At 47.3% G+C, this 274,233-nt stretch overlaps 22 protein-coding genes and 2 long non-coding RNA genes across 58 annotated transcripts in view; 13 read left to right on the plus strand and 11 right to left on the minus strand.

The window, feature by feature from the left end:
- Positions 1–19,757: 19,757 nt before the first annotated feature.
- On the plus strand, positions 19,758–100,565 carry sspn (sarcospan (Kras oncogene-associated gene)). Of its 2 annotated transcripts, XM_055509943.1 has the most exons (4): positions 19,758–19,967; positions 42,811–45,789; positions 97,875–97,961; positions 99,295–100,565. In XM_055509943.1, the coding sequence occupies exons 2-4, from the start codon at positions 43,000–43,002 to the stop codon at positions 99,652–99,654; spliced, it is 3,237 nt and encodes a 1,078-aa protein (XP_055365918.1). In that variant the 5' UTR covers positions 19,758–19,967; positions 42,811–42,999; the 3' UTR covers positions 99,655–100,565. The 2 variants fall into 2 exon arrangements, with proteins under 2 accessions (XP_055365918.1, XP_029008246.1); XM_029152413.3 differs by lacking the exons at positions 19,758–19,967; positions 42,811–45,789 and adding an exon at positions 96,447–96,737.
- On the minus strand, positions 55,475–61,980 carry LOC114857098 (uncharacterized). The gene is made up of 2 exons (XR_003786173.2): positions 58,695–61,980; positions 55,475–58,149 (listed from the first exon to the last, which is right to left on the minus strand). It is a non-coding gene; the product is annotated as an uncharacterized LOC114857098 (long non-coding RNA).
- On the minus strand, positions 70,448–78,997 carry kras (v-Ki-ras2 Kirsten rat sarcoma viral oncogene homolog). 5 transcript variants are annotated; one of them, XM_055509950.1, is made up of 7 exons: positions 78,709–78,958; positions 77,004–77,121; positions 76,188–76,366; positions 75,459–75,618; positions 74,412–74,527; position 73,857; positions 70,448–72,818 (listed from the first exon to the last, which is right to left on the minus strand). In XM_055509950.1, the coding sequence occupies exons 2-7, from the start codon at positions 77,112–77,114 to the stop codon at positions 72,702–72,704; spliced, it is 684 nt and encodes a 227-aa protein (XP_055365925.1). In that variant the 5' UTR covers positions 77,115–77,121; positions 78,709–78,958; the 3' UTR covers positions 70,448–72,701. The 5 variants fall into 5 exon arrangements, with proteins under 5 accessions (XP_055365925.1, XP_055365923.1, XP_055365921.1 ...); XM_055509948.1 differs by lacking the exons at position 73,857; positions 78,709–78,958 and adding an exon at positions 78,977–78,997 and having other exon boundaries at positions 74,401–74,527; XM_055509946.1 differs by lacking the exon at position 73,857 and having other exon boundaries at positions 74,401–74,527; positions 78,709–78,957.
- On the plus strand, positions 80,550–90,673 carry LOC114856736 (ras association domain-containing protein 8). Of its 2 annotated transcripts, none has more exons than XM_029152412.3 (6): positions 80,550–80,920; positions 84,963–85,159; positions 85,989–86,788; positions 86,897–87,094; positions 87,498–87,636; positions 88,762–90,673. In XM_029152412.3, exons 2-6 carry the CDS (start codon positions 85,057–85,059, stop codon positions 88,881–88,883), a joined length of 1,362 nt encoding a protein of 453 aa, XP_029008245.1. In that variant the 5' UTR covers positions 80,550–80,920; positions 84,963–85,056; the 3' UTR covers positions 88,884–90,673. The 2 variants fall into 2 exon arrangements, with proteins under 2 accessions (XP_029008245.1, XP_055365920.1); XM_055509945.1 differs by having other exon boundaries at positions 80,574–80,645.
- bhlhe41 (basic helix-loop-helix family, member e41) lies at positions 89,830–96,087 on the minus strand. 5 transcript variants are annotated; one of them, XM_055509944.1, is made up of 6 exons: positions 95,883–96,087; positions 94,959–95,089; positions 94,794–94,869; positions 94,548–94,658; positions 94,346–94,457; positions 89,830–94,131 (listed from the first exon to the last, which is right to left on the minus strand). In XM_055509944.1, exons 2-6 carry the CDS (start codon positions 95,018–95,020, stop codon positions 93,185–93,187), a joined length of 1,308 nt encoding a protein of 435 aa, XP_055365919.1. In that variant the 5' UTR covers positions 95,021–95,089; positions 95,883–96,087; the 3' UTR covers positions 89,830–93,184. The 5 variants fall into 5 exon arrangements, with proteins under 5 accessions (XP_055365919.1, XP_029008242.1, XP_029008239.1 ...); XM_029152409.3 differs by having other exon boundaries at positions 95,773–96,087; XM_029152406.3 differs by lacking the exon at positions 95,883–96,087 and adding an exon at positions 95,534–95,731.
- Positions 100,566–102,098: 1,533 nt separating the features above from the next.
- On the minus strand, positions 102,099–137,724 carry itpr2 (inositol 1,4,5-trisphosphate receptor, type 2). Of its 2 annotated transcripts, XM_029154884.3 has the most exons (57): positions 136,378–137,724; positions 133,254–133,324; positions 132,900–133,018; positions 132,727–132,813; positions 132,099–132,257; positions 131,539–131,637; positions 131,369–131,452; positions 131,144–131,290; positions 130,958–131,053; positions 130,649–130,693; positions 129,009–129,160; positions 128,831–128,930; positions 128,594–128,754; positions 128,351–128,492; positions 128,099–128,257; positions 127,366–127,538; positions 127,103–127,222; positions 126,724–126,906; positions 126,391–126,642; positions 126,150–126,297; positions 125,922–126,069; positions 125,510–125,697; positions 125,302–125,425; positions 125,153–125,210; positions 124,894–125,059; positions 124,659–124,814; positions 124,488–124,574; positions 124,286–124,411; positions 124,083–124,205; positions 123,739–123,936; positions 123,390–123,641; positions 123,182–123,307; positions 122,981–123,109; positions 122,738–122,858; positions 122,476–122,654; positions 122,204–122,346; positions 121,768–121,876; positions 115,828–115,948; positions 115,502–115,689; positions 115,192–115,372; positions 114,328–114,581; positions 114,047–114,247; positions 113,713–113,823; positions 113,472–113,567; positions 113,269–113,388; positions 112,429–112,557; positions 112,159–112,351; positions 111,956–112,081; positions 111,142–111,317; positions 110,885–111,049; positions 110,616–110,799; positions 109,569–109,655; positions 108,641–108,762; positions 108,371–108,536; positions 108,139–108,299; positions 103,966–104,127; positions 102,099–102,973 (listed from the first exon to the last, which is right to left on the minus strand). In XM_029154884.3, exons 1-57 carry the CDS (start codon positions 136,467–136,469, stop codon positions 102,893–102,895), a joined length of 8,046 nt encoding a protein of 2,681 aa, XP_029010717.1. In that variant the 5' UTR covers positions 136,470–137,724; the 3' UTR covers positions 102,099–102,892. The 2 variants fall into 2 exon arrangements, with proteins under 2 accessions (XP_029010717.1, XP_055365370.1); XM_055509395.1 differs by lacking the exon at positions 130,649–130,693.
- On the plus strand, positions 134,887–137,013 carry LOC129604198 (uncharacterized). Its single transcript, XR_008694888.1, has 2 exons — positions 134,887–135,245; positions 135,327–137,013. It is a non-coding gene; the product is annotated as an uncharacterized LOC129604198 (long non-coding RNA).
- A 347-nt stretch (positions 137,725–138,071) lies between the features above and the next one.
- plekhg7 (pleckstrin homology domain containing, family G (with RhoGef domain) member 7) lies at positions 138,072–145,331 on the plus strand. 3 transcript variants are annotated; one of them, XM_029154888.3, is made up of 17 exons: positions 138,074–138,286; positions 138,803–139,500; positions 140,044–140,066; positions 141,255–141,373; positions 141,602–141,642; positions 141,914–142,015; positions 142,307–142,456; positions 142,537–142,632; positions 142,886–142,984; positions 143,058–143,171; positions 143,250–143,424; positions 143,863–143,978; positions 144,111–144,198; positions 144,292–144,371; positions 144,449–144,608; positions 144,723–144,820; positions 145,081–145,331. In XM_029154888.3, exons 2-17 carry the CDS (start codon positions 138,838–138,840, stop codon positions 145,189–145,191), a joined length of 2,235 nt encoding a protein of 744 aa, XP_029010721.1. In that variant the 5' UTR covers positions 138,074–138,286; positions 138,803–138,837; the 3' UTR covers positions 145,192–145,331. The 3 variants fall into 3 exon arrangements, with proteins under 3 accessions (XP_055365371.1, XP_029010721.1, XP_055365373.1); XM_055509396.1 differs by having other exon boundaries at positions 138,072–138,286; positions 143,058–143,424; XM_055509398.1 differs by lacking the exon at positions 138,074–138,286 and adding an exon at positions 138,361–138,580 and having other exon boundaries at positions 143,058–143,424.
- Positions 145,332–145,396: 65 nt separating this feature from the next.
- Positions 145,397–158,779, minus strand: eea1 (early endosome antigen 1). Of its 2 annotated transcripts, XM_029154886.3 has the most exons (30): positions 158,619–158,779; positions 156,889–156,966; positions 156,695–156,807; positions 156,534–156,588; positions 156,382–156,447; positions 156,252–156,282; positions 156,060–156,164; positions 155,683–155,804; positions 155,363–155,518; positions 154,900–154,914; positions 154,481–154,597; positions 152,810–153,148; positions 152,514–152,663; positions 152,243–152,362; positions 151,847–152,050; positions 151,549–151,749; positions 151,276–151,389; positions 150,949–151,104; positions 150,639–150,778; positions 150,175–150,505; positions 149,941–150,042; positions 149,660–149,854; positions 149,390–149,572; positions 149,088–149,273; positions 148,874–149,005; positions 148,549–148,734; positions 148,215–148,453; positions 147,891–148,011; positions 147,678–147,776; positions 145,397–147,589 (listed from the first exon to the last, which is right to left on the minus strand). In XM_029154886.3, the coding sequence occupies exons 1-30, from the start codon at positions 158,640–158,642 to the stop codon at positions 147,467–147,469; spliced, it is 4,203 nt and encodes a 1,400-aa protein (XP_029010719.1). In that variant the 5' UTR covers positions 158,643–158,779; the 3' UTR covers positions 145,397–147,466. The 2 variants fall into 2 exon arrangements, with proteins under 2 accessions (XP_029010719.1, XP_029010720.1); XM_029154887.3 differs by lacking the exon at positions 154,900–154,914.
- A 1,367-nt stretch (positions 158,780–160,146) lies between these two features.
- Positions 160,147–167,779, minus strand: nudt4a (nudix (nucleoside diphosphate linked moiety X)-type motif 4a). Of its 3 annotated transcripts, XR_003786283.3 has the most exons (6): positions 167,144–167,779; positions 164,350–164,460; positions 162,698–162,742; positions 162,527–162,614; positions 161,827–162,118; positions 161,391–161,529 (listed from the first exon to the last, which is right to left on the minus strand). XR_003786283.3 is itself a non-coding variant. In XM_029154753.3 (5 exons), the coding sequence occupies exons 1-5, from the start codon at positions 167,240–167,242 to the stop codon at positions 161,339–161,341; spliced, it is 534 nt and encodes a 177-aa protein (XP_029010586.1). In that variant the 5' UTR covers positions 167,243–167,530; the 3' UTR covers positions 160,147–161,338. The 3 variants fall into 3 exon arrangements, 2 of the variants coding, with proteins under 2 accessions (XP_029010586.1, XP_055365374.1); XM_029154753.3 differs by lacking the exon at positions 161,827–162,118 and having other exon boundaries at positions 160,147–161,529; positions 167,144–167,530; XM_055509399.1 differs by lacking the exons at positions 161,827–162,118; positions 167,144–167,779 and adding an exon at positions 164,842–164,862 and having other exon boundaries at positions 160,147–161,529.
- A 378-nt stretch (positions 167,780–168,157) lies between these two features.
- On the minus strand, positions 168,158–171,914 carry ube2na (ubiquitin-conjugating enzyme E2Na). The gene is made up of 4 exons (XM_029154702.3): positions 171,755–171,914; positions 170,010–170,256; positions 169,486–169,626; positions 168,158–169,168 (listed from the first exon to the last, which is right to left on the minus strand). The coding sequence occupies exons 1-4, from the start codon at positions 171,782–171,784 to the stop codon at positions 169,122–169,124; spliced, it is 465 nt and encodes a 154-aa protein (XP_029010535.1). The 5' UTR covers positions 171,785–171,914; the 3' UTR covers positions 168,158–169,121.
- A 276-nt stretch (positions 171,915–172,190) lies between these two features.
- c1qtnf13 (C1q and TNF related 13) lies at positions 172,191–175,018 on the plus strand. Its single transcript, XM_029154593.3, has 2 exons — positions 172,191–172,314; positions 173,218–175,018. The coding sequence occupies exons 1-2, from the start codon at positions 172,284–172,286 to the stop codon at positions 174,288–174,290; spliced, it is 1,104 nt and encodes a 367-aa protein (XP_029010426.1). The 5' UTR covers positions 172,191–172,283; the 3' UTR covers positions 174,291–175,018.
- Positions 175,019–175,174: 156 nt separating this feature from the next.
- On the minus strand, positions 175,175–183,211 carry nr1h4 (nuclear receptor subfamily 1, group H, member 4). 7 transcript variants are annotated; one of them, XM_029154588.3, is made up of 11 exons: positions 183,002–183,211; positions 182,418–182,591; positions 180,048–180,425; positions 178,857–178,997; positions 178,680–178,709; positions 177,773–177,915; positions 177,590–177,688; positions 177,402–177,501; positions 177,137–177,283; positions 175,783–175,896; positions 175,175–175,699 (listed from the first exon to the last, which is right to left on the minus strand). In XM_029154588.3, exons 2-11 carry the CDS (start codon positions 182,512–182,514, stop codon positions 175,461–175,463), a joined length of 1,488 nt encoding a protein of 495 aa, XP_029010421.1. In that variant the 5' UTR covers positions 182,515–182,591; positions 183,002–183,211; the 3' UTR covers positions 175,175–175,460. The 7 variants fall into 7 exon arrangements, with proteins under 7 accessions (XP_029010421.1, XP_029010419.1, XP_029010420.1 ...); XM_029154586.3 differs by having other exon boundaries at positions 178,680–178,712; XM_029154587.3 differs by lacking the exon at positions 183,002–183,211 and adding an exon at positions 182,954–182,968 and having other exon boundaries at positions 178,680–178,712.
- Positions 183,212–184,228: 1,017 nt separating this feature from the next.
- On the minus strand, positions 184,229–191,601 carry slc17a8 (solute carrier family 17 member 8). Its single transcript, XM_029152984.3, has 12 exons — positions 191,136–191,601; positions 190,408–190,660; positions 190,026–190,144; positions 189,186–189,300; positions 189,021–189,108; positions 188,327–188,413; positions 187,774–187,916; positions 187,539–187,688; positions 187,303–187,435; positions 186,957–187,067; positions 186,447–186,574; positions 184,229–186,113 (listed from the first exon to the last, which is right to left on the minus strand). The coding sequence occupies exons 1-12, from the start codon at positions 191,234–191,236 to the stop codon at positions 185,784–185,786; spliced, it is 1,758 nt and encodes a 585-aa protein (XP_029008817.1). The 5' UTR covers positions 191,237–191,601; the 3' UTR covers positions 184,229–185,783.
- A 2,140-nt stretch (positions 191,602–193,741) lies between these two features.
- bmal2 (basic helix-loop-helix ARNT like 2) lies at positions 193,742–203,389 on the plus strand. Of its 2 annotated transcripts, none has more exons than XM_029152982.3 (17): positions 193,742–194,097; positions 196,872–197,001; positions 197,078–197,131; positions 197,252–197,293; positions 197,434–197,591; positions 197,762–197,841; positions 198,344–198,436; positions 198,689–198,806; positions 199,034–199,183; positions 199,277–199,520; positions 199,981–200,087; positions 200,243–200,393; positions 200,485–200,555; positions 200,689–200,800; positions 200,896–200,986; positions 201,258–201,357; positions 201,569–203,389. In XM_029152982.3, the coding sequence occupies exons 1-17, from the start codon at positions 194,040–194,042 to the stop codon at positions 201,724–201,726; spliced, it is 1,917 nt and encodes a 638-aa protein (XP_029008815.1). In that variant the 5' UTR covers positions 193,742–194,039; the 3' UTR covers positions 201,727–203,389. The 2 variants fall into 2 exon arrangements, with proteins under 2 accessions (XP_029008815.1, XP_029008816.1); XM_029152983.3 differs by having other exon boundaries at positions 196,875–197,001.
- A 156-nt stretch (positions 203,390–203,545) lies between these two features.
- si:ch211-245j22.3 (uncharacterized protein LOC563798 homolog) lies at positions 203,546–206,439 on the plus strand. Its single transcript, XM_029152985.3, has 5 exons — positions 203,546–204,811; positions 205,240–205,372; positions 205,450–205,599; positions 205,683–205,788; positions 206,116–206,439. The coding sequence occupies exons 1-5, from the start codon at positions 204,741–204,743 to the stop codon at positions 206,250–206,252; spliced, it is 597 nt and encodes a 198-aa protein (XP_029008818.1). The 5' UTR covers positions 203,546–204,740; the 3' UTR covers positions 206,253–206,439.
- Positions 206,440–206,816: 377 nt separating this feature from the next.
- Positions 206,817–221,581, plus strand: ppfibp1b (PPFIA binding protein 1b). Of its 5 annotated transcripts, none has more exons than XM_029152976.3 (27): positions 206,817–207,040; positions 211,072–211,153; positions 211,360–211,565; positions 212,132–212,221; positions 212,334–212,447; positions 212,836–212,967; positions 213,301–213,393; positions 214,438–214,555; positions 214,668–214,712; positions 215,430–215,491; positions 215,578–215,662; positions 215,958–216,097; positions 216,284–216,381; positions 216,770–216,830; positions 216,930–217,104; positions 217,506–217,538; positions 218,126–218,267; positions 218,363–218,494; positions 218,651–218,801; positions 218,893–219,004; positions 219,297–219,385; positions 219,489–219,611; positions 219,708–219,833; positions 219,918–220,106; positions 220,194–220,358; positions 220,491–220,556; positions 220,664–221,581. In XM_029152976.3, exons 2-27 carry the CDS (start codon positions 211,090–211,092, stop codon positions 220,745–220,747), a joined length of 2,895 nt encoding a protein of 964 aa, XP_029008809.1. In that variant the 5' UTR covers positions 206,817–207,040; positions 211,072–211,089; the 3' UTR covers positions 220,748–221,581. The 5 variants fall into 5 exon arrangements, with proteins under 5 accessions (XP_029008809.1, XP_029008811.1, XP_029008812.1 ...); XM_029152977.3 differs by having other exon boundaries at positions 206,820–206,979; XM_029152978.3 differs by lacking the exon at positions 217,506–217,538.
- A 448-nt stretch (positions 221,582–222,029) lies between these two features.
- Positions 222,030–224,351, plus strand: endouc (endonuclease, polyU-specific C). Its single transcript, XM_029153671.3, is given in 8 exon segments — positions 222,030–222,223; positions 222,363–222,416; positions 222,520–222,619; positions 222,697–222,808; positions 222,885–223,006; positions 223,503–223,615; positions 223,715–223,865; positions 223,957–224,351. Coding segments are annotated over 8 exon segments (939 nt in total). The 5' UTR covers positions 222,030–222,212; the 3' UTR covers positions 224,233–224,351.
- A 183-nt stretch (positions 224,352–224,534) lies between these two features.
- On the plus strand, positions 224,535–238,416 carry polr3b (polymerase (RNA) III (DNA directed) polypeptide B). Its single transcript, XM_029153026.3, has 28 exons — positions 224,535–224,711; positions 225,013–225,045; positions 225,174–225,230; positions 225,313–225,377; positions 225,492–225,567; positions 226,026–226,126; positions 226,230–226,321; positions 226,410–226,527; positions 226,826–226,934; positions 227,640–227,762; positions 229,061–229,177; positions 229,255–229,389; positions 230,499–230,660; positions 230,763–230,963; positions 231,128–231,290; positions 232,176–232,329; positions 232,419–232,493; positions 232,573–232,671; positions 232,792–232,919; positions 233,945–234,154; positions 234,254–234,412; positions 234,653–234,770; positions 234,885–235,027; positions 236,789–236,892; positions 237,343–237,509; positions 237,586–237,699; positions 237,822–237,995; positions 238,087–238,416. The coding sequence occupies exons 1-28, from the start codon at positions 224,640–224,642 to the stop codon at positions 238,214–238,216; spliced, it is 3,399 nt and encodes a 1,132-aa protein (XP_029008859.1). The 5' UTR covers positions 224,535–224,639; the 3' UTR covers positions 238,217–238,416.
- Positions 238,417–238,555: 139 nt separating this feature from the next.
- On the plus strand, positions 238,556–252,958 carry rfx4 (regulatory factor X, 4). 3 transcript variants are annotated; one of them, XM_029153028.3, is made up of 19 exons: positions 238,556–239,622; positions 239,751–240,675; positions 242,664–242,750; positions 242,901–242,961; positions 244,344–244,467; positions 245,656–245,717; positions 245,839–246,052; positions 246,648–246,725; positions 246,806–246,969; positions 247,063–247,163; positions 247,283–247,341; positions 247,457–247,601; positions 247,924–248,018; positions 248,507–248,624; positions 249,339–249,458; positions 249,539–249,697; positions 249,801–249,966; positions 250,057–250,195; positions 251,720–252,958. In XM_029153028.3, exons 2-19 carry the CDS (start codon positions 240,633–240,635, stop codon positions 251,990–251,992), a joined length of 2,208 nt encoding a protein of 735 aa, XP_029008861.1. In that variant the 5' UTR covers positions 238,556–239,622; positions 239,751–240,632; the 3' UTR covers positions 251,993–252,958. The 3 variants fall into 3 exon arrangements, with proteins under 3 accessions (XP_029008861.1, XP_029008860.1, XP_029008862.1); XM_029153027.3 differs by having other exon boundaries at positions 238,919–239,622; positions 249,536–249,697; XM_029153029.3 differs by having other exon boundaries at positions 239,195–239,622; positions 249,536–249,697; positions 249,840–249,966.
- Positions 252,959–254,079: 1,121 nt separating this feature from the next.
- On the plus strand, positions 254,080–261,244 carry ric8b (RIC8 guanine nucleotide exchange factor B). Of its 2 annotated transcripts, none has more exons than XM_029153030.3 (10): positions 254,080–254,409; positions 254,847–254,894; positions 254,988–255,617; positions 256,293–256,387; positions 256,678–256,828; positions 257,146–257,244; positions 257,501–257,645; positions 257,752–257,896; positions 257,983–258,102; positions 259,628–261,244. In XM_029153030.3, exons 1-10 carry the CDS (start codon positions 254,326–254,328, stop codon positions 259,728–259,730), a joined length of 1,620 nt encoding a protein of 539 aa, XP_029008863.1. In that variant the 5' UTR covers positions 254,080–254,325; the 3' UTR covers positions 259,731–261,244. The 2 variants fall into 2 exon arrangements, with proteins under 2 accessions (XP_029008863.1, XP_029008864.1); XM_029153031.3 differs by having other exon boundaries at positions 254,082–254,409; positions 257,149–257,244.
- Positions 261,245–261,266: 22 nt separating this feature from the next.
- Positions 261,267–266,577, minus strand: si:dkey-103i16.6 (uncharacterized protein LOC557125 homolog). 4 transcript variants are annotated; one of them, XM_029153035.3, is made up of 8 exons: positions 266,298–266,577; positions 263,148–263,367; positions 262,884–263,072; positions 262,570–262,802; positions 262,375–262,475; positions 262,135–262,296; positions 261,848–262,060; positions 261,267–261,736 (listed from the first exon to the last, which is right to left on the minus strand). In XM_029153035.3, the coding sequence occupies exons 2-8, from the start codon at positions 263,354–263,356 to the stop codon at positions 261,536–261,538; spliced, it is 1,308 nt and encodes a 435-aa protein (XP_029008868.1). In that variant the 5' UTR covers positions 263,357–263,367; positions 266,298–266,577; the 3' UTR covers positions 261,267–261,535. The 4 variants fall into 4 exon arrangements, with proteins under 4 accessions (XP_029008868.1, XP_029008867.1, XP_029008866.1 ...); XM_029153034.3 differs by having other exon boundaries at positions 262,884–263,075; positions 263,148–263,364; positions 266,298–266,576; XM_029153033.3 differs by having other exon boundaries at positions 262,884–263,075; positions 266,298–266,576.
- Positions 266,578–267,108: 531 nt separating this feature from the next.
- Positions 267,109–270,479, plus strand: tmem263 (transmembrane protein 263). 2 transcript variants are annotated; one of them, XM_029154692.3, is made up of 4 exons: positions 267,109–267,459; positions 268,456–268,509; positions 268,595–268,665; positions 268,870–270,479. In XM_029154692.3, exons 3-4 carry the CDS (start codon positions 268,599–268,601, stop codon positions 269,166–269,168), a joined length of 366 nt encoding a protein of 121 aa, XP_029010525.1. In that variant the 5' UTR covers positions 267,109–267,459; positions 268,456–268,509; positions 268,595–268,598; the 3' UTR covers positions 269,169–270,479. The 2 variants fall into 2 exon arrangements, with proteins under 2 accessions (XP_029010525.1, XP_029010524.1); XM_029154691.3 differs by lacking the exon at positions 268,456–268,509 and having other exon boundaries at positions 267,117–267,459.
- Positions 270,480–271,868: 1,389 nt separating this feature from the next.
- Positions 271,869–274,233, minus strand: part of LOC114857325 (zona pellucida sperm-binding protein 1-like) — a 3,620-nt gene continuing 1,255 nt past the window's right edge. Inside the window, exons 4-10 of the mRNA XM_055509829.1 lie at positions 273,946–274,130; positions 273,759–273,856; positions 273,520–273,680; positions 273,207–273,399; positions 272,918–273,065; positions 272,756–272,831; positions 271,869–272,621 (exon numbers count right to left, since the gene is read on the minus strand). Of these exons, the coding sequence (XP_055365804.1) occupies positions 272,530–272,621; positions 272,756–272,831; positions 272,918–273,065; positions 273,207–273,399; positions 273,520–273,680; positions 273,759–273,856; positions 273,946–274,130 (953 nt within the window). The 3' untranslated portion in view covers positions 271,869–272,529. The remainder of the gene's footprint in view (positions 272,622–272,755; positions 272,832–272,917; positions 273,066–273,206; positions 273,400–273,519; positions 273,681–273,758; positions 273,857–273,945; positions 274,131–274,233) is intronic.

Genomic DNA, 274,233 nt, shown 5'->3' on the forward strand with positions numbered 1-274,233 from the left:
CATTTATGTGCAAAAGCAGTTGAAGCTGCATTGTTGTTGAAGTAGTGGGACTTGACTTGTGCAGGTTGTGTGGTGTGATGCTGAGCAGTGCTGGTGCTTCCCACTGCATGGAATCTGTAAGTACCACGGAGCTACCAGTCATTCAGGACAAATATGAAACTATTAATATCTATAAACAAATGAGGAGAGAAATGTACGTAAGATGACAAAAAGTAGAGGCACAACGGAAGGCGCAGTAATACAAAGAACAAGTCACCTATTATGCTCTTTCATCTTTGCTTTTCTTAGAAACCTTGTTTCCTAATGGTGTGTTACCTGAGGAATATTTTGCCTTTTAAACCCCAGATGTGTTTGGTTTTCATTCTTGCCAGAGGCACAGGTCTAACTCAGTGCACTCCTTACTCCACCCTTCTTGATCTACAGTAGATTTTTCTCTTAGATTCTTCACTCAATCTGTAAAAATAAACATGCCAGAGCTCCATTTGTAAAGTGTCTAACTGACTAAATGTGTGTAATTATAGCGAGACGTTAAGGAAAACCCAAAGAAAAGACTAAAGATCTTTCAACAAAACAAAGCATGTGTCAGATGGCACTGATGGAGTGACTTTGGTCGTCTCTGTATGACATCTGTCTGGATCCACATACTGTAAAATTATGAGCTTGTGCACATTACTGAAGTTCCATAAAAGATGGATCTTTGTATCTCTTGATGGCAACAGATAAGACGTGAAATACCGAGGCACAAACCTCTAGCTTTAGACAGAACAACTGTGGATTTTTGTGTTTGTGTCTCCTGACTCGGTGCTTTTTACGGGTCGTTCGCGATTCATGAAGATAAATATCGATGTGTCTATTTAAGAAACGTCAGTCAAACTCAGTCGTGGCTAAACTATAGGTACCATCCATGAAATCAGAATCTACTGGAACGCATAGATTGGAGGGGTGTGTGCAGTGCAGTATGATCATGCATGGATGCGCCATTGCCTGCATTAACTCGTATGCCTGTCTCCTCAGGCAAATGATGGAGGGGCAGGTGTTCCTGAAAACAAAGGCTCATGGGAAAGCTGTGCTCTGCGCTGCCGTCTCCTCTGTGCACTCTCACAAAGCCACTCCTTCAACCAGTTCAGTCTCCCCTTGAAAAATGTATCACCGCTGGGCTTGGATTCTTATCTGCAGAAATCAGCCGTGTCACCAACATGCATATTGTAAAGCCAGTGGGCTCCATCTCTGTTTTTCTTTAACTATAGGTGCTTTAGCTGTAGGAACATCTCAGTAAATCATCATTGTGGGTTTTACTTGTTTTTTTTCTTTAAAGCTGATCCTTTTGTTCTCTTTGTAAGCTGTAGCCTCATGAGCATGTATCAGAATCAGACACCTACCTGCCTGTAGCCATTGTGTGAACTGTGAAGTTCTTTTGGATATGGATGGATGGATGGATGGATGGATGGATGGATGGATGGATGGATGGATGGATGGATGGATGGATGGATGGATGGATGGATGGATGGATGGATGGATGGATGGATGGATGGAGCAGAAGGAATCAATCATGAAGACTTGAACATGACTTCAACTGCAGACAGAGTACAGATATCTGACAATTACTGCTTTATCTTATTTTTCAATGGGAGGTCATGAGCCAGACTGAAGCATTTTCCAGTGGTTTTACGTCATTGCCTCTCCAGGAAGGTATTTCCAACCTGCCAGCTACAGTCGCTGTTGAAAACCGTATCTTATGGTGATGACTAAGGTACTCTGCTTGTTCAAAACGTTTCCAAACCACAGTGGAGTGTAACAAAAACCCAGAATTTTCCTTGTTTCCCAATCACCGCTGTCATTTCTTACACACTCCGTACGGTATCCGCTCTCCATTGATGATCGTAAACTTTACTCCTGACTGGAATTGCAATGCGAAGTTTCCACAGCATGTGCACGCGCAACATTTATCATTGTACTCGCTCCAACATCCAATATTTTCCTTGACTGGGATCGCATCCAGCAGAATAAATAATCGTGTGCTCTCGGTGTGATTTAAAGGTCATCCAGCTGCATTGCACATACTTCTGTCAAGCTGGCCCTTATGTCAGATTAGGTGCTCACAGCCTGACCCTAATAAATGCACTAATGGAGTCTGGAATTGAGTGGAATACGCTTCTGATTAGGAGTGAAATGTTTTGATAACCTTCATATGGATTGGCATGAATTTATTGATGATGTTCTGTTTTGCATCAATCACCAGTCCAGATCAACGGTATCACTTTCAAGTATCTCACATATCAGACCTATACACAAACATAATGATGATGTAGTGTATCAGAAATGCTACAAAAATAGTTGTCAGGCTTCGTTAAGGAATTTAAGGAGGCAGTAACAGGATGAAACATACACGTGTGGGAAGAATTGTAATAGTTTAGTTGCAGACCACCGATGGCTCATAGCACTCTATATAGTTTCATATGCAACAAGAGGCTTTCCTGTCCACCTGCTCAGTGTCTATATCTCCGTTTAGCTTTGACTTGCCTCAGACAAACTTCAAAGTCTTTTTTTTCTTGTAAGTAAGTGTTGGACACTTTGTACCATGCTTCTTACCGCATAGTCACATTCCAAGTAAACTGCTTTAGGACTAGAGGGGAAGTTGGTATAGAGAGTAGTAAACTAGACATATTCCCACAGTCAGAGAGAGAGAGAGCATGAACTGTCTCAGCACAGACTTGCTAATTAGTTAATTAAATAAGAAGAGTATTAGTCATCTTTTTGTAAACTGCAGGAGAGAGGTGACTGGACAGAAGTGGCCCGAAGCAAACTTCCAGGATGAGGAATGTGATGAGCAAGTGGACATTAGGCATGCTGAACGCCATTGGGCCGTAGCACGTTAGGCTCCATGACAGAGCAGAATTCCACTTTTCAAATTTTGCTCAATGAGGACGAGACGGGAATGTACGAAAGCGAGTGGGAAGACTCTGGGGGAGAGCGGGATGGCCACTTAGCGAGGAGTGATATCCGTGCCAGATTCTCAAAGACTACGAGATGACTCATAGGTCAAGGCCCTTGTGCCTGTAAACAGGATTTTTCTCATAATTGCACTGAATCACACGCTGCACTAGTACACTCTGCTCTGCTCGGCTGCTCTGATCTTTGATTCAAGCAGTGCTCATCTCCAATGGAGGAGGCCAAGAGATGGGAGAGGGAGATAGTGAGCTGGCTATCCAGGCTGGGGGGGGGGGGGGGGGGGGGGGGGGGGGTGCATGTGTACACGTGTGGCTTGTTGTGTGATGAAGCTGGGGCCATGTTGATTATTACAACCTCATCCCCGCGGGGCTGGGAAGTGTTGTGAAAGCTGTCATGGTTATGTTGTCAACATTACTCTGCTTTATCTCTTGATCAGGTTACAAGTTGACTGAAGAGTTGGACTGGACACACTTGCCTCCTCCTGACCTTTCTCCTCCTCTCTGTAGAAGTGTAAGTTATCATTACATGTAACAAAGCTGTGGCAGCTGTTCACACATCTGACAGCTTCTTTTTTAGGTATGATAGTTTACCTTAAACACAATTTATTTGTTCTCCGGCTGCTGATCAGACTCCCCATAGGTTCTTTACCAGACCCACTCGCCACCCAATAAGCACAGTGTGTTGCTCACATCTGGAAAGACAGCGTCAAGGCTATTAAAACTGTGGAGTGAAAGATGCGTGTGTGCGTGTGTGTCCTCATTACACCATGCTGCAGCCCGGGTCCATGGACCGACCTGTACAGTTCTCAGAATCATCTCTTAAATCCCATCAGCAGACGACAGATATATGGTCTCACTTTAGCTGCTCCTGAAACCGGACTACTGTTGAAGCGCCACGGACAGAAAACGCCGGGAGGACTCCTCCTTTTGTGCTTTTAAGCCGCAGTCTCGAGACTTAACTCCCAAATAACCACTTGAATTTGAGGACTGGCCAAAATGTGAACGCACACACTCACTCACTCACTCACTCACACACACACACACACACACACACACACACACACACACACACACACGCACACTTTAATAATAGCAGGTGTGCCTCCCTCATCACACAGCTGCGAACCAGAGCCTGAGAGTGAGGTAGAGGTACACGGGCAGAAAAGCACATGTCAGCGTGGCGAGTGTGAGAGAGACGGGGAGAAAGAGATGATTCAGACATATAAAGATAAACAGTGACAGACCGAAGCAAGGACGAAGGCAACCAGAAGGGAAAAGTTGTGTGAGTGGAAGAAAGCAGGAGGCAAACTCCAAAAAGGAAAGCTGCTGCTTTACTGATTGTGAGAAACCCCAAAAAAATGGTTTTAGAAAAACTTTCCAAGCTGCTGGTGAAAAAGAAAAAAGGAGAAGAAATCAGTGGAAACAGCGGCGTGGTGAAAAAGTTTAAGTTTCAGTAGAGCAAAGTGTTCTAATCTTCTTTCTCCTGGGGCGTTTTTGGAACTATTTCTCATCAGTCTGGGCAGGACTCATTTGTCCCTGTATCCCTCCCTCTCTCCTGCTTTTCCCTCCGTCCTAGTTCACTGCAGTAGAGCGTAACTAGAGCCGCACAATGACTACAGGTTGAGGAGTGAGTGAGCGAGACAGAGACAGGGATCAAGGAGAGGAGAGACTAACGCGTGCCTCCCACAGCCAGGTTTGGACTCCCTGTGCAGCAGTGAGGTGAGGAGAGGACTTATCTCGCCGCTTTCGTGAGTTTTGCATTGCACACAGATGTGTCTGTTTAGCATTTGCATGCATGTGTATAAGCGTGTCTCTGTGGACAATAGGTAAGAGTTCAACTGCGTGCAGCGGCGCGATGCAAAAGGCTGCAGCTCACGTTCGGGCCGCCGACACCGCGATGCGCTCAGCGTCAGCGCGAGGGGTCAGCGCGCGATGGTGCAGGTTCACCGGATGCGTCCGCACGTGCGCCGCTGCAGAAAATGTACATTTTCCACAGGCGTCAGATGTTGCGACGGGGATGAGGAGCAGGAAACAGCTGTAGCGCACTGATGTAAGCGTGTTGCAGCAAGCACGCGCCAGCAATATTATATTTCCCGGTGCCAAGAAGTAGCTGCAGCGGTAGGATTGCTGGGCCCGTACCTGCGATAACACGGTTCACACTCGGAGGCGACACGCTCTTAAAACACGTTCACACTTCAGACGGCCGCGTTCTCCCCTTTGTCTCCGCTCCGCGCTCCGCTTGATTGATCCGTTCCCTTTGCGGTTTTCCTGCTCGGCTTTTAACACGCCGATGACAAGCGCTCGTGAGGGCGTGGCGGGGTGTGTGGGGGTGAGTGGGTTGGTGGTGGGGGGGGGGGGTTGCAGACCCGAGAGGTGGGGCTCAGGTGGAGCAGGTAGAGAGGTCGCGGTGGAATAGTTGAGATTCCTCCGCGGGGCTCAAATCGACCCCCGGTCTGCGTGCGCCGGTTCTGCCTCCCACCAGGCACTCCGCCTCCCCTCCCCCCCCCTCCTACCCACACCCACTTTATCCTCCCGCCGCTGCGAGTGGGACCTGCTCAGTCATGCCAGCCTGTCTCCCTGTGCCAGCCTAACTACCATGCTGGTTTGAAGGTGGAAAATCATCCTGGGTGCTGCCAGGTGTGGCATTCCCCCTGCGAGTGTAATGCTGTGTGTTGCCAGGTGTTGCCATCATCCTGTCTGAGCGGTGGAGACAGCAGCACTACAGTATGCGCCTCGACTCTGCCCTGGGCAAGCCCGCCGTTCTAGCGCTGAACCGCCGCGTTCGCCCGTGAGCCGCTCGAATCCAGTGCGTGTACGTTGCATTCCTCCTGTCGGTGTTGGGAGATAATTAGATGAGATTACTGGGTTCCACTCCCAGGAGAAATGGGAAGTGTAGGTGTGTGCGCACGACAGATCGAGTGGTACCAGCAAGGCTATAAAGTGTGGGGTTTTTCATCTCCTGCAGTCACGAGCACATAAATAAGAGGTTCAGTGATCGTGCATCTGTCAGACTCACCCTGTCTCAGCAAGAATGACATCAGAGTCACAGGATGAGATTCTAGGAAATTGGCAGATTTGTGCATCACTCAGCGATCGGAGTCATGTGCTCATAACCAGGTATTCTTATAGTCGCCTTGATTGATTTATGAGAATGGAGGATGATGCGGTTTCCAATGGGAACGATGGAGCGGTCGAGGGATCTGTGACGCGGAGGTGTCGCTGATAGCGACCCGGGGTAATGAGAGCGGAGGGGGTGGGACCCGTGCAGAGCGAACGGGCGTGTCGGGAGGAGGGGGGCGGCGAGGAGTCGCTGTCCAGCTGTGTGACAGCAGCGCTGGCCTGGTACACGGAGCTCCTCAGCGGTCCAGCTAAAGCTGCTGGAATGAAAACCATATCGGCGCAGCGCGTTTTACCTCACATCACCTCTCCTCCGCCGGCTCCTCCCTCGCTGGCCCATGCTTCCTCCTCCGTGCCTGCTGTCCTCTGTGGCTCTGGTCTGGCGGCGGTGTGGTTCTCATTAGCCAATTACAACCTCTGAAGCTGCTTTTCTAAAACCCTCTTCGTTTCTATTTTTGATTCTTTTTCTTGGTTCTGCCTCCTCTCCTCCCCCCCCTTTTTTTTTCTTTCCTCTCGCAGAAATCAGGGCTTAACCAATGACCCACTGCGATATGCTGGGATCTCAGTGTTCTCACACCCTTGGTTGTTTTTAATTTGGTGTGTTTTTAATTTAAAAGCCAAGTCGAGTTTAGGGACCGTCTCCCAAGCCTGGAGCCGACTGGCCTCTTGAATCTGCACGCACACGCAGGGACGGGGTCTCGCCGCCTGTCTCCACGCGGAACACATGCCCCCGCTTGCTCCGCCCCACTCATCAATGCATGCGGCGTTAGAATAACTCAATAAGTCTTCTGGGATTATAATTGTCAAACAAAGAAAACAATCTTGGAGCGAGGATGCAGTGACATGTACAGTAAGATGTTCCTCAAAGGCTTTCTTTTTTTTTTTCGTGCTGTCAGTGCAGTAATCAGGTCAGCTCTGTGGCATCGCTGCACCGTGGCGTGGAAGCGAACCAAGAAATGATTCATCCAATTATAGGCTTGCAAGCAGTTAGTGTTCCGATTAAATTGCTGTAACATGTGGAGCATGCCAGGATCCATGTTGCACCCAGTGTCAAGCCTGGCTTGTTACATTGTAAATATTGACTAGTGGGCAATATTACTGCTCATCTCAGCTTCATTACACAGTGTGTGAACCTGTAATAATGCCGATAACGGCGCGAGGAGCTGGAGGTTTTGCAGGATAAACAGCTGCAGGCAATTGGGCCTACTGGATGTGAAGCACGGGGCACCGGGAGGTGGGTCCTGTTTGTTATGACGTCTCGCGCTCCAGCTGAAATGCTGGAGGACCCGCTAATATTGGATGTTTGTTCCTGTTTCCCCCGCTGATATTAGAGCATCAGGCTCTGGTCGACCAAATAAAGTGCCAATCTAGTAAATTGCAGGAAATTAGAAACAAATGGCATCAGAGCCCGCAGACGTAGCTGGAGTACGGCCCAATTCTGACTAAACACCGCAAAGTTTCACACAGGCCGAGCTCAGCATTTCCTCCCAGATAAGTGTTTCCTCCGTTCGACTGCGAAAAGCCTGAACCCATTTAACAGATCTTCATGTTGTTTAATGTATCACTCCTTTAGTTTAGATTTGAAATCACTCTCAATGCTCCGGAGCCAATGCACGCTCTCATTGTGTCCTTTTGGGTTCTGGCTACTGCACATAGCAATGATTTAAAACTGTTGAGTAACAATTGCGAAAGGAGTGAAACCAAAAAAAGAGAGAAAATGCGCTCAAATAAATGTCAGGCTTGGTTTCATGTGGGCTGACCACGTCCATGTGACTCCAAAGCATAAATCATAATTTAATGTCTATCTTTTCACATGCTCGTATTTTGGGAGACGATTTAGTTTCAGGGCAGTTGATTGGCTTCTATTTTAGTGAATGACTTAATACTGTATATACAGTGTTTAAACTTCAGGTGTATGATGTGAAGTGTTTTGGTGAATGCGTGCAGCCCGTGACATGTCTTGACACCTTATGTGAGCATTTGGGTGATAACCAGAGGCTGGGGTGTGAAGATGTTACGCCTCTCTTTGAAGGAATAAAACACATGTAAAAAAAGCAAAATTCCTAACTGCAGCTTTAGATGCAGTACTTTGGATTTTTGGATCCACTAAACGCAAAGGGTAACACATTTGTTACAAACTCCCCTTTTTCCATTTTTTTCATTATTATTACATCTATTAGGAAATTGGTGAATCCCTTTTTGTGGGTCAAATGAGGAGAGCAGTCCTCCCAGCAGTGAAATCATGCGGGGAGTGTGCTGACTAAGCAGAGATATGGTAAAAATGATTAGAGGAAGAATAACAGCCTTCACCTTCTGCATGTTGTCAACCATCATCTTTTAATCAGAGTCAGGAGAGGAGGAGAGATAGTGATCACAGAGTGACTCAGTTGACTCAACATCTTTTAAAACGGACATACAGTAAGAGAGAGTCATGATGAGCTCACAGTGGTAGTGGGATGCAGAGGTATCCCCCTCTTTGGCTAATATGATGGAGGAGTGTTGGGTGTGTGCATGTGTGGACGCGTGGCTGCATGTAGGTCTGTGTTCGTCACAATAGTAAAAGTCATTAAGTCCTGGTGGTTGCAGCTCTGTGGTCTGAGACTAGATGAACACACACACACACACACACACACACACACACACACACAGCTCAGAACACCTCGGTGTGACTCCCGTGGCAGGACGCCCAGTGTGTCACAAAAACCCACACAGCTGTAAATTCCCAGTCTCTCGGAGCGGACTTAGATTAGCAAAGTAGAACACTTGCATCTGCAGGCGTTGACCGTGTTTTTCTGATTGCATCTGTGCGTTTATTTGCGTCCTCACATAAATGTGGCGTGGTGTGAGACTAGGTGTGCGGAAAGGAACGCTCGCTGGCTGCTTTTTTATTAGGTTGCGTGAGTGTTCTCTGGTGAGCTCCCACAGGTCAGCGTTTTATGCTGGCGTTAATGGTTGTGTGTGCCACATGCCCGTTTTAGCTGGTATATAATTTGATGGTTTTAAAACCGAATGGCTTCTTTTCGAGCGGCAGACAAACCTTGTCTGACTCAGTGTTGGCTTGGTGGTCACAGAATTGTTTTAATCTTTCACTGTTTGAATGTAACACCGGCGCTGCCAGCGTGGATAGTTTGATCCATCGTTGATGTTGTACTGTATGCATGGGTGCCAGATTTCTGGGCTTTGGCATCTGATGTGAGGACTAAATGGGAGTCAGCAGGCTCACTTTTGTTCTCTAGGACCATCCTGCCCGATGTGAGCGGAACAGATGGAACGAGTCAGCGCAGACTTAGCATTTTTGCGTCATTGCTCAGTATCAATTTGACCCATAAAGTGCATGTCAAACACAGTTAGCAATAGCTGCTTTGAGGGTGTGGATGTCGAAATTATGTCACAGTTTGCGTCCAGAGGTGCTGTGATTACTGGCGTTGTGACGGTGATTAACAGGCATTCATGAGCCGCCGCGAGCCAAGCTCTCCCGCAGCTTTAGGCAGAGTTTTCTAGCAACAGGAATCGTGAGAGTGCAACTTCGGCGCCAAATATTTATTGAATAAAACACCAGCGAGTATTAATCATGAGAGATGGAAATCATAAGAGTTGTGTTTGAGGGTTTGTCTCAGCGCAGACAGTGCAGACGTGGTGCTGCAGCGCACGTTGCATTGATAATCTGGTTAACGGTGTCTAGCGAGGGGGGGCGACGGATGCAGCGGGGGGAAAAGAGCAGCAGATAGGGACAGGGTGGGGAAGGTTGAGTAAGCAGTGATGTTCTGAGGGAGGAAAGAGGAGCAGGATGCCACCATCTGTTAGCCACATGCACGCCCCACAGCAGTCACATAAATCTCAGCCACGTTCAGCAATGCAAGGCTGCATTCCACCAGGCTAAACATGCACTGGCTAGCTACCTCCGCGCAAATGTGCGGCCCGTGCGTTCGTACGGACGCGAGACCCGAACGCGGGCGACGTGACACGCGTGAGGAATGTCCTGGAAGTGCGGCAGCGACGGGCCGCTGGGAGCGTAATTAACATCTTGCCAGCACGTCGGGAATTAGGGAAGACGGGGTGAAAGCGTTACACAATCGTTTTCGACGCGCTACTGCCACAGTAGGTTTCATGAAACACAGCCTCAAACTGTTGGCTGGAAGGTTGTAGGAAAAACAGTGCAGCTAGGCAATGGTTGATTTGACACTTGTTTATAGAGGCAGCGCTCTTCTGTTCTCCCGGTGTGGTCCCTTGGCCTTTACACTAGGAACAGTGGATGTGCAAATACACAGGACACAACACACACCGTCACAGGTCACGGGGTTAAAGTCAAGCCCAAGCAGTGAAATGTGTGGGTGAGGTGGGTGTTCCTGCAGATGGGCTGGAGACGCGCTGAGCGGAGTCTCGCCACCGGTGTTTCTGACAGTTCCATGCTATAATTTGGGTTTGCACAGTACAGCGTAGCACATATAATATGGATGGACGTTGATTAGCTTTCTTCTGGCGCTAGGTGGACATTCAGATGCTAACTGCGCTCCTGATGCATCGAGGTTACTGGTGACGAAGGGGGAATCTACAGCACGTGGCCGTAAAAAATCAATTTTCCATCTTTCGGATACAGACGCATATCTTTGGCTTTTTGGTCTGATTGAGAAAGATGGAAATCACTACTGGTGGAGGAATAATATAATAACATCGGGGCCGCAGATGAGTCACAGCTAATTTCATGTTCCCTCTCAAACCCACTCTTCAATTGTGCCGTTCAAGCGCTGCGGGTGAACAAAGCCCGGCCAATCGAAAGCCCCGCGCATGACATCACCGCCATCGCGCAGCGGCAGATGGATGGTCCGACGCTTCCAGAGAAAACACTGGAATCACAGAAGCGGGGCTTAAACTCTTGTTTTATTAATCGCCCGGCGATGATCAGCAGAATTGGTCAGACGGTGGCGTCCTTCCAGAGGTGCCGCTCGCGCGGCGGGAACGCAGCAATGGGCTTCGGGTGCTTTAAGAGCAGCAAAGCGTGGAGTAATGACAGACCTGGAGAGTGTCGTTGCTGTACGTCCATCATCGGCCCTTCATCAGCGTGCTTCCCCTATGAGGCAATAGGATCCGTGGCCAGACCGCTGGCCTTGCTGTGTGTAAGTGAGTGAAGGACCTTTAACGGGGGCCGAGGATCATGGGTCCCAGTACTGACTGGAAGGAAGGCGATTAATCTGCAATTTTCATACATTAACAAAGCGGCCTGATGAAAACGTTGGCATGTGAGGTCCGTCCGTGTGGCGTTGCCAGCTGCCCAGATGCCAATTAATCCACGGCTTTAGCTCCTTCCTGCTCGGCCTAACGTGGCTTTCATTATCAGAACACGTATCAGAAAAACCGCCGCTCGATGAACGCCGGGGAGATTTATAGCGTGTACGATCGGGTCGGGGCCCGTTCTGCAGCCAGTCACATGCTTAGCAGGCAGCTGCAGGACAGGGACAGCTGTGACTTCCTGAATCCCAACTACTGATTCCGTTGCCAAGCCAGACTAATCACAGCTGGAGAAGTCTTTTTTTTCCAGCGTGATATGATGCAGATCGCATCAGCCTCTCGAGCGCGGGCACATTTCGAGCGCGTCGCACCGACGGGAACTGAAGGGGAAGAGCGCTGCGCAGGTGGCTGAATGGGTTCCAGGTGTTTTAGTGCTCAGAGCGTCCTCCCCGGTTGAACTTACTCAGCGTCACCAGATGACATAAAAATGATGAATGCAGCATAAATCTATCGGCTCCGTCTATGTCATGAAGTCAAGACGAGAGCACTAAGTGCACGTTTCGACCGCACGTTATGAAAGAAGCTGTTCAATATAATCAGATAACTTTGCGTTTTAGGAGATGATCAGCAAAGACAGAAGAAACATCCGTGTTGTAGTACTACTGGCCATCCTGTGTGTCTGCATCGCGAAGCATAAAATTTGGTTATCTTTCCCCGCTGACTTGCTTTTTCTCTTCTCCTTTCATCTTCAGCCAGACGGTTTTGGACATGTAAGATGTAAAAAAAAAAAAAAAAAAGAAAAAAAAAAAAACGCAGGAAGGAGAAGAAGAAGAAAGGACAGTTCTAAAGGAATATGGCTCATATTAATCTGGAAATATTGCTTTACTTCATCTGATCTAAATTACTGGCCTGAACCCGCTGTCCTCCGGAGCAGGCAGCGCGCCACTGGCAGCACAGATGGGCAAGGAGTGGTCAGCACATCTGTCGCAGTGACCACGGCGAGCGCTCCGTCCTCCGGTCTCAGCTCCGAGGCCGTCCCTTTTATGCAGCGGATCAAAAGTGTTCCTCTGTTATTGTTGGGCTCGGACCTTATTCTCAGGGGCAGTGTCTTTGGAGGAGAATCCAGAAGATTTGAGAGTCTTACCCTCCGTCTTTCTTTGTCCCATTTCCTGCTATCTTGGTGGCTTTATGCATGTGTATTATTAAGAGGCCACAGGACTCTCCAAACAAAGATGTGAAGATAATAAAAGATGACCTGTTACTGTAAAGCATTACGGATACTCTTTCAGAACTTGAACCGCTCCACGGGCGCAGCGGAGCTGCTGCCTGGGTGTCGTTGGAGATCAGAAAGTGCACTTTGCTGGAGGCCATGAAATCTATAGTTAGCCGAGCGGAGCTGGCTTCTGGTGCGGCTGCAGCCTGCCAAGTCCTGCGGTTTGTGCTGGTAAGGAGCAGAGACAGGCACAAGTGACTGCAGCCTCCTTCGGTGCCGCTCGGAGGAATTCAAACGTGTGATTGTGCACACGTCAAGTAAACACCGGCCCATCTGCTGTCTCTCACCCGAAACTAAATACACAACAAAAGCAGCAGAACACGTCATTATGCTATGCAGCCGGTGGAAAGACCGACCAGTGTAGTAGGTCTCTGCTTCAACGGGTTCGAGATCTGTCACAGCCCAGACAGCTTCTCTAATGATCTCCATGTCTTTATTGAACAGACCCGCTTGGCTCTTAACAGCAAATGGCGGAGCAAGTAATTGCAGCAATGTTTTAATTACAGGTTGCAGGAACTTTGGCAGCAGTAACCTCAGGCATGTGCTTCCTGTAGCTGTGAATTAGACCTGTGCAGCATCCAGGGGGAATTTGGACCTGCTTTGGATACACTCAGACTAAGCTCATTAGTCTGCCTTAGTTTCATTAGTCCAGAAATCCTTTCCTCGGTGTCAAGGAGGTCCTCAGGTCCAGCAAACTGAGTAAATGTAGTCTTAGTGGTACGATGGAAGGAACCACTGTGAGCATTAAAGCAGTTTCAACTTCTCCACCATCATCCAGTGTGTTTAATAGGAGGTTGTGAATGGGTTTGCTGATATTTGTGACTTGTGACTGGAGAGATAGAGCTTTAGAGAGGCAGTAGATATGACTATTATATAATAAAAGTGATTTCCAGCGCTTATCAAGATGAACAATACTGGCTCCAACTCAGGCATGTTGACATGGATCAGCCTTATTATTCTCTGTAGGCCTACTGGGCTTGGTTATGATCCTGCTAGTGTAAATGTAAATAGGGATTTACAGTAGGTGCTGAATTCAGAAACTGAAGCAGGATGTTACCATGTACATAACTGTACATAGTGTATACATTATACATGAATGTAAATATTAGGTGAATATTTTCCTTTTCCTCTTTTGTTTACTCTTCTTGGCCGTGGTGGATGTATACATTCATTCATTTTCCCGACTACTCTCCTCATAAGGCTTGTGGAGATGCTGGAGCCGGTCCAGACACACTGGACATGTCAGCATTCCATAACGGGGTCAACACATACAGTAAAGACAGGACAATTACAGTCATCAATGATTCCAGACTGCGTGTACAGTAGTAGTTACATGCACCCAAAAGGAACCCACATGCAGTACTGAAGACACGGGTAGAACATGGAAGCTCCACACGGAAAAGCATCTGACCAAACCCATCATTCAACCCAAATCTGTGACATGACAGCACCGACCGCTGCAGCACAGTGTTACCTGAGCTCACCTCCACTCAGACCATGTTCTAGTATCTGTTAACTCCTACATCTGTTTCTCCACCACAGTCCACCCTGAATCCCTGTCAGGTCCGCTTTAGGTTTGTCCTAGCCTATACAGTACCCGACCTCTGACCTCAGGAAACATTTGCCTGTGGGTGATGGAAATGTGCCTGTTAAAGGGCCACTCGTGGGCAGTAGAGTGGTTTATACACAAACTGGCATTAGCTACATCTCCTGCTTCACTCAAAGGACAGGGCCACTAAAAATACCCTGCGAGGCCTTCCCAGGCTCCTCTAGGCTGGGGAGATGTGGCCACTGCTTGGGCCGAAGGCCAATGACTTGGCTGCCGACCTCCCCGGAAAGTATTTTTAAGGTCAATTACAGGGTACAGTGTCTTTAGATGGCTGACTGGTGCTGAGGAGGCCTCATATTAAAGGTTTATGTGGAGAAGAACCAGAGAAGACTGCCTCAGCTCACCCCAGCTCCCATTGTTACCACACAGCCACCGAGACAGTGCAGCGGAGGATTCACGGGGTGATGCGTGCAGCACTGCATGTGCACTAGACAGCATTAAAAGGTTCTGAAGCAGTCGGTGAATGGATTGTTATATGTGGGGTGTTGCTGGACATCAATCAAGAGTATAATATCTCACCTTTCCTCTTGTGAATTCTAAATTGCACAAAAACCCCTAATTAAGGAATAAAGAGTTGCAGAGCAGACGGCGCAACTCTGGTCTCAAATTAGATGTGTGACAAGGATTCTCTGTAAGTCTGCAACTTTATTTCATTATCTTCATAATATTTGTTTTAAAGCTTAACTTTGCATTGAAGCTACAGGGTTCATAATTAAAGGTTGCACTCCTTTTTTTCCAAGTCTGTCGTGAAGCAGCTCATTCATTCGTTCATGCATTTAGTGGATACCTGCTACTGCACTGGCTACGATGATGATGAGATTCAGGACAATGAACCCAAACCCAGACTTAACAGAGAAGCGATGTGGCGAATGCGTCGGTGCAGACAGACAGATAATAAACGCAGAATAATAAACACGCGATGCTGCTCATTAGAGAGCTTATCTTATTTTTCCACTCCCGTCTACACACACAGTCGCACAAGTCCCAGTTTCTCTACACAGACCACACACGCAGACCCACACAGCTGACCAAATCTCAATATAAATGAACATCCAGCGAGATGATTTTAGATGATTCATTCCTACACGACTGCAGCCGGCCATAAATACAGGCCTGTCAGAGTGTGTTCTACCCCACAGAGAGGGGAGCGGCGCAAGGTACAGTAGACGCCATTCACCTCTCTGTGTGCTCGGAGGGGGGCCAGAGGGAAGGTCGGCATTGGTGGCTTTGGTTTCTGTGATGAGTGAAGTATTGACGGGACAAAAGTGAGGGGAAGGATTGAAAGGCGTGTTTGTGCGGATGATGGCCGGGCATCGGCCTGTTTGTTTTGCTGTGGCTTCGGCTACAGTTCAATGGCGGCTCTGTGCGCCGCCCCGCTGCCGCTCGGCCCAGACGCTTTAATCGAACGGAGCGGAGACAACGGAGGAGGGAAGCCGAGGAGGAAACATCCATGTGTGTTTTAGCATTTAACTTTATCACTTTATCACTATGTTCCAGACATAAATGACATTTTGAGTCAGTTACCCTTCAATTAGCCACAGTTTAGCCAGAGACACCAGTGTCTGAGGCACAGCGTGGTGATTATCGTGTTTTCACTGTGTGAACATGATTAACAAATGGCTTGACTTTTCCTAAGAATAAATAATTTGATGACTCTGCATCACCGCAAAGAGAAGCCTAATAACTTTATCTTTTCATTGTGTTTAGCAAAATGTTAAAAATAGCTGCAGTTCACACAAATAGACCTTGTCTCGCTGGGAACATCATCAGCTCCAGCTCCGCGTAATGGGCCGAGTACACATCGCCAGGCTGCGAAGTCTGCTCCGGCTGGGGTGTCCAGCGTTTGACCCGGGGGGGGGGCGTCGCCGGGCGCTCTGGGGCAGAAATGGCACACTGTGGTGCGATGGACAGCCAGATGCTGGTCGTGGCTATTGTAGGTGTGAAATTCCCAGGCATGAGAGTGGAGGACAGTGGCGAGCACAAAGGTGCTAGACCTTTGGGTTCGCGTCCCAGTCGGAGCCCACGGGACGACTTTTTCCCTCTGGTCACAAACAGTAAATACTCCGGCGTGTGTATAACTCCTCTAAAGACTTCATATAATTGTTTTTATTGGACATTTTAGGTGTGTAGCAGTCAGTGAGTCATGGAATACAGTCACCGCATATAGTCAGTGCCTACACTCAGTGCCCCTAATTGACAGTTGCAGCAGCGCTGGTGCTAGTGGCAGTGAGGAGGCCTTTCATCGGCGGCGGTCGCTCAGGGCGTGTCACCAGCGTGACCTGAAGTGACCCTGCTGCTGAACGTCCTCGCCGCGACTCGAGCTGAGCTCGCGCGGCCCCCGGAGCCTTTCTACAGTAGGGGGATACGTGCGCGATGTGCTGGAGTAGCTACTGCGTAAAACACTGACTTTATGTTTGATGTTAGGGAAGGTGAAAGTTAATGAGGTGCTGCTTTGGGTTTAGAGAAATATGTTTAGTATATTTAGTAGCAACTGAACTAATAAATGTCTGCCTTCGCGTTGCCTCCGAAAGGTCGCAGTTTAATTAGTCTTTCTGACCCAGGTGTTGCTCCCTAAAGGGAAGCTTTATATGTTTAATGCAACTTCTGCTGCTGCAGAGACGGAAAGAGAGAGAGAGAAAACCATTTATAGCCTCAGACCAGTGTATGAAAAATGCATTTCACTGCCTCGTATGAACTAAAAATACTTATAAAACAAGCCAAGTGTACGTGCGCTAATGTGCACAAACCCCCGTGATTGGGTTCAAACAATCTCCATATTGACCAAGTCATACAGAGGCCGCTCTTATTCTGTCTGCCCTGACTTCGCTGTTGATTCAAGTCATTACAAGCGAAAGGTTGTACATTTGTGCATTTTATTCCATCTGCCATCAAATGCCCTGATGTGACTGATTCAGTCCCGACGGTTGGAGCGTATCGAAATATTGAGAAGACATAAACAATTCCTCGCATACTGTGTACTTTCTCAGCAAAACTGGCGTTCAGCTCGATCAGCCAGATCCAGCCTCGTTCTATCTGCTGCCTGTAACGAGCAGATCTCGCGCCAGGCCGCCTCTCGTCATGCGCGCATGGCTTTTTTAGCATCTTTGAACCGAATTCTTACAGTAACAGTATGCTGGAGAAATGATAACAAATCCTAACGAATGACAAAATGCGGGAGGATCTGCTTGGAAATGAACCATAACTCGAAGGAGCAAGGTACGGTCATCTCATGGAGCGAGGGGCGCAAAGGTCCATCCTCCTTTTAAACAGAAACCCAGAGGAGGATGAGAGGGAGTTTGTTTCTGAGGGTTGGAGCCAAACATTGCTTTATGCCTGTTTGTAAGAGGCGCAGCTCAACCGGGCCTCTAGTGGCTGGATGTTATACTGTGCTCTTGCAGTAAATGTCACCTCAGCCCTAAAGACACGTTTCCAACCCTCACACACAATCACTTGTTTCCCTGCGTCAGACTGTGACTGACAGCCTGTCATTACTCTTTTAATTGCCCTCATTATATCGCCAGTTTGTGCTTTTATTTTCACTTTTATCTGCGCACCATCTCGCTGGTAATGACAATTGTTGATTACATGGCAGACAGTAAACAAACAGCAGCCTTTAGATGTCGGATTAGCCTTTCTCTGTCACTTGAGCCCGAGATTAAAGACAGAGTGAGACCGTCCGTGTTCCTGGTTTCGGGGGATTAGAGTTTCTGAGCAGTAAAATGTGCTGTAATGAGTCCGTCTCTCCTCTCCCTGCCATCCTTCTACCAGCCCCGTCCAAGTGTCTCAAACACAACCCCAGGCCTTGGATTTCACAGCTTACAATGAAGGCAGCCCATAACCTTAAGTGCTGTTTTGTGGACCCGTGTAAATTTGACAGCATCGTGCCGCAGAAAGCATCAGTGTAGGTGTTAATGCCGGTGTGGGAGACAGCCAGAAGGTCCTGCTTAACTCCCCATCATGTGCTTTTGTTGACTTCTGTCTCTTTTTTCTTTGTAATCTTTGGAAACGTCTCGCTCACGTTGCTTCGTAAAGTAGCATTTGCGCTCCTCTGTCTCTTCCCTCGTGCTCGTGGTGGATGCAGGGATGTGCTGCGCTCTTGTTTTCAGTCGGCGCTCGAGCCGTGAACCGCAGTTTGACCTGCAGACATTTACCAGCAGCGCGATTCCGTGGAAACGAGAACTGCGAACATGAATCTCCGCTATCTCGTGGACGGAACTCGAACTCAACTCCTGTGAATCGCTCGTTGTTGAGACATGCTCTCCTGGGGCAGCGAGCGATCTTTGCCAACGCATTTTTCTCCGTTGCGTCCAAAACTTTGAACTTCGCGCTTTTCCCTCGATTCCTCTGTGACTCGACTTCTCTCCGTCTGTGCTGTGGCACGGTTTAAAGTGGAGCACTTGGCAGACCGGGGTTTGTCTGTGGTGGCACTGGGGGCAGGGTGCAGAGCTAGCCTGGGCCGAGTGTACCCAACCCCTCATAATTACAGACAGTAAACAGCTAGGGCTTTTAAGCCTGCGCTCCCCGTCTGATGGGCAGAGTTCACTTTGGCATGAGAAGAAAAGGCAGCGAGGATGACGAGGAGGGCAAGAGGCGCCCTGGATGCGCGGGAGCTGCCATCATTCTATAGGGCGTCATCAGCAAAAGCAGTTAGCGCAGCGCTGACGATGCAAATTCATAAGAAAGAGATGAATGTATAGAAACTCAAACGCACAGACATCCTTGAACTCAGCACACTCACACACTGTGATCTTCTGCCCAATAAATCCTAATCAAAACTTTGAACCGTCCCAGCAAAACAGTGTGTCATCTTTTTTTTTCTTCCTAAAGCTGTCAACTGGATCGCCAGTCTTGCTCTATATCTCTGTTTTTCTTTCCATCTGCCTGTCTGCGTCCTTCTGCTTCTGCTACTCCTGTCCTTTTACACACCCTGTCTCTCTCTCTGTACTGCTCGCCCCCCCCCACACACACAACTATCTCCTCCCTAGAGTCTGTAGTCTACTGTCTCAGTGTGCCTTTTACCGCCTCGCCATCAGTCTACTGCCTCACTTTTCCCTCGACCACTCCAGTGGTGTCCGTTCTCTGTCTCAGTGTCTCTCTGTTCTTTTCATGTCCCGTCTCTGTCTGTGCACTGCTCACTGAGATGGGCTCAGTGGCTGCACACACACACACACACACACACACACACACACACACACACACACACACACACACACACACACACACACACACCAAGGTGCTTCAATGGCAAAAAAGCAAAGCAGAACAATCCTCTGTACATATTGTAAACAAACAACGGTTTGTGAATTCAAACCAGTTTCTCTTTGCCAGCTCTCTGTCTCTTCATGTCCCTTTTACACACCCCGTCTCCCTCTGTGCACTGCTCGGTGCTGGCAGCCGCTGAGATGGGAGGTTTTCCTTCCTTGGCAGCCTGCTTCCCCTCTCTTGGCTGGGGACAGGCACTGGAGCATGCTACTGGCTGGGAGTGTGGAAGGGAAGCGAAGACGGGGAAAGGAGGGGGAGAGGGGAGGGGTGGAGGCGTGGTCTTACAGCTGGTAATGAAGTCTTCTCTTTTCATCCTCACAAGGCAGAGCGTGAACCAACGGGCCTGGGGTCTGCGCGGCTCCGCTGCTTTCTCTGCCTGTGAAGTCTGCCAAACGCTGCTGCGCTTTCCGCCGCCCGTGCGCCTCAGCGCCCGCCTCCAGCGGCTGAGACTTACCAAACAGACAAAGGCTGAGGAAGACCTCTACAGTCATGACGCTTTCCCCCCTACTGGCTGCACAACACTGCTCGTGAGGTAAGACGTCAGACTGCCTGCTCTCCGCATGCTGCTGCTGCCTGTCTCTCTCCACCTTCCTCCACTGTCTTACTGCTCCCGTTAATTGTGTTGCAGGTTGGGCGTAGTAAGGGCTGACTGGGTCAAGTCCCTCCCACTTTTAATATGCGTATGTGTGTGCACACACAGTATAGTGCATGCAAAAGCAGATGTGTGCTGCTGACTGAGTATCCAGGGATGCTTGATGCTGTTGGTGACAGAGGCTCCTTCTAAACAAGGAAGAGGGTCAGAGAAGTGGGTTGGGGAAGTTCTGGAAGCATGACATACTGACAGATGACTGGAGCGGATCACTGTAGCGATTCCGGCTGCCGGCCTGGCCTCCTGCTAGCGTAATATACAGCCTGTCGGTGACAACCCTCTAATTTCAAACGAGCTGTTAACTGTTGCAGACGGCTGAGTTATTGTGCTGCCGTGTCGCCCGTGTACGTGCGGATGTGTTTATTTGAACTGGTGATTGCCGCCCAAGGCGGATGGATGCAGGAGGCCATCGGGGCTCGTGCCTGCGAATATGGAAGAAAGGCGATATTCTGTGCTCGTGTGCAGCCCAGTGGCATCGGGCTTTGAAGTGGCTCTGTCCTCCTCCCCGCTGGGCAATCCAGATCCGGCCTGCGACTCATTCACTTTCATCCACATTCCCTTGGAAATCCATCCATCTGTATTCCTGCACTCACCTCCTTCCTGCTCCCATTCACCCGTGATCTCTTGCACCCTAATACCCCCTGGATGAGGCCTTCATCTCCTATCAACGCCTTCTGTATTCACATAGACACACAGTTCCTGGACGCTTACTATTCATCCCCACCAGTCTGACATGCTTTTAGGGAGCGGGTCTTTCCGATAGCTCTCCTGGAAAAAAAAACCTAAGCGACTTTCCATTAGTTTCTTCTGGGCCATGAGAATTATGGTTTCCCAAATGAATAGTGTACAGAAGCCTGGCTTAATTGAAAAAACACAAGCATGGTCTGCCATGAAGGAGACGGTCCTTGTGTCACTGTTGAGCTGTGTGAATGTACTTTCCAGAGCTGCTGAGGGGGAGAGAAAGAGAAGGAAAAATACAAAAAACACACAAGATAGAGGACAGACAGAAGCCCGAGGCAAATAAAATTATGAAATGAAACAGTGGAAAATGAGAATGGACTGACAAAACATTGTGGGCAGCATCCAGTGTAGATTCGGGGGTGGATTTCTGTGAGGGCACTCGAAAAGTCACCAGAAGGAGAAGAGATGAGAAGCCAGAGGAGAAAGAAATCAGTGCTGGAGCATGTGGGCGTTGTGGGTCGGCTTCATCTGGTCTGTCAGAGAGATCAGAGCAGAAGGAGGCCATCGCCGTACTGTTTGCTGGTCATTAACCCCGAAGGGCAACACTAGAGCTCACTCGATCGCAGCCCAGCTGACAGCAGCATCTCTGCCACGGATTCCGTGCTTCTTCTTTCTCAGCGCCGCAGGGAGAGGTCCGCTGTCAGCTGTGAGCGTGTCTGCCTTGTAATCAGACCACCAGCGAGACGGCTGTTGTGGAATTTCCCATAAGAACAATAATTGACATGCTCTATCAATATCTGCCCCATTGTCCTCTATTGTGTCTGCCGCCTCCCTCCCCGGGTTCCTCCTCACACGCCCTCTGCGCGGTGTTTGTGTGACATGTTTGTGTGGCAAGCCCAGATGGTGATGATTGAGACTCTGTCATTGGTTCAGATGGCACATTTGTCACACACATGTTTGCCAGCAGCTGCTGTTGCTGGGGCTTACAGGCCTGGAGGGGAAAGCATCTCATGTTGACTTCCCCACTGGGTGGCTCATTTGTTTGTCATAGCCGCCTGACCTCTGACCCCGCAACCGCCTCCTGCATTTTACGTTGCACGTTAATGTCCCTCGGACCCTCTAACGGCCCCACGACCTCACACTCTTCCACCATCTGACGCCTAATTACCAGCACAGAGAATCGTGGAAAGATGCAACAGTTAGGACTTCGTTAAAGTCATTTTTCAGGAAACAGCCACAGGTATATAGTGATGAAAGACATGCAGACAAAGTGGCTTCACTACAACCTCCAAGAATGTGCAGAGGTGGAAGTGTGAAAGGAAGGTTTAGTGCTTCAGGGAGAGGCATCTGCATATTCTCTTCACTATTAATGCACATTTTCTATATATTTGTATTGTAAAACCATGCAATCGTTGTAGCCCGTGCTCAGTAAACCCTCGGCGTGGGTTCAGCCTCTAAAGGACACAATAATGACTTGAGTTTCAGTTTATGGTCAGCTCACCAGGTTCTGTTCAGACCAGTCAGACCTCTCACCTCTATAATGGAGCGGTAACTCATGAGGTCTGTGTGGAATCCACCATCTGACGGTCGTGAGATTGGACAACAGTGGAAAATCTGGATCCTACGATTTGATCTGTGCCATTTTGTGTCTGCGTGAAAAGCCGTGGTGTGTGTCTCGTGATAATGATCTGTAGACATTCCCCTTGGATGCAAAAACAACCAGAAAGAAAGAATGTCTGGTTTGCCTCCAGCACTGTAGGTGTACCTACTGGAGGCAAACCTGAAGATCTGAGCTTATACAGTAAAATACTCTGAGGGATCGGACTTGTATGATCTAAATCTATGAGAACGTCTGAGTCAGATGCTAGAACCATTTCTGAACATACACATTAGATGGCCAAGGCTTAATGTCTTTGCCCATGTAATTTTCATCTAAATTTAAATATATAATTGAAGACTTTCCTTCTTGATTAAAAATCAACATTTTTGTGTGTTTGTCAGTTTAGGTGCAGCGCTATAGTTAAAGTTTAGCGGTCCATGCTATGCTAATGATGCTCTAAGAACTGAACTGCTTGACCTCAGTGTACAACTGCCTCTTACCACCCTGAACCACACAACTGGGCCTGTGAATTTGATTTGGAGGCAGACGTTTACACAACTGTGCCGACTCAGTGCCGGGCAAATATAAAGCACATGACTCGCAGGGGATGAGTCTTTCGGGTTCCATCGTCTTCGCTCCTTTCTTCTCCTTCATTGGTTGGGCACATTTTTCCTTCTCCTGTGCCTCTGCGTTAAGGTCACATCTCTACATGTTGTGACACAAGTCGCACGGTTTGCCGTGTGCACGCTTACAGATAACTCTGGGATCGGGCATCATGTGTTTCTGAGACGCTTCATCCGACAGGCAGAAAATTGGCCTGAATATTTGCCGTGCTCCTCTGCTCCTCCCGATGTGTGAATGCAGGCCCAGCAGCTCTGATTGCTTCTGACAGTGACAACAAGAACAGGCTGCCTGGTCAGATTTCCTGGAGACCTCCTCCTGTACCTGCACATAAAGGTCAAAGGAAGGAGTCACATCAAATGAAACGCTGCTTTGCTCCCTGAACGCCTTGAAAGGTCTGCTCCAACGTGCAGCAGGCATGTTTTCGAAGAATTTTTAATGGACTCTGGTGAGTCGTCCAGTGTGATTTTGTGATTACTTCACAGAATACACATGTGAGCTGTGTAGCGCTTTCAACTTCCTCTACTCTGCTCAGTGCTCGCACTCACAGCAGTGACATCAGTTCCTCTTGGGGGGAGGGCAGAAGGGGGAATCACCAGTAAATTATAGCCCAGGCACATCCCCAGACACCTTGGCTGGGGTCCTGCAGCTAAACAGCTCTAGGGCCGCTTTCCCTTTTTCAACCCCTTTTCCGCTACATTCTTGCTCTTCCCCTCTCAGTCATGCCTTTCTCTCCAGATGTGGCATTGTTTGGACACATTTGTTTGGGGATCGGGCCGGTAGACCTGCGCCGGGTCTGATGTCATGCTCTATTTCAAGGGAAAGTCATGAGAACGGGGTTGGAGGGGGTGTGCTGCGGTCGCACTTCAAAGCGTCTCTCCGGGGCTACTGACGACTGCCATCCAGCGCCCGGCAATCTGTGTCATGGACAGATGACCGCATTCATTTCAAGTGTTGACAGACGTATCATTTTGAGAGGGTTCAGGGAGGAGGAGCCACCTCTTGCAGGAGCGTAAGCGTTTCCCGGCCTGTTTTCACAGTCTGCCGCGCATCCGAAGGAACAGTCCTCGGTTTTGTTTGATGCCCTCACTACGGCCGACGCCGTACGAAACGATGACGACTCAACCGAACCAACAAACATGACAGGTTCCCTTATGGGTCAGCGGAGTCACATGCTGCCTAAACTTTCATGCCTCTAATTAGCTCTGTCAGTCCACTAACCTGGCACCTCATGCCATTGAAGAATGGGATAATGAATCGTCTGATGTGCATAGCGTATGCTACACACGTTTACAAATGAAAGCATCGTCCAGATGATTGTTTCTTACTGTATATATTCTAGTAGTTTTTCCTTCATGAAGTGGACTTGGGGATCTGTCCCATGATGACTGAGCTTTTTGTCAGTGAAGAACCTGACTATCAGGCTCTACTGTCAGATTCCCCATAGGAGCTCTGCCTTCAGCACTGTTTGGCTTTCAAACACACATATATTTGCTAGGTCGTCTCTAGTGTCCCCAGTTCAAACACCTACAGAGTCGAACCCGGCTGAATATTTCCGGTTCAAACAGGTGTGTTTGCTAGATCTCCATCCCTCGCTCATTCTCTCCTGGCTCAGCCGTGTTTGCTCAGGGAGTTCACAGTAGCTCCTTGGTTCTACAGGAGTTGAAAGCCGAAGCGATGCGAAGCGCTAGCCGGCTAGCGTGCTAGCGTGCTAGCCCGCTAGCGTGCGCTGCGTTTCGCTACGGGACAAAGCAGCATCTGGACCAAACGATCATCAGTCAGACGTCGCGCGCAGCCTCCATGTGACCTGCAGCGCCCAGCGTCAGTGACACATTCGCCTGACAGCTTTTAGCCTTTTTAAGCTCCTTGTTTAGAGAAGCAGTGTTGCTCTAAGGCTCTCAGACACGATGCTGAGGCTGTCGTCCTGTAAAAACACGACCCTGGCTGTTTTTAAAAGCTCGCTTGCCTCACCTGTGTGGTATGACGGTCTCATCCAGGTGAGTCCTCTGAGGCGTTCGCCTGCACTCAGCTGGCTTTAGCATATACTTGATTTGGAAAAAAAACCCAAGCTGGCATCCCAGATCGAGTTTGGCACTTTTGTAGCGCACATATAAATCTGTTTTTGTATTTTGAGAGCAGTTATATATAAATGCAGATGTTTTTGACACAAAAATGTGGGTCTTTGCGGCTTTCGCTTTCTCAGCATAAATTTCACTACAGTGAAAGGCCGCTGTGGTCAGCATCAAAGACTTGGGCTGAAATCTGTTTATGCACGTGCATGCTCAAACACACAGGCCGGAATTGTAGTAATTTATGTCATTTATATATAATACAAGAACATAAACAGTAGGAGGAAACCTGCACGTGCGTCCTCTCTCACGTAAACGCGCACGCAGCTTCTCCGGTTGGATCCCAGTGCAGCTCCCACTGTTTCCTTCCAGCTGTACAGACCAATTATTACACATAGTGAAAGCATAACAGTTCAGGCCTGCGGGTCGAGGGGTCAAGCACATCTAGGTGATCAGTGCTTCCGCTCTGGAGTCTGTTTATGACAGTGTATACACGCCACGGAGTCTGGCTGACAATTGTATACACCCCACACCCAACATGGAGCTCACACAGCTGGCACGGCCAAACATTCACAGAGTGTGTTTTAGGGAAGGGGGATGGTGTGTGTGTGTGTGTGTGTGTGTGTGTGTGTGTGTGTGTGTGTGTGTGTGTGTGTGTGTGTGTGTGTGTGTGTGTGTGTGTGTGTGTGTGTGTGTGTGTTATTAGAAAGCCACCACCCACACACTGAAACTAAACATACAAGCATATTCAGAGATTGGGATGGAGGCTCCCACACTGTGAAGGGTTGTAAAATCACAATGCATTCTTAATTTTGGAGACAAATTGAGCCAAACTGGATTAGATTTATTTCTTTCTGGTGAGTTATATTAGACTGGATCCTTTTTCAGTTGGAGTGCTAGAAGCTCTGGTGATATTTACTATCTGGATCTAGATGCTGTCCTGTCCATCATGTTCGTTCTTTTTCCCTTTGCTAAGAAGTGGCTGCATTTGTATCGCTGTCCACAAAGTCTCTGAGAAGAGCACAAACGTAATAGACTGACTGTTTATGGGGCCAAAGCAGGTGGCTGGGCTGTAGAAATGATAAGTACAGATGGGAGAAGTGACGGGGTGGAGTAATGACTAAGTTCAGTATAAATTAAAGTTAAACATTGTCATTTGAGGGGAGTGTCAGACTGGTCGTAATGTACCTTTAATTTCATTGCTCCCTTTTTTATTCCATTTTGTTTTTGCCACATTTTGCCTTTTGCTGTCATATTCAGGGAAACCCAGAGGAGGTATAACATCTGGTAGTTCAGGTAAACGTCCCACATTTTATGTATTTACAGTCCAATATTATTTTCAAGGCACGAATCAATATGTATCTCAAAAGCAGGGCATCCACTCGTTTGCGGGCGCGTGTGATCCACGGCGGATCCGTCTGTTCAAACCCACACCTGCATGTGTTTCTGTTTAAACGAACCCTTGCGGTCTCTCATGGGCTGTATGGGTTACACTGTATGTCTGCAGCAGAGAGCCGGTGCCCACCTCGCAAGACTGAGTATCAACACAGTAGTAGCGTATCTCATTTACGTGTTTGCATTTGGCCCCGCGCTGCCGAGAAGAAAGAGAGCCGTTATGCGAACCATGTGCGGCCTCTGACGCAGATGGGAGACGTTACCCAGCAGGAAGCTGCGGCTCCGTCCGCCAATCAGCTTCCCTCTGCAGCTGATGTCAGACGCGAGGCTGACGGTGCGTGAGATGCTGTCGGCGCCGGGGCTGGGAATAAGCGCAGGAACCCTACGAGCGTGTTACATTAGCCTCCCGTGTCCTCTTGGAGGCAAGGATATCGAATTAACCTTTTGACAAAACATGAGAACGCAAAGACAAAGATCTGGCGAGCGGCTCTCGCAGCTGCGCCGGAGGAACAGAGCCGCGCTAGTGTTACAAGATAAGCGGCGGGTGCGCGGAGGGCGCGCGGATTCACAGGTGACGGGAGCGGACTGACGCAGCGGGTCGGCGCTTCTCGGGCTAAATCATTTCACGCCGACAGCATCATCACAAGAATGTTGACTCTGAAAAGCTGCGAACGGCCCGGATTCCTCCTCGAGTGTCATATTTGCGCATCTGGACTTGGTGCCCTGCAGCCATGCAGCAGGTGTAACACAGGCGTGAACCCTGCGTATTTACAGTCATTTAAAGTCTGTGGCTCCGCAGTTCAGGCTAAAGCTGCAGGATTTCACAACCGTCTTTCATCGAAGAATTAAATCAAACATTTATGTTTTGTTTGTCGTTACACGTGTTGAGTTCTACTTACTCGATCTGTCCGTCAGTGCTCCTCTGAGGCCGCGGACAAGGAGATCAAGTCGTCAGCCTTTCAACGTCACCAATCATTGTATGTGACTGAAAGAATACTTCTTCACTCAGAGTCTGTGGGCTAAATGAGAATGCTTTCTGTAGGAGGCACAGCTCCAGGTATGCTAACAACATAAATGCCCTCAAGCCCTGCAGCAGAAAAGCTTTTTTTCTGCTGGAGCTCTGGAAAAAAAAGTCAGAAAAGGAGAAACATGGCGTTTTTCTAACAGTAGAGAGCAGAACGGGCCGATCGCTGGCTGGACTGAAATGACTCTTTCTCTCAGCTTGTCGCTATTTGAAAAGCTTAGACACATCCAAGCGGCTCAGTTGTCCTGCAGACACTGGAGAGGGGCGGAGAAATCCCCCAGACGGTAGCATCAGTACAGAGAGCACCGATCTTATCGTCTTCACTCTGAACAACTGCTTTTCTGTCTCCAGTTCACCTCTGCCGCTCTTCCTCTCTTGCCTCCGCACCTAAACACAGCCCCCCCCCCCCGCCCCTCGTCCCTCGATCCCCCACTGATGCTGCGTCTCCGCCGCCCTTGTTCCTGCTCTACTCCCTCGCCTGGATGCTGGGCTGCCGCTGTTGGCCAGGGAGCCGCTTTGCAGAAAGAGGGTGGGCCCAGCGGGAGTGGGACTATCAGGTTTCCCCCTAATGACGAGGCAGAGCTGCCGTGAGGCTCGTGTATTCCCACAGGTACTCATCCGCTCTGCTTGAGGAATAACCCACTCGCTCTGAGCTATTATATTTCACTGATGAAATTGAACGTTATTGCTGACGCTGTTTTCCGCAATTTTCTAAGTGAGTCAGATGAAGGGAAGGATAAGGACGCGTAGGGGTGGCAGCTCCCAAAGCATCAATAAAAAAATGCCTGAGAAGGAGCAATTTGAAGTGGTTTGATGTGCTGTAACTCATACGCCTGCTCTGTGATTAGACTTCATTTTGTCTCTGGGTTTGTCTTTATCACTTTCCATCACCATTTCTCATTCTTCTTTTAGCTCCGTCTCCCTCGGCTTGAAAGCCAATATCTAAAACGGCGCCTGATCAAACGCACACAGGCAACAAACAAATTCAAACACCGCTGTCAACCGGGAGCTTGAAGCTTCAGCTCTAAGCTTTGCTCTGTGATTTATGTGGACGTGTGGTTTTGAGCCGAGTTCCCAGGGTTTGTTGGTCAGACTGTTTAAGGGCATTATAAAAACATTCAGCAGAACTGCTCCGCGTCACTTATTATTCTGTATCTAACGCCGGGCTTCAAGTCACAGTGAACCTAGAGTGAGTTTTAATGAAAGGTTTCCTGTTTGGTTCCTGCCAGACGAACTACCACGCAATATCTCCGGCCCCTTAAGAGTTCACTCCTTCAATTCAAGGGTGAAGGAAAAGCTGCAATGCTAAAAGCATAATATTTTCAAAGGAATGGGCCAATTTTCAAGGGAAATAACAGGAGCCGTATCCGACTCTAGACCCTGACACGGGTCATTGAGGCTAGGAACAGTAAAACCCACAGAGCCATGTCTCCCTCTCTCACTTCACCAGCTCGGGAAAGAGACGAGGTGATCTACATGCTGTGTGTGTGTGTGTGTGTGTGTGTGTGTTGAGAGAGAGAGAGAAAGAGAGAGAGAGAGAGAGAGAGAGAGAGAGACGGAGAGAAAGGAAAAGTCAGACTGGTTTCAGTCCAACAGGAAAACTCGTCACCTCCCAGTCTCCCCCGGATAAAGCGCTGGCCTAATTATAACTAAGGCATTCGTGTGATTTATTCTTTTAGCACCTTTTTAGCAGTGTGTGCCCCAGCTGTCTAATGGAGCAGTGTTGCTGAGAACAGGGTCAAGTGAGGAGAACTGTGCTGAAGATGTAATGATGTACTGGACTTGTTTTCCTGCAGCAGCCAGATGTGTGTTTTCTGACAGCTTGTTTTTTTCCTCCATTTCTTGATTTGTGTAAGAGCTGAGACTCACCCATTTCATGCTGTACAGACAGAACAGAACAGAACAGAACAGCCCCCACAGACAGAGGAAAGAGTTTGGTCTGTCGAATGATGTCAGTGTTTGGAGAGGATGACTGTGTTGGTAGTGGGGGGTTAGATGAGTCTGGCAGAGGGAAGGAAGAGCGTCTGTGTGGGGGTGGTAGCAGATCCCCCACAGAGACGCTAAACCCCGTTACAGACTGAAAGAGACGGAAGATAACTCTTTACAAGGATGAAGAAAAACGTTCCACTTTTAATCTGCGTGCGGCCTAAAAATAACCTCCCGTCTCCGTCTGCTGCCCGCTGGTGCGGGCTCGTTAAAGAAGAGACGGCGTCGACGAGGTCCCAGCAAAACCAGGGAGGGGTTTCGCACGGAGAGCGGAGTCGGAGCAGAGATGCGGGACGGATCCGTCTCCCGGGGCGACGGTGAGTCCATGAGGGAGGCTGGAGAGGCTGCTGAGTCGCCGGGGCTCCTGTGCTGTCAGCTGTTCCCTCGGGCCGTGCCAGTGAGCCCGCCGGACCCGGCCCAGCGCCACCGAGCACCGGCTCGGCCCCGAGGCTTTTGTGGGTCTTGGTGCGGCAATAAAAGCACCTAGCGCTTGGAAATATGGAATAACAGACACGCTTTTACGGGACCCGGTGGCATGGCCTTTCTCCGCACCGGCGCTGAATCACACACACACACACACACACACACACACACACACACACACACACACACACACACACACACACACACACACACACACACACACACACACAGTCACCCATTCTTCAAATGCTTCGTCGCTTTCCATTCTGAGCATCTGACTCACAGCCCGCTACTGTACCCGCTCCGCCAGACACCCAAACGCGATGCGTCATTCTCATCTCCGTTATGTTTTCTTTTTCCTGACTTCCAGGAAAAGCCGTGGAACAGGACAATGTCGGTTTGTTTCTCCGGGGACGGGGATTTGGGGGTGCGCCAGATGCATGCGAGAAGCAGCAAATAGAGAGGGGAAACGGGTTCTCAGGCCGCTAGGCACACTCTGGGGTGTTCAGGCCCCGACGTGGAAACTCTAACAATCATTGGGCTTAGTCACTAGCGTCAACCTGCCCACGGGTAGAAGACCGTGGAGTCATGCATTTCCCACCAACGCGGGGCGAATGGTGATCAGTCGGTGGCAGATGGATTCACTCGGCTCATGGTTAACCTGCTGCATGTGGCTGCAGCCTCCCTCTGACCTGCACAAAGAGCCAGACTCATCCTGCTGGACCTCAACACTCCAGCGTGCTGGTAGAGACATCCCGTCATCTTCACCACAGCCACACACACTGTGCCACTGCCAGCAGTTACATATTGTTCCGATATTCGGTCAGACGACATAAGGAGCGCAGTGCCGTCTGCCAAGTTCACAATCGCAGCGTCGCAATCGGCCCAAAATGGCTGATAAACAACATGTGGCCCCTTTAAGTTCAGAGCAGGATCACACACATGTACTTCGGTCCCGTATCTTATCAGCGATGCAGTTTTACTACCGTGATGTCATTTTTCCCACTTAAAGCTCGGGGAGTCAGCCTCCCCCCCTCCCGACCCCGCCATTACTTTTGGGGTTTTTACAATGGAACATCAGCTGGGCGTCTGTGGAGCGATTGCATCACCGAAATGATTGGAGGCTGCAGGAGCGGCGGCGGCAGAGGTCTAATAGAGTTGAAACATCACAGAGCAGACGGAGCCCCGGACCAAGTGAACGCCATTCATAAATTCCTCCTTGATTGGAATGTTTGACTCCACGGTCGCGCCGATCTCTTGTCCGCACGCATTCCCTCCGCACGCCGCGTCGGAACGGCCGCCTGCTTCACCTCAGGAAGGAAAGTATTTGACCCCAAGAGCTGCCGTCAGATCTCACTCACCTTTTAAATGGTCTCAGCCAAGACTAGATTTTCTGCTCTTGTGTTTTTACAATCTCGACTCGTCTCTGAACTCTGCAGCCTTATAGTTCATTTTAATTGCTCTCCACTCCTGCATCTGCTCGCATGATGCATGTAGTGAGGTAGATAATAGAGACAGAGGGGAAAAAGGCTTCATCTTATTATTACTATAATTTTGTGTTTGCATCTATCTTCACCGCTCCGGTGCCAGTGATGCAGTATGTCGTCAGCGACTTGAAACAAAACCAGACTCCAACTTCAAAGGCTCGTGAGGCGATGGTGTTAAATGGAAGCCGTCCTTATTTATTCAGCACGTCTACACACGGATTTAAACTCTCGACTGGATGTTTTACGAGGATCACAGTGTGTTTCGGTGAGCGATGGACCTCACAGTGCCCCTAAAAAAACCCACCAACTAGATTAATGACTTTCCCGCTGGCCCAAAGATTCATGCCGTGCCAACACAAATGGCTGGGCACGCGATCCTGGCATGACAAATTTCAGTGAGGGCAAAAGGGCAAGAGGCGGTGCAGTCAACACACGGGCGGACTCGCGGCTTGTTGGACCGAGCTGCATGGGAAGCACAACTGTCCCTTTGTCGCAGCCACCTAATGGACTGTGACCGGTTTATTTATCTAAGTCGCCCGTGGGTGCAACACTGGCACACTTCAGGTTGACACACAAGGCATAGTTTATTATCTTTATCATAGTTTGCATAGGCAGAAGCCCAGCGAGTTGCCAGAATTGGCCACTCTTCAGACTAAGCAGTAGTTCAAACCACAAAGCAAGTCCATCTTATTGTGTGTGATTTGAGCAAATACTGTCAGAAACATTTGTTTAATGTTAGTGTTGAACTTGTCACAGTCTGATCTTCACATTCTTGTGTTGTCACATTCTGCGGTTTGACGTCAAATTGGCTAAATCAAAAAAACAAAGCCTGTAAATCATTACTGATTCTCAGATGCGATTTTCCCGCGGTGGCAGCGTGGTCGACGGAGCCGAGTGACCGTGACAAGACTGGAGGTTCCTCCACTTTTTCAGTGATTGAGGGAAAAATAGTTTGAGTTGTGCGGATCAAGTCGTGCAGCAGCTGTAAAATAAGGAGGAGAAATAAAGACGGGGATCCAGCGCGCACATGCTGTTTTGTTGCACATACGATGCACGCGGCCTTATCAGCCGCCCCCCGTGGTGAGACAGAAACTCTCCTCTGATGAGGAGAGAGCTGTGACGGAAGACATGCTAAGAAAATTACAGTACCAGGGTGGGTCTTCATTCGTTTTATGATGAATAATGCTCTCATAAAAATGTTGCCGTTAGCAATGTGTTCAAGATTAGCAAAGAGGTTTGTGAACTCGTGCTGGTATCCAGAGAATTTTCTGATCCTCTGCCTGCAGGCTACTGCACCTACTGTAGCAACTCTTGTGTCAGAGGCACTTTTAGTATGTTTTGGTTCTCTGGTATGGCGTCATCTGACACACTGGAAATAAGTCATGCTCATCCATCCTGCTGTGTGCACCCGCTGAGAAGGTACAGCCGGGGGAAAGATGTCTATTTCAGTCGCACCTGAACTGCTACTTTTTCAATTAGACTTGTGTTGAGAAGCATATTTCAAGTACAAAGTGTCCTCTGAGCTTTTTTGGCTCGGCCGAGGACTTTGGGCACGGCCGCTGCACAGAAACCGCTCTCTCGCTGGCGACCTCCACCCCTGGTCTCCAGTGAGCCTAAGCAGGTCTGAGGGGAACAATGTCAGCCCTTCCAGGGACTTAAGTTTGTTCCTCCTCCAGTCGGCCGCCCACCTATAATAAGGCCTCCTGTTCAGCGTGGTGGAGGCGATGGGGAAGAGCGGAGCAGCAATACAGAAGCACAGGTTGACTGACTTTGATGTAAACACTGCACTGTTTCATGGAAGTACGTCAGCCTTGGAAAGGGTTGGGTTTGTTGATGTGATCCTGCATCTGGAGGTGCCCTTGCAGATACTTGTCCCTGGATCAGTAGCAGGGTTGTCTACACCGGTCAGACCCGGCAGTGATCCTGTGCTGCACTATCCTATATGCGTTAATATCAATACCGGTGCTGTCGGGCCTTGAGACAGCAGGGACTGGATAAGTACTGGTTCTGTTCTTGCCACCGTGGGTCAGGGCTGCAGACTCTGCGTAGCTAAGCTGTGGCGGGATGAATGGCTTCTTGCAGCGGCCGTACAGAGCGTCATTCTTCTCGCCCTCATCTGAGACTGACATCCGAGGGGGAAGCCCAGGGAGCCGGCCGGCTAAATGTTTTCATATCCCCCTGGTAGGAATGGATGTATCAGGTGCTTTTTTAATGCGTTTAAAGTAGAAAAACAAGGCAGTGTCCAATGGCAGAAGGTTGAAATGACAAGGACAGTAGTGAAACCAGACCGAGGCCCGTTGCCCTGCCTGTGCCACATGCAGGGGAAGGAAGGGGAAAACATCCAGTTCTGTGTCACACTCATCATTAATGTTCTGGGTTTGTTTGTCTTTAGAGTTATTTGCCCACTTTGCCATTTCCCCAGGAATCTTAAATACCCCACCCCGTTTGGCCCTGGCTGGGTGCCTGCATAAATAGTCCCACTCAGTCAGAGTCGGCTCTCCCTGAGCTACTGTGCTCTCCTCAGACACTGGGTCTAGATGGGACAAAGTGAGCATTCCAGAAATAGCAGCACCTAAACCCAGCTGCTCCCTTCCCCCTCAGACAAAGGTTTATTTTACCTTGACCCATCCTCCTCTGCCTCTTTAATGGCTCCTTTAACTGTTCGTCCATGTGAAACTACTGTACAAGACTTAACAATGAAGCAGCCGTCCACCATTTCTGCTCACCTCGGACTTATCTCTCTACTGTATCTGTGCCCGTGCCTCCTGTTTTTTCTTTCCTGTGTGGCAGGACAGATAACAGAGGTGCGGCTGTGCCAGACCTTGTATAAATTCTTGACACCAGGCCATTTTACCTTCCTGGTCTGGGGGGCAGCGGAGTCACAGCTGCTCCGTTGAGCACCACTGGGTAGACGGAATGAGCCTCCAAATGAGGGGGGGAGTGAGGGAAATATTTGTGAATTTTAAAATTGGTTGGTTGGTAGGGGTGAAGCAGGGAGGTGCATTAAGCGGAGGATAAATAAGGTCCTGTGCTGGGGCCCTGGTTGGACTGAACCCCTCTGTTTGCACTTTTTTAGGCCTTGGCACACTGGGTTGCCTGTGAGGATTGGGTGAGAAACAGGAAGTGGTCGCGTAAGGTGATCTGCAGATGCAACACAGAGCCTCTTTTCAACAGCAGACCCCTTTTTACACAGCGACACATCAGGTAGTCCTCCTGCTGCAGCGGGATGCAGGCCACGCCCCCAGAAGCCCAGTAGGCAACGGGGGCGGAAGAGATGAGAGGAAAAGATAAGGGAGGAGGACAGAAATAGGAAATTATGCAAAAGAGCACGGGGCGCAAGTGGAAAATATCTACTAATGTTGTAATGGACCATTAGTTAAAGGTGTTTATCGGACTGCTCACTCCAAAATGATGATTGCGGCCTACTGTTATTACAAAGCACGAGTGATAATGTGGTTATTCCAGTGAAGGTAATGGCAGAAGGTCAAGCTGCAGGTGTAGAGCAGGTTAGTTTTTCTGCAGCCTGAGGAGGAACCTGTTGAACTGTGCTGCACCACGAGTGGATTGGCAGCGCTTTCAAAGCCATGTTTCACTTCCTGTCCCCGTACATCCCCTCTTTCTGATGCCGGTGGGTGAGCTGCTGTGTGTTACGTGTGACTTCATGTAGTGAAACTGCCCAAAATCACCCCCTCCCACACACATATATATATATATACTCCTACCTCCCTGGGTTATTTATAGTTTTTACACCTACAGACGTTCATTTTGCTTTAATTGTCTTTGCTGCTTCCAAACCATTACCATAAAGTGGTTTGGAGCTGCTTGCATACCTTCCTCGTCTCCAGCAGCACTAAGTAAACAAACACAGTAAAAGGGTAAAGTTGCAGTCCAGCTCAAATGTCACTGAGGACAGCTCAGCTCAGCTGTACTGTACGTGCTATGACTGAGGCATTAGTTGTGATTGTTTCCAAGCTCGACTTTACGTAAAGCTCAGCCGCTGAAGTAGAACAAAGTGTCGGGACTCCAAAATAGACACAATTATTTAATGGTGTTTGTTCAGGGAAGTGTTTTTGTGCGACAGCCCATGGACGGCACTGCGGGGAATTCCTACAGCAACTGCGTTTGACGAATTTCGACCAAGTTCATGGCTTTTGTTATTGTGACATAGATTACAATGTGATGAAGCGATCTGGTCAAATCTATGCATCTGGTAAATCAGTTAGCTCCACTGAGACGGGGGACGTCTGCCAAGGCCGGAGAAAGCTCTCAGCAGAATGCAGACACAACAGAGAACAACATGGAGACAGACGGAACCCACTGACTCACTGTCGTCCAGTCATAAAACTAATTAAAGCAACCAGCAGGAAGGCGTACCTCACTGCCACCAAGTCCTGCTGTTTTGTTACTATGTATATTCTTCAATACCGTGTCATGGCAGGACGCATGCGACTTAGGAAAGCCTGAGTCGTAATTAGGTCATTTGGACATTTCCTTGGGCTATTTAGGGGGAGCCAGGCGCAGTGAATTCGGAAAATGCTGGTACTGACTCACACACACTGCCTGGAATTCCCTTTCCGCCATTGGCCAGGGGACTACTGATGCTGGCACCGGAGCAAATTGGAACGGAGAATAAAAAAGGCAGAGAAAAATATTACTCAACGCTTTTCTGTTTTTCTTTGCGGCCTCTGAGTCCATCTCTTACCATAAATACCAGAACAGTGATGTTGGGAAAGGAACTGCTGTGCTAAGGGTTGCCCAGCACACTTCACTTCAGTTACAGTAGCTGCGTTGCTTCTAGCCTTAAACCTTGAGCCACTAAAGCTCATTTAAAAATCTTAAATCATTTAGTCTTGCTATTTTCATTCCTTCTCCGTCCCAACGCCCACCTGCACTGAGCTGCTCCGGCACAAAGGCAAAATAAAAACTTGTGTGCGTGTGTGTGGGATGAAGGCAGGAATATAATGAGAGATAGGAAGAAACAATCATGAAATAATATAAGAGACGCGATGATTCATTCGACAGTATGGTTTGCAGCAGAAGGCGATGAAGGAGGCTTTTCACCTTCCCACCCTCGTAGTGAGTTCTTTAACTCAGCACATGTTATAAATGAGCAGGAAATGGATCACTTCCTGTCAGGAGCCTGCTCGCCCTTTGATTTAAACGTCTGTGCCAGCCTGTGACCCCAAACAGAACAGCATTACGTTAGAGGCGAACGCTTTGAGCTTTAAAAAGCAACTTCATACTGTACCTACTGCTTCATAAAGCACCGCCAAACTGCATGTCAGTCGCACAATGTGGACTAAAATATACATGAAAGCAGTGGGTTCTGCACAGCCGCATATACATACAATTATGCCCAATCGAGTGTGGAGACGTATTCACACGCACTCTCTCAGTGCATTCATGTTAAACATAACCTCTCCATTCTTAACTGCAAGCACTTAGAGCAAAGTTCCATTTGCAGACAGAAAGAGCTTTTGTGTGTCTCTGTAGTCTCGCAGGGGAAGTGTGTTTTGTAAGAATTAGCCTGTTTCGTTTGGCACTGACAGAAGGTGCGTTTATGTAGTTTACTTTCCCAAGGATGAAGGAAAAGCCCTTTCAGGCGGTGGGACGGGGGCCGTCCGCCTCTCACTTGTCTCACTTGCGCGGGACCTACCTGAGGGTCAAAGGTCATGGGTGCTGCCTGCAGCGACGCTGCGTTTTAGGCCAAAACAAGGATGATGGATTTGTACAAATCCAAACTTGCCCAGGACACACTTTACAATAATTCTTCCCAAATTTCAAGACCAGAGGCAAAGAGCCTCTCACGCTTCTTCCACATGCGTCACTGCAGACGCTGAGCACGGGATGATGGAGGGCAGGTTGAAGCTAAAGCACCTACAGTCACTGTTTACTGTGAGAAACAGTTCAATCAGAGAACACACCCGTTTACCTGAACAGTATTTAATTTAATTAGAATCTGCCTTTGCAACTTGGACATATAAAGCTTGACGTTCCAGATGCTGGTACTTTTGTGTTTAGTTGCAGTAGAATATAGAATTTCCCCACTGCTTAAAACATTAGCCCAGTGAAAGACCAGCCTCATGCCACCTGTAAGAGTCATTATCAGGTTTTTTGGGATCTTGCGTCCTTACTCACTTACTTTTGCCCTACAAATAATTACACATGCAATGCTGAATGAATGCTCCGCCATTTGTGACATGAGCTCAGTTCAGACACGCTTCATGCGCGTTTGTTTACTGATGCGGCGGACGGAAGGTGACAGGTCAGTAGGAAAATGCCGGGTCCCCTGAGGCCACTCGTGTTCAGGCTGTAGGGGTGACTTCACACAGACATGTGCCCCTGCGCTGAAACAACACAGGAGACAGCGTTTGTGGGGGCGTGTTGTTTCATATGCTGAGGAGGTGCAATAACAACCCTGGGAGTCGCATTTGTCTCACCTACATTCAGCACGTTGCAGTTTCGCAGCAGCCGCTGTTTCGCCCTTTTGCTGTGACAGAGTTCGTATCCAGCGAGAACAAAACCCAGTGATCCCAGCTCGTCATGCGATGCCGCTGATAGCCCCCCCCCCCCTTCCATTCAAATGAGCATTTTTTGACACACTAAGGGAAAGTCTGTCTGAACACGCTTCAGCCAGCGTCTGCAGGTTGGGTCTCGCCTGTGCACTTACACCTATGCGTTATTGGGCCTGAGCGTCTCTCTAGCCCTGGCGTCCCCGTGGATGGGATGCGTAAACGGAAATGGAGCAAAGCATGCAGTTCCTACACAAATAACAGGCTTCCTCTGTAATGTGGACCTGAAGTAGCATTTATCACTGGGAAAACTGCTGAATGCTCAACGCTGAACAAAAATGCTGCTTAGTAGAAAATATATGCGATAATATGTTCAATAAATGAAAAGATCACACATAATGTTGAAAAGATCACACATAACTGTAGCTGACTCTGTGTGAGTGTGAATGAGCTGCTGGAGTGTTTATGTCTCCATATGTATGACAGCTAAATACAGTAACTTATTTCACAGTGACCTTTACTGTGGATTGTGCTTAATGGTTGTAGGGTTTTGGGCTTTTAAATGTATTTCTCTTACTATTATTCCACCATCTGGACATGGCAGGTGTGAGATTTCAATTTTTTTAAACCTGGTGGTTTTGCTTGAACGCCACAGATTCAAGGGTTTCATTAGGTGTGTTGCCAAGGCTGCCATGTTTCATTCCTCACCTCTTGTGCGTCTTGTGTGTGGGGGGTCCGTCGACCACATCCATGTATAATATTATTAATTAATATTGGAATACCCAGTTACCGTCCTTTTTGCATTAGCCCAGGAAGATCCCTGGTTAACTTCTAATTGTGGTTTAATTTGCAAGGATTCAAAATGGCTCCTAAGCTGTGTGGCTTGGTAAAGAAAATATTGATTGAGTTTCTCTTACCCTAAAAATATCATTCAAAGCTTGGTGTTTTTTATTATATAAACAGCCTCTTGGTTAACTGTTCATCCATTCAAATGCATGAGTAGCCTAGAGACATGACTCCAGTAATTAATTCTGAGGATAGTTAATAATGAATCCTGGTCCTTCTCAAGGTTTCATTAACACAGGGGCAATGAAATCCTTTAGTCCAGGTAGAAAAAGAGACAAGCAAATATTGACACACTGAGAAAAGGAATGCAGAAGGAATAAAACCCCAAAGAAGGATTTGGTCAATTAAGGCTGTGGTTATCGTGGCTATAATTGAACTGAGGACCCTTTTTCCAGCATTTCATTTTTTGCTGATCTACGCACATGATGTACAAACATGAAAGAGTCAGAATTTGTGTAAAAAAATGGAAAATAAAAACCTTTAAACAGTCTAAAAGATTCCATCATGTTTGTGGAATGATGTGGTTCGCAATATGGAAACAGACCGAAGCCAAAATCCAGTGGTTAGCAAAAAAATAAACACATGAGAAAAAAAAAAAACTTGTCTGAGAACAAGGAAAACTTAGGGGGGGGTAGGGAGGGCTTCTGGAATTACACACCAGGAGCCCCTCACACATGTACACTCACGCGCGCCTCCCATCTTCCCAACGGTGCAGCTGAGCGCTGGGCCGAGGGTGGGGCCGGGCGTGGAGGGGGGCCGACACACGCTCCTTCAGTGTTTCATTTGAATGGGCTGCGTGGAACCAGGGCGTCGTAAACCGCCCTGACAGTGAGCGCATCCTGCTGAAAACGCTGCATCCCCCCCCCCCCCCCCCCCCGCTCTGGCTTCCAATGGAAAATCCAGAGAGCCTGCAGAGACCTTAAAGGCAAATCGCTTGCATAACGGACATCTCCAAAAATACAGAGGAGGCGGCCGGCGCTGACTGAGGTTCTGGCGGCACGCCCCGGCTCGGGCCCGGCGCCAGCCCCTTCTCCTCGCGCGCTGCCGGTCCTGCTGGGAGGAGAGCTGTCAGGCAGCGTTTGTTCCGACACCTGATCCGACCTCCGGCGACGCGCTGGTCAGACGACCCACTGGGCCGTGCGGCGCACCGAACATCAGCCCTTCGCCCCCGACACTTACCCCTTTGTGCCGCCTTTCCTCCCGCTCCTGTCGGGACGATCGTTCCTCCTCCTCCGCTCTTCTCCTCCCCTGTACATCTGCCTCTCGCTGATTTTTGACTTGACTGCACAGTGATGTTTCAGGGCGCATCTGGAAAAGCTGAATAAACCCGACGAAGCCCTGCTAACCTCGGTTATTGACTTACATTAACACAAAGGGAGCCATTGTTGGTGGATGTGGGGTTCTCAGCCTGCTGCTGCTTCCTTGGCTCTGGAAGTGCTCGGTGTGTCTTGAGAGTCATTGTCTTCACATTGCCTCTGGTTTCTCAGTAACCATTGTCTGTTTTCGCTTCTTTTAAACACCTCTGGGTGATCTCCTCTTACTGAGCAACGAGCTAAATGCCGCGTGGATGCTGAGCCCGTAGTCTGGAGCTTTTTGTTGCCACAGCTCCGTGGAAAATAAAATAACAGAACCAGTTACAAACTGACATGATTAGTTGACAGAGATTTTCACTGCTCTACCAACATATTTTCACTCGAGCCGACACTACATACATCCTGCACCGAAATGACAGGAGAGAGAGGTTCAGGAAATTGAGTTTTCGCTCAAGTACCTTCTACTCACTCCCTCATCTCTGAGAGCAATTCATACATAGTGCACGTAAAAAAAACTGAATGTTGATTTAGACAGAAACGCACTGGCACCTTTTCCACGACACATCATTTCTTTACCACCCGGCAGCGTCAAGCATCAGGCTGGTGTTGTTCCATACAGGCACCACTGCTTGAGAAACTGACTGGACCGGAACACACACACACACGCACACACGCACACACACGCAAACATGCACACACACATGCACGCACGCGCACAAGCAAACACACACGCACACATGCACACATGCACACATGCACACGCGCACACACGCACACACACACACACGCGCACACACACACACACACACACACACACACACACACACACACACACACACACACACACTCCCATGCTCCCAGCCTTAATTGACTTGTAAAACTCTAAAACACATTTTTATGGAACAAATTTTAAACCAGTCGCGAGGATTTAATATTAACTCAGGCCAAACTTGCAGTGCTGTCACCACCACACTGTATTTACGCACAATCTAAGAGCAGTTTCAACCGCATTAGCCGTGCACCAAGCTGACTGATAAACTGGGAACAGGCGAATTCAAAGGAAGAATTGTTGAGCTGTGCAGAGATGTAGGGGAAGTGGACACGGCAGTTGTTAGGATATAAATGATACCGCACGCTTTGAAAACTGACAGCTCAGGCTTTGGTGCTACTTCTCTAAGGCCCTTGTGATCCTCATACAGATTTTTTGTTGCTGGAGCCATTCATCCTCTGCCCCAAACCTCAATGGCTACTCTAGGCAAATATAGTTCGGGCTGTGATGTATGATTGTCGCTCCGTGCCGCAGTGTAGGGCACCGCCTGATGGAGATGCTGGCACTTTCCTTAACTGGTAGCGGAGGTAACTGCAGACACCCCAGATGTCAGATTCTGTGAAGCTTTAGAGGGCGTGTGATTTTTCACAACCAGGCCTAAACTCAGCCAGATCTCTGCCTCAGGTCTCCCACCTTAGCTGCTAAATGCCTCCGGGAGGTTCACCAGAGCGTGAGGCGAGGAAACACACAGCAGAAAGAGAGGAATAAGGGTCAAATCCCAACTGTTCACTGTGTTAGGTGGTATCTGAACATGTTCTGTGGATGTAGTATAAACATCACCAGGCCGTCCTACACCCACGTTCAGCTAGAGCACAGAGCAAACTGAACAAAAACTACCAGGATCAGAAGTCTGGGCTCAATACAGACAGACAAATCTTGATTGTATAAGTGAATAATCAAATCCTCATCTGATAAAGGCTAAAACCCTGGATTAATAGAAAATTTTGCCTTGCTCAAGGACGCTGCAGCAGAATAGGCAGTCATCTCCAAACATTTGGCAAAAGATAGCACTGGTAATAGCCAAGGTACGAGACAGGAAGGCGGGATGGAAGTTTGGTTACCAAAGCTAGAAATTACATTTTGGTGCTAACTCCAAGTTTCACTTGGTCCGGCCTCAAAAGAAGCACAGGCAGGGCAGGGCCAAAGTAAACTGGGACCTGAGAAGTGTCTGGGATGCCTGAGGAAAGGCAACAAATGTCAGCCTCCCTGTATTTGTCACTGTCTTATGGTTGACTGGCTTATCCCTGGTATTCCTCCATGATCTAAACCTGCAGCCCTCTGCAGCAGTAGAACACTGTGGCATTGTGCCTCTGGGCTTAGGGAATTTGTGATTCATACTGGCACTGCTTTTTGGGCCCAAACACTGTATTTTTCTCATTCTCAGTAGTGAAACGAACCTCATCATCTAGAGACCGAACTTGTTTCTCTCTGTGTGAATGCATGACACGACTTTAACAGCAATGCATTCTGTAAATAGACTTCAATTCCCAGCTCTAAATTAAGAAGTCAACGTGTCAACGAAAGTTAGTTTAGTTTGATATCCTCTGTGTTGCAAAGGAAAAAAGGTTGAAGTTTTAGTATTGACTTGAGAAAATGTGAGTTTGGAAGTATGTAGAAACTCTGTATTGATCTCACTGCTTCTTTGTGCAGTGACACCCATGCTGAGTAATGCTGCAACAGTGCTCTCTGCTGGCAGAACCTTTGATTCAAATGACATCATTTAAAAATGATTTATGAGAACATATACAGTAGTTAAAAGATTGAAATTTTTCATTTATTCAAAATGATTCATTCATAAATTGTTAGAATAATAATTAAAGCTCTGCGTGTAGATGGTATGTTTATAATAAATGTACACACAAGTCACATTAAATAATAATTGTTATTATTCCTTCCTTATTAAAGCCAAAGCATCTCATCTTTTGTTTCTTTGCTTTCAGGCCTGCTTTGCTCTGGTGCCACATTGGCGGTTCACAATGAGGGTGAAGAGATGAGCCTGCATCTAGCAGCCCTGACCCTGCAGTCCCTGCCACTGGATATTTACTGATTCACAGAATCCAGAAGACAATGCCCCTGTCTCCCAGATAACACTTCTGAGGACCGGGCTTTCACAGCGCGCATTGTGCACCATGGCAGGAGAGACTCAGCGAACGCATGCTGTCAAAGAGCTGGACGCTGGGTCCAAACTGCAGGATGAGGGAACGGCGCTGGAGCAGCAGAGTGACAAAACTACAAAGGAGTCTTCAGAACACTTTTCAAGCACAGGCACTGAGGCCAAGTCCACCAACAGAGGGGCGAAAGCTGAAAAACTAGAGAAGGAAAGGGAATGTCCTCAGCAGCGTGAGGCTGTCATACGTCCACAGCAGGCAGGGAAGATCGACTTCAAATCGCTGCAGAACAGATCCAAATTCGCCAGTGAAAGGACTTGGTCGAGTGGCAAAGGCAGCCCCCAGTCCCCGAGCGGAAAGGGACGCAGCCGAGACAAGGGGAAGCGGGTGGGAAAGACGGAGCGCGGCAACCCGCAGCAGCTGTACAGACTTAGCATTACAAATTCACGCTCCAACCCCACAATCGGTATTGCGTACCCGCAGCAGAAGGTTCCACCGCCCAAGACGCTGGACGCCGGCCGTGGCCCAGTGTCGGGCAGCTACAGATTCCACGTTCCCAGTATTCCGGAGCGGGAGGCGGAGCTCCAGCAAGAGGAGCTCAGCTACGGCCGCTGCTTCCAGGAGGCCTCCGCTAACATTACCTCCCCAAGCTATACCTCACAGGCACTGGGTTCCTCGAGTGGAGCATCATCGCACCCGCATCCGCCCCTGCCACAGCAGCAGCAGCAGCAGCAGCAGCAGCAGCAGCAGCAGCAGCAGCAGCAGCATCCCACTTCCATGGAGAGCGGCGCACAGCCTGGCAGTCAGCTGATTCTGACTGATTTTCAGCTGAGCTCTAACGCATGGCAGCCTGCTGAAAAGACTTTTAATGGTGCTAATTATGGAGTGTCGTCGCAGAAATCTACAGAAGCCAGTAAAACCTTTGTGCCTGGCCTTTTTCAGTACGGATATCATTTTCTGGAAGAATCCACCTCTGACTCTTTTCCTTGTGAACAGAATGCTCCATCCCAAGACATTACAGACTCCAACCTAGGTTCTGTTCACGTGACCCACAACTCATTTACCTTTGCACCGGGGGACGGCCAGAACATTGTTCAGAACAGCACTCAGTTCAGTAATGAGCAGCGGTCGGAGAACAGAACCTCTTATGCTCATCCCCCACAGTCGCAGTTTATTGAAGGAGTCGCACCCTCCATGCAGTATCCCAGGAATCTGAGCGAGGACTCAACCAGCAGTGACAGCTCCGGCTCCGTCTCACAACAGTCAGCTGAGGGGAAGGCTGCTCTGCCTGAGAGCACAGACCATAATGGACAGGTAGACAGTAGGGATGCAGCCATTACTTCAGGGAGTAAGAGAAGCTGTCACCCCAAAGACACAGACGGCAACCAAAGAACACTTATACAGGGAAGCGTGCACCATGCGAGAAACATGTCACAAGGTGCCGGCTCCCAAATGCACTTTTCCAACAAAACATTTACCAGCCCTCTGGCAGGGAACATCCACACAGGCCCGATGTCCTTCGACAAAAACATGACTAGCAAAGTTCTGAACCGATTACCGCGCTCCTGGGAGGGACCCAATAAGACTTATTCACCAGCAAATCAAAGCACAATTCAGTACACTGACATGAATGACAGGTTTCAGTTTCAGAATCAGTCAGGACTCGACCAAAGACCTAATATATCTAAAAATAGTAGAATGCCCTGGCAACAGATACGACCAAACCAAATAGAGTTATCTAGGCAGGCAAGCGGTCAGAAGCTAGCCTACATGGTGGCCCCTTCAGAGTGGCAAGATGACAGTAAGTCACTGAAACATATCTCACTGAAAAACCCCAGCTCCTTCCAGAACAACAGAACCGGTGATGGGTTTGCAAACCAAAGGCAGGACAGCGTCAAACACAGCAATAACACGGTGTCCACGTTCAAAGTAGAGATGAGCCACGCGCAGGTGTGCGAGTCCAAAAGCAAGGCAGTGTTCTTCGGGTTGAACCAGTCTCTGTCGGCTGCCACGAGAAACTACAGCTATCTACCATCACAGGTGCCGCCCATGGGGCTCATGATGGTGTCGCCTTACGAGTCCCCTTTGCCGTCCCCGGTTCACAATGCTGCACCCAGCAGCACTTGCTCTTCGCTCTCCCCCGCATCCACCATCAGCTCTGAGGACATCCAGGTGTCCAAATCAGCCCCCCCCCACGCCTTTTATCACCAGCCGCAAGCAAAGGCTCAGCTAGCGTCAGATCACCTCGGCTCACGCGCTCACCAGTTCCAGGCGGATGCTTCCAGAAACCTTCCCTATGCACCAGACAAGGTCAAGGATGATATGGCGGCGTACCTGCAGAACAACAAGACAGCCATGGAGGGGAACAAAGGCTACATGGACAGTTTTGGGGTGGAACACCACCAACCTCCGCCACCCTATTCATTACATACACATCAGCTGTTAGCCACCTCGTTAGCTACGGCAAATCTTGACCAGTTAGACGTGCTTCTGACATGCAAGCAGTGTGATCAGAACTTCCATAACGTGGCCTCTTTTCTAAGCCATAAGCAATACTGCACTCAACACACATTTGCACAAAATGACCTCAAAGACATATCAAAGATGGAGGACACCAGAAAACTCCACGTGGAGCCAGCAAAAGTAGTGTCATCAGCACCGAACGTTTCAATGTCGCGGTGCCCATCTGACCTTCACCTGTCTCTGCTGGGCCTTAATAAAAATGGAGAGCTTCTATCTGACAGTGACACAAAAGGAGATGCCAAGGACGATCCCATGAAGCTTAGCTTGTTCTCCAGTGCCGGTATCCTCCCCGAGCTAGAGTTGGAGGATGCCAAGTTAGACAGCCTAATCACAGAGGCCCTGAACGGACTGGCCGAGCAATCAGACAACGCGGAGATCGACAGCAGTTTCATTGATGCGTTTGCCGACGATGACCTCACCACTGTCAAAGCGACATCAAGCAAGCAGTGTCAGAAAAGTAAGGAATCGCTGGTTTTTGAGAGCAAAAGCAAACCAGCAGCAGACGATGACAGGTCTTCCACGCAGGGAAAGTACTTTTATGACTCTGATGTCGAGAGCCCTGAGACAGATAAACAGTACACAGAAAGCAAACTTGAGAAAATATCTCTAAATTTGGAACAAGATGAAAAAATTAACATAAAAAAAGAAGTCTCTCATAAAAATTCAAGAAATGCCTCGAGGGAGAAGACAAGGGAACAAGACAGCAAAGTGAAGGAGGGAAGAAAACTGTGCAAAAGCGAGGATGAAAACATGAGCTCACAGAGGATTCTCTTATCCAGCAAGTTCTCCGAGCGCTGCGGTGTTAAAAGCTTTCAGGACAGCTCTGCACTTCGAGGGTCAGCGCCCTCGCAGGCCTCCACGTCTCCGACGACAAGAACTGCCGTGAAAGAGAGCAAGAGGAAAAACACCGGAGGGGGCACCTGGAGCAAAGAGCTCATTCACAAGATCGTTCAGCAGAAAAATAAGCTCCATAAGCTCCATGTTAAAGGTACCAAAAACCTCCAGTTCTCCTTGGTAATGGAGAGGCTGCCGCCCACTGTCCAGAACCCTGCTTTTGTCGAATACGACTATGTGTCCGACTCGGACGACGAGTGTGAGCCGGTGAAGATCGCCAGTCAAGGCCGGCTGAATCAAAGCAGCCGGTGCAAATACACGTACACCAAGGAGTGCAAATGGCGAGCGCGGAGCGAGAGGGACCGGGCAGCGTGGAGGCACGAGTCCAAGGAGTGCTTCGAGGTGAAAAAGAGCGAGGAGGTCTCCCTCTCGCCCGAGAAGCACGGTTCCCACCAGAGGCTCCGGAGGAGGGGGAGCAGGTCGTCCACCAGCAGTGAACTCAGCGCGTCGGTGAGCGTGTCGAGCGACAGCATCAACAGCCCCAAAAGCACCGAGCGCGCCGACTCAGACTGCGAGAGGAGGGCAGACGTCACGAAGAAAGAGTCCCCGGAATGGAAAACCCACGAGAGGTCCTCCCCGCAGAAGCTGTGTAAGGAATCCAGCACATTAGCACTGACGTTTACTAAATGTGTCAAGAAGTATAACACCGACAAGGCGGTTTATCCTGACGACAAAGAGGTCGAGGAACCAAAGAAGTGCTTTCCACACACTGACGTTACTGATTCAGGGTCGTCCTCACAAAAAGGTAAAGTGAGAAACTTGGAAAAGAGCAGGAGCTCGAATACAAAATCAAGAGAGAAGCTAGTGTCTCACATACAGGAGGCGGGTGCCGCAGGTCTGTGCCCCATAGAACCGGCCCGGTGCGACAGCGCCGACACCAAGCCACTGCGGTACGATTCACCCGCCGCTGCCGTCGACAGAGGAGCGGATTTTAACATGGACGGGAGCACGAAGCAGCGTCAAAAAGAGGGACCCGGCGTCACACAGCCGGAGCCGTCAGACAGACACGGCGTCAGCGCCTGCCTGGTGAAGGAGGCCGTCACTGCGGCCGCCGGCCTGGACGCACACAAGGCGGCGCCGCTCTGCGCCTCGCTGATGGACGAGGTGTGCCTCTCCCCGTGTGAGAGCCAGGGCCCGCTGATACAGAAGGACACGCTCCACCTCATGCCCTACCCTCTCATGAAATCCCCACTCTCATTTGACACCTCATCGATGTTCGGCGACCTCGCCGGGTTCGACAGCGGCATTTACTCAGATATGCCGATTCAGAAGGAGGGGTTCCATTCCATCGAGAGCACGGCAGATAAAAAGGAGGAGTTCGTGTCGTCCTTCTCTCCCTTTTTGGAACAAAGAGACTGGAACCTCATTGTTAGCCCCGAACTACCAGATGAGATATCTCAGTACAAAGGAAACGTTGAAAAATCAAATGAAAAGAAACCCGATTACAGTCATGTTCCTTTGTCTCTGCCGGAAAAAATCATTGACTACAGTGCAAATCTAACCAGCTGTGCAGCCGAGCAAGAGCTGGAGATAAAACGAATAGTGAACGAGCTCGAAAATCAGCTGCAGACAACTAGGCTGGAGAGTCCGCCGTTGCTGGCTCAGGATCCCCCCAAGCAGTTGCAGATGAGCAAATTCTCTCCTTTGCGCCTGGGTGACGAGTCCGAGAGCGAAGACGCCGGTTTGGACGTCAGGTGCCCTGTGCAACCCATGGAGGGGCCGGTGACGAGAATAGCTCCACAGCCTTTTGCCGAGCAAGCGCTCCCGTGGGCCAGTCCGTTCCAGTTTGAGATGATGGGGTCACACCACAGCCCCCATACTCCCATTCACAGTGAACCAGAGGCACTTGAACATTTCACTGAGAAAGAGGTCGACGCGGCACATTTGATTTCCGCAACTCCGCGGCTCCATGATCGAAAATCTGAGGGAAAAGATGTTAAACATGAGGCTCCAACAGAAACAAAGGAGGACATTTTAGAGCAGAAGAGATACACAGAGAACCTCATCAAAAGCCTAGAAGTGATTTCAGACTCCATATTCAAAAAAGACGCCAGTGGATCAGAACCCAAGGAGGTGAATGTCACCTCGCTCACGAGTCAACAACGTCAAGAAATTGAATGTCAGGCAGCTGATGCAGTTGAGAGAGAAGATCACAGTGAAAAGGAAGCAATTACCAGGAAGGAGAATATATTATCACCTCCAAATATCAATGAGCGGAAGGATGATATTGCATTCATTCTGAATGAGTCACAGTCATCTCTCCGCAGCAGCGCTGACCCCGCAGTTGATGGAAACCAGCCAATTTCAACGCAGCCAAGTGAGCCCTCACGAAGCAATAATAGCCAAGCTGAGACTCCAGCCGCACCAAAGGAGGATATCACTGAGAGCAATAATTTGATTGAGCCCGCTCCCTGCTCGAGTGTGGCAACACATGACCCACACGTGGCTGAGGAGTCCTGCAGGAACAATACTGCAGGAGAAAGCCTGGGTGGCTTTGAGAGCCAAGAGCTTTTGAATACAGATGACTATAAAGAGGCAGAGGTGGCGAGGGGAGTCGCTGGTCAAGAGAAAGACTTTGGGGGTGAAATGGCAGATGTGATGCAGGAACCACCTACAGATAACCATGCAGAGCCTGGAGGCACCGAGTCATCACAGCCTGGTGAACTGATGGTGGAACACTCTGACGTGTTGAATGGGGCATTGGAAACAAAACCCGACCATCTGATTCGATTTTCTCCCATTAATTACTGCAGTCCTGCTAAGTTTTACACTGCAGCCAGTCCAGCAAGTGATATGTCGGTGGAGATTGTCACCACAGACAAGCCGTGCAGCCCAATACTGGTGGAGACAAACACGGAGAGTGATGGTCAGTGCTCAGCCTTCCAGGACACACAAGTAATGGAGGGAAGGAGCGATCTGTTGATTCTGCCACCGTCTGACAGTGATTCCTGCAAAGTTACTCCAGCCAATGACTGTCTGAAGCCACAAGCACGACTTTCCTTTGACACCATTGACAAACGAGAAGAAATCCTCAACGTTCAGGACATCAAAGAACAACTTCCTGTTGATTTTATGGCAAGTCACCAAAACTCCCCATGTGGTAAAGAGCCAGAACAAAGTCATTGCCTGTTTTTGAACAGCGCCCCACTGAGCAGCCCTCTTTCAGCAGCCTCTCCTCAGACACCCATCAAGACACTGGCCCTTGAAGAGATGTCATGTCAGCCACAAAGCAAATGCAGCGATGTTTCTATGGAGCAAAGCTCAGTTCAAAACGTGCGATCGCCTCTAAGCAAAGAGGGAAGCCACGATGTAAAAGAGTCTCTGAGGAGCAATGAACAGCTCAGCACGACGGCTGAGATGGAGTATTCTCTAATAAACCCCCCTCACCTGGAGTTGGGAATCATAGAGTGTAAAATCCCCGGCTCCGACATCACCAGTCACTCGCCACGTCCCGCGAGCAGCGCAGCAGAACCGCCGAAGCTGTCAGAGGGCCTTGAAAAGAGAGAGCCAATGTACGAGTTCAAGCTCAGCCCCTTCCACTACAACAGCATCTCAGATGAACATCCGCCGGTGAATCAATACGACTACATACCAATTTCACCAGCCAGTAAACCTGAGGAGAGCGCCGACATCGACCAGGGCTCCAGAGGTGACTGTGAACCATGTGATCTAAGCATCAACCCTGCACTGATTTTCGACAAAGCCGAGACGGGAGTATCACTAAACCCAGGCCCTGCTGGTGAACTGAACTTATCAGCGCAGCCGCTGATCCTCCAGCAGAGCATGAAATTCACATATTTTCTTCCAGCCGAAATGCAAAGCACAAATTCATCAGCCTGCGGTCTAAAAAAAGATTTGGAGATCTGCCACGATGCGTTTGAACCTGCGGAGCATTTGCATACATGCGCTGACCTGCGAGAAAAGGTCGAAGCAGTGAATATAGATCCTCACAAGGAATTGGCTGAGGACAGTACACTTCTCAAAAAAGACATTTCAGATGGTCCGCCCACTCCTAAGCTCCTCGTCATCTGTGAAAATGAACAAATGCCTCTACCATTAGACTCATCAGAGAAGCAAACAACAATAGAGACTGGCCAGTGTTCAGCAACTCAGCAAATACACAAAGAAATGTCCCCACAAAAGACACAGAGTCATGCTCAACAGGGGAAAGTGCTCTGTGAAATCTGTTTCATGTGTTTCAGGACTGTGCCAGGGTTAAAGAGACATAAGGCTATGAAGCATTTGGTCAGAGCTGAAAAACACATTGGCTCTCAGAACACATCAAACCATCAGGGGACTATACTTATTTATGAAGCATCCCAAACTACAGAGAAGGAACATAAAGATGATTCACAGACCTGTTACCAAACCAAAATAGATGGGCTGCCGGAGACAAGTAGCACTCTCACGTCCAAAGCAGCAGAGACTGAGTCAGTCCTGGAGGAAATGGCAGCTGAGACAAGTGCAGTGGCACTGGATGAAATAGTCCATGAAAACCCGCCGCCGCCAACAAAAGCAAAGAAGATCAACAAAGCTAGAAAGAACAAGAACAGTGAGGCAAACGTAAAAGGCGACCCCTTCCCAGACGAGATACTGAATTTATTAAAAACGGACATACTTCAAGCTATAACTCCTGACTTCAAGCGAAGCGGACAACAAGGGGAGCAGAGCTGCGGCGACGACCGGGCGACAATCAGTGATGGCGCTGAAACAGAGGAACACCCTCACTCTTTGCCTTCAAGCTCGAGCTTTGACTCCTCGCCTCTACCTCCAGCCACAGAGACAAATGTGCCTAATGAAACCATGGAGCTAAATCAAATCACTGATATGGAGGAAATGAAATGCGTAAGCACGACGGAGGCGGCGTGTGCGGATGATAGCGCGGGAAGTGGCATATCTGCAAAGATGGATATGATCAGAGAAGGTGGGGATTCCAGAAGCACTGATGCTGAGGAGGAGAAACAATCAGAGGAGAGCCTCGCCCGGGAGACTCTCAGAAAAGCGGCTGTTGAGATTAAATGTGAGACAAACAGCGCATCTCCAGGCGCCAACCAGCCTCTCTCCTGCCTGAGCTCCTCCCCCCTCAATCGTCCCGGCGAGAGCCCCGATCTGAACGCCCTGCTCGACGACGAGGCCACGTTCTCGCAGCTCTTTCCCAGAGACGACGAGGCAAAAAGGAAAAAGTGCCCGAGGGTGTACAGCAAGAGGAACAAAAGACACAAGCTCTCGCACGATTTAGATGTGACTGAGGAAAACCCGTCGACAGGAAGCTTCGGGCAACAGAAAGAGCAGTACGTGGAAAACCAGGCAGCGCAGACGCTCACTGAGAATGACCACTGTGGATATGAAACCATATCCATTGATGATGCCATGATGCTGAATATGTGCCACAACAGCACAGGAAAAGAAGATGCTAAGCTACTGCCAGACGCCAAACAAGCGAAGGTGAATCAGGACGTTGAGGCGAATATTAATGAGCTTGGCGTAAACCCACATGAGAGCACCGTTGACAAGTCCTCGATTGAATGGAGTGACTCCAGTGACTTTAGTTTCTTTGACACGGAGGCCACGCTGAGCTGTGACACCAGCACCAAGCTAGCAGTGGCTGCCACGCCTTCCCCCGTGGCCCCGTCCGCTGCCCACGGGGAGCCCAGTGTCACAGAGAGCGCCCAAAGCTTCCACAGCATCGACATCCAAACCATCAACACCACGTTTCAGCTTCCCGATATCCAGTTTTTCGACTCGAACAAGGAGATAGCCGTGGCCCCCCCTGCTGCGGCTGCGGAGAACAGGGATGATGACAAGTCCAAGGGCTCCGCGGAGCGCAGAGGCCGGAAGCGACAGGACGCGGGGATGAAGGTGAAAGATAAGCAGTACAAGTGTAAAGTGTGCTTCACTTGGTTCCTCACCCTGGGCGAGCTGAACTTTCACAAGTTGTCCCATAACCCCTCTCCACCCCCGACCTGCTACATGTGCGTCCAGCGCAAATTCAGCTCCCGGGAGCAGCTCAGAGACCACTTGCGGGAGAAACATGCCAAAAACAAGACGGGAATCTGGACCTGCGGAATGTGCTTGAAGGAGATATCGGATGTGTGGATGTACAACGAGCATCTGCGCGAGCACGCCACTCAGTTCGCTCGGAGGGGCCAGACCCAGGGCTCCATGTTGGACATCCCAGGCTGCTTCATGCAGGAGACGGCGGTGAAGAACTTCATCACCTCCATCATGCAGCACCGCCCGAGCAAAAGCAGCAGAGACTCCAGCAGAGCCGCTAAGGAGCAGGAGAGAGGCGCCGCTGCAGAGAGCGCGGCGAGGGAGGGGAAAACCTCTGAACTGGCCGAGTCGAGGAAGGCTAAAAGCAGCGGTGGAGCAGGCGGGAAGCAGGCCACGCTAACTCCGCTGGAGGTCCTCCACAAAACAGAGACACCCAAAGTCATAGAGATGCATCCCAACTGCAAAGACCCCTCAAGAGACTGCCACCACTGCGGGAAGCAGTTCCCCAAACCATTTAAACTCCAGAGACATTTGGTCGTCCACAATTTAGAAAAGATTTTCCTGTGTCACAAATGCCCGGTGTCTTACCAGGAGGCCCAGGCGCTCAAAGACCACCTGAAGAGGGCGCATGAGGAAGTGGAGGAGCTCGACTCCAAGCACACCATCCTCTACACCTGCGAGCTCTGCGCTGACGTCATGCACGTGATCAAGAAGTCCTTCATCTGCAGCACCTGCAACTACACCTTCTCCAAGAAGGAGCAGTTCGACCGTCACATGGAGAAGCACCTGTCGGGCGGCAACAAGATATTCAAGTTCCGGGGGGTCGTCCGACCCGTCAAGGCGTCCGCGTGCAGGGATGACGAAGGCGACGCGCCCGCGGGCAAGAGGAGGAGGACGTCCTCCGACAGCCTGCAGGAGAACAGCTCCGACAGCGGCATCGCCAGCGTCAGCTCGCTGCACTCGGCTCAGAGCGCGGAGACGCAGGCGTCCAAAGCCTTCGTGTCCACGGCGGAGGACGCCACGCAGACCAGCGCCAGCGTGAAGACGGAGGACGTGGCCGAGGACTACACCCAGCTGCTCGAGGAGCTGGAGAAGTGCATCCACATGGGCTCGTCAGAGTCGGCCTCGGCCAAGGAGGAGGAAATGGAGTCGACCCCCTCACCTAATCCCGATGAGGGGGGCAGCGTGACATCAATTATTGAACCGTGTGACGTGAAGGAGGAGAATGAGTCCGTTTGCATTAGAGCGGAGGCCAACTCAAGGTCGGCGGATAAAGAAAGTAGTGGTGTAGGAGAGGAGGTCGTTGAAGCTGTGGAAGTCTCTGCTGAAGGTGACACAGCTGAGACGCAAGAGAAAACAGACGTAGCTCCACCTGCTGAGGAGTCCTTTGTCAGTTTAAGAGAAAATCTAGTCAATTCAGGGACACCTGAGTCAGCAAAACCCCATCCAGATGTTAAGGACCAGCAGATGGACGATGAGAAGGAGTCAAAAGAGCCCAATAACGACAATCAACAGCAACCAGAACCTCGAGACACAGAACAAGTCAGCGGCCAAGTGAGAGAGAAGCTCAGCACGACGTCCAGCAGCACGAAGGCTCCCGAAGCAGCGCCGGTCCTCCACGCCAAGACCTGCCTCAACGCCTCGGCCTCGAACGAGGACAGAGAGGCTCTAAGACCGCAGAAGAAGAGGAAGGAAATGAAATCCCCCAACAGCCTGCAACGGGCTTCCCCCCCGACGCAGGAGAACATGGACTCCAGGGCCAAAAAGAAATTCCGCCCGAGCAAGTCCACGAATCCGTCTCTGCAGAGGAAGCCGGACGGCACCAACGACTATCCCGTGCTGTCCTCGGTGCGCGACGACGTGGTGAGCAACAAGTTGATCAACAAGTGCAAGGCCTCCAACTTGGGTTTGCAGTCAAAAAGGAGTTTGCTGGATATCTGCGCTCAGAAGAAAGCTGAGATTGTTGCGCCTCTGAACGGGGATTACAAAACCAAAAAGGGAGCTCTGGGACGGCCTTTGCATTCCTCTATTTCCAAAGTGTCCTCAGTTCCTATGAAAAACTCTTTGAATAAATCCAGGCCAAAAATGGGGGTGAGGTCGATGGAGAGCCATTCGTACCGGACGGCCGAGTCCCAGAACCACCTCCTAAACCAGCTGTTTGGCCAGAAACTCACCAGCTTCAAGATTCCTCTGAGGAAGGACACGTCAGAATCTATTAACTGAATGGGGCTTTGAGGGGATCTGTGAATAAGAGACTGTACATTTCAGTTCTAAATGTTTAAAGTCATGACGGTGAATACGATTGCACAGCTCGTCTTCTGTGAAATTATGTCTTTAAAATATTTACATAGTCACTTTATGTCTCCTTGTACGTGGTCTTAACTACACAAATGTGAGGACGAATGGCAGATATTAGGTTTGTGATGAAAACCAACATGCGAGTATGGAAAAAACCATAGGACTTGTTTTGCTTCTCCTTTTGTTGGATATCATCTGTTTCAGAGGTGATATTTCATTCACGTAAAAAAAGGAAAGAAAATACTTGAAACCACAGTAAAATATGTCCTTCTAAGAAATGCATGTTCGTGTTGCATTTATACCATGATTTGTATCAGTTTAAGTCTGTCTACAAAAAGGCCGAGGATGTTACAACCGACCTGGACTGATGTCTGTGCACCTTTTGTACATGCTTCCAACATATACAGTTTGTATTATTGTGTCATGTTACTGTACTGCGTTGACATCCATCATAGTATAGCCTTTTGTATAAACATTACCTGGTGCTACGTTGTGTTTCATTGTAATGTGAATGCCAATGTCCTCTGATGGGAACAGGAGATCTGTAGCAGTCACGGTACATTCATCCAACTGTTTTTGTTTTTTTTTACTGGTTCTCTGTAGTTTATTAAGGATACTGTGTAAATCTACCAAGTACTTTCATATGCACACACGTATTGAGATCACGAAACACTTCCAACGTATAAACTCAGGCGCATACGAGGACAAGCGCGCTCCTCTGACCTGTATTCGGAGTTCTTCCCATGCACTGATAATACCACACAAATCACAAACTCAAACATCTGTGTCTGTAACTCCAGCTGTTTAATTATGGATAGTATTTACTAAGACAACAAAGGTGCTTTATCTTGTTTATACTGTATGTATCTTTCATTGTATGATATTGTAGGTAGGTTATTGTTTTGTGTAATGCGTCATGTCAAAGTTTTATTTTAATAATGTGCAGAAAAGAATCAGCGTGAGAAGAAAGCAAGGTGCGGCGCCTCTCGCAAGGTGTAAAGTGGTTCACTAAGTGCCTCTTTTATAGTTGATTATTAAAGATCTGTATTGGTCTCTACTTGCTCCCTTCTTCCTTTGTTCGCGACGTATTTTGTAAATGTTCCAGCTTCCATCCCCGCGGACTGCAGCTGTCACTGCATGCATCAAACACTGGGAACAGTGGAAGCCGCTTGTGCCTGGAGGCGAAAAATAAAATAAAAAAAAAAAAAAAGGTGCACGCACACACACACACACACACACACACAACAAGGGCCGACTTCGCTTCTCCGTCTTCAGATCGGCACTTCAACGGGCGCACTCGTCATTTGAAAGACGAGCACAAACGTAGCTTTACTACAGGGAGACACTCCAAAGACAGTTGCATTTATCCAACCATATGTTAGTCTCTGTCGAGCATCGGGCGGAGAGGAGGAGAGGGAGGAGGAGGAGGAGGGGGGGGGGGGGTCCGCTCACGCCGGCGCTGCTCTCTCACCGCGTGTATAGTGGCTTTAATTCCTACACGAACGCTGTTCATCATCACATAGGAATAAAAAGCCATAGTACACGGAGGTGAACGGGAGGCGGGGGAGGAGGGCTCCGACATCGGCCCTGAACCGCCGGGAGACCTGAGAGGAAGCAGCAACAGAGGAGGGAGGACAGAAAGCAGACTGGAGTTCACACAGTACACCGAATGCAGAATCGTGGCTGCTTTTAATAGAGCACATCTCTACATACATGCAACATGTCCAGCGGCCTGCAGTAAAAACTCTCCATCTCCATAATGCGTCTCGAGGTTATGGTCACGAGGCCTATTTTTAATGACAAGGGTTGTTATGAACATGCTGCTGCTGTCAGTAAACACAGTAAACAACCATTAGTCCCTGTGTTTATTCTAACACCATCTTGAGAGACCGTGGCAGACTTTCAGAGGAAGTGTGGCGAAAACAAGACCGCAGTGTTGTCGCAGAATAACTTTCTCTAATTAATTTAGTGGGAATACTGGTTTGGCAGCGAGCGCCGGCGCCGTATTTTTTGGCCTCACTGATGACAGCTGAAAATAAAGCGACGCGCGGCGCCCGTCGGTGAATTACTGACCTGCGCCGTTCGCTTCCACTGTCTGCGTCAGCGTTTCTTCCGCGGGAGACGGCCGGGAATTCGCGAGGGCCCGCGCGCTGATGTGCGACAGGACGATAACAGTTAGGCCGCTTTCCTGATGACGAGCTGTCATCCCCATTAGTTATCATTAGTGCACAGAATCCAGATGTGATCATCGGTTCTTACAGAGTGCCTCATGAATTAACACTACTTTTACTGAACTGTATTTTGACAGAACAGTGTTTTAATTACCTGAATTAAGTACTGATGGTACCAAAATGGCAAATTGTGATACAAATGTGATTCACAATTATCATTATCATAAGTTAGTGGCTGCTCCTGTTATGAATCCATCATAAATCTCTAGATATTTTGTGTATTATGTGATGTGTGTGTGTGTTACCTCACACTTGCTTTGGCTTAATACAGGTCTGAGGACAGGTCGTCCTCTAATTCATCAGAATTACGCTGTTGTGCATTTCTACAGTCATGCCTGACATCTTCAGTATCAGCAGCCGGACAGATCACATTAAATCCTGCAGGGGCCTAATTATGAGAACTAAACTTTGACTGGCGCTGTATGAAATGCTAATGGCAGGGGAACACCTCGCTATTGGCCTTTCATGTTGCTCTCCGCTGACGTGCCGCTTCAAAGACGCCACTGATGTATTGTTGAGAGTCAACAGGGGGATATCAAAGCGGCTCGTCCCGTGATCAAACGTGCCGCGGCTGCGTGGAGCGCCGTCGCTTCACGTTTTGCAGATCCGCGCGGCGTCACGCGGACGATGAGGTCAGAGTGCGGCGATGGATGATGATGTGACGCTGAGGCTGCGTGCTCCCGCTGTGATTAGCGGCAGCGTCAACACGGAATTAAAAGGGATCAACCTACAATATGTGCAACTGAGCGTCTTAGTGCCACAAATGTGAAATACTTGCCCTCCCCGAGTCTCCGCTTTGTGAGGATTTGAAAATTGTGCATTCAAAAAATCATTAATTTAGTCAAATATTTAATTAGACAGATGATGCATGGCTCATTCTCCGAGATGAGATTAAGTTCATTACGCTGCAGGAATCCTGGCCAGCGAGGGATTAAGCGATGAGCGCTGAGCCCCGAGGCTGCGCGATAGATAACTGTGGTGACACGTGACACGCGCGACCGTAATTAACGCGTCAGACCCAACACAACAGCGGCACGAGCTCCTACGGATGCCGCTCCGCGCCTTGACCTTGTTTTCTACCACGCATTTCCGCGTGGCTCCGGCGCTGAACCGCTTCGTCTCTAAACCTCCACTCGAGTTTTTTTTTTTTTTTTTTTTTTTTACCTGATCCACGTGGCGCGCTCCGGTCTCCGTGCACCTGTGTGCGTCCTCCGGGTCCCGCGGCCGGCAGCTGTGTGTTGATTAACACATAATTAGAGCCGAGACACGAGCACGCTTTGTCACAGTTTAGCTCAGAACGTGTCACACGGAGCGAGTGGGAGCCCCACGCACACCCTACTGTCAGGCATCCTTTTATCACATGATCTATGAGGAGATTCTCCAGGGGCACAGTCATGCAGGAGCATGACAGGAGCGCTTTGCACTTTGAAGTAGAGTGACATTATCAGTAAGTATGGTCCCGAAATAGCGTCTCTTTTCTCTTCTTCTCACTCCATTTCCGCGCCTCCCTCCCTTCCTCATTTGATCTCCGACTTTCTTCCCTTCATCTATTTCCCTCTGCCACCACCCTCATTCTCCCGCTTTACCTTCCCTCCTGCTTTTCTTGCCTATTCTTCATCAATTTCCCTCTCACCCGTTCACCACCTCTCCCCATTCTGGCTCCTGTCTCTCCCCATTTTCTCCCTCCACCCCCTCCTCCCCGGTGCCTCCCCACTTGTTCACCTCACTTCGTTTCTCCATTTATTTCCCTCCAATCCTCCCCTTTTGCCCCCTCACCTTTCCACCTGCTCTCCCCCGTTGCCTCCCTCTTCCTGTCTCCTGCACACGTTGCTCCCTCCCCCCTTTTCGCCGCGGAGCATTCTGTTGCTCGCCTCTCAGGGAGGTCAGCAGATCAGGGGCAGATAGTAATAGGCTACTGGTCAGCAGTAATGGCACACGGGCTGAGCGGCCACTCGGGTCGCCCCTGTGGGGAACGCGAGGCTGCAGCCATCGAGGAGAGATAAATAGATAGATGGAGGGAGGGAGGGAGTGCCTGAGCTTCCCTCTCTGTACACACACACACAGAGGTGAGATGGTGATGAATATCCACTGGGATAATATCAGAAATTATTTGTGTTCAGCAGAGTGGAAGTGTATGAATAATTCAACATAAACATGTTTCACTGGTGTGAACAAAGGAGTCTTTGAAATCAAGACATCAAACCAATTTTGCCTGACAACCGTGAAAACACAGTCTGCAGCCCCTTTAAAATCCTCAAATGGGAACGCTGGCAGGAGGAAACCTATGCAGGGAGACTAGACTCCCAGTAGACTGGCACCTGAAATAGGAGTCAAAGGAACTGGGTCAGTAGTAACATCAAAATGAATTACTAAGCAAACGGACAGATAAAGTGAAATCACAGCGAGGAAGAGGCAATACGGAGGAGGAAAAATTAAAATCGAGCGCTCTTTGGATTTGCTAATTAACGGCTTCTCGGCAGGAAGTCGAGGTCCCTGCCTGCCGACGGAGGCTTTATCCGCTCAGCCATTAGCCGCCGCCGTCGGCGAGGGAACGGGCTGCACACAATAGGTGCAGGGAGCCGTTTGATGTGGCAGGTTTACAGGAATAAATGTGGCGGCGCCGCGCGGAGGCTGTGCAAACAAAGGCAGAGCCTGTCGGTCGGCGGCCGCGGAGCCGCGGGCGCGCACGCGCACAGGTGATTTTAAGAGAAAGTTTCTGTGACGCGCGCCCCCCCCCGCTGCTAATTACACGCAAGGAGCTCCCAACAGCTTCTACCCGAATGCATTCTAGCGTGGCATTTTGAAAACCAGACGCGCCGCAGTCGCGCATATACGTGACTGAATTTTTTTTTTTTCCCCATACTGCGCATGGACCGAGCACAGTGAAAACTGACCTTTCGTCTGCTGGCCACGCTGCTCTCCTCCCTTTGAGGCTCCCTTTGCTCCTATACAGCCCTTATTATCTCTCCTCTAGAACTTCGTCGTCCCCCCCTCCTCCACCTGTGCGCCTCCCTCCGCCTCTGCTGCCGCCGTCTCCGTGCTTATCGCAGGGAATCTGAGGGATCTACGCTGACATTTGATGTGGCACAAAATTAGATTGCCGGTGTGATTCTCTCCCCGAGCCCCTCGTGGAGCGTAATCCACGCTGTGACTAATTGAGTGGCACGCCAACAGCCTGAGTGTGTAAATGGATGGCTGCTGGTGGAATGCGCCCGTGACCTGCACTTTATTTTGTCTGATAGCCTGTGGGTCCATCAGACAGACAAAGGTGAGGAGACACACACACACACACACACACACACACACACACACACACACACTGTGAGTGCCATCTTTAGGTGTTGCCTGCTGAAAGTCACCCTGCACGTGCTCTTATCTGTCAGCCTGTAGCATTCAGCTAATAACACAATAGAAAATCTATCCTCCCCACATAATACACACACACACACACACGCGTATGAAGTTGTGCCATGGGGGGACGTTTGACAGCGACACCAGTTCTTGTGCATAGGCAAACCTGAGATCCGAAGCGGGAAACAGAGGTGTAAGTGGCAGCAGTTACAGGATGACTCACCACAGCGATGTCACCTGTCTGACCACCAGCATCCCACAAGGCACCGCTTTAAACCTGTCAAATCTCGCATGCAGACAGAGGAAGAGCTCTACAACAATGACGCAACAGACAAAGGAGCCCCCCCCCCCCACCCCCATGCATGTCAATAGGTTATCTTGGCCCCAAATCCCTACACGCTAATCTCAAATCTCTGTCATGCCCTGCGCTCTGGAGACCCCACATCTGATTTGGATTTGAATAATTGAAGCTGTTTTCCTCCCCAGAGGGCTGGATACAGCAGTTTCCCCTCTTCATTAAAAACTTTCCACTCTGTGTGTGTGTGTGTGTGTGTGTGTGTGTGTGTGTGTGTGTGTGTGTGTGTGTGTGTGTGTGTGTGTGTGTGTGTGTGCGCGCGCACACTCGCATGCATCTACTGTGAGCACGCTCCTTCCACACCCCCACTAAAATATACACACCCACGCAAATTTACGCAGACAACCTGGGATGTGTACACACACACACACACACACACACACACACACACACAAACACGGAAACACTCCCGAGGTTCCGCCGTGACACATACTAAAAACCTGATAATGACTTTGAACAAACGAGCCGCTGGCAGCGTTTTAAACGGGGATGGCAGGCGCTAACAAAAGGCACTAATGAATGAAGTCAGAGACGGATGATAACGTGTGATACGTACCTGCAGGATTTCATTGACCAGACTCCTGCCTGCGTCTCCTCTCTATGTCTCTCACCTCTGCCTCCCTCTTGCTGGATGTGCCTGCCAGCCTGTTTCTTGAGGACAGAGCCTTCACCCTATCGCGTCGGGGACCAGGGCTCAGCTGCAGAGACTGACATCATCCCTTTCAGAGAGGAGGTTTTCCCCTCCCGCTATCTGCACCCTCTCTCTCTCTCTCTCTCGCTCGCTCGCTCCCTCTCTCTCCGTCTCGCTCTCCCTATCTCTCCCTCTTAACTCACTCACTCACTCCGTACAGTAGTAGGCTATACTCCTCCTCGCTCTCCCTCCTCTGCTCTTTTTTTAAACTCTCTTCGCCGTTTTCATTTGCTTCCACACATCGTTACTATTTTTCAAAGCCACCACACATAAGAAATGTGGGAACTAAAACTGTAACAAGTGCTAAACTAGAACTACTTGAAGCGGTTGTGTTTTTTTTTTTTTTTTATTTAAGCCTGTATTTTTCATATCGAGCATGTGAATCGAATCTCATCTCGTAGGAAACTTCGCCAAAAATGTTCCATTAGAGATTTTATGAATAGATGTGATTGCCTGCAGGTCATCCACAATTAGCTTCTCCACTTCCTCATTCCCTCTACATCTCATTCCTATCCCCGTTAGAGATCAAGCACTGGAGGAGCACGGCCAGGCTGAAGCCTAATGGGCAGCCTGCTCTCACCTATCCAATTCTTTTAGATCAGCGGGAATGAAAAGGCGGCGGCGCTAAGCGGAGGGAGCTTCTCCGAGTCTATTGAGATAGATGCCTGCTGTGGTGCCTGCAGTGGTGGCGATCGGTGTTGCTGTCCATGGTGCTGATTACAGCTGAAGGAGACATCACTAAGGACAGCAGTGACCCTGCAGGCCCACAGAAAATAGCCTTGAACGGAGCGGGGAGGAAAAACCTGTTTCAGCTGCTGCAGAAACCTTAATAAACACACGCGCACGGTCTTACACGCACACACACACACACAAGCACAAGCACAGGCAGACGAGTCTACACGCTGACAAACACCAACACACACACACACATGCAGAGACTTACATCTACCTCCCAGCCTCCTCCTCTCCTCCCGCGGGCATTTCTCTGCGTCTCAACTCATTTAGGCTTACATTCATCATTGTAAGGTAACAGTGGCAGGTGGGATTAAAATGGATTAGCCCTATTAAAGAAATGTGTGGCGCAAGTTACACCTAGACACCCCCCTCCCCACACACACGCACACACGCACACAGAGACACATGCATCTAGCTATAGGCACGGCAGTAAAACACAAAGGCAGCAGAGCTTATTATAATACACACACTGCACACGTGAGCACATAGAAGCAGACGTTTACGCGCTGGTAAAGGCAATAACGCAGGGATTAAGGCTGACAAGGCGGCTTGATGATGACATCCGCGGCAGCAGAGCAGGCGGGAAAACCTATACATGCTGTGTATCTTGCCGCTTTCATGCCACTCACAATGTGTGGACTCCTTTTTGTTGTTTTAACTCTCGTCTCAAGAGGTAGCTTTTAGAATCTCGCCTCCTTGTTTCCATAGTGACACTTTCCCTCCTTTGTGCGGGAGAGAGAGAGATGTGTGTGTGTGTGTGTGTGTGTGTGTGTTTCAGAGACACACAGCGAGGAGAAAGACAGGCTCAGGGAGGGGAGGGGGGGATGACAGCGAGATAACTTGGTTCACTTACATTTATTCACTACAAAAAGAGAAAAGGAAAAAACCCACACAGCCGGTTTCTCTACATCAGGGAAAGCCTCCGCTCTTCACTTCTCATTGGCCGTCAGCACTAAGTTGTTTAACTTTTGACTAATGGCTCTGTAGCAGCTCACCAAAAATAACACTGTTGTTACTTTAACGGCGATGCCAACAACAATATGTGCTGATTCAGTTTCCATCAAAATGCTGCTTTGTTTTAAGTTTTAATTGAGTTACACACTGCGTTAGGTGAAGACTGGGGGAGCTGCCAGTGCATCTCACAGCGCACTTCACACGCTCCCAGCAACATGTTGTGGTTTAAAAATACACCGATTAAAAATAACTATTCTGGATGAAGATGTTAATTCATGACAAGCTTATTTCACTTTTTTATCTAACGGATGGAAACAGCCCCAGTTTATCCACCGCGCCACATGTCTGTAGCAGCAGCCACACAGACGGAAGAGCCCCGTTAAACCCCTGAATCGCTCCTCAGATGCTTTTCTTTTCTCTTCCACCCTCGAGTGTCATCCGCTCGCACATCTGTGGGCTATTGCACAGCTGTATTAAATTCCAAATCAGGAAGCAATAATGAGAAAGACTCAGGAGTGACCTTCAAGGGTACGACTATTAGCCAGATAAAATACTACCTAATCTAAATCTGTGGCGCGCTGCGTGATATAAATTATTAATTATGGATATTAAATGACTGAATTTATCACTTTCAAAACAACCTGGGTGGATTTAGGAGATTGATGGCAGGAAAGCAGTGGTGTGTGTGTGTGTGTGTGTGTGTGTGTGTGTGTGTGTGTGTGTGTGTGTGTGTGTGTGTGTGTGTGTGTGTGTGTGTCTGGATGGGGGGGGGGGTGCTTGAGACTGTATATATAAGAGTTTAAATCTCCTTTCGTGGCCCAGTAGGAATCGACACAGAGAAAGGACTTAGCCGAGGAGCAAATCCCTTCTCCCCGTGCCCTCCAGCATCTCAGCCAACTGTGTTCCACATCAGTGAATCAGTATCAGGAGCAAGGACACTGGAGGCTCGGCTGAGACGCAAGGTTGACTACGCATAAGGGGATTGTCTAAACTGAGACGTCTGCCATCTTGAGCTGTCACAACTCTGGTGTATAAACAAGGATGCACCTGACAAACCTAATGAAATGACGGATGATCCGAGCGCGGCTGAACTCTCGTTCCCCTCCATAATCACTCACCGTGCCCGTAACGCGGCGCCTCCGCAGCGCGGCCTGGGAGGATAACGGCACACTTTTCCTGAACCACACAGCTGTTCGCACCAAATCCCAGGCGTTCCCACCGCCGCGGCGGCTCTCTGCGGTTCCGAGGACGCCTGACAATGAGTAACACAGCGGCCTGAGTGTGTGGGCAGGTAATAAATAAATTGGAGCGGTTCCCCATGAATGGCTGGAGGTAAGTGGAGGTTCTTGACATCTTTTCAGGGTTTTTAAGAGAGAGAGAGAGAAGGGGGAAGGGGGTTAAAAGAGCAGAAGGTGGTGAATCGAGACTGCTCATGTCAGTGATGCTGACTGATGCTTGAGTGGCTCTGAACCTCTCTCAGCAGCAGGTTGAAGTCGCCTTAAGCCCACGGTTGCTGAGCGGCTCCATCAGCTCCGGAGTTATCTCCATAAAAAGCCGGTCCACCGCCCTGACGGCGGCGCCGAGGCCGAGGCGCAGCCCTCCATCCCTCACCGTTTCAAATTACTGTAACCCACCAGCCAGACGCTCCCGGCTGCGGACCGGACTGAGGTCGTGTTAACTCGCAGGGGTTTGTTATCACCGAGATATTGAAGTCGTTGGTCCATGTGATTTCGAATCGGAGCGTGTGCGACTGCGGGCGAGTCGCACGCCGCCGTAGATGACTGTGTAGTGTTCTCCTCGCTTTTCTATTTTGTCTTGAATCAATCCCCAGAGTGTAACAATACCTATTTCTCTCTGTATAATTGGACTGGTTGACAGGCACATCTGAAGTCAGCGGATGAAAGCCCCTCCTGACAATGGAGTGTCTGGCCTGTGACATGACTTGAATGAGGAAGCGATAAGGCTGCCACACACTTCCACGCACACCCGCACGCACTCATTTGTCGCCCCAATCAGAACTGCAAGACGGCGGCGAGGAGATGAAACCATATCATTTGTATAATGATCTCAAATCTGCCCCTGCAAAAAAAAAAAAAAAAAAAAAAAAAGAAATTCCCCCGTCCGTGAGCATAAGCCGCACACTGAATTCACTGCAGAACCAACATTTGCTTTTGGAATTCTGCAGAATCCCAGCGTGGAGAGCTGCGGGCGAGACGCACCCGCTGCATGTGAGGTGTTCCCCACATAAGGAGCCACGGTTCCTCCTTCCTCCCGGACGCAGACGCGCCGTGCAAAAATACGTGCAAAAACCAGGCTGCCCCCAAAAGCGTGTCTCTTAGTCTATTTGCCCGTCGCTTTGTCACCACGGAAACCAGCACTGCCCAAACATCAACGCTGATGGACACTCACGCTGAAAGCGTCTTTTCCCCCCTCTCTCCCTGCGTTCTGCCCTTTGCTTCAACCCCCCCATCATGTGGTCAAGCCAGTAAACACCCCCGAGAAACTGCTGCTTTCTCATCCAGGGCCTTTTGTTGGAGACACTGGATCTTATAAAAGAAAATATAGTTCGGGCACAAAAAGCCAAAACAAATCTCAGTGTATTCAACTTTTTCAAATAAATTAAAGCCAGTGGTGGAACACTATGTGGTGCCTAAATCAATATCGTTACAAGGCACAGAGTGAAATGTTTCTCTCAGCAGAACATTGATTTATCTCCCCCGACTTGGCTTTATTCATGCTCTCTAATGACACCCTCTGTGTCACATCATATACTATGACAAAGGTCTGTTTACATGGATGTACGGAACAGGTAGAGCAGATTATAATAGCGGCCATAAATCAATATGACACAGTGTTCCGAAGTGATTGGTTTTCTTTTTCGTCCTTCGCGTCTCCTTCACAAGCAGACGAAGCGGCCGTGGATCCGACCGGATAGCGGACCGCAGCACTAACCTGAAACAATGATTTATTCAAGTGAGAACATTCTGCAGCGCGTGAGCATAAAGAGTTCAAACCCGGAATTATATTTGTGAATGAAGAAGGAGAAAACAGTTCATCAGCGGCCAATTTAATCGCGTGAACACGGAGCGAATCGTTTCTCAAGCGGAATTTGGAGCGTCATCGCTGGACTGTTCCGTTCTTTGCTCTCTGCACGGTTGAATGCAACGCAGCTCACCTGTAACTAGAGCGAACGTAAACTAAACTAAACTAATGGATCAACAGATGTTGTTGCTTTCGTTCTTTGGTCTTAAACAAAAATGTGAAGCATTTAAACAGTCCAACTGGAAAGAACTGATCTTAGTGGGAATGAAGTCCATGCAGCCACATCCTCATTTAGATTGTACATGGTTGCAATTTAAGTGACTGTGCAACATGTGGCTGAAATACATTTCTAACCTTTTTATAAAGTCCTTTTTCACATGAAGTGGCTTCAGTTTCCTGCCTCGCATCAGTAATAAGCCGTGGGTCAGGTCTGAGGCTCCGTCTGCTGCCGGGGGTCGGAAGCAGCTACAGTAACTGATCTGAGATTGATTACACAAACAAATGAGCGTGTGCGTGCGTGTGTGTGTATGCGTGCGTGCGTGCGTGCGTGTGTGTGTGTGCATGTGTGTGTGTGTGCATGTGTGTGTGTGCATGTGTGTGTGTGTGCGTGTGTGTGCCATTTAAACTTTCGAGGCTAATAACACATCAGTGTTGCGTTTTGGTCGTGTTCCCAAGTGTGGGACAAAATCAATGCGACGCCTCGATAAACCGCAGCTTTTAAAAAGCCCCTCTCAACAGGAGCACGACAAGGTGGCATTTACCGCACGGCTGTTTGGTCAGATTACAATGGATGCGGCGCTGATCGGGCTGCTGCGTCCTTGTGTGTGCGCCATCATTCGTGGGGGTCTTATTTAATGGGGAGGGTGTTTAATGACTCCTCCCGCAGCCCGGCGCATCCGTCCGGACCGGCGCTGACGCTGCTCGGCAGCAGGTGCATCATGTGGCTGGATCCGATCGCTGGGCCCTTAGGGAACAGCTTCCCACCACGTCTGCAGAGCGGCCTCTACACAGGCCGCGCGCGCTCTGTCTCGGCCCGTGCGTGCGCGTCTGACGCCCAAACAGCGCCTCATCTCTCTTGCTTTGTGTGTGTGTGTGTGTGTGTGTGTGTGTGTGTGTGTGTGTGTGTGTGTGTGTGTGTGTGTGTGTGTGTGTGTGTGTGTGTGTGTGTGTGTGTGCGTGTGTTTGTGTGTGTGTGTGTGCGCGCTAAAGCGAGCGAGGGAGCCGGCGTCGGTGGGTGGGTGTAAATCTCTGTCCGGCAGCGCGCTGGGATGGGTGTTTGGGGAGCGGTTGGAGAGCTGGCTCACAGGAGCTCAGATTGATGAAGTGATGGTGATGGATGGAGGTAATAAAGGCCTGGATGTCCTGTCTGTTGCCAGTGATGAGGCTGGTATGAATCACCCATCTGGGGCTGCTGAACATGACGCTGCTCAATCCCCGGGCCTTCCACCCTCCGCCTCCGTCCCTTCATTCCTCACCCCCTCCTCCCCCTCCAAGGGGGGGGGCACGGAGCAGACGCTCCTCAGCCTGCCATTACTGTATCCATCTGTGCTGATGCGCACTTCCAAAGGCGCCGCCAACCTTGTTTATGCATCTCCGCCGCGCAGTTCAAAGCGCCGCACGCTGTTCATTAATCGCGTGTCCGGACATCACTTGTTGAGTGATTGCGAGGTATTTGAAGGGGGAAAAAAATCCAATCAACCCAGTCGGCCACTCCTCGCGAACGGGGTCATTTGAATAAAGAAGGGCATCTGAAATTGCGGTGTTTGTGTCAACATAACAAGTTAATGATCTCAGATGATAATTGGTAGCTGGACGCCGGGGCGCCGAGCCGCGGCCCGCGAGGTTCGGCGGCGAGGACCTCCCGCGATAAAAGAAGCAGCACGAGGGCTCTGCAAAGTGGCCGCGGCGCTGTAGGCAACGCAATTCATCAGCGGCGCATGAATATTCATCCGGCTCTCCGGTTCCTGCGGGGCTGGTGAAAACACGTCTGTGTCAAGTCTCTCCAATGTGTTGTGGTTTGAAGACACCTGGACCTCCTGGCCCCTCATTACCGAGCCGCACTCCCGCCGCCCCGCGCTCCGCCGCCGCCCGCCAGGAAGGGAGGGAAGCCGCACTTCATTAGAGCAAAAAGGGAAAACTCTCTCACCCCCGCGCACTAACAAGGCTGCGGGTCGGCCGGCGGCGACCATTGTGAGCTCGGGCGGGTCACGGCTGCTGATTGTGATTGAGTTCCTGCGGGGGGAGAGTCCATGTTGTTAGCGATTTGGGAGCATTTGCCGCGTCCTCTCGCCGCCTCCTCCTCGTGACAGGAGCCCAGAGTGCCGCACGCCGGTTTCTGGGGCATCTTTTCAGCACTTTATCAGACCTGCAGGCTGCTTGTCCCCGGATTACAGTTTAGGCAGGGGGGGGGGGCGCTTGACTGACAGGCCTTGGCCTCAGTGGTCCCTGGGGGGGGGAGGGGAGGGGGATTTGTGATGGCTCCACCGACTCGTACTTCTCCTACAATTTTCTCCAGGCTGGTTTCAGACTGTCAGGCTAAGAGAAAGCGCTGTCTGCATAATTCATTAGATCTTCTCTCTTTTTCACTCTTGGCTGCTATGTGGCAGGAACCGTAGCCCCATTGTTTAAGGAGAAAGAGTAATGGAGCTTGTCACAATGTGTTAACATAGTTTATTGTTCGCAGCAACAGTTTGGAAACAACTTAACTTCCTTTTGAAACAAGGCGATGCAGCACATCCAGTGTAGAATAATCACGAAAGAAACAGCAAACCCTCCAACATTATTAGGGAAAAGCATTTAAACGTGCCACTGTTAATTTATAACTGGCTACAGCATATTAAAGGATCAATCAATGGTCATCCTAACTGCAGGGCCAGTAAATAACTATGAGGCTGCAATCTAAACTGAGGTTCGGCTCTGCCCATTGCCTCTGCAAGCAAACACTGTTTTGCAGCCAATTACCCCAGTGTTGCCTGCATATGACACATGCACAGGCCTGTCCTTTTGAAGCTTGTATGCTGTCTCTGGCCATAATCTGGCTGGCATTTATTTCTTGGGAATCTGCAAGAGAAAATATCTCATCTTTGATAGAACATGACATCCCCCTTCACAGAATACGACTAAACAAGCACATTCTCCAACACAAAAGGACAAGTTCTGTCAGAGTGGCTGTAAATAAAAGCAGGTACGGTGAGCGGGAGGGGTGGGTGGGGGGGGGGTTTGGGGTCCTCCAATATGGACTGGTACTGACCTCCAAATCACCCCATATTGATATTATATATGAAGGATGTCACAGATGTTGACGCTGCTGCGGAGTTTTATATTTTGCTTTGTGGTATTTGGAGTGTGTCTGACAAATGACAGTGACTGACGGTGAGGGTGGAAGTATTCAGAGAGCTTCAGTTTCAGATTCCACAACCTTCTTTCTATTGATGTGTCTACAAGTAATGTTCAGACTCTCAAGATAAAGCTAAAATATTTATTGGACTGTAATGTTAAATTATCTTTATCGTTTATTTTGCACCTTGATGATGAAGATTATCACATGCTATATGTGTAGAAAAATGATCAATTCCAAGATATTCCCACTGTAATCATCACGGTTTCTAGTTAAGGTTTTTAGTGGTGAACGTGAGCGAACGAGCCTGAGGCAGGTCATGAACAGAACAGGCAGCATGAGATGGATGTGGCATGTAAAAATGCAGTCAACAGACAAAGATCTGGCTCTGGATCAGATACCACCAGCTGCTGGGTTTGTTCCCCAGTGAAGCGCTGCCCGGCCTTTACTACAGGTGCCGTCACTTCCTGCTTCTAAACACATGGTCTGTTGGACTCATGTCAGGTGGCTGTTGCAGAATATTTTAGGCTCATGAGGAGGAGCATGGTTCAAAATCAAATTAGATCTTAACGAGGATGATTTTCCAGTCTAAAATTATCTGAGCAAAGCAACATTAACCCTGTTTTTATTTTATTTTGAAAGGTTCACTAGCCCTTGTTTAAACACACCAACATCTTCAGATAAACACTCTGCCCATTCATTGTAAAGGACTGGGAAGAAGCCAGAATAACAATGTACTTATTTTACTTAAAAACATTCTGGTCTCTTTGGAAAATGTCCATAATTTGTCAAACTAAACTTACTCTCACCCTGGGAGTGTGGGCAGCCGGTGAACAGCTCCCTTCATAGGTTTTATGGGATTTAAAGAGAAAAATGATGTCTAATCTAGCAGTGAGTGAACATTGCCACCTGCTGGGCACCACTAACGTAATACAACTTCAAAACTACTCCTGCTTCCATCACAGTCACTGCAGTGATGCTCTGACGTCCTCCAGCAACTTCTTATCTTTAATGAAGTAAATATGCAATTATCCCATTTAATTAAAAAGAACAACAAGACAAAGTCATCTTTACTTTGTTCTTTATTACACATTAAATAGGAGTGGTGAGATTCATGGCAAAAAATAGACTCATTTGAGATCAGATCACCACTCTACGCTGCCCACAGAAGGTGTGTTGTAAAGTGGTCATTCATTCACTCCCCTAAACCTGGACCCAGTCACACTCTCTAGTCACATACACCGAGCGGAGTGAAACTCCAGTAAAGCAACATTCATAGACACACCAACGAAATGAAGCACAATTTACAAAATATGCACCTTTCAGTATCACAACTATACAAAGGTTGCTAAAATACGATCCAGGTATAAATGATACATTTCAGAAATCAGCTGTTGGCACGCAATAAAAGGAAGGAGGAACATTTCAAACATTTCAGTAAAACTACTTTCAAACTGTATTGTTAACAGGATGGTTCCATAATTAAAATTGCATTAACAGTTATTATCTACTTCATAACAAACAGAGGTAATAATAAACTGGGTCAATATTCATTAATCCTCAATGCCAAATGTGTCATGTCTGAAATTTCTGTGTCAACAGCATCGCTTCCCCAAAACAGCATTTTGTGTATTCCTCGAGGGCACACACACACAAACACACAGGACAAAGTAAATGTCTCGGTTCTTTCTACTGTAAATGTAGCACCTAATGCAAATAAAAGTCCCCTGGGGAACAACTCGTGAATGTAATGGAAGAGGTGACATATGGGGTGACACAAAGAAACCAGGACTATTTTTAGTAAATTCAGACTCTCTTAAAAAAAAAAAAAAAAAAAAAACAATTTTATGGCAATTATTGCCTCATTTACAAATGTCAGTTCCAGTTACATCACCGCATTACACAAGCTTGGTGAGAGAAATGACAAATTATATTGCTCAACAGTCATCTCTATTGAAAGGCAGCCCACCAAACACTTCAGGAAACGAATCCAAAAGCTCCACAGAAGAATGTGAAAATTCATTTGGATAACATTTTAAGCAACCTTTGTGACACCGCACCACAAGAAATGTTCCTGGAAGCTGCTGATAACATGCATTCTGCTTTTCTGCACAGTCTCAAGCAAATGAGTCGCCAGCTTTAAAAATGTGCAAGGCATGACACTATAGTACACTGAATACTTGAGATTCATCTCAAATATTGTACTTAAAGACACATTCTGCTAAATATCAACTCTCCATTTGGGAGCGTTGACAAAAGGAGTTCAATCATTATTTATACCCCAATTTATTTGCAACAATCCTGCATTTAAGCCTTGGAGGAAGTAAAAGCAGAAAATATTAAATCCATAATGTTGAGAAATGCTTTTCCCTTTGATGAGGCATTGATCCTTTCAACATAAAATGACTCTGAGCAACACAACCCCTTCTGCTACGTACATTTTATCATCAGAAAACAGATGAAACCCCACGATATCATGGATTTGAAGCAAAAATAAGACTGCCCGTTTCTCTTGTAGAAGCAAATATTGATTATAGTTCAATAACCTGGTAAAAGTAAACCGGTGTCCACTGGGGTTCTGGAGTTCCTCGTTGCTGGCTCTATTCAATGCATCGACTAGACGCAGTTTGCAACACCCATGTCATCTAGGACAAAATGCATGCAGGAAAAAGAAAACACCTCATGTAGGCAAGAATCACTTCCCACACAGTACGACGCATTGACAAACGGCTAATTATTTATTAGCTAATTAGGGTGTTAAAACATTCAAAGAGTAGGAGTTGCATGCATACTTAGATCAGTGACATAAAGACATATCTAAAGGTCGTAGTTGGGACGTTACGCGGTGGCTGGGACATTTGCATCTCGCCTGGCCGAATGTTGGTCCTTTCTGCACTTGTTTTGTTTTGTTTTGGAAATTCATTCTTTGGCATCCCAAACTTAGAAAGGGCGTGAAGACCCAGACCTTTTAAGCAATGGGAGGAAAAACTACGTTATTGACATCTCATTTGTCAAACATGAGTTGTGAGAAGATTAGTTCGCTCTTCAATTATATAAAATTACCCAAATTAACATTATGCTATAAAATCACAGAGGCTGTTGGACCAACGCACGTGGGCAACTGGCACTAAGCTGAAAATAAAGCCTATTGGTGACTAGGTAGCAAATAACAGACAAGGACAGGTTGGGTCAGGTTTAGTAATCCGTATGGTGGGTTCTCAAAGAGGCTAATAATTTAGTGTAATGTACAAAATGTTTTACTTTAAATGTTCAACGTGGTTGCTTTTTTTTAAGTCTGTCTGGGAAAGGGATGATCATTCACATGAGTGTACACTTTGTCTTGGACTTCTTTTTCTTCTTTTTGCCCTCCTTGCTCATCTTCTCCTTATGCTTCCGGATTTCTCGCACTAGTGTGTAAAAGGCATCATCAACCCCCTGGAAAGAAAAATACAAATAAAAACAGAGCATTGTTATAATCACAGTTTTTTTTCTTTATACCAGAATATCACCACCTACATAAAACTAATACAGAGCTCGGAAACATTTTGAAGTGTTAATGATCTTCTCTGTGAAACAGCTGGGTGGAGCGGTCAGACGGAGCCATGATGTGCTGCGCCGACTGACAGAAGCTGCAGGAGCCATGTTATTCTACCGTCCTGAATGAGATCTGCCCAGTAAACTCCCACAATGTGTTTCAGTGACTTCTAAATAAAATTGCAGAACAAGCTGTCCTGTTTACATTTCCAGTAACATTAAGCGTAGTCCGCCAACACAAGCAAACTGTCAAAAAAAAAAAAAAAAAAAAGTGGTGGACCTGCTTCAAGTGCTTGGCACCATTGCTGTTCGACTGCTGTGGGTCTGAACTGAAGAAACTGTTTTATAAATATATTCTGCCAACAGAGATCTTGGACAGAAGGAAGGCCTTCTGTTTGTAGCCTAAAACTAAAACAAAACTATTCAAAGATGGCTCCGCTGAGAAAGATGAACCACACCAGCAAAAACTAGAAAGCCACTGTGGCAGGTCTCTCTCTGGCAAGGTGAACAGCCTTCAGCACACAGGATACTTTGTTACTATTTTAAAAAAGATGCCAATCATCCGTCTTACTGAATGACTTTCTATAAAATGAGCCTTTATATATGTGTAATTTCTAAGTATAGCTGAATTCAAGTGAACGCAGTAAATGTCAGCTGAGGCCACAATGGGGCAGGTTTGTGAAACTAAATGGGTTTTGAACAACACTGCAGGTTCACCAACACATTTTCAAAGAGCTGGAGGACTGAGAACCCAGGGTGATGACAAAGACGGAAGCAAAATTAAAGATTTAATTAATTGAGATAAATCATCAGTAGCTTCTTAACACAGCACTTCAGTTTACGATTCATTCCCACAGATTCAACATGATTTCTTTTAATCATACATGTTGGCTCACCAGCCCAAACCCAACAGTCATGTAAATTTCAGCAGATTAGGACCCTTTCACACTGGTAGTTTAGTCGGAATCGGTGAACGATACACATGATACACAGTGCAGACGAAGATGCCTGAAAGAGGTGATGTAATTGGCTCTGGACCAACTACAACAGGCATCATTTTAACAACTAAACTCTTTAAAAAAGGGGAAATTAAGTAATTATTTAATAATCACATAGCTCTGCCATCATGTAGAAGGACGAGTAAATAACAGAAACGTACTCCTGGATCAGAACAGAGACCTAGTGTAAAGGCAGCCAGCGAACTTGAATTCAGACTAAATGACCCCAGTGTGAAAATAGTAATAAGACAATCGGCCATGAATAAATAATAAACAGACACTGAAAAAGCAAAGACGTCACTTATTTCAGCCTCCGGTGAGAACCACACCACAGCCCCAGAAAGAAAAGCAGCAGGTTAGCGCCAAGGACCCGTAAAACACCAGCCTTCACTGTGTAACCTTTCCAGGTGCCTTCTCCACAAACCCAACAACACACATACACACACTCACACAAAGCCAGTGGACGCGCGGCTGCATACACTTACCCCTTTTTTACATCACAACACATTTTTTAAGCTTGACACAGCGCGGAGTCTTTTCTTCCTTGCTGAGCTTATTGAGCCGGTACAGCCTGATCTCCCGTACCAGAGTGTAAAAGGCATCTTCCACCCTCTGCAGTATAAGACACAACTTCCCTCAATGTTCAGGAATAACAGGGGGAGGGATGCTACATGGTGCATGTGTTACAGTCTATAGATGCAAAGAGGCGTAGCAGTGACACTAAAGTCTGGGGTGCAGCATCACTTTCTCGTCCAACTTTCTACACCTATACACCAGAAAAGCTTTGATTGTGCATTTCCTTTTTTTGTAGGCGATTTCAAACTATTTGCAGTTTTGGAAAAACAGTGTGAGGGAAAACACCGCAGCACCGTGAAAACACTGAATTTGCAGGTGAACAGAACTGTGAGAAATTAATCACTGCGTCGCCGATTTCCCCTGCACCAGAAGGAGCTGTGATTGAGCCCAGGTCAAGGAGAGAAGAAAGTGTTTACAGATCACTGCGCCAGCCAACCTAGGCCATGCTCAGAACACACAACACTTAAGTCATCAACACACCAAATCTTCCAACATCTAGTACGCAGCCCAATAATGAATTAACAGTCTGTTCTTCCATGCAGACAACCACCGATTTGCTGAAAAGTTTGCAGATGGCTATAATGTCCATAGCAGATCAGCATGCACTGATTATTAATCACCAATCAAGGAAAAATGATTTAACCCAAGAGCATGTGCAGATTTACATGACCAAATTTTTTTAGACCCACTGAATGAAACGCAAATGCAGCACATGGTTTAAACACGTCTTGATCCCAGTGGCCAGGTCTCATAGGTTTATCTGCCTAGAATAATAGCATTAGAATTAAACCGCTTAGAGAAGGACTGCTGTGCCAATCAAAGCCAATAAGCCACATGCAACTTCACACCACTCAACATGTCCTACAGACCTGCAGCGGAGTACTAGTGGAGTTCAGAGACGCATTTGAAAGTTAAATGAGTGGAAAGCTGAGGGCGGGGCCGTCCTCCGCTGGACACTCGTTCTCACCTGTCTGGTTTTGGCTGAGGTCTCGATAAAGGGAATGCCGTAGCTGCGTGCTAAGTCCTGAGCCTGCTTGGTGTCCACTGTCCGGGACGGGAGGTCACACTTGTTTCCCACCAACACCATGGGAACATCCTCAGAGTCCTTCACCCGCTTAATCTGTTCTCTGGACATTGACAGAAACAACAGCAACGATACATCATTTCACTGAGGTCTCACTCTTATGCTTTGAAATGGTTTTGTTTTCTATTCAGAGAAATTAGATGAGTATCTGGTAAGAATAAGGTTCATTATTGGTTTGTGTTCAGTGCTAACATCAGGACATGTATACAGCAGTGAGTTCATGTACTCAGTAACATATTGTACTGTAGCTTTAACAAATGTTTACTTGTACTTTATTAGTGCCATAAAGTCAAAATAAACAAGTATTTTGTATGTACATAGTACTACAGCTTGAGTAAAGAATATAAAGTCCTTCTACTAGTGGAATGTTTTTAGGCAACTGCTCACAATATTAGCATTGGGTGTGTACTCTTGCACAGTTCAGTGGCAATGAATGCTTTACTATCGTCATTAGAGTCAGTGTCGCACATTAGCTAGTGGAAGTCTGAAACACAGATTACATAACAAGACATGTTGGAAAAACATGGCGAGCACTGCGGCCGAGTTGCTTAAACCACCACAACGTTCCAAAATGTTATCAGCACACCACAGTCCTCAAGCACCTTAGCTCACCTATAGTGGTGGATGTCCTCGAAGGACTTGGTGTTGTTGATGGCAAAGACACAGAGGAAGCCCTCCCCTGTCCTCATGTACTGATCTCTCATGGCGCTGTACTCCTCCTGACCTGCAGTGTCCAGGATGTCCAGCAGACACGTCTCTCCATCAATCACCACCTGCTTTCTGTACGAGTCCTGGAAGAGAGGGATCACAATCCAGTTACCAAGTACAACTAGTGGACACACAACACACCCCATGCTCACTATGGAGAGCTGTGGTAAAAAGGCACTGATTAACATGGGCCATTCATTATACAAGCAGGACTGCGTACATTACTTAATCACGACATGATTTTGCCTTAAGATGCCAGAGGACTCCATTTAATTGCCGTTCTCTAGTTGTGGTAGTGCACTCCATGTTTCAGCAGACCTTCAATTATAATGAGGTCCAAATTCCCTCTGTGTCACAGCACTCCAGCTTTTCATCAGAATAATGACTACACTTAATCTGATCCAAGACAGATAATTGCTGTCCGATCCGGTGAGCAGCCATTGTTTCGGATGTTATCTCGTGTTCATATAAACTATCTTGAAGCTCTAACCTGCGACAGCACATCAATAATTTAAATGGTAATGAGACTGTGTTCACTCATTATAGGCTGGCCCCCCGAGGAAGCAGGCAGGCCGACCTGCACGCAAAGGGAGCGAAAACTTGTTTGGCGTCTTTTTAAGCCCTAAACCAGAAAGGCCTGTGTTTCTTTCTTGTTCGGACCCTATAACAAAATAGTTGCTCGTGAACACATCATGGACCTGAGTGTGCGTGCTCCTTTACCTCAATCGTGGGATCATATTCGTCCACAAAGTGATTCTGGATGAGCTGAATAGTTAATGCACTCTTGCCAACGCCACCAGCTCCGACCACTACCAGCTTATATTCTGTCATGATTCACCTGCGGGATCAAAAAGAGAGAGAGCATTATATTCAGACATGTCCACAGAGAAATTCAGATATCCGCAGTACTTGCAATGTCGCTAAAGTCAATCATTGACAGTAAGAAAATTATGGCACGTAACGGTAAAAATATCTTCGCTGGTTCACTGGAACCTGCTTTTATATTGCTGTCCTATTGTTTAGACTACTCACTATCAAGACATTTGCACAAGAACGTACAAGTCCTATAAACAGACTTGTGTGTAAAATGGAGGGAAATATTGTTAGAAAACATGATGGCACACTGTATTATTATTACTATTATTATTAAACAAATGAGTTAAAAGTTAGTTATGAATTCCTGCATATGTAGGAAAAGGTCTAAACCCAGCAAAAATATTCACTGCTCGTTTCTTTGTAGCAACCACACAACAGAATCTAGCCTGAGGCCAGAATCTATGACATTACATTAAGCCTCCAAAATTGACAAGCGACTGGGAGTCTCTCCGCTGCCCGGCTGCTTTATGGAGCAGCATCCATCAACGCTGGCAGCTGGCCTTTTCACAAGTCACGGTGCGCGGCGCGGCGCGGCGCAGCCCGCGGTCAGGGAGGAGCTCCGCCGAGTTTCACTGGCTGGTCTAGACAAACAATAACCAGAATGCGGTGCGATCGGTATCTGGCCAACAAAAGCCTGCGTTCACTGGACGCGATCGTTGCCTGAGCGCTTTGAATCAACACCTGACGTTATCAGAACCCGGCCCGTTGTGTGACGTGAGACTGCTCTGATCAGCCGCTTTCCAGTGCCGCAAACATATAGAGCAATAACTGCGTGTTGTCTGTAAGATTGTCATCGTTTTTTTTTAATTAATCGTACTTTGTGGTGAAAGTTTGATGTTGTAGCGTTAAGTAACGTTTTGCTGTGAAACCCGGAAACATACCAAAAAAAAATGTCCCCCATGAGCATGAGGAAAGTTTGGAAAGATTCTGCAACAATGTGCATTCGCGGCTACTTTTCTGCAAATATATAAATCGGTGAAATCCAAATGAGATGTCGTGTGTTGAAACGGGCAACTCCGCCTGAAGCGGCGCGGGACGGTGAAAGGAATTCGGCGTAAATCCAGCGGTGCGAGCCGCAGGGTTGCCAGATTGGAATAGCGTCTAACAACCGGGCTGCTGTTAGCTAGCTTAGCCGCTAGCGCACGAGCGCGTCCGCGGACTCGCAATTACACCGACCGGCCCCGAAACGCCAAGCTCGCGTATTCTACTCATACGTTGCATTAACACGGCGCTGTCCGCGCCGTGTGTCGCGACAGAGCACCGGCCATTCATTCAAAGGCTGAAGGGTGCAGCTCTCGAAGCCGCCATTGACAGGCTAGCCCCAAGGTCTGCATTGCAGGGCCAGGCGTTGGGTTCACAATTGGGCGTAGTTTACGCCAACTACGAACACTAACGCTTCCACTGCAGCGTTGCTCTCCGGTGCGAACACGCCAGTAAAGGTGACCCGGGGAAAAGCGAGCGAGCGAGCGAGCGAGCGAGCACGACGCCGCGAGCCCACCCGTAGTGGGAACACGCTCCGCGGAACCGCGTCCGCTCGTTGTCGCGTTACCTTTTAGCGAGTGGAGTTCCGCGTCCGAAGTGGCGACCAAACAAAGTCAAGCTGAAAATCCCCTCGTCTCACACGATCTCCGCATTTCCTATGTCACGGCCGAAACGCCCGCATGTACGTGGGGCCACCTCGTCTCGGAAGCGAGCGGGAACGGGCGGAAAAGTGGGCGATTTAATCGATTGAACTTTCCATTTGATCCAGCGCCTGTCCTCGCTGTTCAGGTCGGCCTTCTTTACGCGAATATGGGCGGATACCGGGGCACGCTTACCCAGAAAGCCTAGCCGGTCTGGGCCATGTCACTGTGTCGCAACGTGAGCTCAGACGCTTTGTCCTTTGTCTAAGCACCAGTTGTTGTGAAGAGTATTACTTTGTAGCAGTAAAATATAGAGAATTTAGTTAGCTTTTATTAAAAATTTTCCAAACTGCTTATGCGCAAATGTGAACACCTTTGATCCAAAATATAACCAGACAGTGTGACGCATACTCATGCTTTAATGGCCATAAATCAGATTGTAACAATAAATGTGACATGTGTCCGTTTCGGGACGTCGCCGTTCAGTACTAGGAGCGTTTACTGCTGCCTGCCGCACAGTCAACAAAGCCTAGAGGGCGACTCCACTATATATAGGCTCTAAATATAACTGGAATGCGCCGTAGAGACGTCATTCCCAGGCAAGGAAATGATTTGGCAATCCCATGTCAGTTTTCCCAAGTGTTCACTAGGTTACCTCCTGCGCATTCTGTGCGCAGGAGTCAGCAAACGAGACGCATCTAGACCAAAATAAGGTTTAAGTCCGACCAAAGTTAAATCTAGCATATAAAGAGAACGTTTTTCATTAAAGAGATTCTACATTATTGAAATACACTCTTTTGGTAATTGGGAAAATCAAATGAATTTCAGTTAAAATTTATTTATTTTTAAATTTCGAGGCTGCAAATTCACATTAGTGTTTCTGTTTTTCTAATAAATTTTGGTCTAAATCTTCATAATTAACTAATTGTCGAATTTCTAATCAGGTACGTCTTTGTAGCTTTAAAAGAAAGGCCACGTTTATAGAATAAGGCTGTAATTCTTTTTAACCAGGACTATGAGTAACCTGCTAACTACGCCACACACAGGTTCTGGTAACGCAGCAGATTACTGAGAATGATCCATATTTAGACCCATTACAGATACAGCAGACAGTCTGCAACCAGAGTATAGGTCTGTTCTGTCACAAGAGGGCAGTAAGCCTCCATTTATAGACGGTCTCGTGGTCTGACGTTCATCACCCAACACAGCTGAAGACTTGTTTTGCAGAGATCTCATACAAATTTAAATCATGTGTTAGAAGTTGAAACATGGGATTTACATTACTACTAATACAGTTCCACAGTTTAGTCCATAGATGGCTCGTTTGCGTTCATCTCTTAATAATATGCAAGAAAAACTTTGTTTGTCCACATGACTAATTTGTTTTAATCATTTTTTTATATAATTGAGTGATAAGTTCTACTTGGCAGATTTAATTCACAATGTGAATCGCCTGCTTTGTCTTTGTCATAGACATAGAGATATGTTGCTGTAAATTCAATAGTATCTTATATTTACCATTTAAAATATCGACATATTTATCACTGCTCGTTTGTTAGAAGAGATTAAATCCACGTTTCCGTAATGTGTATAAATTGATGCAACGCATAATGTAAATTCCTTTACTCAGAGTGTGATGAACCGATTCCACTGTCGGCGTCTTCTTGTAACAAAAGCAAAAAATACAAACGTTTTTCTCCTCCTCAGGTGTAGAAGTGGACCAGAGGTCCGACCCCCACCCTTCTCACAGTGTATTGCAGCTTTAAAACAGTCCACAATGCCTTGCGGTGTCCCAGTTCCACTGCTGTGTATTTACCAGCACAAGTAATGAGATGGGGAGAGGGGCATTTTCCGCAGCTTGCTGGTGAGTCCGCAGAAGACGAGCGCACAGGGAGGACGGGCTCAAAAACTTTCAGGCAGGAGGTTTAACCATCGCTTACGCGTTCATCGGGACTCGATCGCCGCCTCCTCCGTGTCTTAGTCCCGCAGCCAGGCGCTACTTTGTCGCAGTTCGCTGGAAGTGATTTGCTGGCCAGAGGTTCTGGAGGAGAACGTTCGCGGAATTCGCGTCGTTACCTGTGCGTTTTCACCAAAGTTCGGACTGCGAGCGCCGGGTTCAATCCCCAGCACATCCTAAAGGTAAAACCGTTTTAATCCTAGACGCCCGTGCCGCCCCTAGTTGAGATAACGGAAACATTTCTCTAGTTAAATAGTTGGGCTCGCCTCTGAGCTCTACTACAGCCCGTTATCGCCATTTCTCCAAACTCGTCCCACTCGACATGAACTGTGTGAGGGAGGGAGGGATGCGGTTTAGAGCTGGAATGCACGGACGTATTGTGCAAAGTCGTTTATCGTGTTGTGTCAGTCACTCATCAGATTTAACATCCTAGAGGCAGGTTATGGGCTCATTTATAAACTCATCAGTAACACAACATATAAAATCACTGGAGTTCACTGTATTCACGTCCTTGACAGTTCTCTGAGGAGCATAACGGAGGAGGAGAACCAACCTGTAGAGCTGCTGCACTCAGCCAAGGTGTCACGTGTCATGCGTGGATATGCTTTGCAAGCTTTGAGGGGTGCCTGGTTCAGAAATACTGTAGACTCCCATCATTCTGTGTCATTCAGAGCCACAGTACAGTGACTGCGGGCTGCAGAAGTTCAGCCACTTTGTTGTAGCGCTGCTCCAAAACCGTTTTAGCCCTATAAATGCTTGCGTGCGCGCATTCGGCCCCGAACGAGGCGTTGCAAACCGCTGTAAGTGTAAACCGTGGCCGGGGGCCTCCTGCTGCGCGTCGTCCCCGCTCCTGCAGGCTCCTGCAGGCCGCCTGCCCCGCTGGCTCTTAAAAGGCTGGCGAGCGAGCACGGACATGGCAGGGGAACAAAGGCAGCATTATTGCTGGACGAACGTGCCGTCCAGATGTTCCAGATCTTGCCAGCGCTGACCTCCCAAATGGGGGGGGGGGTGTAGTTGGAGTCTGCTCCAGCCTCTAATAGTTTAATATCAGCCAAGCGAAGAGCGAGCGAGGGAGGAGGAAGAGCTTTGCTCCTGGGCAGGAGCCGTGGAGGTCGTGTGTAGCGTGACTGGATGTGGGCTTAATCCCAATCAGGCCCGGGCTTCAGATTGGAGCGCTGGAAATCTGAAGTCCTGGCCAATACTTCGCGACACTTCCCGTTCTGATCCCGTGGCGACCGCTCGCTCACTGTATCTGCCGCGAGGCCGACAGCTCGTTGCTTATCGTCCGTCGAGCCCTGTCGCATCCTCGCAGCGCAGGAATGCGTGCCCTGGTTCTTATCAGTTTCCACTTTGAGGGATCAAGGCCCAACCTTGGCAACGGCCTGTGCTGATGTTTACATTTGTAGAGAGTGTCAGACTGAAGCTTCTTTATCGTGTCTCCCGTCAGGATCTTTAACGTGTCACCGCAGGGGTCCAGTCTTCGCTGTATTTTTCTTTTGGGCGTCCTTTATAAATATGCTTTAGTTTTATACTGGGTCATAGAATCTGGAAGAACTAAAAGGCAGGAAGGAGATTCCCCCAGTTTGTTCCAATCCAGTTACCACCAGTGCGTCCGCAATAAACCAGCCTCTCTCTGGCTGCTCACAGGGATCTGTTTCACAACAGATCTGTTACCAATTACAGCCCGGTATAAATTGCTAGTAATTACACGTTGCTCTACAGGGAGCACAATTTAAATTAAAGTTTGGTTAGCGAGAGGCAAGTAACACACTGGTGTCACTTCAGCCTGTAAGTCTCCCATTGTCCTTAATTAGCAGCAGCGAGGAGGAATTTGACATGCCTTAAACGAGGTATTCGTTTTATTTGGAGTTCAATTCATCAGAGTTACTATGTGTAACTCTAAAACGCTGCAGGCTATTGTTCCCCCGGCCCAGTGTACACAGTAGTAACACTGGACAGGAACCAGAGGGCATTGGCGTCTATTCAAGGAGGTAGAACTTGTGGAAAATGAGTGTTTTCCTGTGAGATCATTTTTCTTCGCTCGGCTGAGCCGCTGCCCCGCAGGCGTCCTCCCGAGCGGAGCTCGCTCTCGGTTTCCTTTTTAATCTACTGAAGCCCCATTTTGTTCGGCGAACCGCTCCGCTACACGATGCTCAGGCCGCCTCGTGATCCTGGAGTGGAACTGCCCTTCTTCTTTACGGCGCTCGCGGTGTGACTGCGGCGCGTTGAAGCCCCCACAGGAGCATATGGCGGCTTGTTTACACCGGCAGCCAGTCCGGGTCTCCCCTCTGCCAGCTCCGTGTGCTCCCGTAGGTCCCGAGGATGGTCACCGGCAGCAGGGTGGGTCCCCCCGACCCGGCAGGACCGGTGATCAGCGCTGAAGTCGTCCGATGGGGGGGGGGGGGGGTTCTGCGGTTTTGCTGCAGCCGGTCGTCTCTCGGCGGAGCTTAAGTGGAATTCAGGAGAATTTAAGCCGTCGTCTGTCTCGCGAAGTGCCTCGCTGGCGTAAAATGATCAAATCAGAGAGCGGGCAGCTCCCCAAGCTGTGGCTTTGACAGGCCGGAGGAGTGGGGACGGCACCGTGCCCCGCGCCGCTGCGCCTGTGTCATCACTTGGGTTTTCCGGGTTTATGTTAACAAGTATAAATATTGTAAGTCTGGACCAGAGTGATGTTTGGAAATCAGGCAGCTTGTTTTGTCTTAATGCACATGAAGTATGTATTTCTGTTGGAACTGGCTAATTAGTTCAGTTTGGTTGTTTGTATTAGAATACATCAAGCGTTGTGTTTCATGCTGTAGTTTTAAACCCTAACTCAGTTGTTATTAGTCCTTAAGTAAATGATATATATAGCTTTTATGGACTATTCAACATGACTGCTCTGCATCATGACTCACTTCCTATCAGTCAGTCTACGTATCCACAAAGGGTTAAAGTGAAAAGGTGACAGTGCTGTGGGTCACTGCAGGAGCGTTCCTGCAGCGTGCTTGTGTGACTACATTCATTTTTTTTCCCCTCCGTCCTTCTGCACTTGACGCCTTTTAAGGAAGGACTGAACAAAGGGCAAAAGCACTTTCCAAGCGACTCTGAGGATAAAGTGATGAAGAGCCGGGCCACCGACAAAGACCGCGCTCGTGTATGAATGAACAGATTGCGTACACTTCAATAATGCACGCCTACAAATTGGCAGAAATAAGCTATTACAGCTATTACACCTTTTTTATTACACACTAAGTGACAGTATAGTATAAATGAAAATATATTAAAAAAAAAACAAATGCATGCACCTCCTGTGGTCCAGTTGTACAAATGCTACCATGCAGCGACGGTTATGTCTCCATATTTAGAAAGACTGTGGGATGTGAGCAGGCTGGGCTGGATGACACACACACACACACACACACACACACACACACACACACACACACACACACACACACACACACACACACACACACACACACACAGGGGAGGTGTAATTGGTGGTGGCGGTGAACAAAAGAACCTTTTGACTCACCAGCGTAGGTGCAATGAAGGTTAGATCCAGAAGAGAGTGATACGGATCTAAAGAGATGCCATTTATTCTCCTCCTGTGCACTTAAACCGTCCTTGAAGAACGTGTCTCTGGGCTTTCCATACACTGTCTGTAGTTAACCTTCACATTTCAACGGGAGCGTTGCCAGTCTGAATTTGGTACTCAGCCGTTTAACCTTTGCTTCATTCTTTGAATTGCATCTCTGAAATGAATGGTAGTCTTTTTCTGTTTTTTATAAGGACTGAATCCAGGCTGCGACAGTGACAGTGATGATAACTGTCATCCAAAACAAAAGCTTACTTCACTCTCTGGTGGTATGATTTTCCTCTTCTATGCTTCCTCTGTTTCACACACTGAGCGTCTCTTCCTGCTCGCTCCTCGCTGCCTACGTGCAATTGTTCGTACAAAAGCAGGAACGGAGCTGGAGACCGTGCGCTGGCAGCCTCTTCCTGCACCTCCAGCAGACACGTACCTATTCATAGAGAATAAGAACACGGCAGCGCTGCCAGCTGGTCCTGGCACGTCTGGCTCCACGAGTCCCTTCCAAACTGGGGGAATCATTAAGCTGCTGCTACGTGTTTACTCTCTGCTCATTTGACTGCTTGTATTAGGAGTCAGTCCTTCAGCCTAACTGAGCATTACAACCTCGGCCTTAGAAGCACCGTGACTTCCTGTTTCCTGTTTTCCCTCAGGGTACCGATAGAGCAGCCCAAAGGCCCCCCCCCCCAGCAGCCTCCAGTGATGATGGGGCCAGCACACAACCGGCCCCCTCGCTTCTGACCCAACATGGAGCTCAAGGTCTGGGTGGATGGAGTCCAGAGAGTCGTCTGTGGAGTCACTGAGGCAACCACCTGCCAGGAAGTGGTGATTGCTCTGGCCCAGGCCATAGGTAGATATTTCCTGTTCAACAATACAGTTACATGCACAAAACGATAAACATGGATCCCTAAAAACTGTTGCAAAATGTTCCATTTGGCTGTTTTTATTATATTTGAATCAGAACCAGAAAACCAGATGACTAAGGTTTAAATATATTCTTTACTTGCTAATAGCCAGTTTTAAGTTGGCTAAATGTTATAACATGTGGCTCCATTTACTGCATTGTTATGATCTCATGTGTGGGTTACATCATAGCTGTTGAATTATTCTGGGATTGTTATTTTACAAGGAACACTACGTGACACGTTCCACCTTTTGCAATGCCGAATCCCTGATGAACTGGCGCTTCTGTCACCTACGGTAGTTATTTTTGTTCTTTTGTTGCGTCTCCTCCATCTCACACTGAGGCAAACGCAGCTAAAAGGAAAAAGGAGTAAACCTCATTCACGGTTTCACATTTAGAAAAAGGTGCGTTTCAGTCTCCTGCCCACATTAAACGTCTGTTGAGCTACAGTGGGTAACATTGGAGGCTTGAATCAAAGCTCCCCCTTTCCCATATGGCATCTTCAGGGATGGGGGCTCATGAGCAGACTGTGTTGACATCACCTCCCACAAGCAAAGGGTAGGAGGAGGGAAAGAGTGACTCATCCCTCGGTCTCCTGCCAAACGTGGAACCCAGCGCTTCTGAGCCTCTTCCTCACTTCTATTAAAAACGCACGCATCAGGTTAAGTCATCAGTCTGGAGTTGGCATTAACGGGCATTTCTGTCCACATGCTGTTTTTATGTGGTCTCTAAGCACATAAAAACACAAGCAAAGGTTCTGTTGTGTTGTTTACAGGTCGCACTGGGAGATACACCCTGGTAGAAAAATGGCGCGACACCGAGCGCCACCTGGCTCCCCATGAGAGCCCCGTGGCCTCGCTGAACACGTGGGGCCAGTACGCCGGCGACGTCCAGCTGATTCTGCATCGCACAGGCCCCTCGCTGACCGAAAGACCCCCCTCGGAGGGACCCCCCCTGAGGGGGCCTGAGCGCGGGCTGCATCGGCAGAGCCTCCCTCCCCTCGCAAAGCTCCGTCACCCCAGCGACCGCTCCCTCCGGCGGCGCGAGCCTCGCCGCAAGTCCCTCACCTTCACCGGGGCTCCCAGGGGCCTCAGGGAGATCCTGGGCGGGGGCCGGGTCGGAGAGGCCGAGTCCAAACGGAGACTCGTCCTTGGGAACGGGGCCAGCCACTACCACGCAGGACCGGCCATCGGGAGCGTGTCCCCCGGTCTGTGGGCATGTCGCATGGAAGACCTGGTCCGACTGGTGGGTTTACAGAGGGAGACCCTCAACGTGCTGGAGAAGAAGCTGGAGGCCTATGAGGCCGAGCTCCACGTCTGGGCCGAAGGGAGAGGCGGGAGAGGGGGAGGGTCCGCGGGGGTCCTGGGCGGAGGAGGAGAGCTGATGGAAGAGATCCTGAGGCTGGAGAAACATCTAAGGAAGAATGAGGTGGAGATGGAGGAGGAGGAGTTCTGGGCCACAGAGCTACAGATTGAGCTGGAGAGCGAGAGGCAGCTGGAAGAGAGACTACAGGAGCTGCAAGGGCGTCTGAAGGGCTGTGAAGTGGAGATTGAAGAGAAGCTGGCGTTGGTACAGGTGTGCTCTGTCTTTCTCTGAAACAACTGTATGTTTTCTAAAAGGTTGCCAGAAAAAAGCTGCAATAAAATGGAATCCTTTTGTTTTTTTGTGTCTTTGTGCCGTCAGAGTGTGGAGGTGGGTCTGCAGGAGGCGCGGCTCCAGCGGGAGCAGCAGGAGACCCAGTGGGTCAGCGAGGCCGAGGCCCGGGCCCAGGCCCTCCGGGTCAAAGCGGAGCTGAAGGCCCAGGAGAGACAGGCCGTCCAGCTGGAAAGCAGCTGCAGAGCCGTGGACCGGTCGCTGGGGCAGAGCAGCAAGAAACTGCAGGTGGGACATGAGCGCGGGCGCACGCAGCGCTCTTTCGTCCAATAAAATGCTGCGGGCGATGAACCGATGGCGGAGATCGTCCATCAGCAGTAATTTATTTGAGCATCTGTCCACCTGAGTGGTCTCGCACTATGACGCTGGATCGCTGCCAGCAGAGGCTGCACTGTCTCACAGCAGCACATTAGCAGCTTTTATTGTCTGCTAATGCAGCTTTTAAGCTTGAATCAAGTTTATAATTATGTGAGAAATAAAATTAAAGTCACCGTCTTATTTTAGTCACTCGCATGTTCATTGCATGGCCAGCAAAGGTCTCTACACGACAGAATAATCAGACATGATGTCACATAATCTGTCTTTTAGGTAGCTGCCGGTAATAAGTTGACCTTTTTTTTTTTTTTTTAAGGACATGCAACAAGAGCTGGAGCAGCTGACAAAGGAGCTGAGGCAAGTTAACCTGCAGCAGTTCATCAAGCAGACCGGCACCAAGGTCACAGTGCTGCCAGCAGAACCCACGGAGGACGATGCTAGCGGCCAGAATAAAGGTAATGTCGCCGTGTTCCAAATGATAAATTGGTGAGTTTACTCCCGTTCTGCTCCAGACTCGGCCCAGGAGGGAGCTGACTTTTTCCACTAGCTCACTGATCCGTTAATTAATACTTCCAGACTTGTTGCCAGTTGCTTGTCATTCACACGTGAGTTATTTTTATGAATGTACAGGACGTGCGGGTTGCTGTTCTGCCTCTGCAGTAGTGCAGTTGTTCTGTGGCGTCAGGCTCCTTTTATTCCTCTACCTCGCGTCTCGAAACCCTGCTGTGGCCAAATGACTTTGCTCATTTGTGCGTGCGTGTGTGCGTGCGTGCGTGTGTGAGGGATTGTGACGTGAGGAGGTGCGGGTGTTCGCAGTACAGTAAAAGTACACAATTGTTACTTCAGTGGCAGTCATCGTCTCCATGCCAACGGCTGCCTGGATACAGGCAGACATGGCATCGTTCATTCACTGTGACTCTCTTTGGCTGTCCTTCCCTCCTTCCATCACGGTGTCCCTCTATCACATGCTCAGCAGTTTCTGTGATGGGATTATCGGACCAAAGCTTTGTCGTCCTCTAGGAAACCGGCAAAGATTTTGCACACCGACCAGCACTGACTTAAAAGACATACAGTATTATAGCAGTATTCAAAACGGGTCTATTAGATTAGGTTTGGCTCGTGTGTGGTATTGTTGTTGTAACACCAAGCTAAATTAATAGGCTTGAGACAAGCAAACTTCCTAAACAAAGTTAGAGAAAAAATGTACAAAGCTTTAAGAACCGCTCTTCCTGCTCTGTTACGACTGCATGTATGAGATGCTTCATTAGAGCATTGTTTGGAGCAGAGCATATCCCCCTTTAAACCTCACTGTAACGGTTCTTGGCTATTAAAAGAAATAACGGGAGTCTTTATGTCCTTCTAGTAACCTTCCTCTTCGATTGTGTAAAATCTGCTGGAGCTTTTTAGCTGGGCCATAAAATCACTACATCAGCTAATATGAACGTGACTCAACACTGCCCCCTTGTGGCGCTCTTGCAAATTTGGCATGTGTCACCCTGAAAATGGTTCCCTTGTTTATTGAGCCGCTGCATTTAATGTGCTTTCAGTGTTTCTTTAATTAGTGTGTTTTCCTTTCTCAGATTTAGGTCCCCTCACTGGCTCACTGAAGCGCCCTGTGTCGTCTCAACCGGTGCCCAGTCACCTGCGGGTCCTGCACAGCCCCCTGAGCTCCGGCCTCAATCCGGAGGGGATCTATGTGTGACGCGGTTGGAACACGTATTTGTCTGGCTTAAAGAGCCCATTTCAACCCAGAACCCATCTGTAAGTGGATATCTTAGTAAATGCTACCTCAGTAGCACACCACTATGTATTGATGAAGACTGAAACAGCGATGGATGTTTAGACGGTAATGCATGAAGGAAAAAAAAACTAGCAGCACAGTCTCAACACATCAGAACTAAAGCTAAGGCTGCTCGGGACTTACTGCAGCATCCAAACATATCCACTTATTGTACTTTTACTGTCACTTTAGTACCTGCTGAATGATTTGAATTGTTTTCCTCCCAAGCATCATGACTCCGATCTATTGCCTTTTGAACAGTATTCTTGAGAATCTTGACATGTGAATCTACGAACCTTTATTTCTGAACGCATATGAAATGTCTCGTGAATGCATCTAAACCAGCATAACGACTGGTTCTTATATAAGTAATGAAGAATCCTCTTGCGTCTATAGTATATCTTTGTCTAGAACCAATATTTTGCATATCAGAATCTTTTCCTGTAGCTCTGATGGTCAGTTTGTGTTAAGTCTATGCACAAATAGTTTTGTTACTGAAGAATGTTACTATCTATAGCTTACTATAAATGTTTGTTTTCTTGTTGGTATCTTTCTTTTTTACTTTCTAGCTTTGGTGAATTATATTTTATTACTAAGTGGTGCATTCACAATCACAAAAATGCAGTGTCCTCATTCCTGCAGTGGTATCTGCATATTGAAATGGTGTTATGTATTTTTGCCAAACGTATTCTGCTTGTTTTCCTGTAAGGACCGGTGGCCAAAGACTAGCAGGTCTTATTGCATGATTGTGTTGTTAATATAGCCATAGGAGGGTAAATCCAGAGAACAGTGAATCAGGTAGCTGAATTTAAAAATGAAGGCATGTAATACATTGGATAGTTACAGCTACGTTTTGTGTGTGTGTGTGTGTGTGTGTGTGTGTGTGTGTGTGTGTGTGTGTGTGTGTGTGTGTGTGTGTGTGTGTGTGTGTGTGTGTGTGTGTGTGTGTGTGTGTGTGTGTGTGTGTGTGTGTGTGTGTGTGTGTGTGTGTGTGTGTGTGTGTCAGTCAGAATAGCCAAGGAATGAAACCAGTCTTAGGTTGTAGTTCAGCTGCTAATCACATCAAAGTGCCTTAAATTCATTCCACCGCCGGTGTATAAATAGAGTAAAGCTTTAGTGGAGACATCAATGCAATGAACAGAGTCAGCTGAGCTCCCATGTCGGTGGATGTATTAGTGCCACATCGCTACACGGAGAGAAGTGACAGCAGCACAGTGGAAACTATAATTATGTTAAACGTGGAAGTATTTGGGGAAAATGTCAGTGGGAGCAACGTTTTTAAGGGCGCTTTCCACTTGGCTGTTGTGTTGTAGCCTCATATTGGTGGGTGCTGTGAAATGCATGCACGTCCATCTGATTTAGTTCTTCACATACTGTAGTCTGGATCAGTGCTGTTGCCCAGGAGTGTGTTTCCGGCTTATCACTGGCCTGTTTGAACAACGTGCACATATTTGGCTGGATTTTCCCTTTAAGAAACCACTCGTGTGCATCTTTCCACCCTGGCGACAAGACGTAGCTGTGGTCACTGTTTACAAATGTAAAAAAAATATGGTCTAGAGAACTGTACGATGTCAACTGTAGATAACCTTTTTTAGTTTTTATTTTTTCATGCCTTAATACTGTATACTGCAAGATGTGGACCTGTCCGGCTGTATCTGGCTACTGATATGACTCTAACAGCATGATTCAATAAAACATTGGATGAAATTGAATGTGTCACAACAGATGATTGGGGTTACTGTAAATAACTGGCTGTAAATAACAATGGCTTTGTGCCGTATTATGTCCTCCAAAGCTTTTACAGGCCTTTCACCAGTAGGTGGAGGCATTGACTTAGTAACGGTGGAAACACTTCCAACATGTGGAAGGTTGGAAATCAAAGGGCCATTGTCTTAATGTTTGTGGATGAGTAATGTTGCTTGGGATCATGTAGCATAAAGCAGGACGGCATCAGCTCCTGTTGGTGACTTGAAGGAAGTTCCTGACTCTGAGAAATTCCAGACTGTTGCTGGAAACGGGGCCTCGTTTCACTCTTCATCTGTGAATTTGCTCAAACAGGGCTGATTCATGAGGCAACATATTCTTCCCACAATCCAATTCAAACAACGCAGGATTTCACTAAATGTAGCCTACATGTCAAGGTTATTTGAAAGCACCCTATTAGCCACTGATCTAATTATTCATAAAGATCAAACTTATACTCCACTGAGCCGTTTAATTGCAGGAGCAGCAACTGGATTGATCTGGGTTAAAACCTGGGCCTAGCTGGAGCTGGGTGGAGGCCCCTTCTTGTCCACGGGCCTGTACAGACCAAGGGTAATCTCACTTCATCATCCTTTCATCATATGACTTTTGAAGTTTTGGCTTTGCTGTACATTCCTCCGCCGTGACCCGTCAGCTCAATGTTTAATCTGCAGGTCGTCCAGTGCTGCTAATTCATGAACACGTGTAGCACAGGGCTCCCAGAAAGGTTGGCTTTTGTTTATTCGTGTGTTTTACCTGATTATCACTCATTCATCGATGAAGACGAGCTTCATTACATAGAGGCTGCGTTAAAGAAGATGCAGCACGGGGACCTGGTTTTAATTTTTATTGTACAATTAATCAGCAATAATTTAGAACAGCATATGTGTAAAGCATTGATGAAATGTGCAACACTTGCTCGGTTAAATCTTTAAAAAAAATCCAGTCTTCTACAACATTGACATGTATATTTTATGGTATATTCACAAAGGAAAACTATTTACAGACACACATGCCACTTTATAGAACAGCTGAAAACAGGTGGGAGGCAAACCCAGCAGAAGAAAACTACAAAAGCAATGTCATGTAAGGAAAATGCTGTGAAAATCATCAGTGTAATCAGCCGTGTGTGGAAAAAGCCGAACGACACTACATTTGCTGGAATAGGTTCTTAGAAAACAGGCCAGAATAACGTTAAAAGTTTGAACTGATCGCAACTGGCGTCACGTCAACACGGCTCCTTTTTCACGCTTGTCCGATATTGGAAAAGCAAAAGTTTACATAGTGACGGCGTGGAACACGAATTAGGAATTCATCTGGCTCGTAGCAAGTCGCAGGGCTTTCGAAGCTAAGATGATGAAGAGCTTTAGATGAGCGGTGTTTGGTTAAATCGGGCAAATGACCTGATCAGTGAGGACCTGTGTGGAACCCGTACAGAGGTTCCGCGGCTCCCTGGCCGCTGCTCGTTTGAAATGAAAAGTTCCTTTTTTTTATTTTTGTCAACTCAACACAGTAAGTCTGAAAGAGATGCGGCGTGATTATAAGGTGACAAAGTGCACTTTACGTCCGAGAGACCAGAGATCATCCCACACTGTACATACGAACGTCAACAACTGGGAAAATGAAGGTACATTCAATATTAAAGAGCTATAAGGTGCTATTCTACAATGTCTCCTAGAGGTACAGGCGGTCACTGCATCTCTGCTCAAATGTTTCATTCAGAGGTACAATATGCAGGTCAAGCAGCCCCTTGTAAAAGAAATTAGTGAGTGTCTTGGATGATGTTTTTTTTTGTTTCTTTGAGTAAATAGATGAATAAAGCAAACTCAGATCGGTAAGAGAGAAATTATAGAGGCTCTTAGAGGCTAGTGATGAGTGAATTTTGGTATTTGATGTAAATAATGGGGGCTGTGTGTTTGTTGGGTGGGGCAGCCATCCATCAGTAATGCATCTCCCAAAAAAGTTAAACCCCACGTGACACAGGGGATCCGGACGGCTGATCTGCACTCGTACTCTTCCATGGGAGCGCCTTCATTGGGCCCGTTTAGTGCACGTTTACATGTTAATGGATAAGACTCTTCCAGGTAAGAATATTTACAGTCAGAGTCAGCCGAGCCCGTCATAACCTTGGCAGAGGTCAGTTGCAACTTCATACATCCATAGAGACCGGCTGATTGGGACGTTGCGCACTAGTGTAGCACTCAGAGTTTTGGCACCAGTGCTGCCATTTGAAAATAATTTATCAAAGAGGATAAAAAACCACGTTCAGCACGAGGCAGCCGTTTACTGATGTCAATCATGGTCGATAATCATTCAGATTGATTGATCTGTGCAAAAGGCACACGCCGTTACAACCGCCCCCCCTGTTTCTGCCAAGACTTTACACAAGGAACTCTGTGAAATCTCATTTTAAAAGTAGCCTGATTACAAAATTTGCGCAAACTCCCGGGCAGAACGCGCAGGAAGGTGCCGCAGACGCATTAGCTCGCGTGACGCGCGGGGAACTGCTCGTGTCGGGCGCCCTTGCTCTCCGGGGGGGAGTCGGCTACGTCACCCTCCCCGTCGTCACTCGCGGGACTTTCCTCGCGCTCGTCAGGCGAGCCCGCCTCGGCCTCGTGCGACTCGTCGCTGTCTGCGGAGAGGGAGTCCTTGGACGGAGGCGAGGCTCCGAAGTGCGCGGACAGGCCGGGGAAGGCGGCCGCGGCCGCCGCCGCCGCCGCCGCGGCGGACGCGTGCGCCGGGTAGAGCCAGGGGAACGGGGAGGCGAGGGCGGCCGCCGCGGGGTACACGTACTTCTCAAGGCTGCTCTTGTCGAGCAGAGGCACGTAGGACGCCGCCGCCGACGGGTTGATGAAGTAGAAAGGCATGCAAATCGGCGTCTGCTGTCCCACGCCGCTTATTCCCATCAGAGAGTTCATGAGCGCCAAGTCTGGCCGGACGAGGTCCGCGCCCCCTGAGCCGTTCCCAGACCAGTTCATCTTTGGCTTTTTGGCAGCGCGCTCGTCCCCGAACTCCTGCTTGATCTTCACGGCCTTGGCTCTCTGCGCTTTGCCGCGCGGGCACTCTTTCTCTTTGCCGTCGCTCTTCTCGGCCTCGCCCCCGTATCCACTGTCCGTGTCCGTGTCGTTCTCGTTAAGCTCCCCGCCTTGGGTCCTCTGGATGACCGGGACGCAGTTGGCCTGGCCGTCCGCTCTCTGCCCGTCCTGCGCGTCCGCGGCCGGTGGCTGGCGCTGGAGCGGCGGCGCGCCGGACTGGAACTGCGCCAGCGCCTTGTGGAGGTGGTTGATGAGCTGCGCGCACCTCTGCTCCCGCGTCGTCCAGTTCTCGAACTGACTCAGGTACTGCAGGACCTCCTTGGCGCAGGCCTGGAACCCGGAGCGGAACGCGTCCAGGTCCGCGTGGATGGAGGATTTCATCCCCCGCTCTCCTGCAAATCACGCAGCGCAAAGTTAAACGAGCCGTTATTGCGTCAGACGCAGCTCGTCACAATCGATGGCAATAAACGGCGGGCGCGTGTCAGCTGCATGTTTGCTTGTGATTGAGTCGATAATACACTTTGTGGCTTTCTAAAAATATTCCCCGGAAGAGGATACGATCACTGAGAAGCCCGGTTCACTGCTTCAGCTCGTTGTTCATCTTACCGTTCTGCAAAGCAATAATCTTCTGGTGCTGCTGCTCAGTGACGGCGGTCAGCGCGTTCAGGTGCTTCAGCGTCAACTCCAGGACCACCGCTTTCTCCAAGTGCCCGAGCGTCTGCGAAGCACAACACGCGTTCAGCGCCACGGCTCGCGAACCGTCGCGTGACACCGCACGTTAAAACCTTTTATAACGCCGTGATCTCACCGACAGCTTCAGGTGTTCGGGTAACAGATCCTTTAGCTGCCCGATACATTCGTTAATTCGGTCTCTCCGCTTCTTCTCTATCAACCGGTGTGGTAACTTGTATGCGTCCTGCTGGCACAGACACAAGCATTACTCTATTACACTAGACACATGGGAATAAAAAAGACCGGAAAGTCTGAAACGTGTGTATTTTTATGAAACAAGTTGTTAAACAACAAAAAATAAAATATTAGAATTTTTTATTACCACGCGCACCTTTCCGCCGTCCTCCCGTTTTATCCCTCTTTTGGATTTACACATGTACAGAGAGGGGTAATCCACCCTGAAGCAAAGGGGAGACTTTCCGATTAATCTGCGCTCGTCATCGTTTATAAGATATAGTTTAACTGAGTTTCCGAAAGCGACACTCACCCCAAGAAATCTGCGTGCTCCATGAACTGCCTGTCCTGTAAATGCGGTATCCTTTCATCCATCGCTTCGCTCCTCTGCTCGTGGGCTTCTTCGCGGGAATGTTTGTTATTCCACTGTCCACGCGCGACACGCTGAGGGGAGATGATGCACAGTGAGTGTCCTTCAGTGGAGCTGCGCTTCACACTGATGTCTATAGTTCCCTGAGCTGCCACTTTGCCAAGCCGTCGGTGCCGCGTTAGAGCGCACGCGCGCCTCCGCTGGGGAACAGCTTCCGACTCACGTGTAGCCTGCACCAGCACAAAGTCCGGTAATTAGAGCGTCTCTGTGTTCGAGCCGCCGCCGCCGCCGCTCCTGCGACGGTGTAGCGTAACTATTTCGACCTGGGTGCTGAAACGTGATTCGTGTAGCGGAGGAGCACGCGTGCAGACGCCAGACCGCGGACTCCACGAGCGTTAGTTCGCAACAGTAGCGTCTAATATTAGACTCTTTGTCCTGAAACTTATAAAAAGCAGCGGGCTGTGGTGGTTGCACGGAAACCGAACCTTCCTCGGTTACTGTCACAAAACTGCATTTGCCTTTTGCTCCTCGCGCAAAATCAGGTTTATTCCGGAGCACGCGTCGCGACTCCTCGCCCCGAGAACCGTGTCGGCCATGCTGATGAAAGTGACAACATGCAGGTGGACGTATGGTAAACACACGGGGAGCAAACGGGCGTCTTTAAAGTGCGTCTGCGCGTGCGTGCGCGCGCGCGCGCCCGCGTGCTTTGCGTCTGCCACTTCCTGCGTAAACAGCGGAGCGGGGCAGCGTAACCTACTCAAACATCTTTAGCTCGAAGCTGCGTTGTCAGTAACCATGGCACCGGCCCAGCTGTGTGCTCGAACACGTGCGCCTTTATTGATCTCCACATGGTCGCCGCTCTCCCACCTTTATCTCAACCGTCTCTCGGCAGCAATAATAATCGGCGCAGAAGTCTCCCAAACGTCTGAGGGGAGTTAATCGGATGCTGAAGGACACCTGCTCCCCTCTGAGCGCCTTTAATGCCCTCACATGCCTTATGATCGCTGAGTTGTGTGAGTCATGTGACTCTTTCTGCCTGGCAGCATATGGCTCTCTTGTGTAACAGCGCTGACAAAGAACGATCCAATTGCTCCTACTATCAAATGAAGTGTAACATCCTCTGCAGAGTTTCCACCGAGTCAGTCCTATTCATTCGCCTCTGAACTTTCCCTTTGTCCGTTCTAGAATGCGACAACAAGTGAAACCGTCTCGGTGTCGCGCGTTGAAGCCCCCCTTTGTGCCTTCCTGCCCCCTTTCCCTCCTCTTCCTCTACACTGTGCTGCCTGCTCTATATGTGGCGCTGGAACCGCTTTAGGAATCCGGTCCAAATGCTTTCCACATTAGTTCAGCGCCGTCTCTGGTTCCAAATAGCAGCGGAGCCGCGTTTTATGGCGGGGGGAGGCCGCGGGGGGGAGGGGAGGGGACGGGGCGAGCGAGGGGAGAGAGGCGGCGGCCGGCGGCGACGTGGAAGGAGACGCGGGAGCTCGCAGGACGACGGGAGAAGACATGGGGCAGGGGAGAAAAAAGGGTTCCTCGGACCGGAAGGAGGACGCCAGCCCGGGTCCAGAGGGCGGCGCCGGGTGCCGAGCGTGCCGCTTCCCGCTGCTCGTGGCGCTGCTCCAGCTGCTGCTGGGGGCGTCCGTGGCGGCCGTGGCCTTCCTCGCGCTGGCCGTCAGCCCCTCGCTGCTGCTCAGGGAGACGCCGCACTGGGCCGGGATCCTCGTAAGCGCCGTCCTCGACGCACTCTCTTGCATGGAAACACCCCGTTTCCGCGGCTTCTGCGTGGCCGCCGCGTGCGTCGCGCACCTGTCACGAGTCACGCCGTCGCTCGAGGCGTCCGCGAAACGCCCGCATTGTCGCGTTCTCGTGAATTCCCACCCGTCACAGTCTCCTGGATGTCGACACCAGACAGCCGCTCCGGCTCTTTTGGTTGCAGTTGTCTAACAAGTCCCCAACATCATGTCATGGCATCACACAATCGGGCCTCAGAACACACACACGCTTCGTGCAAATGCCGTTTATGTGCTGACTCAAGTCCTAGAGTTGAGCTCTTTAGCGTCGAAGCATTCGTGTGGTCAGTCGGGTTCTTGCCTGAGTGTCAGCTGATGTTTCGAGCCATGAAAGCGACTCAAATGTCAGAAGTTGCATTGTAAATACTGCAGGCGGTTAATTGCAGTTTGAGCCTTGCTGCTGCAGAAAAACCCAAGAGTGTTGATTTATAGCACGAAAGAAAGCTAAATGTTTATATGATGTTTTTATTAGGCAAAAGTTGTATCTTTTATATAAAATCACAATTCAAAGCAGGATGCTTGGTCACATTTTGGCAGGTTAAAGGCTCGGTGTTGCTGACTGTGCCCGGCCTCGGCCAATCACAGATGACGGCTCCTCTGGAAAACATCCCTGGACACCAGCATCCCGAGTTAGATCCTCACGAGATCCAGCCGGGTGAAAAACACTGAGGTCATCGTGAACTTTCCAGAGAGTCCTGCGCGCTTAAGAACCTGAGAAAAACATTTAAATAAGATGCTGCACGTTAGTCACAAGACTCCAATTGCACTGGAGAGACTGTGAGAGTGTCTGTGTGAGGGCGAGAGCGGGGGAGAGACTAATGTAATCAGATGACAGCTCACTGCTGTATCATGCTATATTAAGAGACACCCAGTGGTGGAAGGAGAACTCAGATGTTGTACGTGCACTTGAATCTTGTTTCCAGCCTGTGTGCAAACACACACACACACACACGCGCCGTGCATCACATGCGACAAGCTCTTAAAACGCCACAATATGTAACGAGCATCAAGTCAGAAATGATAATAATCGACGCGGTTTAACCCAACGTTTGCTGGTGTGTTGTTGCAGCTGTGTGTCGTTTCCGTCGTGGGCTTCGTCCTGTACTGTATCACCTATGTCCCCGATGAGAGGACGTCGGTGCAGTTCATTGTCAAGGTGAGTCCACACACACACACACACACACACACACACACACACATTCAGCAAAAAGAAGCTCCTGCGTCACAAGCTATGGCCTTGAATCAGGTGGGTCGGCCCACACGCTGACCAGCGGCTCTTAGTCAGACACAAAGGGCCCGTGCAGACAGTCTGCAGCCACCAGCCGCGTAGAAGCCGAGACATTTAACCACATTTCTGTCTGCCAGAGCTCTGCAGGGATTCCTAGCAGTGGATGGGCGCGTTCATTAATGCGACTTGATGGTACAGCTTAATTAGCCATACAATACGTGCCGTTGGAATTTCAAGGCAATTAAATCCTGTCCTCCACTGTGCGCTGCTGAGGGGCAGCGAACATCTTAGAAGCAGTGCGTCGTCCTCGGGAACATGTACGTACGATCATTCAAAACACGGTGGCGCAGCTAATGAAAAAAGGCCCGAGCATGTCAGCAGATCAGCATCGGAGGTTGAAAGCAATGTCTGAAGTCGTTAAATGTTTATCCAAAGATGAACATTTCTTGTTTACTGCAACGCCTGAAGGCGACATGTTTACAGGAGCCTTTGTCTTAATTATAACTCCTCACTGCTTCAGCTGCAGTTCTTTCTCTCACACCGAAACCTTTAAATAAATGATGCCATTAATTCAAACTGATCAATGGCGACTGTGCTATGTTCATTTTTTTAGCGTCCAGTTGATTTCTCTAACCAGCTCAAACTGGGTGCAGCGGTTCCCAGAGTTCACTAGTAGAAACCTTATGGTACGTGTTTGTTCCTACTCACATTAGTTCCATAAGGCTCCGTTTCCTTCTTACCTGCTTTTAGGTTTCGGCTCATTTTCCATGTAATGAAACACATAATGCGCAACAGTATTTGCGCATTTACGCACCCGCTGCACGCGCGCCTCCCCGTAACCAAGCGCACCCGAGACTTCACAGCTGCTCCCAAATTAATATAAATGCAATTTCAAATCTAGCCCCGCTCGTCGTGTGCATAATTCCCCCGGCAGCTGTAACAGGGAGCAACAGATGAGGGCCCGCCGTTATATAAAGGTCGGATTAAGATAAAGGTTGTTTTTTTTTTGCGCTGAGATTGTGCAACAGCAGAAACGACACGCTGTCACAGTTTAATGCGGTATTTTTAGACGCGCTCAAAGGATGCTGCGCTGAAGGTGGGAGGCGGCTGCGGCTGCGGCTGCGGCTGCGGCTGCGGCTGCGGGGCCTCAGGTTAATCACCAGACTACAGACCTAAGCAGGGGTTGAGTTTGCACTAGAGCAGCACAGAGAGGACCCATGAGGGGAATGTGAATGTGCCTATCCTCTGCCCCCCCCCCCAGCTCCTCTACTTCGCCCTGTGCACCGTGGGCCTGGTCGTTTCGCTGCTGGCCATGGCGTTCGCCGCGCACCACCACGCGCAGACCAGCGGCCTCACCTGCGAGCCGCTGGGAGGGGGCTGCGAGTGCACCCTGGATCCGGACGACCCCATCGCCCGCACCTTCGCCTACGAGCAGGTGGAGGACTGCGGGAGCATCCCCGGCACGCTCCCCCTCTACTTCCTGGTCCAGATCGTACTGAACCTGCTCCAGGCGCTGGTCTGCGCCGCCGGCGCCTTCGTCATGTGGAAGCACCGGTACCAGGTCTTCTTCTCTGGGCTACAGGTCGGCTCGCCCTCCGCGCAGCAGTGGAGCAAGGTTTAACCCAACGGTGGTCGAATATCAGGAACACGTGCCAAAGTGTGTTGTGTTTGATGTCACTTTATATTGATTTCGCAGTAGTTGTACTATTTTGGCCTTTTGCACAAATTTTGTACTTCATTTAAAAGATTTTGTACTTCGCTTTGCAAATGATATAAAAGGAACTTGGAGAAAAAAAGGAACTGGTCTATTTTTGATAAACACAAGATGGTTGTTTTGAACAATTATACATTCAAAGCCTATGTAATTATCATGATATAGGGCTCCTATATAATTACCACATTGGACAAATTATAAACACAACCCTGACACTAAACTGCTGTAACTGGATCAAATCAAAATATCCTTTGGTTACTGAGATTGAGTGAGTGCGATTAGTGATGCTTAGCTTCAGAGAACACAGCATCACTGTGTTACATTGTTAAATGTTACTGCCTCCAGATTAAATGGTCAACATTGTCTAAACACAGAAGTTAATACTTGTGATCGAATTGTTCAGCCATACTGTTAAACTTCACACGTAGGTGGTACGAACAGATCCCGACGGTGGTAGCGCACACTGGGCAGACTGGGCGGACTGGAGCCAGACTGAACTGGGCTGTGGCTGGATGCCAGGCCAGTAGCCAGCATGACTCAAACAGCCTGTAGGAGTCAAACTACCGCAGCCACAGAGGGAGGGGGGATGGGGCGGGGTGAGGAAGGGGGGACTCAGACGGGCAGTACGACTGGAACGTCTGAATCATCAGCCGTGCTTTAGTTGTTTTAGTTGTAGACATGTTGGGTCATGAGAAGCTTTCAACCTGGATCAAATCAGGACATGCTTAATGTTTTACGTTCCTCAAGTTCAAGTGTTGAAAAGTGAATTTGAAAATGACCAGTGTTATTTTTTAATGATAAAGATGGTTGATAGGTGATAGTGAGAGCTGTCTGTGTTTCATTTGCCACCTAGCAGCCCCATCGTAGCCTATACAACTGTTTTGTTATGGCATGTGGGGAAACTGAGCCGGACCCCGATGTTGTTCAGCCTCGAAAGCGAACTTAAATATGCATGAGCCAGTGCTGCAGCCAAATATCTGACACGCTGCAAAGGAGGAAACGCACTGTGGGGACTGTGGTTGAAGCGAGGCTTCACACGGCTGGTCATCCTGGTTGACCTCTCACTCAACACGATGTGCAATCGTTGCATAACCTTCAACAGTGATTATCATTACACTTACCAGGGTTTATAGAAAGTGTTCTCAAGCACCAGCACTATCTATGAAAATAAGGGGCGAGTGAGGGTGAATCATGATGGTCGTGACAGCTGGACTGTCAGAGTCACGTTGTGCGCTTGGATATTAAACTATTTACACACTATTTTTAGAAAAATCGATCCGTTCCCTTTAGTGACGACCGTTGCGTGTGCAACAAGTGGGTCGGGGGCCACGGCCGCCTGCAGCCTCTGTGGCGTTGAAACGGCGGCGGGTCATGTGACCCCCAGCCCAAACACAGGAAGTCACATGCCAGTCATCACGGCGGCGTGTTTATTTATAACGGCGGCAGCGGCGCGGGGAACCTTCCACCCTCCTCCGCTCAGTCACAACTTTCTGTGCGGGAGAGCAGCCGCAGCGGTCGCACATTTGAATCATGCACCTGGTAACGTGATCCTTTCACGCTCGTGTTTATTGGGTTTGAATCGTGGCGCAGTCCCAAGTCCAAACGCTCGCTCGCGTCGAGCTACAGAGGTGTTTGGGACGTTGCCCTGTATTTATTGACCTTCCCTGGGTGTTTTCTCACTCTCACTACTGAGTACACACACACACAGGGCACGTGACTCCTGACTGTGGCTTGTAAATGGATTCAGAAACGACTGTGATCCAAATGTGTCTAAGGTTGAGCCCAGCGAGTGAAACAATACGCCGCCAAAGGGCTTCACTGAGGAGATCTAATGATGTGTCTCACATTCTCTAATATACTTAAGTTCCCCCAAGTAACTTTTTTTCACTCACAGTCAAAACATGGAGCCCAGATGACAAACGATCTGTTTAGGAAGTGATGCGGACGGAAGCGGGGAGGAGATGCTTTCCGTATCCATCCACTGCAAGGAGACTTGAGCCAGACAGCAGTGACAGTCCTGGCATTATCCTCCCTCAGTCCAATACATTCCAGTAATGCTGCACTTTACCCTTCTTTTCTACGCAGTGACAGCTGCTCACCATTACGGCACTGCGTGAGCTAATTTTAATGGCTGTCACAAGCAGCAGGAGCGAATGCAGGCCTGCCAGCGTAAACAGCGAGCTGAAGCCAAGAGGGATGGGCTTCTCTGCAGAGGGTAAATGACAGGACGGGATGAAAGACCCGCTAGAGCCTCTCTGTCATCTGATCACGTGTCACCAAAGAACCTAACGTACACGCGTCCCCACAAGCGCCGAGGGTCCACACCTGTATGAATACACACACTCGTGACATCACATTCTCTTGCGTTGCGCTCATAATTTATTTGTGCAAGTTTAAAACCCAGGTTCAGATTCGTCACAACCCAAGAAAAGAGGACTTACATAGAAAAAGAGCGAATACAGTCAGTATTAGAGTATTAGCCGACGCCTCTGCTGATGTCAGGTCTTTCCAGTCTCTATTGTAACAAAGCATTATCATCTCAGTGAACACTGCATTATGTACCAAAATTTCTATTTAGAGATTAAAAAGGAACTTTCAAGTAGGTTCGGCCGATAATTGTTATTTTTTCCCCATCTCTCTATAGACACATGTAAAAAAAAAAACTCGTGTGCAGCAAGTGCATCTTAAACACCACACAAAGCATTGAAAACTACCCCCCCCCCCCCACAATTCCAGTCACAATTGAATTTTATATCCCTTGTTTCTAAAAGTGCACTTCGAGTTAAGGCAGCCTTAATCAGAGACTTAAAACCAGTGTTTTTTACACACTCCTCCCCTGGAAGCCAGTTGGAGAAAGCTTCGCTCCCCTCGGCCCGTCTCCAGCCTCTGCAGGTCCAGGGGTTCTGCTGGGGTCCCACTGCTTACTCTCGCAGCGTGACCAATCGCGCAGACAGACGGTCTGTTGAGTCATTGTGTCCAACAGGCTGTTCGTTTCATATAAAAAGGCACTACATGTATGTTAGGATATTGCTGGATTCTCCGCAACTGTAGATGCGTGTGCTGTATTGTTCCTAAGGCTGGAGTTCACATTTGTTTTCGGCTCCCATCCTGCCCCCCCGGGGGCCTGAAGCGGGGGCCTGCGTCCTCAGTGGGATGAGACCTGATGGTTGGGCGCAGGAGGACCGAAAAACCCGAGTCTCTGCTTGTTCTTCCTCTGTTCCGTCATCTGTGGAGGCAGAAGATAGGGCCAACATTCAATTCAATTCTTACTACCATCGCATCTGTTAAAAGCACCTTTATTTGGATGAACCCTGTATATTAAAAACACAACTAAATGACTCACTTCGGCAAATTAATTTTCATTAGCTTGTTTTGCAGTAAAGAGAAAACTAGGACATCCTTGAAGCCGTCAGCTCAAACTCAGCAGCTGTTCGAACTGGAAACTCCAGCGTCCCTAAAAACTTTATTAGAGGACATTGTCATGTGTGGGTGTGTTTTGGTGCAGAAGTGTGACCTGCCTGTCAGATGCTGTGTCAGTGCATGAATCAGGAGCAGCTCGTCTCTCGCAACAATCACATTTGCGACGCTTTGAGTGTTGGCGCCATAAAACTGTGCGCGACTCAGCTACAAGAGGCGAGTGTGTTTATGGTGGGATATGTGCTAGAAATCTCTTTTTATCACAAAGCAAACCTATGACTCGGCGTCGGCAAGCGCAGACTGTGAAGCCGCTATAAGTGAACGTCTGTGTTAACCCAAACAAAAGATTCAGAGATAAGATGTCAGCGTCTCGCTTAAGGGCACTTCAGCAGCACATAAACGCGGTTGTTGCAGAGGTTACGTGAGAAATCCCGCCTCGCAGCGCAGCGCGGAGAGTTACGGCCCGGCCGGGGTTGTTGTTTTCGTTCGCTGCAGCGTGATCCTCCCCAGAAGGAGCTGTTTTCACACATCTGGCACAAGAGGAACAAGGACAGCCCTGTGACTGGAATCACATGCGGGGGAGGCAGGTGATGGGAGCGAGCAGTCACACAGCAGCAGCAAACAGCCACGAGCCCAGTGCCGAGTTCACGAGCGGTCACCGGCCGGTCACCTGTTGCGTTCGGGCCGCGTCGAGAGTCCGGCATCGAGAGATGGAGAGCCGACGCGTGACCTTTAACCCCGCCGCCCGTGGATGCACATGCATGATCGCAGCGCAGCATGAGCCCAGCGCCTCTACTCTACCTGCTCCTTGAGCTCGGCCAGCTGGCCCGAGAGCTGGGCCACCAGCGCCACCGTGTTGTCCAGCTTCTCCTGCAGCGAGCGCATCTCGTTCTGCTCGCCGTCGCCCTCGCTGCTCACCAGCGACATGGCCCGCATGCGGGGGAACCACTCCAGGTTCTTCTCCTGAGGGGAGAGAAAGGGAGATGTGGGCCGTCAGGGATATGGTGAGCGACAATGAGAAATAAGAAGGATTTGGGAAGTCGGCTCAGTAGGTCAGAGAGGCGCAGACCAGGAGACGGAGCGTTCAGGAGCTGCAGCCAGACTCCAGGAGGCAGGTAAACAAAGAGTTATTAACTGGAGGCAGGGTTAATATTAATCGTGACATCGGAATGGAGGCCGCTCGTGGCGTCGCCCTCGATGGTGTAACGTTTTGTAAGCAGCGCCGGCGTCTCTTGGATACTGCTGATAGCAATTATGCACTAAGTGAACAGTAACTGGCATTTCAATTCTCACCCACTCCACAAACACACTGTGGATGTGGCAATGAGTCACCGTCGTCTATCAGGAGCCTAAGTGGGACTATGGTGTTATTTATGTGCGACCGTGCGTCCGCATGCTCACATGCAAATGAAGATGTGCGGCGCGTCGTGTGTTTGTCCAACAGCGCAGCGGTGGACAGAGCGAAGCATTTGCAGTAATGCCACGAGCAAACAGCAGGCAAAACAAACCTATAGCATTATGTAATGGTCCGCGTGTGTGTGTGTGTGTGTGTGTGTGTGTGTGTGTGCGTGTGTGTGTGTGCGTGCGTGCATCTGCACACAGCAGACTCCCGTTCTACAACAATCCCGCTCTTGTGAAAGCGAGACAGGTGTCACAGACACAGACGCTCGGCTGATCTTATGTAACGTCCCCTCCGCTCGCTCGTCTCATGGAAATTACTTAAAAGGTGCTAAGAGTGGGATTTGAGTGGCACCGCATTAGGTCCGGTGGGAGGAGGGAGGTATTCTCCCACCTACTCTTATATAAGAGTCGACGGCGGGATAGAAATGCTGGTCACAGTGTGAGAGGAGAGGAGAAGAGAGGTGAGTGGAGGAATGTGGAGAGTGTGGGCTGTTCGTTTGGGTCTCGGCAATGAATCACACATTATCCCACTTTGCTGAGTGAGACATTCGCGCTCGTGACATTTTATGGGATTTCCTCATGAACAGGACCGAGTAGTAAAAAAAGAAAAAAAAAAAAAAAACACCTTGTAGTTTCAAATATGTTAATGTTATTATTTCAAAGGCGAAGCCAGTCCAAGAAGTACAAGGAGCTTTTCGTCTCCAAATGATTTCTCATTAGGGGCTTTTTAGCTTTTGTCTCTTGTAGCATCGTAGTGGATTGGAATCAGCAGGCTTGTTGCAGTCACCCGCCACGAATCGGTTCACACGTAACGGCGTGGACGTCCACGGGGGGAAGGGGATGGACCGATTATGGCCGCGGAGCCTCGCAGTGTGAATGGAGTCATTCTGCAGCAGCTCGTCTGAAGGTTCGGGACTAATTCGGGGCCTCTGGCGTTAGAGACGGGCCAATAAAAGCGAAATGAAAGGCCGGTTTATTTCCTGGTGGCTTTAAACAGGAGAGGTCACGGACGAGGCTCCGGCGTGGCGACGAACCCAGGCCTGTGGAACGCCCGTGCAGTCGAGTCATGCATTTAGCTCCGTCGAAGATTCAATAAAAAAGATCCAAGGGACGTTATTGAGGGCGAACACGCTATTCCGTGTGAAGGCACGGACGCTCAGATGTGTTGAAGCAGCATTTGTGGATTAATGAGACGGAGATAAACCGTGATGGTACAGAATGTCCCTCCACTTTGCGCCTGTTATTACTTTTACTGTACAATGGTCCACTGTGTGCCGCGCTGCACTGTGTGTGTGAATGAGTCAGGCACCGGCGTTGCTTAACTGATCCATTTAACAGCTCAGCAAGCAGGACTTTACAGACATTCATCTGCTTCTGGCTGCTGCCACAGGGTTCGCTGCAGCGGGAGCCGCGTTTAGGCCGACGCCGCGGTCGGGATTAGCGTCGCGTCTTCTACCGGCGCGGTTAAAAGAATGCCACGGATTTAGTGCTGAGCAAATGTGAACGCTCGAATCACTGCCTCTTTAAACTGCAACGGTGCGATTCACTAAAGGGACGAGGCAATAACCTGGTGGACGATCAACAGGGAGCACTTCTGGTCACTAATTAATCAAAAACCTGAGCTTTTATTTGCTTTGCCCCTTTTTCATTGGGGAAATTTGTTGGGTTCGTCTTTGAAAACTGATATAAAGTGTTTGCTGCTGTTGTTGTTATTCTTGACGTAATTTGAGGCAAAATGCACTTAATTGAACTGTGTCCACATGAACAAACAACCTTTCACACACACTGTGCTGAGTTGCAGCAGTGCTTTTAATCAACAGCCACAAAAACACAGGGGTGACACACACACACACACAGTAGAGTGCAGACAGAGTGCCATGGGTCTGCAGTATCACACACACACACACACACACACACACACACACACACACACACACACACACACACACACACACACACACACACACACACACACACACACACACACACACACACACACACACACACACACACACACACACACACACACACACACACACACACACACACACACACACACACACGCTCTATCTTTAAAGGCCTCCGTCACTGACCTCCGCCCTCACTTTGCCTGTCAACCTCACCCTCCTTTTCTATTCCGAGACTTCTGCTTCTGCGGCCGACGGCGTGTCACATGCGCGCCGCGAAGCGAACGAAGGCTCGATAATGTGACGCTGACTCCGTGTCTGTACAGTGAGGGAGAAAGGGACAGGAGAGCACGTGCCAGGCAGGGCTGAGCTATTAGCAGGCCACTTGAGATGGGTTATGTAAGAGCGCTGTGGCTGCTGCAGTACCTGCTAGGCGCACAAACACCCATGCAGCTGATTCACATCCACAGCACAGCGCGCTAACAACGTGCAAGATGATCCCACTCCTCAGGTTGGCAAGCGCATCGCTCTGCTCCAGCCCAGCAGATGCGCTCATTATGGGAGTGTTGGGGGGGGGCGGGTGCATGTGCATGTGCACGCCGGGTCCTCGAGGGGAGGGAGGTGCACGGTTGTAATTAGTTAAAGGAACTCCATGCAGAGTTGCTCCCGAAAGCTGTGCTGCAGTCGCCGGAGTTTAACAGGTGGAGCTGCAGACACAGCCCACTCTGCTGCAGAGCGTGACCTATGATGTCACTCACAGCCTCATCCTGTGTTGTCTCTTCATTCTAGCTCCTAATAAGTAACCGAGGAAGACAGCTTATAAATAGATAATATATGAATAACAAACCTACACACAATGCGCTCCTCCTGTTTTTCTGCTGCATGTGCTTCCACTCTGCCTCACTGCAGGAGGTGTTAATAAAAACTCCTGATTCACCACTACACAGCGATACCTCGGCCTGGCGTCAGACAGGCGACCTGTTAGAAGACCTACTGATGCATATTAATTCCACGCCTGTCACCTGTTTGTTATGCAAATCGCTCATCTTAATGCAGCCATTCCTATGCCCGTCACGACTGAATGTTAATCACAAAATGTGCCATTGTGCTCCGAGGCTTCATTTGAATCCATTAACCTAATGGCAACACCTTTAGTGGCCCTTACATCCTTCAACTCCTTGTCTTGTGTGTCACTGCAGTAAGTTGGCGCATTGATGATAATGGAGCTGGACTGGGTTTAATTACTATTTAACCACAATGTGTCCCGGCAGGTTAGGAGCTCGGCGCAGTGAAGACTACCTGAGCGCATAGAGCCGGCTCGCTCCAGCAGAGAGGGGAAGGGGGAATAAATTGGGATGCTTGGCACAGGCCTCCAGGCTCAGTCGCATTTTTCGATCGCTCGCCTGCTGTAGAGGCTGACGCTGCTCCAGCGCTCTGTCTAAGTCTGCTGCCGAGGAAGGGTGCACGGCGTTACGGCGCCAACACTACGGTATCTGCGTGCTAATCAGAGCAACCCGCCTGCAAAATAGGACTTAGGATGGGAGATGAATGCGTCTGTCTGTCCATCTGTTCCGCGGGCTTCAGGTACATATAAACGGCCATGTTAATAATGCACAGCACCAGCATTAAAGATGATAAGATAAGCAAAAGATGTCGATTGACTGACCGCTATCATCTGAGCCACGTAGCTCTCAGGGCCGGTGTACTCCGTCGGGTCCTTCACCCTCACCAGAACCAGGAAGTAGAGGTAGTGCCACATGTTGTGCTCAGACTTAATGTGCTCCTCGAAGGAAACCGTCTTGTTGTCAAACTTGTCCCTCTCCAAGCCTGTGGCACAGAATGGGTGATTAGTAGCAGTCCTCATAACCTTCTGTCCGCCACAGCTGTGTTGTACCCACCACATATGAAACAAGTGGTTTTCAGGATTTCCTCCTTCCGTTGTTTCTCGCTTCTCAAGTCAGCGAAGGTGTCGATGATGACGCCAAAGATGAGGTTGAGCACGATGATGATGACGACGAAGAAGAACAGGAGGTCGTAAACTACTCTGGCAGCAAACAGAGGTTCCTGAAGGGTGGGAGTAATAATATGGGAACGTCATACGAATAGATATTAATAGAAGAAAATGTAGTAATAGGCAAAACCCTTTATTGACGTCTCCGTTTTCTTACCTCTTTAGAAGGTCTCCTGAGAATGTCTCCCACGCCTCCCCCATTACGAAGTCCCTGGTTCAACACGGTTATTATACACATGAGCAGAGTGTCGCACACCCGCTCTGTCTGATCATCCTTATCTAGAACAAAGCACGGACACACACAAACATGTGAGTAACACACTAAAGACTCTGATTGAGCTGCTGTTGTCTTTTTATTGTGCGTGTGTGTGTGTGTGTGTGTGTGTGTGTGTGTCACAAGACGTGAATTAAAATGGTGTTAAAATGTGTTTGAATAATAACTTGTTTGGAAAACAAGTTATTATTCAAATACGGTCTGAGTCTGAACTAATTCAAACCACGACCTCAGGGATGACTTTTATAACTACCCGATAACAAAACAACTTCTCCTGTGAATAGCTGATAATGATGTGACTAAAGGTCAAATGACTATTCTTTCATTCTAGCGGCTCCATACGCAATGTGCTATAACCTACACGTATGAGTTCTATCATATAAAATCCAGATATGCTATATGCAATAGACGGCAAGTGTTGCATAACCCCCTGAAGAGGAACGGGAGGTGAAGAAGAATGTGGCTGGGAGCACGTGCAGGCCCCTATAGTGCAGGTGATCCATGGAGACGCAGGAGGACAAACAGGAGCGTGAGTCACCTCCTCTGCCTCATCAAGTTTCTTTGTGTGCTTCCCATTGTGTGTATGCAAGCGTGTGAAACCACATATGACTGTGTGTGTGTGTGTGTGTGTGTGTGTGTAACCTTTCAGGGACTGAGCACTACCAGAAAGGTCACATCCACACCCACACGCTTGTAAAACCACAAAATCTTAGAACATGTCCACTCAACTGTGACGGTCGTGGTGAGAACGTAACATAACAACAAATAAGTGATAGTTAAAACAATCATTTATTCTAGTCGTTAAACTTACCAGGAGCAGATTTAGGTGCGGAGAGTGAGCAGGTGTCTTTCATACACGACTTTTCAACTTCGCTGTTTCGAAATAAATCGAACTTTCCTACGAATAATATAGACAGAATAACTGTGTCAGGTGAATTTGGTTAATAGTAACAATCTATTTGACTTGTGCTCTGTAAAAAAGCTCCTTTACCCCAATTCTCAGCCAATAAAATACTGTAGGCAGGAAACGCAGTATAGCACGACATTATATAAAATGAATCAGCATCTGCTGGGTGGGCGACAAAGCGATGCTGAAAATCCTGATCAAATTATGAGCACGTCAGCGGAGGCGCGAGCGGCGGAGGAGCCGCACTCAAACGAGGTCCAGTCGGGACAACGGGTGGAAGACGACCTGTCCACGGGGGGTGCGGCGCCGCCCAAAGAGAGCTTTCCACCAGACGGGCAGGAAGATGGAGGACGGAGGGCAAAGTGGGACGAGAGGAGGCAGGGAGGAGGAGCGGAGGAGGCGCGGGGGGGTCGAGAGGGGGGAGGGGTCAGGGGTCGCGACCCCACGGCGGCAGCGGTGCCGACGAGGCGCCTCTGCCTCGCGTCCTCTGACGGGCAGACAGCCAGCCGTTACATAAGCCTCCGCTGCTCTGCTGCGTCTGCCGGGCTCGATTCAGCCAAACGCGGGGCGGCGCGGCCAACAGGTTATGCAACAGGTGCACGTGTGCTAGCAGGTTGTCTTCCTGACCGGAGGAGCAGCGCGCCGGAGCTCATTAACACACCCACGCGCTGCACAGTGTTTGCACAACACCGTCTACACTACGCCGCACAGCCTTCCATAGACAGTTTGATGTAGTTTATTCATGTACCAACATTTAGTTTACATTAACCAGCCCACGGACGGTGGATTATGGCCGACAACTTAATGCTAAGTCAAAGAATATTTCTGATTACTGGGCTGATGGAGCAGTGACAACACGGTGAGAGTGAATTCAGTTCAGGTGAATTACTAAATATAAATGAGCACAGTATCACAAGCACGAGCAAGAAATGGCTTTTAATGAAGTCAGACCTGGTGCAGGGAGTCGGTCCACCTCCATGCGGAAATCGTCCTTGAGGAACAGAAAGCCGATAATGGAGAAGAAGTAGACGAGGAAGATGGCCAGAACGGCCGTCAGGATGATGGAGCGGCCGTTCCTCGTCACGCTCTTTATCACGTTGAGCAGCGTCTCTTCTCGGATCACCAGGTCGAACAGCTGCAGGGAGCAGCGTCCTCCGCCGGTTAACGACCTCTCCCTTCAACGAGGAGCCGGTGCATATGTGGCGGGAGGGCAAACTTACCAGGAAGCTGTAGAAAAACTCGTGCACGAAGAGGCCCAGGACGCAGATGATGGCGTAGCTCAGGTGGTAGATGAAGAGCATGTCCATGACCACGGCCTTGTAGCCTCGCGTGAACGTCCCCTGGTTCCCCACGAAGCTCACCAGAAAGACGACTTTGTTGAAGAGCTGAGAGAGGACAAGAAACGTGATGGGGAAAATAAAAAAAGAGGGTAGCGCACGCGCACGCAACGCAGTGCAAAGCTAGCTCATCTACTCACATTGATGGTGCCCAGCAGCAGCAGAGCGGGACCGAGGCCCATGGTGTAGATGGCGCGTAGGATGAGGGAGACCAGGAAGAAGAGGATGCCCCACGGTTTGGGTAAGACGGGGAGTAACAGGGTGAACACCCCCACCGCCACCCACAGTAGGACGTCCCAGTAGGACGACAGGGTGCCTGCACGGAGGGGGAGCGTCAACCAGCAGCGCTCCAAAGCACGGCGCCATCACTTATTTAAGCAGATGCCGCCCAACGGACTCCGCGCAGTCAGAGGCGACGCTTTCAAATGTCAAAAGGGTTCAGTCATGACTGATACTTAAACCACACACACACAACACACCGGCGCTCCAGTGGCTTGGCACACGCTTGATACCTGCCAGATCAGGTTGGTAACCAGTGAAGAGCACCAAGCCGTGCCACCTTAACAGAGAGTGAGGGCAATTGCCAGCAGGAACACTCCGTAGCGCTTTGCTGTTCAGTCCATTAAGATATGACAGAGTAACAATGAAGATGAATTCAGCTGCCACTTTTATTATTAGTACATCCTGTGCACTAGTCTAGGGGGGTTTTCCCTCCATTCACTGGAAACGCCCAAATAAAAAGGTTAATGTTTTGTGATTTTAACAGGTGATAGTTTAATATTTAAAAATCCTGTCATGTTATATAATCACACCCAGTTTTTTTTAACTTTTTAATTATTTGTATTTGGGGCTTTTGGGAGCTGTGTGTGGTGCAACGCGTTAAAAAAGCGAAACAATAATGAATTGTGCATTAAGGCAAAACGACACATGGAAATGTCATATAAACCCTCTCACCCTCATCTCCGTCATCGCCAAAGGGGTAGAACACGGCCACGGCGATGTTGAGCAGGCAGGCCAGGTAGAAGGAGATGCTGCCCCAGATGGAAATGTGGCGGGAGAACCAGAACAGAGCCTTGTTCTCTGCGCACGGGGAGAAAGGGGCGATGAGTCACGGCGGGACGAGTCCCGGACACAGGACTCGGCTGCTAAGGACTCACTGCGGATCTTCTTCTGCCAGGCCATCTCGTTGTAGAGGTTGTCGAACTGCTGGAAGAAGTCGTTGACCTTGCTGCCCTGGTCGTCCCTCTCCGTGGTGGTGAACACGCGCACCTTGGACTCCTCGGTGAGGTACTTGCAGATGTTGGGCACCGGGAAGACGATCTGCTCCATGGTGCGATCGTGACGCACGATCTGGCGAGCACACGTCAGGCGTTGGAGCGGTTCATCGGAGACGGACGCGTGCAGACGGGCCGACGGGCGAGGCCTACCTCTATCTGAGCCGTGTGGTTGGCGTAGAAGTCCAGGGCGTCGTCCTTGTCGATGTCCGGGTCGAAGCCCGAGCCCAGCACCGAACCCGGTCTCAGGCTCTGCTGCAGGATCTTATTGTGTCGCGCCAACTGTAACAAAAGCGGAGTTTTTCTATTCACGTATTGTGTTGAACTGTGTAAAGAATCAGAATTTTAAAATGACCAAACATTACTGGTGGTGTGAGAGCATTTTCACTTTCTGGGCTATAAAAATAAATAGGTTGCAGTGAAGAAAAATACTGTCCTTGTCATGATGAAACTAGTCTGGTCGACCGGACCAAAATACTCTGTCTGACACTTGGCTTTAAAGAAGCAGAAGTGAAAACTCGCTAGACTTGACCTGCCATCGGCTGTAGGGAAAGGCTGGCTGGCTGGCTGGCTGGCTGACAGACACACACACACACACACACACACACACACACACACACACACACACACACACACACACACACACACACACACACACACACACACACACACACACACACACACACACACACACACACACACACACACACACACACACACACACACACACACACACACACACACACACACACACACACACACACACTACATGACAACAACTCTCTCGCCAGCACAGAGCTGGACGGGATCTGAATGTGTAGTACTAGAAGAACACCTGCACATGCATTAGCCCAGATCCAAAGGCACATGCTATAGAATGAGGTCCGCTCACAGAAGAGCAGTGTTCGATTAGCACAACGCACGGCTGCTGCAGGAACAGGCCCCGAGTTCAGCGGGGGGTCACGCCGACACAGGGAATGCAGCACCTGTTACCTGGTGGGCCAGGATGTAAATGTTGTGTCCAACGTCTCTGGGCGTGATCTGGTCTCCAACGCAGTCGTCGTCCTCCTCGCTGTCCAGACTCTGCGCGTAGGCTTCCCTCATCACGTCCACCTGCGCCACAAAGGTTGGGTCACCACCAATCAGTCCACTTTGAAGCTAATCGGGGGCCGGTTAATTTTTTTCGGCGGATTTACCAGCTCAGTGGGTCTCATCTTGCAAAGGATCTTCTCTGCGTTCTCGCTGTCATGGCGGCTCTCCATGATGGCGAGCAGGAGCTTAGACGCATTATTCTACAACAACACAATTAAATTCAAACTGGATGGGTAAAAGCTTTACATTTACAATTACAATTAATGTAAATATTGTAATTTCAATTAAAATTCAATTTTTCACATTCAGGTTAAACAATGGCTAACTAATGGCTACATGTCTCACCTTGAGCTCCAGCACCAGGTCCAGTCTGTTCTTCTCTAGGGGGTTGATGGAGTTTACAATCAGTGCTATGATGATGTCAATGCCATTTGACTCATGCTTGGCGATACAGGTCTGGACAACAAGAGGGGCAGAGTTTGAGTTTAAACTCCTCAGAAAAGGAGAGGTGCCTTTGTGCTGGTGAAAAGTCGGGCATATTGAATTACTAAGCCAACGATCCACTGAACTACTCTGAACGGTCTGATTGGCCCCCAGAGAGCTTTAAAGTAACATATTATGATGTTAGGGAAGGAGTTAACATGGTCACCATTACACACATGGAGTCCATTTCCCCTACCTGGTTTTCATGACAGGGTCCTTGGCAGTACTCTGTGATGGTCTCCAGTGTTTGGCAAACCAGGTCCACATTATTCTCATTTATATAAAGACCCAGCAGCCCCAGGCCTCCGGTGGTGCTGCCACAGATGCAGTCCAGAAACTGGAGCGTCTCACACACTAGGTTGTAGTTAGTCTTATTGTTCTGGTTGCGAAGGAAGTTCTGAGGTTCGGAGCAGAAAACAATCATAAGCGGCAGGACATTAACGAATTAAAACCCAGATCAGGAACAGGTGCCGGTACCTGCAGGCCTGCGTTGTGGTTCTCACAGAGCAGCTGAAGGAAGCGCAGGATGGGCTTCATGATGGTGATGGACGGGCTCATCTGGATTTCTTCGGAAGCGTCGTCGGCGCCGACGGCCTCGTTCTGACCCATGTCCTCGAGGTCGGGGTCCAGATCGTCCTTTCTGAAGGCGCAGAAGGCCTTGGAGGTGACGGACGAGGCCTCCTTCAGCTGCCCCCTCATGTCCTCCCTCATATGGAGCCCTGACTCCTTCCCTGCAGCACAGAAGAACGAAGACGGAATTCAGAGGAAATGTTAATTTTAGACGGTTGTGCTCAGTGAGCGAACAGAGGTGAACTAGTTGACCATAAGCACTTTGTGCTGATCGGCGGCAGCCTACACAGTCACATTTCAGACATTAAGAAGTGAAACTGAGAGACCCCACTTGACAGGCTGCCAACCACTGAGTGAGCCTCTGTAGCATGAAGGCGCCCGGCCTCGAGACAATGGCCTTTTGATAGGCCTGCGACGTGGGTCGTCACATGGCGTCCCGCACGTGACTGCGGCCGACGGGAACAACGGTCCGCTCAGAGGTCAGCAGAGCGGCAAAGATCATGTTGGTCCAGACCGAGCTGGACTTCAGGACCACACACGCTGTAAAAGCATTAGGAGTCTGTGTTTGAGTCGGCTCAGTCGCTCCAGGCGCGTTTCTATGGAAATGCTTCGCTGTGTTTGGGATGAAACCACAATGAGTCAGCGTCTCACCTTTAAATACTAGCCTACTGTTGACACCAGCGTCCAGTGGGTTCGCTTCAAACAAACTGAGGTTGGGTTTCAAGGGGAAACGGGAAGGTTAAGTTAAGATGCACCAACGTGTGGATCTACCTTTCTTTGACCTGACGCTAATGATGTCGGGGTCGTCGTCCTTTTTCCTGGTGCTGAGCTCGAACATGTTGACGGACACAGTGGACCGGATCTCTTGCTGGGCCAAACGCATGCGGTCGTAAAAAACCTTGAAGAACGTTTCCGACTTCTTCTGCTTGAACAGTTGGTGGTAGAAGGAGTTCTGGGCGAGAAAGTACAAGTGTAAATCACTCACATACTGTACATAGTAAAACATAGTAAAAGTTGTTTTGTTGTGTATTAGGCAATTAAACATGGAAGTGTGTGTGTGTGGGGGGGGGGGGGGGGTCACCTGTATCTGTGTGTTTCCACCCTGGAGAAGGGCAATGCCCAGCAGGATGCTCTCCTCAAACACCCGGTCGTTCTTAGTGTTGACAATGAGGTCAATCACCAGCTCGGACGCGCCCACGTTGTCCAGCAGACACTGGATCTCCACCATGCTGCTGCTGGGTTTGTCCGAGTCGTGCATGAGGGAACCTCCTGCAGGGAGCGAACATTAACACTTGAGCTTTTTTTCCCGCTTCGACCAAACAGATGTCCTCATGTTAGCGGCTGTTGTTTCCTCTGCGCAGAAGAACTACTGCAGCGTCTGCGGGGTTTATTTGGGGATCTCAGTACCTCCGGATGACGACTTGACAAAGCTGCCAGATGAGCTGTTTCCACTCCCGAGCTCTGACTTGGAGACAACCTTTTGATTTCCAAAGTAGCGTATGAGCAGAATCTTTCTTAACTCGTTTCCCTGCGGAGCCAGAAATCCTAATGTTAACTTTACGTCACAGACTGAGGCAGAACTAGGAAATTCACATTTCAACACAAAAGGGGAGAAACTAGGCATTTGTGGCCCGTGATGGTAAAAGTGATGAAGAACAGAAGGACACATCCACACAATCATCCCTTAAGAGTTTCATCTCCCACCTAATGTGGGTGATCACTGTCATCACATGATGTCTATCCCGCTTGATGAGAGTAATATCTTGTACCAACAAAAAGGTATAGGAGCCTGTCATTAGGAGCAATGATAAGCAACATAAAGACTGTAACTAGATCCAAGGAGCATTTATGAGGGATCTTTAAGAGCCAAAATAGAAAAGCCCATTAAAACAAACATAAGAATCAGTTATACTTATGTCATTTTAATTAGCAACGTTTTTTGGCTTCATGTTGTAGATCTACTCGCCCTTTGGCCATAATGTGCTACTTACTGTATTATATATAACTTTCAGTTCATGAAGAGCAATTTGACTTCGGCGATGCTCTCAGACGGAAATCAAAATAAGTAGCGCTGTTGGTGACAATGTGATAAAAGGAGGCTGAGCGTGATATTTCTGTGCTTGGGGATGTTTTATGTACATGCCAGAAATTCTGCATTACACAACATCAGGTTGTTTTCAGTTGCGAATCTGTTTTAAAGATTATTTATATCGCCCGTATTGAGTCGGGGTGTGTGACAGGTGGATGACTTGCACGGAGCCCGTCCCCATCTTGGTTCAGTGGCGAGGATGTAGGGACAGTATAGTCAACTAGCATTTGTTTCTATGGCAACCTAACAACTCAAAATGGCCTTGTTGTGATGACACATTGCCATTGCTATCGATTAGCAGAGTGGAGAGATGGATGAGTAGACGGATAAACACACTGAACAAAAGGGTGGAGCAAATGCACAAATGGATTGTTTTCCTCGAAATGTGTTAATTGGATAAGTGGACAGTAAGAATAATGATCTGATAATGAAACTAATGACCTAAAAAATGTACCATTGTCATTATATCTACCTTTGTTTGTTGTTTACAGAAGGTTTCTTGTGAAGACAAACTGGTCACCACTGAATTCAGCAACCAGCAAAAAAACAGACAAACAGTATCTGACAATGGGAGATCAGACGAACAAGGAGGCGCCGCGTATTGGCAGGGAGTGAAGCCAGCCAGGTCCAGTCCAGCTGCAAAACATCAGCCTAGGAGCAGCGGCGGCATAGAGGAGCAAGTGTAGCTGATGCTCCCTGTGTCAGTAAACACTCCATCTCATCTGCAGTCAGCAGAGATGCTTGTCTGCCTGCACTGTCTGGCTGAGCGGTTTCACCAGCGTGCGCAAACACACACACACACACACACACACACACACACACACACACACACACACACACACACACACACACACAGAACTGAAGGTGAGGATCCACTGAGCCCGCCTCTCGCTTCCACACAGGAACGCTCACGTACGCACTCACAGTGCGGCTTCCGACTGCAACCTCTGAAGCAGAACATCTCAGTGCATCTGCTCTTTTACTGATTGCACGGTCGCTGGTTGAATGATCTTCTCCCTTCTCTGGCAGAGGATACGTGGAGTTTGCACAACTCCAAAACGGCAACGGCAATGGCCGCGAGAGACAGGGGCTGAGGTGACGTCTCGTCCACCTCCTTCGCAGGCAATGCAGTCTGCCGGCTGTGTCTGCAGAGAGACGAGAGGTGAGGGGAGGCAGTGGGGGGGAGGCAGGGCGGCTGTAGGGGGGAGTCGGCCCAGCCTGACTCATCTGCTCGCTGCTGCATTGACGAGAAAAACTCCAGTCAGGTGATGCAAGAGGCACGAGAACGAAAAAAGAAAAAAAAATAGAAATAGAGGTAAGTAACACAGAGGTAAGAGTAAGAGGAGGAGGAGGAGGAGGGGCCGGTGAGGAAGAGGAGGAGAGAAACAAACAAGACCCGGTGAGGCGCACGCAGCCGCGGCGCTTTAAAATGTGCACCGGCACGCCACACTGCGGCTCCGGTGTCCAAGGAGGGGATGAGCTGCCAATCCCCAGCACTGGCATCCTCGCACGCTCTCCCTCCTCCCCTCCCCTCACCTCACCCCCCCCGCCGGCCCCCCTCACGGCCACGCCGTCTGAAAATCTCTCCAACTCCGGGAGGGAACGGCCGTGCCCCGAGCTCCTTTAGGTGGTCTGAAATCTCACTCAGCAGCAGAGAGGGGCGGTGGGGGGATGTGTGTGTGTGGGGGGGGGGGTAGAGGCCTGTAGCAGAGGCCGGCAGCCCTTCTGAGTATAACTTGATTATTACATGATGCTAAAACTCAAACCAGTCTAATAATCAAATATGGACATGAGGAGGTGTGCTTAAAAACCTTGAGACTGGATTTTTATCTTCTTTTCACAGAGCATGAAATGTTTATGTGTATAATAGTTCAGAAACCAGAATGGAAATCCCATGACCTCTCATGACCTCTAAACTGTGGAGTTGAGTCCAAATGCCGGGTTTTGGCCCACGGTTACTACAGGTAGCTGCTGTCCTGGTGCATGCATGTGATCACACACACACACACACACACACACACACACACACACACACACACACACACACACACACACACACACACACACACACACACACACACACACACACACACACACACACACACACACACACACACACACACACACCACTGTGTCGCCATTCCCAATGTTTTCAAGCTGCAAGTCAATAAAGTGCTTTTATCCAACAAACACGCATATCAGCAAAACAAATTAAGCCGACATGTGAGAGCAATTGGTCAGACGGGCTCAGCGGCGTAAACAAGCGTTCAGCAAAAAAGGCCCGAATGTTGGTGGGTGCGTTCGCAGCGGACGTGTTACATGTGATTCACTAATGTCGTTAAGCAATGGGATGTGTTTGTGATATTGACGAAAGGTCGAGCAAACAAGCACAAGACGTGCACAGGTGCGAGTGATGAAGCAGACAACGCTTGGGTGAGGTCAGAGCTGTGTGTGACGTTCAAGGACACATTAGCGTGTCACTAAAACACAAATAAATTTAGCTTAGTATACTTGTCTATACTCAGACTATGCTTGTAGTCTGTTCTAGTCTCTGTCCAGCAGCTGTGTGTTGGTATAACTGACCGCAGTCACAATCAAGTAAGACGCCTCGTGCATGTAACGCTGCTGACAACGACAATCAGCCTCATTCACGCTGGCCCGCGAACGCATCACGGCCACAGACTCGAGGCCCTCTGGGTTTTTAGCGGACGTGTCTTCCCTCCACAGTTTACTGATTTATAAAAAAAGTTCAGCGGGCACCGATACACAGACTTCCTGTGCCCGGTCACGGCCGCACCAGACAGACAAACAACATGTACTAATCCTTCGTTGCCACGGAAACGAAACAAAACACCCCGCTAACAGATACCGGCCAAGGTAGCGGAGCGGCCAGACGACGTCTTCCTTCAGCGCGTGAGTCGGAATGTTTATGAACTCCGAGGCCGTTCGTTCGGCTTCGGGAGTTCGACGTTCATTAACTTGACCGGGGACCCGTCGCCGGGCGGGCCGCGGCAGACGCTAAACCCGCCCGCTCGCGCCCTCGCTCTCGCGCCGCGAGCTCGCACGGGGACTATGGCCGGCGAGGAGCGCGCGTGCGCCTGAGCCGCCCGTCGACGGCGTGCACGAACACGCGAGGGGACGGTAATCTGTAAATCTGCTTTGCCACGGGCAGGTGGTGTGAAACTTGGCAAGCGAGGGAGGGAGGGGGGGGGGGGTGAGAGGGTGAGGGAGGGGTGGGCAAAGACAGACAGAGAGTGTGAACGAGTCGTAGGAAAGTGAAGCGGAGTGCGAGAGTGGTTTCGATTGCGTAACTGGCTTTTTCGGTCCTCCGTAAACAGCGAGACATGTTTACATGAACACACGCATGGCGGCACATGGAGTCGTTCAACACGTAAAAACCTCCGGTAAATACTCAGACGCATTTATCCCGTAGCTTATGCTGATGCAGGAGCAACAGTTGGCTTCACAGCTGAGTTAGTGCGGCCAACACACACACACACACACGCGCGCGCGCGCTCTCGTTGGTTTTGGGTTTCTCATCAGCATCACGGTCGTTTAATGATGTTTAAAAACACATTCAGACAACGAGCTATGAGTCTTAAAAACGTCCCATCAGCCAACACCGCTGCAGAGCTCGCCCTCGACGGCCCGGCCCGTGGTCCTGGCGTGACCCGGACCGAGCGGGGAGCCGGGCCCGGGCGGGACCGCAGCGCCAGTCGGGACGGAGAAGGAGAGAAAATCAGTCGGACGCGCAGACGGAGGGAGAGAGACGGAGACAAAGCGCGGAGGGGGCAAAGGAGGTAGCACGGACAGAGGAGCGGAGGGAGGGAGGGAGGGAGGGGAGGGGAGGGGGGAGGCAGAACGTGATGGTCCACGTGACGCTGGCTCAGCCACTGCAGGCTGTTACGTAAGCGCACCCCCTGCCCTGTCTCCTCATGGACTGAGCAGACTCCGCTTCTCTCCAATCCCTCACCCTGCAGCCGCTGCCCACTTTTTTTTCCCTTCCACTCACATGGCTCCTCACATGGCTCCCTCTCTCCCTCCCTCCCTCCCTCCCTCCCTCAATCATTCTCCCTCCGTCTCTTTCTCTCACTCTCCTCCACCCACTCATTGCACCCCAGGGGAGCCACCAACCTCTGCTGCCTCTGCCGTCACTCTCTCTCTCTCTCTCCTTCTGTTTTTGTCTCTCCCTCTCTCATTATTTCTATCAATCGTTTCTTTCTCTCTCTCTCTCTCTCTCTCTCTCGCTCGCTCGCTCTCTCGTCCCTGTGCAGTGAAGCTGCAGCTCCACGCTCAGGGCTACAGGGATATGACAAAGGGAGGCCACAAATACATGCTTGAGCACACTCACGCACACCTACACAAACTGACATTTCACATACTGTTACCGCGCTGTCTGGCTTCTCGAACGCCGCGCTTTAAAAAGTGACTGCCTCTTTTTTTTTTTTTTTTGTATTTTCACCGCTTTGGATTCCTCTGATCTCCCTCCACACAACTGTTGAATCGTTCGCCGTTCGGAGGGACATGAAAACAGCTTGGCTGACTAACACTGCTGTACGTGCAAACACAAACAGGTGAACACAAATGCGCGTCGTCGAGCCGCTGGACGTGACGGCGACCGGCGTCTACGTCCCGACTGCATCACGAGGCGCACGCACACGCACGCAGTCCATTCTAATGAGATTATGTTCCGGTGAAATAAGAACAGCTCTGCAGCCACAAAAGCTCAAACGGGAGCATTTCTTATTCCAAGGGGTGTCTCCTCACCGAGGTCCCCGACATACGAACACGGACTTTTGCGTCGACTCCATTGAATGTCATGAATGCGCAGCCTCTCACACGCTCACAGGCCCAACTCCGGCTCCGTCCCCTCACCCTCGGGCCAACGCCTCCCGAGTCTCCTCTATCAACTCAACTTTCCAGGCCTCTGGCAGATGGTGGGTGCAGCAGCAGCAGCAGGAGACCCCCCCCCCCTCGCTGCAGTATTGATTTGTTTGTTCTGTGCCCCCTCCTCCTCCTCCCATACTTCCTCCGTCCTATTCTCCGTCTCAGTGCGAGCGTGTCCTCAAGTGCCTCCCTGCCTTATGCAACATAGAAAGACCCGCATACAGCATACAGATGAAGGAGTCCGGGCTCCAGGCCCACAGACCCGCGAGACGACGGGGGCTACGCCGCTGATGTGCTGCACGAAGGCGGGACCCGATCCACGGCAAACTTTGCACAATAGAGCTTCATTGTTAGGGAAGTCAAACACTCACAGCCTCCTGAAAGCACTCCTTCTTGTCCAGCATCTCGCGGAGTGTTTGCAGGATCTTGATGCAGAGCTTCTCCTCTTTCTCCATCAGCTTCTTGGTGTGTTTGATCAGCCTGATGGGGCGAAGCGACGAGAAAAGTGCCTGTATCATTTACTGTAGCGTCCCGCTAATGCAGTCACCGACGCAGCTGTATCGATCAGCACAGGTAATCCATCCTTTCTGAGCTCTGGGGGCTTCGAGAGCAGCAGCGTCGATGATGTATCAGAGTCAGTTTTGACAAATAGGTAACAAATAGGTTGTTTTAAGTTCAAGTAAAGTAGTAAAATGCAGCTAAAACTTTGCTTTAGATGAGCAAACCTGTCAAAACTCCTGCCTCAGCCCACTATACTGTATGAGCCGGGGAGGAGGACGCGCTCCCTGGTTCTAAACAGACGCTTACTTGGACATGAAGGCGCCGCTCTCGCAGCGCAGCCGAGCGCCCTCGGGGAACAGCAGCTCGGGGCTGTGCAGCACGTCCACCAGCACGGAGAACTCGGCCTGCACCTTGGGACTGAACTGCTGCTCCAGACAGGACACGACGCCCTGCGGACACGGAGGGAGGCGCGTGAGCACGGCGCTCCGTGGACCTGTTAGCCGTTAGCGAGGCGCCGTTAGCGAGGCGCCGTTAGCGAGGCGCCGTTAGCGAGGCGCCGCGGCGGCGGCGGCGAGCACCTGCAGCTTCTCGATGATGTGCTTGTAGTCGAGGCCGCCCAGCGTCTCCTTGCGCGGCCGCCGCGCCGACGTCCTCCAGTCCTTCGCCGCCCTCTGCACCATGTTGCTGTGGACTCTGAGGGACAGCGCGCTGACCTGGCCGTCCAGGTCCACAGGGATGGCTATGGTCCTGGCTTTGGCTGGGGCAGAACGACAACAGGAGGTCTGAGCAGCAGCAGCACGTTAACAACAACACACGCGCTGCTGGTTTTCAGTCACTCACCGACGTCAGCCAGGGTTTTGACACAACTCTCGATGCTGGCCTTCTGGGCAGAGTTGATCCAGCCACAGTTGTAAATCCTGAAAGCTGATTGGAGGAGCTTGATGAAGGTGGCCTGGTTGGTCTGTGAACGTCAATAGACCTGGATGTGACACGAGCCTCCTTACACACACACACACACACACACACATATACACACACACACACACACACACACACACACACACACACACAATGAAACACTACCTGCATGTTGACGTGGTTGACGGAGAACGGCGAACTGAAGAACCCCTTGATGATGGCCATCACCGTCTCCGTCACGTACTTCTCCAGGGCCAGGTCGGCATGGTTACGGTCCGTGGTGGTGTTGCACACCTTAAAAGAGAAAGCGCCTCACGTCACGTCGTGTTTCCGTGCACACGCACGGCGACCCGCTTCGGGACTTACGCGCGACATGTCCACCAGGAAGTTGCCAAAAAGCTTCCAGATGTGCTTGGAGGTGTAGATCTCCTTCATTTCTACCTCCGTGTCCACGTAGCAGTGATTCACAAAGTTCACGTAGGCAATTTTCACCTATGGGAGGAGGAAGAAAACGTCACCGACCTCCGCCTACACGCACAGCGTCCGCCCGCGCTCCTCCTCTGCAGCCACTGACCTCCGGGATGCAGTTGGCGTGAGTCACCACCTTGACGATGTCGTCCAGGGGAAGCAGGGAGTTGCACTTCAGCTCCGTGTAGACGTTCTTGCCCTCGGTGCAGGCGGCCAGCAGCTCCACCAGCGTGGTGTGGTAGGCCAGCGCGCCGTTCTCGTCCGTGCGCTCGCGCTCGGAGGCCATCATGGCCAGCAGCACCGGGAAGGAGGAGCGGTCGTTGTAGAACACCAGCACGTCCTCGCCCGCGTTCACCAGCTGCTCGCACAGAGGCCGGTCACGGGGTCAAGGGTCAAGCAGCAGCCAGAGCCGCCGTCATTTTTTAAATATACCCCCCCCCCCACGCACGTCCTACCTCGGTCATGACTTTGTCCTGACACTTCTTCACGTACTTCCCGTCCGCCTTCACGATGGTTTGCAGGAACCGGAGGTACTGGACTCGTCTGCCGTGCGTTTCGATGCAGTGCACGAAATGGTGGACCACGCGGTCGCTGATCTCGTTGCACAGGTAGTAGTTCATGAAGATGTGCCGCATCGTCTCAGCCTCCAGCAGCTGGAGGCAAAAGGAGTCACGATTTGAAGCAAGCAAAAGGATTCGTGCGCGTGTGTGTATGTATATATGTATATTTATTTTATTTTTTTTTTTATGGCAAATTCTGCTGATGCTGAGGAAAATATGCTTGTTTTTTAACAACATACCCCTGGAGTCAGGAAGAGGTTCAAATGTTTATGTAGCAGAACTTGGTTCTGAGGGTTCCCTCTGCAGAAATTCTGCAGAAACGTGTGTGCCAGCGTCATGATCTCGCTCATCTTCTCATCACTCTGCGAAGCAGAAACACGTCAACGAACAGCGTTGCGGACGGGTTTCGCACTGACGCCACAGCGACTCACGGACTTCTCACCTTCTCGTGCTGGATCTGCAGCAGGTCCAGGACCACGGTGTGGGCCCCCATGTTCTTCAGCAGCCTCTGCTGCTGCACGCGGCTCTTCTTGCTGGGGTAACACAGCTTATTGAGGCGCAGCAGGATCTACGGGCGGCGCATAGAGAAAACCTTCAGACACGGGCGTCCACCAGCGGCCTGGGGATGAAGACGGGGGGCTCACCTCCTTGACAATGCTGTAGTTGTTTGACTTATTGCTGTCGATGTGGGGCTTGTGATCGCCGTTCTGCACCGGGCTCAGAGCAACCTCCTGCCACACACACACATACACACAGTCGTCACAAACACAACCTCGCTTTTACTGTAGGCGATCACTGATACGACGGTGCAGCACCTCCGCGCCCTGCGTGACCCCCAGGTCTTCGCCGTTGTAGACGCCACTCTTTTCCACCCACAGCTCGGACTTCTCCACCGCCAGACGCAGCTGGTCCAGGTCGGCCTTGATCTGCTGGTAGTTCTCCACGTCCTGCTCCGACACCAGCAGCTGGACCTGCGGAGCGGCGGAAAAGGCACGTCAGCAAAGTGGGCGTAAAAGCAGAGAGGCATCAGTGCTGCTGTCGCCGCGCTACCTGTTTGAAGGCCTGCAGCACCTCCGCTCTCTGGCTGAAGTGCTTGAAGATGAGCTGCAGCGACCCAGACACCAGCGGGGGGTAGTCCTGCATGATGAGATGGATCAGGACTCTCAGGAACGTCTGGCCGCCCTCATCGTCCAGCTCCACTGCACTTAACTCCGAACTGGGAAAAAAAAAAAAAAATCATAATTGAACGCGACATTCATTTTCCACGTGAATATTTGAGGGCGTGTCACAACATCCCAGCTTCACCTACCCTCCTGCAAACATACTCTCGGCTTTGCACGCGATCTCATCTATGTCCGGCTCAGACGCTAGCGATGGAATAAAGCGATCATCGGGTCAGATGCATGTAAACAACTACAGTCGCAAACTGGCCACATGTTGGTACCTGCATTAACTCACGTGTAACTGGAACGACATCGGCCACTGACATAGAGCTGTCCGTTATAGACTTGTCTCCGAACTCCTTCTTGTACATGGACAACAGGTACGTGATCCGATAATCCAGCCTCACGCTTAGGATGAACTGAGCGGCAAGAGACCGGGGCAGAAATGACTCCCACGTCACTTACACTGTGCAATAAGAGACACCAGCGGCGCCTGGTCTCACCTGCAGGATCTCGATGATCTTCAGCTTCGTGTCCATCACCATGACGTCCTCGTTGTCGGGCATGAGGTGGGCCTTGCCGTAGCGCAGGCAGGCGGGGGAGTCGGGCAGGCTGTGCAGCACCCCCCGACTCATCACCATCTGAGTCATCATTTCTCCAACACCGTGGATCGTCCGCAGGACATTGTTGCCTAATAGGAAATTAATTAGTTAATAACAAATTGAACTTGAGGATTAAAATGCTTGAGTGGTCCCTACTAAAACACAAATACACAAGGTAATATTTATATATTTTCATATCTTTCTTCTCAACTCTCTTCCTTGAATATGAATCAATAGTTTTTAACTCGCTATCGACTGTCAAATATGTTTCATACTTCTCAAAATGAAATAATGATTTCTCTTGTTAACTAACCAGTCTCTGGGCTCTTGCTGAGCTTGTTCATGAAGGGGAGCGGATGCTGGACAATATCCAGGATGGCCAGCAGGGTGCGCGTGAGGCGCAGCAGCTCACTGAAGCCATAAAAGCCGAAGTAAACCAGGTTACGAGCCAGGTTCACCACCTGAAACGGGAAAGGAACGAGACAATATTAGCTGATCGGGACAGAATACGTGACATACGAGCGCACGAGCCGAATTCCACCTCTAGCGTGAGCTCGTTCTTGTCGCTGTCCCCAAACGGATACGGCTGATTGACCACATCGTTCAGATACTCCTCCACGAAGTCCATGGTGGGAGCAAACTTCCTCTTCATCTCCTCCCTTGACGTATCCGTGGACTCGTACTCGAACCTGTAGGAGACGACCACCGCAGCGTGCATGAGGCCCCCGCCTGCTGTATGTACACCCCCCCCCCCCTTCACGCAAGCTGCCGCCGACACTCACTCGGTGACGGTGATCTTGGAGGGGATCTCGGTCCAGAGGCGAGCGTAGCGCACCGGCACCACGGCCTCCTGCGGGTCCCGGTCCACGTGCATGTGCAGCATGAGGCGGCAGAAGGAGGCCCGGAGGTTGTAGGGCAGGCCGTCGTCGAACATGCAGCGCAGGATGAGGTCCACGGGCAGCTGGCGAGAGATCTGGTCGATGGCCAGGTACTGGCGGTCCAGACACATCTTAGCGAACAGGTTCAGCTGGTACCTGAAGGGGTTTGGACCATTTATTCGTGGATTCACTCCTGAATGCGTGTTTCTGCTTCTACTTTTGCAGGGAGGCCGTCACCTGTAGTAGGTGATGATGTCTACATCCAGCTTGTGGTTGTCCTTGGTGTCCTGGGCCAGGTGGCGGATGGATTTGCCGTGGGGCTCCTTGTGGCTGTCGATCCAGTAGAGCCAAACCTCCTCCTCCTCCACCTCCTCCTGCAGCAGAGACGTCTCCAGGGTCGCCTCTGTGTTGGAGATGAGCCTGGGTGGAGGGCGGTTGAAGCAGAGCTCGTGACAAAAAGTGCACACATTTCACTCCGCGGCCGAAAATGCCTAGTCAGCAAAAGGCAAAGTGGGAGAAGGAGGAGACTCCTTTTCCACATGTTTAAAGATGCACCATTCAAATGTGACGGGATCAACGGAGGCGCTTTAAGCGCGGCGCGCGGGGTGCGACTCACTTGGTCTGGATGAGGATGTCTGCGTTGGTCGGGTTCAGCATAAATTTGCAGATAAGCTCCTGGGTGACAGGGATGGCGGTTTTGTTGGACACGCAGAGATCAGAGAGGTAATCCAAGAATCTGAAGGAGCACAGACGGCGTGTGACCGATCAGCCTCTACGCTCGCACTGCTGATTTACCATGCACTTGTGTAAGATTAGGCGTTAGAGGAAACAAAAGCTGCGATTAGGAAGGCGCTCGATCCGGCCTGAGCGCCGTCGGACCTGGGCTCTCTGTTGCGCCTCAGCAGGCTGACGAAGGTCTCGATCTCCTTGGCCGTGATGTGCTTCTCCAGCAGCTTGCGGTTGTTGTGGAGCAGAGCAGTGATGGTGTCCTCCGCCAGGATCTCGTAGCCGATCTGGGACTGCATGATGGAGAACTTCTTGGCTATGTATTCCTATGTGAAACGAGAGGCGGATGCTCGTAAACACACAGCAGACACGCAACGACGTCAAGCTGGGTGGAGTTTCGCCAAATCTTCATTAACGGCAGACAAGCGATAGCTGCAAAATGTCCAATGAATAAAAGTGGGGAATTCAAATGTAATAAAACCATATCAAGGTTAATTGGAGACTAGTGCAGCACAAGCAAATCAATGGTTATTAGCATCCACTGTAACTAAAGGGTCGTTTTTAACTAAACGCTTATGCAGCAGATATTTTATCAGAAATTAACTTTCTACGTGTCGTGAATTATTTGTCTGTGAGCCACCGATTGATTAAAGGCTGAGCGCTACTTGGGGCCTGTTGATTAAAGCATCATCGCTGGCCCCGTGGTCCGCTGATAGATTTTCCCAGACCGTCTGGCAGAATCTATACTGATAAGCTCCTGGCTAAAAGCCACTTCTCTTCCTTCAAGCCTGCTTCCTGCCGATAACGACGAGCGCGTCCGGACGCCGGGTCCGGACGACGCAAATGAAACGTTGTACTAACCTGAACCCAGCCCTCCACGACTTGCCTGGTTCTTGCGATAGTCCTGCTGAGAGTGCCGGAGCACCCGGTAGCAGAGCCTCAACATGTACTTATAGTGGGCGTTGCGCTGGTCCCCCAGGTCCTCCAACTTCAACATCGGACCCTCGCCCTGATCGGTGAACGGAGCTTTGAGGATCCCAAAGATCTGGAGGAGGAGTGAAAGACGGTGAACGGAACCAAAGCGACACATTTGGACTAATGTGCAGTTTTGATAGAGAGCGTGTGCCCTCGTCCTGACCTGGGCGAGGATGTTCTGTTCCCTCATCAGTTTCTGCCTCTCTCGGTTGGGCGTCGCAGTGACCACCGACAGAACGTCCTGGCCGTTGTTTGGCACCACGCACACAAAGAAAACAAGGTCCTCCAGAAGTTTAGTCACGAACCTGAATAAGAAGGGCGGAGTGAACCGTGAGCATGTGCCGGCACCGGCTTGTCCAACGCTTTGGCACCGGCTGCGGCGCCGCTGCACCCACGCGCCCCGTACCTCCTCTCGTTCTGCGTGATGCTGCTGTGCTGAAGCTTCTTCACGGTGCCCTCCAGCACCTTGTTGGCGTCGTTGGCAAAGTCCAGGTCCCGGACCTCCGACAGGGGGACGGACACGATGGCAAACGCCTCCTTGTCCTCTTTGGTGGGACACGTACCGATCTGTAGCCGCAGCCAAAACAAGGCCTTAACACCGCGCCGGCGCTGGTTTTACTGGCGTGAACGCGCGCGCGCGCACCTTGAGCATCACCGGCCGCTCCTCCTCCGTATCGATGGGGATGCTGGTGCTGGTCACCCAGGTGTTGGTGCACAGGTGCCTGAGCCTCACGTAGGAGTTTCTGCAGAGGGAGGAGGCCAACGGGTTACAGCAGCACATAGAGCAGCGTAGAACTGGGCTCTGTGGAAGCATGACCCACCGGGGGACGAGGCAGTCGGCCCGCTGCAGCGTGGTGGCGTCCAGCTCAAAGAGGGAGGCGATGTCGTTACCGTGGGGCACCGACACCAGGGTGAAGGCGATCTTCTCTTTAGCTTGATGCTTCCTCTTGGAGAACACGGTTTCCGGCTCATTCTACACACACACACACACACACACACACACACACACACACACACACACACACACAACACACACACACACACACACACACACACACACACACACACACACACACACACACACACACACACACACACACACACACACACACACACACACACACACACACACACACACACACACACACACACACACACACACACACACACACACACACACACACACACACACACACACACACACACACACACACACACACAGGGGTTTACAGAGTTCAGGTAATTAAACGTGTCATATATTAATAAAATGAATCCTATTTGACTTTGGGGCTTTTGGCACCATTTGCAGACCAAATAAGCCAATGAACACGTAAACGGAGAAAATGATCAATAATGGCTGTAATTATTAGCTGCAGTCCTAACTGGGCGTCTAATGAGAAGAGAACAGAGCAGAGTGAGGTCCAACATTGTTCCAGGAGTGAACAGTAACAGCGTACGCTTCTGATTAATTCATTAACTGCAGGACGGCACCTTCCGGCTTCCTCGTGTGCATCTGCACTTCAAACACCTTAAGACACGATAAGAACACATCGCTGCCATTTTTCTGAATTGTTGCTCGTTTTAAAAATCGAGTGCAACTCGTATGCGCGCACGTACGTAAATACTGATAAATGAGCCCAACCGTATGTTTATATGAGGACAGATGGATGTGAGGCGCGCTGTCGCGGCGTCCTGCACTAATGAGGTTTCACATTATAGAGCTGGTGCCGTGACTTCCCAGCGTGCTGGCTTAGACACTGCGGTACGCGGGCTGCTTCAGCCGGCGCCGAGCGGATGCAGCGGGTGGAGGCAAGGGTTAATTCCTCCCACTGTTCTCTGCATGTCAATGGGAAGCTCCCCTGAGCTGCCTCCACGCCTCAGCTTCTGCACCCTCCCCTCCTCCGCCGGTGACTCACCCCACCAGCTTAGCACAGGCAAGCGAGGCAGAGCAGACAGCACGTCTGACTCCCCCCCCACCCCCATCCCCTCTCGCAGGGCACCCCCACACCCAGACATTATGTAAGGAGCCCCCGGTGTGTCTGAAATTCAGCATGTGCATGAGAAAGTGTGAGGCGGAGGGAGTCTGTGTGCTGCTTGTTTCTCGCTTTTCCAGAATACAAATGTGCAAGGCAGCAAAGGGCTGAGAGATATGTCTGGATATAGATTCAGAGTTTGGCAGAGTTTGTGCGCGCGTATGCGTGTGCGTGTGTGTGTGTGTGTGTGTGTGTGTACAGGCGCTTTGTGAGCATGAGAGACGCGTCGTTATTGCATAACCGTAGGATGAGGAACCAGAGAAGGACCTGAGGTTGGAAAGCAGACACATAGGTGCCAACATAATTGTTGGTCCCTACTAAAAACATGTGTAACATTATGAAATGATTTGCATTGGTGACACCTTGAATACCCTTAAAATATGAAAAGCTGCGAACAGCTGACCGATAGTTCATGTTATGTGACTCACCTCTCCTTTAGATTCCACCGTGTTGTCTTTGAATTCAGGGTTCACCTGTGGAGAAAACGGCCAATCAGTGGCCTCGCTGCTAGAAAACCATTACATCCAAACTCTGAGCATGGATCATAGCGGTAACACAGTGGTAAATCAGTGGTAACACTGCCACCTACAGCACATTACCTAAAACCTCCGCCAGCTGCTATTCACTGGAACGTTCACAGCCTTAAAGTGAAGAAATGACTCGGACAAAACGCTGCCTTTCAAACAGAACTAACGATGACGCTATTAAGCAGAGGACTTTCTGAGGCAAAAACTCACCTCAGCTGCCAGGTAGTTTCCAGTGGCCAGGTGTTTGAAGCGGAACAGGCTGTTCCACTGGCCGGCTCCGCCTCTGCAGGGGTCATAGTGCACCACCTGCCATAAGACATCACACCTCCGCCATCACTCATGTGCTCAAACGGGCGTCGCGTTCCCAGCGGCCTCCGTAGCGTCGCCTCTGCTCACCTCGACCTCCCACAGGGCCTTGGAGCTGGTGGCGGAGGTGGCCGACTGCCTCAGCGTGGTCCTCAGGAACACGTGCTGCTGCTTCTTGTACTCGTCGCCCGTCAGGAACTTCTCCTGCTCGGCGTGGAACAGCCGCACCACGTCGCCCTGACGGAGGCAGCGCGAGAGCCGAGCGTCAGACGGGCGCCGCGCGAAGGCCGCGGCGGAGCAACGTGCGCGTCATACCCCCTTCAGGACGTCCTCCCTGTAGTCGCTGAACTTCATGAACAGGGTCACCTTCCAGCTGGTGTTGCAGTTGACGGCGTTGACCTGCAGGACAGCGACGCCACGCGTTACCGGCAGGACGCGTTAATGGAAGCAAGTGCAATCGCGTTGGAACGCAGACGTGTCCGCACCTCTTTGCAGCCGGGGTTGTCCAGCAGCTCGATGTTGCTGGCGTGGAGGGGCTGCCCCGCGTTCACTGGCATCAGCACGACCTTGTCTCCAACCACCACCTGAGAACACGTTCGCCCACTTTAGAGGCCTCTCCTGCAGTGTTTAAAAGGCTTAAACCAACGGTGTGTCCATGCCAGGCTAACGTGTAGCAACACACACACACACACACACACACACGCGCGCGCGCACACAGCGTTTACTACTGCACGTGCTCTCTGGCCCAGTCACAGTCAGTGTATCATAGCAGCCACACAAGGGTGAGACTCATCACATGTCGGTTTGTTTGAATAAAAGTATCAACTGAGTCAAATACTTCATCAGATCAACCAGATGAGCTGTGCATGCAGTGGACGGACATCCATGCGTATCTGTACTACTGCACGAACCCCAACGCATGCACAACCCAGAGCAATACCTTCAACCATAGGAAGCTAAAGCCAAAGAGGAAGGACAGAATCAGAGATGTTACTGGGACGGGGCAACAATGAAGCCACGGCACGTTGTTGTCGCGAGAACCCACGTTATCCCCTTCACTGCGCAGCTTCCAGAAGGGCTGGATGTAGAACCAGGAGCCCTCGTTCCCGGCCGGGTCCAGCGACACCCGCATGGCGTTCTTCTCCAGCAGCGCAGGGAGGCGCTTGTTCACCGTCAGGTACTTGTTGCTCTTAATGTGCAGGAGCTGAGTGGAAAGGATCAGGGTGTTACTCTACTGAAATATTTCATTTCAGCATTTCTTCAATACGCACCATTTTCATTTACATCATACTTTTAATTTTTAATCACCGCTTAAATTAGCGGCTAAAGCTGTGAAATAATTGCGTTATAATTAAATGTTTAATACGCGGTTTCACTTCACCTCAAGGTAATTTAATCTGAAGTGATTTTGCTCATTTATTTCATTTGACCTCATTTGCAAAAAGTGTTTACAACAAATTTCCCTGATTCAAATTAAACAAACAAGAGCTAAATTAAAGTTGTTGCTGGCAAATTGCTCATGAACGTGAATGTGAGCCGCTTTCTGAAGCAACCGAAGCCTCGGCTGCGTTTTTAACAGCTGGATCACGAGAATTCAGCTCAGTCTTGGCGAACGACTCACTGAACAATAGGGGGAGGTGGATGTGAGGCGCGACGCGAGTGCCGGGCGGTACCTGGATGACGTTACTGTATTTGACGACCTCTCCCAGCAGCTTCTTGTTCTCGGACTCGTTCTGCTTCTGCTCCAGCTCCGCCGCATGCTGGGGGACAAAAGGAGCGTTGTTGTAGCACCAGGATGCAAATGAGATCAAAGATGGGGCCGACGCAGCCTGCAAACAGCCTCTACCTGTAGCTTCTTGAACAGGTCTGCCTGCGTGTTGTTGTTTCCTTGTTTCCCCTGCTTTGCCTTCCAGAACTGCTTCTGGGCCGAGTACCGGTTCATGGGACACACTTTGAAGAGGCAGTCTGTGGAGGAGGAGGCAGACAGGTTTACTGCACGTCTCCAACGGCCCGGTTTGGCCCAACTGCGTTTTTGGGGTTAACGGTTGTGGTTCTGTACGGCCTGCTGAACACATTAAAGCTCCTCGGCAGCTGCTGTGTTGTTTGAAACAACACGGTGTGTGTGGAGGATGGGGTCAGCCTTGGCTCAGCGTGTGTGTGTTTAACCTCAAAGCAGCGAGCCAAGGGCATTCACACATACCTCTGAACTTTTTGGGCGGGTTGGTGAGGTCTCCGGCCTCTGGTTGGACCACACACCTGTCATCGACAAGTCTGCAGAGAAGAAATGTGGTGATGATGATGATGATGATGGCGGACTAAAATCAGGTAACATACTGTAGGAATTGATGCTCTGGACATTTGTGGACTCAGCTCGTCTGATTTTATATATCTCTAGCTGTTTCTCCCAACACAATCCCACCAGCTTGCCCACCAGACAGGACCAGTGTCTGCTCCTTTAGTAGAAACAGGAAGAGCACTGGGAGCTACTGAGCTTTGTTGTTCAGGAACATGAGCTCCTATTGGTGTGAAGGAACTGGCCCCTCACGTTGGCCTGACCTGAATCCATATGAGCACCTTGGAGCCATTATGTACTGGTCACTGGTGCCTGACTCACACACGCACACACACACACGGGCACACACACACGCACACACACACACACACACACACACACACACACACACACACCTTAGAGGAGTCAATTATTTCAGATGTTCAGTCTGATTTCAGCTGCTTTTTGTACTGGTCACAGAGATAAAGTTAAGTTATTACAGCGGGTTGTTGTCACCCGAGGAAGCTGTGGTTTGTGTGGGGAGTTGATTAGAAGGCACTTGGGTGTTATCCTTTTCATAACGGCATTTTACTCACAGCTCAGCATGGTTTTACACCATAGATGCGTCATAGATAGGTTCAGAGTCATACACGTTAGGATAAATGATCACTGAGCAACAGGTCACAGGCAAATTCACCCTATTCATTAAAAGACAACTTCCTTTGTGCTGAAGGAAAAAAAGCTTAAATGGCAGCATCTGTAATTTATTTACTACCTATTTGTGGCTATTGCTTTATCAGAACTAAATGGGACTAGTAGGTTGTTGTCTGGATGGTACAAATACCACAAGAATACTTAGAATTCCAGTGTTTATGAGGTTTTACTTCTACCTGCAGTAGCAGTAATGCTCTGACTCTGAAGAACCCCTTTAAGACCTCCAATGAGCGCTCACACAGGCAGCGTTGCATTTAAGGGCTTCTCGTGTGTTGCCCAGGATGGACGTATACAAGACAAATGCAGCTCTAAGCGGCCGACATACACTAAGAGCACATATCATCCCACCGCCTCGGCCCCAGTCGCACAAACCCGTCCATTCATTCCCTCCTCTGAGGAGAAACAGAATGCAAAGGAACAATTCCTCCAATTCATACGAAGCCGACGGCTGAAGTGCTGCCGAGTCACTTCCCATCTCCTCCACAGCCCTTGATCATTGTCAGTCCACAGTGTGTGTGCATTATTTCCTCACGCTCCTATCAGAGGAACATCTAAATGAGAAACAATAGAGTCCAACAGGAAGAGTGATCAAGTGCTGAGAGGCACCAGGAAGGCTCATAAATAAGTAACCGTACGGCCGGAGGGCCGGAGGTCACCTCAAGCTCACACGCTGATGGGCCGGACGCTGCAAGCGCATGATTTCGCCTTGTAACTCAGTTAAACATGAACCAAAGATAAACCTGTGACGCTGGACACTGGGGAGCTAATCATAGCTGTGGCGCGGAAACTGCAGCAGCTAATGCAGAGTGACATAAGAGATGGGTTTAATACGTAAAAGCAATGAGTGTGTGTGTGTGTGTGTGTGTGTGTGTGTGTGTGTGTGTGTGTTGGGGGGGTTGTAACACAACCACTTTGCTCCTGCATGTTTCAACCTGCTGATAAGACAGTCCTGAAATCCCAGTCACACACTTCCTTATGAGACGTGTGGTCGTTGCTCCTGTTGCCAGACTCGATTTAAGGAGGAACTAAGCGCGTTTAAAGCAGAAAAGCGGCCGACTCGAAGGGGAATGACGTCGTCGTTCACCTACGGGCGAAGGGACGCGTCGCTTGGGGGCTGAACGGGACCTCGGGTCTCCAGGACGGCACCGGGCGTGAGCGCTGAAGGCCCGGAGGCGGCAGCGGAGCGACCTTCTGAGGAGCATAAAGGTCACTCTGCTCAGAGTGTTTGCAATGAAAGGCGTGTGAAGCGCTGACGCTCATTGTTATTCTATGCATTGTTGTTCCCAGCACACACTGTGGCTGTGGGTGAAGCGCGGGGAGGTTCCTCTGATAACATTACCCGGCGGTGGAGCCGATCTACACGACGCGCGTTGAGAAAAACAACAAAAAAAAAAAACGATAAGAGTCAGGGTTTGATTCCCTGCAGAACGTTCCTCCTGGACACCGTCACTTGTTGTGCGACATGCGGTCGGGGAACATTCACGAGCACAACCAGGTGTGCGCAAACGCCCCAAGGCTTTAGAAACAGTGAGCGAGAGGCGGTGGGTGGGGCACGCTCATTCCTGGAGGCCTCTGCAGCTACTGAAGTGACTTCACATCTGCAGAGGAAGTCAGGTGGACTCGAACGGACCCACGGCGCAAAGGAGGAACACTCGCGTGAAGCCGCGTTTCCCAGAATGCTTTGTGCACCTTTATGACAGATTATTATAGTTTCCTCCTTCTTGCTTCTGCATTACTGGACTCCAACTGGTTTCCAGTCCCCTGCTGTGGTTCACACTTATTTAAAAGCTCATTAGGGGGACGTGGAAACCTGCGCGGACACTTAAACTGTAGGTGTGTGACACAAACAGGCAACAGGCGCGTCCATCGGCTCTGACGAAACCCCTACTTGCAGGAAGCCGAGGTTTGAGTTTGAACTACAGGGCAGAGGAGCGTCTGCACACGAGGAAGCTGAGCGGCTTCTTCCTCCTGTACCGAATGAAATGAATGGAAGCTACGTGACATTTAATGAACACGCACACACACACGCGCACATTTGCATTCTGGCCATGCAGCGGCCGTGTCCCCGCTCCGGGAGCTTCTACCTGGGCCGCTCGTCGCTTTGCATTCCTGTTACATTTGCGTAAACGTGAGTTTCCTGCAGGGCCGTGTGCGCGACCCGGTGCCGCGGCCTCGGCCGCCGAGAACCGAGTCCGCACGCGCGCTCCGGATTTCAGCACGCGGCAGAGGAAGAAGTTGACAGAGGGGCGACACCACGTCAGTTAGAGCCGCGGAGAGAGTGCGAGGATCGACCCATATGGGACTCAGTAAAAAGTGAGAAGTAGCGTGTGGCACGTACCCCAAAGTGCTGATGAAGCCATTGACCGAGCCTTCCGCGTACAGAGACACGATGTCTCCGATGTGGAGGAAACTGGACCTGTGCTCTGACATTTTCACCGCGCACCCGGTTCCATTTAGACGCGAACGACGCCGCCGCTCTTCGCTGGAGTGGATCCCACGTTACAGCGCCTCCACTTCGGCCGCAGCCGTCCTCGAACTGGTCACCTTCATTCCTCCAGGTCTACGTGGGCTGAGGGGGGTGGAAAGGAAGGCAAAGTGCAAAACACACAGCGTGCGGGCGGATTCCCCGAAAACGCAGCTTTTTTTTTCTGACACTTGTTCAACTTCTTCCTGTATTTCTGTGAGAGCAGAGAGAGAGAGGGCTCTTCTTCACATCCACTTCAGGGGGAGGAGACTGCTCCTGTCAGGGCTGTGAGCAAATTCCGCTCAGTGACATGTTTGTGTTGTTCAATAAAAGGAAGCGCCGCGATCAATAACGCATTGCTGATCCGTGATAAACACGAACGCGAAGATCAAAAAGGGGAAGCGTCACGTTGAACGGGCCACAGCGGACGCAGCCGGCGCTGCCTGAGAACACGCCAGATGTTTGTAATTATACACATTGTAGCAGTTCGGCATTAAACAAACAGACGAGGCCGTTTGTGAAGTTTGGTTTTGTGAACCGCAGAGTTATTTAACCAGAAAACTTTCGACAAACTACTGATCAGCTGAAAAATATTTGTGTAAAAATATCACAAATGTACATGTAACTAAAACTAACACACACCCCTTCGTGCGTGCACACTCCAGATCATAATTGTACGTGAAATGTAGCATATAAAATAAAATATGTTCAGACATCATAACATTTCATATGTTATAGTGGCATGTGATATCAAGAGTGGGACGCTGTGGAACAGTAAGTGTAGTAACCCCGTCTTTCCACCAGGGGGCGCTAGATACTCTAAAGGTCTCAGCTGCCGATGCCGTTTTCTGGCCGGTGTGGCCCTCTGGCGTTCACCTCATCGCAGAATAATGGAGTTTCTGCTACAAGGATTGGAACAGAAAGTTTTAGTTTTTATATACAGGTGCAACAAGTGAGATTTAAGGCCTTACACGCCACAGACATGGTGACACATTTAAAGGGACTGACACTCAGCCACTGACCTATTCAGGCTCTAAGGTCACTGAGCTCACGTCCGACTGGGACCTAACACGTTTCCAGCCTTCACGTGAGTATGACACAAATACAGTGTGAGAGTCGTTTAAATGCACTACTTTAATAGTACATTTTATTTGATACAGAGTCAAAGTCAAAGTTGTTTTTGAAGCATGACTTTAAAAAGATGGATTGTAGTGATACTGTAAATGTGCTACAATAAATGATTGTGGGAAAAACACTACTTTTGTCCTCTGTCTTTCTATATTTAGGCAGGCGTGAATATATGGATGTAATATATTACGCTGCTCCTTCGCCTGCTGGAACATTTAATGCCTCAACGTCAGTGCATCAGTAAATATATTCCACAAATAGCCTATTACGCAAATAATAAACTAAACAGAATTGTGGCAGGATTTTAACTTGGTACACTGTGGTATTATTATGGACAACACACGAAGACATGAAAACAATGACAAACACTTCTTTACAAAATAAAAGACAGGGAGGGAGGGAGGGGGGAGAGAGAGGGAGGGAGCGAGCGCTGATGTTCTCACGCACGCACAGCAGTCGCACCTCTCTCCTCAGGACAATGAGTCGCTCCACTCCCTCCTTTACGCGGCGCCACGCAGACCTGTTTCCCAGCCGGCTGCGCGCTCCGCCTGAGCTCCGTCGCTCGATCTGACGCCGTCTTCCTCCTTCCGAGGTGCCGCTGAGCCCCGGACTCCCGCGGCCACGCTCCTCCACCGGGCGCCCAGCGCTCGCGGCTGTAAGTAAAAGCTTGAATGCGCTCGTGTCGGGGCAGGTGCTCCTCATCTCGAACCCGTGGAAAGTTGTGATGCGTCGTTTGTACGTGGACGCGTTGCATTTGCATCTTTGTCGGCGCAGGGATGCGGCGACTTAACCGCTCGTGCGGTTCGGAACGCACAAAGCGCTAAACTAATATGGTGGCGAAGTGGGAGAGAGGCGATGGCGCACAAAGTGGCGCAGACTGAGACAGCGGAGCCGCATTACGGAGCCGGGCTCATTGTGCACCTTGTCCAGACTCCACTGACAAACTGTGGTGCGTGCGTGTGCGTGTGCGTGTGTGTGTGGTTGAAGCAGATGCTTGAATCCACACTAAGTTGTAGTCACGCTGTATGTTTTTTTTTTATTTTGTCTGGTTTGGAATCTAACCATTTTCAACCCTGATTAAATCCTCTTTCAGCAGATTAGCTGGCGAGTTTGTGCCCAGACTGTTATATCTGGCCTTTGTGTCTTGATACATTTTCTACTTCACCCCCAGAAGCTTGAGGGTCGACTGGCGTGAACGATGTTGGAATGCAGCAGGATTATCATCTGACCTCAACTCGAGGAACCGGAACGTCGGATCACACGATTCCCGCACGTCGCTACGATGCGGCCGAGGTAACAATGTCCGCGCTGAAGCACGTCCTCCTGCAGGACAAGGAGCAGGGCATCGAACGCAGGCTGGACCGGATCTACATCGAATGGGCCGAGGAGGAGCGCGTCGCGGGCCCGGCCGTGGCCCACGCCGGCACCCAGACGGACCGGGGGCCGCGGCAGCACAGGCAGACTCAGACCAGCAACCCGGTCATCATGCACATCAGCCTGACGCGGGCCCACTCCGGGCTCCGGCCCGCGTCCCTGCCGGAGGACGGCGGCCTGGCGGCGCCGCCGTTCCAGTTCGACCGGCAGGCGCCGGGCCGCATCTCCACGTCGCCCACGCTGAGGAGGATGAGGAGCACGCGGCGCCCGCTGAGCGACGCCCCGGACGCGGGCCGGATGAGCGGCGCGCGGGAGGAGCCGCCGCCCCTCACCCCCCTCTCCCCCGGGCGCAGAGTCCAGTCCCCCCTGGCGGCGGGCCCCGGTCCGGACCGGCAGAGGACCCGCTCGCAGAGGTCACAGACGCTGGACCAGGAGCGGGAGCCGCCCAGCGCCCGGGCGGCGCCGGCCCAGAACTCCGATGACGGGGAGGTCCAGGTGAGCTTGAACGCCCCGGTCCGATCGTGAGCGGTCATTGTCGGTGCCGCGGCGCGTGGAGGCCCCTCTGCCCGAAATGGTCACACATTCCTTCCTCCAGCCTCTCCGTCACTGCGTCTTGCCTCCCGCCGCGCTCCCCCACAAAACCGCTTTTGACGGCAAACGAATCAGCAGTTACACGCACTGACAGCTCCGAGCGAAGCCCGCGGGCCCTGGGAAGCGCACCCCCCCCCCCACCCCCCCACCCCCCTTATAGGGCCCTATTCACCACAGTCAGCAGTCACCCAATAATGGAGGGGTCAGCGAGCGATGGCCAGAGATAATGGGGGGGTGGGGGGGCATTCATCAGGAGCTGCATTCAAGGGGGCGCGTTCTCAGTGGAGCCCCCACGTTCTCCTCACATTTCAGAGGCCTTTAAACCCCAGCGCCCCCTTAAAACGCCGCTCCACACGTCAACGCCTTTGAAAGCGATATAGTGGCGCTGGAGGCGGCGGGAGGTCCCACAGATGCTGACGCTGTCCCCCCCCCTCTTCTCTCTTGCAGGACGACGAGCGCCGCCATAGCAGGTGGGTGACCCCCTCCTCCACCGACTCGTCTCCACCGGCTCCGTCCTTTAGAGCCCACGTGACGCTCGTGAGCGGGAGAGGGCGGTCGGACCTTTGCCCCATCGTGCTTTCATTGTCATATATGTCTTTGTTAATGAAGCATAAGCTTGGTGGGTTAAGTTTGGGGAGTCCCATGGTTCCGAACGGCCCAGACAAACCCTCATTATGGCTGCTTTCGCCCCTCCTAATGGGCCGCCGGGTTCTTCCCCTCGCTGGATAATTAGGCAGCTATTGTCCCCGTAATTGCACTCCCTCAGCGGCCCGGCCTATTGGTCGGGGGCCGTTTTGTTTTTGGAGCATCATTATTTCCCTTGTTGTGCCGGGAACAAAGCGGCCATTTTTAAAAGCGCTCCCGGTGACAGAGAGAGAGAGAGAGAGAGAGAGGCCTCGGAGCAGCGGGACGTCCCCTGCGAGGATGCTGGGGAGTGCATGTATATGAGCGGGGTGGTGTCGGCGCAGGATGAACCGATCCGATGAACCCGTCTGCAGCTCGGGGATCGGGTGGCGCCTTCTCAGGTTCGACAGACCAGGTTCCTCCTGTCTGGCTGCAGACGGACCCGTTGCATCGACTCTCCCGCCCTCATGTTTGGTGCCTGTTGATGAGCAAACAGAGGCCAGAACCCCAAACAAACATAAACAAATACGCGGAGCCTCCGTGCAAACGAGCTGTGTGCCCAACATTTCTAATCAAACACCACAAATAGACTTTGACGTATTTATACAAAGGCTGAAACGCTGGACCGGGACCGACCGGCGCCAGCTTCGTTCCTCCTCCTTGTCGTCGTTTCAGCCTCTAATCAATCTGCTTTATTGAAGCAGGTGATGGCTTCCCCGCTGTCACTTCCTCTTTCTGCCCTCTTCCCCTTTCAAAGCCCAGACCCGTTAGCAGTGTAAACGCAGCGTTTCTGGTGCTGGGAGCGTTTTTGCATTGACACTGGTCACCTCTGGAGTGGGTCGGGTTCTATGACCTGCTACGTTTTTATCAGCGTAGCACATAAAGGCATGAGTGTGGTAGTTCGGGCCTAACGGCAGCGGATGATTTTCCACCCGACGTGAAAACCACAGAAGGAATTTCCTTATTTCCTCGCTCTCTCCTTCGCTCCGCGCGTGCCGCTCGGCCCTGAGCCCCGTGTGCGTGTGTCGCCCCAGGCTGAAGGAGCGGCGCCGCAGCTCGGTGGTGGTCAGCCTCCCCGGCCTGGACGTGTCGCCCGGGGACCTGTTCGTGTCCAACGGCGCCGCCGACATGCTGAACGGCTCCAACTACTGCGGTAAAACCTCCATTCAAATCAGCCCCAGCATCGTAAACACGAACATGTAAATCACCCGCTAAACATCCTGACTGATCGCCTTGATTTCATAGCTAAACATGGAAGTTTATACAAGTTGTGTCCTGAAGTTCACCCCCGTTTTTTTTCATGCTAACACAGTTTTTATTGTTTGTTTCTAATCCCTTAATCTCCCTGTTGCTGGAATAACCATGACGTTGCTTCTTACAGACACTAAGAAGTCAAAGTGGCCTTTTTCGAGGCGCAGCACGGTGGGTGTGTTGTTTGTGTGTTGGGCCTTGTTGTGTTGTGCTGGTTTTGTTTGGATGTACTTTGTTTGAGCCGTGGGCACTTGTTCTCTGACCCACTTCTCGAAGCAGCTAATGTGCTTCCTCTTCTCCACTTTTGGGCCAAACTGTTTTGGTAATTAGTCAAAACTAAGCCAAGCATGCTCATTCAATTGCTGAGAATACTGAGCTATTATACAGACAGAGTGTTGTGTATTTTTTTATTAATCGGCCCGTTGTCATCGCCTGCTTCCAGACTAAAGGAAAGTCGCACGCGGGCACAGTGTCGGATATTGAAAAGTATCTCTCAACAGCGCAGATCCAGGACTGGAGGAACCCTGACCTTCAGAAGTACAAGGTGCGAATTGAAACACTCTGTCAGTCTGTTTGTTGTGTCAATCCTCGCGTTGGTGCTAATCCAAGCAAACTCCGAGTTAAACAAGCTAAACAAGCCAGATTTCCAATACAAATAGATCTCAGTGTTTAACAAGTGACTCAGAAATAACAGCCAGCAGTTGGAGGCGGCCTCCTGCTGCTCTCCATCATTACTGGTCAGCAACAAACATTTGACAGTGAGATACTGTTATCTGAGGAAGAGTATTTCTCTCTCTCTCTCTCTCTCTCTCTCGCTCGCCCTCGCTGCGTGCAGGACTACTCGCTGGCAGATTTCCTGCAGGACCAGTCCTCCCAGCTGAGCGCAGACTCTGACCCTCAGGGCTTCAAGAGGCAGGAGGCCGTTTGGGAGCTCTTCACCAGCGAGTGCGTTTACTTCCTGGACCGGCTCATGGTTCTCAAGGAGGTGACTCATGAGGCGCAGCCGCAGAGTAGGTTTCCCCGTCCTGTCGCCGGGGCTCACGTGAACGTCTCGTTCGCCCTCAGGTGTTTCTGGCCACGCTGGCGAACCTGCAGGCGAGCAACTGCCTGACTGACGTCGACTCCTGGGGAGTGTTTGCAAACCTCAACGAGCTTTGCCTGGTGAGACATGATGCAAATAGGCAGCGTGAAGCCTGTCATTTTATATGTACTATGTAAATAATTGCGAACAACAGCCACCTTCATGACAATATAATAACACTGTGTCATGTGCGCCATCGAAAGGGAGACTGAGCTGTTTTGACCGTGGGAGGTTGAGAAGGTTAGCGTTAGCGTTAGCATCAGCATCAGCATCAGGTGAGGCAGGGCTCAGGTGGAACCGCACTGACACTTGACGCTGTTCCCCCGTTTGCAGGTCAGCTCCAGTTTCCTGCACAAGCTCCTGGGCGCCATCAGGGCCACGCTGGAGACGAGCGAGGGTGGCGGGCCCACCCTGCTGGAGCTCCTCAGCAAGGCAAGTGGACCAGGGTGCCCCCGTGGCCTCCAGCACGCGCCGTGTGTAACCCCGGTGTCTGCCCCCCCGACAGGCCTTCCAGGAGAGCATATGCCACTGCCTGCAGAAGTACTGCCTCAACTACTCCACCGCGCTGCTCTATCTGGACGGCCTCAAGCTCAGAGAGGACTTTGGCTGCTACGTAAAGGTAGAGTCCGGAGGGAGGGAGGGAGGGGAGGCAGCACGCCGGCCGGCCTCACCCGCCTCCCTCCCTGTCTCTCCCCAGTGGTGCGAGAGGAGCGAGCAGTGCCGCCGGCTGCAGCTGCGCGACCTGCTGGTGGCGCCGCTGCAGCGGCTCACGCGCTACCCGCTGCTGCTGCGGAACGTGGCCAGGCGGTGCCGGGCGGAGGACCAGCTCAGGGGCCTGGAGGCGGTGGCGGAGCAGGTGGACACGTCCATATGTGAGCAACCGGCGCCGCGGCTCCTTAACGCGTTCGCGCCGCTTATCGGCAGCTGCTGGTCAGGGTCAGTCACCGAGGACGTGAGGCAGATGCGGCAAAGGTCGTTGCGCGGAACGCGCAAAGTGCTTTCATGCAGCCGTAATCGCAAAAGGTGTGGCAGAAACCCTGTCACCGCGGCAACCGTCCAACGTGTAGGACAATGTCTTCTGGGTGTGGGGGAACTGTAATCGCACACCCCTGTCACGCCCAGGCTCGTCACGCGACTGTCGCTAGACCAGGAAACAAGCAAGGGTAAATAATGAAGGCGTTTTATTAGTCATTTTGTCAGCAGGGTGATTTGTGTGTCATTTAAAATACCAGGTATTGTGTGTGCACAGTCATTATCTCCAAGCATCAGTCCTCGATATGACCCTCCTCTCTTTTTTTCCGTTGTTTTAGGCGACCTGGAAGGGAAGGTCAAGTGGCTGGACAACTACCAGAAGGTGAAGCAGCTGAGGGACGCGCTGGTGTGGCTGCCCGTGTGGGAGCGGGACAAGCGCGCCTTCATACCGGAGGTCTGTCCGGCGCCTCGCGCGTGTTGTTGTGCGTGTCAATATTTGCCCGTATTTACGCGATGCGAAGCCTTTAAAAGGCGTAAACGCGGCCCGAGGCCTTTCATCCGCCGTTCAGCGCTGCTTCTCTTCCAGGGCCTGAAGCACCTGCTGAAGCCCGTCACTCTGGAGAACCTCATCACCCACAGGAGTCTGCTGCACGAGGGGAGGCTCGTGCTCACAGGTGAGCGTGAGCGCGCCCGGCGCCGGTCCGCGTTCCGCCGCCCGGCGCCGAGCGCGCTCTCACCTCGTCTTCTTTTCCCCCCGTCGACGCCAGAGAACGCCAAGCTCATAGACGTCTTCCTGTTCCTGTTTGACGAATTCCTGCTGATCACGAAGATAAAGAGGAACAAAAAGGTGCAGCACGGTGTCAATGGCAAATATTTAGCGTAGCGGCGTCACGTCAGTCACACTGTCCCCGTCTAAACGCACAGAGGAGCATCGGGCCCGAGCAGAACTCACTCAGGCTGCCGCAGAAGCTGGACCTGGAGCTGGATCAGCTGCTAAAGGAGGGATGCACCTTCACGGTCCTTGACCAGCCCGTGTCCCTGGACCGACTCCAGCTCAAGAACATCGACCAGCTGAACGCCTCAAGTAACTAAAACACTATTGCTACTCTTATTTACGATGATGTCATCATAAAGGATGAATCAACATGGCGCCACCACCAGTCCGTTTTGGCTGATGTTTTGTTTTTCCCCCCTGCAGCATCGGGGCTGCCTCACTCTTTCATAATCATGCACCAGAACCGCTACCAGCAGTGTATCGGGGCGTTCATCCTGCAGGCTGCATCAGAGCCTGCCAAGGTGAGGGAGGCTGCAAAGGCCTGGTCACATTCTGCACTGATGACTGCTCTGTCACATCACACGGATGCTTGTGTCCAAACAGAACACACGACCCATTTTGTTTACATTCCATGAGACACGTACGATAAACAACTCGCATTCATTTACATTTGCTTCAGGGTTAATCGGATTAAACCAACAAATCTGCATAAAATCTGCAGCATCGTCTGACAAACAGCTGATGTCTAGTGTTGCTGAGCGCTGTATTGTTTGTGTTCCAGAAAGCATGGGTGTCAAAGATAGAGGGGGCTGTGACAGCACTGCTGAAGCTGGACTCTCAACAGCCGCGTGTCAAGAGCGCCTCCCTGTGGCTGGAGTCTTCACAGATATGACGTCCGAGGGACGTGCACTTCACTGTCGCCTTGTAAATGACAGCACTAGGACTAGGTTCATTCTGTAAAGGCACCTGCTGTAGTGGAACTGCAGTCTCTGATGGTGTAGATTAAACTTGATGACAGTTGTATGACATTAATTCATGAGTGAATTAATCTGTCTTACTGTATCTTTCAATGATTAATTATTCACAAACACACGAAATAGAAATAAAAACACTGTTTATTTACGTTTGTCCTGATGATGGATTAGAAAATCAAACGGTGCAATAGAATGTAAATTACATTATTTCTCCCGTTCCTTCGCGTGAGCTGAAGTCACCGTGAGCGGTGGTGAACGGCCTGAGGCGCACCGTCACAACCACCAACACAACGACAACAACTCTAAACACGCGGGAGCTGTGAGAGCCGGAGGCCAATGACGCCACCGCGCCCGACGACGCACGAACACGACACGAAGCAAGCCACATCTCAGTGTGTACGGGCATGTGGTGGCGCTCTGCAGAGACGAGAACACGCCGATGACAAGGTTCACTGCCGTTGCGCTTTCACATTAACACGTGATTGATATTTCCTATGATTTCTTCTTCATTACAAACATTTACAAAGATAATTATGACAGCCATAGTACTGATGTCACGCGTGGGCTATAAATGCTGAAGCCTGTATAAAGTTGGTGGTCCTACATGTGTGGCCGGGTTCTCACAAGGACCAACCCAGAGCGCGATAAGGTGCAAACCATGTCTAGATTCAAAGGGACTGTACATCTTGATAAACCACGACTGCTCGCAAATGCAAACAGTTCCGCAAACATTTGTGAACTTGAATAGTGCTTCTCCTGTGCCAATATGAGGTAGACATGACAAAACAAAACACTCAATTAGAGGTGTGAGACCTTGTAACTGATACATATTGGACATTCGTCTGTAAGAATAACACTCGCAGAAAGAACTAATTTGGCAAGTCTGGAAAAATCTGCTTGCCCCAAAATGCCAGCCTGCACCGCCTCCTGGCCTACAGTGTTATCACCTGCTCCAGTCCCTAAGACAATTGCACAAAGGATGTAAAATATCTGCCAACAATTATAAATTACACAAAAGGAGGAATGAACTGTTACAGTGTTTGCAGTTGCGGACAGGTTGGACGGAGAAGCGACAGCTCCCGCTGAACCTGAAGGCAGCACAGACCCCAGACTGAATCAGATGTTCTGAGCGCCCATACAGTGCAGCTCAGCAGACAAAACAATGAAAATGACACACACGCACACGCACACACACACACACACACACACCAAGCAGTCAATAGAGACAAATAGCAGGACACAAACAAAATTAGCTGGCACCGTCTCTGACTGCATCACCAGTCTGCAGAAAAGCACCAGTGTGTAAAAACCAACATGCATCACAGCAAAAACAACCGACTCGACGTAAAAATGCCTCTCACGTCACACATACACGAGTTAAAAAGGTCAGACCCCATGAAATGAAATGCAGGAGGAGGCATAGAGAAATACTGACAGACTCAGCTCGGGGCTTCCTCTGGCCTGCGTTCCTGCTACAGACATTCTTTGGTCATGAAATCGTCCGAATACATGAGCGAAATCACAAACATGCTGCCACACAAAGAAAACACAAGCCGATCTGAGAGAATGCCTGCTGAAATAACAGACTGGTGAGTGTTTACTTTAGGGTCGTCAATTTTTTTAAACCCTCTTTTTAATTGCTACTAAAATATTTAAAAATCTGATTTGTTTGGTTGAATTTACAAATAATGAAAAGCCTTCACACCATGTTTACCATCTACAAGTCCTTTTTGAGCAAAATGACAGTATTAGCTGCATCTACCTTTGTATGGCGGCACGGATTCATCACTATTACATTTACTTCCCCATTCACTCCTGCAGAGCCACAGTGGCCTTCCACCTCCCGACATTCCACAATGCACGACTGTAGCGGACGACTTGGCGAATGCAAATGATGCAAACGATGATGGAGACGTGAGCGTGAACTGAAGCGACGGATGGTGTTTAGTTCTCACTGTCTCCGCTGTCTGGCAGTCCACAGGAGCAGCAAAAGGCACAAAACAGATGCAGACAACACCACCGACTCCCACCACTCCTGCGGGTTCTGTGTGTTAGTTCCCCTCCACACCAGAGCCATAAGTCATACGCAGGTGGAAGTCTGGGTATGTTGTTTATAGGGCACATTAAATACAATAAAGACACGCCTCCCTGTGCACGCTGGAGTAGGAGCGGGAGGGGAGGGGGAGGGGGTGCTCAGCCTTGGAGCTCCTCGAAGCACGTCTCACACACTCGGACCGGCTTTTTGGAGGACGGCGTCAGGGCGTTCCTCGACGAGCACTCGGCGCAGAAAATGTTCCCGCAATGTCTACAGTGGTGCTGGAGGAGACACGGAGCAGGAGCGTACAGTTGAAATGAGCCCGATGAGACGCTGCGCAGACTTAAAGGCAGCCGGCCGCACACTTACCTTCCTGACGGTGACAGAGAAGCCTTTCCCACAGGCCATGCAGTTCTGCACCTCGTGATCCTCGGCCCACTTCCTGGTCAAACTCTGGGACTGCTTGATCTGAAAGCACAGCAGCAGTTACAGCCTGGACCTCTAGCTGTAACGTGTGGTGACGAAGAAATCAAACCCTGCCCGAGCCTTTTACTGCCCATCGCCAAGCACACAGGCGCTGACCTGGAGCGACTGGTTCTCTCTGCCCAGCTCCTGCATGGCTGCTGTCGTGTCCTCCACCTTCCTCCTCAGCTCCACCACTTTGGCCTGCAGTTTCTCGATCTCCCCCTCACCCTTCACACACCTGAAACACAAGCGCAGAGCAGCCGTTTGTGTGACGTGTTCGTGTTAATTAGAGGCTATGGGGAATTTCCGACCACCGCTATCCGACTAGCTTCTAATGGCTAATTAATGCTCGGTAGTAGTACAGTGCTTACAGGGCTCACCACAGCGTTGTACTGCAGTGTGTGTGGGTAATGGGACCCCAAAAAAGCAACACTGACGCACCTTTCTAGGAGCGCCCGTCTCTCGTCCTGGTTGTTTTGGACGGTTGCCTCCAGCACAGCCAGCTCTCCTCTCAGTTCGTCCGTCTGCTTCTCCAGCTCACCGACTCTCCGCTGGCTGCCCTGCCACTCCCTCTTCAGAGTGGCCACGTTTTCGTTCAGCGCCGTCACCTGCACGCCCAGCTTAGCCTCGGCCTCCTCTCCACGCTTCACCTGCTCCTCTCTGGCACGCTTCTCCGCCGCCTTTAGAAAGACACATTACAGGCATCACCGGAGATGGGCGAAGTGAATGGGCCTTCACCCACTAATTGCTGAATAACATGGTCCAGTAAGCCTACCAGCTGATCCTCCACATCCTTGGTTTGGGCAAGGAGCAGCTTCTCTCTCTGGCCCCTGCTGTCCTTGGTGGCCTTGTGTTCTTTCTGCTCTTGTTCGAGGCTCCCCTGAAGCTTCTCTAATTGACCCTGCAGCTCCAGCTTCTGCTGGATCAACAGCTGCTTGGCCTCCCGCAACTCACCCAGCTCCTGAGAAGCGACAAATAAGTTACCACAAGCAACGGTTTGCAAAAATAGTTTTCAGCAGTGTCCCCAAATTAAGCCATAAGAAAAGAGCATTAGGAGCAAGTTATTTCCTCATATTTAAGTGCAGCTACTGGAGTGGTACCTTCTCACTCTTCTCTTTCAGTGCCTTCAATTCAGACGTTAGCTTGGTGTTACTCTTTTCCAGGACACCCTTGGCTTTGCTGAACTCCTCCACGTTGCTTTTCTCCTTCTCCAGTTCCTTCTTGATTAGCCCCTGTGCAGACAGGCAACATTTAAAACAAACCTAACCACGTTCACAGTCACGTAAGGGTTGTGGGTTCCTGCGTCTGTCTAACCTGTTGATTCTGCAGCTCTTTCAGCTTTTGCTCCTGCTGCTGGAGCTTCTGGTCCCGTTTGCTGAGCTCCTGCTCCAGCGAGGTCCTGCCTGTCTTAAGTTCCTGAATCTGAGCCTCTAAACTGGTCTGATGCGTCTGGTTAGCAGCCAGCTCTTCCTGGACCAAGCTCAGCTTCTCCTCTGAAGTCTACGGTCAAAGTCAGGTTGGAAATAAATGAAATAACTGCCATTGTGGGGTCAATTATTCTCAAATGAGTTGTTTCACGGAATTTATTTTCTATTCATTTCTATTTCTGCAAGTACCTTGATATCTTGACGCAGGGCAGAGACCTCAGACTCTTTGCCGTAGAGTTCAGACTGAAGCTTACTGGAGCTTTTCTGACTTTGCTCCAAGGCTTTCTGTAACTCAGCTGTCCGTTTTTTCTCTGACATCAGCTCATGATCAAGTCCTGAAATCTGTGTTCTCAGCTTATTCTCCTCTTCAGTCTGCAGAGAGTCAAATACATGTCAGAGGTTTAAAAATGACTGTTATTAATTGTTATTTATTAATAATTGTAATAATGGTTCTCTTACTTTCTTGACATTGGCTCCTTGTAATTCCGTCACTTGGCCCTTCAGCTTCTTCACCTCTTCTTCAAAGGATCCATGTGCTGTCTTCAGTTGTGCCTGTACCTTCCCCATTTCTTTCTCCTTTTCCTTCAGTGCCTCTTGAGTTTTTAAGTGCTGCTGCTCTAACGACGTCAGCTGACCTTTAACCTCTTTCTCTGTCTGACATTTGTGCACACAAAGTTACCACTTTGTAATGTGAAAACAGTTTAATTCAAAACAAATATAGTACATTTTCAGATGTTTACCGCTTTCATCTGCTCCAGCTGTTCTTTGTAGTCTTTTATTTCCTTGGTGATGGACTCATTCATCTTTAGGAGCTCCTGTCTTGCTTTTTCAAAAGACTTCCCCTGGGGATTAAGAAAGATTGTAAAGTTATCAAGTGATCTTGCAAATCAGTAAACCGATTTAAAGTTAAAACATGGAAAAAATAAATTAGATTTTTTGACGAGTGTGTTCCTGTCTGTAGCTAATGAGCCTACCTGCTCATCCATGACCGACTTATGGCTCTTCCTTTCTGTATCTAGCTGACTCTGGCTCTCTTTCAGTGCCTTATTAGCCTTTGCTACGTTCTCCTGTGTAGTGACAAGCTCCTGCCTTTGAGCCTCCTTGTCCTGCTGTGCCTTTTGGAGCTCTGCTGCTAGACTCTGAGCTTTTCTGTCCAGCTCTGCATGCTGGGTCTTTCCTTCCTGGGTCACCTTGTCCAGATTCAGCTTAAGTGCAGCTTTATCCTGCTCAGAGCGCTCCAACTGCTGTTGGGTGTCACTCAAAGCAGCAGCCTTTTTCTTTAATTCCTCCTGCAGTGTTGAAGCCCTTCACAATAAAACATATATAGCAGATTAGAAATGACTGACTACAATATGTTGGAAAAAACAAAATACAAAAAAACAAAAATAAATACTTAAAAGCCATCATCATTTAAATATTTAAACTAACATGACCTTACCCGGCTTTTTCTGTGTCCAGTGAGCGCTGCAGCTCCTTAGCCTTCTGCTTTATCTCTGACCCCTCCTTTTGCAACCTCTGCACTTCCTGTTGCGTATGATCCCTTGTTGTTTGCAATTCTTTCACCTGTGACTCCAATTTCTGACAGATTCAAAGAAAAAACACATTTGTATAAAAAGTTAATTAATTTAAAAACTGGGACTGTGGATAAGAAAAATACAGCTATACAATTATAATAATTGTATTAAATTATTATAATTGATATGATAAAAATATCCTATACAGGTATCAGACAAAGACTCAATACATACCTTACTGAGGCCCTGAAGCTGCTCTACACGTTGTTCAGAAGCCAGCAGTTTATCTTTGCATTCTTTCAGACTGGCTTCCATCTGTGTGCACTGCTCCTGTTTCTCCTTGAGCCTTTGGGCCTGCTCCTCCATCTTCTTCTGAACCTTATTTAGTTCCTACACAAGAGAAATGTGCAGTGATACAAAGAGAGGAGAGGACCAACTGTGAAGAAAGTAACGTGTGTGCCCTACACAGGTGCTTTTAGAACAAAATATAATATATAAAAGGGTTCTCTGGAGTAGATTTTAGCAGTGTTTATTTATTAATGGTCTACAGATGAGACTAACCTGCTGCTTGTCCTGCACAGCATGCTGAGCCGTCTCCAGGTTGTTCTCAAGGTTGGCCTTTAGTGCAGCCTTGGCTGCTTCAGCTGACAGCAACATTTCTGTCTTTGCCTTTAGCTGCAGACAAAACAGAGAAGCAGAATTCCCTAACATCAGCGTACTGCTTCTCTCTGCTGTTTCAAAATCAATCTACATTTCATAAAGCATTACTGATGACTATAAAGTATAGAACATTGATTCCATGTGTTACACCTGACATCCTAAACCTCAGCTTACCTGCACATCTAGCTGGGCTACTTTCTCCTTGCTGTCTGCGAGCTGTGCAGTGAGCTCTGTGACTGAGGTCTCCAGGGTGTGTGCTCGGTCCTGGGCTGAACGCAGCAGGGTCTTCTGCTCCTGGACTTGCTCGTGCAGATTATCCTGGGCTTGCTTGTTGCTCTCTGACTGGTTCTTTAGCTTGTCTGTCAACTGTGTCACCTGTACATTCCCACATACATAGGTTATATACAGTAGAAGTTGATTGTAGATGGTGCTCAGCCATTGTGTGTGTGTGTCTCTGTGTCTGTGTACATACCTGTTCTTGTAGAGTGTGGTTTTTCTCTTTTAGTTGGTTAAGGACAGCCGTCTCTCCCTCTCCAGCCTGGATCTTGGCACATAAATCCTCTCTCTCAGCTTCCAGCTGACTTACTATGTCTTTACTTTTCTGAAGAAGAGCCTCCAGGTTCTGGATTTTCTGGTCTTTATCCCCAATCTGACGCAGCACTTGTTCAAGATCATTCTACAAAATAAAGACATACAGTAATGTATCTAAATTTGACATAAACTATGCAGTTCTTATTTCCAGATAGGTGTTTTATAGAATAATCAAATTATTACTGTTTATTTTTACTGTAGTCAGGAGCCATGGTCAAGAAGCAAGACCTTACTGTGGTTACTATATACTATGTTATGTTCATCAATCAAGCTCTACCTGAGCCTCACGAAGTTTGCCGTTGGTGTTTTGTTGAAGTGCTTGCAGCTCCTGGTGCTGCTGCTTGGCTTTCTCTAGTTGATGCTGCAGGTCTGTGTTCTTACTGGAGATTTCCTTTAACTGAAAAGGTAAACCACCAAAAGCACGATGAGTTTATTCTATGATTTTGCCTTTTTTTTATTTTTAAAAACTTGATTTTTAACGGTGGCAGCTTTTGTATATTCACTTCATTTCTCAAGTTCAGCAAGCACACAATTCACTTGTCACCAACCTGTTCTTCAGTGCGGGAGAGTTTGAGCTGCAGGTCAGCTGCTTGCTGTTCACGGTCTTTCAGTTTCTCCCCAGACAGCTGCCGTTGTTCTTTCAGACGACCTTGTACCTCACCCAGCTGCCTCTCTGCCTCCAGCAGTTTAGCATGTAGCTAGAAAGAGCCAAGAGGAGACACATCTGCATAATCTTCTGTATTTGTGACTTCTTTCTTTGTTAAATTTGTTACTTAATAGTGTAAACAGTGCAAATGTCATTTGCAGCCATTATATGCGTGTGTACTTTATGCATCATACTCACCTGACTAATCTCAGTCTGCTGCTGAGCACCTTGGCTCTCCTTTTCCTCTCTCTGTTGTTCCAGCTGTTTCCTCTCAACTTTCAGCTCTGCATACTTCATCTCCAGCTCTGTAATCTCACTCTTCAGCTTTGCCACCTCCTCAGACCTGTCTCCGAGCTCTGACTGGGTCTTCTTCAGTGAGGACTCCGTTCCTGTGGCTCGGACCTGGAGTTCTTGGACCTCCAGTTCCTTCTCCCTCAAGCTGTCTTGGACTCCCTTTCTGGCAGCTTTTTCCGCAGCCACACACTCCTCCAGTTTTTTATAATCCTTCTCCTTACATGCCAGCTTCTCAGAAAGGTTCTTTTGCAAAGGAAGATAACATGGATGAGATGAGCACTGGTTGTCTAAAGGTTTAGAAATTACAGAGCTGCGCGATGTTCCTAAATTAGCATCATAGCCAAACAACAAATTAGCATTATAAAATAATGAGAAAAGACTGACTGACACCTTTTAAAACATTTCAGTAAATGTCCAGTCAATGTAGTCACACTGAACAAAATCATTTTTATACATGTATTTAAAACCCACAATAAGTTTGATAGATGAGCTGCAACCGAACATACTGTAAACAGCCATGCCTCGTGATATAAGCTATGGAAAAGAACAGTGGCCTCTTAAGACTAAAGTGAGCTATGGCATTTCTAGGTGAAAGTTTAGGACATGGGACTTGAAATACAGTACAGTGTGACCACACTCCGCTTGCAGGATAACTTGGTGACAGCAAGATATATAATAAAATAGTTATAGTGGACTGTTTTGCTAAATGGGGAGTTTTGCGAGGCAACTGGCCTTTAAGAACATCCAATAAACCTCTGAAGCCTCCTCCCCCTTCTCCCCTGTCTCACTGCCTATTACTGTAAGTGCCCCTTTGTCTCTTTAACATGAAGACGATATCTGCATCAGGTCTCAGGGTATCCTGTATATTGGGGTGTCATGATGGAAATCCAGCTCTGTAATCCTAAGGAGGGAGGATTTAATCTCTGGCAGGAATCCTACACTTCTATTCGCTAGTTTCCATTTCACCAGTGTAGATACCTGTGACGACACTACCCTAAGTGCCAGAGCAGGGATGGCAGAGATCCTTCCCTGCTGGTTTAATTATAGAGCTCTGTGTGATATTTATCTACGTGTCTAGATTTCCATTGAAGGAAGGAGGCAGAAGGATATTCTAATGCTGAGTAATAGAAACTCAGATGGCATTTTCAGTAATTGAGGACTGTTAACATTACGGAAGTAAAAGCAATCATTCTGTGTGTGTGTGTGTGTGTGTGCGTGTGTTTGTGCGTGAGGCATGCGTGTGTGCGTACACATGTTTTTCCTTCGACGTGGGGCCAATAAACCATGTTTTAGCTATCAGGGTGAGGACACTGCGACAACGTGGGGACACTTGGTGGGTCTCCCCACCGGTCCGAAAGCTTTTTTGAGGGTCAAGATGTGAATTTAGGGCTGAGGTTAGAAATGAGTTTTGGTTCAGATTAGAGTAAAGAATAGACGTCTGCCTTTATTTGTGATGGTTGGGAGTAGAGTAAGGGGCTAAGGAAGGCATTATGTCAATGGAGAGTCCCCACGTTGATGAGAAGTGTGTGTGTGTGTGTGTGTGTGTGTGTGTGTGTGTGTGTGTGTGTGTAATACCTGGTTTTGCTGCTGTAGATTATTCAGATTACTCTGAAGCTGGTGGATCTGTTGGGTATAAACAGCTGCTTCTTGTGGACCTTTCTCCAGTTCTGCTTTTAGTTGGGATATGGTTACCTGCAATACATGAAAAACATATATCTGAATTTTTTTTTCCAATACATTTACAATCAAACAACGTAACATCAGTATGAAGAACTACTGTGCAAACTGAAATAAAAGAATGGTAAAAACATAAGAATTTGCAGATTTGCGATTTGCAGCCATCAGACATCAGTCACACAAAAGCTCAACTGAAATAAAAAAGCTAAAACATTATTATTAAAACAAATACACAATTTTGGAAAAGAGGCTTTAACTTAAGACAAAAAAAAGAAATTCAACTAAATTTGGGGCCAATGGGAAACAACATGTTTTACCTCCAGTTTATGAATCTTGAAGTAAGATTAAGTGTAGGGATACATTACACAAGACGCAGAAGAAAGGGAAGGAAACACAGACAAGTCATTTTACAACACTGGGCAACATTTGTATAGAAAAACAGTGCTAGTGGTTTTTATAGCCTGCTCTATAAATACTCCTCTCTTTATCGAGAAATCTAATTATTCACCAGGTATTAATTACTGAGATTTAGGCAAAAAGCCATCTACTAGAAAGTGGCTGGCCTGTGTAAATGACAGGGGAATTATCAGGCACACCTTTACAATTTATTGCAAAATATTACAGCAGCCATGCTGAAAATTCTATTTTGACACAGTATGATTTTTTTGGTGTTTAATTTAAAACGATATGATAGGTCTATTGCGTTAGTGGGTAGCTCAGTATCACCTTTATGCATTACAGCAAGATGTTTGGCTCCCTTTTTCATTTAAAATATCTCACCTCTGAGGTAGTGTAATTAGCCTGCAGTTGCTCGTAGTGGCTTTTGAGCCGTTCAGACTCCTCCTCCCTCTCCCGTGTCATACTGTCCATTAGTGTCTGCACTTGCACCAGCTCCTTCTGCAGGACCTCCACATCCTCCACTCCTGGCCGCTGTAACTAGGGGGCAAAGCAGAGGTGTGGTGTAGCAGACATGACTACTAGGTGGCAGTAAGTCAGGCAAAAGACATTTCTGGGTAGAAGCTATGTCCACCCAGCTCAAAGCCACATAGTACCAAAAATCAAATTCAGCATATTACTCTCCTAGGGAAAACAGGACGTACCAGCTCTGTGTGGAGTCTCTCATTTTCCAGCTTCTCCTTCTGGAGCTGGTCAGTCAATTTGGCCAACCTCTGATCAGCAGCCTCCCGAAGGCTCTTCTCCTCATCGTAGCGGGACTTTATGTCTGTCAGATTTAGCAATTCAAATAAATATTATTTAATATTATTCATTTAAATATAGTTGTTCCCTCCAAATTTACTCCCGAGAGCTGATAACCGAGAGCTACAGGCTGTAAATCCAAATGCAGGTTATATAACTTAGACTTGATTAAACACAGGGGGGGGACTGAACTTACACTGTAACACAAGCTAAAAAAAAGGAATTCACTGTCGTATGATGCAGACACACAGATCTCCCAATTTTCTGCCCCCACACTCACCTACTATCTCTGTTGCCAGTTGAGCAGCCTTTTGCTCAAACAGGTCTTTCATTTGCTTGATGTTGAACTTCTCTGTCTCTGCTTCATTCAACTTCTTCTCAAGGGCTGAGGAGAAAAACGCGACATAGTGGTGACTGACATTTTGATAAATCTTTTTTCATGATTGTTTTACAAAGTTGTCGTCTATTGCACCTCCATCTTCTGAGCCTGGCTGTCCATCACTCTGTGAAAATTACAGAGAGAGAAACGTGTCAGGTACTTAATGTGTTTTACATTCAGAAAGACCATTTTCAAAGGAAGTTAAATATCATGAGTTAATTACTTGCTTCAGGTGTCCTTGAACTTTGTCTAATTCTTTCTTGAGTTCTCCAGAGAACCATCTTTCCTCCTGAAGTGTTACACATACACACAGTGACCATCAAAATCTTTGTATGTATAAGTATGTAATGTGTAATAACCACAATTGAGCCACACCTTCAAAGAGGCATGCAGGTCCTGAACTTCTTGACGCAGCATTGTAAGGTCCTCTCTAGGAATGAGGAAACGTTTGGTGCATTACCAAAATGACAAGTAAAACTCTGTCAAGGTCGTTTGGGGTTAGACTGTCATTTATGTAGCATTAACATCACTCTCACCTAGTGGGGGCCATGTGAGCAGGGAGGTCTCCAGTATCGTGGAACAGCTCATAGTGCTTGAACAGCTCCTCTGCAGAATTGTGTGACTTCATGCACTGAGGACAGATGAAGCCCTGAACACAGAAACATACTATCACGTCAACCCTGTCAACAACTTTTCAGACAGCCTTAGTTCTACACGACCTGCACATTACCTCAGATGTCTGATCATGGTTTAGGTCTGTGCTGGGCTGCTCTGCCTCTGTGTTCTGGGAGCCTCCTTTGCCAGGGGTCTGGAGAGAAGATAATAGGTCTGATTAACCAGAAAAACAAAGAGCAAGTCCTCGTCCTTTCACCAGTAACTAGTTCCAGACAACACATGTATACTATCCTTTTATTTACAGACATGCTGAGTTAATTTGCTGTATAACCTAGAGCACAAAAACAATGATATGAGCAGGTATAAGATGAACAACAAAGCTAATCTTAATTGATTACTGGATGAATGATAATTTATGTACTGTATAATAAAAGTTAACTAAACAATGTATGCTGTAAATAACTAAGTAACATTTGGATTAGAGTGACTGCTGCAGCGCTCCAATAGTTCACAGTCATGTAACAGGCAAATTTACAGTTCTATTAAACAACACACCCTGTAGTTTAGATCACTCCAACTTTCAATACACTTCAGGTGTTCACTGCCATATTATCACTACAAACGGGTTCAGTCAACTGGGCCTAAAGACACTTCAGAAAAAGGGATTGTTTGGTTTGACAATAGTCTGCATGAATGAACAAGGTCAAAGTGTGTGAGTGTATGTGTAATCAAGATAACGACTATGTCAGTCTTATTCAGAGTAGATGAATAAGACCCATGGATTACAGATTTATAATGTTGTACGGCTTGAAGATGTCTGTGCCAAACCCCTGTCACTGACCATATTTTACACCATGTCCATGGTTCCCTAACATTTTATATGGAGAGCACAATGAAGTCTGTTGAATCAGTTTCTTGTAAATCTCAAGGCCTATGATTATAATCTCGGTTGCTAACGGCACTGTAAATTATTTACTCAATGTGTTATAAAGGGCAGGTCCGTGTGGGTTTATGAGGAACCAGAGACGGATACTTCAGATGAGTTTCACTTCCCAAATACTTAAACTGTAAAAAAAAAGATTTCAAACGTGAACCACTCATGTGTAGAGACCGACTTCCTCAGTTACGAGGCCAAGACTTGACAATGTACACAATGATGCAGCTGGCAATGCCCTCTGGGAAATGTAGTATTACGAATAATCTAGCTTGATAGCATCTGTTACGCCTGCTTTTAGCTGCAGTGACAAGCTGGCATTGTTACTTAACTTACCGCGTCACCGTTAATATTAAATAGTCACATAAATCTCAACGGCTACCCTCCATATTCCGTGTTGCCGACAGTCAGCTAGCACGGGATTTCCCAATAGTCACTCTGTGACCAACGTCAGTGTTAGCATGTGATGACTGGGCGATGAATTAACCTAACATTCCACCTGTAACATTACAATCACAAAACTATAATTAATCAGTGTTTCTTTACTACACCACAGTAGCCCAGAGGAGGCAGACATGTTGGTGTTATTACGGCATTCTAAACAGGGACTCTAGCTTGCAGCATTGCTGTCAACAGTAGCTCCGAACATGGTTAGCATTAGTGGCTAGCTCAAACCTACACAAGAAGCGCGTGATATGTTCACCCCGATCTGACGGCATAGCAAAACCCTTCCAATTGAGGAGTTCTCGTTGGCTGAAACGAAGCCCCGCCCTCCAAAGACACGCTGTATCATAAAACATGCCTTCCCACCATGAAAACAGACAAGGATAGGCCCTGTGTCTCCAAAGCAAAACAGCCTTGTTTAACCAAACAAAAGCGATGCAGTTGAGTTTTTAGCCTTGGACACTTACCATCTGAAGTATCCGTCTAAGCATGGCGCTGACTATGTTAATCTGGACGCAAAGGCCAGTTAGTTTTCCAAACGGAAAGTTTACGTCGCTGGACAACGAACACCTGACCGAGTTCAGGCTGCAGCGGCAAATGGGCGGGTCGTGAGGAGGAGGATGGTTGAATCCGCAGAGTCAAGATGTGCAGTCATGTGCCAAGCCTTTTTTAATATTTAAGAGTTTTAGGATGACTATCCTTAATTGTATTTTAGATATCTAAAACAGCATTTAGACTAATTAAACGGGAACTCGTTATATATTATATTATATATTATTAATTATTAATTCGAGATATCTACAACCGTATTCTGACTAGGAAGAATTACTGATTAAGATACTACAGTTACATTTTAAATATCCACAATTAGATTTCGGATATCTAAAAAGACGTCATTAATGTCAATGTGATTATTTCTGCCTAGAAATTGTAATTTAATATTTTTAGATAACCACATTGGAATATGAATTTTGAATATCAATAATTGAGTTTCGCCTATCCAGAAAGAGAATCACAGATATCCCCAACTCCTTTTCGACTAGTCACAATTCCAATTACAGGTATCTATGATTGGCCACATTTTAAAAATATCTTCACCACTACACTGAACACAGGAACTCAGGGACGTGTGCTCAGCCCATTGCTGTTCACTTTAAACACTACATTCCTCCACCTAGGAGAATCTGAGCTGGTCCCTGAACACCTCCTCCTGTGTCAAGAAAGCCCAACAGCGCCTCTACTTTCGGAGGTTGAGGAGAACCCATCTACATCGCCCTCACCACGTTCTACAGGGGGACCATAGACAGCATTCTGACCAGCTGCATCACTGCCTGGTTCGGGAACTACAAAGCCCTACAACGCCTTGTGAGAACAGCTGAAAAGATTAGCGGAGCCCCCGTGGCCGCCATCAAAGACACATATGCCACACACTGCATCTGCAAAGCTTCTAGCATTGTGGACGATCACACACACCTTTTAGGCCCAGCCTTCTGGGAGAAGACTGAGAAGCATTGGGACTTATGCATCAAGACTGTGCAACGATTCTTCCCTCAGGCCATCAGCCTCCTCAATAGCCAGGGCCTGAACTGAACCAAAAGGACACTCTACACGACAGTTTGAATGAAATGACAAACAAAAAACATTGAAAATATCTAAAACCAAGATATTCATTCAGTTGTAGATAAAGTATCTTTGATTGTAGTTTTGATATTTCCAATATCTTTGTTTTAGATATCTAAAAAAAAGCATTTAAGATATATTTAAAATGTGGCCAATTATGGATATCTTTAATTGGAACTGGGACTAGTCAAAATGTGGTTGTGGATATCTGTAATCCACACTCTGGATAGGTGAAACTCATTTGTGGAGAAATCTTAAATTACAGTTTGGACTGGTTAGAATTACATTGCAGATATTCTGTAATGTGAATTCTGTCTAATAAATCCGCTTGCCATACAGCCACACTGCACAGATTTAAAACTGCAGCAGCAAAGGTATGCATAAACATTAGTATTTATTTGAAAGATTTTATATACATCATGTTGGCACATCATATTATTCCAGTCACACATGCACAAATATAAAACAGATTAATAAACAAAAAATCTATGCGCCTAAAAAGAAAAGCTATTGAAATAATACACTATTGTTATTTCATATTTTGCATTTCTTTGTGGTGCTAAAAAAAAACTTTCCTACAAACTGACCATGACTTCCTGTCATGCTCTTCCGTTTATTATGACATTTCTCTGTGAAACATAAATCTTTTATGTTTAGTCACTGGATGCTAAATACTGTACATCTGTACAGTACTGTATCAACTGTAACAAAACTCCCATGTTTTTTGTAATCTCATCCAAGCTGGAAAGTAGCTGGAGGTCACAGTGTATAAGGCAGATGTATAAATACTTTGTGGTTGTGTTTTTGAAGGCACTTGAAGCTTCTCGTCATCTCAGACACAAGCAGGAGTTCACATTTCTCATAAGTGTTTAATAATACTAAATTCTTCAGGTCTGTTAGATTTTATAGTATGGCCCAATGTTAAACACTGTCTTTGGCACATATGTAATTTGTAAGTGTTATATCACAAAAGCTGACATATCTTTAACAGCCTCTAACAATCTGACAACATTAAATACTGTGCAAAATAAAATGTGCTTGAGGCAGAACGGTTTCCGCTACCGTTGCTTTGCTTGTAGACTTGTTACTGTTTGTTACATGTCAGTCATGCATTAGTGTAAAGTCGACTTGGCACTTTTCAGTGCAGACAGACAATTCTGTCCTGAAGCAAAGCAAAAATATCTCAGAAGACTTGATTTTTTCTTCATCTTATTTCTGTTAATGTCAGAGAAAGGAATTCTAATGAAAAACATCCGTCTACATGCAGCTACTCTTCTTCTACTGTCTTTCAGATTGGCGTTGTTTGGCACTAGTCACAGTGGAAACAGCCAACACCTGTTGAAATCCATGAAACCACCCAGGCACTGAGCACTGTCAATATTATTTAGCATGGGAAATAAAACATGAGCAGAAAACAGTTGGAGAAAATTATACAAATACCAAATCTTAGGTTTTCTCTTCATCTTTAACCCTACTTCAACTTTTTTTTCTAGCTCCGGCAACTTCAAGACGTCTTTACAGTCCACGTGTTGAGTCTGTGTTAGTGGTGTCAGGCACAGAGTCCGTCTCAGAGGAACTGCTCGCCGCTGGAGATCCTGACCCGGTCCGGGCCCTGCGTGGAGCGGGCCGCGCGGCTGCTGGCGTTGCAGGCGGGGTGACAGGTGCCGCTGAGCCGGCGCAGGTACTCGGCGTGGACAGGTTTGTGGCTCTGCAGGACCCTGATGGCCTCGTCCACCTTGAACCACTTCCTCTTCCTTCCTGCGTCAGACAGAGGACAAGACTACACACTGATGCTCCTGTGACATAGTGTATATTTCATGCATAATGCTTCTTCTTCTTCTTCTTCTTTTCTGTCACTCTCGAGAAGCCGACACATACTGTGGCTAATATTAAGTGGTGCTACTGTGCCGGACTCAAAACGACTGCCTAACCACAACATTATTTAACACACTCAAGAATGAACCACAGCACATGTCGCAGCATTAAAGTCAGAGTTGAAATGGACATTCCCGGCCTATTTCAGGTTGTGTTTATGAAGCTTTCATGTGGGCAAACCCTTGAAAAGCAGCTTCCACGGACGCGATCCGTCCAGTAAACCGTCAGCTGGGAGTTATTTATACGTTATTCCGACACATCGCCTCCTTCCGTTCTGCTCCGTTCAGGCCCGTGGGAGGCGGGAGGACGCGTCCACTTTATGCAGACGGGAGGACTGAGCTCTGTGCTCCGTCACGGTCGCCACAGCGGAGGACGGGGCAGGAGGGGGCTGTGGTGAGCGATGGGACGTGGAAAACAACTGGGCACAGCAAACATTCCTGCCTCGTGTACAGGCTGAACCCTGTTTCTGTGCCTGGAGGCAGTAAATAATCAGTGTCACTGTTTCTACACCAAATTATTGATTTAAATATTTACCGTTATACTAAGAAATGGTGATTATTATCTAGTATGATTATGTTTGTATGCCTGTTTTTATTCTGATGTTGCCATGCTCCACTTTACTGTTTGTCTAAACCTCCTGATGTCACACATCATAGCAGTGAGACGAAATATCAATATTGTGTTACACAGGTGCTCTGGGAGTTAATTAATACCCACAAATCTACAAACGTGTGTTTACAGGAGGCGGGCAAAGCGTCACCATCTCTATTTGTCTGTTAGAAAAGCCGAAGACGGGTTCCACGTGTGCTTTGAGGCTTATTCCATGAAACGTGTTGTGTTTGTTCCTAATCAGTCACAGTGACGTTCGGTGGAGCCGTACCGATGTTGACCGAGTCCTCCCAGTCCTCCAGCATCTCCGTCACCGTGAGCGTGTAGACGTATGTCCTGTGTTTTCTGTCTTGATTGTGCTGTAGGATTTAGATGGAGACCTCTTTTTATTATAATTGAACATGTATTATAACGGTTTAATACAGTTTTTTTTCAAGCTTACCTCAAAAACCCCGAGCAGCCTGCCGAGCTTTCCCTTCACGCCCGCCTGCGAGCACATGAACAGACGGCACCGGGGGTCAGTGGAGATGCTGAGTGAGCGCACAGTGTTGTATAAAGGACATTATACGTATATACACACTGTTATATTTTCATCTAGAGCACATCAGGTAGCTTTTCTCTGCTCTAACGACTGTGGGACAGGGAACCTGCGGCTGGGTGCTGTCCTAGCAGATCCACGCTCCTCTGAGACGGCATAGCAGGGATGACTGGGAAGACCTACGCTTAGATTACACTGTGACGCGACACAAGGCAACACAAGAACACGGCAAAAGTCAGGATCCGTTTCTGCTTATGCACAGCTGACACAAACATACTGGAGGACAGCAGAGACACCTTCTACTCAAACGTACTGTATCAGAGTGGCCATGATGGAAACACAGCATTACAAATGGGTGATCTGAAGTTTGCATTTTTCTCAAAATTCATGATGATACTGTGGGTCGACTCTTATTAAAGACTTTCACTTTCTAACAAGCGAACCACATCTATATTATGCAAGGATTCCGAGAGGAGCAGCAGCCTGCTGCAGCATGCTTCCAGTCAGCAGACGCTGATGGAATGTATGGTCAAGCTCCTGCTTTGTTTAGCACTTCTGACATTTTGGAGCTGACAGGATCAGTTAGGACGTCTGGAACCGCTGTGTCACAAATACACTAACTGTCTGCAATGAAAAGTTTATACATGCACGGATTATCTTTTGTTATCAACCACAATTTGCAATTTATTATACCTTTTTATACTTTATTATACTGCAGTTCTAATTAGCTCCTCTGTTCTCTTTGTTTGAAGCACTGAGGCAAAACTAAATACTCATTTAAAACCTGAGGACATTTCAAGGTGGGAGACAGATATTGTCCCTAATGTAAAGCATGCGCTATTATGGCTGCATTTTAAATGCCTCGGATGTAATGTGGATGTTGATTGATGGGTTTAAACCCCGGCAGAGCATTAACGCGTGGATCGGGTGTGGAATCGTTAACTCGCCACAGTTGCAACATCTATATTGAGGCACACGCCCGGTCGGGGGAAGCGCACCGTGCGTGTAACTGGAAACCCAGACGTCACGGCTGCACTTCAAGCTGTCAGCGGCCTAGTATCCAAGGCAGAAGCTCACACTTTGGCCCAACACCAGCGGCCTCCGCTCACTAACCCGCGGGACAATTAAAGGGCGCAGCTGCCAAATATTTCCATGGCTTCTGTCTCGATCTGGCTTTGAAAACAGTGGGAGTGATAACGATCAAAAACCCATAAGGAATATGGGCATAAATTAAGTTACGATACAGAACAGTTATATAAGAGCCTCTGTTATGTATGGACAGAGTCATATCACTGACTTTATTTCATCATCGCGTGCGGAGACATGAGCTGGAACTCAAGAAGCCGTTTATGGGAAATCCCAGCATTTGAGTCAGATTATATCCCATAATAGAAGGCGTCCAAACACGTCCTGGCGTAGTTCGCCGTGTTAATGTTCAACTTAACAAAAACAAGCTCATGGCAGCACAGCCGGTCAGCTGATTCTCGCAACTCACACGCTGGACGTCTAACCTTGTGTTACGTCATCACGGACGCCCGCCGCGCGTTAGGGCTCACCTCCTCGTACACCTCCCTCACAGCGGCCCCACACGGCTCCTCCTCGGGCTCCATTCCTCCCCCCGGCACAATCCACTGGTCCGGGTGTCGGCTGCTGCTCACCAGTAGCACCTGCCAAGCACAGCGGCCATCGTTAACGTTCAGCGGCGCGTGCCCAGGTGCAGAGCGCCGCCACAGGCGTCCGCTGCGCGTCGTTTAACCGGACGTCGTGCCAGTCTTTGCCCCGCGATTAAGATATGCGCGTGAGTAACACGTGTCACTTTTCAAACCTTTGATGCTATTTTCAGTTCGAGTACTTGACAAAGATAAAACTTAAAAGGGGTTTGGCTCCTGCTGCAGTCAGCTGATTTTCGCGTGTGTCATCACGTTTCCCCGCGTCAGTACCGAATGCTGAGGAGACGCAGGCATATGCACCCCCCCCCCCTCCACACACACACACACGCACACACACACACACACACACGCAATAAACACACGTGGATTAAAAACAACCTCTGAAACTCATCTGAGCGCAGTTGTGACGCTCGTGCTAACGCAGCCGGTCCAGCTGTGCTTTTCCAACAGGTGCGTCTGCACGAGCACTGGTCACAGGGAGGATCCGCGAGGAGCACTGGCGATAACATCTTCACGGTCCCCGTTGCCCAGAAATGAGCGTGACGAGTGAAACCTCACGCTGTGTGAACCTCAGCTGTAACTCGGCCAATGACCAGTAAGATAAAACCAACGCGAGCTCTCAGGACCCAGACAGAACCCGATCAACCATCATTCTGGTGGTTTCGCTGTTGCCTGAGCTTTTCAAGTCATCAACAAGAATTATCACACTATAAAAAAAAAGCACAACCCGAAGAACTGCCGCTTCCCTGTTTACATGCTGCGGCCCAGTCGTATTAATACTCACCTCTGCTCCTGCTGGAGACTGACTTATTTTTAACGCGAGCGTCTCCATCCATCTTTATGTGCGGTTGACAGGCCACGTTAGAAGGTACGAGTGATGTCATGCGATGTAAAACGATGGGCCACTAAGTGAGTCTGAACCTTTGCCAAAGTTGTCATGTCATTTTTAAAATATGAAGACATTCACTTTAGTGCATGGATCACATTAAAAACAATGGATAATTATAAAGAGGTGAAGGAAACAAAGAGTGAGCAGCTCCACTCCTGGTTCCTGTTAAGATGTGACCAATATGACCCAGAGGATGTGCAGGCCTCTGCAGACTATAGAAACACTGCGTCTCCCTGTCACAAATGCACACAGCGCACACATGCATGCGCAATTTGACACAAACGCCGCACGAAACACGTCCGCTCCCGCACGTACGCAGCGGCTCAAACGGCTTTATAATATGAAAAGCCCTGGATCAGCAGTTGCCTCGCTGCATAGACACGGGTTCGGCGGAGGGGGTTGTTGGCCCCGGAGTGGGCGGGATCAGGGCGGAACCACCGGGTTAAGGGTGATCAGCGGTGGATCAGAAAGCAGCTTCGGACCGCGTGATTATATAATAAATACATTTACTTTAATGGCCCAGTTCCTGTTGTGACCAGACACCACAGGAAGCGTCAGCAGGAATTACACGGAACGATTTTACATCATCAGAAACTGAGAACAGTCGAAGTGACACTCAGCATCTGTCAGCACTCGGTCAGTGAAAAACAGGAGAGACACACAAACCGTGTTTAAAAGCAGCGGGGGGGGGCGGGGCCGCGGGCAGCGGGGAAGTAAATCTGTCAGGGCACAGCAAGTGCCTGCACCTTGTTTCTATAAATTGCAGCTGATAGGTCACTCGGTGTTTAGCACACAGTGCACCCGACAACCCAGCTCCGCCGGCCACATGTGGCCCTGGAGCGTCTCACATGCGTCTCCACATCTGGGTTCAGGCAGACTGTGCCACAGATCCTCCCAGTGCGTGAACTGGTCCTCCCCCACCACAGGGACTGCAGCGGTGAAATGATGAGCAGCGCCTGCTTTGAGTTCGGGCCAAAAAGTTAAACTGCGGGTCATGAGACCACGGCATCTCCCTAATCTTTTAAGCCCCTGTTTGACAAACACCTCTGTGATCAAGGTCCTTAATGACTGGTTTTATCAGAACAAGGAACGCTGTGCAAGTCACAGATCTCACGCATGTTTACAGTATCATCCCAGTAGATGATGAACAAGAAGCCGATCATCTGTCATCAGATATAATGAATGTAACACAATAAAACCAACACATTAAATTAAAGGTGCTGTCTATGCGACTTTTGGCTCTAATTAAAAACGAATTAAAGAATGAGCCAATGGGAGAATTGCTGCTGCAGCTCCAAGTAGAAATAAGGAAATAAGGAAGGAAACATTGTTGCACATGGATGTTGTCAGAACCCAGTGCACAATAGGTGGTGCGGGATTTCAGGCTGGTATTTGTAGGTGAGGGTGTCTCACATGGGATGTCACTGAGATTTATAATCACGCTCTACTACGCCAGTGTAAATAAACACCGGCCGTCAGTGGCACAGTGAGCGTGGACACAATGAGGCTGACTTGTCTTCATGAGTTATGACTCATGTGGACTGGCTGCCGGACAAGAAATGAGAATGACTGCGTCCTGCTGGGTGCTGCGTGCTGTGGGTGCCAGCGTGGAACGGCCCACGTTGTTTTAACAGGCCGAATAGTTCTGTTCAATTCTGCCACGCGTGTCCACGTTCACGCAGAGAGAGTGTTACAGTAAAAGTGTGATACAAGTCTGCCTGTCAGAATAAAAGCCCCCGTGAGTCCAGGTGTACTGTGTAACGACCCGGTTCGGCGACCCGCGCCTCTTACCTCGTCCTCGGTGTCATTTCTGAAGCACAGACACGCCGCCCTCCGTTTGAACCCTTCGCCGTCGTACGTCCTGGTCTGGTTGGGCTTAAACTTCATCATATATATCCAGAGCCGCAGAGTGCGCCGGGGCGCGTCACGCACACACGCAGAGAGCGAGGGTCCCGCCGAAGGCTGGAGGCAGAAACCGAGCGACGCGGCGCTGGGAGCGCAGTCTTACACGGTCCGTCCGTGGAGGAGGTCGCGGTCAGACGTGTCGGCCGCCTTCATTCATCCGGCCGCGTCTCGTACTGTGCCACTGTACCTGCTGCGGTGCGTTAGCGCTGTCAACACGCACGGCTCAGCGAACTCACTCACTCGCTCTCTCTCTCTCTCGCCCGTGGACGCTGGGCTGTTACCAGCTGACTTGAGAGCAGCCCGTCAGCTCACACGTCAGGGTCGCGAGAATCATTAACTACACAATTAAAAGTCAGACGCGAATCAAGCCGCTTTATCGGGGAATCATTGATAAGACGAGCTCTAACACTTTACTAACTACTCTGAAGATTAGTTTTGTGCCCTTCTTTTGTTATGTACATTACATTTTCATTTACTACTTCTTCCACCTATTGAAATATATGCAGACTAATTACCAGTGTCATTCCGTCTGTTGATTGATTCCTCCGGGCTTCGTCTGTGGGTTTTAATCCTGACACATTCATTACAGAGCACACTCTATATATAAGAGAATTCCTGTGCAAGTAAGCTACACGTTTTGTCGCCCTCTAGCGAATGAGAACAGTATTTGATCCACAAGATTCTGAGGTTGTACTGTTTTGGCCGTTTAAATAGGAGGCCCAGAATATTAGAACCACCGCATATTATTATGCTTTCCAGAACGACATTCATACACGACAAGACATTTATCAAATTACTAACAGTCTTAACTTAAAATGCATTGGAACTTTTCCCTTACCTGTACCTTCAAGTAACTCTTGAAATAACATAGACTAGCAGCAGTAGTAGCAGCAGCAAATATTATATCCAGGAAGCTGTTTATTATTCAACACATTTTATTTACACAACATAAATGTTTGCAGATGAGCAGTGTCATAGCATTGTGACAGAAGGAAAACGTCTCCCTTCCAGAAAAAGACCAATCATGACAGTCTACAGTCAAATCCTCATTTATTCCCCCAGGGTATAGGTCAAATGCACATTCACTTTCCCGCACTGCTGGTATCAATACAGTTTCAATTATTTTTTAAAAAAATTCGTTTTTAACTAATTATTATTATTATTATTATTATTATTATTATTATTATTATTATTATGACCTGACAACGTAGGTCTTTCCATTAAGCCCCCATCATTAGACATCTACTGAGGACAAAAATTAAGAAAGCAGAGTAATTAGTATGGCAACAAGTTTCACAATAGAAAAGACAGGAAACTGTGATAAAACATGTTATGTGATCCAACCTAACCTCTGGAGCAGCAGAGAATTAATGCAGCAGGCTTAGTTTGCGTTTAGCCTTGTTATCGTGCACTTGATGAAGCCAAATGCTACAGGTAATTAGTTTTGTCCTGTCCTCACCCAGGGGAGTTAATAGTAGTTAGCTGCACTAAAAACAATAAAGGTAAAATACGTGAGCACATGTAGTCAGTGTCTCCTGAAATGTTGTGGGCCCAAAGCACAGTATGAGTCTTACGACCTCCTTTCCTCACTTGATGCACGTGTTCATGCAGCAAAGTCAATGTACAAAAAAGCCAGGTGAGTAGATGTCAATCGTCTGCACATGCATTTTGACGATAGTGGGTTTCGACAGAGATGCGTTCTTATTAGTGTGCATTCAAATCACCACTTGTCAATCGCTGTATTTGTTTGCTGTAACAGTTTGTTAATTATTTAATAAGGTGTCCCTTAAATGCAAATTTAAGATGAGGCCTTGGCAAACCGCGACAAGTGCTCACGTCTGACCTCCGCTTGTGTTGGGATGCTCTACACCTCATTTTTGTTTCCAGCATAAAGCCTGGTCCACGACTTGGCTGCAAAATAAAACAAACAAATGACTAAGACACAAACACTGTAATTGCTATTAGCAGCTTTAGATTTAGATTGTTAGCTCATTAATGCACCAGAAATGACCACAAAAAAGCTGCTTACAACCTTTTAAACCTCTGTGTTGAGTCCCAATGAATAAAAAAAGAAACTACAACTAAAAATAGTCAAATCACTGTTTACCATGTAGAAATTAAAAAATAAAATAAATGACATTTTTTATTTTATTATCATTTTATAAATATTGTTTGTTTTTTCCACAAAACATAAGGAGCCCTCAGCTGGACCTGGTCATCGCTCTCACCTGTTTCTATGGCTTCAGCTTCGTTGGACTTCCACTTCTCTGCAACATCATTTGCTAAGGGATCGTCAGGGTTGGGTGCACTTAGTAAGGCCTGGATTGAGAGGAGCACTGTACGAATCTGCAGAGCCGGTGACCATTTATCTGAAGAAAAAAAGCGGAGGAGGGGAGGGACGAGACAGTGGTCATACGAAGCAGCAGTGGCTCAAAGCACCACACGGAGTCACAGCTACAAAGCCTTTGATTTTTTGGGCAGATAAAATTGGCAAATTCCTCACTTCATTGACAGGTCAAACATCAAGCGGCACAATACACACAGGCTTCCCTAGAGTAACAAGCCGGACTCAACAGACCAAACACACAATACATAGAGTAACTGATGAAGCTCAATTGTTGTTTCAATCAAAACCATCACAAGAGGAATACGTGTGTTTTACTGAAGCATAAATAATGAATAGCACAAATATGAGAAGGGAGTGAGTGAAAATCATACACAAAAGTAGAGACATTATAATGTAATGCATTACCTTTTAAAATGTCTAGACATATTCTTCCCAACTTGTCCACATTGGGATGATATATTTTGGTCATGAAGCGTACTTTAGGAGCTGCCATGGGATATTCCTCTGGTAAAAAGAGTTCAAGTTTAAACGTGCCCCCCTCGAACGGTGAGTCCTGAGGTCCAGCAATGACCACATGAAAGTAGCGTGCATTGCCCTCATCCGGCTCCGCTATTATGCCTGGGACAGGCTCTGCAATCAAACGCTGAGTTTCCTGGGATAAAGGAAACAACGAAAAGCAATACCATCACTATCACGAGGCCCCAGTCAGGTATATTCTAGAATAAATAAATCAGATGAGAAATAAGTGATATGAATAATCAGTTATTGATGGCTGAGGCTCCATGTGACAGAAGCAACATACATGTATAGAAACACATCTATACTACGGGTAATATAAGAGGTACAGGTCACTGACTTCAATGATATTACGAATCACAGCTAACTGCGAATGGAACAAAAAGCATCAAAAGGTGCTGCCACGACCCACCACTCGTGTTTGTGACACATTTTTTTCCTGAATGCATCTGGGAGCGAGATTCCTGAAATGTTTCAGATAACCCACAGACAAAACCATGCAGTCAAAACACAGACTGGAGAGAGGCTCCCAGTCCCAGTCACACGCTCTGGGGGCTCAAGGGCTCGGTCCACTAAGTACCGTTCCCAGCAACCCCCCCCCTTTTCCCACCAGCTCCAGTTTGGCCTTTGCTTACTCACCCACCTGTGCTACTTGTCTCATACCAGGCTCCTACAAAGCTACACAACAAATTTAATTTATTTTATTTGTGCGGTTCAAGTTTGATTTAAGTAGTGCAACTAAATTAATGTCTAGGCAGAAGGAAACTATAATGTAGGTGCTTTCCAATAACAAGCCTCCAGACTAATCAACACTATATTTTTGCCTGCTGGTCAAAAATGATTGAATGAATGAACTGAAAATGAATAAATGTCCACAATGGTATTAGAAACATTTGGAGGCTTTGTGAAACACAGTGAGACTTAAACAGTCCCAAGTGAATTCTCTCAGTAGCTTAAGGTTGTTTTATTTGCATTCATGACTTCTAGCTTTTGACTTTCTGCCCTAAGATACCACTTAAAACGTCTAAACCCTTAGAATAAAATGCAAGTGACGTCAGACACAGCAGCATTATGAAGTTGATACGTCAGACTTCTGTGGCGATGATGTGACGGAGTATCAAGTCTGAGCCCAACAGCAGCATCCTCTCACTTGCAACGCTGCCACACACAGTCACCACACGTGTTAATGGACTTTTCCCCCCAAAATAAATTGCTAATACCTAAGGCTGAATAAGAACACGTGAACATTCCACCCAGAGTCCAGGCACTGGACAACGTTAGCATAGCTAGCTGCAAGTGTTACTGTTTTGATGACTCAAAGCTAACAGGCTAGTCGGGATAGCATGCCTATCTTTGTAAGCATCACAATCTGACCAGCAGCGACTCCGGAACACCACTGTGCGTTCATCAAGGAAGCCGAAGCCGTGCACCCGTGCCTCGGTGTATCATCAGCTCAGTGCATCTGTGCACCGGGAGCGAACGGAAGTTCTAACGGCCAGCTGGACGCTAACGTTAGCACAGCAAACCGTCCACTAGGAGCACCAGCAGAGAACGCAGGGTGTCCGCTGTGCGTAGAGATCTCAGACGTGACAGAAAGGCCACGCGCGCTGCCGTGCCATGTATGAAATATTTACCTTAATGATCCTGCGAGGCAGCCCTGCCATCTTGTCTTAATTGCGGACTTTTTAGCTGCCCGTTGTTGGCATTGACAGCGAACGCACGTCTTCCGGGTCCGTTACGTCATGACCGTGGACCGAGGAGGGATGGAGAGAGCACGCGCCACCAGAGTTTAACCAGTGAAGAACAAAGTTAAACTGGTGTAGGAACCAGTGTGCAACCACAGTTTATATTATAATTAATATTATATTATTAATATTTAATAAAAATTATGGAAAATCCTGTGTGTTTTTATTATTATTCATTTCCAGTTTGCACATTTCCTTTTGACTATCTGATTTAGACAAAATAAAGAATGAATTAGACCTAACACATCCTCTGGCCAATAGGACGGGATCATGCAGCTGAATGGAAAGGACAGGGAGCTCCTCCTCCTGACATTTCTGTGTGGACAAAAGCTTTGCCTTTGAGCGTGAGACCTGTAACGAGCACAGTGCAGCAAACTAAGAAGAAGTTTATTTTAAAATTTGGACCAAGAAGCAAATCATGCCATTTCTGCCTCACTTTAGTCTGAAAGGTGAGTCTGAATATTTAATTTAATCAAGTTGTGTGAAGAAATAGAAACATAGTAAGAAATGTGGAATCTGTATTGACAGGGTTATAGTAATATAGTATTACTGGACACTATAGTGTCAGACCTCATCTCGCCTAGTTTGCCGTGTTACATGTTGCCTATTTGCAACACAAATTAATTCTACTAAATAAAAGATATACCTTAAAATGCTGTAAAATCTTTCACAGCCAAACAGTTGAAAGGTCAGAGTCACTAACTGAAATACGTTTTCTTTTCTTCTTATCTAATGGATTAATTAATGGAAACTCTACAATCAATCTGATGTGAAATGTTTAAAAGCTTCTTTTGTGATTTTAGATCTTCTCTAATTAAATAACAGGAACCCACTCATATAAACCATACAAAGACCATGATGCCGTTATTTTAAATATGAACTTGTAATGATTATACCAAGCAAATTGCGGCCACTTATGAACACTTTAAGGACATTGCTAATTCATTCTTTCAGTGATGTCTGTTGGAATTCTGCTCTGCTCCACCTCTAAAACTTTCCATTGTTAACGCGCACAGTAACAGATGAACCAGCACCTATTGTAGTCCCTTCTCAGTGCACAGTGAGTGAACAGAAAGTATGAGCCGCATTACAGCGGCTGCTGCTCACACCCAATGCTTGATATCTAAGCTCTATCTCAATATAGTTTTGTCAGACCCAAGTATCAAACTGAATATTTTAGATATACAATATGAGTTAAGCTTATCTGATCCACCATAAAGATGTGACAGTGCTTATCCTTCCTCATCTGCCTTAGCAGGAAAGACAAAATGAGTATCTCAAATATCCAACCTAATCATACTTTTATGTCCGTCATCTTTAAACACATTTGTTTCCCCTCCTTTTTTCGTCAGCTCACTGGAGCACAAACGGCTTCCTGGTACTTTCATGGATCATGATCTCCTGCTCTGGAACGGTTTCACCCCTCCACGCGCCTCCGGCCGGCCAGCGTCTCCGCTCCGCCTTCTCTGCCACGCAAACCAACAGCGTGGTGGGAGACAAGCACAAGGCCATGACCTTCAACCGGCTCGTCGAGAACATCGGCGGGGACTTCAACCCGGACACCGGACACTTCCGCTGCCGCATCCCCGGCGCCTACTACTTCTCCTTCTCCGTGGGGAAGTTCCCGAAGAAGATGCTTTCTGTCATCCTTGTGAAAAATGGGCAGGAGGTGCAGGCCATGGCGTACGACGACTACCGCAAGAGAGGAAGGAAAGTTCAAAGTCAGAGCGTAATGATCCATTTGAAAGAAAAGGACACAGTGTGGCTGCTCCTACAGCAGAGTCCTCAGTACGCTTTGTACAGCAATGCAGGTCCTTACATCACCTTCTCTGGTTACCTCATCTACCCTGAAATCCCCTCAAGCACCTACATCAGCAACCACCTGTCCCAGGTAGGGCTGTCCTACCCCTACTGCCCCCCTCAAGCGGATTCCCACGCCCAGGGTCAGGCATCAGAGCCGCCGCGGTCGGCCTTCTCTGTAGCCAGGACCTCCACGCTCATGGGCCAGAGCAGCAGGCAGCAGTCCAAAGCACCCATCAGCTTTGACGTAGAATACGTCAACATCGGAGGCCATTTCAACAAGACCTCCGGCAGGTTCACGTGCCGCTTCCCAGGGGCTTACTTCTTCGCCTTCACCGTGGGCAAGCACCCTCGCAAGGCGGTCTCCGTGAAGCTGATGACCGGTGAGGGCGAGGTGCAGGCCATGGTGTACGACGAGGACACGTCCAAGAGGCGGGAGATGCAGAGTCAGAGTCTGCTGCTGTCGCTGCGCCGGGGCGACAGCGTCTGGCTGTACAGCCAGCAGGACGAGCGCTTCGCCGTCTACAGCAACCAGGGCAGGTACACCACCTTCTCCGGCTTCCTGGTTTATCCTGAGGCAGAACCGCTCACCCCTCCAGCCAAGACGGACAGAACTTACTTTTAAACGGCTTTTTTTTTAATCATTTTGTTGAATCTTGATTCTGTGGTCAGTATAGTTTCTGTTTAATTTCCTTACATTTTAGGAGAGTCCAATAAATAATATTATTCCAATGCATATTGTTGTATCTACATTAGTCCACAAGATGGTGTTGTCATACAATCATGGACACCAACCAGCAGACGATGTCCATTTCTGTTTTCAAAGTGCAATTTGCTCCAAAACACAAAATGTATTATGTTTGCTAGTAAAAAACATAAATGTAAATTGTGTAAAGTTTATTTTCTGTAAAATTTAGCACTGTAATACTTTAAGTAAACTGTGACTGTAAGTCATTTTACAGACTGTCTCTGTACTGATGGTTGATGTGTTATTTCCAAATAATCTTTTACAGGCTAAAACGTCTGTATTTATTCAATCATGTTACAGTGAGTCCAAAGTAAACAAATCTGTACGGCTCTTAAGTGCCACATGGGGACTGTGGGTTAGGACTTACTGCTATTACTACTCCAGGTGGCGGAGTTTCTACTATTATATTCACGGATTCCCTTTGGACATCAACAGTCGTCAATAATTCAAAAATGTTTATTGAGATGATGTTTTAGTAAAACTACTGTGAGAAGGAAAATATGTAAAAATCTTTCGTTAGTACCAGGTAAACATTATGTCTTTTGTTGAATTATTGATTTCTGACCAATAGATAGAAAACTATTTTACTATTTTCCAATGTAAACTCTTATTTCTTTGCAGAAAATACATTATGTTTTCACTTTTACCAATAAAAAAATAAAGGCAACCTTTCACAAAAGCATCATCTTTGCTTCGTATGCGTTCCAGTGTTTCACTAATCTCACTTATCTCACTGGGCTTTCCACATATTTCAAATGATGCACAGTAGACAGAACATGAAGCTTTGTTGAAAAAACTATGAGAGTCTCTGAAGCCTAAGGCTAAATGACAAAGTAAAGAGACGCGATGTTGGTCTGCGCGTGGAAGAAATCCTTGAGCAGAATTAACACAAACAGCACTTTAAACAGTCCCAGAGTCAACACATGACTAATGGCATCAAGGTCAGGCAGCACAGGGACAAACAGGTTGTGCGCATTTGGTTCCACTACAAATATGTGCTGTAGTAGGACAGTGTCTGTCTTACAAGTGTTAATGTTCACCCCTGCGTCACTGCACGTCCCAGATCTCGCAGAGCAGGGGGGTGAATTTCTGGTCGTTCATTCTCCAGGACGTGAGCATCTCCGTGTGGTAATGGTTGAGCGTTCTCAGCTCCGTCAGGCGGCCCAGGAGACGAGCGAAGTACTGCGGCTCCCGCGGATGATGCAGGGCGCACAGCTTCCTCAGCACCTCCAGCATGGGCTCCTGGAGCCTCTCCACGGCCGGGTGGTCCTTCACAAAGGGCCGATCTGGGGACGGACCACCACACGCATGATCAGGGATGCCGACAATGAGAAGCCAGAAGCTGTCTGGACCAGTGAGCTGCTCGTACCTGGTGTCAGGATGGTTACAGCTGTGAGCAGAGCCTGCTCCTCCTGCACCATGTGGAGCTTGCCAATGCTTTTGTAAAAGTTGAACATGGGGGTCATGAATTCCTCCGAGATGCCTGCGAAAGAAAAGACTCATTCACAAACGGAAAAAAATAGTCTTTTGGGCTGGTTTAACGCGAGGGAGCGGCTTTAATCCCGTAATCACTGTTAATTATTAACATAAACGCTAACAGTAGTTTCAGCTCCTGCACAGCTCAATAACACTGGCCTAGTTTAGATCGCAGATACAGTATGTGGCTCCAGCACACACACAACAGAAGCATCAGTAGCAAGCACGGCCAATCAGCTGTGAGAGTTTGACTCAACTTATAATACTTCAAATTATGAACCTGAGTTTAATTTGATTTACTGGAAAACATAATAGAGAACAAATTGAAGATACATATTATCTGCTAAAGCTATTCTAAATATTAGAGCTGGATTTATAATCTGTGAATAAAAACCATGACTGGATCTGCGTTCTATTGACTGGATAAAAAGACAATAAATACCACAGAGCTTCCCTAGTTGGGTTCGCTTTCTGACACTGGCCACGGCTTCTGCTTATGATGCTCTTCGTCTAGCAGAGTTTGACACATCATCAGGCATCCAGAAATGCCAGCAGGCCTCAGAGGGAGAAGAGTGGACAAAAGCACTCGTGATGTTTTGATAAGGAACAATGGTCTCCTTAGACAGCTCTGCTCCCTCGTCCTCCCAGACTGGCCTTTAGTGTGAATATCTGCGGTCCATTCAGGGAACCCAGTGACGCACACACACCCCTGCCATCGCTGCTCTAGCCTGTCTAACTGTCCAGCCCCGGTGACATAATGACACCCTGCATACATATTTGATATATGTGCAGAGGGCGCAGCGCTGAAACCGCTCGGATTTGGAAAAAGCCTTTCCGCGGCAACTTCTGCCACACACACACACACACACACACACACACACACACACACACACACACACACACACACACACACACACACACACACACACACACACACACACACACACACACACTTAACCTGCGTGAAACTACACCCTGCCAGGGTAACCCACACCGAGGCAAAGCTCAACAGGTCAGCACACGTCTCCCAGCTGCATCGCACAGAGCAGGCCGCTCAATTATTAAAAGGAGGATCGGACTAGATGCGGCCGCTGGAAACACGAATGCCCCGACGACGAAGGAGCAGGTCCCGCAGCGGTTCCCCGAAGGTCATGAATCAGCAGAATCAGCTACAGTAGATGTTGGACGCTATGATTAGTTATCATCAGTTGTCAAGCATCTAACCAGCACCAGTCCGGCCCACTGACCGCTGTTGCGTATCCTCTCCTCCAGAACCTCTGTGTGTCCGTTGGGCATCTTGGTGCTTAAAACCTGAGCGGAGCGCAGAAACATGGCCTCCACAGCCGAGCCCTTCAGCAGAGCGATCTGATCCTCATGATCCAGAGACAGGAAGCCTGGCAGACGCACAGCACTCGTTACCAAAAGCAAGGGGCGATGAGGACATGGTGTTTTATTTTAGGTGGGACCTACAGTAAATATACCTAAACTATAAGAGTCTAAGGAAAAATTCACCTGGGATATTTTTAGTGAACTCCACCAGAACTTGAACTTGACTTGTTGCCATTTCTGTCAACAGGATGAAGTTTTCCTCCGCACTGTACTGTTCTTGTAGCTGTGAGGGAAACAGCGTTGATGACGGTGAACTAAGTGTGTTGTTGGGAGCCATATGGAGGTTATTACACATTCTTTATTGGAGTTACCAGTTTTTTGGTCACATCTTGAGGGATTTGATGTCTGTTATAGGAATCTACTATGACTTTCATGAAAGCCTGCTGCTCTTTGGTGATTTCAGCTTTCTCCTGCATTGAATATAAAAAGAAATCTCACTAAACAACATCAAAGTGGGCAGCATTCGCGCGAGGAACGCCGAAGGCGGCGACTACCTTCAGCAGTCTGGTGGTCGAGCTGACGTGTTTGCTGTCTGTGTTGTCTGCTCCCTCGGTTTCATCTCCGGTCGACTGCGCCGGCGAGGCCTTGGTGTTCTTCCGTAGCCTTTTGGATTTACACTGGATCTCTGTCAGCAGGCCTGGCACCGGAGACGAGGGCTCGTTACTCCATGGACACATATGGCGTTTAGTCATTTTCATTCATCATCAGACACGTTCAAGTTCAGTTACATAATCTTCATTTTTCACATTTCTACATCTGTTATACAGTAACTATGACTATGATATTACACCTTAAGCTCGCACCTATCAAATGTACCATAAGCAAGTTAACTCAAACAAGTGGTGAAATATAAAATAAAAACATAATATGACTTCTCAGTGCAGGTCAGTGGGGAGGGGAAAGAAAACCAAAGGAATAACCCCCGCTGTAGTAATTCACCATCTGTTTTTTCACACTACGAGCAAAAAGCTCTAATGTGCAGAGGTCTTGTCGGTGGTCATGAGAGGCTGCCACCCTGCAATATTCATCACTCCTTCCCTGCACTATTTATGAGCAACAGGAGTCCCGTCCATCCTCCGTCTCCTTTCAGCTGACAGCTCTTTATAGAAGCAACAGCTAATAATCCTCCAAAGGCCCAGACATTACACTACATATGATTTGTCAAACGTTTGTTTCCATATTGATGTGGCTTCCTATTTGAAAATGATCATCGCTCGCATCCCAAAAAACCCTCAACAGCACATTAAGTTACTTTTACTAGTAAATGCTTCCTAAACAAAGCTGAACCGCTTCTATTCCTGTCTTGGCAACGAATGCGGGACCTGTCTATTGTCTGTTGTGTGACATTCAATCCCCAGTAAAATTCAACAGCCCGTGTCAGAATGGAAAATGAGGGCTTACCGAGGCAGCCTTTGACAGCCCCTCTTGATGCTACTGAAAGAACAGCACAGTGCATCCAAGTGGAGTTTGAATTCATGCATGAGAGTAAGCAGCAATATTTACAGACGTTTTCATTCCTCAGCATATTGACTGGTAATTATTCCAGCGTCCAGCCACCATGTGGGTCGCAGTACTCACATTCAGCCAACATGCCCATTTCTTTGCACTTTCGGAGCCGACACTCCTGACACTTCCTGCGCATGTACATGTCCATCTCGCAGTTCCCACCGCTCTTGCATTTGTACACAGCGTTCTTTGTTATGCTTCGTCTAAAGAAACCTGAACACAGGAGAAACACCACAGTCATTTCACTACAGGTTAACTTATTGCTCTTCATCTAATCCGGCCTGATATTTTATGCAGTGGACAGAAAAATGAACACCTGAACCTAATACTAACAACACAATTACACGCTGTTCTAATAATGTCACAAAGAGAGTCCCAAGATGCAATGAACCAAAATAAACACGGACACCCGGTATAACTTTGGAACAGTTATTAGACATTCTGACATACGACATCAAACACAATGACAAAGCATTAGCGTAACTGAGCTCAGGTTGCCCCTGCATTGTACAGCAGAAAGCTGAGAAGGAACCCAATCTGGCAGCAGTAGCCCGTCCTCAGTCAAACGGCAGGACGGGCCTGCCGCCACTCTCCTGGCATTGTCCGAGCCCACAGCGTGGAATTACACTCACACCCCCTTCACCCGGTGGTTTAACAGGAATCACAGCAAATTCACGGAGTCATAAAAAGGAGATGAGACAGGGAGGAGACGCTGAAGGCCACAAACCCAGGCTGTCAGCAACAGGTTAATTTTTAAGTAGAGCACGGTTGTAAAGCGCTACTCTGCTGTAATAAGTTCTCATTTATCTTGTCTCAAGTCCAGCTGAGCCAGACCTGAACTGATAAACAGCAATTAATAATTATATGGATTTACTACCTGTTATACAACATACAATTTAAGATGGCATTAAGAGCAACAGGTCATTGTGCACAGAAGCCTGATGAATTGGCTGCATCTTCAAAAATAACTGGGACCTCCTGACTTCGAAGAGCTCCACAAACAATGAGTCAGTTGGATGAACTGATTAGACTTTAGCGCTCCAAAGACAGCGGTCACTGTGACCATATGTTTTATGAAACGTGGAGGAAACGTTATTATCACCTACAGTAGATCAAAGGATCAAAGGACCGTTCCTGCAGACTAGGAATAATATGTAATGTTTTGAAGCCCCTAATTCATTTTAAACATGGTGGCTTCACTGAATTGATAAGTGAAGTCAGACGTGTTCCTAATAAAGTGGTCAGTGTTGTTTCAACTCCCACCTTTGCATCCCTCACAGGTGAGGGCGTTATAGTGGTATCCGGAGGCCTTGTCTCCACACACCACACACAGTTCCTCCCCTTTGACCCGTCCGGGCTGTGACACGTGCCGGGTCCTCTTACACGCGACGGGCGCCACGTCCGACGACGACTCCTCCATCTCGCCGTCGCAGCTGCCGTCCAGAGGTCCTCGCTTCAGTTCATATATCCCTGTGTGCGAGTACCACTCGTCCCCGTTGTACTGCGGGTAGTAGTTCTGGGTGGGGTAGTAAGGCGTGGACATGATGGGCTCCATGGGGGGGTACTGCACGCTGGGATAGCTGCTGAAGGGCAAGAGGTCGGGATCCTGCAGCAGAGGACTGCCTTGGTCTGCCAGAATATCTAAGACACGAGGTGGAGAGCAGATGTTATTGATTAGAGCAACCTTAATCGTTTGGGGACGTTCCGACGTAACTGGAAGTCAGTCAAAAACGGGGATTTTTAAGAGCAACCCATGGAGCCTGGTGCCATTGAACGCTCCGTTCTGCCCAGAAGCGGTAGTCTGCATGGCGCACAGCACGTGCTATAAACCCATCAATGATTAACAACGGGCCGGGACACGGCTCACCGGGTCGCTGAGAGTGGCGTGTAAGCTCCAAACAGGCTGGAGCTTCTGAACCCGGTAAAAACAACGCAAATCGACATGTTGTTTCGTCAAGGTATATAATAATTATCACCAGACCCACGGGAGCCGTTAGGGTGGGACGATTGTAGGGGCCCACGAACTTTGAGGGGCCCACAGAGACCAGCTTTATTCACAATAACATCATCGTCAGTAACATATGAGATATCGTGAATTTATCTAAGATGAATTACAAACAGGACTAAATTACGGCTTATTTCTGCATCTCCGGTCAAATTACACCCCTCCTGCATTTACTGGATGGTTCTGTCCACCTGTATCCTACAGCTCCTTAATGAGATCGGAGCAGCAACGTTCTGGCCTAAAAGAAAGCACAAGAAAGCATAGATCCGGTCGCTAGGAACGAAAAGGGAAAAATAACAAATATTTTTTTAAAGAAAGGTTTGTTTATTCACGGAGCTTCCTATGTAGTATAGTGTTAGCGCTACTTCCGTAGCCGACATTGTGTACTGTCCTCGCAGCGCGTGCGCTATGTGCTGCTAGAAAACCAGCGAACAATAAAAAATGTCCACGCAATGCGTTCGTTTCTTGCATTATATTACACGTCGTAGACCATGAGCCGCTACCGTGTCTCCTTCTTACTGCTGAAGCTAGCTTAAAGACGGCAAATACGTCCAAGACGTGCTATTTGACGAGGGCGGTAAGAGCGCTCACTCGAACTACTTTCCAAGATCCAATTATGGAGCTCTCACTCTGACAAGTTTACAGAATTAATCTTTTAACACTTTTCCTCCTCACCTGAAAGGCATCACGCTCTAAATTCAATAGCGTACGTTTTTCACAAATGAAAATGAAATGAAAATAATTTTGACTGAATAGTGATACGTTATTGTCCAGGCAAATAATGACTAATTATGCAGCTACATTCAAACTCAAAACCTCAATGTCACCAGCCTCGCATTCTATCTAACTGCACCAACCAGCCAACTTAAAAGGTGGTGGTCTGTACTGTTAATAAACCGTAGTGCCTGACAGCTCATAGGGCCCAGAACTGCCAGCGGCGCCCCGATCAGACCCCTGGGTCAAACAATGTGTGGTGCCGTCGTACTGTACGAGCCTCTGTTCACTAAGCTACGTCTGTAAAGCACCACTGACCTGTTGAGGACGTGGTCTGGACCATGGCCATCCCTGTGTGACCACCGCCACAGACCCTTCACAGGCTTCACTGCTTCATTCCTGCGGTCCGGTTCTGTTCTGCGCCTCAGTACGTCCTCCGTGTCTGACTAGAACGCTATTTATCCTTGGAAAGCAGTCTTTTATGGACGACGGTGGAACACTGAGCTACTTGGCACTTGCTTGAGTAATCTGAGGGGGGGCAAAGGTTCCTGCAGCTACTCATTAACCACACAGCCACATTTCTTTACATCATTACAAGCAGCTGGCTGATTTTCAGCTTTGGACCGTGGTACTGGCTCACTGCTACTGTATAGACCTTGGGGTGGTAGAAGGCCCTGAACCTATGCCTCCCTTCGTTGTTGGACTTTGGAGTTTTCAATACATTTTGACTTATTATGAAGCCTGTTATCATGTGGTAATATACTGTTCACTGTAGGGTTGCAGTCGCTTGCTATTAGCCCCAACAGACGACAGTAAACACCGTTCTGTCACACTGACATCAGCCTGTTGGTGCCACAGTGTTTGAGTTGGCGCGAGCCACTTCGCTAGTCCTGTCCCGTCTTCCTGTGACTTACCAAACAAATGGGAGCCGTCTGCAATGGAGAAGTCATCGCCGGGTGGGAGCTGCAGCGGTCCCACCACGTTGAGGTTGGAGCCCACCCACTCATTCATTCAGGAGAGTTGTTGGGCGCCAATTCAGAAGAGGCGATTTGGACTGGGTCAGAGCTGTGGCGCGCGTCCGCTTGTTTCTGAAACAGTACAAAGATAGTGTAGCAGGTAGTAGACGGCCTGACCACTCGTACAGGTCTGCAGAATCCTCCCACACGATGTTCAGTAGCAGACTTCAGGCAGGTGTCTCCATGTATATAAGGTCAGAAAAGGTCTCGTCTGCTACGGTCTCAACATTTACTCTACATACACATGTACAAACAAGTACATACTGAGATTATTTTGTACTTCTGAACTGAAAAATGAACTTGTCTTCTTATGAATAACAGGTTTAAACGCAGGCCTGCAGAGCGGTCACAGTGTGACACAATCATTCTACGGCCTCACACATCACATTTTTAATCAACTCTGTAATTTCCCCTGAGATAAAGCAGCAACCCACCAGGATCCAGTCCGGCGGCCCACACAGCAGCCGAACATTCCTCTCTACCTGTTAAACGCAGTGTGAAATACGTCCGCGCTCGCCCCTGCGGTTCTTGCCGTCCCCTGGTCTGCTGTTGTTTCTGCCCGCGCCTTGGTTCCTCGGCATCCACCCGATTAGCTACTGTACAGCTCCACCAGAAGCTTCTAATGAACATAAAGCTGTTTGCGGTTGGACTCCAGTGAGAGTGTGCGTGTGTGTGTGTGTGTGTGTGTGTGTGTGTGTGTGTGTGTGTGTGTGTGTGTGTGTGTGTGTGTGTGTGTGTGTGTGTGTGTGTGTGACCAGTTGAGGTCAGGGAGAGAGGGATGGTGGTTATTAATTAAACTGTCCATGTCTCCCCACCCCCCACCAGCCACCCCCACCCCAGTCATTAAGCCCCCCCCCCCAAAATAAAATCCCTCTTTATCTTAACAGGCCGTCCAGTGAATTGTCCAGCATGACATAAATCACACAAACATCCCACATGGCACATACATGCACCCATTAGCTCAACATGAGCAAACTGGACACAGGCTTTTCTATCAGTGCAACAGTTTATGTTGTTTTATCTTTGAATGAAAACAGAGGATTATGGTGTGTGTGCACGTTTGTCCCTGTATTACGCCTTCAGTCCGTTCCTTTTGTGCCGATGTGGTAAATACAGCGTGACATTGAGCGAAGGCGGTGCGGGGATCTGCGTCACCTGTCCTTGGACTGCTCAAAGGCACGTCGTCGTGTCACTGCTGCCTGTGCCCTGTTGGATTCTGCTGGTACATTCGCACCTCGGCCTACCTGCTCTGTTGTCTTTGTGCGCTCCAGCATGAACATGCACCTGGCAAATGAAATTCTTCTTATCTTCATATTCCTTAATTTTTCCTAAAACTGTGGATTAATCATTGACTTGTTGCTCCATGCAGAGAGGCCCATCTGAGTCAATAGACACTCTGAAATAAATAGAACCTTTGCCATTGGCTGCTTGTGGACTATCTGGTCTGTGTTTGAGAGCATGTAAGTAATGGGTTTGCAGTGGATAAAACCCAACTGAATAAATAACATTATACATATATAACATTTTTCATATTTATCTTGATTTGGAAGACTGGAGCCAGTGTTGTGTGATGACATGGACACTGATTCTGACTGCAGTACACAAGTGTATACTGTACCTCAGACGTTCTCTGACCATGGGGCCCTGCATAGACTTACTGTATACGTGGCAGCATAATCCACAAAGCAATAATCATTAGAAGTGCATAACGTTTTTATATAAGTACATTCCACAAAAAAGTATTTTTTTTGTTTTAGGAGCCAATACTTGTAATTGAATTTGTGGTGAACATGAAGCAGGCTGAAAAGACAGATAAGACAACGGATGTTTACCGAACCATGATGAGAAACAGAGCAGTCATTGGATATTTAAAAATGTCTCCTCTGGGCTCAGTTATGTAAACAGACAGAGATGGGGAATGCTTATGTCGTTGAAAGTTTTCTTGTTACGATTACGAGCATCTAGTTTAACAAGTACGCTGTGACTTTATGGCAGATTTGTGTTAAAGTTTAAGAGGATAAAATATATGAACAAGAGCCACAAAAGAGACACAAACAATTTGTATAGGAATTCATAGTCCCCAGAAGATGAACTTTGTTGTCTTCATCTAGCACCATCATGAGCTTGAAAATTTACATTCTATGCAATAATCTTAATATAAAAGAGAATAGAAATGCAGTTTATTACATCCCCAGTGTGTTCAAACATAGTGCAAATCAAATCAATACTATGTCAAAGGAACAGAGAATAATTCACTGTACAAAACTGACAATGAGTGAATGGTTACAAGGAAACATTACGTTACATGACTTGTAGCAATAAACTGGGTCTCCAGGTTTCAAGCATCGGCAAGTTGCAAAAAGACAAACACCAGAAGGATAAATAGAGTTACACTATAGGTTTCACCAAAGAGCGTGTGCACTGAGCTCGCCATCAGCGCGTTTCACACAAACGGGGGGCGTGGGGAAAGCGGTGACCGGGTGCAATCATTCAGCAACAGCAAACACATACAAGCAAAAAACCAGTAAGGCTCGTAGCATTAACACTGGAGTCCGCTGTCAAATCCACCATTACATTCCACAGACACGTGGCTTTTCACGTTGCATAGCCGACGTGGGACGTTTCCCAGACTGGTTTAAAGTAAGCAGCAGGAAGTAAAGTCTGCGTTCATGTTTGCGCAGATGGAGGGTGATCAGTGCAAACGTCTGGTCTGAAAGCTGATATGTTTGTCTAACACAGCAGGGGGCGACCCGCCAGCGTCTGTACTGTACTTTCTACCGTATTACACATGCTACTTTACAGTATAGGTGAGTATTCAGCTGGTTCTATTTGTGCTGATGTTTCCTTCTTTTTTATTCAGACTCTTTTGAGTTGGGGCAGAGGCTTCGATGTGTCGTAGCAGGAGGCTGCACAGGTGACGGCATCTGAGACGTTGCTCGGGTCACAATGGAACCGTTGCCAATCACGGCTGTGCGTTTCCTACTACAACAACTCAAAGTGCTGTAAAAAAAGGGCCATTGGTTTGAAATGAAACCCTACGAGGTTTCAGATTTACTACTTAGATGTGTGTTGTTGTGTTTTCTATGATACTTATTTTCTGCTGACTATACAGTACATCACAGTCTCAGTGTTGTTTTTGACCAAAAATGAAAGAAGCCGGTCTTGAGGTACATATGCTGCAGCTTCTCATCCCTCTTCATTGACGTCTTGGACATTTCCTCATAAGCAAATTTCATTTATTGTTATTGTTTCCAAAGTTCAGAGTCACTGGTACTGGTCCTGGTAGTCCCCATTCCCATAATGCTCCTCCTCGTCTTGCGTGGTCACGCCTCTCTTCTTTTTCCAGCCCTGTTTGCGATTGAAGGAATTGTCCGTGGTTCCGTAACTCTTCTTGGGCGCCATCATGTTCTCGGTGTTGAGCTCCGACTCCTCGGCCAGCTCGTCTTCATCAATAATGCCACATTTATCCTCGCTTGTGCTCTCTGGGTTTGCCCAGTCCTGCTGCTCTCCCGAAGCAAAGATAGCATAAAAGATGACCCCTGAGTAATGCACCATGGCCGCAATAATAAAGACGTGCTGCCACTCCAGACGAGTCTGTGGGGAGATGAATGGAGTCAATGAATTTCCTTAGAAGCAGACGTGCTGATCTTTCACCGATGAGGTAGTGCTGTACTTTCCTCATGCCTCTGGAAACTGCATGAGTGCTGCATTGTGTATAATCTAATTTACAGCAGTTATTCTGCAAGAGCTAGTATCAATTATTAACAAAAACCTTCAGCGAGTGCAGGATTAATTCTGTAAGTTATTAAAAACCTGGAATATTTTAGACCTAAGCAAACGTCAGACAGACAACTACAACTGAAACAAATAATGATATTACAGTATATATAAAACCTGCGTTTTGTGATGGATATCAGGCTGTTATACCTTGTGTTTAGTCAACGCTCCAACGATCAGGGGACACACCATTCCAGATAACGTTCCCACCCCGTTAGAGATGCCCATCAGGATGCTGGCGTAGCGAGGAGCGATATCCAGGTGATTGACGTTAAAACCTAATAATAGAGAGCATCAAACATTATTATAGTAACAAACTCCGTTTGATGTTTGGGCATTTTTGCACGTTACAGACGCAAACATGCTTTAGATGCACATACATTTTTATTTTTTTGTTGCCTTGACAACAGTTTATGAAATATTCAGGCTGCCTGTGAAGGCTCGGCAGGCTGATGCATGCAGTGTACTGCATCACACCCAAAGGAAAAGTAGTACAGCAGTTCTCTTTTTAGGTTAACCGTTCAGAAGCCGAAAAGCACAAAGCATACAGGCATCACTGGACCGTCTCAAAGACCTACGTACAGTATATATCTAGGCTCGGTATACAAACACAGATCATATTTCTAGAGAAAGTTGACTGATTCTTTGGTGTAGAAATACCTGAGATGGCGAATCCACTGAAGCCTACAGCCAGGACGAGGAAGGAGATGGCGACACCTCGAGTGTGAGAGAAACCAACAACCAGCAGCAGAGTGGCCTCCATGCCAAACCCTGTGAAAGAGCAGGAGAACGGGTCGCGTACACACAGGATCCTGTAAATGACTGTAGTCGGCATTTATTATTCACTATTAAGAGACTGGGATTACTGATTCCATTAAAGCATTTAACTGATGGATTATTACAGGGGGTTGTGTTATGTGCTAAGACCTCAGCAGACAAATGAAGTCAGAGTTGGTTTGTTTTTGCCTTCCTTTTACATGATGCATGAGGAGCGGATATGACGTACCTCCACAGTTCATCAGCTTCCTCACGTTGGTGGTAGACATGATTTTGTTACTGCGTAGGAAGTCGGCCAGCTGTCCTCCAATCGGGACTACAATTGTCATGACCATGTGGGGGACAGCAGACAGGATGCCCACCTGGTGGGAGTTCACACAACCAGGAAATGACAATAAATAGATTGAACCATCTACTTTAATTGACATAATGTTTTAATGCCCAGTGAATTGCTGTGAGGACAACCTTGCTGATGGGGAAGCCGAAGACTTCCTCGAAATAAGCCGGCTGGCTGATGAGGAGCAGGTAAAAGGTCCAGCTGCGGCAGAAGTTGGCCACGATTATGGCATAGACAGGCATGGAGGTGAAGAACCGGCGCCACGGAGTCTTGAATTTCTGCCAATAAGCGACAGAAGTCATTGTACCTCAGGCATGTTTGTGCCTAGATTTGAATGAAATCATAAGAAACCCAAGTCCACACCTCAGTTACACTCAGCTGTTTCATGGTTTCACCAATAGTGGTCTCGATGTACATCCGCTCCTCGTCTGTGATCGTGGGGTGATCAGCAGGACTTCCATACGCCAGCAGCAGCCACATGATGTACCATATGATGCCAAAGACGCCTTTTCATGACAGCAACAAACATTAAGCCAATATTAGAATAGAATTACCCACACTTTCATGTGTTTTTCTAAGGTTTGTAGGGTTTTACAGAACAGTTATTAAAACATGCCCAGACCTTTTGTGGACCATGTAATTTTCATTATTAAACAGAAACGAGGAGGGAATGAGCCACGGTGCCCAGCCAGCGAAATGTTAATTCACATCAATAAATCATGAGATTATATCTGAGCAGCACCTGAGTAGGTTTTTATTAAAACACGTTTGGCAACTTGGAATTTTATGTGTTTAATCAAACTGTTAAGCATTCCTGATAACACTGAAAAAAACGCCGCTGCCACAGAGCGACGTAATGAAATCCACTTCAAATGCCGCTTACCTCACATCATGGACGCACGCGTGTGTGACTCACCGTAGATATAAAAGACCGACGGCCAGCCGACGTACTGAACAAGGATTCCAGCCAGAGGCATCGCGATCACTGCTCCTGCATAGGATCCTGGGAAGCGTTGGTGTGAAATATTACTCCTCAGCCATCATTAAGAGCATTAATTATATTAATATATGTACATAACACATCTGGTTTAAAAAATCTTTTAACTGTAACACTGTAGAGCCTGGTTTGAACAACACACCTACACCACACAAAGAAAAAGTGTCTTAATGAAAACAAACACATCAAAGAAACTCATCAGTTTCATTGGATAAATACTCTCATATGAGTCATTGGCGCTGCCATAACAGCAAAGGGTGTTTTAATGTGTTTTCTATTATCCAGACGGATTGATGAACTTTGTTGTTGTGAATAGAGCAGGGAGCATGAGAGTGCTTCGGATTCGTCAGCAACGCAACGCCTCATTGAGGAGAATAGAGGGAAAAAGAGCATCCAGGTGAGGCGCGTTCATTTACAGACAATGTCAAGAGGGTTTTGATGCCTGGGTTGTCATGGTACCAGCTGAAAGTGCAGCGGGGTTGTTTTAATTTGATGGGCCAGGCTGCATCTGCGAAACAAAACGCGGCCCGCCGGGTCCACTCCCACTCTGACTTACAGTGGGCGGCCGCGAGGAGCGGACAGAGAGGCTGCAAGACGCGCAGGAGTCGCTCACCGCAGAATGAAGTCGTGGCCAGACGACTGCGCTCCAGGGGCGGCGCCCATTTGGACCACATCCCATGGCATGCTGGGTAGGTGACCCCCTGGGGACAGAGCAAACGCAGGCGTGGACCTCGTTCACCCAGAACATTTAACTGACTATAAATAACATGGTTCTCACCTCCACCAAGCCCTGCAGGATGCGAACGAACATCACACAGCCGTAGTGGACCCTCGCTGCGGACGGGATGAACATGTTCAGGACCGACGTCAGGAAGATGGCGGCGCCAAACACCCTGGAGGAAAACCGCAGCGTCACCTTTTTGTCTTAATGACTCACTCACTCACTCACTCACTCACTCACTCACTCACTCACTCACTCACTCACTCACTCACTCACTCACTCACTCATCATCTCCAGTACAAACACCCTGGGCAGGTACAGATATTATACAGATATTCTGCCCTCCCACGGTTTAGAATCGCTGCATCTTGACTGATGTCTGAAATACAGCAGTCACATGCTCCCAAGTGTCGGGATGCGGAGCCTAAGTGACTGTAGATGTTTAATATCGCCTTGAGGTTCATCTGGAGCTCCGTCAGGCTCATGTGAGGCCGATCCCAAGTTTTTGCCTCAGCACCACAGTGCTGCCTAACCTCCCTCTGCTCCTTCACCTCTCCCTCCTTCCTTTGCTTTTTCCAGAGCAGCGTGTAAGTGACACTTGTAATATTCCAGCGGCTGGTGTTTCAGACAGAAATCAGAGGCAGGATCTTTCATTATTAACTCTGTCAGTGGCGTGTCCTCTTTTCCTGTGAAGCTTTTATTACAGGGCCGCTATCGGCTCCATCAGCAGCGCTCACCGCGCCGTTCAGCCTTAACCCGTTAACTGCACGGGCTCCAGGTGCTCCTCCCGGACCTTAGGATCCCGTGAACATGCAGCACGTCCAACTACTAGCTAAGCCGGAGACGGGGAAAAACCCAGCATCGCGATGTCAACAGAGAGGCGTTGTGAGCAGTGACCTGTTGGCAGACAGCTTGTTGGAGATGAAACCACCGGGAATCTGAGTGACGATGTAGCCCCAGAAGAAGGAGCCGTGGATCAGCCCCACCGTCTCCGGGTCCCAGTTGAACTGGGCTTTCTAGAGAGAAGAGGAGAGCTTTCAGAGGGAAATGAAAAATGTTCACAATAAACCCTCCACATTTTCAAAACAAGTTATTTATTTGATTTATTTTTTTGTCGTTGCTGCCAAACTCAAATATTAGATCAATTTTTCTGTGTAACTTATTTTATTTTTATCTGCTAAATTATCTCATGTTCTACTGTTATTTAAAAGAGATTTCAAATTTTCAAACAAATAAATAATTGATTGACATAAAATGGGATTAACCCAGCTGCAGCTACCTGAAGCACCGGAGTCCCATTGATATAAACCGTGTTGTTGTTCACCATCTCCACAATGGCCACGCCGAGGTTGCAGCGGATGCCGAAGGAGATGCAGAAGCCCAGTCCGCTGAGGATGGCTATGATGTAGCGCTTCGGCAGCCCGCCACAGCTGCAGTCCAGCAGCGGAGCAGGACGCGGCGCCGACGCCACCGGACGCCCGTCCTCCGTCAGTTCAATGTCCTCCTCCTCCACGTTGCTCCCATCGAGTTTCCTGGGAGCAAACAGCACAACCGTCAACATAGAGCCAAAGTTTTTTATATGATGGGCTCCTATTCAATATCACTTATCACAATATGACACTCCACTGTTTTACATTAAAACACATTATGGACACGTAAAACTGACAAAAACAAGATATTTCCTGATTTTCTTTATGGGTCTAACAGCCTCACACATACACACACCAGCGTGAAAAATGTATCAGATATGAAATATGTATTCAAGCCTTAAAATAAAACATGATTACATCACTGGCTTTGCCCGGCAATCACAGGAATCAAATATTTATTTATCGTCAGGATCTCTGGCAGCACGACGGGCAAATGTTTCTGTTCTCCTACAGGAGCATTGCTGTTTAAAAGAAATCTTGTCCACAATGAATTATGTACACAATGGCTCACTGCGCGCAATGAAACATCAAGCACAGACTTCATGCTTCTTAAAATTCTCTGGCTGAACCCACTCACCTTTGCAGTTTCCCCAGAGAATCCCCTACACTGTTCTTCACTTCCTCCTTCCCAGGCTTCAGCACCTGCTCCTTCAAACCCGCCAACCCCCCAAAAGGCATTTTTCTCTAGCTTTTTGTTTCCGCTCCCCTTGGTCTCAGAACAGTCTTGATAACTCACTCGACAGTTTTTAGTTTGAAAAATCTACTAGAACCTCTCCTTCATGTCTGAGGCTGTGGCACCGGTGCTTGGCTCCAGCTTCCAGTGGTGCCAAGGGTCTCCCTATGGCAGCGAGGACGTTCTCAGCCTCTCAGACAGGCTTCGGTGAGGAGCTGGAGGGTGGTCGACGGTGAAGTATTCCTTCGTCCAAAATACCATTCAGTCGTGGGCTCTGGGACTTGTTTAATCCTCAAAAGATCCATTCAAGGTTGGCAAAATAGGCAGAGTGCTGAATAAAAGTCTTGAGTCTAGTTTCTATTCTCTCGCCTCTGCGCCTCTGGATGATCTGCTCAGATCTCATCTCCATCTCCCAACTCATCCACTCCTGGCGAGGAGGGGCAGGTGAAGCTGGCTTTCCCCAAACCCGGCCCCCTCACCTAACACATCATCATTATCTTCTTCATCGTCATCTCCCCGGCACTGCCCCCACCCCCCCATCGCATCTAGTTGGGTTCACCTGATAGCAGCCCGCTGGATGGACAATTAAATATGAATGAGCTTGACGGGTTGCATTGAGAAGAGACGGGAGTAGCTGCGCTGCTGCTGTGGTCTAATCAGAAGACGGAGCCGTCACGTTGCATTTTCTGCATGCCGAAGGGCTCGTTAATAACTGCAGCCATAACGCTGCATAGTTAATGCAGGAACAACATCATATTTCCAGGCAGCAGCACTAACCCTGATGGGAGATTCTTTAAAATGCTTCTATGCAAGCGTGGGGAAACACATCATTTTCCGCAGAGAATTTCCTTCTTTGTACATTATTAAATATGTACCATTTGAAAAACATGGTGATTGAGACTTTAAAATTTAAAGGCGGAGCAGATGCTGTGGGCTGGAGCCTGTTTAGGTGATGGGCTGCGTTACTGCTCAGGGTGGTGTTGGTACTCCAGCTGTTTATATGCTCCACATCTGGAGGGAGGGCTCAGTCTCTATAGGACACTCTTTAAATAAATAGGGCTGTTCAGGGGAATATTACAGAAATATTATAATACAGGAAATATTACAGCTGCATTACAGAAAACATAAAAAGAAAAGTATTTTCTTAATGAATACTATAGCTTAATTATTTTGTCTTACAGTGGTAGTTACAAATGAATGACAATGTGGTTATTATAATTAGTCTAAAAAATTTATAAACAAATGATAATAAATATTGTTAATGACTATCATAAATCTACAGTATGAGGTTTTAATTAGAACGGCTGTATAATAAACTTGCATGACTTCCGTTAATAAAACTGTGTAATTAGCCTAAACAACAGCAATGTAATTGTTGAATCAACTAGTTGTCTGAACACAAGTTATTGGCTTTTGCATTAATGTCTGAACATAAAGCTAAAGACGGGAAAAAGGCCTTTTCATTTGTAAGAAGGTTTTTCCTGCCATCTAGTGTTTGAATGCGGAAGTGACACGTTTGGCCTCATTCTGCGGAAAGAAAAGCACACAGCATTCCGGTATAGACTCTTCTGTGGAAGTGCGGCTTCCACCGAAAAACACTCACTGACAAGTACAGTAGTTACTGTGGTTACTGTACTTGACGTCTGGAAATTTATTATAATTTATTAAAATCTGCTATAGCCAACTCAGAATTATTTGCAACCTTATCCTTTACACTAGTGCAGCGGTACAATATATGTGAATCGGGCTGAGCTGAAAGCCAGACTTCACACAGCTGCACCTGATGCTCAGTCAAACCATCAGCCTGTGTTTTCTGATCATCTGCATGTTAACAGTGCAGACCTGCTGCACAGCCTTGTGTGCTGAGAACCTGTTGTTCAACCTTTGTTCCCCTTTGTCGTTACATTGCCGGGCTGCCTCTACAGACGTCTGGTAAAGCTGTCAGCTGAGTTTTCCTGTGACGCATTTAAAAGAATGACGCATATTTTCTATATGATTGGCACCAGGTGACATTTTAGACTATTTAAAGCTACTCAAACACCCCTAAAGTCGAGCTGTTTCATCACCAATATAGTGATGGTGAAACAGTCACAGCTTAGAGTGTTTCACAGTCAATTACAAGTTTTTATATTTACTAAATATTATTGTGTTCCAGAGGCCAATGTTATTAGTTACACGGACAGCATCCCACTGAAAATATACCCTGCAATCAGTAAAGATCATTTTAGGCTGAGTCTCACCATCAACCATCCAGTATCCAGTGGCAATACACTTTTATGCTTTTATTTTAACATCTATTTATTTTATTTGTATATATCTTATTGTTTACATCCTGTTAGATACGGTAGATGAATAGATTTATAATGTCCCCATGTATCTATTTTTATATTAGAAATTAGAAATTAATTTATCACATAACATCGTGTGCTTATTTATTTGTTTATTTTTATATCAATACAAATTCCAAGCACATGACGGCGTTGATACGGAGCGTGTGAGCTGTGCTCCAGTGAGCCGGTAGGAGGAGAGCTAGTCTTCCGCCTTCTCTAGCCCACTTCTCCCCACTGTACAGCACCAGCTGCACCGCGCGCGCCGCTTTCTGTGAATGGTCGCGCGCTCGTCCCCCGCCGCGGCTTTTCTTCGTCCGGGACAAACCGCCGCAGTTGTGCGTGAGCCTCGCTCTCCCCCCTCATTCGGCTTTCGACCAAGCGGCCCGACTCCCATCACACAGCGCCATGTCGGAATAGACGACGGCCTCATCCATGCATTGGAGTCTTGGGCCCCAGCGCACCGGCTCCGGCTCCAGCCATGTCGGCCAGGAATGTGTCGGCTGCTGGCGGTGACACAGCGGCAGAGGGACCGGCAGGTGAATGCGGGAATGCGCGCGAGCGGCGTAAACCGTGGCCATGTGCCGGTGGCGGAGACGGAGACGGGCTCGAAAGAGGAGCCGAGCGCCGCGTTGAGTTGTTTTGCTGGCCGCAACTTTGCGCCATTCAAAACTAGGTCACTAGATCAGTAGAGCAAACCCTCCGTCCGACGCCACGGTGTTTATGCAACGCCGCGCGGCGGTGCTCGTCGCCTCGACGGGGGTATTTGTCAGCGGACGGTTTTATGTTCGGTTGTCGCCAAAGACACGTTCGCGGACATATAACATGTCAGGATTGTGTGCAGGGGCTGCTGTTGGGGAGCGACTGAACCACGTTAGCTTAGCAACGCTAGCACGGCCTGTTTATCCGCCCGCGGGCAACTGTCCGCCAGTACAGTCAGCGGCGCCTTACGGCCGATGACAATCCTTCAGACGGAACGTGTCGCTACAATACGTCGCTTGTGCAGGGTTTTCTGCGGAGTTGCGTCCAGCCTTCGAACGCGTCAAAGCGGCATTGGTGTTTGCGGGCCTGCGGGATCACAACGCTAACTTACACGCTCAACCACGACGCCAGCTGAGGCGTTTATCTAAGGCGCGGGGTCCCGAAACTGGACTTCGCCGTCCGCCGCCCCCACACCCGAACCGGGACACCGGCAACGATCAGGGACTCTGACCCGGGTGTAGCTAGCACCAGCCGGTACTGACGCTGGGTACCGTACGTGGACATAAGCTGCTCTGCTGGGTTTTATACTGTAAAGCTGAACTCGTTGTTGTCTGTCTTGACTGTAACGCATTCATGTCTGCATATTTACGTTTTTATCTGAGAACCGCTCTGGTTAATTTGTCCATGAGTGTTGTTTGATTTTCCAGCTGCCCCTCATTTTAGTAAATATGTATCAGGGGCATAAGCCTGCATTAGTCCGCTACTGCTCTGCTGTGTAGTGATGAGCTGAGCTGTGATGCTCAAAGATTAGCGTGTTGCTAGCAGGGAAGACACAGTAATGTTTCTCTCTCTGTCAACCCAACACATAATCAATAGAAACAGTTCTATTCAGCTGATCGGTCCATCAGTCAGGCTCTGATCATCATAAGCCATGGTTGAAGTCCTGAATGTATGGGACTCGCACCTGGAGTCTGTCAACTCCTAAAGGTGATTCACAACCTTTGAGAAAACATCTCACTTATTTAGGTCAGTGTAATATCACAGCTGCTTTCACCTGCAGCAACTCTGATGGGGCTCAGGCTACAGGTGTGTGACAGAGTGAGCAGGTGGTGCCCGTAGCATGCAGATCACCGGGAGAGGCTTAATGTGGAGTTTTGATGGAGGCGGTCCTGGTGGTGGCTGGGGTAAAAAACATACAAATGCGACACATGTTGACCTCTAGTGAAAGGAAGCGGTCCAAACGTTTCAGGAAAAAATTCTGAGGGGACCCTAAAAATACAGCAGCTTATTGACATTCGACTAGTTTTGTATTTGTGTGTCAGACATGTATAATATAATTAAGGTTAATCAGCACTGTCCAGTCTACTCTGTAGCATCGTTGGCATTAATAGATGATAAATGATAAGACTACAGTAAATAATAACCTTTAGTTTAATGCAATGAAAAACAAATAATGTTTGTTAGTAGTTTGCCACTAAGACAGAAGCACAACAGTACAATGCACCTGACAAACCTTTGCTTCAGGTCCTTGTCTACCATCAGAAGAACCTGTTCAGCAACATTCTCCGTAACTAGTTTAGCTAATCAGAGTTAGAAATGCATGGACAGATCGATGATCAAATGATCCCAAACATTATTTTACTGTCAAGCAACACCTCCTACATTTTAGGGTCCATGTATTCTGGTATATGTTTTTTATACTTTTTTGCCTGTTAGTTAATAATTGTACATACATTTTTTTAAATTAATAAGTTTTTATGACAACACCTCGTTTTAGTTTTTTTGTATGCAGAACGTGGTTCCTGTCCAGAAACATAGTCTCAAATTATGACCTAAAAGTGCTTTTGTTTCTTTGTGACTTTTACAAATGATTGTATATTGATGATGATGATGTATATTATACTGTGATGCTGTTACACAAATTATTATAAGGGTGTGCTGTGAAGGGCGTAGTGTTATTTGAGTGCAGCAGATACTCATTGAGTGAAGGAGTAACTTAATTAACGTGAGCTGCACAGAGGGATTGTTGGATTTGGCAGCAGGAAGGCCTGTTTGGTCAGCGATCCCGTCATCTCGCTGCCTTCGCTGTAACCTAGTAATCCAGCAAATCTAGGCAGGACGAGCTGCATAAGAACTGAGGTTTGTTGATCATCTGTCAATGGCTATTTGGGTCACGGGGTCTTGGAGCTGTACCCTGGACACCGGCCACGTTTGGCCGCTCTCATGCCGCTTTCGAGACCAGTAAGTCTTGCCAGGATAGATGATGGGTTGAAGGGATGCAGAGAAAGCAGCAGTTGTTCTCCGGCACCTTGATGCTTTAGTATTTGCTAGACACGCCTGCAATTAAATGACAACATTGTAACTGAACTAATTTGTGTGCACCCATCGGATTAGGCCATTAATTGATTAGTTCCGGATTTTTTACTTTTGAACCATGAAGAGCAGAATGTTAAAGCTTGCTTGTTAAAGTTGATTGTGAGGATCTCTAATATTGTGACATGGTGTTTTTATTTTTAGGCAACTTTTTTTCCTCACTTAAAAAAAACTGTCACTGATGCAAATATGTATGCAAATGAGCTGCTATAGCTCATTGGTGCCTCTCTTGTATCAGAAGATGTGCTGGTTGAGGAAAACCAAAGCAGTTCTGTCTCTCTGGCCAGCCTGATGACCCCATCCTCATCTGGTGGCATGTCCCTGAACATGGAGATGCCCCGAAAGCGCAAGGGCAGCATAGAGAACCAGTGAGTATTTCGGCTTTTTAAAGACAATCTTTAAATTAAAAACGATTGTTTATTAAGTGATTCGTTTCCTTTTTAGGGATTCAAAATCCGCCTCTATTCTTGACGCTGATATGGAAGACGACCAGATCAGGTACTGGATACAGCAATAAAATGATGAATAAACAGTAATCTTCAAAAATAATGTAAAGGTGCTTTGTCATTTGTCATGCTGTTACATAAATCAATACAAAGATGCTTCTGTTCTGCACAGGTCAGATGAAGAGGACCAACACGTTAAAATTAAATGTTTCAGGTAGTTTATATTCCTTTGTCCATTTCTACTTTCTCAGAATATAGAATATCATTATCGGTCCTAAATGCTATGTCAGTTGAAAAGAAACATTTAGTTTGACTCCTTCAAACAATTCCTTTCCTTCTTTTCTTTTTGTGCAGGGAACCACACAGCCAAATTGAGAAGAGGAGAAGGGATAAAATGAACAACCTCATTGATAAGCTATCAGCGATGATCCCCACCTGTAACCCTATGTCCCGTAAGCTGGATAAACTTACTGTGCTCCGAATGGCTGTGCAGCACCTCAAATCTCTAAAAGGTAATGAGGGACAGTGTACTGATGTTTTTGTTACAGGGGAAACGTTAGTCAGTTTAGTTGGATCAGAAGGTAGTACTAAAACCGCTGAGAACTAAAATAGTTATTTTTGACCTGTTGATTTCTCAGGAAACTGTAACCTAATATATAGTTATTGCAATATGTGTTTGTAGGTTCAGCAAGTTCTTTCTCCGAAGCCAACTATAAGCCATCGTTCCTTCCTGATGAGGAGCTCAAGCACCTTGTCCTCAAGGTGAATATACCAAATGTTGTACTAACTAACAGTCACTCTAATAAAATACCGTTGTAATTTCAAGATGACAGAAAGCGAAGTGCATGTAGTTCAAGGATTTAATGAATCACTGAATGTTAAAAGCTGTTTGTCAGTGTAAAAATCAAGGTTGATGGAAATAGTGTCTTCATACACTATAGTGTATGAAGTATATGATAGTATATAGTGGCTACTGTAAATCTGTTTATTACAAAATAAACCTCCAAATGACCTGGAGGTGCTAAATTGCCCATGCGTGTGAATGGTTGCCTGTGTGGCCTTGTGTTGGTCTGGTGACGTTTTGCCCCATAACAGACTTCCTAAAAATAAGCTTATTGGACAATGGATCAATGGATGACTCTCTTGCCCTGATGGATATAGCAGAAAGTATAATCGTAATCGAAATCGGAGTTTGTTACTTAATATTGCTTCTACCTTGTCATCATATTGACTTCCTCATTTCTCCTCAATTTTTTTCCTGCAGGCCGCTGATGGGTTCCTGTTTGTAGTTGGTTGTGATCGTGGGAAAATAGTTTTCGTCTCAGAGTCCGTGACGAAGATATTAAATTACAGCCGGGTAACTCCTTTACACTTGTCAATGTATCCGCAGTCTTATTGTTCATGAGAAAACCCAGCACGAACCACACGGGTCATGTTTGTGCACTGAGGTTAATAGAGCAGAACCCACCAACCGTGCATCCTTCTGTAGCTACATGCTGGGTGCGTTGTGCATACGCTACAGTACACGTCAGTATGTAAAGCTGATGATTTACTATATGTGTTAAATCTGGTTAAGATTTCTTCTTTAAGCTGTTTGTCCTTCCCCTAGGCGGAGCTGATTGGGCAGAGCCTCTTTGATTATGTACACCCTAAGGACATGGGAAAAGTGAAGGAACAGCTGTCAGCTTCTGAATTATACCCTCGTGAACGGCTAATAGATGCTAAAAGTAAAGTCCTGTGTGTGCGCGTGTGTGTGTGCGCGTGTGTGTGTGCGCGCGCGTGTGTGCGTGCGCATGTGCGTGCGTGTGTGCGCGCGTGTGTGCGTGTGCGTGTGTGTGTGTGCGCGCGTGTCTGTGTGTGTGTGTGCGCGCGTGTCTGTGTGTGTGTGCGCGCGCGTGTCTGTGTGTGTGTGTCATATGAAAACACGCATTCAATGCTCCCCTCATGTCCCCAGCTGGCCTACAAGTCCAGGCCGACCTCCCAGTTGGTGCAGCCCGTCTGTGTTCAGGTGCGCGGCGCTCGTTCTTCTGCCGCATGAAGTACAACAAAGTTTCTGTAAAAGTGGAGGAAAAGGAATTCCATGCGGGCACCTCCAAAAAAAAGGGTAAATCCACCACAGAGCAGATTTAGAACAGTGTTCCTCTTTTGTTCGTACGTGTCACGTTGCTCATGTGCTTTTGTCCGCATGCGCCCACAGAGTCGCAGAAGTACTGCACAGTCCACTGCACTGGCTACATGCGCAGCTGGCCCACAAGTCAGCTGGGAGCAGAGGGGGAAGGGGAGGCGGACAAGCAGGACAGCTCCCACTTCAGCTGCCTGGTGGCCGTGGGACGTGTCCACTCCCACCTGTCGCCTCAGGTTAACGGAGAAGTCCGAGTTAAACCCACAGAGTTCATCACGCGCTACGCCATGGACGGCAAATTCACTTTTGTCGATCAAAGGTAGAGAGGGCTTAAAATAAGGTGGTGGTGGGATGTTTGCTGGTGTGTGGCTATGTTGACATGTACAGAAATAATATACACAGATGCTTAAAGGTAGTGGGTTATAGTTATGCATGCAGGTATAACATTAATATTGTCTTGGCCCCTTTTCCTGCCACTGAGGCTGTTCTGTGGTATCTGGACCCATGATGTTTGCAGCAGATCCTTTAAGAGCTGGGGCCTCTGGGTCAGATGTGTTTTTCCAGCACATCCCACAGAGGCTCGATTGGATTGAGATTTGGGGAATATGGAGCCAAGTCCAAACCTCTGTTTGTTGTCGAGCTCCTCAAACTGTTCCCGGAGCATGTTTTTGTGGCAGGGCCTATAATCCTGCTGAAAGAGGCCACAGCTATCTGGAAAATCTGTTACCATGAAAGCGCCGCTGTAGCTAGATTCTGACCAGTGCTTTTGTTCTCTGCAGAGCCACTACTATTCTTGGGTATCTTCCCCAAGAGCTACTTGGGACATCGTGCTATGAGTACTTCCATCAGGATGATTTGCCACATTTAGCTGATAGGCATCGAAAAGGTGAGTCAATTTGTTTTAACTTTCTTTTTCTATTCATTGTTTTCCATTTTCTGCAAAGGTGATCGATTTCTCATTTACATGTTAGCCATGCATTTGCCTCATACTGTATCACCCTCTTCTGTCCTCTTACTCCTCATCATTTTTGTTCTTCATAGTGCTGCGGAGCAAAGAGAAAATAGAGACAAACTGCTATAAGTTCAAAACAAAATACGGCTCTTTTGTAACCCTGCAAAGCCAGTGGTTTAGTTTTGTAAATCCCTGGACCAAAGAAGTAGAGTACATTGTGTCAACCAACACAGTCATATCGTAAGTATATACCCCAGTTTCTCTGTTTCTCTGTGTCTTCATAGTTCAGATAGGTAAATATTAATAATTTATTACACTATCCCACAACCAGGTATGATCACAGCAGAGCAAGTCGGTCTGGAAACAAGTCTGAACAGTTGAGCAATTTCAAGACTTCTGAAGGTCAGTCTGTTGAAATGCTATGTTAAAGCTTATTGATTGGTCAAATGATTATGATGACTACACTGTAGTCATGTCACACTGTAAAGTACATGATTTTGTTGTTCTTACACATTTAACCTGTTTCTCTTATTAGATCCCAAAAAGTCCCTTCCAATCATACCAGGCATCTCCACCTCACCTGGAACCATGATTTACGCACCAAGCATAGGGACCCAGATCGCCAATGAGCTGCTGGACTTCAACAGGTGGGGCCTCGCAACACAGCTACAAGTCACATGGGTGTCCGGTGTTTAAGGCGTGAATCAGTGTTTCACACTGGACTGTTTCTGTGCCACTTCAGGATGAACTCATCACCTTCCAGTGGTAACGGCAGCCCATTTAGTTTTCCGCAGGAGAAGTCCCCACTAACTCTCAATCCAATCAGCAACAATGTGAGTCTCTGAAGTATTTGCAGTGTCTGTAAAATTGTGATTGTGAATCTTTAACTACTTTTACCGAGTGGATTACAATCAGCGTTACATTTATTGTGCTGCCCACTTCCCCAAATTATTAGAACTAACATGGATTTAATGTTGTCACTGATGAATATGTACTTCATAGACATGGAAATCATAGTGAGCCACCTTCAGGATCCAATATTACTAGCATAATATGAACATAAACTCCAATGGCTTTAATTTTGAATTCAACTTTCCACATCAGGTGCCAAATGGAGATGCTACAGACATAGAGATGCCAGGAAAGTCCAGCTCTGAGGAGGAGCCACAGGGAGCTGCATTCTCAGCAGGGGACGTACTCATGGGTATGCTTTCTTTAAAAGTCATACTTACTTGCAGTCTATGGTGAAAGTTTGAAAAACAGATCTGCATTTGAACCACCTTTAACCCACATTTGCATATTTTAGTTTGTCAAATGTGGCAGTGGCAATTTACTCTGTTGTATAAGCGTAAGAAAGTCCAAAGATCTGATATTTAGTTGTTAGTTGACCTCATATTCATATCATGTCACCACAGGGGAGAATTCCCAGCTGGATTTGGACAGCGTGGTTGGACCAGGCCTTAATAGTCTTAGCAATGATGAAGCAGCCATGGCAGTGATCATGAGCCTCCTGGAGACGGACACAAACTTGGGCGAGGCTGTGGACTTCGAAGAGATGCACTGGTCTTTATAGAATCTGCTGTTACAGTGTGATGTAGTGGCACACTGAAAACCAATTGGACCTTTTTTTTATTATTTTGATGACAGGAACGGCTTGAATAGTTACTTCAAGATGCAGAATTGTTTCCTTAATTTATTAGTTACCTTTTTTTTTCTCCCCCCACATAAGCTGTGTAGTCTTCAGGTGGGAGGGAGCAGCCTCAGGCGACAGTAAGGGACATCTGATTTCCTTCTTCAGGAAGAGGATGTGCCTCTAAAGCCTTACAGAGCTCTGCCGGCCCTGAAACGCTTCTCCTCATTGCTTTCCTTACATCTACCATCATCCTCTGTTTTCTGAAGAGGCCCCACCACATTGAAGAACTGGTGAACACAAATGACGAACTCCTGTTTATCTTTCCACTATGTTTAAATGATGGCTGGGCGTAGCGATGCAAAAAATGAGCACTTAATAGATTTTATGGTTTTACACGGTTCTGATATGATTAGGTACTGTATGACAAACTACAAAGTCATCTTGACAACGTGTCCCAATCTTTGTGACCCCCCCTGCCCCTCAGGATTCAAACCGTAGGTAACCAGTGTACCATGGAGGACCACACTTCCACAACCTCTAAACTTTGAGAGTCACCCTATGATGTGCTACTCAGAGATTTTCTCTTGTCAGTATCTGAACATTATTCATGGAAATAGTCCAGTAACTTCTCTTGTACACAGACTTGAACATATTGTATATGTGTACATTTGCTATGATTGCGAACACTGTGTCTTCAGGCCATATCTGTCCTAAAGGGATAGTTTGCATAGGAAATATATTTTAAACTTTTAGTATGTACATTTCTATACACTGCCCTGAACTTTGTCTCCTATAGCTCAAAACATTTAACATTTCTTCTTCATAAATGTTTTGGAGAGTAGCTAAGTTTTGTGGTGTTTGTGGTTTTTTTTTTTTTTTTAGTTTATTTTATTTTTTTGCAAACTCCTGTCATGCAAAGCAAAACAGCATTTTAGACGTAGGTTGAGTCCGATGGTAGATACGAAAACTCAGGAAGTAATGGAAACAAAGATGCCCTGTAAAACCTGTCCTAGCGTTTTTTCCTCCTGTTAAAGATTTACATGCTGTCCTGCATAGTGCAGATTGCTGTGGTTTAATGACTTTTTCTTATTCATCCACCGTATGTGTCTGTGTTCTCCACACGTTGTCTGCTACGTAATCCTGCAGGTAAGCCATAGCTTTAGCTCCTCCCAGTACTGTTATGCACTGACATTTGTTTCGTTTGGTGGTCAGAGGTGCATTAAGGGATTGTGCTATGCAGAACTATCATTCCATGAAGTCTGAACGATGTGTTTTGTCGATGTTGCTCCAGATGGAGTGCTGGCATGTGGTGTATGTGGTGAAAACAATATTGAATCACTGGGTTGTATGGATCCTGTTTCCATTTGCCCCATTGAGTTTTGAATTGTCCCTGTTTTGCACATCCTAGATTTTGCAATACTGATAGCTATCATATAATGACCTATATATTAGTGGTAACAGACTTGTACATTTAAATATGGTTTTGTTAGCAAATTATGTAAAATGACACAAAATACCTTGGCAGATTAAGCCTTGTTGATGGCAAAAATATGTTTTAATCTTTGCTATGTTCAGTTTAATAAAGGTATTCTATTAACAGTCAGTACTGTGGTGCACACCTCTATTTGAAGTTACTCTCACAGGGAGCACAGTGAAATCAGTACATGTTGACTGACTCTTTTTTTTAATCAGCATTAGGACCTAAATCAGTCACAACGTAGCAGCTGCATCACTCTTCATAAGGAGCTGTGCAGAGTTTGTGCCACTTATCACATTGGTATGTTGGCTCATGGGTTCCAGGCATCGAATAAGGACTGTTAAGGATTATCCCTGGAGGCCAAGAGATGTTTCATGGATAGAAAAAGTTGCTGTGAATCAGGAAGAGTACTGTTTATTCTCCCTAATGCTTGAATAACGAGGAGCCAGCGGAAGGAGCAGTTGAACTCAGACACGTCTGCTCAGACACACAATAAACTTGTGTTGCTTCTGGCACCTCTGCATACTAAACCGAGGGCTATACGTATCATTGAATAAACTTGACACAGCATAGCGTCACAATTGAAGTGGAGGCTTGTTGAGAGGTGAAACAGGAGGTGTAAATATTAACTTCAGCACTCACTACCTAACCAAACTAGCAGAGCTATGGAGTTTCGCCATGGCTGCAGGCTGGTCCTTTTCAAAAGGTAAAGAAAAATGTATTTCTTTTGTGCTTGTGTTGTTCAAATGTTGCACTGTTGTAGCTGTAATTCCCCCGGTGAGCTTGAATGCTCACTCCAGCTTGTTTGACTGGTGACTAAGTGATAAAGAGATCCCCTCTTTTGCTTCTGTCTTCGTTTGAAATAAAACAGTGGATTTTGTAAACTAGAGAACGGGATATTTTGATTTGTGTCCTGCTTTATGTGTAGCTGCATGCTGCTCTTGTATCATTTACTCCCATTGATTTTAAATTGTGTTGCATCGTTACTATTGGGAAGCATTGGGATTCTCATCCATCGCCAATGAGGAAGAACAGTAACCTTTGGGCTCACATTGGGCAGCAGGGAGGTGGTTAATGCTTCTACTGTATCTCTTCCTGATGTTTTATAGTACATATGTGTTTCCTTTCAATGCTCCACTTATTGTATTTGTTTATTGCAATGTTGCTGCTACATACTATCAAGATGTCTGGGGTGTCTTCCCAGGTCGCCATGTTAAAAAATATCAGTTTATTAAGCAGGAACCCATTTTCAATTAGCAGTTTACTACACTCTGATGTTTATTGAAAAGCTGCAGCCTTCTCTTTGACTAATTACATTTCCCAAGTAAGCCCTTGCAGCCTTGCTGGGGAGATTAGCTTTGACTCATTTGTAAATGTGATAAGATAGTGGTTGGAGCAATTAAGAAAGCATCATATAAGCTGGGATTGGTTGTCTATATAGTGAGCGACGAGTGCAGAGCTGAGGCTTCTTCACAGAATGGGCCAAGCTGCTTCTCTCCCCTGTACTGGAGGAAAGTGCTACGTTACACAGCTGTACGAGTGGTTCAGGTATGTAGGTTTCTCATTTGACTTCAGTACTTGGCACACGAAGGGGTGTATTCTTAAAATGCTATATGATTTCTGAGTGTCTCATTCAAGTTTAAATTTTAGCAGTGTTTCATTTTTATGACAAGACACTGCTCATCACTTCCTGAGGAGATTTTTTTGTCGCCCAGATCATTTCTAGAAGACGCAAAGGATGCTGTTCAGTAGCAAAATGTATTAAATAGCACTTTTTGAGCTCTGCTTACTTCACCGTGCTGGAGTTAATCATTTGGCCTAATTATCTTAGCACTCTGATCCCACAGTGTAAACAAGCTTTTAGACACATCTAATCTCCACAGGACAAGGATGGGTTGACCTAAATTCTTTTTTTTCTTGCAGTGCATGTTTTAAATTGATCCGTCATCCAAATATTTGTTTTGTTTTTTTATTAGAAAATTTATTAATGAATGTCCAAGTGGACTGATCACTCTTCATGAATTTCAACGGCATTTCTGCAATGGAACGGTGGGCAGTGAATCTGCAGCGTATGCAGAACAGATATTCCGCACACTGGACAATAATGGGGTGAGCACATTATAAATGCCGTTCCCCTCAGTGCACATTAATTAAAAAGGTGTTGATGAATCATTTTCTTCTTTTAGGATGGGGTGGTTGATTTCCGAGAGTACGTGATGGCCATCAGCATGCTCATTGAAGGTTCAGCTGTGGAGAAACTGCGCTGGTCGTTCAAGCTCTATGACAAAGACCGCGATGGAGCCATTACGAAGGAGGAAATGCTGGAGATAATGCAGGTGTCTGTGATGTGATGATCACATTATTCACAATGAGACACGGCTTCTTTTAACTCAACTGGTTCATTTCCCTTTGTTCACAGGCGGTTTATAAGATGAGCGTAGCCGGGGCATTAACCACACCCAACCCACTCACAGCTGAAGAATGCACCGACAGGATATTTGTGAGATTAGATAAAGACAATAATGGTGAGGAAGTGATTTTTCCTCTTCTGCTTACAATAACGGTGCAGTCTTATTTTGGGATAGAAGCGTCACGCTGCATTGGGTCTTCCTGTCAAATTGACCTCATACATAATGACTATTTAATGTCTGTTAATATGTTGTGAAAAAGTAAAGCTAAGGTAGGATTAGAAATGAAGACAGGTCACGCTACTGTAAGTCATGTGCCTGAAATGAAATGAAATGCTCCACAGGCATTAAAAACCACCTGCTCAGTGAAACAACACCTGTAACAGAGGTACAGCCTGTTTGCTGTGAACGCTAATCACACCAGTGCTGTCGTTCCGTCTGCAGCCATCATCAGTGTGGAGGAGTTTATAGAGGGAGCGCTGAGCGACGACTGGATCAGAGAGATGCTGGAATGTGACCCCAGAACAGTGAAAGTGGAGAGGCCTCCAAGGAGGGACACTGCTTTAGGGGCCCATGGTTGACCTGATTCGTGCTGTTCACTCACTCATTAACCTGTACAAGGCAGAACTGAAATACCTAGAATTCACTGCAAGCTCTGTCACTATGTCTTGTAAAGTTAAAGGTTGACAGTGATGACTAACAAAATACACATACAGTAATTTAGTATGAGTAGCACTAATGGCTGCTTTTCTCTTTGAATAAATTTGTGGTCTAAATTGTTGTTTAGTTTTGTCATTTGTGGATTTTGCAGCGTAGTATCTTTTCCACATTAGACTTTACACCTTTATCACTGACGCCTACTCACCACTTGATGTCGCCAGTGTTACTTCCCCGGTGAACTTCCCACTGAGGAAAATATGCTGCATTCACGTTACCGCAGAATATAGAAGATTTCCAGCAGGATTAACCTAAATACAGGGGAAGCGGTCGTCCGCTCTACCGGTAAACGGCTGCTGATCGGAATTGTTCCCGATTATCTTTAACATAGGGAATAATACACCCGTCGTATTCTTTGATGCGCGTACACGATTTACATGTGCAGAATACCATCTTTGCCATGGTACCCTGAACGCCGCGCGACTCCTGCCGTTGCGTTCAGCGCCCCGGCAGGAGCAGGGCGGGATTTTTCCAGCCATGACGTCCCAACTTTTCCAGCCACCCTGTCACTCCGACATCATGGCGTAGGGACGTGGACGGACGGAGCGGGGTAGTACTGGCTGACACGGAAAAGTTCACAAACCCGACACGGTGGGGTTATTTACAACAAAAGAAGAATCAAACAGTGAACGCGTCCTCGAGCGGAGTAACGGTAGGCGCGCGTGCCCGTGTTCGGCAGTGATTTGCCGCTTCCACTAACTTACCAGCTAACTAGCGCTAGTCCGTTGTCTTCTCGGCTTATTAACGGTTACTTACTTACGGTGACTTTTAAGCTCTTCCGCGGAGCTAAACCCGTGGAACCGAGTGCGTGACACCTTAAGGCGACAACAAGCAAAGCAACAAGTTCCATTTCATTCGTTTCGGTGGACAGGAGTTGCCGTGTGAGGGTCGTTGGTGACGGTTTACTACCGCGAGAACGTCGACCTGAGCTCCAGCGGTTACTAATGCGACAATGTAACAAGTCCAGAAGCTGGCAGACAGAGCGGATCATCGGTGCCTTGGGGCCACCTTTACCGCTCAGACTAATGTTACACTAGTGGCGCTGACTGATGATATTCAACTCTGTTTCGTTGCCCGATATAATGAGAGCTGCGGCAGATAATCGAGCCGCAGGGTGTCTATAAAGCTACACGTTGGTGATTTGATCACATGTTGTTGGGTTCCTCATCTGACGGAAGGAGTGATTTGAGTAAATGGGCTGTTGTGTTGTCCAGAGCCTAACTTTGTGTACCGCGTGTGTGTGTGTGCTATTGAGTTTTGCATTGCGTTTGCATTAATGTCAAAGATGAAAAGCCTCTAAGCTAATTTTAGCTTGAAGCAGCACAGATCTGAGTAACATTGAAAGAATGTGTGTCGCCGGCCAACATAAATGGATTTCTGCTGTGATCTTTTTCTTGCTTACAGGCAGGAGATGTTTCTGGAGGTTTAGTCACGTTGCAAGTCCTTCGCTTCAGTCAGATAGAAATGTCCCTGTTTGTGTGTGTACACTGCATCATTGCACATTCGCCTTGTGAGTTTCTTATTCTTGGATCCAGTCTGCCTAAATATAGAGGAAAAGGCTCCCTTAGCTCCACAACAACCTCTCGGCCTATGTTACAATACTATATGGTATAAAATTAGTGATGATGTGTTCTGCCTGCTCACCTAAGTTGGAAATAGCAGCAGGTTATTCCAGTGCAGGCACCCTCACACATGAGCAGCCGATGAATTCCTCCACTGTGTTTGCACACAGTGCATCATTGAAGTCACAGCCCTGTAACCACCCTTTTTAATTTCATGCACCTGCAGATTCGAAGGCAATAACGCTGGACTTGTAATGAGAACGAGTCACTAAAGTAATGTTCATAAGATGGACAGTAGTGTTTAAGTGAATAACAGCGGCTTTCTATGATGTCATTGTTGAATGGAGCATCGACTGTGCGAGACAGTGCAAAATAGGATGAGGTATGTGAACCGGAGTCAAGGTTTCCTTGTGGAAACACTGAAGGCAAAGATCAAGTCAAGGCCTTCATGACTCAAAAAATGGAAAGTGTTATTATGTGGTAAGACTTGGATTTTGCTGATTATGTCAACAGACTTTTTTGTGTTACCTGGAAACAACTAAACCATGCGAAAGTAAAGCAGCAATTAAAATGCTGCTATGTAATTTATGCCAGGATTGTAAATTCCTTTCTCCCCAGGCCTTTTTGCTGTTGGTGCAACGTGTCTCAGCACAGGCTGTTAAAGCCAGTTGCATGGCTGTTGTAAACACATTGCTCTGTTCAGAGACAGGTGGTCCTTTGACTTTTGCTTTTTGCTCAATTTCCTGTTCCTTTTTTTAAATACTTGACCTCCTTGCAGAGCGTCCCGTGAAGTTGGGCCATGGTTTTTCTCTTTGCCTGAAGGGATAAGAGCTGATGGCTTTGAAAAGCCATTATTGTAGTCCATTCCCCACTTGTATTCACGATGCTCTGTCTCTCCATCATATGGATGTTTTCACCAAAGGGCAAAACTGTTTCTGAATGTGTTTTTCTCCTTTCATTTTGTTTTGAGGCTTCAGTTCTGAAAGCAGTACACATTGATTTGTTACAAGTACTGTACTTTAGTATCGTAATACATTGTCTTCATTGTCTTCAACAGTAGTTCTCTTTGTGTATCCATGATTAGTATACAATATGCACGTAGAAGAAGAGATACAGTAGCAAGACTTTATTTTTTTGTTTTTTCTGTTTGTTGAGATTTTTGAAACAAGCTTGCATAGATGAGGTAAATACTCTATATAAACGTGTGGCCTGAAAGTGGTTGAATTGGAGGATCAACATAATCAAATCTGTGTGGAAGAAGTTTAAAAAAAACAGCACCTTCCTTTCTTAGCTGAGCTACACATGGGTCAGCAGATCATACCTTAGTTTTACTGATTGTCTGTAAGGTTTGAGTTTTCTAAAAAGAGAATTACCCTTAATAAATTGACTGAAGTCAATCTTCGAGTGTTTGTAACTAATTTAAGTATAAACTAAAAAAAACATTTACCAATAAACTAGCAGTTATTAATGATAGCAGCACCCCAGGACCTAAGGATAAAGAGCATCTCACTATATCTGGGTGTTGTTGAGCGCTTAAAGTATTTAAACTGGTTTTGTACCAATTCACAGATGGACAACAGGTTTCCAAGCAGCATGTCTGCTCTTGTGTTTGAAGTATGCTTGATGAAAGCCCTGTGTTAACCTTACTCATATTTGCTTTTCTGCTGTGAGATAAAAGCTGACTCAGGCCTTTCAGTGGGGGCTTGCCCTGCACACTTTCAGTTTAAGTCATCACGATTCAGACTTTCCATGCAATCAACTGTTTAAAACTACATATCTGTTGTTGAAGCGTAGTGCTGTGTAACTTGTCTCTCTCTATTATGTAATTGTCTGAAAGAAAAGATGAAACAATTAATTAGTCAAATAAAGCATCCAATTAAATTCAGATTTAGTCAAGCAAAACATTCAACAGTTAGTTAGTTAGTGTGAATGTAACTGTTAATGCCCTTGTCTCTATAATGTTGGTCGGACAACTGGTTAATTTTTGTTTTTCCGCCATACATGTCAATTTAACAACACCCTCTTTACAAAAAAACAGCAAGCTGCAGTATTTAAAGTATTGCCATGCCCCTTTTAAATGTCATTGTACATGTCAGTAAGTCAGAGAAGTAGTGACTTTAAGCAACTTTAGAGAAGTCTTCTATTTTTAGCCAGATTGTGTATTTTATTGTTGGAGACCACTCAGCAGCTTACTGTAATGCTGGTCTCTTCTGTCCTCTTAGCCTGCTGTGAGTTGTGATGATTCTTATTTTTTAGTGCATACTTAATTTACACAAAATGCAAAATGTGACCACAGTAATGCTGAAGTTGCCTGAAAAAGTCTGTGGGTGGTGTCAATAAAGTCTGAAAATGGGGGAAACTCCCAGGATGTGAGGCAGCCGATTAAAGGCATAGGTGCGTGTGTGTCTGTGCATGCTTGTTAGTGCCTGTGTAAATATACAGCACAGCTTTTTGATTAAACTTCCATGGAGAAAGGACTCGCTGTGTTGTTTGGGCAAATGTCCAGAACTGGGCCACTAAAATGTATCTTCACTGAGCTCTCAACAGGGTTCCCAGTGTCCTGGCAGAAAAAAACCTTCATTGTCCCGATATTTTCAGTAAATGGCCTGATTGATATTCTGAAATGCATTATTCATTAGCATTATTGTGACGTAATTCAGCTTCGCTATCACCAGAATTGAGCCTAAGGCATTTGAACAACTCGGTGGAGGACATTCCTTTGTTTGTCTTTCTTTTGTAGGCACAGATCCCTGTCTAGTGGGACCAGTCGGCTCCATCTCACTCAGATGTTTCAAACACTGTTCTGTTTTAGGAACAGAGGGTAGCTGAAAATGTGTTTGCACTAACAGTCTAATTCCTGGGTGGAAACCTTTTGTAATGACCACGTTTGCTCGTTTTTGCCTAGAAAGCTCAACACCACTGTAACTGCTTAGCTGCATTTGTCTTTTAGCTACAGTGCTAATACATACATGCCAAAAACACAAAGAAACTGCTCCAAAACTGATACTAAATACATTATCAATGCATTATCAACACTTTCCAAAAAACATCAGTATACCAAATAAATAATCTGCAGTATGAGTTTTCAGCTTTTTTAATAAGTTTTACTCTCGTCCTCTAGCTATATCAGTAACTGAAGATGATGTCTGATGCCAGTGACATGTTGGCAGCTGCCCTGGAGCAGATGGATGGCATCATAGCAGGTAATGTTCTCAGCATGTAAAACATCAAATAGCACTTATTATTATATTTACTTTCTTAGTCACGTTGTATTTTTTTTGACAGTTATGTCAAAGTGCAAAACAACATTTAGCAATTAAATCATTCCCTTAAAGCAATAAAAAGTAGTTACATTTCTATTTTTTTATACTCCCTGTGTTTTGTGTCCTCTTGTGCATCTTTGCATCAGGTTCCAAGGCGTTGGACTACTCCAATGGTTTGTATGACTGCCAGTCACCCACATCCCCTTTTATGGGCAGCCTTCGGGCACTTCACCTCTTGGACGATCTAAGAAGTGTGCTGGAAGTGATGGACACAGAGGAAAGGGAGAGTCTTCGCTGCCAGATCCCTGACTCCACAGCAGACAGTCTGATCGAGTGGCTTCATGGACACCTGGTCAGTCCTACACATAGGGAAGATAAATGCATTCTGAAAGAATCGCTGAAAACCTAGAAAAAACTTAGGGTTTCTTTTTTTACTTTTTCAAGAAATGTTCTACAAACAAGCCTTAGCACATCTGGTTTGTGGCAAGAGCTCACTCAAACTGTGACTTCAGACTAGCACAGGCAGACAGACCTGTTAGCAAACAGATGACTGACTGGTTGATAAATGAAAACAGTCTCTTTCCCAGGGCAGGAATGCTGGTGTTGTCAGTGTCACAGCCAGTGTGCTGCAAGAAACAAGCTGACTTCATGGGAACCAGATTGATGTTTGGGGAAGTGATGGGCAGTTGGCCACGTAAATGTCAGAACGTTCGTGTAATGCTGCAACTTATCATGTGTACAGCAATCTGAACGATCCCCTTGGCCATGTAAGGATTTATTGTACAGGGTAAAGCAGTAAAGCCAGGTTTGAGGTCATTAATAAACACTGGGGCCTTCAGTGATTTTATTTTTACATCTGTGTAAACCAGTTTCCTATTTATTTCAGTTTTTAATCTATCATTTCCTCTTTTCTTGTAGTCCAATGGTCACATCTCTCTAGGAGGGAGTGACCACTACCAGGAAAGGCTTACCAGACTAGAAGGCGATAAAGAGTCTCTGGTGCTTCAGGTACCCACCCAGTAACATGTTGATATTTACTAGTGACAACACAAATTTCAGATGTGGCTTGTACAAGACACTGTCTGCATTAAAAAGTGAATAACATAATGGCTCCATGCAGGTCAGTGTGTTGACGGATCAGGTAGAAGCTCAAGGAGAGAAGATTCGGGACCTGGACTTGTGTTTGGATGAGCACAGGGAGAAACTCAACACAACTGAGGAGATGCTGCAACAGGTGTGTTTGTTTTTGCTTGTATTTAAAATAGACAAAGGAGCAATTATTTGCACATAGGATCAAACGCCACCAAGTAGAGAAAGCGATGTATTTGTTGGTGGGACATGTTTTACTACACAATCTGCTGTGTTTGATAAATACTTATCACTGTGCTGATATGTGAGGTATGTAAATGTTTACCATTAGGACTAAGCAGTAAACCATTATTGTACATAATAAAACAAACATGGACACAGACTACACAAACAAGGAATTCTATCAGGCTTTGTTCATGGTGTCAGTTTTACTGCAATTTCAAATATTTGCACGAACAATTCACAATGTTTTTATGCTGCCAATTCTGAGCACATAACAAACCTTGATGTTTTGTTTTCATTCATTGTTCTAGGAGCTTCTGTGCAGATCAGCAGTGGAGACACAGAAACGAGAGCTGATGTCTGAAGTGTCCAACCTAAAACTGAAGATAAACACCATGGAGAAGGAGAGATTTGACTTTAATGAAAGGTTTAGGGATAGTGAGGTATGTGAGCTAATTCTCAGGACATGAATCCTCTTTGTACCTGTGTCCTCTCTTTCCCCTGCCTCAGCACACACACACATACTTGTCCAAACCACACCAAACAAACCCTTATTCATGTTGTCTGACAGCTGTGTGGGAGAAGGACCTCTTATTTTATTGTCGGTTTCCAAGCAGCTGTGTATAGTGAGAGGGAGGGGGTGGTAAAAGACTTTACAAATAAGTTGTTAATCATATGTTTACTAGAGGTCTGGAATTCCTACTTTAGCCTTCAAATGTGTCATTTTAGTTGTTGTTATTGTCTTTCTGTGATTATGCCCTCGTGTGTTGTTTTAGGATTTGATCCTTGAAATAAACAATCTGCGGTATAGATTGACGGACCTGGAGAGTGAAAAACTGCAATACGAAAAGAAGCTTAAATCAACAAAGGTGAGCTGAGAGGATTGTAGACTTTGTGGCTGCAATAGTTTAAAATAATATTTAAATATCTAACACTCTCATGTCATTTGATATTTTAATACCAAATCTTATTACATAAATCCAATAGAACACCTATTTTATAATATATAGAAAGTCATTCACATCACTATTACAACACAATTGACAGCTCTCTATACGACTCTATACTGTATGTTTTTCTCCTTTTAAATAGTCTGATGCCTGTCTTTAAATATAATTGTTATTAGTGGATCTGTAGGCCTGTGACTCTGTTAAAGGACAGTGAGGCTAATGTGTAATAAATGAAATAAATATCTTGGTTTAATTCTTGGGATTTCCACCTGCTTTCATCTCTTTATCCTTTGCATCTGTATCTTCTCTTTCTTCCTTGGCTTGTCTCTCTGCTGTCAGTCACTAATGGCCAAGCTTTCTAGCATGAAAATCAAAATGGGCCAGATGCAGTATGAGAAACAGAGGAAGGAGCACAAACTCCAGGCTATGAAGGTTGGCTTCTCTACGGGCCGATGGTTGTGCTTGCCATATGATTATGGTTTTTGACCTCTCCCTGTGGCTCCAGTTCTGTGTTGTTGTTTTTTAGAGAGGAAAAAAAATAAATTTGTTTTTCTTTCCTAATTTTTTATTTTATGGGACATTATCCAAAGCAAAGATAACTTTGCTGCAAAGCAAAGGGTCAAGTGTCAGAATTTCCAGCACCTACTGTAAAGCCTTTCAAACCTGCTTTTTCCTTTCTCATATACATTCCACCAATTTCCTTTACAATATCATCTCTCAAGCTCTTTAAATGCATTTGTTTGTGATGACTTAAATGTTTATTTTTTCTGTCTCCTGTGTTTGGTCCATGAGGTGTTTTAGAATACATTTACCTCACTTTATCCTTCGGGGCTGATTGTTGTCCACATGCCTGTCAGCAACTGTGAACCTCTGCACTTTAATTTGTTGGTAGTGCTGTATTGTGTTGCAGGGGTTAGTACCTGTGTGGAAGAAATATCCTTACTACAGTCTTGTGTTAAACAGGAGGATCTAACCATGCTGAGGCGACAGCTTGAGGGCAAAGATGAAGACATGAGGAGATTACAGGATGAGACAGGCTTCAAAGCCAGCACCTTGAGCAGTTCAGACCCATTAGAAAGAGGTAGGAAACCCTTTTTGAATGTTATCGTATATCTAGCAAAGCAAGGCTTACTGTAGTCCTACAGAGTTTGCTCTGCTGTAAGAGTTTTTGTGTCTTAATATTTTGTCTTTAGTCTCTCATCCAGATGAAACTCTTAGAAAGAGGCTGAAAGAAAAACGTAAGGGGGGATTTATGTTGGTTTATCACTGCACCCATCTCAGCCCCTATTTGCATGAACGAGCATGAGCCTTCTGACCTCTGCTTGTCCATTATAACCCATTGGAGTGCTACTATATAATGACTGAGTACTACATCTCTTGTAAACGTATTGTCAGTATTTAAAGATGTTGAACTGAGAAAATACAATGTCATCACGTTCCCTTGCGTGTGTTTTTCAATAGAACGCCAACAAGGAATGCTTTATGTTTTCATGAGGAATGAGCTGGATTGTTTGTCATAACCACTCAGGCTGCTTACTCATGCTACTGCCTCATGTCCACCGAATTACATTCTGTACTGTAAATCTCGTTCTCTCCACAAACTCCTCTAAACCCTTGACTGCTCACACTGGCAGTGTGTGTTGCCATGGTCAGTGTTGTGTCACTGTATCTTTGTTGTGAGTGATGTCTTCTTTCATCGTGCTTTTTCAGTATTGTCAAACAATTTTATTTTACTCTCAGTGCGCACACTGCGTACATTTGAATTGTTCATTTAAAGAAACAAGTTTTAGCTACATAATGTTAATTTAAAGATGGCTATGCTACAGCCTTGTGGTATTAAACCTTCAAATTGCATCCTGCATGTTAGGCCTATTATCCACCACCACTTTTTCACTGTTTTTTAAACTAGAACCATGAGCACTGCAGTGTTTGTGTAACCAATTTATCCTCAATAGATGTGGAAGTGCAGAGAATGAAAAAGGCAGTGGAATCGTTGATGGCAGCTAATGAAGAGAAGGTACTTTTAAATATATTATGATTTAATATACATCACACTAATGTGAAAATTCATGCTAAACATCCCTCACTTGTATTTCTTTACAGGATCGTAAGATTGAGGAACTAAAGCAGTCACTTCTACGGTATAAGAAAGTTCAGGACATGGTGATGTCAGTTCAGGGGAAGAAGGGTGAGACATTGCTTCAGACAGAGAACTGGTCACATACTACACTTATATCAACGTGATGTCACGTTATCCTTTCATGAACTGTCTGTAAACAGAAACTTAGAAGCTGCTTGGAAACTGCTTCCTGAACACTTGATAGCATTCTGCAATTTTTTAAATTTTTTAAAAATTTAACTTTAGGCTGTTTTAAAATATTTAAATGCAGTAGATTTGAAGAAATTTTATTAAATATCAGATATTAAAGTGTATTGAAAGTGTACTGTCTTTTTAATTTTCTTCTTGTCTTTCTTTGCCGCAGAAAAAACAAATGATAATGAGTTTGTTGAGAGTCCTGGTGATGGATCTATCCCATTTTTGTCATTCAACGCTGCGTCTACAGAATCAGAAAAGCTTCAACTTACAGATGTTGAGCAACTGAAAAGGAGGAGCCCAGATGAGGTTTGTACAACAAGATGTGATGTGGTGTAAAAATGCTGTAGAAATTTATTGCTAAATAATTATAGTTTTTAAATTTAAAATGCTTGACATTCAGTTAACGGAATAACATCTCCCCTCAGTTCTCTAAGCATGTGCACATTTTCAACTGCAGCGCATAGTTTGAGCTTTTATCTTTCATCTTTTTAGCTGGAGATCCTCAGTAGATTGACTGAAGACCCATCACCCACACCAAGCCCTTCAGACCCAGAGAGAGTGTCAGAGTCCACACCAACAGATGTGGAAAGGTGAAATATGGATGATGTATTTCCAATTATATTATCAGTCATTATATGTCATTAACATTTGGGAGGTATTTTATTGGGTTTTTTTTGTTGCTGTTGTTTCTAGCAGATATATTTACATTTAAGTATGTATGAATACATTTTTAACATGTTGAAAAATTCTCCAATAGCAACATTTAGTTTATAAATCTATATCATTACTCTGTATAAACAGCAAAGAGGAGGACTTTTCACAGAATGTACTGTGTTGTAGAATGTGAAGCTGTGTCTAGCTTTCTGTTACAGAGTTCACATTCAGTAACGCCTCACTGCTGCTGCTCATGACCAAGTGAGCCAAGGTTACTACCCCAAATACTTTGCTTTAATGTTTGCATCTGATTTCTTGTTACAGTGGCCAGGATACCACAAAGACTAGCAGCCAGGACAACCTGGATAGAAGCAATAATGAGAAGGTAAAGAGGTTTATTTATTTATTTTAATTTTCAAATGATCATATTTTTATAATTACTCATTACAGAAAAAATATTCAAAATCTGTGTTTTGTGTTTCAGAACACTAGTGAAAGACTTGGTAAGATGAGTGAAAAGCCACCCATTGGTCCCTCTGCCACCTTGCCTCCAAGCACAGCAGACGACAGCTTTGGCACCAGAAAGGCTCGCTCGTCTTTTGGAAAGGGTTTCTTCAAGGTCCGTGGAGGCAAGAAGACAACCAGCGCGCCTAACCTTGGTGAGAACAAACTGTAGGATTTAATGGTACGGCACAAGTGTAGTCTGTAAGGTGACTCAGCATTCGAGCTGTGTCACAGTAGTTGGAGTTGACTTGCTGTTACTAGAGAATGTGATTTTTTTTTTTTCACCATGGATTTTTTTACTTTCCCAAGTCACGCCCATGGAATAAATGATATGCACTAACATTATAATTTGCAGCCCACTCAAACTGTGGTCTATTTCTGTGCTGGTGTATGCCCACTATACTTTACTGTGTGCATGCGCGTGTGTAATGTATGACTGATTTTTTTCCCCGCCTCTCCAGTCCTGTTGTTATTTCAATCATAATTTCTGCCCTCTGTGTTGTTCTTTCTCTGTTGGACCCTGTCGTGTGTTATGTGTGCTTTGTAACACACGAAGACCGCAGCCGAAGTGCAAGTGCGCCTATGCTAGGTACAGTATAGACCCCAGGTCATTGTAAGACTGCAGTAGTTCTCCAAGGAAACAACAGAAACTACTGAGGACCTTAATCTATCATGGCACTTTTATACCCTTTCTAAACACATTCATCCCTCTGACACCTTTTTATCACATCACAATTCAGTAGCTTCAGCGGTTTAACAACCACTAGCCATTGTTGCACAAATTTTCTTTTCAACATGCAGCCAGTCTGTCATGTTGATTTACATTGTGTCTGCATGTATTTCTGAACACGCCTTTGTTTTCACTGAAGCCCTCGTCAAAAATAAGAATGTGTTTCAGATGGTCATCTGAAATGACATACAGCATTTGTCTTTTCTATTTTTAAACCTTGTCTTATAAACCTCCCTAGTCTTAGTCAGGTTAGCTGTGTGTGATGCATGTATGATTCTGCATTGCTTTCATTGCCTACTGCCACATGCTCGCATTCTGTTCTGCTCTTGGAGTCGGAGAAAAGGTTTCTAGCCACATGAAGCAGACCTGTCTCCACCAATTTGTGCATGTTTCTCAGACTGACGTTAAGGATGCTGATGATCTTGTGTGTGCATTTGTTTGCACAGCTGAAACAGAACGACAGGGCACTGACCATCTAGATCTGGCTGGAATGCCCCAGAGGTCAGTTAACAGTGATAGCACCCACACGCTCCCTACAACCCCAGAGAGCAGGAAAAAGACCAAAGGAATTAAAAAGCTCTTTGGAAAGTAAGAAGAAATTTATACAATCAAATCCAGTAACTAAGTAATAAGATATTAAAATACAGGTAAAAATGTGACTGATTGAATGTCATTTTGTTTAGGCTAAAAAGAAGTCAGTCTACCACATTCAACCTGGACGACAACTTACCAGAAGGGGAGTTCAAGAGGGGTGGAGTGCGAGCCACAGCAGGACCAAGACTGGGTTGGTCTCGTGACCTCCAGCGAGTCAACAAGTAAGTTGTTTTTTGGGTAAATGAGGCTGAGAATGTAGTTTCCTAATTTAGAACAATTGATGTACAGTGAATTATACAAAAAATACAGAACTTACTCCACTGTTACAAAGATTTGCCTGTATACCTCTTGAAGGTTTGGACTTCTTTTTCTCTTAGTGATGTTGATGCTCCCTTTGCACGCTGGTCGAAGGATCAGGTGTGTGACTGGCTGCAGGAGCAGGGTCTCGGTCTTTATGTGAACATGGCTCGTGTATGGATCTCCTCTGGACAAACGCTGCTACAGGCCTCACAACAGGACCTGGAGAGAGTGAGAGCTGTTTTCTAAGGCATTCTAGAACTGCACAGGGATGTTACAGTTACTTGTAATCCTCATTTGAGTTTCTCTGCATCATCATAAGGAACTGGGCATCAAACACCCGCTGCACAGGAAGAAGTTGCAGCTGGCACTGCAGGCCCTCGGCTCAGAAGAGGAGGATAATAAGGGAAAGCTGGACTACAACTGGGTGACAAGTCAGTACTGGCTGCCAGTTCAAGACATTCAATTAATAATATATAAATATATACAAAATTAGGTGCATTGTTTGCCATTGTTTTAGCTGCTCAGCTGCTTTCAAAGAAGAAAAAAAAGGACACATTTGAAAAGTGCTATAGAACTAATAATAATGTTTTAGGTAAAGTAGTTCTTCCAAAACCAGCACTAAGTGAATTCAAATTCAAATTGTACAGTCATTTGCTTCTTAAAGGAGCTGCTTCATACTTGACCAGTGTGGAGTTGTGTTTTCAAGTTTATTTGTCCTCTTAGGATGGCTGGATGACATTGGTCTGCCTCAGTATAAGACCCAGTTTGATGAAGGAAGGGTGGATGGTCGCATGTTGCACTACATGACAGTGGTGAGTGTTGACAAGAACCATGTACTTCTCATCGCCTGTTTAAAGGTGTGAGCTGTGTTGGGTGGCGGAGGTTTGACTTCTTTTGTGCTACTCTATCTCCCAGGATGACCTGCTTTCTTTGAAGGTGGGAAGTGTCCTGCACCACCTCAGTATCAAGAGAGCTATACAAGTGCTGCGACTCAACAACTACGAGCCCAACTGTTTGCGCCGTAGGCCATCTGATGAGGTGCTTCACCTGAAACCTCTGCATGTCCTGTTTAGTAGACGTTTCAGTTCCTAAGTTGTCATGTCTTTCTTGTTTTTCCTTGCATTGTGCCCACAGAACAACATTTCTCCAGCGGAGATTTCCCAGTGGACAAACCACAGGGTGATGGAGTGGCTCCGGTCGGTGGACCTTGCAGAATATGCTCCAAATCTGCGAGGCAGCGGTGTGCATGGAGGTCTAATGGTAAGAAACCAAGGAATGAAGAGCGTTCATGGGAAATATAGCCTGTGCCATATGTGTCTCTAATGCATTTCTGATTTTTTTAAGGTTCTGGAGCCACGATTTAATGTAGAGACCATGGCTTTGCTGCTGAACATCCCCCCAAACAAGACTCTACTGCGTCGGCATCTGGCCACACATTTCAACCTGCTCATTGGTTCAGAGGCCCAGCAGCTCAAACAGGAGTGTCTTGAAAACCCAGACTACACTGTTCTTACTGCCACCACCAAGGTTAAGGTAACACACCTCTATATACAGTACTGTTTATAATTTTAATCGTCTTGATAGTGTCATTCAACTGTATTTCTGTTTCCCTCATAAAAGCCAAAGAAACTGTCATTTGGTAACTTTGGCAGTCTGAGAAAGAAAAAGCAGGACGAGAATGAGGAGTATGTCTGTCCAATGGATGTTGAGATGCCAAAGGGGAGAAGCTTCCAGAAAGGCTTTGAGCTTCAAATTTATGAGGACGACCTTGACAGGCTAGAACAGGTGAGCTTGTTCTTCAAAGCATACTCTGAATAATGATTTTAAGTCACTGCAAATATTATCAGTCCCATGTATTTTCACTTACAGGGTGCTAAACTGTAGCATTTACTGGTATTTGTGCATTTATTTTCATAGATGGAGGACTCGGAGGGAACTGTGAGACAGATCGGCGCTTTCTCAGAGGGAATTCAGAACCTCACCGTGAGAATCTTAGTCTGACACATTGACAACAACACACCATGTACTTATAAACATAATGTCTGAAGCTTTTGTCGTTATTTAATACTTTGTATTGTGGCCCTTACCAGAGTATGCTGAAAGACGATGAATTCTTCAAAGAGATTTCAAATTCACCAAACGCCAGTGTAACAGATGAGGACTCCAACGCATGAGGCTGACATCTGCAACAGACCTGGTCCTGTTTTGACTGAAACTCTGTGCCAGCCCACTTCACTCATACACAGACTTGTCACAACAAACCCTAAGAATGCTCCCACCTACTTTTTTCAGAGTTGAGCTGGAAGTTTCCTGACCTTTTAGTCAGTCTTAATAAAGCTGGTCCAATAGCTCCTGAACTTTGTCTCACTTACTGTCATATGACAGAGGGAAGATTTTGAGTAATGCCACTGCTTTCCTGCCAGCTGGTTTCTGGAGATATTTTGCACTCAGTGATGTACTTTCTTTTTATTGGGGAAGTGTGAACCAACAGAGAAACGACACCTCAAATATGCCAATATACTGTAAATTTAATATATGCCATTTCAAACTTGTGTTGTGACTGTAGACAGTATGTGTGGTGGGGGGTCTTCACACAAATAATATCCTTAGTACATTTTAGAATAGGATTTAGTGTAAAAGTCCTCTAGCAATACGGCTGCTATGTTTTCTACAGAAGTTTCCTGCTAATTAAAAAATAATGTTTTATATTTTGTCATACTGTGCAGGTTTTAATGGTTTTCAGTTAACATAATACTCAAGTGCATGCATTTCCACCCTTACATATCAAACAATAAAAATACCTAATATCACTGCATGATATTAAAATCCAACCCTCCCATTTAGAAGTTTGCCGTTGTGAACCAGACGTCAATGTTAATAGAATCCTCTCTTCACTGAAAGGTGCTGTGGTATGTTGATATATGATGTCTCAGAATAATAATGTTGTAATGCTGCCCTCACACAAGTGTTTATCCAGTTACTAAGAACAATAAAGTTATTTAAATTTGTTTTCTACGTACATGTTTTCCAAACATGGTTGTTAAACACTGACCTGCCTGTGTAATAAAGAAAGAGTCACTACAGCATACACACAGTATCTCTTATTAATCACGTTAAATCACGGTAAAAACTCTATTTATAGAGTCTATATACTATTTATAGTCAAGATAAAGAATACTTTTAATTTATCATAAGATTTGAAAGCAATAACTCTGCCTGTTTTACACCACATCCTAACTGACTAATCAATCAATCAATTCTCAATCTCAACATCAATTAATCAATAATGAGCCTTGGTTTATAAAAATGCAATTTGTGCTTATGTTTACTTTAAACTTGTATCATTTGATCAGTCAGATTCCCAATGTCCGAATATAGCTTTTTTCAGATGTATTTGACTGAGACATGACCGGAACTATTCATAGTTTGAGTCAGGTCTAATCTGTTTTAGATATTATAGAAACAGTTGTAGTTTGTCATAACGGTGTAAAAACTTGTTCCTGTGACAAAGTGCCCTCTGCTGGGTGCAATGAAGAAGTGCTTTTCTTGCCCAGATTTACCCGTTACATGTCAGTGAACACTGTCCAACCCTGCAGCTCTGAGGGGCCCAGTCTCAGCTGAAGGAGAGGAAGAAGCATCATGTCTGCAAAGTGAGTACTTTGTATTTAACTTTATAGTGGTCTAGTGACTCCATCGGTTCAGCTGGACTTTGCATGTTCTGAATGGGTTTACAAGCAGATTCCTGCATATCCGAACCCCTGCTGTTTTTACCTTATATCTACTGTGCAGGATTTGTGGAGTCTTTGTCTTGGCAGTGTTTGCTGGTGGACTGAGTGCATTAAGGTACAGTGGCCTAATAGAACATTATAATTTTATATTAAATTATAATTGTGATTTTTTTGCAATCCAGTTGTTTTACTTCTCCTGCTGGACTTTTTTTTAACAGACCAGCTGTAAACCAGGAACTATCCAATATTTTCAATGAGCTATGGAGGTTGGACGTGAACCGCATGAAGCCTGGGGTCGACTAAACAATTTCTGTTCAGGTGTGGCGCTTGTTAGTATTCTCACATCAACACATTTGTGCTCCTACAAATCCCTATTATGTGCTTGACCTGTCCAGGGCAGAGCCAGTTTTGTAAGTCAGGGCAGCCATGTTGCACAGGATCACGCCTCACTGCCTCTGTTCTCCGGCGTTAATGAGAGCAAGCTCAGGAACACGACCACCTTCTTGCGTGAGTGACTGTAACAGACAGGGACAAAAGACAAAGCATTGTGTATCTCATGTAAACAGGATTTCTATTCTGGCAGGGTTCATGAAACTCCTGGACAACTATGAGCGCTCCACAGGCGTGGCCGAACGGGTCACAACGGAGGAACTGACAGAGATCAGTCTCTTCCTGGAGGCTGTTTTGGAGACAGAGGTCATGAAGGTACCTTTGACATGTTGCTGCTGCTTCAGGCAGCTCCAATGCCCACATACACACAATACAGCAGACTATTTCAGAATGCTGCCTATTTCCGCAAAGAAGCACGCTGAACATTAAAACACATGTAAAACATCTGTCTGCAGCTGTGGAATGCAGCGTTGGCCTCAGCTGTGTCCCCAGAGAGAATCACTGGAAAAAATGTGCACATTCAGAACTTGCTGTTGAAAGATGTGCTTGTTCGATGGACCTGATGACTGTAGCTGTGGTAAAAAGACAGAAAACAAAAAGGCTTCTCACATACAAGAGTTAAAATCCAATATGCACAAAGTGCCTGGGGAAAACTGTCCTTTTCCAATATTTGTTTGTTATAATATTTGGATGATGTAGATATAAAATATGAGCATCAATCTGTATCATAACAATAATGCGGTATTGTATCTAAATATTATGTTATTGTAAATAACTAAGGGTTAATATCACAACTGTGATGTCTTCACAGCGGGCACATAAATACCTGGTGAGCAAAGGAAAGTCCAGCTCTGACCTGAGGTTGTTTAAGAGTCAGCTGAATTTGGTCTGGTTCCACATCTACCACAGACAGAGGAACACAGGGTGAGACACTGAAACAAACCAGTGCACATATTCAGTCATCATGTGATTATATTTATGAGGCGTTTATGTGTGGTTTTTTTTCTTAAAAATGTTTACCAGCCTCGACTCGTGTGGATTTGAGCATGTCTTCGTTGGAGAGACAAAATCTGGAACAGAAGTGGTTGGTTTTCACAACTGGATTCAGTTCTACCTGCAGGAAAAAAACAGGCACTTGGACTATAAAGGCTACAAGGCCAGAGAGAACGACTTAGTAACAATCACAGTTCAAAACTGTGTTACATTCACTGTATATAACTCATTCCCTTTGTTCTGCAGGCGTAATTTAATATTTGTGTCCACAGCCTGATCAGGACGACCATGTGGTAAACCTGCAGTTCAGCTGGCATGGTGCTTTGAAGCCTGTGGGCAGCACCTTCATGGGGACCAGCCCCGAGTTTGAGATGGCAGTTTTCACCATCATTTTTCTGATGAACACAGAGAGGAGCACTACAGTGCTGGTCAACATTGACCAGTGCCAGATGGAGCTGGTGGTCGTCAGACAGGGGCGCTCCCTCGGCACAGCGTACCCCAAACTGCTGAGCAGCAATGGCAGACATGTCGGGCAGCATTCACAGTGACGTGACTCGACTGTACGGACGTTTGACTTCAGTAAAACACATCAGTACATGTATTGTTTTTATTGTATCAGGAATCACTCATTTATGAATAAACTTCTTTAGTAAAAGCAAAATTTAAAATCAAACATTTGGAGTCGTTTTTCAGTGTTTTGGACAAATCTATCTTTTTATATAGTTCCATTAAAATCCTTTGAGATTCGTCTTTGAAATAGTTTGTACTATTATTGTTGTAGTTTTGCGTCTGTCGTTGTTTTTATTACCGCGGAACCCTTTTTTGATTCCGTCAGCACGGCGGCTTTAAAGTGTAACACATGAGTAGGACGCATGGTGCAGCGACTTCCGACGCCGCACATCAAAACAGACGGCATGAGAGTTTGAGTATTTACTGTCGAACGCCATAAACAACCATGGAGGTGTTAGGTGGAGAGTTCTGTGACATGACTCCCCAGGAGTTGGCGGCTCCTGTCAACACTGTGGCGGTAGGTTTGGAGAAGCAAAGACTAAAACAATCACACCACGAGTGCAGAGGAGCTAATGCGGTGGCTACATCACAGAGAAACATTCAGATTTCAGGTTCAGCCCGTATCTAAAACACAGCGATTTTTTTTCAGTCTGTTATATTTTTCATCACCGGAAGAAAATAGCTGCCGGTCGACATAACGAGAACCCTTTTCCAAAATTCATTAAACTTTCTTAAACTATGTGTTTTTGGCAAAGGCAGCTTGTTTCTGGTGTCTGGTGATTTAAGTAAAATCTGAACGTTTTTTCCCCCTGTCATAGGATAAATGGAAACTTTTACCAGCCTTCCTCAAGGTAAGTGACTACATTTGCAGCGTCCGTATCACAAGCTTAATCATCATACATTTGGAGACTGTCCGTATTATGAAGTTGATTTACCTAGGTGTGTTCTGCAGCCCATTACTGACCTGAGTGCATTACAGGTGAAAGGTCTGGTAAAGCAGCACATCGACTCATTCAACTATTTCATCAACGTGGAGGTAAAACATCAGCCTTGACATGAATTGCAATGACAGTTGTTCAGTTTCATTGTGATTCCAATACTAATGTTGTCTTTTACAGATTAAGAAAATAATGAAAGCAAATGAGAAAATCACAAGTGATGCTGATCCGATGTGGTACCTCAAGTAGGTCACAGTTTGTCACCTGTTCCAACGTACTCTTTTTGCACAAATAATCTGTACATGTGTTTAGATTTGGGATTTCTTGTGAATCTCAAATATTTCAATATTTCCTTCCAGATACCTCAACATTTATGTTGGCATGCCTGATGTTGAAGAAAGTTTTAACGTAACTAGACCAGTATCTCCTCATGAGGTGAGTTCAGGTTATTATTAGGAATAATGGCCTGTTTTGTTAAATGTAGTCCAATGTAGACAGTACAGTTTGTCTGTAGTTTAACATTGTCAGCAATAGGCTAAAAATGTTCTGCAGCTGCGTTAAAATGCCTCTTTTCATTACTGGAAATCAGAAATCAGTCTAAAAGATATTAAAAGTCAGGTTGTGGTGATGCACGCAATGGCACAGAAGCAGAAATTCAATGGAATTTTTTAAATTTGTGTTAATGTGTCTTTAAAAGTGAGATTTTAATGTATTGTATAATTTAGTTTCGTTTTCTGGCATTTTATGAATTGTGATTAAATTGTCTTAATATAAATAAGTGTTTTTAGCACAAAACACAAATGTTTTCTAACGGCCTTAAAAAATATGATCCTCTGTAAGTCACACTGCTCTTGACTCAGCTGAAGCGCTGCTCATCCAGTTTGTTTCCACAGTGTCGTCTCAGAGATATGACCTACTCAGCGCCCATCACTGTGGACATCGAGTACACGCGTGGTAGTCAGAGAATCATCCGCAATGCACTGCCCATTGGAAGGTATCAGTTTAGCTTTGTTTTATGTCCAACAGTGTCATGTCCTGTCAATGTGGCCTAATCTCTCGAAAACGTCACTGTCACTGTGTGCCTATCCTCTTTTTAGGATGCCAATTATGCTGCGAAGCTCAAACTGTGTTCTCACAGGAAAGACACCCATGGAGTTTTCAAAATTGAATGAATGTCCTCTGGACCCAGGTACAAAACATGTGTGTTACAACCAGCTCAAGGTCACTTGCACAAAAAGAGGAGCAGGATGAGATTAACCTGCACTGTTTCTTTACAGGAGGCTACTTCATTGTAAAAGGTCAGGAGAAAGTCATCCTGATCCAAGAGCAGCTGTCCAAGAATCGAATCATTGTAGAGCAGGACAGGAAGGGTGCAGTTGGAGCCTCAGTTACCAGGTCATTATTTTACCATGGCATTACCATTGTGTGAACATCTGCATCTGTTACAGTACTGAAACTAAATCAGGTTTACAGTTGCCCAATTAGATTTATTGATTTCTTTAATTTGCCTTAAAAATATTTTTTTAAATATTAAAAAAAATATATATTTTGCCTGATTAAGAGATACACATTCAAATCTCCAGCATCACTTTTACTATGTATTTGTGATAGGTAATATTCCTGTTTCTATTTTCCTGCCAAACCATGTGAAACATTATTTGTTCTGATTTACTTTTTCTTGTTTTGATTCCAGCTCCACTCACGAGAAAAAAAGCAGAACTAATATGATTGTCAAACAGGGCCGTTTCTACCTCAGACACAACACCCTGTCAGAAGATGCTCCTATTGCCATCATATTCAAGGTAACACGTGTCCAGCAGGTGGCGCTACAGGGCAGCTGGGTGCTTTTAAATTAAGCTCATCTAACTCAGACTTATGTTTGTTTCCTAACTTTCTGTCTAATGAATTGTCCTTAATACTAATAAAAATTGACACAGTGTAAATAATGTAGGTGTTTTCTGGGAATCATCAAAGTCATTTTCATGAGTCGACCTCAACTCTCAGACAAAATGTCACTTATCCAACTGGTATCAATAACTTCGTTCCAGCTGGGCACAGATCTCTCCAAACATGTCGGCTTGTGATCATCAAGTGTTTGGAGCTGAGGTCATTAACCACAGGACTCCATTTCCGTGCGTGCTCTGTTTGCCGTGCGCTTGTTTTTCCTGGGTGACTTCTCCGCCGTCTCTCCCCGTGTTTGGCAGAGGCTTCAGAAACGACCTTGGATCCTCTTTTGAGACGCACAGTTCAGTTCCCACAGCCTCACATTTCCATAAACAAATGTCAGACAACCTTATGACTCCCAGTTCACCTCTCCCTCCCAGCAAACACACATCTCCTGGCTCACCTTTTGTTCCAGCTGCAGAATGTCTTGTGTTTGTGCATTTAACCTCACCAACAAGGCCATACTTTGTTACACAAATGAAGTATTTGATGTGTTTTTATTTTAGCTCTGTCCCAGTGTGTGCTGTCGGAGCTCACACACTGTTTCCATGTCATCCACGCAGGGAATGGGCGTGGAGAGTGACCAGGAGATCGTGCAGATGATTGGCACAGAGGAGCACGTTATGGCCAGCTTTGCGCCAAGTCTGGAGGAGTGCCAGAAAGCCCAGATCTTCACACAGACGCAGGTATATCAGCAGCCCACGTTCCTCACATCTGTGTGACGTGATTAAAGTTCTAGCGTTATCATACCAATATTCTACCACATAGAAAATCATCAGATGCAAAATATATTTAATAAATCCTGTGTTCTACAACTAAATGTAAGAGCAAGAACATCAATTATTTATTTTTTGCCATAATATCAAGCTGTTAGAGAATTAAATGGTTAAAACAGTTGAAGTTAATAGCAATAACAATATTTGGACTGTGAATTTTATGGGACCAAATATTTATGTAAGACTTAAATGTGAATGTATTATGTAACGTCTGTTTAGTTTTTTAAGTATAATTAATGGGCAGCAGGTACTGGTAGAAGTGAAGAACAATAATAACAAAATGGTCAACCACCTCATGAGCCTCTGAACTCCATCTGAAGAGCTGGATGTTGTTGTTCAGACACGGAAACAAGCGGCTGCCGCTGCTGACGGGAGGTATTTCCTTTGTTCCCCTGTGGTCAGACGACAAAGGTTTTGTCTTACCAGCCACTTAAGTAATGCTTTTCAGGAGTTATTTCAGAGGCCCACGTGTTTTCTTTGACAGCTACACATGAATGCAATCAGCCAATTTGTTTTTCATAAAGATTATGTTGTTAGAGGAACCACTGATGCATTGATGAGGCCATATTTGCCTCCTAGCAACCGGTTGCCTCAGCTCTCATGTTCGTCTCTGTGCCAGCCTCCATGATGTCTTTTCATGGTATTCATTGGGTCATTGTATCGTGCACAATGAGGCCTGAATCTATATAATTAAAGGCAGATAAGGCTTAGGACACATTGTTATCAGATTATGATTATTAATCTCAAAACAAAATTTTACTGTCATTCTTTTTTTAGCGGTGTTTGTATTGTTTTACTAAATGATGAATTCTTGGCAATGCCTTCTTGTTTTTACACAGTTCTCTGTTGGTATTTATAAATTTTTTATATTTTATGCATCCTCTAGGTCAGGGTGGGTGGTCTTGTAGAAGGTCTTCAGCCTTATTAACCTTTGACCTTTCCTATAGAGTTCTAGAGGAGCATGGACTCAGGTGTTAGGCATTTGTGAGCAGTTTGATGCATTTCATATTTTCCATTACACACATTAGTAATTGTTTAAGAAACATGTTTTAGTTTATGGATTTTGTCGTTGTTTTACACAGAGTAAGTAACTCTAGGTTTGTCAAAGTAAGGAGGCAAACGTATTGTTTTGGTGTCATATTGACACCACTCACAAAAAGTCGTCTCTCCTGACGCTGCTTCTTGACCTTTGCCGCTCTGCGTCTCAGGCTCTGCGCTACCTTGGGAATAAAGTGCGGAGGCAGCGCATGTGGGGAGGCCCCAAGAAGACCAAGATGGAGGAGGCCAGAGAGCTGCTGGCCTCTCTCATCCTCACACACGTGCCTGTATGTAAGCACACAGACGGGAATCCAGGACGGGATTATATCCCCCACATTATAACCGCATTGTGTTGTATCTGCAGGTCAAAGAGTTTAACTTCCGGGCTAAATGTATTTATTTAGCTGTGATGGTGAGGAGAGTGATCCTGGCCCAGGGAGACAACAAGGTGGACGACAGGGATTACTATGGCAACAAACGTCTGGAGCTGGCCGGACAGGTACGTCGCCATGCAACTGTTCACCGCGTGGTTTCATGCTCAGCTTGTGTAATGCCTTATTTAATCCTCTATTCAATTACCTGTCTTTTATTTCCCATTTCAAAACGCGTAATCAGGCCTCATGAGTTCAGTTTGTTAGCTGATCAACAGGAAGCTCAGAGGAACTGGCTGTTTGTTCATTTCATTCATTGATTACTGCCCTTTCTTTACTTATGAAAGCAAAACCAAAACAAAACACTTGACGCTTATTAACAATTCATCTATAGAAGCCTAATAAAACACCAGCTTTAGAGTCAATGGATCACAGTGTTGGACCAGAGGAGAGCGGTCGCTCCAGCCGTGATCTCTCACCTGCATCTTTGTTCCTGTCTCCTTCTTTTAATAAAACTCTCATTATTTTCCTCAGCTTTTTTTTTCCTCCTGTTTTGTTTTTGTCACCACCCCCCAGCCCTCCACCCCACCCCCTGTATTTCAGCCTGGCTTTGTCAGGCGAGAGAGATGCGGTGGCAAAATCCTGAGGCTGTGGAAGCATAGGGATTTTTCAGCGCCGTGACAATAGAATTGCTGCCTTGACTGGAGCGATTGAGCTAATCCGCAGGCCCGGCTCTGATAATGTAATTACTGCTGTCTTAAGGCCTTTAATTCCCCCCACCCCAACCTGCTCTGTGTAAGGAGCAGGAGATGGGAGGAGGGGGAGCACAGAGCCCTGTTTCAATAGACGGCTTACACACTAACAACACCAGCAATCTCCTCACTCTCCAATTATGGTTCCCTGACATTCAACTAATTGGCCTGGCTGCATAACGGAAGCTTAATTTCTTTATTAATTTCGAGCAGCTCTGCCTGTTTGTGTTGATGTATGCTAATGTACAGGCTGGCTGGGGGTTGTGAAGGAGGTTGTGTCCTGTAGACCTGGGACAGGGGCCAGGTTAGGCTTATCAGTGGTATACCAGGTTAATGAATCCGTCTATAAACGCACCTCAGCGCTCATTAAGGACGCGAACAGATGCGTCTCTCTGAAATGATCGTCGTCCTCAATCGGTGCTTCGTTTGGAGGTTTGATGGGGGGACAATGACAGTGACAATGGTTCCCACTCTGTCTTTTCCAGCTCCTGTCTCTGCTGTTTGAGGACCTTTTTAAGAAGTTCAACTCTGAGCTGAAGAAAATCGCTGATCAGATCATCCCCAAACAGAGGGCAGCTCAGTTTGACGTAGTCAAGCACATGCGGCAGGATCAGATCACCAACGGCATGGTCAATGCCATATCCACAGTGCGTGTGGCCACATGTACCAAGTATCCATCTTATGAGATACTTCTTATACAGAATAAGGTTTTATTTAGTTGCTAAGAAGTGTTTTCTTTTTGTGCAAAGGGCAACTGGTCTCTGAAGAGATTCAAGATGGACCGTCAGGGTGTCACCCAGGTCCTGTCCCGTCTGTCCTTCATCTCCGCTCTCGGCATGATGACCAGGATCTCCTCCCAGTTTGAAAAGACCAGGAAAGTGAGCGGTCCGCGCTCCCTGCAGCCGTCACAGTGGGGCATGTTGTGTCCGTCTGACACTCCTGAGGGAGAGGTGAGTGAGCTGCAGCACCCACCTTTCACCGCTTCCCAAAGCTCCAGATGGTTGTATTATTCTGTCAAATACAGCAAATGTAGTTTAACTTAAGTCTGAGTTACTGTAACTAACCAAATGTTACCTATTGAAAAGTTATTAAAATCATTGTCCTGGTTCTGTAGGCATGTGGTCTGGTGAAGAACCTGGCTCTGATGACGCACATCACCACCGACATGGAGGACGGCCCAATCATCAAACTGGCCTTCAACCTCGGGGTCGAAGACGTCAACCTGCTGTGCGGAGAGGAGCTCTCCTACCCCAGCGTCTTCCTCGTCTTCCTCAACGGTGACGCTCGCCTGCTCCAGCACATGAATAAATAACTAGGAAGAATTAGCACAGGCTGCTTGTATGTTAGATCACTTGAAAAGAAAGCCAAATCCCTCCTGTTTGGCATGTATTTCTTAAGAACACAAAAGGGAAAATATTCTCCTTAGTTTAGAGCCGTTTTGTATTATGCAGGACGGCTGATAAGTCATTTATTTCATGACAGCACTAGGTATTATTCTTCAGTCAGAAGTTAGACCCTTAATTACTGTATATGTTTGTCTTGCCACTGATAACTGTCAAATTATATTAGCTGCCATACCATTTAATTAGTTGGTAGCAGCAGGTGTCAAAGCCCTCGGAGTGTGTTCCCTGCAAATGTGCCCTCACACAGAGGCAGAGCACAGTGGTCTCCTCTGTTCTCCAGTCGTTTGTCTGTCAGGCTCGATATGAACCAAACCCCGCAGGAAGTTGGAGCTCCGCTTTCTGCAGTCACAGAGCTTCAGAGTGCTCTACTGTACACGCATCCTGTTCTGTGCTTTGTTTCAGTGTGTGTGGATGCGAGTGTTTTTAGGGTTCAGTTCCAGAACCATTTAATCTGTCATGGATCAGATGATGTAGGTCCAGAAACTTAAAAGTAAAATTTCATTAGCGTTTCCTTGTTTCAGCTCTAAAAATTCTAAATTAAAATAAATATTAATGAACATATTTTAGCTGCAACCTATTGTTGGACACATCCTTTCAACCAGGGATCGCTCGTCTGACAATGATTTCAAACAAAAGGAAATCCGATGAATCTGGATACAGATAACATGTGCCAATTAGCGAGTGGATTGGAAACAAGGTTATTAGCTTCTAAGAAATCTGGTCTTAGTGATCACTTGGTTTGAACCCGTCTGTGGACAGGTAATATCCTCGGCGTGATTCGAGATCATCGTAAGCTGGTCAACACCTTCAGGCTGATGCGTAGGGCGGGTTTCATCAACGAGTTTGTCTCCATCTCCACAAACCTGACCGACCGCTGCGTCTACATCTCATCTGATGGAGGCCGCCTCTGCAGGTGGGAAACATTGCACGTCTATCCCTAAAGTACACGTAAAAATGATGTTAGTACCTGGTTTGTATTTGACCGTCTGTTCTTTACTTCAGGCCGTACATCATAGTGAAGAAGGGCCAGCCGATGGTGAAAAGCAAACACATTGAAGATCTGTCGCAGGGTTACAGGTGCGTCTGCACATCGTTAAGGGGCTTAAGGTCAAGGGTTTGCAGACACTTGTGTATTATGAACACTTTTTGTCTGTAGGACCTTTGAGGATTTTCTCCACGAGGGCCTGGTGGAGTATCTGGATGTGAATGAGGAGAATGACTGTCAGATCTCCCTTTATGAGCACCTGATCAACAAGTAAGGAGCATGTGGTCCAGCTGGCATAAAAAAAACTATAAAACATCCTCCTGGTTTGTTTTTCAGTCAAAACATCATTTACTGACTCACACGTGTATATATATTTTATCATTTCTGTAGAGACACCACACACTTGGAAATTGAGCCCTTCACGCTGCTGGGGGTGTGCGCTGGCCTCATTCCCTACCCCCACCACAACCAGTCACCCAGAAACACGTACCAGTGTGCCATGGGCAAGCAGGCAATGGGTAAGACGGAGCTGAACAGGTAGCTTCACTCGGCCGTGGGGTCAATAAAGTGTGAAAGATCCCAAATCCCCCCTCAAACATCCTCCACACAGCCACACTGTTTGCTTCTCTGCATGCACATTGAGCAACGCAGACACTTACAGTAATTTAATCTCACACCAATACTAGACTTAAGCCGCCTAAATCTGCTGGTTCAGGGTTTAAGGTTTTTATTTGCACAAGTCAAAATCATACAAAAGGACATTAGAATGACAAAAAGTATAAATGCAACGTGCCTGCTGGGTCGTCCCCCCTCAAAACTCGCCTCCTGCGCTACTACTTGTCAGAATGCATTTGTATGTGTGATTGAGTGTTTTTCTTGTGCGTGTCGGTGTGCGTATGCGGCTGAACATCAAACATGGGGCGCTTGCGTAGGTTTCCCATTGTGCCGTGTGTGTGCGGAGGCCCTTTCCCTGCCAGTCACCCAGAGTGTCATTAGCAATTCATTGTGTCTGCTCTGGCTGTGCTCAGGGGGTCAGTGTGCTCAGCTGCGAAAGACCACAAAGTGTGCACCCGCGGCTCCCTGGTAACCAAAACTTCCCCAAACGGCTCCGCTAACATTCGTAAGAACCTCTGTCGCCCCCACCCCAGCGCTCTACCTCCGTTCATCCCTTCCTCCCCTCCCCCCCATCTTTACAAAAACACAGACTGGAACTATATTTGGCCCAATATCCTCTGCCTTGTCTGTTTTGTGTGGGCAGCCCTATACATGTGCAAATCTGCTTGTGCGGCTCGGGCCCATTATCACAGACTCCGTGCTTGTAGCCTGATTGTGAAGTAATAGCATCTGACAAATGTCAAGGCTTCCAGGGAGGCCAGGCATTATGCCATAACAGGCCCCGGTCCTCTACCGAGCCACTGGGCCCAGCGCCAACCCACCCAGCATTCAACCTGAGGATGTTTCATCACCTGCTGGAGTGTTAAATAATACTTTAAAGTGTGTTTTTACTTTGCATTTGATTGCAATCCATGTGTGTTCTCTCCAGGCACCATTGGATACAACCAGAGGAACCGTATCGACACACTGATGTACCTGCTGACGTATCCTCAGAGGCCCATGGTCAAAACCAAAACCATCGAGCTGATCGACTTTGAGAAGCTGCCAGCTGGTCAAAACGCCACTGTGGCGGTAATGAGCTACAGCGGCTACGACATCGAAGATGCTCTGGTCCTCAACAAAGCCTCACTAGACAGAGGTCAGAGCATTTCGTCTCAGTATGACCCTCTCTGAAACGCATGAACGTGTCAGGCATCCGTTTGGGTTCAGGTAAAAATCATTGTGCTTTTTGTCCCAGGATTTGGCCGATGCCTCGTGTATAAAAACTCTAAATGCACGCTTCGACGTTACACCAACCAGACCTTTGACAAGGTGATGGGTCCCATGCTGGATGCGGAGACAAGGAAGCCCATCTGGAGGCACAGCATCCTGGATGCTGACGGCATCTGTTCCCCTGGTGAGCATCTGGAGCTGGAGAAGATGCTTGGTTTAAATGTGGTCAACTACATGGACGGGGTTCATTTAATGTCTGGCAGATATTTAAAACCCAGTGGAACCAGACTCTTGCTAGGTGGTTCCTTCACTACTTCAGCCTGGCTTTGCAAAAACTTATAATCTCATCCAGTTATGTTTCCTTCGGTGCGTTTGGGTGCTCTGTCCTAACGCCTTACAATCTACCGTGTTCTGTGTGGCGAAGGCGAAAGAGTGGAGAACAAGCAGGTGTTGGTGAACAAGTCCATGCCAACTGTCACACAGGCGCCACTGGAGGGCAGTACCCAGCCAGGCCAGCCCCAGTACAGGGACGTACCCATCAGGTGCGTTCCCACCACCACAGCCATCACCCCACCACTTCTCTGTCACCGCAGGCAAACCTGTTGAGGTTCCGTGTATGTTTCAAGCTCATGTTTCCCCTCTTTGTTCGCTTGCAGCTATAAGGGCTCAACAGACTCGTACATTGAGAAGGTCATGATCTCATCGAACGCCGAAGATGCTTTCCTCATCAAGATCCTCCTGAGGCAGACCAGGAGGCCGGAGATCGGAGACAAGTTCAGCAGTCGCCACGGACAGAAAGGTGCCAGGCTCAGCGCCGACGCGCGTCGTCCTCCTCCAGCGGCCGTGTGTTTAGCTCCGGTCCAACTGGGCCACATTAAAACTCCACTTCAGATTTCAGCCTGGAATGAAAGTTTGGATCGAAAACAGCCCTCGGCCGTCTCAGTCTCGGTGTCGGAGCATTTGTGGAGTCTAGTCCCAGTAGCTGTTGCTCCGTCACACCTCCCCCCCCGTCCTCATCTTTCAAGAGCTTTTTTCAATTAATTGGCTCTTTGTCCTGTGCCAGACTATGCAAATTTATTACACCCCAGCAGTATTCTGCTGCTGCTGGGGGAAAAAGTGTTTACAACCTTCATTGTTTTGCGGCACCTCCCCTATAGAGGGCTGCTATGATGTTTTAATCAAAAAGCTAACTGGCGCCATGCATAATTTACTCTCTTCATTAGCGCGGTGGCCACTGGGCGGTCAGCTCAGGATGGGACAATGTCTCCTGTCTCAGATAGTGACGGGGAGAGAGAGAGAGAGAGAGGGGTCGCCACAGGGTTAGCTGGGGGAGATGTCCCAGATGTGCTGCGCTTACAGATGTGCACGTTTTTAATGGGATACAGTGGAGTGTTGATGTTCAAAGCTCCTTTTGGAAAACCCTCAGTTTTGCCTCGGCGGGGTTGTTCCTCTGACGTGTACTTTGCATTGTTTCCCAAACAAATTCCTAAATCCAGGTTTCAGATTATTTAGAGTTGCGTTTGGTTGTAATAACAGAACTCCCAGCTACTCATGACCAGTCTCATAAGTCCTGGTCAGCAGAGCAGAATAAGTTAATTATTTACCAGACACACACACACACACACACACACACACACACACAGCTGTGGAGGTGGAGGGCTTGTCAGTAGTAGGGGCCTATTGTGTGAGCTGCCAGCATGGAGCTGTATGAGCTGTGATGGAGGGCCCTGGACCCTTGCTGTTGTCTTGCCTTTCTCTGCTGATTTCATGCCTCTTTTATCATTCACTTTCACACAAAACAAACAACACCAAGGATGTCTGCTATGGGAACCAGTGTCTCTCTCTCTCTCTCTCTCTCTCTCTAAATCTTTCTGTTTCCCTTCGCCGCTATTTTCCACTTTCTGTTCTCCCCTCTTTCATCTTTATCCGACTTGCATTCTCCGTTTCAAACCTCTCTAACAGCCCTTTCTTTCCTTTTGTTTCCTCCTTTCTCCTTCTCCTCTGGCTCTCCCCCATGTGCTTTCTCTCTTTCCTTTTCACTTTCTTCCTGCTGCTGGATAACTTTCCAGTAAGTTGTCGCACTTGTTCCCAGTCAACATCCTGTTAAAGCATCCTGTAAGGCATCAGCAGTCCGCGCTGTGCTGCGGCACTGACTGCTCGCATAATAGTCAATTTCTCCTCTCCAGTTGATCCCCTCCACTTCCTCTGCGTTGAACTGAAAGTCATGGATGTGTAATCCCGGTCTCCCCGTCAAACTAAGCACCTTTCTCCACTTCCTGCTCTCTTGTCTCTCCTTTTTCATTTGCAAATGGGTGTACAATCTGTTTACCCTGGCCAGGCAAGAGTGCTTCGGCCCCTCGGCAAACATTTGCACTCACACTTAAACTCCTGCCTACCAGGGCAGCTTGACCCCCCCCTCGAAGGAGAACTCCACATGAGTATGGAAATGTCATGCTCCACCAGATCACATCAAGCCTCTAGCGTCACTCTAAACAACAACAGCACAGTGTTTACTAGTAGTTAGCTTTTTTTGCTAACATTTGGCTAATTTGCCTTGCAGGTGTTTGTGGTCTCATCGTCCCACAGGAGGACATGCCGTTCTGCGACACGGGCATATGTCCAGATATCATCATGAACCCTCACGGATATCCCTCCAGAATGACGGTACAGTTGATGCAATGTGGGAAAGTGTATTGTTCAAGAACAGTAGTTGGGCCGGTTTTCTGTTTCTTCCTTAGCATCAGTCATGGAAGCTTCACCAGACAAGCAGAGTAAAATAGCATGTCCAGCACTTGGCCCTGTTTCTGCCGTTTGCCCCTCACTGTAAAGGCCTGAATGATCTTTACTGCTGAAGTTGTCAGTGTGTTTGCTAGTTGTCATGGAAAGGACTCAGAAATGTTTGGCTCGGGAAGACGCTTCTGTGGCCTTAGTGTGAAATGAGAGTAGGTGTTTCCTTTTATGTCATGGGGTCAGGGGGTCCTCCGGGTGCGACCCCGGTGATATTGTTGAAATCACTCATCCTTAGGCCGCCGGTTCCGAGAGGAACGTGTGTAATCCAGTGTCACCCGCGCCGTCCGCATTCAAAGTGTTGCGTTCTTCCTGGATTTCTGTCAGGTGGGAAAGCTGATTGAGCTGCTGGCTGGGAAGGCGGGCGTCCTGGACGGACGCTTTCACTACGGCACAGCCTTCGGAGGCAGCAAGGTGAAGGATGTGTGTGAAGACCTGATCCGTTACGGATACAACTACCAGGGCAAAGACTACGTCACCTCCGGAATCACTGGGTAAATAAATAAATGATTTATCCCACTGACGGTTCACATGCACAGACAACTTACTGACATGATCTCTATTTTTTAGAGAACCGCTGGAGGCTTATATCTACTTTGGACCCGTGTATTACCAGAAACTGAAGCACATGGTTCTGGACAAAATGCACGCGAGAGCCCGAGGCCCCAGAGCCGTTCTGACCAGGTACTGTACAGCCAGTGTTTTCAAGATTGTCCTGACGTTTAGAAATATAATGATCTACTGTACAGGAAGCTGTGATGTTATGAGCAAGTCAAATGTTGTGTCTGTGTCTGTCCTGGTGGCAGGCAGCCCACAGAGGGACGCTCCAGAGACGGAGGCCTGCGTCTGGGCGAGATGGAGCGTGACTGTCTGATCGGCTACGGAGCCAGCATGCTGCTGCTGGAGCGCCTCATGATTTCCAGCGACGCCTTTGAGGTGGACGTGTGTGGACAGTGCGGCCTGCTGGGATACTCCGGCTGGTGAGTTGAAACGTCCGGTCTGACCCGCGTTAACGAGCCAGAAGGTGCCTGGATTAGACGGACAGCCTGATCGCCGGTCTCTGTCCTCCAGGTGTCACTACTGCAAGTCGTCCTGCCACGTTTCCTCGCTGCGCATCCCGTACGCCTGCAAGCTGCTTTTCCAGGAGCTGCAGTCCATGAACATCATCCCGCGACTCAAACTGTCGCGCTACAACGAGTGACCGAGACAAAGACCGAAGGTCAGATGTAGTCAGTGAGAGCATGTTGTCAGAAACATGATTTGTGATTAAGCAGAAAGAAACAGGATGAAGATTAATGTTGATCTAAAGTTTTTGTTTGTGAATATTTTTTCCTGTTTCTCTTTTTGGTTGTTCTTCTTTATTACACACTGTTTGTGTAAATAATAAACATTAAGATATTACTGGTGATTGAATGCTGTGTTTTGTACAATTAACTCAACTTAAAACTAATATTTAAATAGGCATCCAAATTTTTATAAAATAAAATATGAGAATGTTAAACCTAAGGTGAATGAAGATTGCTGATTTTCCAAAACACATTAATTTAAAAAAATAAAAAGATGTATCTTACACTCTAACATTCCTTCTCAAGGGTTAGTGGCCAGTTTTCACAATAGAGACCTGAAAATATCTCAGCCGTTAAATATTTATTTGTCGTGGTTATCATGAATGAACCACCAAAAAATACAGGTGGCTATGTTTGTTTGTTTATGTTTGTTTAATGTCTGTCTAATTAAAAAAACAGAGCACAGGTAAAATAATAATTCATGCTCTCAGTTATACAGTAAATTACTCAGGGGAGTTATTTAACCAGTCATGAGAGGCAGCAATAGAATAAAACTATAAATACATCAATATTATTCTTAGATTTCAGAGTATGAATAAAGCTTAATAAACACAATATACTTTAATATTTATGAGACCAGGTTAATATTTATTACCAGGTATTTAGCCACATTGCTTTTCTCTCCTGGTCTCTGATAAATTGTATTCTAAAAATAATAATTAACCAATTAGCTTCTCATAAAACCATCAAAAGAAAGTTTTTATGTGAAATGTGTTTATTTTCCCTGCAGATAGTTTTAATTGAGCTGAGCTTTAATGGCGCCACCATGACGTTCATACCCCCCACTCGCGCATGCACACAACTCAATCGGGGCCTTTTCATTGAACAAAAGCAGTACACATGCGTTTGTGCGGCTGAGTGTGTGAGAATAGGAAGAGTGGAAGAAGCTCTTTTAGTGGCTGCACCTGTCCTATTTTAAGAGGCTCTAATAGGCAGATAACAGGATGGGGGGGGGGCATCACTGAGATACAGACTGAAATTAATGAGACCTTCCACTATTCTGTGATTGTGCTCGTTTTGTGAAATATCTTGTCGTGCACTTGCTCAGATGTGGTGTTTAGTCACTGTGAGGCTTCACTTGTTGCTTCCTGTCTTTGGTGCGAGCGGATGCGCGCTAACAAGCCGTGGCCCCCGGCGTCCTCCTGCCGCTGCGTCCCACCCTGCTCCCAGGTGGCTGCGTGGTGCCTGTGGCTGAGTAGCAGCGCCGCCGCTCACGCCTGCGCAGTGGAGGAGAAAGTCTCCCTTTGCCGTCCGTGGTGTGGTGAGTAATTCAGCCATAATCCGCCTTTCTCCTCTCCCCTCGTCTCTCCCCGAGACCCCCCCCCCCCCCCCCCCCCCCCCTCTCCTGTTGTTCCATTCATATTCTAATCACAGCTTTCCCTTCTCCAGCTCTCAGGCACTCCATCAGAGCCCTCCCAGCCTCAGGCTTTGCACTTTTACTTCCCCCCCTTTGTGACTGTTCCCTCTTCTCAGAGGCACACCGAAAATAAGGTTGCCACAGCGAAAGAGTGCGCGAAAGGGAGGTGAGAACTGCACCGGGAACGTCGCGCCCGTGCGTTTCAGCGTCTGTCTCCGCGCGTGACGCGTGGACTCCGCGAAGAAGTAGTGACCGCCGAGATGCTCTGAGTGTTGGGAGAGTTTGGACGCGGACCAAATGTGGCAACAAGTGTCTGTGGGATGTGAAGCCGGGGTTAGAATGAAACACGTAGACGGGAGCGGCGGCTGTGTGGGGATGTATGTTTATGTTGAGCTCGGGGGTGTATAAAAACGTATTAAATGCTATAATGGAAGATGGGGAGGCCACAGTGTTAGGACTGCGTAGATCTAAGCCTCTTTTTTTCATTGGGAGGGAGCTTTTCTTATTCAAAACAGCCTCACAAAAGACTTCCAGTGAGCCTTGCCACATCCCCATCTGACTTGGGGCCATTCATCAGCCTTCCAAGCCTATCAATGACATGTCCCCATCAGGGCTCCTATAAAATCAGCCCCTTTCCCATGAAACATCAGCAAACATTTTGACGGGTCTGGCTTTCCCCCCGCTGGATTTCTGGAGTCTCTACCCCCCTTTCCTCCCTTATTCCCACCCCCCCTCCACCCCTTCTCCTCCACCATCGCCACCCCTTCTCTGGGCGAACCTCAGATCCTTCAACATCTCCTGCGACGGGCAGTGGCCGCGGAAACGCAGAGTGAGACAAGGGGAGAGCCACCGCACAGGGGAAACGTGCACTAAGCCATTTTCTTGGAGGAGCCAGTGTCGTTGATGGGAAGAGGATGCATTGCGGGCTGCTGGAGGAGCCTGATATGGATTCCACAGGTCAGTGCCGTTCAGCTCCACTGGTCTGGATGTGATGTGTTGGGAAATATGGAGTTTTCTGCTGCTGCTGCTGCTGCTGCTGCTGCACTTGTGGCAGTTCAAACTTTCTGCATTTTGCCGCTCGGCTGATGATTTTAGTGTGATTTCTGTGAAAACAACTCGACTGCTGAGTGAAACAGCAGAGAAACGCTCCTCACGTCTCCAGTATCGGCTCAACCAAAGGCTCGTGGCTGTAAAAGAAGATTGCACTGCTCAGTAGGAGTGAGGGTGTAAAACCAGCACATCTGGGTGCAGTTTAACTATAAACTTGCTTTTTAGATTTTTTTGTTGACTGTTGATTCAACTTTATCCTAATTTTAACTCATCACCAATCAGTAATTTTTAATATGATTACGACTGAAGTTTTTAAATTATTAATAATTAACGCAAGGTCCAATGCCATCAAAGTTAAAAAAGAAATGACGCACAAGTTATTCTTTTTTGCTGACTATTCTTTTTATAGTTTGTTCATTTGAAAACATTTTTCATTCTGAGAGACAGAAAAGCAAATCAAACGTGCTTTGGTGCAGCCTCGAGTAGCAGTTGAGTTCTGAATGTGTAATAAATGAGTGAACATCCGTTTCAGTTGTTGATCAAATTTAATCCAATTATTTAGAGCCCGACTTATCTGTTCATGTGGCAAATGAAGCCTGAGCGCTGAGCCTCTTGGGAGAATTAGCTTCACTTCAGTCGATTCCGGTCTACGGTTTGTTTTCTAGCTTTTTTTTTTTTTAGCCAGACGAAAGCGAATAGCGTTGAAAACCGACGAGGAGCCAGTGACGCTGGCGCCGTTGCATGATGGCATTTTCATGTCGCGAGCGCTCTGATTTGCAGATTCTAAGCAATGCTATTAAAATCCTAATCTGACAGTCACAACTGGCACATGGGGCCTCGGGTTCCAAAGTGCTGATAATTAATTCGGGCTGAGAATACTGGGGCTGGGTGCGTTTAGCTGCAGACGCGGCCTCCGCTGTCAGCACGTGCCGAACATCAAGGTAGATCCTCATCGAGCGTAAACTTCTTAAACTTTTCAATATCTGTGACCTCCTCTGAATCCCCCCTGGGGCTGCACCAACGGGTCAACCTGCCAACAGCCTGTCCCAGCAACAGCTGCCATGGTGACTGCTGTCTGTTAATATGCAGAGAATAGATTCAGTCGAATTATAAAATCCCTAAACGCTGAAGTTTTGGATTTTGTTGCACAGTTCTTCTGCTTTAGTGCTGCGGCCGCTTGTCAGGCAGTTCTGCATAGTCCTTAAGTTACGTAATAGTTTTCATTAACCATTTAAACTGAAATTATTGTATTTTGACTCTGAGATGTTGTAGCTAATGATTTCAGCAAAAGTTTTGTTGCAGTAAAGTGAAAACAGAATTTTATTTATTTTATTTGCATTTTCTCCTTCATTCACGTCAACCAACTGCTGAATTCCTTTTAGGAAGCGAGTAAAAGCATTTGTGCTTCCAGTCTCTCAGGCTGCTCCTACATCAAAGCCCTGGTGTTTTTCACAGAAAGCACACCAGTTGAGCTATTTCTAAGTAGAAATTAAAACGGGACAATGGCCCCGATTCCACCAGACTGCCTCAGTAATGTGCACAGGGCCCTTTTAAGCAAGTGTGTATGCTCGTAGTCTCCTGGGAACAATGCCGGATTCCTGCCGTCTTGGTGAAAACATCTCAAATAGAGCCATGGCCGCACCGCTGCCCATACAATCAATTGTTGTCAGCTCGCCCTGTCACATTAGTGACATTTAAAGTCTCCTGTACAGGCAGTGATTTGCACAGTTTATGTAAATACAGCTTTGCCTCTTTTCTATTGGAGGACAAAATGAGTCAGTCCAGCAGGGAGTTTAAATTTTGAAAACTCGTAAGGGTTAAAATTATATTTTAATTATCACAGTTTTTTCCAATCTGTATTTTAAAAACAAAGTGTTTCTTTACTGTTTTTCTAGAGAGTTGGATCGAAAGATGCCTCAATGAGAACGAGAGCAAGAGATACTCCAGCCACTCGTCTCTGGGGAACATGTCCAACGATGAACGTAAGGGGAGCACAACATGAGAATACTGACTTCACTGATCCGTTGGTATCAAAATAAAGCGTGCAGTGCTGTCACGGAACTGTTTGAGCAGCAAAAACAAGACACCAGGTGTCACCTTTGAATAATTGTGCCCTGTGTTTTATGTCACAGATGAAGAAAAGGAAAATAACAGAGCCTCTAAACCACATTCGACTCCGGCTACTCTGGAATGGTAAGTTATTCCTGTGAGAATGAGTGTGATTGGTTTTCCTGTAAAATAGGATGAAGACAAGTCAGAAAGTGTTTAAAAAGCTCTGGTGATACGTCCTGGCAGTGATGCACGGTCTAAATTCAGTGGACGATTGTCTGGTCATGGTCTTAGTTTCACGCACATGTTTGACACTGGACCAACTTGTTTTCACCCTTTTCACTAACATTAAAAATGCTTTGTTTCAATAGTTTAGTTGATTTTTGTGTGTAATTATACTCAAGAATGTTAAAAGAGATTTGTACAAAGAAAAACAAATGCACCTAAAATTGATCATAAAATATAAAATTGAATTTTTAAACTTTCTTAGATGAACAGTCATGATCATCTGATCACATGATATTTAATATTTTACATAAATCTTTCTTCTCATGGTGAAATTAGTTTTGGTCTGAACAAGATTTAATAGACATATATTAAAAAGCATTTGACAATTAGTGCAATCAAAATGCACTTTCTCTGCATGTAAACGATCAAAGTGTCCACACGCTGCTCCCATTTTACTCAGTCAGAGCCTTTACAGAGTAAACATTCTGTGCTAACGGTATCTGCAGCGTGCTGCCAGCAGCCCAGACCGAAAATCATAGTCACTACATGTTTCTCTCCCAGTGCTTTGGTCCTACAGTAGTGGCAGCTGTGACACTGAAAAGGGGAATAGACTCATTAGATTAAATAATATAAAGATTCTTTATTTTTACTTTAATTTCAAATTGTTCTTTTCATTTTTTCCCAGTATGTGTCAATGATGTTTTATTTATTGAAGGACTAGTTCAGTTCCGCAGTTTAGTCATGAAGCAGGTGATGTGGTGAATTTAATGTGTAGTTTGACTCTTTGAATTCAATAAATCCATCAGTATCTTGTACTGAAGGATACAGACGATAATAAGTTGAACATTACATGTATAAAGTCACAAATGTAATGTCAAATATTTCTATAGAGTTCTAAGTTAGCATGAGCACCAAAGCCACAATGGTGCTAAAAGTTTGAATGATCTTAAAATAATTGATGATGAGCATTTTAACTTGTTTATAATCACATGTTAAGTGTAAAGCGTTTCACAGCAAATGTTGTCTGATGGAAACACACAGTATTATTAATTCATGATAAACACAGTCAGCTCTGATTGGGGATCAGCTATTATGAGTGTAGTGTAGTGTCCAGGAATAAGAGAATGTGCTATGTTGGCAATATTGCTTTATAAACTAATACAACATACATACACTACATTTTCTCACAGTTACACAATATTTTGCTGCACATTTACCAATTATAATAATAATAATGTTCCTCTCGTTTCACCTCATCGTTCTTATCAGACGCTCATGAATGCAACTGTCATTCACAGGCTAGAGGAGAACTATGAAATAGCAGAAGGTGTGTGTATCCCCCGAAGTGCCCTCTACATGCACTACCTGGACTTCAGCGAGAAGCACGACACCCAGCCGGTGAACGCAGCCAGCTTTGGGAAGGTAGGATGTCACCACGACACACACACACACACACACACACACACACACACACACACACACACACACACACACACACACACACACACACCTGTAGCGACGGGTGTCCTGTAAAATGTGTGTAACGGTGCAGCCGGGCCTCCCTTGGATTTGCATACATTCATAGATGCTTTAATACGATCCATGTGTGAGCTTTCACGCATGCGGTGAGCTCATCCACTCCATCAGCCGTGGGCTCTCTGACCGTCTGAGCTGCGCTGAAGTCGTATCAACCGCGGCTCAGTGTGAAGCGCAGCTCCGCAGCCGCTCTCTGAACACATAATCTAAAGCCGAAGGAGATGTGCTTTCGTCCGTTCCCACAACCCCAAGAAGCTGCTCAGCCTTCCTACCCCCAGCAATCCGCTGTACTCTGGACTCTGGCCCCCAACCCCCAACCCCGGCCCACCCCCGCCCCTCCACAGCTCCTGTCGGAAGATATTGAAAAAGAGAAGGGGCCTGGATTAATGTGTAATTAAAGGAAATTTGGAAGGGTGAGATGTTGCGGAATGTTAGATCAGTGGCTGGAGCAGTGTGGGGTGTCCTTTAGGAAGGCTTCATTGATTCAGGACAAAAAAACAAGAGAGGGCCCGGACTGCCTCCCTGTCTGCTCATTTATCAAGCGGGGCCTGACAGAAACTTCACAGCTTGGCCTCTTTTTTCATCCCACACAATGGAGTGCTACACTGTTTGCTAAAGTTTCTGCACCAGGAGCTGGACCGAGGAGCCAATCTCTTTTGGACAAAAAGAGAGGAGAGGAAGAAGGAGGGAGTGGAGGAGAGAGAGAGAGAGAGAGAGCAAGGATGAGTGGATGACAGGAAGTGGATGTAGCAGAAAGTAATTCCCTGGATGTCATAAATGGATGGCTCCAGGACCTCCCTGTGGATCCAGCTATGAGACTTTCACGTTGTCCTCCTGACAAACTTTATTAAACGTTTCTTATATGAGCTGTAGTATTTCAGAATGTATGATTCTGAAAAAAAAACAGTATAATAAGTAGAGTAAATACAGACACACATTCATATTTAATCAAGATATTGTTTGGTTCTTTGTGCCCCTTTTTTTTTTAATGGGTGCAAAAGTTGTGTTGATCCTCAGCAGGATGTAAATTCTGAAATTAGAGCCGCTGACAACTCTTTTATTATTATTACACAGATCATAAGGCAGCAATTCCCAGCTTTAACCACCAGACGACTGGGGACTAGAGGGCAGTCGAAGTAAGTTGACTAATTCCATGTTAATACCAAAAGCATGAATAAATGTAAACATAAAAACGAGTCTAATTCACTAGACTTATTGAATCCCTGCTTCCATCTGCGGCCCGTCCGTTCTCCTCAGGTACCACTACTACGGCATAGCGGTGAAGGAGAGCTCGCCGTACTACGACGTGATGTACTCCAAGAAGGGAGCGGCGTGGGTGAACGAGACGGGGAAGAAAGAGGTCACCAAGCAGACAGTGGCCTATTCACCGCGCTCCAAACTGGGGACGCTCCTGCCAGAGTTTCCAAATGTCAAAGACCTAAATTTGCCCGCCAGCCTGCCAGAAGAGAGGGTAAACAGGAGTTTTAAAAGTCCATCCTTAAACCCACAAACCCCCCCCCCCCCCCCCCCCCCCCCCCCACCACACCCCCCCACCACCCCCCCCCCCCCCCCCCCCCCCCCCCCCCCCCCCCCCCCCCCCCCCCCCCACACACACCACACACACACACACACACACACACACACACACACACCCCACCCCTGCCATCTCACCAACCCTGCGCCCCCTCCGGCTCTTTTATCTGCCGGGACCTTCACTGGGTTTACGTTTAGACAAGGACCTTGAGGATTTATATGCTGGCTCCTCACTAACTCTTAATCTTTGGGGGGGAGATAATAAGATCTTGCTGCGGACAAAGGACAGGCACTAGCTGTCCGGCTCTTAAAGAGGGGCCATGATTTTAAATGGTTTGTGCGTTGCTGATCTCTAAAGCTTGTTTTATATCACTTCGCTCCAGCCTGGACCTGTAACACGTATTTATAGGTTCACATGCTTTGGTTGAGATTTATTTTCTTGTTTTTGTACCACCTTTGTTTAGTTTCCCCTCAAAAAGAAAGGGAGCTTTAACTCTGGGATGCAGTGGGAATAATCCTGTTGTGCTTCGCAGGTGTCGACCTTTATCATGATGTACAGGACGCACTGTCAGAGGATCCTGGACACTGTGATTCGAGCCAACTTCGATGAGGCAAGGTCCCGTCACTCTGTGAGAGCTGTTGATTGTGTTTCCTGTGATATTAAGTCACGGTGCGTCTGCGGCGTCCGCAGGTCCAGAGCTTTCTGCTGCACTTCTGGCAGGGAATGCCGCCCCACATGCTCCCTGTGCTGGGCTCCCCCACCGTGGTCAACATAGTGGGTGTTTGCGACTCCATCCTCTACAAGGCCATCTCTGGGGTGCTGATGCCCACTGTCCTGCAAGCCCTGCCTGATAGGTGGGTACATTGGGTTGAATGCTTTGTAGGGTTTGTATTGGACATCATACAGCTGACCAGAATTTTTTTTATATTTGTTTCCCTCGTCTACAGTTTGACTCAGGTTATTCGTAAATTTGCCAAACAGCTCGATGAGTGGCTTAAAATAGCACTTCACGACCTCCCTGAAAACTTGAGGAATATCAAATTTGAATGTAAGTGTGAAAGTCCACATCGCGAGTCCTCGCGGCTCAGATCTGCTCAAAGGCTGTTTTTTTTACATTTCTGCGCCGCCGTTAAAGTCTGTTCTCCCCCTCTCTCTTTCTGTTGCCAGTATCCAGGAGATTTTCTCAGATTCTAAAGCGGCAAACGTCATTAAACCATCTGTGCCAGGTGAGGATCATGATCTGAATGTTTTTTTAATAAAATCCATATGAACACGCGCGGTGATAAGGGCAGATGGGCCGTGTGCTCGCGTGGGTAATATTGTTGTTTTATCTGTCCCCAGGCGTCGCGGACTGTGATAAACAGCGCCGACATCACCTTTCAAATGCTGGAGGACTGGAGGAATGTGGACTTGAACAGCATCACCAAGCAGACCCTCTACACCATGGAGGACTCGCAAGAGGAGCACCGGCAGCTTATTATCCACTGTAAGAGCACGCAGCCGCACCAAATCCACTCAAACGCTCCCAGACAGACAGCGAATTACACTTTAGCTCCGCGCAAGCGGCCCGCGGAGCGATGATCATTCCCACGACCGGCGGAGTCATAGCATTGTGATGGCGGGGGGTCAAAGGTTAAACAAGTTGGCTCTCCCCTGAAACGCCCCGCGGAGCATCTCCAATCAGCTGTCCTGTCGGTGCCGCGGGTCAAATATACACAGAAGACGTTGCCCGAGGGTTGCGCCTGCGTCGTCCTCGCTCCGCGGCGATGGCCCAGCGCCGCAAGCTGACGTTCTGCCTCCCGTCACAGTGTACCAGGAGTTCGACCGCCTGCTGGAGGAGCAGTCTCCCATCGAGGCGTACATCGAGTGGCTGGACTCCATGGTGGACCGCTGCGTCGTCAAGGTCAGACAGACTCCTTTTATTTTCCCCAAACTCCTCTTTAAATGTGTCCTGACTGACTGGGGCCGCTCAAATTTAGGCTTAAAGGCTTTTACATTTGTTTCTCACACACGATGGGTTGAACATTTGCACAGCGGCCAACTTTGGCCTCAAACAGACGCCTGCTGCTGGAAGCCACTTGTCTCTGCGTGGCTTTCTTACCCGGAGCCACTTACGCCGCAATCCTCCCAGTTAATGATGTCTTCAAGCGTCCCATTTGCGTCCATTATGTGTTCGATATGGGCTTGTAAAATTTGGTCGCCCTGGCAACGCGTTGGACCGCGCGGACAATGCTTCAATGGGAAGGCGTGTCCCCGGGGGCAAATTAAATAGTTGACTTGTTGACATGTTTTTCGTTCCTGAGGGTTAAGCCCCAGTACGAACCCGAGGGTTAATTCTACCCCGGCGTCCTGACCCTTCCCCCTCTTTTCTCATGGAAATGCTCTCTCTAGGTGGCAGGGAAGAGGCCCGGGTGCCTGAAGAAGGTGGCCCAGCAGTTCCTGCTGATGTGGTCGTGCTTCGGTACCAGAGTCATCCGAGACATGACCCTGCACAGCGCGCCCAGCTTCGGTGAGCTCATGCTTCGTCCTCATAGTCATGCAGTATTTATGATTAGTGAGGAGGTTTCATATCATGCCTGTACATTTCCATCCTGTTGGTTTAAACATATGACGTTGTACATGCGTGATCATTGGAAATGAATTGCCATTCTTTGAATTAAGGAGGAACAAGTTAAAATGGCCGCTGCTTTATTAGCTTGTCGTGCACGGCCAAGGTTTGCAATAAATAAAGCCGTAAAAGCGAAGGAGAATGGCTGCCTTTCGGTCCGCTCCTGTTTCTGCTGGTGTCTGTGCATATCAAAGACACAGCTGGTTGCAGTGTTTTGATAAAGCAGGTCCACCGTGCACAAACAGCTAATTAACAAAGGCCGCCCCCCCCTCTCTGGCGGCGTGTTTGCCTGTCTTTTCCATTTTACGGCGGGTCCGCGCCGCAGCCCGCCGGCCTGAATGGCCGCGGGTGTTTACGACGCGCCCGGCGGCCGCGGCCGCTGACACAATGACACAATTGTGACGCTCCCTCACGCGGCCCGCGGCCTCATCCTCCGCGCGACCCCGGGGTCGGCTGGCATATTTCTGGCCGCTGGACTCATGGTACATGGAAACGTAATGCTTAACAACAGCAGCTGCAGGATGTGATGTCATGAACCAGATGGCAGAAAGCCTCAGTCGTCAGCGTTCCCCTACGTCTCACAACATGCATTTGCCGTGTTCGATCTGTGTGCAGGGTCTTTTCACCTGATCCACCTCATGTTCGATGACTATGTTCTTTACCTGCTGGAGTCCCTCCACTGTCAGGAGAGAGCCAACGACCTCATGAGGGCCATGAAGGGCGAGGGCAGCACAGGTGAGACTGCTGCCTGAAGGTACGTGATCTAATTATATATAACATCTACAAACCGCTCTGCTGTGTCCACTCTCCAGCAGAGAGAGAGGAGGAGTTCACGCTGGTGGAGAGGACTCCCACCTCTCCGTCCCCGGGCTCCTACTCCCCCGCCCGCTCCGTCCACTCCGCGGGCGTCTCCTCAGCCGGCTCCCCCACGGCGACAGCCTCCCCGGAGTACGCCGGCGTCGCCTCCACCACAGGTGAGGCCGGCGCCGCCGCCACCGCGCTCCGGAATCAGGCCTCGAGTGCATCCAGTCCTTCTGGGCCAACACATTTGTCTCTGTCTACACGTGTGTCTACCAGGCGCTGTTCAGTCATATACCTGGTCCCTTACATACACAGTGACAACAGCAGGCGCCTCCACGCCAGAAGCCGGGCAGCAGCTGTCCTGCATGAGGAGCAGCGCTCCGGTCCCGCCCCCGCCCTCCGCCCACCGGATGCCAGTCTACACCCACAGAGAGGAACATGGGTGAGCATGCGCGTTATGAATATTAACGGTGGAAACTGGTGCTGCTGCGTCGTCTTTTACGTTCCTCTCACCTTCTGGCCTCTTTTCTAGGTATACTGGCAGTTACAACTATGGCACCTACGCCAACCAGCATCCTCACTCCATTCAGAGCCAGTACCCGAGTCTGACCCACGAGCCAGCGATCCCAGCCCCGCTGCACTACTCCGCCTACCACCGCTCCTCTGCACAGGTCAGTGTCAGACGTCTGCAACGCAGCTTTTTCAGCTGATGAGCAAATCCAGAAAACATCACGTAACATCCAAGATTTTTCTTATGCAGGTTTAGCCGCCTGAGGCTTTAGACATGAGTCTGATGGCAGGAGCTGGGGTGTCGTGAATGAAGTGATGTAGCAGTCTTCATTATAATGAAGGTGTTCACAGTTATACTGAGGGAATCCTTGTCTAATCAGTCCCCTAAAGACTAGGTTATCCCGCAGGAAAGGACAATATTATAATGAGACCGAGTCGCTGAGGTTCCAGCTCATGTAGCGACTGACGTGAGTTTACTCTTTTGATGGTAATTCCCAGTCAAGAGCCCTCCAGCCGCTGTTGCCTCTATAGCGGGAGGAGATCAGCTGGGCCCCAACGCCCACAGCGTTTCCAAAAGTCTCCGAGTCACACTCTGTACACCAGCGGAAGCAGACAGTGAAAGGTGGCTCGGCCAAGAGGGGCCCTGCTCTGTTACTCCTCTATCCAGCTCTCAATAGTCTCCTCACGTCTCCGAGCCAGTGGCCACAGAGCAGGGCAAGGGGGCGTTTATTAAAATATTGTTATTCAATGGTCTCTTTTCTGTCTGTGAACAAGAAGCGGCCGAGGCGTCTGTTCTGCTCTCTGACCTGCAGTGGCTGTTTTTTTCCTCGCCAGCATCGCCCATAATGGAATCCACTGTCGTGTTTATATTTAGTGAGAAAAGGGAGAAGAGTGTCACTTCCACTTTTTTTTTTAAGGCTTGTCTGAGCTTAAATCGGGGACAATGCCGGCGCTTTGTCTCTGTCAGAGGTTGAGGAAGAAGCTGAAACAAGCAGAAAACTTCCTTGGCTTCCGTTTTTCCAGCGTGTTGTCATCAGCAGCTGTTTGTGGCCAGTCGACACAGACACAGCTTGATACAAGGAAGCACTTTTTCGGTTGATGTGTAATCTTCTGGTTTAATTTTCTGTTCTGACGCGTATGATACAATTTGAGAGGCAATTAATCTCGACAGGAAATTACCCTTGGCAAGGTCGGGTCACAGCGAACGCTACAAAGTCAGCAGAGCTCAGTCGTCCGACAGTCAATCTAGTTACACATATTGCAGTTTAACAGTCAACAGGGAGTATATTAAATAAAAATATTAAAAAATAAAATAAATAAATGAAAAGAGAATTTTGTTTTGCCATTTATTAAAATTGTTATCAACCTCCCCAAAATGTATTTATAACTTTTACCTTGTTTTTTAAATAGTCACTTAATAAATAGGATTATTTTATTCACATTAAATGCCTATATATAGTTATAACATAGAATTGGTCAATTAATCACTCAGTTCAATAACAATTTATTACAACTGATTGGAACAGAAAGTCACTTGTTTCACCTTACAGAACCAGAAACATTAGTGCTTGTGTTTGTCTTATTTGATGGTGATCTGAGTATCGCTGTGGTTTGTTACATTCTGATGTGTTATCTTGAGTCTTTCTAAAGATGGTGACATTAATAATTTCTCTTTCCCCCCACAGTACCAGCTCAACAGCCAGATGTCTCGAATGGAGCCTTGCTTGATGGGCAGCACTCCTCGATTGCACCCCACACCTGTCGCCCCCCGGTGGCCAGATGTGTCACCAGCCAACAGCTGTTACACCAGCCCACCTATGCATTCATCACGCTACTCCACATCTGGGGACATGTACTCCCCTCTGGGCTCACGGAGAAACTCGGAGTACGAACACTCGCAGCATTTTCCTGGATTTGCTTACATCAACGGAGAGGCCACCACGGGCTGGGCGAAATAACCCCCCGCGCTGCTTCGGACCAGCTCTAGTCTCTCACTTTAGCAGACCTGCTGGATGCAAGTCTCTGAACATTTCTAATCAAGTAGATCGACCACGGAGGGGCAGAGAGAGGAGAGTAGCAATCCGAGGTGGGAGGAATCATGGTATGGACTTGCTGACAATTTTAAAGATTGTGGTGTGCTTTGTTAAAACATTCTAGCGGACGAGAAAAGATAAAATCATGTGAATTTTCAGAACTTGCAGATGAATAATGTTAAGAGTGCAATGCTGCTGCCAAGCTGTGCCTTTGTTTTTAGGAATGTACACCTCTGCTAGTTTCCCCTCATCAGTCTCACAAATCAGTGCAGAGTCCGCCCCGCCAGGCGCCGGTCACCCCTGTAAGCGACTGATAAGCTGGTTCTGACACCAGCGCAGGCTCGGTGACACCTCCATCTCCTCCTGTCGCTCAGCGTGTACTTTGGTGGGCGTGTTGCAGCAGAAAGCCTTGATGATGATGATGATGAGCTGTGCTGCCTTAACTTGTGGCACGAAGCCAAATCATCAGAAGTGACTGTTAAAAACTCATAAAAGACCCTAATCAGTGACGTAAGGTGTCTTTCTTATAATTTTTCTTAATGAATAAATGCTGTGACTCGAAAACAATATTATTCTGTTGCAAGCTTTTCTGCTGTGTCCCTGTGACAATATATACATATATAAATATATATATGTATATATATAGTATGTATTTTCTGTAACTTTGTAACATGGTGTATCCTTTATTTTCTATGTTATATTTGGTACTTTGTTCTCTGTTTTGTATGGTTAGTAAATGACGCATTAACCTAGGGTTGTGTGTTTGATAATGCACTCAAAGCCACTGAGGACCTATTACCCTATGGGTATTTATAAAAAAAGGGAGAATATCAAAGTGTACAGTAACATGAAGTCTAGTCACTTTTCTGTAAATAAAAGCACTGGAAACTGCTTGTGCTGCCTTTTGACTGTGAAGCTTGTGGATGTGCGGAAAAGATGACTTTAAAGCAGTCAGTGAATTTGGCCAAATGATTACCTGTCTACAAAATGCCCAAAAATGCCAGAAACAGCAAATGTGATTTTTTTATAAACATAATCACACTTAGCACCGGTAAGTGTTGAATCATTACATTGATTATTTATACTTTGATGTGTGCTCTCTGTTGTGGTAAAATTATTTTGTAAGATGTGTTTAACGAATTAAGACACTACTGATATGTTTTTAAATAATGATCCTAATTTCAACACTTCTATTTTGACATTGATGAAGGAAAAAAGAAACATTTTCATATCCCCTGAGCTGATTTTTACTTCCCTCTTCAGGGACAAAAGTGAGAACTCAGTGGGGGGTTGAGCCAGTAGCACAGGGGCCACACCAGAAAAAGAATTACATTTCTATAGAGAGAATGTCCTGCTGCTGGGGTCACTGCTCCTCAGTCACGTGACCTTTCACCTCTGACCTCTGCTGAGGTTATTGGTGTTTATTGGAACATAGATCCCCAGGTTATGTCTCTCTGAAATCCCGCTGAATTCACAACAGAGACTTTCAATGGAAACAAAAACTTTTAAGCAAAAAGGAAAATAAAAAAGGCCTCTGTTGTGAATCTATCACCTGACCTGGGTGTCAATGTCAATATCCGCTGGAGATTTCAGAAGATTGGAGAGTGTTGGTGTGAATGGGAATAATACTGGCAGGTGTAAGTAGCACACAACAATAGCATTGTTCACTTGTTTCAAAGAACAAATCAGTAGGACTAGATTAATAGTTTCAAATTGTATGAATAATAATGATTTGAGTCACAGTATTCACATGCAACAGTCCATTATAAAATGATCCTGTTGTTTCTAATTACGTGGGGAGACCACACAGAAACAGCTGAGATTCACACGATATAAATATATAAATAAATATAAATATCACCAAATAAGAGCAGCTGGTTGAAATCTATAGTCTCCAAATATTAGCAACTCTCCTGCGCCCACTGTGAAACCACTGCTTTATGATGTGAAACCTAAACAAACACGTCTCTCTGGTGACCTGCTACAGTTTACAGATATTACAGCAAAAACTCTCTCTCTGCCCACGTTTGATGTGGAGCACCAGCGATTAGATTATTGCAGTGGAAGGATATAACCGAGGGCTGTGTGCGCACAGACGCGCGGATTAAAGGACGGCTCGGCGCAGGTCTGATGGAGACGGTCAGGGGAGTGTCTCCGTTGACAGCGCACCTCAGCGACACACACCGAGCTACTAGCCTGCTAGCTGCGCCGCACTCGTCGGTGTCGATAGCAACGGGTTCCCCCTTCGGACGTCCGCCATGGATTTGAACAACATCTTATCGCAGCTCGAAGCGGCCGGCGAGCAGGACATCGAGACGCTTCTCCGCGATTATAACCGAGAGGTGGGTCTCGTTTCCGCTTGTCCACCAAAACAAACGGCGCCGCTAACGCTAGCTAGTAGGCTAAACGAACATGCTAGCGCCGGATTAGCCAGCTAAAGCTTTTAAAAGACAGCTATTCGGTGTCGGCACTGTCAGCTAATGATTCAGTGCTAATCTTACAAACGAACCGAACAGGTTCGTAATAGCGTCTTTACTGCACCCACGTAACACTAGAGTTGATAATGCTAACACTGTACGCTCACAGCCTGTCTCCTCAACGATGCATCAGCATTAGCCAAGTTTTCAGCTCTAACTTCGAGGTGAAGGAGACATTATACACCAAACATTGACTGTCGTTTAAATCTTAAAATGCACCGAACTTAACATTTGTTTAAAAAGTCGTGTGTAATGTCAAGTTGAGTTGTTTGTCCCTCACAATGAGCGTCTTTATGTTTCAGAACGACCGCACCTTCAAATTTGACCAAAAGGAAGAAGCCCTGCGCAGGGTAAGTGCTGGTTATCTGCGCAGCCTGTCATTACACGATGACGTTGGTCCTTTTAAGTGTTGGTTGAGTGCCTTTCTACCTGTGTGATTTCAGAAGCTGTGTCAGAGTGTGTTGACGGTACTCGGGAGACCGGTGCAGCCCACCTGTCAGAGGACATGTCTGGAGACACTTCGCATACTGTCCCGTGATAAGTGCGTCCTGGGACCTGTGGCCACCAGGGAAGGGATGCTGACCCTGGGACGGATGGCCAGGCTTAATGTTGGAGAGGAAGTGGGCGACAATCAGAAAAGCTCTCAGGAAGGGACACAGTCGGAGGAGGAGGAGAAGGTGGTTATAGAGGCCTTGAAGTGTCTATGCAATGTGGTGTACAACAGTCTTGCGGCTCAGCAGGTCAGTGTAGAGGTGCAGATGGCTCAGGGCTTGTGTGCCAGTCTACATACGGCCCGCACATGGCACCACGAGGTGGGCCTGTTCACACTGCGCCTTCTTTTCCTGCTGTCTGCCCTGCTGCCTGGCGTCAGAGGAGTTCTGAGGAGGGAGTGCCATGCGGTGAAGCTGCTGACGGAGGTGCTGGAGCACACGCTGGATGTGCGCTGGGAGGGTCCCTATGAAGCGGCCCGTCCGGATCCCCAGGCCGGGCCCACGTCTGCAGAAGACAATGAACGAGCGATGGAAGCGCTCAAAGCCTTGTTCAACCTCACGCTATCTGACAATGGGGGAAGGGTGAGTGTGCTCTGCTTACATGTTGTAAGACTGTGATGTTACGGTTAGCATTCAATGTTAATCATCTTCTACAACTCTGTGTTGTAACGGTGTATTAAGGTGAAGAGCGTGTCGGGTAAGTGCATCATTAGAAACGTAAACGTGTTTTTAGCCCTGCTATTTGTTAAATTGCAGACTGATGGCCCACAAAGATGATGCACCTGATCTCCACAGCAGTCAATGTTAATGTTCACAACCTTTTAATATGAGAGGCTTTTAGATGCAAGTGTCACATATAATGTGGAGCATCTTTATTAAAATGTGGCAAATATACAAAACCTGAATCAAATTAAAAACAGTACTGGATTTAAAAGAGAAATATTTCAAATTTTCAAAAAAGCTTTAAAGAAGGAATTTAAGTAATGCTTATCATGCAATTAAAGAAGTCCACATTATGGTAATGTCACCTATTAGGACCATGTTTGAATGTCCACCCCTAAAAAGACTTCTCCCCTGGCTGTCTCCGTCCTTGGCTTTAGGACTGTTTAGATTTACAGTCCCTGCTGTTTTTGCAGCTAGAACTTCTTCTAGCCTCGTACCCTTGTAGCTAATGTTTTAAACCAGATGCTTGTGCTCGTCTCTGAAGTTTGAAACTTTTGTGTTTAATGGTTTTTGCACATCTTTTTGAATTGATAGGAAGATGATCACCAGTTCAGAGTCATCGCTGCTGTCCTGCGACATGTATTGATGCTGAAAACTGAGACAGATGATAAAACAGAGGAAGCACACAGGTGGGAATGCTACACCAGTGTCCTGCGTTTTATACTATATACTATACTAACGTTTCCTCAGCTCTATTTTTATTTATTGATTGATTTTAATAAACACTGCTGGTTTCCATAGAAATGCACACACTTCCTGTTTATCTGTCCAGCTGGTGGTTGAACTGTTTTTGTTGGGAACAAGCTTTACTTTTAGAACCTTGTTTTCCTGAGCGCTCTACTCAGCCCTTTAGCCCAGTCTCAGAAACTAATGACTTTGTCCTGTGTCCAGTATATAATTAAATATGTTTTATTTTCAGCCATGCTGTCAACTTGCTGAATAACCTGCCTGTATCCTGCCTGGACGTGTTGATTGATTTGCCTGTCCAAGGAGGACTAGAGACGTATGGGGGCAAAAATATGGATGCCATCCAGGTTTTGCTAGACTTCATGGAGAAAAGACTCAACAAGGTAAAGTTCGTCCTTTTGAACCAACACAGATGGACACCATGCAATTTAAATACAGCTGTACATGCAGCCAACCATGCAAGGCTTTGAACCTCATATCTGAAAGGAAAAGACAGGAAGCATAATGAGGGGGTTAAGGGTGTCCCAATTCTGGACACAGTCTCACAGCATCATGTTTATTACCAAGCTCTCAGGTTAGCTCTTCACTCTCTGTGTTTTACCTAGTTTCTCCCTGTCCAGTGTTTACCTTGTTACTGTTGAGTACTGGTTGTCACCCTGCATTGTAGCTTAAAGTGTTTCTGTTTTTATGTCTCTTCAAGCAGGGCTCCAACTACAAGGAGGGGCTCACTCCTGTGCTCAGCCTTCTGACTGAGGGTTCCAGACACCACAGAGAGATACGCAGATATATCAAAGCTCAGGTACAAGAGGCAGCGAACAAATATAAATAGCACTTGTTTGAGACTTGCTTAGACCCCTGATTGAGCTGCATTTAAATCACTCCTACAATATTACAGCTAAATGTTTCTTCCAGTAGCTAGTTAGCAGTATACTAACCATATTTGAATGATCTTAGAGCTATTCAATAATACGCAAATTTTGTGTGCTCATCAGCCAGGTTAGTTATAGGGACGAAAAGCCAGTCTTAACTATAATGTATAATGTCTGTATGTTCAGGTCCTTCCTCCACTGAAAGATGTGAAAATCAGGCCAGAGGTTGGTACCACCATCCGAAACAAGTTGGTTCGCCTAATGACTCATGTTGACATGGGTGTCAAGCAGACGGCTGCAGAGTTTCTCTTTGTCCTCTGTAAAGAGAGCGGTGAGCAGGGGAGCAGAGGGGGAATGACATGATGTCTCTGTTGCAGTCTCCTTTCACCTGATGTCTAACATTGCACCTTTTGTGTGTTTGTGTTTCCATCTACTAGTGGACAACCTGTTAAAATACACAGGATATGGAAATGCAGCAGGACTTTTGGTGGCACGTGGACTTCTGGCTGGTGGGAGAGGAGAGACTCAGTACTCAGAAGATGAAGACTCTGATACAGAGGAATACAAATCTGCCAAACCCTTGTGAGTGCACTTCACTTAAACCTCCGGTTCTGTATCTGTGTGGATGCTTTAATAAGGTACGACACTTGCTCGTCTGTGTGTTGCAGCATCAACCTTATCACGGGTCATGTAGAGGAGCCCATGCCAAATCCAATCGAGGAGATGACAGAAGAGCAGAAAGAGTATGAAGCAGAGAAGCTGGCCAATATGTTTTACAACATTTCAAGGTAAATGTAACTTAATATAACTTTATATATATATATGCACACAGACCAGTCTTTCCTCTTTAACTAAGTTGTTTAACAACTGTTGCTTCCCCTTTTCAAAGATTCATTATTTGTTGTCCCCTCTTTAATAGCCCATTCTGTATTTTTGTTGACCTTTGCTTAGTGAGCAGAGGCTAACGTTAGTCAAGCATGATGCACATACAAAGGTAACAGCGAGCCCGCTCCCTGCCAACCGATTCATCAAAGGAAGAATCTCTTACTGTTAGCTGCAGTTTCAATTAGACCCAGACTTCCAGCACGCTGCAGCATTCAGATGGAGTAAATGGAAGCTGCCAGCACGCCACTGAAGCATCATTACCACCACTCCATTAATTATCACCTAATTGGCACACACAGTCACTTTGTCAGGCTTGGATCCTTTATGTGCCGCATTCAGCTTTTTAATAATCTGCGTCCTGACTTTATTCTTCTCGTTCTGAGGAGCTGATTATTGTCCAGACAGGGAGTGGACAGAGATAGACAAAACCCATTTGGATTGAACATGGTGGAAGTGGAAGAGACATGGGTGAACAAATGTGCAGACATAAGAAAGCTGACCTCCTCATTGTTAAGTCAAAGAGCAGGTTGAGCTGTAATGAGGCACGTGCAGCCAGAAGGGGAAGATTCCTTTCAGCGGCTCCGTCCTCTTTCTTCTCTTCCTCAGTGACAGAGATGTGGTGATGATGGAGAGGTACTTCCTCACTACAGGCTCTAAGGAGATTGGTCAGAGCCCTGAAAGAATGTGCTCCCCTAACTGCTTAGCTCGTCCTCCAATTAGTACATATTCTGCACTCCCTCCCACTGACACCCATCACGTCTGCCAGATCCCTAGTTCTCTGCCGAAGAGGAGTGGAGAGATTTTTCCTCTAATTGGTAGAGATGATGGTACATGTGTTATTTTTTTTCATCCTATTCCACCTGCTGATCATTGATTAAACGTTAGAGTTGTGGTGCGTGATTCATAAGTAAAATGATGTGTATATAGTATCTTCAGATTCAATCCGCCCACGATTATCCTCTATCACTTAAAGTGCAGGAATCAGTTGGAATTACATGCCCATTTGTATGTGAATCTCTTAAGTGAATGTAAATGGGCCCTTTTAAAATCTTTTGATGAATAAGTCTCTGATAAATCATAGAGGGAGGGGTGACACACAGTGCAGGTATAATTGGATTAGGATGAAGGGGCAGTCGTGGCTTTGAGGAGATTAGTCTGAGCTCTGATCCTGTAATTAAACTGCTTGGGGAGAGTTGGGGGAGAGATGGGCTGAGAGGGAGAGGATGGGCAGACAGGGTAAGTGTCCATGAGCGGGGGTTGGTGGGCATTGTTGACTGAAGGTGCTTGAGTGTGGATGTGGGAGAGTGAAGATGTCCCAGTGAGCGCTCTCCCAAAGAACAGCCACACACAAAGGGTTGTCCAGTTATTGGGGGTCTTTTGACATATCCGCTTATTTTAGATGCTGACATTTTCGTTATGTGTCCACAGGCAAAATGTGATTCGACCCATGCGTGTCAAGCCAGATGGGACTTTAGCACCTCTGGAAGAAACGCTTTGTGACCCACCTGAGGAAAACTCAGACTCTGACTAATGCACTGCAAGGCCACCACCAGGTCCCAACACACAAAGCTGTGTCCCATTTCAAGGTCTGAGCCCTTAGAAATGTTAGGCTGAACCTGAGTCTAAATGAGAACAAGAATAAATAGCACTGTCTGTAAGAACCCTTCACAGGTACTGGAAGTAGCAGTGAGATAAAGCAGCACTTAATGCACTAACAGCTCCTTTTTATAAATGAATGAAACTGATGTTTAGTGACAGTGGCTTGGACTTCTGTTTTAGTGAAAGCACCCAAGGCGTGAATGTGCTTTGATCCATCAATACATCGACTGTTATCCACTTGAATGTAAACACCATCAGCTACACACAATGTGGTCAAGCGATATTTGTCAGTTTTAAAAGATGTGGTTTACCTGTCGCCTCAGTACAGAGCTGGCTGTATAAAATACTTTCTTTCCAAGATTTGTTTAGATGAACTTTCCTTCCAAAATGTACCTTGTGATAAGCCTTGAAGTGGGACATAGCTCAACATTTCACAGGAGATTGTAGGGCCGTGTTGCTGCTGTGAGCCATTCCAGTGTGGATGTGGACTCGACACAGGACGCACGGAAGCGTTATTAAACGGCCTCTACGTCGACCCATTGCACCTTCAACCATCTTCTGTTCCCCAAGTTAAGGATTGAGACATAGTTCAAGCTGGATAGTGTGGAAAGGGTCTGAAAATCATTCCTATATGCTTTTGTTTTCCATCTACTGTATTTGTTTTGTGTACTTCTATATCCACACCTCTGGAGTACACGATATACACATTTAGACCTAAATCACATTGGGGCTTCGGAGACTAGACCGTAGGACTGGTGTGTACTTCTAGATCAGTCAGCGTTGTTGTGGACAGATTCAACTTGCAGTTCAGTGACGCTATATTTTGTGTAATGATTTATTGCATACAAATTAGCCACTAGAGGAAAACAGGGTTGCTAATTTTATATAAACCTGTGATTAGGCCGTGCAGTGAAATTAGGATTTTCTATTTTAGATCAAAATGAGTTATTTATTGCTAACAACAATCCAAAGAAAGTGAGTATTTCTTTGAGCAGAGAACATATTAAGCACTCCGAGCTTCTCTGATCTGTGACTCACTGCCCACTCTCAGCTGTTCAGAGGTCTGGAGGTTAACACGAATACTACGTGTGATTCTTTTTGAACCGCTTTCTTTTGCATTTTCCTATGACAAACCCACGTTCTTCCTGCTGGATGACAACAAAGGGTCAGCTGTTCAGTTCATCGACTAATTGACATTGGGTACTAAAATGTTGGGCCAGCAGGACTTCAGCGCTCGACGTTCTAGTACAGTCGTAGCAGGCGTAACTTTGTTTCATTTACTTTGTCCCGTTTGCCGATGACTCTTTTGTAATTAACTGCATGTAGATCACCTCATGCCATGTGAATCATATTGTTCTTTCTGCACACTCTGTTCTGTAAATAACACCATGCTTATTTTATGTAGTGAGGCTTCACCTGAAAAGTTAATAAATGGGGAAAATAAGATTTCTTTTGGACCCATACAAGATAAACTTTGCAAATGACACCATATTTATTAAATACTGTACGGATATAAAACAAACATTTACAGGGCTCAGACTTTTACTAGTGCCACGACTCTTAAGTGCTTTAAATATTGTTGGACTGGATAAAATCGTGATTTGCTCATATGAACGTAGCAGGAACATCAGGCTGATGATTCTAATAACCTGATGGAAAACATATTTAACTGAACAGTCAGTGTGAACCTGGAGACAGGGATTCGTCTCAGTTTTCCAGTGACCTCCTTGGCCCTCGTCAGTTGCTTGGGGTGGAGGATGCAGAGCTTTTGCTGTCCGTCTCAGAGTCAGTCTCCTCACTGCCGCTGCTGGCTGCTCTCGGAGCAGCTGGTCTGGATTTGGAGGTCTCCATACTACACTGAGGTTCGGAATCTTCTGTGTTCCAGCAAGTCGTCTGTGCCGTCACCGCTGGAAGGCTGCTCATCAACGTGGGTACACACTGCAGATAGGAAAATGATTTCCATAGTCAGTACAACAACTGCTCTGTCTCTACTTCACCTCTTCATCTGTCTAAAAGCGACACATTGAAGATAATCAACTCAGAACTCACCCCCGTTTCCTGACTCCTCATCAGATCCTCGATCTCATGGCTCCAACCCAGCATCTCGGCGAACCTCCGAACCGTATCCTCCATGTTCCCCAGCTCCATGTAGTCTCCTCTGCGCAGCGGGACCTTCTGGAAGGGACCCACAGCGTGTCGGTTGAGCAGGAGGCGTGGCACGGCGGCGCGCACGGTGTTCACCAGGCTGGCGAACGGCTCGATCTGAAACGCCAGGTTTAGTGTGAGTCAATCGCAACATGCGAGTCAAGTCCCTAAATGCAGAGAGCACCGTTTACCTGTAAAGACGTGCCCATAATGATAAGAAGGTCTGCTTTGGGGAAATCGTTTGTGTGGAGAAAATACTTCTGAGGAAGGTCCTCTCCAAAAAACACAACATCCGGTTTGACTGTTGCAGCGCAGAACGTACATATGGGCACATCATCGTTCATTATAGCGTTCTGTAAAACAAATGCAGGTTTGCTCTGGTGTCCAGTAGAAAGAATGTCTCTGGCTTATAAGTGCAGAGCCAGACATACCTTCGCCTCCTCAGAAGGGTACGGAGTGTAACACAAGTGACAGGATGCTGTGGCAAAGCTGCCGTGAGCTTCCACAAGTTTGTCATCTGGGATTCCACACACTGTGGAAGGTTATGACATGACACGGCATTAAGAGCAGGTCAAGAAGTCATTCTGCAGAACAGAAGAGCTGTTCCCGTTTCAGGTCTCACTCACGTTTCTCCAGCCCGTCTATGTTCTGCGTGTACATTCGGAGCAGCAGGCCTTTGTGGTGAATCATGCGGATGAAGTAGTGTATGTAGTTGGGCCTGTGCCTGCCAGGATACAGAGCCTTGGCCAGGGAGAAGAAGGGCTGCGGGTCATTGGAGAAGTAGTCGATGTTGAAAATGGCCTCTGGGTACGGGATGTTGTACTTCTCCAGGTTAGCATAAAGACCTGTTCCCGGAGTTCTGCGAAATATCAGGACATTTTAATGTGCATGACAGACGACAATGAGTCTGGGTCAAACAAACACGCTGATGGACACCAACCTGAAGTCTGGGATGCCGCTAGCTGTGCTGATTCCTGCTCCAGCCACTACCAACACGTTCTTGCAGCGGCCGAGCTTGACCAACCGAGCCACAGACGCCAGCCCGCCACGGGACGACGCCTTGGCAGATCTGGACCGTGAGGACTGCCCGGCTTGCATAGGCTCAGCTTTGTCCTTGGGTGTCTTTCCTCTACTGGAGAGCAGAGACACTAAATATTTTTCTCTTATATTACCTTCGAACATTTTTAAAATTAATCTCCCTCACCTCGTAGGCAGGACGGGCTGTGTGCTCACACTCATCTGGCTGAGGTCCTGAGCCAGAGCAGAGTCTGGCTGCTTCTTGCGCTGTTTTCCATACAGGTCCTGGGCCTCTGTAGGGTTGCTGTGTCTGGCCTGTGAGCTGGAGCTGCGTGTTATCCTGCTGCCTGGAGGCTGGGGGGGGTTTCTATCAGAAGCTGCTCTGGACTTGTTCATCCCACCAGCTACTGACAGGAAAATAAAAGCATTTAAAAACTTTGTCTAAATGTTGCTTTTTCTAAGTAATTAATGTTTACTTCTTCCTTGTTCTGTTGTTTTCTACTACACTAATTATACATGTTTCCACCCCTTTAATTTTTTTTTCCCTTTGCTCACCCTTCATCGTCTGTGTCCCATATTTAAAAAGCTGTTACACTGAAATGATTGCGCCTTTTCTCCTCACGCCCTTTTGTACAGCGAGAAGCTGAAATGTTTTAAAACTGTCACCTACTGAACAAAAGGTAATGGCAGCAATATATTTAGCGACCCCCTCTGCTCCTCAGCGGCTATGTTAATACAGTCCACAGCTGTGGCAGCTTTACTGTTCAGGGAGAACGAAGGGTAAAGCTGAGAATGAGATGGCTGTGTGTCAACAAACCCAGCTGGGAGAGAAAAGAGGATGCCCCCTAATGGCCCCCTCAAAGGAGGAGCGGGGAGGTGCAGAGATAAATGATACAGAGGCGGGATTCAATAAAGAGAGAACAGAGGAGGAGAAGAACGGGGGGGGGTTCCAAAGCTATTCTAGGCCTTCAAACAGCTTCCATGAGGAATGAGCGCGAGTGATCCGGGCGAGCGGGCGAACGAGCAGACAAAAGAGCTACAACCCATAAAACAGGGCTGCTCCAAAGGGGCAGAGGGGAGATAAGACGAGCTTTTCTCCGGCAGCACCTTATCGGCCTCAGAAGGAGACGGGAGCGGAGGAGAGGAGAGGGGCCACTGGGGGTTTACGGAGCCTCTGAAGGCGAGTTGTCAACAAGCTCAAAGCCGGTGTTTGTGCCTGCGTCTAGAGGTTTACGTTGTAGATGAAACGTTAAATAAAAAAATAAAAAACAGAGCAAACCACTCAACCTTCTTTCACTTTGCCCTTTTAAAAAGGCAGAAGCCCCCACATTACTCCCCTTTCCCCTCTCCTTCACATCCTAAAGAACTATTAAAAACAGTGGGAGGGCGAGGGTCCCAGCTTTTGTCTGGGCTCCTTTCACAAAGACACTGCTGTGTACAGGCAATAAATCAGCATCCTAGTTATTAAGGCCTCACACGGATGGTGGACGTAGACGCGACCCGTCTCCCGAGAGCGCGATCGAGCCTGAACGACACACTGGACACATTCCTCCGGCCACATTACTAAGTGAATCTGGCTTAGAGAGAAACCTGAACACGCCGATTTAAATGGGTTTAATCTTATCAAGACCTAATTGTGCTACAAATACTGTTACTATTATATAATGACAAAAGGCTTTAAAAGGATTTGAGGCCCCTCCACCTCGTAGGCCACCAGGATGGTAGCTGCTCATATCAGGGTTAAGGTTGTCCAATTAGGACCTACAACACTGGGCACACTCACCATCACACCCTGAACTCTCTCACTAAAGACATTGGAATAAAAATCAAAAGCATCCATTCACACACTTTACTTTTTACTTATTATTACATTTTTATTCTTCTAGGTTTTTCAAATAGATCCTATTATAAATTAATTTACAGGTGCAGTCCAGTAAATTAAAGTTAAACGAGAGGCTTTTCCCCACAACCCCAACATTTAACCCTCCACTTCCAGCAGCTGACTTCGCCCTCTGCAAAGCCCCACCCCTCCCCAGGAAGGAAAGAGTGGCAACATGGTTGCCACGGAAACCTCTTCATTACTCACTTGGAGAGGCAACAGCACCACGTCCTCCTTCCCCACCTGCTCATTAATGACATATCACTCTGTGTAGCATCTTTGTTGGACTCTCTATTGACACAAAGCAGCGAGTCCTAATTTGTGTTAGTATATTGTTTGGTCACACGGTGAGGAAGGTGGGCGGTGGAGAGCTTATTCTGCCCAGCGGGGTGATGGGTGACTAATAACGTGGGTCCTCTCACTCCTCTGAGGATGGCCTAAGTACCGATCACCCAGCCTTGGCATGTGATGTTATTTGTGCATAATGATCCCAGGCGAGAACACAGGTCCCCTCTCACTCGGCATCACTTTGACAGGGATAAACGTCTTGAGGCACCTGCAGTGCTAAAAGCCAGAAGCTAAATGGCACACGGGTAAATCTGACCTTACATAAAGCGGAGTAGTGAGCGTGGCCACAAAGACACCTGTGACTCCACGGACGCGGTCACGGAGGACCAGAGGCAACAGACACTAAGCATCATCACAGGCAAAGCATCCCCACCGTGGAGACCTGCAACTGGGGACAAGGGTTGCTGTCCTGCAAAAGCAGCACTCCCAAGCATACAGTTAACACACATTCTAGAGCCCAGAGCTCGGGGATGGGTTTGCAGCTGTTCACTTCTGCGAAGCTTGACAGAGAAGCAGCAGGGCAAAGAACAATGCTCGCCTATTGTCAGTTTTAAATGTTGCGGTAAACAACTGATTTCACAGTGTTACATGTCTAACAGTGAGTCTACACTGCCCTCTGCTGGGCCACACGTGTCCTCACATATGAAAACCAGCCCATTTTGGAAAACGAGCTGCTGTAACTTCCATAGGAGATATGACTGAGTCACAAGGGCCAAACAGCTGGATTTTACTGGACATGGATGCTTTTTGAATCAAAGACACGAGTAAAAACGATTGGCGTATAATTATGAACGACAACTACGTAGGCTACATAATAACTTTCCATTAAATGAAACCTTCAGCCCCCTGTCTGAAACAAAGCCGACAAGCTATAGGAAGTCTGGAATTGTAGTTTTATTCGCTAGATGCAGTGTCTTATACTACATTACCAGCTTAATGGCAGGTTAATCACAATGATGTAAATGTTTAAAAAATCTACACACACGTGGAATAGTTGGGCTCCATTCTACAGAATATTACTTAGGTAGGAGTGTAATTAGACATTGAACATCAGAACCCTGCTCTGTCACGACAGTAAAAGAACTAGTTTTCTACCCCGGTATTAGGTACCTGTCTGTGCAGACCAAGGAGCTTCTGGGTGATGAACAAACGACGTCGACAGGCTGCAGACGCTGCTGGGCCCCGCGGGATGTTTCACCTCCAAAAAGCAAACACACGCGACTTATTTTCCCAATAAAATCTTTAGTGGATCTTGAACAAGGCGCGCGGTCAATTCAGCGTTTCGTTCATTTGTAGCAAAGCTGCCTGCTGCTCCTCAAATGCAGTTTATCGGTTGCAGCCCGGAGTAACAGTTTGAAGGGAACGAGGTGTCACTCCGCTGCTGTTTCGGGAAGTGAATAATTCCTTATGAATACAGGCGGGAAATGCAGCTGGAGTCACGTGATGATTGATGATTACAGCCACACACTCATGGATAAATTTCATAAGAAAAAAAACATTTAGTTAGATTTAGTTACTTCTCATTCTTTTTAAGATGTTATCTTTCTGTTTCGTATTAAAATATACTAACACACACACATCCTTTTTTGTTAAACTCCAGCCAATAAAAGCCCTGTACATAATATTTTTCCACGGATAACAAGCAATGTCAGAGAATGAACTCTGAGGGCGAGGCAAATATTAATAGTCCCTCTATGCTCCACGACCCAGAAGCATTAGTTTGCGCTAATCAGCTTGGATTTAACTATCGAGTAACACATCATTCTAAAAGAGACTATCTTTGATGTAGGAGCAAAAAAGGATGTACGTCACTTCCGCATCGAGCGGAGGAGGTTGAGCTGTATTGTTATTGTTTGCATCAGTTATCTCCCGCCAAACTTCCCTTCAAAATAAACATCATAACTGCGTGTCATCTTCACTAATTACTACTGATTATGGCTTCATCTTAACGAGGCCTCTAATCATAAAGAGACATTCTTGTTGGTGAACATTTCTGGAAGTTTCAAAAATAAAATTCCCCGTGTTTGTGCATTCGAGGGGCGATCAGCCGTGTTCAATGACAGACAGCTCTAGCCACTGTTTGCGTGCGTATTTTCTCTCCATCTGTGGACTGTGTGTGTTCTGGGTGGGGACTGAGATCCTCCAAAAACACACACACACACAGCGTAAGTCAGCCTCAGCAGCTGCAGCCACATCTCAGGCCTGCGAAGCGGATTTAGTTGGATCCAGACGAACAGAACATTGAATCCTTTGGGTATCGCTCTAAAACAAGGTACGTTCTCTTTGAGGGTCGGGGTCCAGTTTGTTTAGCTGGTGAGAAACTATAGTTGGAACATAGTTGTAAAAAAACTGAGCTATGTCTAAAAAAAAGCAGCTTTACGTTATGTTTTAGCGGAACGGTAGAATTTTAAAGAAAAATCGACGGGTGTCGATGAAAACGTTCAAGTGGTGGATCGACTCGTGCGTTTTCTGGATGTTTAAATTGGTGTTTAAGTTTATTTCTTTCCTCAAGAACTATTAAGAACTATTGAACTACAACTCAACAGCCAACGACAGCAACAAGCGCGGGGGTAATTTCTCGCTTAGAAAGTGAGGCAGCAAAATTTTTTCGCGAGTAAAACCTCAAAGCAACGTTGAAGCGACTGCTTTTAAACTGCCTGAAGCTAACGAGTTAGCGCGCAGTTTTGGGGTTAGCTAGCTGTTAGCTCATAAAGTTTACATTTCGACTCCGCTGGACTTTTAACTACCTACTGACGCTAATGCGTTCAATTATAAAGCTAATCAGCACAATAAAGCTGTTTAAACGTTCATTAAATACCACCACAGCTGCCAAACGCCCCCAGTCCAGTAACTTTAACTTCAACAGGACCCCTTCCTGTGTTTATTTCACCCCTCATCAGATTGTAAATTCTATCTATCTCAGTTTCTATTTTCACGGTCTTGAAAACAGTTGGTGTCACTTGTGCTTGTATTAAATCGTGTATTCATTTGATTTATTTCCTATTTTAAGCCGAGTCTGTCCTTGCGCCATGTGTTTTAACCTGTCCCACAGCTCTGGTGCAGCAGGAACAGGTCTGCCTTGTTCTACCATCAGCAGCACACCCACTGCAAGCTCATCTTTTATGTCACAGCCTTAATATTGGCCTCCGAGTGAGGCAGGCTGTCACGTAAAATACTTCAAGGCTCATGATGGCATATGACATATTAAGGTGTAATAATAACCAGTAGCTTGTAGGACTTGTTTTTCTGATCTCTTTTCTTCACACAGGGCAGGGATAAGACGAGTATGTGACGCAGGCTTAAAGCAGGGTATAGGTGTTCAGTAAGGATGCTAGTGAGAAACACTAGAGATTTAGTCCCTTGTTCGTCGCGGGCCTCCCTGGTAATTGTTTCATTCAATTTCCTAGAGAAATGAGTGAGGAGGGGCAGGTGTCTGAGGACATGCCTGCACACCTCGACGACAACCCAGAAGCTACAGGTACACTCACTTACAATGATCATGTTTTAGACCTTGAATGAAAATGAGAAAATGTTGCAGTAACATGGTTTGGGTCATAACTAGGCCACCAGGAGGCTCCTAGACTATTGTTTATAGCTGTAAAATGTTGTATTGCTCTTTCTGACATTTTAGGGATGGACAGATTTTTGCTTGCTTAAACTTACTTACCTTTACTTTTACCAGACAACAACAAAGGTCACCCGCAGACACAGCCGGGCATGTTCGGCAGGTTGGCGGGGGGCTTGTATGGCGCAACCAAGGGAGCCATAGGAGCCACAGTGGGAGGGGTGACATGGATAGGAGGAAAGAGCCTGGACCTCACCAAAACCGCTGTCACCTCTGTAGCTGCCGTGCCTGCAGTGGGAGTGGGCCTGGTCAAAGGGGGAGTGTGTGCAGTAGCCGGAGGAGTCTCCGCTGTCGGTTCTGCAGTGGTTAGCAAAGTTCCCATAGGAGGAGGCAAAAAGAAAGACAAGTCTGACTGACGGCGATGAAAGCGATCACACACACCTCAGCTTCATCTGTGTTTACTTGTCTAAGGCATAGTAGAGCGAATAAGGACTCTTTCAGGGGGCAATGTTGGTGAGGGATCTGTCGTTTTTGTTTCCATGTTATTTGTTTGGGTGGTTATAAACCCACATTTATGCAATTATGAACCTACATTCACTCCAAGTATTTATGCAAAAAACATATCACGCTATTATCATGAAGGCCTGCAAATGTTTCTTTATTTTTCCTATTAAGCCATGACGCTGTTTTTACCATAAACTGCTGACTCTGTTACATTGGGGTAAATAAACAGTTGAGAGTGTAAAGGCACTTAAATCATACTTGCAGGACAATCTAATAAATATTAATCTATAGTTGACACAAGATGTTTATGGGGGTTTGGAAACATTTCACTTACTTCAAACTGGAAATTAGTACAGTATAACAGTGGAGTCCAGTTTTATTGATGTCTGATCGTGTCTGTATTAATAGATTGCTCTTTAGTGGTTATATTCTCAGCTCTTCAGGAGGTAACTTGTACTTTTGATACAGTAAACAGTTTATTAAAATAAATGTGCCTGTAGAAAAGTCAGTATTTCTATTATGTGATAAACTTGATCTCCTTTCATAGTGTATTTGTATATTTACATAGTTACTGTGACTCGTGACTCCAAACAAAGTATGTTAACATGTCTCTCTTTAAAAATGAAAACTTTTACTCTGATGGCTCAAAATACCAAAAAAAAACTTTTATTGCACTGTTGTCAGTGTTTTCCCAATGCTCCTCTGTGGTGTTTACGTCTGTTGCAATCTCATAGGGTGGAGTACATTTTTAAGCTGACAAACCATTAAAATTACAGTTATGTGATTCATTTATATCCAGCCTTATTTGTTTAGTTTTGGTTTAGAAATCCAGAAGTACAAAGAAATAGTAATAACAATCCAAATGTCTGTAAAACCAGCAGGGACTGTGTTGTGTAAGTACTCTTGTGATGACACCACATTGTAAACCACTTTAGGGCTCTATAAATTCATTTGACCCGATGCAGCGACCCATATTGCTCCTCTATAGGTAATAATAATCTGAACAAGGAAACCAGTGTTGGCAAAGCAAAAAACTGGTGCAGTTTCTTATCCATGGATCTATTCATCATCTTTCCTCCACATTTAGTGTTGAGCTGGGGGCCACAAAAGTAAACATCTGGAAAATGAAACGTCTGTAGCAGTTTGGGAAGTGCAAAGCAGGAGGAGGACTGAAGGCAGTGAGAGGTTTATTTGTTGACAATGAAATAAAGCTGAATATGGAAGTCGATGTGATTTAATTCTAATCTACATTCCACAATACGTCACATATATAACAGTGCAGCATGATGTTAATACACTGCAGGAGGGATCTGGAATATATATAATAGCATTACACTTTAGTAATCAAATAACCATCATGTATTCATAGTCAGTGAGCTTAGTGGAGCATTTCATCTGCTTTGGGTTCATAGCTAACACCAGACTCTGACAGTTAAAATATATGTAAGTCCTATCAAATCAGCTGATTTAAAAGGTAGAATTTTTGGATGGAAGCACAGGCCGTAACACAGAACTGCCAAATCACAGTCATACTGACCTCAGAACAGTGAGACTGACCTAAGGTCGTTTTCAGGCAGAGTGACATGTCCAGTTATTATCACAGTGCGTGTCCTGGCCGAGCTCAGCGAGCATGTCCAGATAATTCATACCAGATTTGTCTCAGAGCTGAGACATAGTAGTAGTTTATAGTACACGGTTTAATTACTCCAGACTCTGTGGTTCCGTAGGCTACTTGTTAATTTGGTTATTTTTAATTTCACAGAGGTCATTGATCTTCGGGCGTTGTGGGCTCTTTGCTGGTGGAGGGGGTTGGTGTGGAGCATCCTTTGACCCCACTGAATCCTGAGCTTCTACATCCGTCACAGTAGCCTGGAGACGCGATGGCCACTCAACACACGTGACCTTGTTTCAACAGCCACCCAGCTTCAGGGAGGTTTCTACATTATTCAAATTCAATGATTTGAAGCCTCTTGGCCCCTTCACAACATTAGTTGTATGCTTGGAACAAAGTACTGAGACGCGTCAGATGAGGACAGGTGTGTTGGAAGACTTTGACATCAAAGTATTTACTGACCCGTCCATCATTGAGGTCACAGAGACCTTTAAAAGGTCTTCAGGGCATCAACCATTATCAACCAGTGTGTGTTTTTCCAGTGCTGAACGTACATTATTGATTTAGTTCTCTATATCTGCAACAGAGTTAAGCACTCGCATGCACGTCAGCCCAAACACCTGGGCTTACGTCACGTGTCCAAAGATGCCTCCATAAAGTGTTATAAAATGTTGTAGATGAAAAGAACAAAGTCTTTTCTTGTATTGTGTAGTAATAAATGACACTTTTGACAGGGACCGTGCTGGTAGGAGTGCGACTGTATGTGTATGTGTAAGATTTGTCTATCACAGTTTAGACATTATAGGCTATAAATTTGGCCAATTTTGCTTATGCCACAGAATACATTTAAAACGTTTAAAAACAGGGAGTAAAAAGAGAAGGAGTGGAAATAAATTATTACTTATTTAAATTATATCTTTCATTATATAGGAGAATTGGAGTGTTAATATTAACAGCATGTGTTTCTTCGAGTCATTGATTCAACAGAACACAGAAAACCTACAGTTTGAATAGATGGCTTTATTTAACTGATGATTTTAAACCGGTAGTTTTAGCTACATACACATAGTTACTTCAGTCTAAACTAGTACCAGTACATACCACTACTATACTATACATGCAATCATTATAATTTTAAAATGAACATCTTTCTGTTGCAGCTGTTGAGGAATTAACACAAAACTCTACCCTTCTTTTATTTAACACGGACTAATAGAAACACATTTAATATGATGCAATGCCAGTTATATCCACACCTTTGTGCCGTAGAGTAGGAAAACACTGGACATCACAAAATATGCAGTTATGAACACAATTACTCGTATTCATATTCTTATTCACTTTATCCATTCAAGGGGCATTTGACCTGACTTCATGGCAGGGACTGTTGGAGGAAGCTGGAGAACCCTCACAGAATAGTGACAATAGTGCAAATCACTACACACTCTGAAGTCCATGTATTGTGTCGGAGTTGACTGTAAAGGTGAAAAGATTAGCTTATAGAGTTCATAAAGGTATGAACACGACCTTGGGGTCATCACTGATTCTTAATTAATATTATTATTAAATGTATTTCATACTACAAATAACTGAATAGTGTTAGTGTTACATATATTTGACCAAACATTAGCTAAATTCTCGAACTCAACATTCTGCTCTATTTATTCCTTAGAGGCTGCCATGATCATGGGTCCAACAGAAACCACAACATGTGGCTTAGGCTTCATCTGGTCGTTGTTGCTGAGGTGTCTCCCTACACACACACACACACACACACACACACACACACACACACACACACACACACACACACACACACGATCAGATGAGATGATCATGTGATTTATGAAATCCAGAAAGTCTGAAGATTATGAATTGACTTCTTACTTTTCCTGGCGCATGTTGGCTCACACGAGTTGCCTGGTCCAGCCGTGCACACGGCTGTACTGCAGTGAATGTACACCTGAAAAAAAAAACAGAGATGTTGGCAGAGCGGCACGAAAAAATATTTTGCTGCAGTCATTTTGTATCTGTTGAGGTGTTCATTACGTTTTCCTGCAGTGGAGCTTGAGATGTGGGGTCCACAAAAGTAAACATTTGGAAAATGAAACGCCTGTAATGAGTTGGGAAGTCCACACCAGAGGAGGGGCCGACTGGAACCAGCGTGCTCAGGTACTGATCATTCTGATACGGACACCTGAATGGGGAGAGAATAAATTTAAAGGCAATGACAATATAAAGGAAGTCTGGTGATATATCAACATGATCTATTGATTTCTTTACCTTGATGTGGAAGCTATGGATTTCAAAAGATTCAAAAGACATCAGTAATAGTTACCCATTTGTCAGAATGTCCCACTGGGGCAAACTGTGAGGGATGGGAGTTGTGGTCGTCCAACAACGACCAAGTGTCAGGATGAGGTTAGGGTCAGTCTTTTGAGTTAGCCGAACCTCCACGTACACAGGGTCCCTCAGTACTTTGGTGATGGGATAGTCTGTATCCGCATAGAAGGAGTTGTAGGCCACGTCCACTGTGAGAGCAGAGTCAGTGTTTAACATCAGATCTGATCTGATCAAGGTAGAAACATAAATACTAAAAGAGGATACGATGATACAAGCACAGCACTGCGTCCACGCTGACTTCCACTTACCTTCATTACAACCCTTTGTGGTGCAGTGACCGTTAGCCAGCCTCAGCTGTACTGTAATGGGTCCCAGAGCAGCAACTGGCAGAGGAGGCTGATTTGATCCCAACACCTCTGCAATCACAGTTTCAACAGCAGAGCCGATGTACCTACACTGGAAGATCAGTCTGAAACGAAAAGGTTTACATGATGTTTTCATTTTGATACTCAAATATACTTTATGCTATATAAAATGGATGACCTACTCATAAGTGGTGTCTCTGGTGATGGATCCGTACGGCCCAGCTGCCACTTCATACAAGGAAGACATCTTGTTTACATAGGTTATAATACCAGGCTCCTCCTACAATCAAGGCAAAAAATGGCAAGTGAACTAAAAATCGGTCAAACGTCCTTATTACTGTTGTAAAGTACAGAAAATCGCTGTCTTACTGTTACAGTGGTTCCACAGGCAGTAACGGGAAATTGGTAAATGGCAAAGCCCAAATTAGAGTCAACATTTGTACAGCCTACTCCTCCTCCCAAGAGCGAGATGGTTTCAAGGTTAATGTTTGGCAAAGTGGCATCTCTAGCTACAACCACAATGAACTGGGCGTCTTTGGTGCACTGAACTGTCACTAGAAGAACAAATACAGACGTTGATAGATTAGATGATTAGACATTACTTACCACGGAATACAGTATGTAAGAAGATTATATATCGTCTTGAGTTAACATGCT

This window comes from Betta splendens, chromosome 6 (assembly GCF_900634795.4).
Source record: "Betta splendens chromosome 6, fBetSpl5.4, whole genome shotgun sequence".
NCBI classification, from domain to species: domain Eukaryota; kingdom Metazoa; phylum Chordata; class Actinopteri; order Anabantiformes; family Osphronemidae; genus Betta; species Betta splendens.

Bases quoted from the DNA above. Each gene is read 5' to 3' on its own strand.
- bmal2 (XM_029152982.3), top strand. From the start codon at position 194,040: ATGTCGGCCAGGAATGTGTCGGCTGCTGGCGGTGACACAGCGGCAGAG. The intron at 197,002-197,077 runs GTGAGTATTTCG...TTTCCTTTTTAG, and splicing joins AAGGGCAGCATAGAGAACCA to GGATTCAAAATCCGCCTCTA. The intron at 200,088-200,242 runs GTGAGTCAATTT...TGTTCTTCATAG, and splicing joins AGCTGATAGGCATCGAAAAG to TGCTGCGGAGCAAAGAGAAA.
- sspn (XM_055509943.1), top strand. From the start codon at position 43,000: ATGGCAGGAGAGACTCAGCGAACGCATGCTGTCAAAGAGCTGGACGCT. The intron at 45,790-97,874 runs CCCGAGCTAGAG...GTGTTGTTGCAG, and splicing joins TCTCCAGTGCCGGTATCCTC to CTGTGTGTCGTTTCCGTCGT. The intron at 97,962-99,294 runs GTGAGTCCACAC...CCCCCCCCCCAG, and splicing joins CGGTGCAGTTCATTGTCAAG to CTCCTCTACTTCGCCCTGTG.
- kras (XM_055509950.1), bottom strand. From the start codon at position 77,114: ATGACAGAATATAAGCTGGTAGTGGTCGGAGCTGGTGGCGTTGGCAAG. The intron at 75,619-76,187 runs GTGAGCTAAGGT...GTCAATGTCCAG, and splicing joins GAGGACATCCACCACTATAG to AGAACAGATTAAGCGGGTGA. The intron at 74,528-75,458 runs GTGAGAACGAGT...CTTATACTGCAG, and splicing joins CCTCAGCCAAAACCAGACAG to AGGGTGGAAGATGCCTTTTA.
- itpr2 (XM_029154884.3), bottom strand. From the start codon at position 136,469: ATGTCAGAGCACAGGTCCAGTTTCCTCCACATCGGAGACATCGTGTCT. The intron at 126,298-126,390 runs GTGAGTGTCGGC...CGTCTCCTACAG, and splicing joins TCCAAGATCACCGTCACCGA to GTTCGAGTACGAGTCCACGG. The intron at 124,575-124,658 runs GTGCTGCACCGT...TGTGTGTGGCAG, and splicing joins GGGTCACGCAGGGCGCGGAG to GAGGTTGCTCTGAGCCCGGT.
- nudt4a (XM_029154753.3), bottom strand. From the start codon at position 167,242: ATGATGAAGTTTAAGCCCAACCAGACCAGGACGTACGACGGCGAAGGG. The intron at 164,461-167,143 runs GTAAGAGGCGCG...TGTGCTTGGCAG, and splicing joins GAAATGACACCGAGGACGAG to GTGCTACTGGTGAGCAGCAG. The intron at 162,743-164,349 runs GTGAGCCCTAAC...ATGTGCTCGCAG, and splicing joins TGAGGGAGGTGTACGAGGAG to GCGGGCGTGAAGGGAAAGCT.
- si:ch211-245j22.3 (XM_029152985.3), top strand. From the start codon at position 204,741: ATGGGCCAAGCTGCTTCTCTCCCCTGTACTGGAGGAAAGTGCTACGTT. The intron at 204,812-205,239 runs GTATGTAGGTTT...TTTTTTTATTAG, and splicing joins CAGCTGTACGAGTGGTTCAG to AAAATTTATTAATGAATGTC. The intron at 205,789-206,115 runs GTGAGGAAGTGA...TTCCGTCTGCAG, and splicing joins ATTAGATAAAGACAATAATG to CCATCATCAGTGTGGAGGAG.
- ube2na (XM_029154702.3), bottom strand. From the start codon at position 171,784: ATGGCAGGGCTGCCTCGCAGGATCATTAAG. The intron at 170,257-171,754 runs GTAAATATTTCA...CCTTTATCCCAG, and splicing joins TGCCTCGCAGGATCATTAAG to GAAACTCAGCGTTTGATTGC. The intron at 169,169-169,485 runs GTGAGAGCGATG...TTTATTTTGCAG, and splicing joins AGCTGAAGCCATAGAAACAG to CCAAGTCGTGGACCAGGCTT.
- ppfibp1b (XM_029152976.3), top strand. From the start codon at position 211,090: ATGATGTCTGATGCCAGTGACATGTTGGCAGCTGCCCTGGAGCAGATG. The intron at 215,663-215,957 runs GTGAGACATTGC...TCTTTGCCGCAG, and splicing joins GTCAGTTCAGGGGAAGAAGG to AAAAAACAAATGATAATGAG. The intron at 220,557-220,663 runs GTGAGAATCTTA...GGCCCTTACCAG, and splicing joins AGGGAATTCAGAACCTCACC to AGTATGCTGAAAGACGATGA.
- LOC114856736 (XM_029152412.3), top strand. From the start codon at position 85,057: ATGGAGCTCAAGGTCTGGGTGGATGGAGTCCAGAGAGTCGTCTGTGGA. The intron at 85,160-85,988 runs GTAGATATTTCC...TGTTGTTTACAG, and splicing joins TGCTCTGGCCCAGGCCATAG to GTCGCACTGGGAGATACACC. The intron at 86,789-86,896 runs GTGTGCTCTGTC...TTGTGCCGTCAG, and splicing joins AGAAGCTGGCGTTGGTACAG to AGTGTGGAGGTGGGTCTGCA.
- tmem263 (XM_029154692.3), top strand. From the start codon at position 268,599: ATGAGTGAGGAGGGGCAGGTGTCTGAGGACATGCCTGCACACCTCGAC. The intron at 268,666-268,869 runs GTACACTCACTT...TACTTTTACCAG, and splicing joins CGACAACCCAGAAGCTACAG to ACAACAACAAAGGTCACCCG.
- si:dkey-103i16.6 (XM_029153034.3), bottom strand. From the start codon at position 263,356: ATGAACAAGTCCAGAGCAGCTTCTGATAGAAACCCCCCCCAGCCTCCA. The intron at 262,061-262,134 runs GTAAACGGTGCT...CTGGCGTTTCAG, and splicing joins TTATGGGCACGTCTTTACAG to ATCGAGCCGTTCGCCAGCCT. The intron at 261,737-261,847 runs GTGAGTTCTGAG...TCCTATCTGCAG, and splicing joins TGAGGAGTCAGGAAACGGGG to TGTGTACCCACGTTGATGAG.
- plekhg7 (XM_055509396.1), top strand. From the start codon at position 138,838: ATGCAGCAGGATTATCATCTGACCTCAACTCGAGGAACCGGAACGTCG. The intron at 140,067-141,254 runs GTGGGTGACCCC...GTGTCGCCCCAG, and splicing joins GACGAGCGCCGCCATAGCAG to GCTGAAGGAGCGGCGCCGCA. The intron at 143,979-144,110 runs GTCTGTCCGGCG...CTTCTCTTCCAG, and splicing joins AGCGCGCCTTCATACCGGAG to GGCCTGAAGCACCTGCTGAA.
- slc17a8 (XM_029152984.3), bottom strand. From the start codon at position 191,236: ATGCCTTTTGGGGGGTTGGCGGGTTTGAAGGAGCAGGTGCTGAAGCCT. The intron at 189,109-189,185 runs GTGAGAACCATG...CTCTGTCCCCAG, and splicing joins TCCTGCAGGGCTTGGTGGAG to GGGGTCACCTACCCAGCATG. The intron at 186,114-186,446 runs GTATAACAGCCT...ATCTCCCCACAG, and splicing joins GAGCGTTGACTAAACACAAG to ACTCGTCTGGAGTGGCAGCA.
- nr1h4 (XM_029154586.3), bottom strand. From the start codon at position 182,514: ATGAATGAGTGGGTGGGCTCCAACCTCAACGTGGTGGGACCGCTGCAG. The intron at 177,689-177,772 runs GTAGTCGCCGCC...TATTCAATGCAG, and splicing joins CGACCACCAGACTGCTGAAG to GAGAAAGCTGAAATCACCAA. The intron at 177,284-177,401 runs GTGAATTTTTCC...TGCGTCTGCCAG, and splicing joins GTTCACTAAAAATATCCCAG to GCTTCCTGTCTCTGGATCAT.
- c1qtnf13 (XM_029154593.3), top strand. From the start codon at position 172,284: ATGCCATTTCTGCCTCACTTTAGTCTGAAAG. The intron at 172,315-173,217 runs GTGAGTCTGAAT...TTTTTTCGTCAG, and splicing joins GCCTCACTTTAGTCTGAAAG to CTCACTGGAGCACAAACGGC.
- rfx4 (XM_029153027.3), top strand. From the start codon at position 240,633: ATGCATTGCGGGCTGCTGGAGGAGCCTGATATGGATTCCACAG. The intron at 246,053-246,647 runs GTAAACAGGAGT...TGTGCTTCGCAG, and splicing joins CCAGCCTGCCAGAAGAGAGG to GTGTCGACCTTTATCATGAT. The intron at 249,459-249,535 runs GTGAGACTGCTG...TCCACTCTCCAG, and splicing joins GAAGGGCGAGGGCAGCACAG to CAGAGAGAGAGGAGGAGTTC.
- bhlhe41 (XM_029152406.3), bottom strand. From the start codon at position 95,611: ATGGCCGACACGGTTCTCGGGGCGAGGAGTCGCGACGCGTGCTCCGGA. The intron at 94,458-94,547 runs GTGAGATCACGG...TGTGCTTCGCAG, and splicing joins CCGAACACCTGAAGCTGTCG to ACGCTCGGGCACTTGGAGAA. The intron at 94,132-94,345 runs GTAAGATGAACA...CGTGATTTGCAG, and splicing joins GATTATTGCTTTGCAGAACG to GAGAGCGGGGGATGAAATCC.
- eea1 (XM_029154886.3), bottom strand. From the start codon at position 158,642: ATGCTTAGACGGATACTTCAGATG. The intron at 156,808-156,888 runs GTAATGTGCAGG...TTCTGTGTTCAG, and splicing joins ACCATGATCAGACATCTGAG to GGCTTCATCTGTCCTCAGTG. The intron at 152,363-152,513 runs GTTGGTGACAAG...TTACCTTTTCAG, and splicing joins TCTCCCGCACTGAAGAACAG to TTAAAGGAAATCTCCAGTAA.
- polr3b (XM_029153026.3), top strand. From the start codon at position 224,640: ATGGAGGTGTTAGGTGGAGAGTTCTGTGACATGACTCCCCAGGAGTTG. The intron at 225,046-225,173 runs GTAAGTGACTAC...AGTGCATTACAG, and splicing joins TTTTACCAGCCTTCCTCAAG to GTGAAAGGTCTGGTAAAGCA. The intron at 225,568-226,025 runs GTGAGTTCAGGT...TTGTTTCCACAG, and splicing joins GACCAGTATCTCCTCATGAG to TGTCGTCTCAGAGATATGAC.
- ric8b (XM_029153030.3), top strand. From the start codon at position 254,326: ATGGATTTGAACAACATCTTATCGCAGCTCGAAGCGGCCGGCGAGCAG. The intron at 254,895-254,987 runs GTAAGTGCTGGT...GTGTGATTTCAG, and splicing joins AGGAAGAAGCCCTGCGCAGG to AAGCTGTGTCAGAGTGTGTT. The intron at 257,245-257,500 runs GTACAAGAGGCA...CTGTATGTTCAG, and splicing joins GCAGATATATCAAAGCTCAG to GTCCTTCCTCCACTGAAAGA.